The following is a 288,358-nucleotide window of genomic DNA, read 5'->3' on the forward strand; positions in this document are numbered from 1 at the left end:
CTCCTCATTATTCAAACACTTCTAAACTCCTCCTTGCGTGAATCTATTGCTCCAGAGGAATGGAAAAGGGCCCTTGTAGTGCCACTGTTAAAAAAACCTGGCGCAGACCCTAAGATGCTCGCCAACTTCAGACCTATCTCTCTGCTGCCCTTGTTTTCAAAAATCCTGGAAAGGCATGTTAACATCCACCTTACATCTCACGTGGAGACTTCAGGCTTTCTTCATCCGTCCCAATCGGGTTTCCGTCCTCATTTCTCCACTGAAACCACTCTTCTGGGGGACACCGAGAACTTACGCTCCCGCCTTGATCATGGAGAGACCATGGCGCTTATTCTTTTAGATCTAAGCGCTGCTTTCGACACAGTCTCTCGCTCCATCCTTTTGAAAGCCCTAAGATCGGCGGGAGTGTCAGGCTCCGCTCTTGCCTGGTTGGCCTCCTTCCTTAATCAACGCACTTTCCAGGTGGTTTCCTCCGGCTTCTCCTCCTCCGTTCGTTCATCTGCGTATGGTGTCCCGCAGGGGTCCTCACTGAGCCCTACGCTCTTTAATATCTACGTGAGACTCCTAGCTACCATCGTGGAAGACGCTGGTCTTTCCCTCTACTCATACGCCGATGACACTCAGATCCTTTTCTCCCTCTCCTCGGCTGCTGAAAATTCTCCATCCGCTCTCAAATCAGTCCTCAGCCGAGTAGCAGAGTGGATGCAGGTTAACCTTCTGAAACTAAACGGAGATAAGACGGAGGTGCTCATTCTGGGCAAGCAAAAGCATCTCTGGAGTTCTGCTCACTGGCCATCAGAAATGGGCCCTTATCCCAGTCTCCCAGGTTCGTTATCTTGGTGTTATCCTGGATGACTCACTTTCTATGCGACATCAAGTGGTCAAAGTGGCAGCCACCTGCTTTTCCATCCTAGGGTGGCTTCGCAAAATACTATGGATACTTCCACTCCCTACCAGACGCTCAGTGGTCCAGGCTTTAGTCACCTCTCGCCTGGACTACGGCAACGTGTTGTACCTGGGAATCACCCTAGAGCTTCAGAGGAAACTTCAGCTTGTTCAGAACTCTGCCGCCCGTCTCCTCTGCAAGGTCCCGTGGCGATCTTCCATTTCCCCTTTTCTGAAAGACCTCCACTGGCTCCGTATCGATAGCCACATTAAATTCAAGGCTCTCTGCCTTCTGTACAAAATCAAACATGGTTCGGCTCCTGGCTACCTGAGGGCCCTGGTTCAACAATACTCCCCCTCCCGTCCCCTCAGGTCATCTACTCTTGGCAATTTCCGGACCCCACGTTTTAAACTGACGAGAATGGGCGGACGCTCCTTCTCCGTTGTTGCGCCTAAGCTGTGGAGTTCTCTTCCGACTATGCTCAAACATGAACCATCTTTGTTAAAATTCCGCAAAGACCTCAAAACCTGGCTTTTCTCTCATTAACAACCCTACGTGTAATCATTACTCTATTGGCGCCGGGAGACCCCTTGTGGGTAGCTGAGCGCCTTATAAATCTAATTACAAATTACAAGCTATTTTTCTCAGATAAGCCTGATACTGACAAACCCTACGAGAAACAATTCCATCCGGCATCCACTTTCCTGCCTCCGGCATCTATGATGCCACCTGAAATCCCTGCATTCTAGAGACGTGTCATGCATGAGGTTAAGGAACTACAACATCAGTCCAAATTCGTTCCCTATAACCTGCCACTCGCAGAGAAACAGGCCATAAACAGCTTAAGTGAGAACAAAAACAGTCATAAAACCTGCTGACAAAGGCGGTGGCATAGTTGTCATGGACCTAGACAAGTACGATGGTAAAATCTTGAGTCAACTTAACAATACTGCACATTACCAGGCTCTGCCTTCAGACTCCCTCGCCGACATTCGAGATAAAATACTTACTGTCACCAACCAGGCTCTTCACTCTGTCATCATTTCCAAAAGAGAACATGCCTTCCTCAACAATCCTCACCCCAGAACACCAGTTATCTACGTAGTGCCCAAGATCCACAAAAACCCATCTGAACCACCCGGCCGTCCGATAGTTTTAGGATGTGGGTCCATCCTGGAACCACTCGGCAAGTACATGGACGCCATCCTCAAAGATTTTGTCCCACTTACCGACACTTTTGTTAGGGACAGTACTCATTTGATCAACATCACTGAGGATTTTCCTTTCAATAATGACACTGATTTAATGGCTGGTCTCGATATTGAATCGTTGTACAAGAACATTCTCCACACTGAGGGTCTTACTGTAATAAAACAACTATTGTATACTAGATACAAACCTGCCCGCATTCCCACAGAATTTGTAATGGACCTCCTTCAGATTGCTCTTACCAACAACTACTTTCTCTACAAGGACACTTTTTATCTTCAGATCAAGGGAGTCTCCATGGGCGCTTGTTTCACCCCAATTTTGTTGTCCTTTATGTCCACCACCTAGAGACTACACATATTCTGTCCACTCAAAACCCATTTCTGAGCAAGATCGCACTGTGGCGTCGTTACATTGACGATATTCTTCTCTGGCATGGCCCACAAGAAGATTTAGCCTTGTTTATCACCTGGCTTAACAACTACCAGCACCACCTTACCTTTACTTCTGATGTAAAAAACAATGATCTACCCTTTCTCGATCTCACACTCCACGCGGAGGATGGTACCACCCTCTACCACAAACCCACAGAGAGTAACACCTTGTTATTATACTCTAGCTCTCATCCTCGTGGGTTGCGGGATGGCTTATCCTATGGTCAGTTCCTCCGCATCAGGAGAAACTGTAAATGGCGAAAAAATTACTTCAGAGAGGCAGCCATCCTCTCAGAAAAATTGAATAACAGGGGTTACCCTAAATACCTGGACAGAGAGCTTTGAAAGGGGCATGGTATAGCCACAGGGAAATACTTTTGGCACCTTCCACCAAATGCACCAATTTTTATCCACCTACAGCCCCTCCAGCAACAGGGTTAGTAAGGTAATCAAAAAAACTGGACCTTGCTTCGGACTTTTGCACCTTTAAAAAAAAAACCTCTGTTCTCATATAAAAGAGGAAAAAATCTGACAAATTGGTCCATGCCATCACCTGGCCACAAAAGGAAAAGTGAAATCCTTCTGTGACATCCCTGTTTGGGCTCCCTCCCATCATACGCCATTACAAGTGCCAAACATGCAGCGTATGTGACCTTACCATCAATACCAATGTATTTGTCACCACCGATCACACTTACCAACTCAAACTATTTTCAACAAGTGTCGAACCACCAATGTCATTTACGCGATACGCTGCCCTTGCAATTTACTATACATTGACCAGACAACCCAGATGGTGACAACGCATCGCCCAGCATAAAAGCCGCATCAGATGTAATGTGAAGACAGCTACACTTATTGCACACTTCAAGGTAAACAACCACGTGGAAACAGACATGACAAGTGATTGACCGACCTGAATTACCCACTGGTGGCGGCAATTTACAACTCCTGTAAAACAAATGCAAATGTAGGTGGATCGCACGCTGCAATTCAGTGTCCAATGGATTGAACTCCTTGGATGAATGGAACACTGTTATCACGACATCTTAATCCTTGTTCACCAACACATACTGTAGTCTATATCACTGTTTTGAATCTGACCATCTATGCATGTGGACTAGGAGCTCCTTGTATGTTAATATATCATCCACCCAGAATATTCATCTACAGAAACATATGTATGTCTCCAGTTCTTTAAAATTGTCTTATGTATGAACCTTTATTGTATAATCTAAAAGTTATTGGATATATATCCTTATTTACATTATCTGCACTAATGTTCATCATGCATCTCTCGATAATGTTTCGTATCTACATGCATTAATGTGTTCTATTTATCTGTTTAAACTTGTGACTTTCCAATGTATATTCTGTATAAGGTTCTAAGGTTTTAAGTTTGTTAAATCATTGTCACTACAATTTCGGTATCTTTATCCTCAACCGCCATCTTGCTACTGGCGTCTTGCTCCTCCACGTCCCCCAGGGGCACTGACCCCTACCGCTTGGTCTGTACTAGTCCTCCCACACCATGTGATCGGCATGCCTCGCGCTATTGCATTTACACATATGCCATTGACCGGGCTTCAACAGACGCTTTATTCGTCTTGCCGGAATTTGCTTCCTGATCTAACCTGAATCCAGCACACTCATACGTGCTTCTCTACCCCCGCCCGCACCATCTCGTGGACAGCGGTGCCCTGCCCTCTCCGGATCCACTCCTTTCCAGGCAACCATTTACGATGCTGGCAAAGCTTGATTGAAGTTACACGCAAAAGGTACGGTTTTCTCCGGCCCCTCGGTGCCCCAGGTCGGCCGTAGACCTTTGCTGACTTCAGTTTTGTTTCCCTTCCCGCTACAGCCAGCTGATCCCTTCGAGCCAATATTGACTACTGCTTTCTTGCATCTGATCCAGGCTCCGCTTTCTTCTGAGCTACTCCCCAGGTATTTGCTAACTTTGGCCCCTGTCCTCCTTTCTTTGCCGCAATGTGGTCACAGGTATTCACTGAGCATATGCCTGTTTCTCTCCTCAGCCATTCCTCATTCCGGATTTCTTCACCAATAGTTTTGATTACTATTGCTTTGTGTGACCAGATAACCCCAAAACCTTTCTTGCCTTTTACACCAGTACCTGGGGCCTACTCATTTTTCTCACACTTTCCCTTCCTCTTCTCTTTACACAGCACTATCTCAATTTGTAACCATCGTCCTGATGATGACCTTGAATTGAACAGGTCGAAACGCCGTTGACAATGCAGCGCTTTTTTCCGGCTTTTACGGGGTCATTCAAAATTCATCTAAATCATAACACTGTATTTGTATTAACCTACCTTTGTACTATTCATCCCTGAAATAATAGTTTACTGTTTTTCGCCTTTCACGCAGTTTTTCTATCACTTGTGTCACTGCGCCGTTCACTTACACTAGCACGTTCAGTGCACACTTGGTTGTTATGGTTACTCCAATTCAATTGTATCGTAGTGCTGTTATAACTACCTACAAATAACAACCCTTCCAACCTATTCTTGGTCTCCCTCTCTTCTTCCCCTCCTCTAGTGATTTATACACTCATTCTAACGGTCTCAATTAATGATAACCGGTTGAGATATTGCTCTTTTTGTTATAAGATTGTTTGGAGCAAGATGCCTGCACCACCAAACTTTCTGGAGATGTATGAGAAGAAAGAAATAGTGGATCTCCTGGTACAGTCCTATATTTTCTAGCCACAGCCTTAGAAACAGCAGGCGAAGAGAGTTGTTTACGCAAAACCTGGAGGATAGGCTCCAATAAGACTTCATTAAAGGGTAACAGGAGCTCAACTGTAGAAGGCGGCGAATGAAAGACATCTGTTAGCAAATTTGGCTTATACTCCGCAGTAGCTAACTAAGTCCAAAAGCTCCGCAGCTTTTCTTATAACCATATGGTATGGAGCTACCTCTTGAGGAGAAGCCCTTGTTGAAGAGAGTTCCCACTCAGGGGAGGTGTCCAATCCACTTGCCTCCTGAATTCCCTCGAATTCATCTAGACTCTTCCAATTCACTCTCTTCTACTTACTGTCTGCGAAACTGCTCCTCTTCCAACCGCCTCTGTGCCACTCCCCTTGAACGAATCAGTGGAAGCGGTGTCGGTGGCGTCACACGTGGCACCGACTGCTCCGGAGCCGGCGTCGAAGGAGGTTCTGAAGGAGGCATGGGAACCGTACGAGGCTGAAAGAAAGGCCCACCAGACTGCGCCAGGGATTCCATCAACAGCATAGAGATCCTCGGAGCTGGAAACTGCTATGACGGTGCCATCGGCATGAAAGGCGTGAAGGGTGCCTGGGCATAGTGCTGGGGCACGACCTAGTTGAAAGCCAGCGGACCCACAGGACCATAAGATGCTCCGGATGGGAAAGCTGCCTTTGCAAACACACCGTACATTGCATTAAAAAATGCGATCGATCCGTACCTGGAGTCGGGAACTGTGGATTCGGATTTGGGCCAGTATCCAAACGGGAAGTTTCCGATGTCGGAATGATCGGATCCACTGCCGAATCCACCGGTTCATTTTCAGGCACAGGAGAAGGTGATGGATCATCCTGCACCGGCTTGGCTTTGGAAGCCGGTGAATCCCTTGGCGCCGGAGACTGCGCCGGAGCACCTTTAGGTGAAAAAGACATCTCTGTAGTCACACGAGGTGAAGGCGAGGGCGAAGGAGATACAAAGTCTTTCCGGCGATGTCGAGGAGCAGGCGAAGGAGACCTCGAAGCCTTACCCTTCGTAGAATGTCGCTGAGACCCAAGTCTTCTTTTTTTCTTATGTATGCAAAGTCGACGACTTCGCTTTTACGCCCTTTTCCTTCCTTCTTCGCCTTGGCAAGAAACAACTTGGCCTCCCGTTCTTTAAGCGCTTTCGGATTCATTTTCCTGCAACAAAAACAGTCCTCCACGTCGTGATCCGACGACAAACACCATAAGCAATCTTCATGGGGGTCAGTGATGGACATGTGACCCCCACTCTCCCTACAGGGCTTAAAGCCAGACTTCCTTGAAGACGACATCGCAACAGCAACAGTAAAAGTTGAAGGAACAACAAAGTAACTCAACAAAATATGGAGAGTCCTAGAAAACCATTACGCGTTGACGGCGTGGAAAAAAGGGAACTGATGTCATCACGCTGATGAGACTCTTATGGCTCTGGTGACGACCTACAGAGTAGCGAGCGGAGCAGACGTCCTCGTCGGCGTGGAGAGCTAAGAAAAAATTCCGCGGAATGCTGGCGAAGGGGGTATTCATAAGGTGAGGAGTCCACAGGCAGATGTATCCATCAGAAAAAACACACATGGTTACGCTACCGCTCTCATGTCAGGAATTACCACTGAAGCACATATCAGGGAATCCCCAATGCATCCCTATAAGAGCACAGCAGTGAGAAACCAAATTGGCTGTTTGTCACTACCAGGACATGCCACACAGTTAAGGAACATGTCCTACCTTTTACCAACAGCACACCCTGCCCATAGGGCTAGCTAGGGTGGACTGATATGTAGCAGAGGGGGAGTTGTAGATGTGGCAACCACTTTATATGCCATGTCACAGTGGCAGTAAACTGCACGCACAGGCCCTGCAGTGTCAGAGTCCTAAGACAGGTTTGAAAGGCTACTTAGGTGGGCAGCGCAAGCACCGCTGCAAGCCTACCAGTAGCATTTAATTTACTGGCCCAGGGTATATGGGATACATCTGTACAAGAGACTGACAGGTAAATTAAATGTGACAGATAGGCGACCACCAATCTTACCAAGTTTACAATAGCGAGCACATGCACTTTAGAACGGATCAGCAGTGATAAAGTGCCCAGAGTCATAAAATCACAAACGACAGGTCAGAAAAATACAAGAGGAAGGCAAAAAGTTCTTTGATGACCCTGCAAAAAGGGTCAAGTTCAACATCTACACTGCCAGTCACAGCTAAACTTCGCTGTACCAGGAGGAGTGGTGTTGCTCTCTCATGAGAGTTGTGGTGGTGTCTATAAAGGGTGCTGTCTCACTTCAAAGACTGCAGTGGTACTGAATGGATAATATGGATTCTTGCACCATAGACAGGATATTTGGCTCTGATGGTCATGTCTGTGTTAAATGGTGACAAAGTCTTACTCAGATGCACAGAATTGCCTTGCTTGCATTAGCAAGTGCAAATGTTAATATTCATTTTACAGAAACAAACTTTCTATTGTAGTGAAGGTTGGATTTTATTTAGTAATCAACATTACACAGAACACATTAACTCTGCAACAAAGCGCTCACACCTTCTCCAAAGCTAGTGCATCATGCTTTGGTGGTCTGTAGGCTCTTCCCCATCAGTAGGAACAGAGAGGCACATGTCCACTTGAAACAGGCAAGCAGACTAACAACCCTGTAGAAATCTTTGGATTTAGACATTTGGGGAATTTCTGTTCACCTTGGGCACAACAGGATCGCCAGTCTTCTACCACGGTCCCATTTCTAGCCCTCATATGCAGAATAAAATAAACACCATAGTCAACCACAAAGTGTGGCTGACTGAAGACGCATTTAAATAATTTCAGTCAAATTTAATACATCTCTTACACTTAGAACATGAGACGACTACCCTGAAACACTGCTGGAAGGCACTGGGATTAGGAGCATGGGGTGGGGAGGGGGTCAAAAAAACATGGAGCCATTCCCTTTAGTTCATGGTTGAATGTTCACGGTCATAACTTTGGCAGGTTTTATTGAGCTCCAGTGCTACAAATCTAGAGGAGAGTTCTCTTCTAGGAAAGGCCTTAAAAAGCCTGTCAAGTCACAGCAAAGCACCACACAGCCTAGTATTGCAGCAGAAAAACTTACATGTTTGACTACTGGCAGTGAAACAAACTGTACAGTTTGAAAACTCAAAATAGACAGAAAATGTGTCATGTTTTTTAACTACAGAAAATGTATATAGATGGGACATCATTACCATGAAGCATGGATTTTCGACAAATTATTGTACTAAAATAAATAATTTATTTTACAGGTTATATTAAAAAATAATACATAGAGGTTAATGTGTATTATGGCCTTGCAGTGCCAATCTGCCATTCTCATTCACACACAGCTAAGCCTTGTTAATCATCTCGAACCATTGAATGGCAATGTAGGCCCATGCACACTGTGTCCTGGTACTCCTCAAGAACATCACTTAAGCAACTTAGAAACAATAAGGTAGCACTTTCTTAATTTTAAATCTGCCTTACGAGCACGTGCCACTGGGCACTTTTGCCTCACAAGAGTCTTTGTATGTAACAAAATGAAAACCCTTTTTGTGACAGATAATGATCTTTTTTATGTTCCATGAGTTTTTGGAGGCTTACTGCTCTTCTACACAAGTATCTTCTGATTAATTCAGGAGTTCTGCAATGACATAGTTGAGAGTGGTTTTATTGAGTTCATCTACCTTGTGTTTTCAATCAGCCTGGCAGCAACATAAGGATATGTGATTTCTAAGTCATTAGGTTCGAAAATCAATTCCAGAATATCCTCATTCTTAAAAAAGTATACACATGGCATGAGGCGGAGTGCAAGGCACATTTGGTGAGGTACAGCTATCTGAGCTATGTGAACACACTCAACCCCCAGGGAAGTTTGACTTTTAAACGCTGAGTGTACAATAAAAAAAACAACAAGGGGTACTTATACTGCCATGATGCTCCATGGCTTGCCCTCGATTCAAAAATCAAGGTCCACAGGCAGCAGCGCCTCTTTCCCAGATCCACGGCAATGAGAGAAGTGCGCATCATGCACAGAACAATGGTCACCGACAAATGACAGGCCTTTCCACGGTATTATTTACTTTGCGTTTGTCATTCGAGTAAGTCATTCGAGATCCCATAGTAATAACATTAATTACACACCAGCCACCAATGCGAAGAGCTGGTCGAATAAACGTGCCGAACACATTTGCCCCTTGGTTTTTCCCCCACTAATTGATTTATCCAACTGCAGGCAGTGAAGCACTATCAGTTTTCGTTGAGGGGCCATGCATGCTATGCACTTGGCAAGGCTACATCGATCAGTGATGTGGGGGGGGACCTGGCTTGAAGAGTGTGAGTTTGAGAGGTACAGCGATCTCCCTTGATCCCAAACTCCCTGAACAACTTGACATATACTGGGAGTCAGGGGGACCCCAGTTCATGAGCAGAAATTAGTTTTATATTGTCAAAGTAAAAAACACTATAAGCCACCACTGAAAAACCAGCCCTGTTATCTGGTTTGTGAAAAATTAGACACTTTGGCCACAGTAGTTTTTTAGGGTTGGTATGTTTCATACCACTCTATGATCATTTAATCCTGTGAAGCGAGGAAAGACTGAATGTCCAAAAACTTCAACCCCATCACTCTTCCGATCTCTCATGCTACAAAAACAGACCAAGTCTGATGCACAGGTCGAGGGATAAGATTCAATCTGAACAAAACATCCTAACAAGGGCCAGTTAACATTGAAGAAACACTAGAACCTGGTCTTGAAAACATCCCTGTCCATGTTGTGACCAAGGAAAGAAGAGAAAACATTGAAAGCCAACAAAAACTCTAAGAAGGCAGGAGAGACATGCTTCACCTCGGCCAATAAAAGGTGATGCTCAGCTAAAATTAACACAAAAAGGGGTTCTTACGAACCATATGTAGGCCAGGTGTACTTCAAAGGGCAAACCTATTTGAGATGCTGTCAATTAAGCAGCATCCTGGGCTTGGGTGATGGGGACAAGCATCCAAATGCACAGTGGAAACGGGGTGTATTTCACATGCTCATCTTCATTTCTCTTTGCTACCTGCATTTCCATTTTTTTTAATTGCATCAATGATTAGACCAGTTTTAGTTGACAGAATATGTAAAAACCAGAAAAACAGTACACACTCTTTATGTAGGCAAACATTCGGACTGAGGATGGAGTTCTCATGTCCTCAACACTTGAGCCGTGATGATGGGGGTTGACCGTGTCTGGGGTGCTGTCAGGTTCTGCTGTTTTTAGAGTGGGGTGTCATTCTGTGCCACCGGCACCTGGTTCTGCAGGGCTTCCTGATGATCCGGTCTAGGGGCTGCTGGTGCATGCTCAGCCGCAGCGCCTTGGTTACCAGGCCCTTCTATATAAATAAGGAGGGAAAAAAACCGGTCAATAAAAAACTAAAAAACACACTCCATCCCCAAGCAGACACGATCTCAAACAAAACAATCCCCTGCTACTGTTTGCCCAACTCTTTGCAATGTACATATATACATTCATCTTGTGCTGCGATACTCCGGACACTGATTCATACTTTCTATATAAAAAGTAATGATCAGGGAGACTCCATATGTGCATCTGTCAGGAACTCTTCTAATAAATTACAGATAGGGAGGGAACTTTATGGAGCCAATGCCACTTGGTATGGCCTTTTTAAGGAGCTCTGCAGCCCACATGCGGAGGCCAACCGACATATGCTGCCACTGTAGCGAAGAGTATGTACACCCACACAGGGCCAAAGTAGCGAATGAGGCAGAATTTCCAGTTGGGAAAAATGACCCAGTTTATCCCTCAGTTCACCCACTTCCTATCCTAAATGATTAGTTTATGCTATGGATGACACTCTTCTGGTGAGTGTGGCTCTTACCCTTAGGAGATCCATGCGGTTCTTGTGGGTTGAATTTGAGCTCCCCGTGGGGTCCTGCAGGCTTGCCTTGCTCCTCTACAGCCTGTGACTTCCTCTGTTCCATCTGTAGGACAGCCTAAAAGGGACACCAAAAACAATGAACCTTGCTAAACAATGCTGGCATGAGATCAGTCTTCTATACTCAAAGGTTGATTTGGGTGATAGAGGCATGGGCATGGCTACACACTAACATGGCATCGTCTCTTAATTACAAAAACATCACTATATGTGCTAGACTCTGTAATGACCTTAAGGAAGTAGAGAAGGTATACGGTAGGCCAACTGAAGGAAAGGAAAATGCTACTTAACAGTATGCATCTGTTCTTGGTATGTAGACACTGAGCATAGATCGCCATCTGGTGTTGGGCCTGGATGTCTGCACTTGTTTTTGTCTTGGAAAAGTATTTGGAAGTCACGAGATAGGAGACTCCTCCTTTGGATCATAGTGCTCATGGGCATCGGCTCCATCCCCAGATTGTTTTTTCACCAGCAGGAAAATGATGGAGTTTTGTAAGAAACAGAAAAGATGCCCATGTATGCTGTATCTAAATAAGATAGCACTGGAACAGATAAGAGGTAGCCAGGGAGGCGGGTGGGCGTGTGTGGATCTGCAGCTCTACATGCCAAGAACAGATGCATACTGGTAAGTAGCATTTTCCGTTCGAGCCATATGAGCTGCAGATCACACACTGAGCATAGATTGTATAGCAGTATCCGTCCCTAGTGGCGACCACCAGTATCTGTTGCAGTAGTTTGAAATAGTGTTTTGAGTACAGCTTGACCCACACTAGCTTGTTGTTTTGTTCGCACATCTACACAATAGTGCTTTGTGAATGTGTGCGGTGTAGACCATGTAGCTGCTTTGCAGATGTCATCTAAGGGAATGTTCCCTAAAAATGCCATTGAAGCCCCTATCTTTCGGGTTTAGTGGGCTTTAGGAGGAACAGATAATGTACGTTTTGCTTTGTGATAGCAAATCTGTATGCATTTGACAATCCACCTTGCTATCCCAGATTTTGATATGGGGTTGCCTTTATTTGTTGGCGAGAAGGACACGAAAAGTTGTTTTGGTTTGCGAAAAGGTTTTGTCCTTTCAATGTAATAAAGCAATGCTCTTTTAACATCTAGAGTGTGAAGAGCTCTTTCTGCGACTGTTTATGGTTGCGAGAAGAATACTGGCAACTCTACAGACTGATTGAGGTACAAGGGAGAAATAACCTTAGGGAGGAATTTTGGATTGGTTCTGAGAACCCCTTTGTTATGATGGAGTTGTAAAAAAGGTTCTTGAATAGTTAGTGCCTGTAGCTCACTGACTCTTCTAAGGGAAGTAATAGCCACCAGGAAAGCAACTTTCCATGTTAGAAATTGTATCTCGCATTTGTGTAGAGGTTCAAAGGGAGGGCCCATTAGTCTTGTGAGAACGAAGTTTAAATTCCACACAGGTGAGGGTAGCACCCTGGGAGGAATTATTCTTTTGAGGCCTTCCATAAACGCTTTGATGGCAGGTACCCTGAAGAGCGACAAGTGTTGTCTATTTTGTAGGTAGGCTGCTATGGCAGCGAGATGTAACCTAATAGATGTGTACGCTAAGTTACACCTTTGGAGATGCAGTAGATAACCTGTGATGTGTTAAATAGACACATCTAAAGGATTGATGATGTTGTTGTGACAATATATCACAAATCGTTTCCACTTGGCTGCATAGCAGGCTCTAGTAGTGGGGCGTCTAGCTTCTCTGATAACATTCATAAAGTCGGAGGGAAGGTTTAGGTAGCCAAACTAAGACCTCAGGAGCCAGATCGCTAGGTTGAGTTGGGCTGGGTCCGGGTGTCTGATCTCTCCACGGTTCTGGGTTAAGAGGCGTGGGAGAGGTGTTGTTTTTGGTGCGGGACTACGCATAGTTCCAGTAATGTGGCGTACCACAGTTGTCTGGCCTATGTTGGAGCAACTAGGATGAGAGTCAATGAGTGTTGCTGTAGTTTGCGCACCACCAGTGGAATGAGTGGGAGAGGCGAAAAAAGCGTACGCAAATCTGCCTGACCAATTCATCCATACTGCATTGCCTTTGGACAATGGGTGTGGATATCTGGCGGTAAAGCTTGGGCATTTGGAGTTTGTGTGTGGCGAAGAGATCCATCTCTGGTTGGCCCCACATCTGGAAAAATGAATCTGTTGTGTTTGACGACTTAATAGATTGGCTATGTTGTTCTGGACTCACGGAACATGTTGGGCTAGAAGAAAAACGTTCTGAGGAATAGCCCATCTCCATATGCTTTGCGCCAGTTGAGAGAGCTGTAGGGAGTGTGTCCAGCCTTGTTTCTGTATGTAGTACATGGCTGTCATGTTGCCGGTGCGGACTAGGACTGCCTTGCCTGATATTTGTTTCTGGAATGCCTTTAGGGCTAGGAATATGGCTAGTAACTCCAGGTGATTGATGTGGAGTAACTTTTGTTGAGGTGTCCACCTGCCCTGCATGGTGTGATGTAATAGATGAGCTCCCCAGCCGGAGAGCGATGTGTCCGCTGTTAGCACAATCTGTGGAACGGGCTCGATGAATGGTCGCCCTTTGGAAAGGTTTTTGATGTTCCACCACTGCAGAGAGCGATGCGTGCGACCGTCCACCAACACCAGATCTGTCAGCTGACCTTGAGCCTTGTTCCACTGACGTCCCAAACATTCCTGCAGGGGACGCATCTGGAGTCTTGCATGAGGTACTATAAATATGCAAGAGGCCATCATCCCTATCAACTGCATGAACACTCGAGCTGTAAGAGTGTGTTGTGGCTGAAATTTTGTTATAAGGCTTTGTATGCTTGCTATGCTGGCTGGGCTGGGATATGCAAGTGCTTTTGAGGGGTTGATTATGGCACCGAGGTACTGTTGTATGTGGGACGGTTGTAGGTGAGACTTTGCATGATTTACTGTAAACCCTAAGTCGTGGAGTAGTTGGATTGTGGCGTGAGTGTGATGTACACACTGATTGTATGACTTGGCTTTTATGAGCCTGTCGTCCTAAGTATGGGAAGACGTGGATGTGCTGTCTTCTTAGGTGAGCCGCAACAACCGCCAGACACTTGGTGAATACTCTGGGTGCTGTGGTGACTCCGAATGGGAGTACCTTGAATTGGTAGTGCTGACCGTCCACTACAAACCTGAGATATTTCCTGTGAGAGGTGTGAATGGGAATATGAAAGTAGGCGTCCTTGAGATCTAGAGTGACAAGGAAATCGCCTCGTGAGAGAAGAGGAAGTACCTGTTGAAGCGTGACCATGTGAAAATGGTCTGATTGTATGAACAGGTTTAGGGGTCTGAGGTCTAAGATAGGTCTCAGAGAGCCGTCCTTTGGAATGAGGAAGTATAGGGAGTAAACGCCTGTGTTTTGTTGAAGCAGGGGGAATGGTTCTATTGCATGTTTTTGTAGGAGGGAGATTACCTCCTGTGTTAGCAGCGATAAATGTTCTGGTGACATTGGGTGCTATGTTGGGGGGGTAGAGGTGAGTTCTAGACAATATCCTGATTGAACAATTTGTCTCACCCACCTGTCTGTGGTGATGTTGTTCCAGACAGGTAGGAAATGTAGCAATCTTCCCCCCACTGAAGTGGAATGGTACGGGGGGAGCGGAGGGAAGTCATTGAGTAGGGGTGGAGGCAGAGAGAGTATTGTTGGTCTTGCCTCTACCTTTGTTATTATTTCCTCCGTAGCCACCTCTTTGATAACCTCTGGTGAATGTGGTCTGGGTGGGAGTCTTATAGGACGTGGAGGGGTTGCCAGAGGAGTAGCCTCTGGAGGTGCCCTTGAAAGAGGAGCGACAAAAGGAACGTCTGGGAGCTTGCGATTGCAAGGCTCCCATTTATTTAGCCGTGTTGGTGTCTCTTTTCATCTTTTCTAGAGATTAATCCACGGCAGGCCAAAATAGATGTTCTTGATCAAATGGCTGGTTAAGGACGGAAGTTTGTACTTCGGGTTTAATACCTGAAATGCGTAGCCATGCATGTCTACGCAGAAGGACACTTGTGTTGATGACTCGGGAGGCGGTGTCTGCCACATCTAGAGCGCAACGAATGGAGGTGTTTGTAGTGAGCTTACCCTCTTGTAGGAGGTCGTTGGCTTTGGTTTTGTATTTGTAAGGAAGGTGCTGCATTAGGGTCTCTAGCTGGTGGTAGTGTGCCCTATCGTATCTGGCTAACAAAGCTTGAGTGTTGGCAATGCGCCATATATTAGCTGCTTGTGACGCTGTGCGTTTACCAGAGGCGTCCAAGAGTTTTGACTCCTTGTCGGGAGGTGGAGTTAGCCCTCTTTCTGGCATTGGAGAACACTAAGGAATCCAACGGTATTTGGCCCTTAATGTATACGGGGTATGCTGGGGCAGATTTGTATTTTTTCTCTATCCTGGGGTTAATGATCCTAGCCCCAACAGGTTATTTGAACACCTCAGGTGCATGTTTCATTACCCCTTTTAACATAGGGAGAACGGAGGTGGACTTTTGGGAAGTATCAAAAGTCTCCATTAAGAAATCCTCTTCCACAGGGTCTGTATGTAAAGCAACCCTGTGGTATTGTGAAGCTCTGAACGAGCTGGGTGAAACCTATGGTATCAATCAATCAATCAATCATGGAACTTATATCGCGCACTACTCACCCGTAAGGGTCTCAAGGCGCTTGGGGAAGGGGGTCTGCTACTGCTCGAACAGCCAGGTCTTGAGCTGTTTCCTGAAGGCCAGGTGGTCCTGGGTCATCCGCAGGTGGACGGGTAGGGAGTTCCAAGTCTTAGCTGCCAGGTAGGAGAATGACCTTCCTCCAGCGGTGGCTCTCTGGATGCGAGGGACGACGGCGAGGGCGAGGTTAGCGGAACGTAGCCGGCGGGTGAGCGTGTAGAAGGTGAGGCGGCTGTTGAGGTACCCTGGGCCTAGGTCGTGGAGGGACTTGTGTGCGTGGGTGAGGAGTCTGAACGTGATCCTCTTGTTGACAGGGAGCCAGTGCAGGTCTCTCAGGTGGCACGAGATGTGGCTGCGTCGGGGGACGTCCAGGATGAGTCGGGCGGAGGCGTTCTGGATACGCTGAAGTCTTTTCTGAAGCTTGGCTGTAGTACCGGCGTAGAGGGTGTTTCCGTAGTCTAGTCGGCTGGTGACGAGAGCATGGGTGACCGTCTTCCTGGTCTAGGTCGGGATCCATCGGAAGATCTTTCAGAGCATGCGGAGGTTGTGGAAGCAAGCTGAGGAGACGGCGTTGACTTGTCTGGTCATCGATAGGGAGGAGTCCAATATGACGCCCAAGTTGCGTGCGTGGTCCGTCGGTTCAGGTGCGGTGCCTAGTGCCGGGGGCCACCAGGAGTCGTCCCATGCGGAGGGTGATGGTCCCAGGATGAGGACTTCTGTCTTGTCCGTGTTCAGTTTCAGGCGGCTGATGTTCATACATTCAGCGACGTCTGTCATCCCTTCGTGCAGGCTGGCTTTGGCGGTGTCGGGGTCTCTGGAGAGGGAGAGAATTAGCTGGGTGTCATCGGCGTAGGAAATGATGTTGAGGTTGTGTTGGCGTGCGATGGCAGCGAGGGGTTTCATGTAGATGTTGAAGAGAGTGGGGCTGAGCGACGATCCTTGCGGGACGCCGCAGATGACTTCGGTGGCCTCGGAACGGAGGGAGGCGTACTCTGTGTTCTGCCGGAGAGGTATGAGATGATCCATTCCAGAGCCTTCCCTTGGATGCCGGTGTCGTTGAGGCGTTGGACTAGTGTGCGGTGGCAGACAGTGTCAAATGCTGCGGAGAGGTCTAGGAGGATGAGTGCCGCTGTTTCGCCGTTGTCGAGCAGGGCTCGGATGTCGTCTGTGGCTGCGATGAGGGCGGTCTCTGTGCTGTGGTTGGCTCTGAATCCGGACTGTGCTGGGTCGAGGGATCCGTTCGTCTCGAGGAAGGCTGCCAGTTGCTTGTTGACGACCTTCTCGATGACTTTGGCGGGGAAAGGAAGGAGCGAGATGGGGCGGAAGTTCTTGAGGTCGGTCGGGTCCGCTGTTGGTTTCTTCAGCAGAGCGCTGAGTTCGGCGTGCTTCCAGCTCTCCGGGAAGGTTGCTGTGTTGAAGGAGGTGTTGATGATGTCTCGGAGGTGGGGTGCGATGGTAGAGGCTGCCTTGTTGAAGACATGATGGGGGCACGGGTCGGTCGGAGATCCGGAGTGGATGGTGTTCATCATGCGTGACGTGTCTTCGGGGGTCACCTCGGTCCATGTCTGGAGGGTGGCGGCGGGGTGCGAAGGTACGACCGATGGGTGCGGGGGTGAAATGTCGAAGCTGTTGTGGATGTTGGCGATCTTGCGGTGGAAGTACGAGGCGAGGGAGTCGCAGAGGTCCTGTGAGGGAGTGATGTCGTTGTTGCCGGTGCTGGGGTTGGAGAACTCCTTGACGATGTTGAAGAGCTCCTTGCTGTCATGGGCGTTCTTGTCCAGTCGTTCCCGCAGAGATTTCTTCTTGGTGGTGCGGATGAGCTGGTGATGTCTGCGAGTGGCGAGTTTGAGTGCTGTTCTGTTGTCGGTGGTCTTGTTGAGGAGCCAGGCCTTCTCGAGGGTGCGGCAGGCCTTCTTGGAGTCCTTAAGTTCGTCGGTGAACCAGGGGGCCTTCTTGCTTCTGGGCCTGGTGAGGGGGTATCCTCTGGAGGGGAAGGTCTAGAGGGGTAGATGTCGTCTTGTGGTACATTAGGGACATCTGGTGTATTGTAATCGTCCCAGGAGTCTGGGGTATAAGGCGGACTAGGATCCCCTAGTGGTTCATCATCTGCACCGCCCCCCGTGTCATCAGAGGTGTCATCATCGTCCACTGGCTGAGGAGATGGTGTAGTAGGGTGGTGTGGTGGGGGAGGTGGAGAAGGGAGTCTAAGAGGAGATGTTGCAATGTCTCTCTTTTTAGGTGGAGATGGAGCCGGTACAGCCGTGTCCATTGGTCTCTTCTTAGAACTCAGTCAGTTGACCTGTTTTTGGGTCTTTTAGAAGAGTTTTTTGGGTGGGATCTGGTTTAAAAAGCTCTTCTTGTGGAGGTTGGTGTTTTGGCACCGACTTTTTCGGTTTCAAGGGTGGATTTGTGCTCTTTTGGCTTTGAAGCGTGAGATTTTTTAGCCTCTGTAGGAGCCTGCGGAACAGGTTGTTTTTTTGGTTGCGATGGTTTTTTCGGCTCTTAAAGGTTGAGAATGTGAACTTTTCGGAAGGGTCATTTTAGTCGGTTCCGATGACTTTTTCGGAGTCAAGGGGTCGGTGCCTGTTGGTTTCGGTGCAGAGTGCGTCGATGTGGAGGCAGCGTCGGCACGGAGGTGGAGGAAGGTTTCTTTTTGGGTGCCGGGGTTTCGGTACCGATGCCAGGTTGACTTGATCCCGTGTGGCCTGAAGGCTTAGTTGTCGACTTCTTTGCCGGGCCCAAAGGTGAAGGTTTTACCGAAGCCTTTTTCGGTGGTGGGGGCAGGGGGTCGGGTTTGACGTCATTGCTTACGACCCGCTGCCCAAGAGTGATGTCTTCGATGTCAGAGTCATCGGCTTCAGGGCCGCGCCTGTTCTGCTACATCGACGCCCTCCTGGAAGATGTCGTCGGGAATGGATGTCGAAGAGCGAGCCATTGTTCTTCGAGCTAGACGATCCCAAATGGTTTTTTTGGAGCAGAAAGCGGCTTAAGCTGGACAGTCTCTGGCCTCGTGCTCCGGTGAAAGGCAGAGGTTACACACCTCATGAAGATCTGTGTGTGGGAATTTCAACCCACATTGAGGACACTTCTTAAAAGGAGTCCTTTCCATGAGCCAGATCTAATTGCCTAGGTAGGCCCGAAGGCCTTCGTCGACGACCGGAATCGCGGACTTCGAACTTGGCGATGCGTGACGACTACGGATCGCGATCGAAACAATACCGGAGAAAGGGTGAAGGATTGCGCGTCGAGAGTTGGATTGGTAACGACACCGAACTGGAGAGCGATAAACACATCCGAGCCCGATGGCGGAAAAAACAATCTGGGGATGGAGCCGATGCCCATGCGCACTATGATCCAAAGGAGGAGTCACCTATCTCGTGACTTCCAAAGACTTTTCCAAGACAAAAACAAGTGCAAATATCCAGGCCCAACACCAGATGGCAATCTATGCTCAGTGTGTGATCTGCAGCTCATATGCCTCAAACATAATTTATCTCCTGCTGCAAAGTGCAAGGGCTCTGCAGGTCAAAAACTGCTATTAAATATAGGGCAAGTTTAGTAGCTTCAAACAGAATGCCAGCGAGGGACTACAAAAACAACAGTTCTCACCTGATATCAAAAGATTTTCAGTTGTAAATAAGGATTAGTTACTTACCTGTAATCCTAGTTCTCATCCAGGGGTATACTCATCAAAGTCATAATCAATAAATAATCCCCGCCCATGTGCGGGATCCCGGAGCATATAGAAAATACATATATATATATATATATATATATATATATATATATATATATATATATATATATATATATATATACACATATGTGAAAACATATAAATGCAGCCTAATAATGTTCAAAACATGGCAATGCTGTAAATTACATTTTTGCATAGTAGTGCCCCCGTAACCCGTAAGGAAAAAAGGAAGCATCAGGCAAATTATAACACAGCACTGCTTTATTGCCATAAAGCAACATGTAATTGTAGGCATTCGCCAGTAGGCTGCAGCAGAGTATCAAGAAACCAAGAATACTGACACCCTGCCTTTAAGGCATTAGAGTAGGGGGACCGTGCCTTTAAGGCCTGCCTGTGACCCCCTGCTCCCATGATGCACTACAGGTGGCAGTTGGGCCAGTTCTTTTTGGCGGTGCCTCCGCAAGTGAGTAGATCTGCCTTCCATACATCACTTAAAGAGAAAACATTGCTCGTCCGGGGAGGTGGGTGGGTCGCTTATGACTTTGATGAGTATACCCCTGGATGAGAACTAGGATTACAGGTAAGTAACTAATCCTTCTCATCCAGGGGATACTCATCAATAGTCATAATCTATGAATAGAGTAGCAAGCCCATACCCAAAGTCTCGCGGACGAGCAAAAAACAGTTAAAAAACAAGCAAAACACATTTTGCATTACAGTTATGCAAACAGGTTCCTCAGAGAAGCCTGCCCCACCTGGGCGTCGGCCTGCGCGTCTGAATCTAGGCAGTAATGGCGCGTAAAAGTATGGACTGAGCACCATGTAGCCGCTTTACAGATCTCAGACATGGGAACGTTGCGAAGGAGTGCTACCGTAGAAGCCTTCCCTCGAGTAGAGTGTGCTCTAGGTTTACCCTGCAGAACTTTGTGGGATAGTTGGTAAGCCAAAGCTATACAAGAGACAATCCATCTTGAAATAGATGTCTTGGATGCAGCCAGCCCGGTATTCGTGGGCCCATAGTTCACAAAGAGCCTGTCTGACTTTCTAAGAGTAAGGGTCTTAGCCAGATAGAATTTCAAAACCCTCCGGAGGTCAAGAGAGTGTAGGGCTCTCTCCGGGGGAGTGGTCGGTTGAGGAAAGAAGGTGGGCAACGTGATCACCTGGTTAATGTGGAATTCCGAGACCACCTTGGGTAGGAAGCTCGGATGGGTACGGAGCACCACCCTATTAGCATGAAACACAGTGTAAGGTTCCTTGCAGCAGAGGGCCTGAATTTCACTAACCCTACGGGCCGAAGTGATGGCTACTAAGAAGGCAGCCTTCCAGGTCAGATGTTGCAAGGAGGCCTTATGAATCGGTTCAAAGGGGGCTCCCATCAGCTTAGAGAGAACGATGTTCAGTTCCCAGGAAGGGGAAGGAGACCTCACAGGTGGGTAAACTTTCTTAAGCCCTTCTAAGAAATCCTTTACCACTGGCATCTGAAAGAATGAGGTCTGGGTAGGAGACTTCCTATAGGCTGTAATAGCAGCTAAGTGTACTCTGATGGAAGAGTACTTTAACCCAGACTTTGCCAAGTACAGTAAGTAGGGGAGAATAACCTGTTCTTGACCCCGGATCGGATCAAGGGTGTTATCTCTACACCAGAAGCAGAATGTTTCCATTTAAAGCCATACGACTTCCTCGTGGAGGGCCTCTTTGCCTCCCGAAGAATGCTCATACAGTCCGGTGGAAGATCTAGATGTCCGTACTGGATGAATTCAGGAGCCATGCCGTCAAGCGCAGGGAGGTGAGATTGGGGTGGAACACTCTCCCCTTGTCCTTGGTCAGCAAGTTCGGCAGGCATGGCAACCTCCTCTGTGGTACCTCCGACAGCTGGAGTAGATCTGGGTACCACCACTGCCGGGGCCACTCCGGTGCTATTAGGATCATCCGAGTTCTGGCCCTGTAGAACTTCTGAATCACAGCCGGGATGAGAGGAAGAGGAGGAAAAGCGGAAAGCAATGTCCTCGACCAGCTGATCAAAAGCACGTTCCCCTGCGACCCCCGTTGAGGGAACCTGGAGGCGAAGACGGGGCATTTTTTGTTGTCCGCGTCTGCGAACAGATCGATGTCTGGTATGCCCCACAAGCGGAAGATGTCTTGAGCGACGTCTTCGTTGAGCACCCAGTCGTGCGCTTCGACGAAGTCTCTGCTGAGGCCGTCCGCCTGCACGTTCAGGGTCCCTGGCAGGTGAACAGCGACGATCGTCAGGTTTCTCGCCAGAAGCCATTTCCAGATTGACTGGGCCTCCAGAGACAGGACCCGTGATCTGGTCCCTCCTTGCTTGTTCAGATAGAACATAGTTGTGGTGTTGTCCGTCTGAACCTGAACATAGTCGGTCTGCAGGGATGGGTACAGGGACTTGAGAGCGAGATGGACTGCTCGTAGCTCCAAGAAGTTGATGTGATAGCTCTGTTCGGTAGCGGACCAGAGACCTTGTACTTGAAGCCGGCCCATATGAGCCCCCAGCCCTGCATGGAGGCGTCTGTGACCACTGTCTGTGTCGGAGGCGCCTGATGGAAAGGGACGCCGTGAAGCAGATGGGAGCGCTTCATCCACCACCGGATGGAATCTTTGGCGGCTTGATGAAGGGTAATGTGATCTTCCCAGCGGCCGGACCTCTGCGACCACTGATCCTCTAGGTCTTGTTGCAGAGGACGCATGTGCAGACGTGCGTTGGGCACGATGTAGATGCACGAGGCCATGGATCCCAGGAGAGATGACACTTGTCTGGCTGTGGGATATTCCGTGCTGAGAAGCGTGCGGCTTTTTTGCAGCATGGAGGATAACCTCTCCTCCGAAGGACACACGCTTGCGCTTGAGGAGTCTAGAGAGGCGCCCAGGTAGTGGATCCGCTGAGTTGGATTGAGGATCGACTTCCTGTAGTTGACCTGAAGGCCCAACGAGTGTAGAAGGTTTAGGCAGAACAAGAGATGACTCTTGAGTCGAGCCGGAGTGGAACTTTTTAAGAGCCAGTCGTCTAGATAGGGGTAGACGAATATCTTCCGTTTGCGGAGAAATGCAGCCACCACCGCCATGCACTTTGAGAACGTTCGTGGCGCGGACTTGAGGCCGAATGGCAGGACCTTGTATTGATAATGTTGGCGAAAGATGTGAAATCTGAGAAACTTCCGATGTTTCGCTGAGACAGGAATGTGGAAGTATGCATCCTGTAAGTCGATGGCACACATCCAGTCCCCTTGGTGTAGATGTGGGAAGATCTGGTGCAGTGCTAGCATCCTGAATTTTTCTCTTCTGAGAAATCTGTTGAGTAGGCGGAGATAGAGGATGGGTCTGTAGTCTCCGATCGCTCCTCTTTTCTGAACAAGAAAGTACCGGGAATACACTCCCTGATTTCTCTGCCTGTTTGGAACTTCCTCTATGGCGTTTTTGGAGAGGAGAGTGGCAACTTCGTCCTTTAAAAGCTTGTTTTGGCTGGGAGGGAGTGGCTGTTTCCGTGGGGGTACCTGCGGAGGGGGAGATTTGAACCTCAGCAAGTAGCCACGCTCTACAATACTCAGCACCTATCTGTCGTTTGTAATTGCATTCCACTCTGCCAGGTGAACGGTGATACTTCCTCCTACCGGAGTGGCGAACGAGCGCGGAGGAAGTAAGTTTTCACTGTTTGGGAGGTTGCTTGTTAGAGGACTGCTGCTGTTTAGCATTTCCTCTTCCTCTGCCCCGGCCCCTTTGCTGAAACTGGGACCTCTGTTGATTTTGAGAGGACCATTGGGGCGTTTGAACGCGCTGGTGAAAGGCACGTTTGTCGCCCTGGCGAAAGCGCTTGCGGAACTCTTTGCGCTTTTCCAGTCCCACAGCCTTTACGGTGTTCAATTCCGTTTTCATCTTGCTCATTTGGTCGTCCGCATGAGCTCCAAATAGCGATGATCCATTAAACGGCAGATTAAGAATTCTTTTCTGCGCATCTGGTTTGAGGCCCGTTAATCTGAGCCAGGCCGAACGGCGGGAGCAGATGCCATGGGAGTAGCCATGCGCGGCTAGGTCTGATGCATCCGCCGCTGCGCTTATTACTTGGTTGGCCACCAGTCCGCCTTCTTGGAGGATCTCCGTGAAGTCCTGCCTGTCCTCCCTAGGCAATTACTCCACGAATCTGGCCAGGGAATCCCATAGGGAGCGATCATACCTCCCCAGCAGGGCTGAAGCGCTAGCGACCTTCATGTGCGAGGCAGAGGTGTTGCACATTCTCCTGCCGTAGGAGTCCATCAGCTTGCTGTCCTTCTCAGGGGGGACAGAAGCAGATACTGAGGCTGAGTGAGACTTCATGGCCGCCGCCACCACGATCACCGAATCCGCTGGCGGGTCCGCCCTCAAGAATAAAGGGTCCTCAGTCGGAGCCTTGTACTTCTTTGCTATTCTCGAGGGAACAGAGCCCGCTGTAGCCGGTGTAAGGAACGTGGCCATCGCTGGTTCTAACAATCCTGGCACCAACGGGAGCAGAGGTCTGGGAGCTGACCGATGGTGTAAAGTGTCAAAGATCACAGAAGTGGGTGCCTGAGGGACGTGCAGTGCAATGTTCAACTTCTGCGCCCCTCTACCCAGGACGTCCGAGAAAGTTACAATGTCATCCACCGGGGACACTCGCGATGGAGGCGTGGATGAAAAAGTAGGAGAGTAGTCCCGGACTGAGGATCTTGTGGATGAGGTCCCAGTGGACGACCTGGTGCGTCGCCTCTTGTGGGAGCGTTCGCTATGGTGAGCCCTTGATCCTGATCTGCACTTGGACGGAGATCTTGGTCGTTTTGGCGCGGTGCGACGGTCCCTGGAACGAGAACGGCGTGGTGAAATTGGCCTTGGATCCCTCGGAGGCGATTTACTCCTGCGCGGTGGGGAATACGTGCGGGAGTAGTCCGATCCCGGACTCCGACATGCGCCAGCGCCCACATCTCGTAACCAGCGCGGTGACAGTCTGAACCGCTCTGGAGCCTCGGGTGATCCTTCCGGAGATATTTGCACGATGTGCAGTCCCGGAGATGATGACTGTTCTCCTGGGGACCTCTCCGCGGGCGCTCCAGTTTTCGCCCTCGACGTCGAATCCCTTGACGTCGACGACGTCTGCGTCACCATCGGCAAGTGTGAGGTATGCCGTTCTGGTCTCGACGGCGGTCTCGACGCCAATCGCGGAGACCTCAACGTCGATCTCCTCTTCTCTGGCACCTGACGTCGGCTAGATGACCTCGACCGTGTCTTCGACGTCGACTGGGCGACTTCGCCGTCGACCTCTCTCTGCCTTTTCGCCGGCATCCTCGACGTCGAACCTCTTGGACTCCTGGTCTTTTTGGACCCCGGGGAGCTGGTATGTCGCCGTTTCTGTACTTGCGTAGCTGAAGAAGGTGGTCTTGATGAGGAATGCTCGCCTTCACGACGGCTTCGTTCCTTCTCCAGTCTTGCATGCAGTTTAATGTGCTCTCTGTCCCTCAGAGTGCGCTTTGAGAACTTCTGGCAGTGGGGACACTGGTCAGGATCGTGTTTTGATGGTAAACACACAATACACACAGAGTGTGGATCCGCCAGTGCCATTTTATTGCCACAAGAAGGGCATTTCCTAAATAAAGGAGACATTCTGACTGGAAAAAATTGGAAAATTCACTGGAAACCAGCAGAATTAGCCCTTAAAAGCCAGAAAACGTCGAAAAAAGCTTGAAAAAGCTGTAATTCAAAATTTCAGTCAAAAAACTGAAGAGCTCAAGCTCCAGGATCTCACAGAAGGAGCCGGAAAAAAGAACTGGCCCAACTGCCACCTGTAGTGCATCATGGGAGCAGGGGGTCACAGGCAGGCCTTAAAGGCACGGTCCCCCTACTCTAATGCCTTAAAGGCAGGGTGTCAGTTTTCTTGGTTTCTTGATACTCTGCTGCAGCCTACTGGCGAATGCCTACAATTACATGTTGCTTTATGGCAATAAAGCAGTGCTGTGTTATAATTTGCCTGATGCTTCCTTTTTTCCTTACGGGTTACGGGGGCACTACTATGCAAAAATATGTAATTTACAGCATTGCCATGTTTTGAACATTATTAGGCTGCATTTATATGTTTTCACATATGTATATATATATATATATATATATATATGTATATATATGTATTTTCTATATGCTCCGGGATCCCGCACATGGGCGGGGATTATTTATTGATTATGACTATTGATGAGTATCCCCTGGATGAGAACCACACCTGATTTACTAAATTGTTTTGAGGCAGGAACCAGGGACCAAACTGCACGAACATGAAAAAATGCTTTGCCGATGCATTTCCACCAAAGATATAGCTTAGGTGTAGATCGCATTAAAATAAAGGCTCAGCCATTTAAAAGGAATTAGTGCTCCCAGTGGTGGGGGATTTCTGAACACAGAATTGCCTCAGGATTTTCCATGGACATACTAACAAGTGAACAGTCTGATGGGGCCACTCAGGCAGGTTTTCTGGCATGTAGCCCAATATAAGCATTATTTTTTAAAATTATTGTATTTGCTTTTCAATGTAATAGAACATATTAGTGCACACACAGCCATCCAATATTTGATGATTAGCATTGCTCGATTACAGTGTGGTTGCAGAACCTTACACTAAGGATGTAATCAACCGTGCATCCAAAGCATGCTAGTGGTAGATGTCAGTGCATCTCAAACATTAAAACTCAGACAATGAACATGAGGCATTTATCGAGTTGTTACTGGAGATGTTCTTTGCATTCAGGCTAGCTATGGACAGAATTGCAGTAGGCGGGGCGAGCAGATCGAATTGTGGCCTTCCTACTCGGTTACTCAATTCCCATCATGGCCTTCACACATCCTCGTTTTAAAGACTTTACATTGTTCAGTGGTCTGCTGCTCCAAAGGAAGAGGTTGAAATATCGGACCAGTCATCCGCCATTGTAGCCCAATAAAGTCTTAAGAGCATAGTGCTTAGTTTCTTTTAGTTCTAGATATTTATAATTCAAAATGTTGTTCCATTGGAAAGACAGTCAGACATTACAATGTTATATAGTCCACCACAAATCCGCCAATGTTCTAGTTCATTACAAAGTATCATTGGAAAAAGTGCGAACACTAACTCAGTCCACTGGATTTTGTCAAGTGGAAAGAGGAGATGTCATTATTTAGTAATTCAAGTCAAGTGTAAATTTGAGCATTAAATGATAAAAGTAATTTGTGTATTGAATTACTAAATACATTGCCTATTGCTTGCATTTACCATAAAACTATGTTGTGAACTAAACACTGTTTTTCCAATGATATTCCAACACCGGCAGATTAAAAAAATATATATTGCACTGCTTGCTTGAAGGAGATTATCCTTTTTACATAAATAAACATGAGATAATCAAAGACGCTCTTCACTGCTCCTATTATTGGAAGTCTATGACCTGGGATCAGATGAGGCATCTTGTGGTAGATGCAAAAACTCAGAGTGAAGCAAAGTGTTGCAGACGAGGGAAACATTCTCTACATAAACAGCGGTAGTATTAATTTCCAAGATTCAACCTTTGAAGGTTGGAAGCCATTACTCGGAGAACCTACATGCACACTTTTGTCACCACATTCACGACATAAGATAGACATCAGTACAAAAATGCTGATCTAGGACTGTAAATCTCAGGCAATGACAGCGCTCTTCTTTGAATCACAGAAGGAAGCATGCATCTTCGAGATCTTCCATTGTCACTCAGTCCCCAAACTGCACAGCTTCACACATCTGAGCCAGTATGGCATGTGGAAGGTGTCTACCAGAGTAGGTGCTTCAGGTCAAAGACCCTATAGTGTCATGGTGCACCCATAAACTTGGGAGCCATGAAACAGAATCCTGGCTATGCCTCTATCATTCCCGGAGATCGCTCTTCAGCTTTCAGGAGACTTTGAGTCTCCAATTGTTCCGATAAAGGCATATGACATTTTGAAAGATGGAAAAAGGGAACAAAGTAGAAAATCCTGTTAATATCTGGAGATCCAATTGAGAAGTGCCAATGGTGGTAAAAGGATACCTCTCCCTTATGCTGAGGATACATTTTCCAAGATGTTCATAAGAGCACACTTCATCCTTGATGGGAAGTCAGGATGGCTCTTTAGAGGTCTTGGTAGAGGATACAGAAGAGGAAGTAACAGGCTAAACCAAGTAGTGGAAATATTGATCCAAGCACCCATGCAGTTTGTCTTTTTTCTTCGATAAATGGGCTTCAAACGTTTTAAAATAAAACAAGGGTTGAAAGGGTCCTTGCTTCTACAATGTGCAAATAAAAACACAGTCTTGAATGTCAGACTTTTATAGGACACACTATGAAAAGGGAAGTCTATAAAATAGTAAACTCATCACTTATTTTGGAATCCTTTTGAAGGTATGTGGTGCAACACTACGCATAGTTGTGCATTTAGGGTGTTGCGTGGTTACATAGGGTCTGGGTACACACACTTCCATTTGACAGGCTCACGTTTAAAGTTGACAGCTTTTTAGACGATTACTTTTACCACACATTTGCTTGTGTGGCTTCATGAGATAAAGTTCTCCAAATGGTTTTGCACTTCTTCGTAGGCACACTATCAGGCCGTAGAACATTCTGTACAAGGACTTAGTACACTGAGCAAAATGTCGCTTGTTGAGGTCTGTTCAGCAACAGCCCTCAATGGATGGAATAAACACGGACAACAGGGCCAAGACTCAGGCATGGAATTAATGAGTCCGGTTTATTATATAAACCATGCCAGCCTTTGTTTAGGCAGAGAAGCATGTCGATGGATTGTCGAAGACCTGAATTGTAAGCCAGTTGAATTCCAACACCATGCTGAAGAGGATTGGGGCCTGTTCTACACTAAGGTTGGCTGCCAGATGACACACGCCAGCAGGTAAATTGGGTACCAATACCACTGAGGTATTCTGGCAGACCAGCACACCCTATGCTTTATAGGAAAGGCAGAGCTTGGTAGGCGTGTAATTATCTGTATGCATATAATTTAATGCAAAGGCATGATGGTTGAATTATTTATTCTGTTCACCATTCTTGTAATGCTGAGAAAATTGTTTTGCTTCATTTTATTAATCAGTGCAGTGCATGCATTTTACACAAGAGTACAATTGCCTCAATAAATGTTTGAAATGCCAATTTGCCTACTTTTTGTGTCTCCCTTTGGCATACCTCAGTTACTAACGAGAGGGTAGAATCCGTTTCTACAATTTCCTTGGGGGAATTAGGGGTGTCCTGTTCTGAGGTTGCAGACAACATGCAGTGCCTTGTTAGTTTAGGGGCCTAAATGGCGCACTGGGAGCTAGCCAGGAATTAAGTCAACATTCTGATGGTATGAGTGGACTCAGTCCCACATAATTTTGAAACTTATGTTGCCTAAACTCAGTCTTTCTGAGAAAGTAGGAACCACACAACAAGGAAGATCGGTGGTTTAACCCTTGGTGTTGTAGCAACCAGATCTTCATTACTATTATGCTGGTTCTTCTATACTCTGACAGATAGGGAAGAAAGTCTTCTGTAAAGAAATTTGGACATACAGGGCTCAGTATGTGGTCAACCCCATACAGCAAAGGGCTCGGCCATGAAGAACAAGTTACTTACCTTCGGTAACAATGTATCTGGTAGAGACATAGTCTAGCCGCAGATTCCTTAACTCAGAATATCCCCAGGCGTCAGACTGGTCCGGAAAATCTTGCACAGCAGCACCTCTGCACACCAGGGGGCGGCGCCGTACGGCTCCGCCCTGACGTCGTTCAAGGACATGATGTCAGCGGAGCCATATATGCTTCGCAGTGCTGACATCAGTTTGTCAGAAGACTTTTCCGCGTCAGGACGCGAAGCCACCACCAAAAACTGTGAAAATATGCGAACAGTGTGCAGAAAAAAGAAAAGAAAAAACAAGGTATGGTGAAAAAAACATCACCATAGAAAGACAGTGCCAGGAACCGTATATTGTAAAGGAGGGAAAAGAACAGAGCACCACTCTGGGGAGATCCCTACAATCGTTAAGCACAAAACCTCCCCCGGAGGCAAAAGATGCAGAGCATAGGCAGGATTGAACCCTTGGCCTGTGTGAGCCTGTGTCACCAGAGGCAAAAGACTCACCATTGAGTCATAGCTTCGTGGCAAACCATCACAGCATCCGGCAGAAAGGCTGCAACCACAATATAGGACAGTGAAGGACAACCAGTCCAGAACCCAGGAGCAAAGACAAAGTACCATAAAGCGTCACCCAAAAGGAGACGTCAGATCCGAAAAATGAACCTGCCGAATGCAGCATTGTCAGAGACTGCAACCGCTAGATTGCAGGGGAGGCAAGAGACCTCAAGCGGTTGAAGATAGAAGGGAAGAATTAGACTCACATCGAACAACCCAGGTTAGGGGTTGTAAATGACACATGAGCATACCGTCCTATCACAAGAATGGGCAGAGTAGAGCCCCGAAACAGAATGTAGCTTCGTGAGTCGGAGTGAAAAGACGTCACCCCGCAGAGGAATAAAGCCACCTAAAGTGAGGCGAAGGCAAGAAGCCCAACCTGAAAAGAGTGTCGCAGGACGGGGACGACGGGCGGGCGTTAAGGGATCTGTGGCAAGACTATGTCTCTACCAGATACATCGTTACCGAAGGTAAGTAACTTGTTCATCTGATAGAGACGTCTAGCCACAGATCCCTTAACTTAGAATAGATACCAAAGCCATACCCCTAGAGGAGGCGGGACTGCGACTGAACCCCACGAAGGTCCAGAGAGAACCCAGATGTCAATAACATGACCAAAAGAGTGTTGTAACCAAAGGCCGAAACACAGTGGGGACAGAAGTGACTGCGCAGCCAACCACCAGACCCTAAGCCCTGAAGAGAGCAGGGAATCAAGGGGAGGCGAGGGCACCACAGCCCATCCAGAACAACACGAAAACCCCCACATGTAGAGGGGATGAGAGAAGGAAAACACCTAGCCAAAATGCTTGTGCCTGATTGAAAAAATGCCGAACTTTGAAAGAAGACAAGATGCATGAAGGATCCACAGTATCCAAGGTGTCGACAAGAAGCCAGAGCTAGACCGAGCTAAATAACTTTAACAGTGTAAAACACTGTTAAACCTGCTCCCGTAAAGATAGGAAGGCAGCAGGATACTGACCGACGCCCAGCACTGCCGACATGGAAGAAAAAACACACCCAGCAAAGAAACTGGCGTGAAAAGATAGTTCAGCGCCTCGCAGGAAGTAGAACTGAACCTTATGGTGCGAAAGAACCGCATGATGCGGCAGTTGACAAGCCAACCCAAAGGACTGGTTAAGTGGTATGGTAAAGAGAACGCGTAGCACCCTCACATGTACCACAGAGGAAGAGTACTGCGGAGACCCTTGCCAGTCAGACATGTGAAGAGCATTGAAAGGATGCCCCTACACAGCCCGAAAGATGCTTATACGCGGCCAGGAGGAACACCAGGAAGCAAGACAGTAGGAACAGCTGAGATGCACCCAATAGCAAGAAGGCAACGGGCCGCACAAGCCATGAGGAAGAACATGGCGCAGAAACAGCCTCAAGAAGATGCTGAAACCCGGCCAAACCCTGGCACTAGGGTACGCTCAAAAGTACCCGCAGTTACACAGAAAGTGGAACTATGCCAGGCTACAAGCAACGTCAGCCGGCAGTCCGGAAGAGAGAGAACAGTCCCCTCGCAGGACATTTTAGAAGAAAAGACGAGCCTAACAAGGAAGTACTTAGGACCAGCTCACAGGTCCGAGACGCCAGGAAGAGCAGGGTTCAAGGTGAACCGTCTAGGAGTCCACCACATTTAAGAATGCTAGTGGAACGTAGAAATCTTTGCGCGAAAGCAGCGGGATGTGGAGAAAACTGTTGGGGAATAAGCCAAAGGCCATAACAACCTACAACAGAGAGGTCCACGGCAACTCCCTACTTGGGAGAACAACCCAGAAGGGGCTGGCACCAAAAGAGGGATCATAGGACAAAAGTAAGATGCCAGGATATGCGAGGTAGATACCACACAGCATAGACCTAGACCCAGAGTCCAAGCACTACAGAGAACAGAGCGATGTGACCCTGCGGGATGCAGTAAAAGGAGGTATATGAGCCCCAGAAGGATAGCCATAATGAAAACTCCACAGGATCGTACAAAGGCAAAGGCAGACACCTACCACTAGCCAACACCCCACATAGGGCAAGGGTCAACCCCTGGCAAGAAGGGGGGTCCTCTTGGCAAAACAGACAGTCAGAGGACTCGAAACAAAAACAACCCAGCCATACGGCTATACAGACAATACAGAGGCACCAACCTGCCTCTGATAAAAACTGGTCCGTAAAGGAAGACCGCAACAAATAAGAAAAGTCAAGCAGTCAGTGGCACGGCAAAATTACAGTAACCCTGACAGAAGCCTGGAGATCGCAGAGTCAGCGCGGGACACAAAAAGGTCTATTCCATTAAACGGCATGTCTTGGAGGCTCTTCCAAATATTATCAGGGAAGCGACTGTCACGCATCCAGGCATGCAAGAGCATGGACGGCCTACAGAGTCTGTGGTATCCAGGGAGGGGCGTACTGTAAAATGAGCCATTTCCTTGCCGTGAAGGACAAGACGGAGTAACTCAGGGCGCAATTCCTCCGGAAGGGAAGGGAGAAGGTTAGCCACGGAGTCTCAGATTGCTGAGGACACACATGCAAAAACACATGTAGTGTTTAAAGCCTGGATTGCCGCGATAGAAGAAGCAAAAAGCTGTCTTCCACATGCATCCAGCCACCTGGATTCCCGGGTGGGAGGAAAGAAGGGCAAAGCGGAGGAGTCTTGCAACCCGAAGGCCGCCTGAATTACCAGGCCCTGAGCGGTAGGGTGGCGGGACAGGTAAAGTGGATCCCCGGGGCAGGACGGTGCCTACCAGCAATAGCCCGATTAACTGGGGTTCTGGAAGAGGGCCGTGCCCACACGCCACGCAGAGCTTCTAATAAAGCACCCCCAAGGGGTAGCAAGGGCTCCACGGTAATGAGCTCGAGATGGAGCAGATCCATTAAGGGATCAGGGATGTGGGGCACCACAGGAGGCTGAAAGCAGAGGATAGCCGCTGCCCGGTTGATAGTCCGCGTATAGGCAGCCCCAAGCTCAGTAGTCACCCAAGGAGGGGGCAAGAGGCTGTCTGTAGGAGACGGTTGAAGGCTTATTCTCCCAGTTGCCATAAAGAGCGGGGCTGGGGAACGACCCGAAGGCCATACCACACCAGGGACCTGCACCAGTGGCCCCAGACCAGGGGAAGCAGCAGCAGCCTCCGAAAAGGCGGTAGCGGATACCGGAGTCGCCCGACCCTGCTGAGGGGACAGAAACGAGGAATCCGTAGGGTGGTCAACCACAGGCTTGGACGCCAGTGTCAAACGGATGGACACCGGCGACGAGGGGTGCGTCGACAGCGGCGTTGGAGGGCGCCGTGTTGGAGTCGAATGGACATAGACGGCCTCCACGATGAACATTACCTCGACGTCGGATGATGCGTCGCCCCAGATGTGGGATCAGGCTTAGAGCTTGGTGTGGTTTGGACGTTGAGCCCATCATTGGGTCCGACGTGGTGCTCGGCTCTGAGCCTGGCGTCGCTGACGTCGCTTCCGCCGTCCGCGCAGAAAGCTGCACAGTGCTATGCGTTGACTGGCGGTGTGAGCTTGGCGTCGATGCCGATACCGCCGTCCACACAGGAACCCGCCCAGGGCTATGCGCTGACTGACAGAGTGTGCTAGAGCGACCAGGACGGTCTGGGCCACGGCCCAACGTAGTCGCCTCGGCTCCGGAGTCGGTGCACACAACCCTGGTCGGGGAAGGATCCACTGACGAGGGCTCAGCCGGAGTACCCGCCGCCTCTGTGGGGCCCGAAGGCGCGCCAGGTAAATAGGGGGACTCAAAGTTGGCCTGAAGAGCCCGGGAGTAGGCCTCCATTTGGGCACGCGTTGCTCCGACTCCTGGAAAAGGAGGGTATGGAGGAGGTGACCTCCGAGCGCCCGTAGCTGACCCCTTTCGAGAGGAATGGGCACCAGCAGCATGCCTACGAGAAGTGGACCTCAGTGGACATTTGTTGCTCCGCTTACCTTTTTTTAGGGCACTGGTCGCGGGAGCGGCCTCTGGAACAAGCGCCCTCTGGAGATGGAGAGCGGCGGCGAGAAGAAGCTGGGCCGGGCAGCAGTGCTGCCAACAACCTCATACGACGTTCCCGTAGGGACTTCGACTTAATCTATTGACAGTTGCCGCATTGTATGGAATCGTGGTGCACACCAAGGTACCACATGCAAATAAGGTGCAGGTCAGTGCCCGACATCTGACGCGCACAGGCCTTACAGGTTTTGAACCCAGAGGGCATTGCACACTGTTCCGGTAGGACACCAACGGTGCCAAGAAGGCCCAAAACAAGGCCAGGAACTGCTGGTTTCCAAGAAGAAAACTGATGTCGGCGCGCCAGGGTGGGGCATATATGGCTCCGCTGACGTCACGTCCATGAATGGTGTCAGCGCGGAGCCTTACGGCGCCACCCCCCCAGACCCCCCCCCCCCCCCCCCCCCGGCCGCGCATAGGTGCTGCTGCGCAAGAGTTTCCGGTCCAGTCTGACACCTAGGGATATTCTAAGTTAAGGAATCTGCGGCTAGACGTCTCCATCAGATGGAATGTTCCAAGCTAAGCAAAAAAGGTGACTAGATGTAGATGAGGCCAAGTTAGGGAATAAAAGAAGAGGAATCTAGTTCTAAAAGAGAGGGAAATGCCTCGGTGGAGGCAACGGTTCGTGTCAACTACTGAATCAGGAATTCTGCATCCACCTTTTGTTGGACAATGGGTAACAAGATGGATCAATATCAATGGGTTAGTTAACATTCCCTGGCCAGTTGTTGCTACTGCAACATAGCAAGGAGAGACAATTTTGTAATTTGGACAAAAAGCTAAATTATGTAGTCATGAATAACGAAGTACCATAAAAGCATTACAAATATACTAAATAAATAAAGTTTACATATTAAATTTTACAATGATATGTCACTTCATTCAAATACTCAACAGTTTAAAAGCAAGTTAAATACAAATTTCTAAAAAGAAGAGCGCCCATTTCATTTACATTTCCTACCGTTTCCTTATTACAAGTACAGTTCTGATAAAATGTAATACTGCAGTGCAAATAGCTTCGGTGGCCAAGGAGCGTAAGAAATTAAAACCATCCTGGTGATTACAAGGGCGAATTTCTCTTAAGAGTGGTACGAGGAACCGTGACCTTGGCTCTGTATAAAGTGCACAGAAGAGAGTAAAGTGCAGCATGGTTTGACGTGATAAACTATCACAAGGGCATTGAATGAGGGTATTGCACCATCCAGCCTGTTTAGGAAAGGCCGCCAAAAAGTGCAATGTGCAAAGCTGAAACCTAGTCATTAAAAATCTATGCTGCATGTTCGTGCTGAAAGACAGATAAAATTGTTGTAAAAAGGGCCGATCTAATTGAGAGTGCAGTCCTGGTTGCCGCTGTCGGTTATCAAGCTCAACAAGACAAGCCTTTTTTATGGTCAATTTCAGGTTTGTGTCTATGCTGGCAGGATTGACATAATAATGCCCTAGGCCTAATTCATTTAATTTTCTTTTCACATAGCAAAGCCATGGAATGGCCTCAGCGTTATCCAGCATCATACAGTCCTTGATAATTTCCCTTGTGAGCAATAAGTCGTCTGACATCCAGACTTTGGCCCAGAGAATCAGTGGTGCAATTTTAATCCGATCTGTGATAGGATCTATCCCTACCTCAGAATGACAGAATGCTGTGGAGGTGCTTTTAGGGATCATCAGTAATCTTTTTTTAAATGTATTTTCTAATATTTGCAATTGAGAACTTTTATGATCTCACCATACTTCAGCCCCATAGGTAGCGATGGATAAACATTTTGATTAAATAGAGTGATCAATTCCGCTACTGGCTTGTGCCCTAACTTACATGCGAAGCGGAAAATGCCTTCAACTGCCCTATTGGTGTTCAGCACCCTAGATATAATAAGGGGGTCCCAGTTCAATTTATTGTTAATAACATTCCCCAGGTAGGTAAATTTCCTGGATCTAGTATGACTTGGGCCACAGACCATAATGTAAGATTTAGAGAAATTTACTTTTAGATCCAAAGCTAGCCTAAATCATTAAAAACATTCAGGGACTTCTGTAGGCTATTTGCAGTTAATGCCATTAAAGCCGTGTTAGCATATGACAACAGCGGTATCGGCTTTCCTCCAACTTTCGGAAAATCTAATTCCTGACCTATTAAGGCTGCTTCTAGGCTATTTGTGTACACAAGGAAGAGGAAGGGGGGCCAATATCCACCCCTGTTGAAGTCCCTTTGTTAAAACAATGGGTTCAGTCCTTTCTCCCCCCCGGGCCAAATCGTATGGTTACCGTGGTGGACGCGTGTAACCTGCGCAGGAGGGTGATGAGAGGTTCCTCGAAACCCATGTCTCCCATCATGGACCACAGTTTTCCCCTATTGACTGTATCGAAAGCACTGGACAAGTCCATGAAGGCAAGGTGGATTGACCCCTTCCTTGCCTTCATGTGCTTGCCCATGATCAAGGCCAAATTGAGGCACTGTATTTTGTTCCCCTGCCTCTTCTAAATCCATATTGTGTTTCGGATATTAGCCCAATAGAATCAGCCCAGGTCTCAAGTTGCACTAAAATGACCCTCCCCAACACCTTAACCGTAGCGGCAATTAGGGAAATAGGCCTATAACAGGCCGGATCTTCAGGTTTCTCTTTTTTTACACGGGTACCACAATGGCCTCATTTCAGGATGTTGGAATGGGACCGGTTAATGCTGCTCTAAAAACATTTGTCAGGAGGGGTGTCTAGAGTTGGATATTACTTTTAAATAAATCATGGGAGGCCCCTTTGTGGTGCCGGCCTTCTATTATTTAACCGTTCAGGCTCGGTACCAAATAGCACTAAACCCGGATTAAGGATTACCGGAAGTTCTAGAGAGGAGTTCAGAAAAAATTGCACTTCGCCGAGAAAATGGGTCAATGAAGGGCACAAAAAGAACTTATGTACAGCCTCCGCTGCGCTCTCACCACAGCGCGCACATTTGTCCCCTCTTCCCACCTTCCATTTTGCAAGCTTGGCTGGAGTGTAATAGAGATCGAAAACTGACATAAAGCACTGGCTCTTTAAACTCCCTGAAAACAGGATAGTGCTTGCCATTTCTAACGACTCCTGCAAATCTAGATTCTGAATCCCTATCTTTCTATGCCATTTAAGTTCCTGGATTTGGAGATCATCTTGCTGGCCGCGACTAGCTTCTTTGTATAGATGTGAGAGATTCGCCTTACAGCTTAACACCTTGAGTATCGGGACTCCCTCAAGTGAGCATGTACCCTCTATGATAGCTCTGTCTACATAGCTGCGCAGCTGTAGGTATTTGAAAAAATCCCCCCTTCCCAAATTAAATGTTTCACTCACAGAGGCATAAGGCATTAATTGGCCATGTTCACATATATCCCCCAAAGTCCTGATGCCGGCCAGCCGCCACTTTCGAGCGACGGAGTCCATAAGAACTGTGGATACAGTCCCGGGGAGCCCGATCGGTGTGTAACCATTTACTTTATTTATCCCGCACATCAAGCATATCTTTTTCCAAACAAAAAAGGCTGCAGCCAAAACTTTAAATCTAGTTTTTTTGTAATAGCTAGGTTCAATAACCCTAACTAATAAGTACCGTGCTTCCGTGCCCAGGACCATTTCGAAAATAGAAGGGGTTACAGCCGGATCCAGGACAGCCCTTTCACCATAAATCAAAATATTTTTGAGTATGGCTGTGATTCGTCTTTGTATTACCACAAAGTGGTTAAGTCCGGACTCACACTCCTTTTTTGAATGGAGATCCAGGATTCTTGCTCTATACCACATGGAAGTTGCTTTATACAAATTAAAGGGATATAGTAGAAAGCAATTTGGTGAGCAATTATGGGCACCGATAACTGAGTGGCTGTCTGGCAGTGAATAGAGGCAATATCTGTAATGCCATGAAATGATCTTCTTTGGTTTTGAGTTGTATGAATTGTGGCTCATATGTAATATGTATGTATTGCTGACACTGCTGAATAAAATTAAAATATAAATAAAAAAATTATAAAAAAATCAAAAAATCATGGAGTACCCCATCAGGTCCTGCAGCTTTAAGTTGTATACCTTTCATTAGGCCATCCTCAACCTCGCTGACTGATAGGGAAGTGCTCAAATGGAGTGCAGTAACTGGATTTAGTAAGACGTTTTGACTTGCTTCCTGGGTAGTGATACCCTTTGGGTTGAATAGTTTTGTGTAGTGCGATTCCCACACTTTCCCTTGGATTAGTGAGTCCATATCCCTAGTGTCATTTGAAAACAATGGGCGGTTTATTACCTCCCAAAAACTCCTAGTCTTTTACGGTGCTTGCTCTCTCTAAATCCGCCCAGGCCTGCTTTTGCAGTTCTTGCTTCCTCTGCGCAACTATGCTCTTGTAGGTCTGTCTTGCGAGCTTGATTAAGGTATTATCTCGAGGGCTTGTGTGTAATGCCTTTTTCAAATCCTTTTGGGCCCTTGTGCACTCGCTATTAAACAATTTGGTCACCCTGGTTTCCCTCATTATTATTGGGTTTGTCAAATTTCGGGACACATCCCTGCAAATTCCCTGGAATCCCTGTATGACCACTTCCGGGGTGGAGTCATGGTCTAGGCATTTCAAAATGGCACTTAGATTTACTTTGATAATACTCTTCTCAAATTGGAGGGGGGGTGTTTATCTTGTTCCATTTTGTTCCTACCCCTTGATTTGGGTTATACTGGAGGAGGCGACTATCCCCTTCCTCCTCCTGGGCAATTACGTGTAGGGAGGCAGTGAGGGGGTTATGATCGCTTGCATTGTTGGGCTCTACTTCAAAACTATCCTCCAGGGTGGCAGATTTTCTGGATATTAACATATAGTCAATAACACCTTCCCTTCCTCTGCCCATAAAGGTGGGGTATTGAATTGCCGTGTTACTGACCAAGGTGTCAACAAAAAGCAAGTCATTCACAATATCATTTAAAGCATCTCCCTGTGGCATGTTTATAAAATGTGTTAGTGGTTGACCCTCATTTTCCATTAACTCACACTCCATTTGAGCTATGCCGGCATAAGGAGCAATTAAAATCCCTTACCCAATAGATACACAAGGGTTGCCACTTTTCCGCGATCTTATCGATTTCCTCCTTTAGATTTACAATAATATCACATCTATTTGAATCAAAAACATTGTAATACCAATTAATTAAAAGTGTCTTGACCTGAAACAAGTTAAAAATCAAAATCAGTTGATACTAGAGTGAATTTGTAACAGGCTTTGCTTTGATGGCAGTTCGGGCTGGACTGTTCCCATGAGGCACAGGGTCAGACTGATTTACATATGGCCATGTCTGAACTGGGGTGGCAGAGTGGGCTAAAGAACGGTGATGGATTAAACCCAGATCAGTTGACTGGGGGCGAGTGCTTGCAATGTTCAACACTCCGTCCATCATTCCCTTTGGTTTTTGCTTTGTTCGGCATAAGTTGGCAGGGTATGCTCAGACGTGAGTCCCTTGCTCACTTTGCCACTGGATTGAAGAAGCCTGGCTGAAGACGGCTGAAATGCCAGAAACCGGTCCTAGGAAGCTTGTTTCCGGTCCAGGGAAGACATGGCTTGGCAGTTCGGGCTGGACTGTTCCCATGAGGCATATGGCCATGTCTGAACTGGGGTGGCAGAGTGGGCTAAAGAACGGTGATGGATTAAACCCAGTTCAGTTGACTGGGGGTGAGTGCTTGCAATGTTCAACACTCCGTCCATCATTTCCTTTGGTTTTTGCTTTGCTTTGATGGACCCATATTTAAGGGAGATCGATGTCTCCAGACCTCCTTTCGCTCTCCCTGCAGGTGAGGGAATTGCATGGACATTAAAGGAGCAATAACCATCTAGTTCAATGTTCTCCCTAGACCAGGTTTCCTGAGTACAGATGATATCAAAAGTATTTACATAATGTATCCACATTTCATCCTCTAATTTCGAGCGGATGCCTGCGATGTTCCAAGAGAGAATTCTAAAAGGATAGGTTTTGTTCTACCTTATACCTGGATTTTCCCTATGGCTAACAGTGGTGGAATTCAAGCCAGGCCCATGCGTTCCTAAATTATGTAGAATTGGAGGGCTAGTTGAAACATCCCCAAACTACAGATCCTTGTCGCTGATAAAAGTATCTAGTGGTTTGTGTATATGATGATCCAAGTGTTTAGCTCCCAGGCTGTTCCCTTCTATTCTACCCACTGGATGATTAATTTCCCGGGATAACCCTCCTGTCATTAACATCTTACTTGTGCTATATGGATCCGACGGTAGTCAATCAATTTCTGCTAAACCAGACTATGACTCAAAATGATTGGGAGGAAACCATGAGGGGGTGGGGAGGGGGGCATTTCTATTCAGAGGGCACTGACGAGACATGATACCCCCTTGGTGTGGAGGGTAAAAATAACCCAGAGGACGGGCTTGTATATGCTCTAAAGGGGAGTCTCTAAGAGGACATAGGGCAAAATCTACCCACCTCTAATTAAAATTCAGGACCACTCAATCACCTCCTTTTTCTTTTTGTGTTTTCCCCAACCAGCTTACCCTCCTTGCCATTATGATGTGCTTGCACCAGTTTACCCGGGGTTGTATTTTACTGGTGCACCAGTGGACAGATTTAGTAATGAGACTCTGGCAGCTTTCGTGGTGACCTGGTGGGACCCCTGTCAGGATCAACTTATAAGGGGTGCACTCAGGGGAAAGTTTAATCTGATATTTTCATCCTGCCTAGCTGGCTCAATGCCTATATGCAGCCTTTTCTTATTCTTTATGCTCCCTCTGCAATGTCTTTCAGAGCTCAGGGGGTTAGGTTCCCTTTGTTCATTGACGACCCTCCTCTCATGCCCTCTTGCCTGCGTTAGTGGCATTATTTCAGGATCCTTTTGATTTACCCTAACCCGGTGGGGATCTGATGTATAGGCCTCCACGCCACAAGACCCTCTAGTGATGACCTACCACTCTTAGGAACACCAAGGGAGACATTTTCACCCCTCTCTATTGGGCCTTATCCAGGGCACGTCTTTCATTAAAACCACTTTGCTTCTCCATGCTCCCTGATGTCAACAATAGCTGCCCGAGCTGCTCTTCTATACAGGCCAGCCGGGATAAAATGGGTTCCAGGGACTCTGTCACTATTTTACCAAATCGGGCCGACATCATGTCCATGTGAGACAAAGTCTTTGTCTTAGCAGGCCCTCCTCCCACTCGGGGTCTTCCCACAGTAGAAGGGGGTTTTGCTTTGTTCTCTTGATCCTTGGCAAGTGACCCAAAGTCCGTTGATCAGTCCCAGTTACAATTAGATCAATGTGCTCCTCTTTCCTCCTGCCACATTTTGGTACCCCTTGATTACATGTGTATCTATTCTACGACTGTTAGCCCACCACCCATGGGGTCCAGACTCAGGATAATGCGAGTGGGTGAAAGAGCAATTAAGAGTTCTTCCTGAGTAATGGGGGGGGTGTTACAGGTCTTGTTCAGTTTAGGTCCTCTGCAGTTATCGGAGGGACGGACTGTGCAGAGCGCGTGCTCATTGTTGGTAATGGTGGGCCTAACGAAAGCCTGCATTCGGCCAGTTCAATTTCTTTATTGAGAGCCCAAACTGCTTTTTGTAGGAAGCCGTCTAGTGTGGGTCTTTACGTTTAGGCATGGGTGTAGGTTTCTTTCACCGCATCTCAGGAAAAGTCTTAGGGTCTCAATATACACAAGACAGATTAAATGGGTGGAATGGTTATGTCCCTGCCCGTCCAGTCCCTTCTCCTTACTTTTGCTTTTGGCAAATGTCCCCAATCATGGATCCAAGAGAACTGGCCCAGCCCGGCCTCCACCGGACGCTGATGGGCGCAGACTGGCCCGCCCTTGGCCCCGGCGCGCGCATCCCGCAGTGCGGGAGGCCGGCAGGGCTCTAATCGCGCCTGTGGGAGCCAACGTCATGACAGGCGCCGTTGCGGGACTGCTGGGAGATCTAGTCTCCGCGGTGGCCGTTCCCCTCACGGCAGGAAGATTGTGTAGCTGGTGGCCGTTCCCCTCACGGCAGGTAAGTGGCGCAGCTGATGGCCATTCCCCTCATGGCAGTGAAGTGCGCGATTAAGTCATAAGGAATATGCTACTTACCAGTATGCATCTATTCTTGGCATGTAGAGCTGCAGAGTTGTACACTTTGCATAGATCGCCATCTGGTGTTGGTCCCGGATGTTTGCAGTTTGTTTTTGTTCTTTGGACAGTCTTTGGAAGTCACGAGTTCGGTGACTCCTCCTTCGGTCCGTACTGCGCATGGGCTTCGGCTCCATCCTCAGATTGTTTTTCGCCAGCAGGGAAATGATGGAGCGAAGTAATAACAGTGAGAAACCCATGTGTGTTGTATCTAAATAAGATAGACTGGAACGGATACAGGTAGCCGGGGAGGCGGGTGGGCGTGTACAACTCTGCAGCTCTACATGCCAAGAACAGATGCATACTGGTAAGTAGCATATTCCGTTCGAGGCATATGAGCTGCAGATTGTACACTTTGCATAGATTACATAGCAGTACCCAACCTTAGCGGCGACCACCGGTATCCGTTGCAGCGGTTTGAAATAGTGTCTTTAGTACAGCCTGGCCCACACTAGCTTGTTGCTTGGAGTGCACGTCTACACAGTAATGTTTTGTGAAGGTGTGCAGTGTTGACCAGGTGGCTGCTTTGCAGATGTCATCTAAGGGTATGTTCCCTAGAAAAGCCATAGAAGCCCCTAACTTTCCTGTAGAGTGGGCTCTAGGTGGAACAGAATGTTCTTTTCGCCTTTTGATAGCAAATGTGTATGCACTTTACAATCCACCTAGCTCTCCCTGATTTAGAGATGGGGTTGCCTTTATGCGGTGGAGAGAAGGAGATGAACAATTGTTTAGTCTTCCAGAAAGGTTGCGTTCTTTGTATGTAGTACAGTAAAGCCCTCTTAACATCAAGTGTATGTAGAGCCCTTTCCGCAACAGATTGAGGTTGCGAGAAAAAAACAGGTAATTCCACCGATTGATTGAGATGGAAGGGGGAAATGACCTTGGGCAGAAATTTTGGATTCGTACGAAGTATCACTTTGCTGTGATGTATTTGTAAGAAGGGTTCCTGTATAGTGAACGCTTGTATTTCACTAACCCTTCTAAGGGAAGTGCTAGCTACTAGAAAAGCTGTTTTCCAGGTGAGGAACTGTAGCTCACATTTATGCAGTGGTTCGAAGGGCGGACCCATTAGCCTTGTAAGAACTACGTTTAGATTCCATACAGGAGAAGGTGGTGCCCTTGGTGGAATTATGCGTTTAAGGCCTTCCATAAAGGCTTTAATAGCGGGCACCCTGAACAGTGATAAATGCTGTCTGTTTTGTAGGTAAGCAGCAATCGCTGCTAGGTGTAGGCGTATGGAAGAATATGCCAGGTTACACCTTTGAAGATGAAGTAGATAGCATATAATGTGTTGTATGGAAGCATCTAAAGGGTTGATTGTATTGTTACGGCAGTAAACAACAAATCTCTTCCACTTTGCGGCATAGCATGCTCGAGTGGTAGGACGTCTGGCTTCCCTGATAATGTTCATGCAATCAGGGGGAAGATTAAGGTATCCAAATTCTAAGATTTCAGGAGCCAGATCGCAAGGTTGAGCTGCGCTGGATCCGGGTGTCTGATTTCTCCATGGTTCTGAGTTAGGAGGCATGGGGACAGGTGCAGTTTTTGGTGTGGTACCACTGAGAGCTGCAGTAGTGTGGTGTACCACGGCTGCCTGGCCCATGTTGGGGCTACCAGAATGAGCGTGAGGGAGTGCTGTTGCAGTTTCCTGACCACCAATGGAATTAGTGGGAGAGGTGGAAAGGCGTATGCAAATCTGCCTGACCAGTTCATCCATATCGCATTGCCTTTGGACAATGGGTGTGGGTATCTGGCGGCGAAGCTTGGGCATTTTTTGTTTTCGTGGGTGGCGAAGAGGTCTATCTGAGGATGCCCCCACTTGTGGAAGAATGGGCGAAGGACTTGTGGATGCAGTTCCCATTCGTGTATTTGTTGCGTTTGTCTGCTGAGCAGATCTGCCATGGTGTTTTGTATGCCTGGGACGTGCTGTGCCAGGAGAAAGATGTTTTGTGGAATTGCCCATCTCCATATGCTCTGGGCTAAGCGGGAGAGCTGGGGAGAGTGTGTCCCCCCCTGTTTTTGAATATAATACATTGCAGTCATATTGTCTGTGCGAATGAGGACTGCTTTGGCTGAAATCTGTTTTTGAAAGGATTTTAGGGCTAGAAAGATCGCCAAGAGCTCCAGATGGTTGATGTGGAGCGATTTTTGTTGTGGCGTCCATAGACCTTGCATTGTGAGGTGTAGGAGGTGCGCTCCCCAGCCGGAGAGCGATGCGTCCGCTGTTAGAATCACCTGAGGAACCGGGTCCAGGAACGGCCGCCCTTTGGAAAGGTTTGTGGTGTTCCACCACTGCAGAGAGTGATGGGTGCGGCCGTCTACCAACACCAGATCCGTCAGCTGTCCCTGGGCCTGGTTCCACTGTCGTGCTAGGCACTCTTGGAGTGGACGCATGTGGAGTCTTGTATGGGGCACTATGAAAATGCAAGATGCCATCATCCCTATTCGCTTCATGAACACCCTCGCTGGGAGAGAGTGCTGAGCAATGAACGTTTGGCGCAAGGCTTGTATGCTTGCGATCCTGGCTGAGTTGGGATAGGCTATACCCTTGGAGGTGTCTATAGTGGCCCCGAGATATTGCTTTGTGTGAGATGGTACGAGGTGGGACTTTTGGTAGTTCACCGTGAAGCCTAGCTGGTGGAGCAGTTGGATGGTGCACACATTGGTGGTAGACGCGGCTTTTATGAGCCAGTCGTCTAAGTAAGGGAAGACGTGAATATGTTGACGTCTGAGGTGTGCTGCTACTACAGCTAGGCATTTGGTAAACACCCGTGGTGCGGTGGTGACCCCGAAGGGGAGAACCGTGAATTGGTAATGCTGACCGTCCACCACAAACCTGAGGTACTTCCTGTGAGAAGGGTGTATTGGAATATGAAAGTATGCGTCTTTCAGATCCAGGGTAGTGAGAAAGTCTCCCTGAGACTTGTTGTAGGGTGACCATGTGGAAATGGTCTGAATGTATGTATGCATTTAGAGGCCGGAGGTCCAAAATGGGCCGCAGGGTCCCGTCTTTTTTCGGTATTAGAAAATAGAGAGAGTAGACCCCTAAATTTTGCTGATTGACGGGGATCTGCTCTATAGCGTGTTTTTGGAGGAGGGAGATCACCTCCTGTTTGAGCAGTGTGGAATGTTCCTGTGACATTGGACGGTGCCTTGGTGGGATATTGGGTGGGGTAGATGTTCGCTCGAGACAGTACCCTGACCGAATATTTTGGGTCACCCATTTGTCCGATGTTATGGACTCCCAGGCGTGGATAAAGTGTTGCAGTCTGCCCCCGACCGGAGTGGGATGGTCTGGGGGGAGCGAGGGGAAGTCATTATGCGGGCGGTGTGGCAGAACGGGTGGTGTTGGTTTTGCCCCTGCCCTTATTGTTGTTGCCCCTGTATCCACCCCTTTGGTAGCCCTTTGAGAAGGTATTTTGAGGAGGGGACTTGTAGGAGGTAGAGGCGCTATCGGTGGAGTAGCCTCTGCCTGTGCTACGAAAGGACGAACGCCGAAAGGAGCGTTTGGGGGTCTGGGATTGCAATGCCCCCATAGACTTCGCTGTGTCCGTGTCCTTTTTCATTTTTTCTAATGCTTCGTCCACCTTTGGCCCAAAGAGGTGTTGTTGGTCAAAGGGGTGATTTAGTATGGATGCCTGGACTTCTGGCTTGAACCCTGAGATCCTGAGCCAGGCATGACGGCGAAGCAGGACACTAGTATTTATGGCTCTAGAAGCAGTGGCCGCTGCATCGAGGGCACATTTAATGGCGGTGTTAGTAATGAGCTTTCCCTCCTGTATTAGGTCATGAGCTTTACGTTTGTGTTTCTCCGGGAGGTGCTGCATAAGAGCCTCAAGCTCATCCTAGTGTGCTCTGTCATAACGCGCAAGCAGCGCTTGTGTATTCGCTTGTGATGTTTGCGGCTTGCGAGGCAGTGCGTTTACCAGACGCATCTAAGAGTTTTGATTCCTTATCTGGCGGTGGAGCCTCGCCTGAGGACTGGGAGTTAGACCGCTTTCTAGCTGTGGACACAACTAGGGAATCTAAAGGAGCAGGGCACTTAATGTATGTAGGGTCTGTGGGTGCTGCTTTGTACTTTTTTTCTATTCTGGGGTTTAAGATCCTGGCCCTGACAGGGTCTTTAAACACCTCTGCAGCATGTTTGGTAACACCCTTAAGCATGGGCAAGATGGCTATAGACTTATCCTGAATATCAAATGTATCCAGTAAGAAGTCGTCTTCCACTGGTTCGCTATGTAGTTCCACCCCATGATAGTGTGCTGCTCTCTGCACTAAGTGGTGAAACCCTAGTGAGTCCTCTGGGGGAGATGGCCTGGATGGGTAGAGGTCATCTTGAGGTACATCTGGTATGTCAGGGTTTTGGTAATCCTCCCATGGGTCTGGGGTCCCCGGTGGTGTGGGGTCCATTGGGGCGTCCGCTGGATCATAATCTGGATCCCCGTAATCCAGTTCTGGGGACGGGGTTGGGGAGTGATGAGGCAAGGGTGGCGGAGACCTGGGAGGGAGAGGAGGTGGAAGAGGTGGAGGAGTAGGAGGAGGAGGTGGAGGAGGTGGTGGGGAGGGCACTCTGAGAGGAGATGTGGCAGAGTCCTTCCGCTTGGGCGGTGGAGGAGGAGCTGGTGTGTCAAGACGTCTTTTCTTGACAGTCAAAGTCAATAGTCCAGTCTTTGGATCCTTTGACAAGGTTTTTTGAAAAGGATCAGGTGTAAAAAGGTCCGTTGGCGCCGAATCGTCCGCTGGCGCCGATGTTTTCGGAGCCGAGGATTTGGGTGGTTTCTCTGCGCCATGCTTTTTTGGAACCTCTGTTTTTTTCGGCGTCGAAGTAGGCTTCGACGCCGGAACGTCGGTGCCGAGGGATTTATGTTTGTGTTTCGTCGGCACCGAGAGTCCAGGCTTCGGCACCGGTGGCTTCGGAGTGGAGCTGGGCGTCACTTTCTTCGGTGCCGAACGGTGTTTATCGGCACCAGGAGTAGGCTGGCTCGAGCCCGAGCTGCCGTAAGACTTGTGAGGCTTCGACTAGGGGTGGGCGGAATTTGCGTAATCGCGTTACGCAAATCTCCGCGAAACGGTAAAAAATCTCCGCGAACACGCAGAAATTCCGCGAACACGCGGAATTGCTTGTTCGCGATACTTTTTTCCTGTTCGCGATCGCTGTTTGCGTGCTCGGGGTGAAATATCTCGCGAACACGCATATTGAGAACGCGAACAAGCAAAAAATAGCGCGAAGTCGCGGAACGCAGATTTTTGAGCAATTTCGCGTTCTCCGCGGAACGCGAAATTACCCAAATTCCGCAAATTCCGCGAACGGAACGGAATTTGCTGCCCAGGCCTAGCTTCGACACCGGGCCCGAAGGTGGGGTGATAGAAGCTGCGTGTTTGGTTTTCCCTAGGCCCGAAGGCGAAGGTGTAACCTGAGTCTCTTTGGATATGGGCGCGGGGGTGGGAGGGGGTAAGAGTACTCACGACCCTCTGCGCCGGTGTGATGTCCTCCAGGTCGGAGTCGTCGGCCTCAGAAGCGCTGACGATGTCTTGCTCCTGCTCGGTGTGTTGTTGCCCCGAAGCCCCGGTGTCGTCCCCGAAGATGTCGGGTGGAGCCGCGGTCGATGAGTGCGCCATGGTGCGTCGAGCTCTTCGATCCCGGATGGTCTTTTTTGATCGAAAAGACTTACAGGCGGGGCAGTCTCTGGCCTCGTGTTCTGGAGAGAGGCAAAGGTTACACACCTGATGGAGGTCGGTGTGGGGAAATTTAGACCCACATTTTGGGCACTTTTTGAACGAGTCCTTTCCATCGGCCGGGACCGGAGTCGAGGAGGGCCCGAAGGCCGGTGCCGATGTGTGGAATCGGGACAAGTGCCTCTACGAGAGATGAAGAAGATGAAGAAACTCGATGAACGAGGATTTTCCGTCGAGGCTGGAACCGTAAAAGTTCGAAGCCGGAGCACGAAGTATCACATCCGAGCCCGATGGCGGAAAAAAACAATCTGAGGATGGAGCCGAAGCCCATGCGCAGTACGGACCGAAGGAGGAGTCACCGAACTCGTGACTTCCAAAGACTGTCCAAAGAACAAAAACAAACTGCAAACATCCGGGCCCAACACCAGATGGCGATCTATGCAAAGTGTACAACTCTGCAGCTCATATGCCTCGAACATAGGTGTTCCTTTTGTGCCTGCAGCTGCTCGAATTCAATTCCTGGATAAGGAATTAAAAATCTGTGCAGCATCGTGGATTTGTTTCTTTCATTTAAAAAAAGTTTGAACTGCAGCATTTAAATTCTGCCTCAGTGCAGGCCTCTGGACAGCTGTCCAAAAGTCGGAGTGCCACGTCTAACGGGCCTCAGCAGCATGTCTTTAACTTTCCCAGCCTGCCTAAGGAAGAAAGTCTTCTGAAAAGAAATTTGGACATACGGGCTCAGTATGTGGTCAATCCCATACAGCAAAGGGCTCCGCCATTAAGGAAGGTTCCAAGCTAAGCAAAAAGGTGACTAGATGTAGATGAGGCCAAGTTAGGGAATAAAAGAGGAGGAATCTAGTTCTAAAAGAGGGAAATGCCTCAGTGGAGGCAACGGTTTGTGTTAACTACTGAATCAGGAATTATGCATCCACCTTTTGTTGGACAATGGGTAACTAGATGGATCAATATCAATGGGTTAGTTAACATTCACCTGCCGGTTGTTGGTACTGCAATATAGCAAGAAGAGCCAATTTTGTAATTTGGGCAAAAAGCTAAATTATGTTAAAAAAAAAAAAAAAAGGTCTGAAAAGAGGCTGTATGATTGCCTCAAAAACAATTTATTGTAATTATAACTGTGTGATCTTGCCTCTCCGTTTCTTTTCTAGGGGCAGCAGACAGTCATCAGCTAAGTAAGGTTATGTATTACATGCATCTCCTGTGGTCCAAGTGGTGTGAGAATGTATTGGTCGTCTTAGATTTTAGGAGGACAGGAGAAATTATGCATATGTAAAGCACACGGTCTGAAATATGTCCTGGCGCTAATGGAACCCTGGTAAGTACAGTCAAAAGAGCCTGGACAACATCACACTACTGCACACAGAGGTAAGGTCTTCAACGCTTTTCTAGAAGAAAGTAGGCCAGAGCAGAATCGCAAATGGATAGGCAAAGAAATCCAAAGCTTGGACTCAACCACAGAGAATGCTCAACAACCCAAGTCTGGGTTGTCCGTACTTACAGATGAACAGTAGATTGGCGACAGAAGACTAACTGGCACAAAGGAAGAACTTCTGTTGCAGATAAAGTGGACCAACATGTAAAGTTCTTTGAAGGAAATTCTTTGAGCGATGCAGCCAGTGTAAATTATTCAGAGCAGTTGAGGCAGAATACCTGCAAGGCTGCTCTTAACACACGCATGGCAGCAACATTCTGAATGTGCTGCAGGCGATATATCGGCACTGGAAAGGGAGCCTAAAACATGGATTTACAATAATCAAGTTGACTAAGAATTGCTGTCTGCTTCAATGGTTTAGCACAAGATAAACAGATGGGGCCCACCTGTGAGAGTAGGAAATTATTCAAAGCTAGGAAAGTCCACCAATCCCAGCTGCAGATAACTTGAAAATCAGCCTCTCTTGGGGCACTGTGTCAAAAGCAGCTGATAAGTCTAGCAGCAGCAAAGCAGAAGACCAGCTATGGTCTTCTAGCATTCACAAATCAAAGACAGACACAAGTGCCATCTCGATGCTGAAAGAAGGCCTCAAGCCAGATTGATTGGGATCCAGGCTCCTCCATAACGTTAATGAAACTTCTCCAGGATAGTTATGAGACTGGATGATAGTTATTCAGACAAGAGGGGTCTATTGTAGACTTTTTCTTAAAAAAAATAATAATAATAAAATGGAAGGAAGATCGAGAATAACCAATGCTTTCTTCTAAACCTTTGGAACGGAGGCTGTAAAAATGAATTTATTACAGACGTGTAGAAGGGTTTGTGCTAGAACAGAGGCCACCCATTTCCATTTACTCAGAGGAATGTGGTCTAGAGGAGAAATGTAAGTGATAAATGGAAGCAGCTCTCCCATGTCTTAGGAAGCTAACAAATCTAAGTTAAACACAGAAATGGCCTCTGGATCAGGAAATTTGTTCGCATTGTAATTAGCACTAGCAGAGGTCCTTTTTTTTGCCTTCGGGTCACACTTGGCTTCCCCACTGCATTCGAACCGGATACAAACCAGTTGGATCTTTCTGAGCGAGAAGTCACACCAATGTGCAGAAGGGTGGGATCAGAGTGCCCTTCTTGCTGACACAGTCTCATCTACGACCCGGTCAGTCGCAGATGAGACATACTTTTAAAAAGACTCAAAATCCGTGTTAATGTTGGAATTTAATACGAGGGGCCTAAATAATTTAAAGTATCTGCAAAGGTGCACACAGAAAATTCAGACTACTGAATTTACTAGAAGGAATCAGATGGTTGTCGAGTAAAGCAGGAGAAATGGTAAAACAGATTTACTGATTTAACCAAATCCCTGTTGTGATATGGCTGCATATTAATACATCCTGGGATGCAAAATATGGCACAACCAGAGAACTTTATAAGTAGCCCCCTTGACTAGCTGCAAACGATTTGGGTGGCTAAAGAATCAACACCATGGCAGACAAATTATTAGTATGCTGCACCTAAACATTGAAGTCCCCTACGACGATAAAAGCTCTGTGAGTAACAATTAGGGGAGTCAGAAAGCCTGCACAGAGATCACCTCTCTCTAAATGATAACGTGTCAGCCTGAAAGGACATCCAAAAGCCATGCAAACATATTTTACTAATTACTTAGTATGGGTGTTTATAGATGCATCTCCTACTAGATTCATGGGCATGATAGATAAAGGGGATCACTTGTTTGCATGTAGAGCTTAGTAAAGCAATTCAGTACCGCAAACTAGGCTTGAGGATAATTTTAGATTCAATGGTGGTGCCGATATTAGGTCATTTTGCCCATTGGGGCTATGTCCTACTCTTGAAAGGAGAAGTACCAAGACCTTCCCCAGCGAGCGCCTACCCTTTAGGCCAAAGAGGCCCTTATCGGACAAGTTACTACTTGTGTAATGATATATCTGTAAGAGACATTAGTTAGTGATAGATTCCTTACCTTAGAATATCCCCAGGCGTCAGTCTGGATCCGGAAAGTTTTGCTAGCAGTACCCCTGCGCGTCAGTAGGTGGCGTCCGGCGGCTCCGCGTCCGTCGCTAGCGTCGTAAGCGCCGAGATGACGTCAAGGAGACTACTTGGGTGCAACCCATGCGTGCGGACATCAGTTCTGTACACTACTTTCCGCGCCAGGAACGCAGAGCCATACAAGAAACTGACCGCTGGTGTCATGAAACTAGGGCCTGTAAGGGATGACCTTAACCCTAGAAATCAGTTCGCACAACGGGGAGGATGGGTGGGGCGGTAAGGAATCTATCACTAACTAATGTCTTACAGATATATCGTTACACAAGTAGTAACTTGTGCATCTGAAAGAGACACGTTAGTAATAGATTCCTTTCCTTAGAATAGATACCCCAGCAATACCAACTTCGGTGTTGGGTCTGTGAACAAGATTACACCAGGAAGTCATGGAGAACAGAACGGCCAAAGAAGCTGTCTCTCCGGACCGGACTGTCAAGGCAGTAATGCTTAGTAAATGTGTGCAGCGAGGCCCACGTAGCTGTCTAACAAATGTCCTGCAAGGGAATGCCGTGTCCCAAGGCAGTAGTGGCTGCTGTTGCCCTGGTCGAATGGGCACGCAGCCCCACAGGAGGCTACTTCTTAGCCAAGGAGTAACATGCTTTGATGCAAAGAACGACACGCCGTGAGATGGTCCATTTGTGCACAGCCTGACCTATTTTGGCGCCCACATAGCCAACAAAGAGCTGGTCATCCACTCGGAACTGCGGTGTATGCTTCAGATAGAATGCGAGCGCCCGTTTTGGGTCCAGAACGTGGAGCCTCTCCTCCTTCCTTTAAGGATGCGGAGGTGGAAAGAAGGTGGGCAAAGTGATGGTCTGCCCCATGTGGAAGGGTGTGACAACCTTTGGCAAGAAGGACAGGTCCTTAAAACCACCTTGTCTGGATGAACAGAAAGGAAAGGAGGTTTGGAAGAAAGAGCCTGGAGCTCACTCACTCTTCTGGCAGAGGTGATAGCTACCAGGAAAGCAGTCTTGAGAGTGAGAAGACGCAAAGGACAGGTGGGGCTCGAAGGGAGCGCACATCAGATATGTCAAGACAAGGTTTAAGTCCCACTGAGGCATTATGAACGGCACGGGAGGAAACGTGTGCATAATGCCTTTCAGGAAACGGTTAACAACCAGGGACTTAAAAATAGAAGGCTAATCTGGAAGCCGTAAAAAGGCGTAGATGGCCGAAAGATAACCTTTGATAGTGCCCAGAGCAAGCCCTCCCGGGCCAAAGAAAGAAGGAACAGTAGGACTTCGGAAAGAGGGGCAGAAAGGGGATCCACAGTCTTAGCTGTGCACCATGCCACAAACTTGTTCCACCAGCAGGAGTATACCGTTTTAGTGGAGGGACGCCTGGCTGCCAGAATGACATCACAGACTTCGGGAGGAAGATTGAAAGCTGTCAACTGTCGCCGCTCAATCTCCACGCATGGAGGTGGTGGTTGGACAGGTTCGGGTGGAGGACAGTCTCCTGCTGCTGCGACAGAAGATCCTCCCAAAGAGGCAGACGGATCGGGGGATCGATCGCCATGCTGAGTAGCTCAGGATACCAGTACCTTTGTGCCCAATCCGGAGCCACAAGGATGACTTTGGCCCGGTCGCACCGAATCTTCAGCACTCTGGGCAGAAGTGGTATAGGCGGAAAGGCATACAATAGACCGCAACTGCACTCGCGGCAAAAAGCGTCGCTGAGCGAGTGCCACCTTGGAAATTCCAACGCGCAGAACTGATGACATTGCGCATTCTCTTCGGTGGCGAATCGATCTAACCAAGGCTCTCCCCACTGCAGAAAGAGACTTTGCACTACGTCAGAGTTCAGACGCCATTCGTGATCCATCAAGCACCGGCGGCTGAGTTGACCCGCCCTGGCGTTCAGAGAACCACCACGGAAATGCCTTGATGTTCCAGCCATGTCCAGAGGCGCAGAGCCTCCTGACATAGGGTCCAGGACCCCACCCCGCCCTGTTTGTTGCAATACCACATGGCGGTGGTGTTGTCCGTGAACACCTGCACCACACTTCCCCGGACAGAGGGAAGGAATGCCTTCAGTGCAAGTCGGATCGCCCGAAGCTCCAAAAGGTTGATATGGAGCCGGGACTCCGCAGGAGACCAGCAGCCTCTGATCTCCGCCTCTCCCAAGTGGCCTCCCCATCCCAGAAGGGACGCATTCTTCACCACTGTGTGCTCCGGTTGGGGAAGGGAGAGGGATCTGCCATTGACCCAATCATGATTTGTGAGCCACCACTGCAATTGCCGTGCAGTGCCCGCCAAGGTCTGGACATGATCGGACAGGTTGCCCTGATGCTGCGCCCACTGGAACTTCAGGTCCCACTGCAGAGCCCGCATATGCCATCTGGCATGTGTCACAATGCAGGAGGTCATCAGGCCCAGAAGCCGGAGGTTATCCTGACTGAAACCCGGGACAGAGGCTGAAAGATCGGAATCATAGCCTGAATATTCCAGAATCGCTGTTTGGGAGGATAAACCCGAAACAGCGTCGAATCCAGAACCGCTCCAATGAAGGGGAGCTTCTGAGAGGGACTCAGGTGTGACTTCGGCACGTTGATGGAGAAACCCAGCAAATGCAGGAGGTCGGCCGTAGTCTGAAGGTGGTTGACGACTGCGCCCTCCTTCAACAACCAGTCGTCGAGGTAGGGGAAGACGGACACCCCCGACCTGCACAGATGAGCTACGACCACCGCCATCCCCTTCGTGAACACCCAGGGGGCGCTGGTAAGGCCGAAGGGGAGCACGGCAAACTGAAAATGCGCCTGGCCTACCGTGAACCGCAGGTAACGCCGGTGGGCCGGCAGGACGGGGATGTGAAAATATGCGTCTTGCAAGTCCAACGCTACCATCCAGTCTCCAGGGTCGAGCGCAGCCAAGACCAGAGCCAGTCAGCATTTTGAACTTCTCCTTCCGGAGGAAGCGGTTGACGTCCCGGAGGTCCAAGATGGGACGCAGACCCTCTTTGTCCTTCTTGGGAAACAGAAGGTAGTGGGAATAACAATCACTCCCTTCTTCTGGCTCAGGAACGCACTTAATGGACCCCTTGGCCAAGAGGGCCGCAACTTCCTGCTGGAGAGCCGCCAAGTGTTCCCCCGACATAGGGTGGTTCCGAGGTGGCATAGCTGGAGGGGTGGACTGAAAGGGAAGGGAGTAACCCTGGCGGATGATCTGCAACACCCACTTGTCCGATGTGATAGCATGCCAGTGGGGGAGGTGATGGCGAATACTGCCACCCACTGGCGTGGGGTGCGCCACAAAGGTCGGATTAGGAAGGTTTGGAGGTAGAAGCAGCGGGGGCGGAGGTAGACTGCCTCCCACGCTGATTCGCATAGCCGCCCCTGTGGAAGCCGCGTCCGCCGCCGCGCTGAGGCTGGTTCTGCACAGGCTTGCTGAAGGAACCTGCCTGGGCACCCCTGCCTTGGCCACGAAAGGAACAAAAACCAAGAGTTGTTGGGCTCTTTGTGGAAAGACCCAAGGACTTGGCCGTGGCCCGCGAGTCCTTAAAACGCTCCACTGCCTTATCGCCAAACAGGAGAGTGTGATCAAAGGGCATATCCATGAGCGAGCTCTGGACATCGGGCGAGAACCCAGTAGATCGCAACCAGGCGTGGCGACGCAGTGCCACAGTCCTAGAAATCACCCTGCCCAACGAGTCAGCGGTGTCCAAACCAAACGGCGAACTTAGCCGCATCCTTACACTCAGCAACCGCCTGGGAAAGCACAACATGGACCTTCTTAGGACACTGAGGTAACACCTGAGCAACCGTATCCCACACAGCGTGGGAATAGCGGCCCAATAAGCAGGCGGTGTTCACTGACCGCAGCCCCAAGCTGGCTGAAGAGAACAACCGCTTACCAAACTGTTCCAGCTTCTTAGAGTCCTTATCCGGCGGAGCCGTGTGAAAGGCACTCTGCGACGTCGAGGCCTGGATGACCAGACTCTCAGGCGTGGGATGAGTGGTCAGAAACGCTGTGTCACCAGGCGTCACAGCCCGGGACCCCTGTGGCCGGCCGCGACCAAGTGCCCAACAGGACGTCGGTGAGGGCGTTGTTGAAGGGAAGCAGTGGCTCTGAGAAGTAGACGCCGTCTAGAGCACCTCAGTGAGGAGATTAGTTTTGAGGGCCACCGTAGGAAGATCGAGGTTGAGGACCTCAGCAGCCCGACAGGGCACCATCGTGTAGGAAGCACCCTCCTCCAAGGTAGGCGGGGGAGAGGCAAACCTCTGGTCAGAAGAGACATCGAGGTCGCCGGCGTCCTCCAGATCGTCCACCCAGTCCTGCTCGTAGTCACACGGACGGGCAAGAGGGTCCTTGGACCCTTCCCAGTCATCCTCCCCCTCCGTTGCAGTAGGAACCGGCCGCAGCGGTAGAGCCGGAGCTGGGGAAGGGACATACGGCGTCAGAAACCTCGTGGCGCCGGATCCGCCGGCAGCGCCGACGGCCCAACAGGATCTGGACACAGGACCGCAGGGCCCAAAGGCTAGCTGGCGGGAGCCCGAGGCCTAAACAGGCGGTCCATGGTGGCAAGAAATTCTTGCACCTGTTCGGGAGTCGCCGACAGACCCGGGTAAGGCAGGTAGGCCGCGGGACTTCCAGGCTCCAAAGGAGCCGCAGGGGCAGAACCCCTGTCCCCCTCGTCCGCATCCGAGGACCGTTGGGGGGACGTCGGAGAGCGAACACGCCTCTTCGACTTTATGTCGTTGCTTACCAGAATCCAAGATCGAAGACTTGGAGCCAGAGGAGCGATGACTGCGGCCCCGGGAACGGTCTCTGGACCTGGAACAGCGCTGGGACGAGTGCCGGACCTCCAGTAGTTTCCGGCCCCGCTCCCTCAAGGCCTTCGGGCCATGGCCCGACAGTCCAGGCAGGACCTGGAGTCGTGGTCGGTCTCCAGGCAGTAGAGGCAAACATCGTGGGGGTCCGTCACCTACATATTGCGACGGCAGGCCCCAGAAGACTTAAATCCAGGCATCCCTACGTGCACCAGGAGAAAAAAGCAGGACAAAAGTCTCAAAAGAGTAGTCAAAAAGTGACTAAGGTACGTGCTGTATCCGGATCTGCGCTTGCTGGAGGGGAAAAAGAAAGAACTGACGTCAGCGTGCATGGGTGGCGCCTAAGTAGTCTCCGTGACGTCATCTCGGCGCATACGACGCCAGCGACGGACGCGGAGCCGCAAGACGCACTGACACACAGGGGTACTGCTAGCAAAGCTTTACGGATCCAGTCTGACGCCTGGGGATATTCTAAGGTAAGGAATCTATCACTAACGTGTCTCTTTCAGATAATTGGCTCCATTAATTTGGAGCCAAGTTAAGTAGCTGCCCCACAGCCAAGCCTCAATATCCAAAGCTACATGGAGATTCCTAGTTGGCACTGGTGGCACCTCCTTGATGCCAGGTATCCTAAAACGAGACCAATCCTGCCTGTTCAGCATGCAGGCTGCCACTGTAGCTAGGTGAGGGTGGGTTGGTAATCCTGCTTTCGATAACTACAGTACATATCAAATAATACCAGAACAGAGGTTTTTAGAGGGTCTACTTGCATACCAATTGTAGGAAGCTGGCTCCCTATACAGTGTACCAAAATGAGGTGCACTGTGCAGAGAGTCCAGGTATCCCTTATTAGTGTACAGGGGCTTGCTTTACCAATGCCAAGGTGCTCTATTTTCAGTAGTATTGTCGAGCAGCCTTAGACTTATCAGAGGGGAGCGTTAGGCATTTGTTGCACACAAAGAGTCTATTAATGAGACACACTCAATAAGGAAATCCAACACCAATTTAGAAAAATAACTTTTTATATCAATGTAAAGACCAAGATAAATGAGATCAGGTAAGTACTTTGAGTTATGGTTTTCCGAAACATAGAAACATCAGCTGTCAGATTTGAGGCATGAGCCTTGAACGTGGTAAGGTTATCATATGGGTGAAATATACACTGCATAGGGGTACTTGCAATCGTGTTACAGGGTTGTTCTTCTGAACATAAGGTGGGTCAAATCCCTTAGAACCACCAGCAGTTTGTTTACCTGCCCTCGTGTGTCCAGGTGCAGAGATGCTGGTCGCAAGGGTAGCCTTGAACGCTACAAGCTGAAGTCAATCGGAAAACCTGTAACATAAAAAGCCTGCAAGTAGGAACTGGGGGACTAGTCCGACAAACTAAAAGGGGAGCTCGGCTATTGAGGGTCTCTGGAGCACGGGTGCATAGACAGTAGACTCGGGATGTGAGGGATCGGATGCAGAGGTGTTTTGCCCGGCGGGTTGGTTGCATTAGAGGCTAATTTTTTTAGGTCGACCTGGAGATGGGGTCACTAACAGGACAGCTGGGCCCCTCTCTCTGCTGGCCACAGTGATCCTGATGTCCCACGTCAGAAGGTCTGTCTTGGCAGTGTTAGTGTCCAGGCTGGACACTGAACAATTCTTGGCTGCTCCAAGGGCTCTGGTACCCAGGATATTGGTGCAGGGCAACTCCTGACAGGTCCTGGAGTCTCCATACTTCTAGCTCAGAACCAGATCTGACCTCCTGGAGCATGAGGACCTCCTTCTAGGATGCTGCTCACTTGGAGGACCCAGGTGTCAGAAAATCGGGTTACCGGGTCGATAAGGTCAGCCTGCAGGCAAGTGTCTCCTTCACTTCAAGGGAGATGCTGGCTGGTTTGCGAACTGCTGGCAGCTCTCCGAGACAAGTCTATGCAACTGTCAAGACAGGAGCAGGTAGGCAGAGTTTGGCACCGAGGCCACAGCTAGTCTTTAGTTCTTGAGGTCTTCGGCTTCTTCTTTAGTCAGGCGAATCTGCTTTTCTGGTGTCAGGGGGCACCTGGATACTCAATTTTGCATTCAGGGGAGTATAGGTGTAGTAACCACGCTCACAGTGGTTTGTAGATAATAACTGTTTTTATTCATAAGTACATCTTCATAGCTGTACAGTGACCTCAGGCTTCTCCAACTGACTGTCTTTCCTAGAACTTCCCTGTGATGCCATTCTATTACATCACCAAGTTCTACAATGGAGGAAAGAGATTTCCACAGTAGGGTATTGGCCAGTGGGCTACTGACCCCTGGGGTCTCTACAACCCCTATATGATCACTTACGGTGGGGAGTAGGCATAACCCTGTCTCAGAGTTGCTAATTTCACCAAAACCAAGATGGCAGATTCCTTCTTTTTGTGCCTACTTCAGGTAGCCAACCTTAGGGGTGTGCCTAGCCTGACAGTGTAGCACTGCTACTGTATAGCTAATTTCACACCTGCTCTGATGCCAAATGGGCTTCAGGGCAGGGGGTGGCATCTCCCAGCGTTGGGGTAAGCCGGGGTTGCATATCAAGGGCAGCAGGGGCTTTGAAGCTCCTGGTCGTGATATGCTAAATCACTATGCCTGCTCTGGAGGAAGGTGTTAACACCTTCTCCAGTAGGATGGCTAATTTCTGGCCTCAGAGAACATGGGCTCTCACTTGCCGGGGGTCAGCCATTTGTCTGTAGTGGCAGGCTGAACAATACCAGCCGGCTAGCACACTGGTAGGTTTCAGGGGGCACCTCCAAGGTGCCCTCTGGGTGCAGGCAATAATAAATCCAGTACTGACAATAGTACAGATTTATTAAGGCAAGATGTTGGATACCAAACACCAGTATTTTCAGTGAATCCATCATTCAACTGGGCAACTTGTGTTCATCAGTGTCCAGTGCATGTCTTAAGATGGCTTCTTTCAGCACTTGCAATATCTAATAATAGAACTAGACATCATAGGGGCATATCGGATCATGCTGATAGGTCTTCACATATATATGATACATCCTGTCTTAGGACTCCAAGGCCTGCTGTAGGGGTGACTTACAAATGGTGCAGAGAAGTACGCCATATGGGCTGAAACCAGTCCTAGGATGCTTGTTTCCGGTCCAGGGAGGACATAGCTTGGCAGTTTGAGCTGGACTGTTCCCATGAGGCACAGGGTCAAGACCGATTTGCATATCACCAGGTCAAAACTGGGGAGGCATGGTGAGCAAAAAAATGATGGATTTAACCCAGATCTCTTGACTGGGGGTGAATATTTTGATTTGTCCTGCATTTCGTCCATCAACTGTGTGTCTTTTGTTTTCACACCCGATGTGCGCCGGGTATGCCCATACGTGGGTCCCGGGCTCACTGTGCCACTGGATTCAATCTATCCTGGCTGAGGAGGGGTGAAACCCCAAAACCGGTCTTAGGATGCTTGTTTCCGGTCCAGGAAGGACATGGCTTGACGATACAGGCTGGACTGTTCCCATGAGGCACAGGGTCAAGACTGATTTGCATATGGCCAGGTCTAAACTGGGGTGGCATGGCGAGCAAAAGAATGATGGATTTAACCCATATCTCTTGACTGGGTTGAAGGTTTTGATTTGATCTGCATTCTCTCCATCAACTGTCTCTCTTTTGTGCAATTCGGCATGGTACAGGGTGAGCAGGCCAGGTCATGTTTTCAGCATGGTTTGCACCATTTCAAGCATTCTGCAAAGACAGTCTGCATGTAATTTGTGTGTGGGTCCCTTAGGGTGGCATAAGACATGCTGTAGCCTTTAGGCACCCTGTGTAGTATCCATGCCCTAGTTACCAGGGGTACTTTTTACTAAGCACTTATAGGGGTGCTAAAGCCCTGGCCAATTGGGTTACAATTAGACCGTAACTTGTTTTAGGGGAAAGCGCACTGGCACGGAGGTCCGGTTAGCAGGCCTCAGTGCACTGTCCGAGTTGAAAATCAGCATCTAGTAGTCAAAAAGGGGGGGGGGGGAAGTGTGTGTGGGGGGGGATAACTGCAACAAAATTCCAGTTCCCTACATCAATGCAATAGTGGGCAAATCTTTCCCACTTCGCAGCATAGTAGGCCCTCATTGTGAGTAGCCTTACACAGGATAACCATACACTCCTCAGGGAGTTTCAAGAAAGCACATTTTAAGACATGTTCCGCATTGCTGAATTCAACTGCCTGAGGTCTGGATATATGAGAAAACCCCGATACTGGTCTAGAGATCTGGCCTCAGTTGAAGTTTTTTTGATGACGGCAAGACTAGCAGCAACAAGTACCAAGATTGCCTCGCACTTGACACTTGACTGAGGGTCATTGACACCTGCCTCATTTTCCTCCCAATAGATGTTATCATGGGAAGTGGAAGGAAGCATAAGCAAATTTCCCTGACCAGTTCATCCATAGTGTATTGCCCACAGGCTGTGGGTATCTAGAGGCGAAGGTTCTGCATTTTGCACGATGGCCAAGAGATCAATAATGGGAGTGCCCCTGTAGTAAAAGTACTTTGTGCAGCATTTGATTTCATCTCCCATCTGTGTACCTTTTGATACGCCCTGCTTAGCAGGAAGGAATGCGGTTCTGAATGGCCAGATCCCGATCTTCTGAACCAGAGCTGACAGTTGGGGTGATATAGTGCCCCAACTTTGGAATGTAGTACATCACTGTCATGTTGTCTGTCTTTATGAAGACTATCTGGCCACAAATGAGTCTGTAAAAGGTAATTTTGTGGGAACTCTGTTGTGGCATCTAGGTGCCCTGCATAGTCATAAAGTTGAGATGAGCTTCCCACACCAAGAGTAAAGGATCTTTGCTCTCAGTCAATCACAACGCTGCCTTACAGCAGCGTTGCGATTGGTCCCGTGGTTCCGCGCTCACAGAGGGACATGTTCTGCACCCAGGTTGTAATACAGCCTGGATGGAGAACATGCAAAGTGTGCATGACTGTTTGGCCGGGCCGAGACGGCCGGCCATTCATGAAAACTTGAGTGTGACCACTGTTCTGGTGACGGGCAGCCCCACCCCGAATCAGGTGAGACACAGATGAAAAATAAAATGATAACGTTAATTATTATCATTTTATTTTTTCTTTTGCCAACTGCTCACAGAGCAGTAAGGTGACGCTCCTCCGCCTTAGTGGAGAATCCGCCCCTGTGATGTACCAAAAGCAGATGTTCCCAGTGACCCTTTGCTGGCGACAAATGCCTTGCTAGACACTCCTGCAAGGATGCATGCACAGCCTTACACGCGGTACAAAGGCAATGCAGGAGACATCATCCTGAACAGTTTCATTACTTACCTTACGATTTACATCCGGTCTAAAAAAGATGAAGCAGCTTCCAAATTTCATCTACGTCTCTTGGTTGGAGTAGGCTTTCTCTGTGACAGCGTTTAGAACAAACCCTAGAAAAAATGCTGAATCTGCTGTGGCTGGAGGTGGGACTTTTTGGCACTGATGGGGAAACCCAACTGGTGTAACTAAGACACTGTCATCTGAGTGTATGCTAGGCATTGCTCCTTTGTCTACATAAGGAAAGATGTGAATTGCATTTCTGTACAGGTATTCAGCTACCACTAGAACTTTGAAATGGTAGTGCTGGCCACTCACCACAAAGGGTTGGTAGCGGTGATGCGTCAGATGTATGGAGATGTTTTAACTGTCATTGATATTGAGGGCTGTCATGTAGTCCCCCAGGTGGAGCAGCAGGATGGCCTCGTGCATGGTGGTCATTTGAAAGTGCTTCAACAGCATGTACCATGTCAGTGGCCTGATATCAAGGCTGGCAGGAGTGTGGGGTCCTTCTTAGGGATCAGGAAGTAAAGGGATTAGGCTCCTTGACCACGCTGGTGAGGAGGGCACAAGGTTGATGGCTCCTTTGTTGAGGAGTGCCTGTACTTCCTACTGTAGCTATTGCAGAAGTTCTCAACCGAGTAGGTGACAATGAAGTGGTATTGTTAGTCACGTGGTGTGAAACTCTAGGCAGTACTCTTGCTCGACCACCAAGAGCACCCACTTGTCGGAGTCTGTTCCTTCCTATTCTGGAAGAAAGAACCGCAACCTTTCCCTGGCAGGTGCTGCAAGATCAGGAGGGAAGAGAAGGGGTAGGAAGCATCAAGCGAGTCACTGCTTAGAGGACATATCAGTTGCCTTGGTATCTATCTACCCCTGCTGATGGACTTGGGTACTTTGGTCTCCTGAAAGGTCTACTGCTGGAGATACACCTACCTTTGGATGGGAGTGCAGACCAGGAGCTGATCCTTTCCACACTGCAGACCTACGTGTTGAGGTCTGTAGCACGCTTAAGGCATTTGTTGTCTGTGTCCTTTTTTAATCATTTCTAGCATTGGATGCAGGAGAGACTGCCCAGGAGGAAAAGCGCAGCTGTGTGCCAGTCGAAAAGAAAAATCAGAAGCAGCTGACTGTCATTGGGAGCGAAGCTGGAGCTGACCAATGTTTTGAGAGGTGCCCTGGTCTCCCAGAGTGGACCCTAGCAAGAAATCAAGCCTGAAAGCAAAATTGTGCCATTTGGCACTCCTGCGGTTTGGCACAGGACTAGTAATGTTGCTGCTATACAATTCTGTACCTGATGAGGAATCTGTCCTCGCCAAAGAAACACTGTTCTCGGTCCAGAGGCAGTAACTGTAGAAGACAAGCACTTGTTTTGTCCTGCCCCGTAGGCTGCATCTACCAAAGTTGAGGGCATGCCAAGCAGGCCTGTCATGCTGACCTTCACTGTGGTCCTCATCACTGGAGCAGACACTGAAGGCACAGGTACAACAAGCGCATCTGCCAGCGCTGCACAAGCCAGCTCTCTCTGAGAAGGTAAAACAGGGCTGAAACATGAAAGACTGAACGGTTCTCATGAGAGAATTATCTCTTAAGTGAACACTAACCTTTCTCAGCGTGAACTCTTGTGGAAAGACTGGTTTAAACTGATCTACAAGTTATACAATGCGGTGCTCACTAGTGAACTGCACCTGTGCCTAATCTATGCCTATGCTTTTGTATAAGTCAGTGCAGACATTAGGAGAACGTTTAGAGTGGGAGTGGGAGTGTAATGCTTCACTAGGAATCATAGACGTGATTGTAAACCTGAAGCAGACCTCCTATCGAACTGAATAGAATTTCGTTTTACTCGGGTATTGAACTACATTCTTTTTAGTAAGATAACGAATAGTTTCTTACCTGTCGGTGTAGTTTTGCAGCTTGAAGATCTTTCTGTATTCACTATGCTGTGCATTATTCCGCGGTCTGGTGGTTGGGTCCGGATTCGTAGTCTTTCTTTTGTCTTTTTTTTTTTTCGTAGTCCCAGTGGGCGTCGACGTCCCACCATTTGGTGCACTTCTCGTGACGTCGCCCTGCTTCCTGCGGAAGTCCCACCTCGGGGCGCCATCTTCGGATTCTTTTTTATTTATTTTTTTGAACCCCAGGCCATTTACAGTATTCCTTCTCAATTATATCCTTTCTCACATTTCTTTTCAAATCTTCTTTTGTTCTCCATTCTCTGTCTTTCCCCCCTCTTCTCCATTCTCATCTTTCTGGCGGAGGTGGGAGGGTTCGCTAGTGAATCCAGAAAGACCTACAAGCTGCAAAACTACACCGACAGGTGAGAAACTATTCGTTTTGCAGCGTGAATCTTTCTGGATTCACTATGCTGTGCATCGATTTTGTAGCGGTTTGTCACTTTTGTGGCGGCTAGGTGGAAGATGAGCGTTGGTCGTTGAATATATGTTGAAGCACCTTTTGTCCTACTTGTTCTTCCTTGTTCATTTGTATATCCACGCAGTAGTGCTTAGTGAACGTGTGCACTGAAGCCCATGTTGCCGCCAGGCATATGTCTTGAATGGGTGTGTTTGCCAGAAAAGCAATTGTTGCTCCTTTCTTCCTTGTGGAGTGGGCCCGTGCCCTTTCTGGTAGTTCTTGCCCTGCCTGTTTGTGGCAGAACTATCGTGAGTGCGATCCATCGCGCGATAGTGCCATTTGTTACTGGCCTACCCAGGAAGCTGGTTGCGAAGGACACAAAAAACTGCTTAGTTTTCCTGTGCTCCTTGGTTCTCTCAATGTAGTGCATCACCGCCCTTCTAGCGTCCAGAGTGTGCAGTGCCCTTTCTGCGCCTGTGGTAGGGTTCTGAAAGAAGCTTGGTATTTGTATTGTCTGGTTCATATGAAATGCCGACACCACCTTCGGCATGAAGTGTGGGTCCGTTCTCATTACGACTCAGTCCTTGTATATCTGGATGTAGGGCTTTTGCAGCGTTAGCGCTTGCAGCTCGCTTACTCTGCACAGCGAGGTTATTGCCACTAGAAAGGCTGTCTTCATTGTTAGCATTTGAAGGGAGGCCTTGTGAATGGGTTCAAAGGGCGGATTCATAAGTTCCGTTAGGACTAAGTTGAGGTTCCACGCCGGCGGCGCCATCCTTTTTGGTGGCGCTATCCTTTGTGCCCCCTCCAGGAGCCTCTTTACAACTCTTGCTCAAGACAGACTAACCTACTTACCTCCATGTTTTTATAATAGGTTTGTGTTTTAAAAAAAACATTTTGTTAGCTTTTAAAGTTGCCTTTGAGTGGGAGAGTTCATTTAAAATCAATCATGTAAATTCACTATTATTTAAGTGTCAGTAAATAGTAAATTACAGCCATAGATTTACATAACTGTGTTTTAGTAAAAAGCACACTTAATCTGCAATACAATCATATCACAACCACTAGGTGTGAGACAGAAAACTCTAGTGACCAGCGAGGCCTTCTGGTGTACCAGAAAAATGCCAATCGCAGGAGCCAGAAATTAATGTGACCCACAAGAGGCCTAAACGTACAAAAATATTTTCCTAACCTAAGATTGTGGGGACATAGGTGATCAAGAGTGCCAAACGGAGAATACTACAGTTTTATAAATATACTTAATCTAGGGTTTTGGTGGGTACTGGTCCTGAAGGTTGTGGGCAAGGATAAAGGGGGGGTGGGGGGTATGGAATTTCAATCAGCACATCAATCTCCCTCACCTGCTGGTATTCCTTCTTCTGGGCATCTAGCTCCAACTGACGCTGCTGTAACTGCTCATGGTCTTGTCGCAGCTGCTCTGCTTTCTGATTGATAGCTTTTTCCTGTGCATCAAGTTCTGACTCAAATCTGCGAAGCTCCTCTTCTGTGTAAATTGGTTGTTCCTCCACAGTCTGAAAGGATAAAATGTGGAACATTGATGCACCACAAAGAACGCTGCTCAGTACATACCAACTACAAGCACTTCCTTTCAATAATACTCCGTGCCGTACAATGCCCAGATAAGAGGTCACCTGGATGTTAGAGGTAACAGGAAAGAAGTGAGCTGTGAATGAAGATGCACAAGTGCAAGACTTATTGTGCGATTATAGCAGCACAAATAAGAGCAGAAGCCAGGTCAGTCTGTCCTTAGCCGTGTATAATATGAGGATGTGGAGTAAAACATGCTACATTATGTGGCTGGCATGTAGCGAGGAATACAGATTCAGGGACCTTAGAGCAGGCAATGATTTAATGGGTTTTCTGATAATTGCACATTTGTACCTTTTCCCTTCTAAGAGGAAATTCTAAGAGGAAATTTACAGTCACCTGGGCAAGAATGTGTGATATCCTGAAGCCAATGGATTCACAGCAAACCCATATTCCGTCCGGTCAACGGACATCACATTCTACAGTGTTTAGTCAGAGGCCACATCAGGATCTGCATTTCTCTATCCTGTCCTCTGAGGAACGTGCAAAGGTAGACCTCTTATTAAAGAAGTAGGGTTAGATTTCTGAGAAAAACAAGGTCTCTATCTTAGTACAGTTCTTTCCTCAGAGCAAAAGGGTCTGCTTCATTGTACTGAAAAATTATCATACCAACACTATGTTCTGCTATTATAGGAGCAAGGTGGCTGGTCCCTCTTCTAAGCTACTCTCAAAGCAGTTAAATCCTCCCTCTAGGCTCATCCTTCCATGAAGCAGTCAGCAAACATTTGAACTGTTTTATGCACACTGGACAGAGGTATGCTGTGTTATATGTGTGTTGCATCAAGGACTGCTTTGATATGGAGCCACGAGAGCTGCTTTCCAAAGCATTACCTTCCAGCCGTCAGCCTCATTAAAATCCTTTCTTTCTGTGGATTTCATGAATTCCTGCAGGGTCACCAGACGATCCTGATTTGTGTCCACCTGAAAGACAAAGTAAAAAAAAGGTTACTTTGTTTCAGAAAACAGTGGTATGTCCAGTCAAACACTGTCCAGATTACTTCACGGCAGAGTGATTTACCTAATTTGCAGAGACTTAAAATTAACCCTCTGGAGACTTTCAATCCCTGTTCTAATCAACATGCACAGAGGTCAGCCATATAACTACTGTGGGAACTCTACTGAATAAGAGACACTTATATCACCATTCAGCCACCATCTGCCCACCAATAAGGCAAGTAGTCCCCTTTGTAGCTGTGGCAGAAGCAGGCATCTTCTGTTTGACCTATACCTGAATTAACCCATGAACCCTGTGCCATGGTAGGCACCTACTATCAACCCTGTAGGCAGGGCAGGCGCTTTGATCAGATATGTGCATGAAAGAGGCACCTATTAGACATGCGAGAGAGTACTTGCTTACTGGTAGCCCAATGCAGAGGGTAGGTGCCTATCATTAAACTTGCAGCTAGGGCACGCACCAACTGTCAAGCCAGGTGTAGTCAGAAAGTGCATGCTGCTTTTGATAGTGACTGGGTAAGGACAGAATGCTGGTGGTGTCCTTTCCCAGGATTGCCCTTACATTCTTCATGACATGCTCCCGCATTCGCATTCTCTCCTCCTCCATTTCCATCATGTCGTCCTCTTCGTTCTTGGGGTCATAGACCTTTTCCAACTGCAGGAAGATGAATAAAAGGAATTTAGAAAATGTAGACAGAAGGCACGCGAGGTTCTGAGACACTCGGATGGAGCTTAAGTGAAACAAAGGAGAGGGTATAAAGACAAGTACAAAGAGCCCATTTTAAAACTGGTGAGCCAAGCAGAATATCACAAAGATATGAAGCAATTATATTTCTACATGCAGATGGCACGGGATGAAATATGAGCAAACCAGAAGTATTAACCCCTCATGCGAAACTGCAGTTACATTAAACATAATTTTATATCACCATTTTTCCAACCCAAGCCAGGCTTGAGGGTATAATTATATTGATCTCCAATATATAACAGAGATCTGGAATACGGAGCCCTGGCACAGACAACATTACGTAGAGAGTAGTAGTATTCAACTAAAGATAGACAATCTTGCAAGGTGTAAGGCAGCAGCATGCCTGTGCAAAGCAAAAGTTCTGTTAGAAGACCCAAGCATTGTGTATGGAGACACCCTTCAAAACATTAGCCTCACTCGGTTTTCACCTTGAGCAACAGTGTGTACAGAGCTTCATCTCATTCACCGGAGCGGAGTGAGCTGCTGCTACGTTATTAGTGACAGTGTTAGGGTAACCACCTGTAACAATGGCAGAGTTGGCTACTGATGCTCTGCTTGTCACTAAGTTGCAGCTCAATGGTGGCACGAGTAGCTTGATTTGTTACTAGGTCAGGATATACTCGACTGCGGCTGTATATTGAGTAAGTTTCCCAGTTTTCCGTTTTACTGATTTTTACAGATAAACACAGACAGAAAACAATGTGTTTCCTGTCTGTATTTATTTTTAAAAGCAGAAAAGTACCGAAAAATGTGCTTCTTGTGAAAGACTCTCCATGCTGTCCTTCATGAATTCAAGGCCAACAGCTGAGCAGATAGACATCTTGGAGAGTTAAAAAAAAAAATCACATTTCCTTAAATGGAGGCATACGTCAATAAATGTTTGTATGTAATGCTAATATTTACTTGAGAGTGTAGTGTTTTGTTATATTTGGCTGCTTAATTAGCTAAATTAAGGCATCAAAGTAGGAGTGCATGTTTTTCAGTTAAATAAATGCGGAAATATACGATTTTACTTCTTTATTTATTCTCAAAACACAAAATAAATATGGAAAAATACCAAATAGATGGCCACAAAATAAATATGGATAAAAACAGATGGAGATGTTTAAAAAAAACAACAAAAAACAAACAAACAAACGCCATAAAACCTGAAGCCCTAGTTATGAGGTAGTGGGCTGGTTCTGGTGTAGGGAGCAGGATGGATGCATTTTAGCTATATTTAACAAGGTAGGGTGGACTGGTACAGGAATGTGGCCTTGTGGTACCTTGTCAGTCTCCCACAGCAGGTCTTGTTGTAGCTATACCAGTCAGCATGGCAAGGTGGGGTGCTACAATATGGGCTAGTGCCAGTGCTTAATTTGTGCCGGTTCTTTCCGGTGCTTAGCACCGGCACTTAATTATCAGGGCCGGGTCTACAAGAAATGACTGCACGTAATTGCATTTCATAGTAATTGATGGCACGCACAATGTCAGTGCTGCTCTACCGTTACGTTAGTGCTGCTGTTACTGTTGCGTATGCGTATCATGTCATTGTGTTGTTGTTGATGTGACAACTGTCAGTCTGTCTGACTTACTGACCGTGACTCCGATCTTTCTGTTCTCTTTATTTCACGGATGGCATGGACCGACGTCTTGATCAGACTTGAAGTTCAATCTAAGATGCTTGCCGGGTGAGTGGGCGGGACACTGAGTTGCACTTGCGCAGGGCAGCCAGCCAGGGCTTGATTTTGATCTTCAGCGCGGGTTGGGGCTGTGCGCGGCAGCAGGCGTGGGCACTGGGCAGTCGTGCTCACATTTTTTCAAGTTGCGCGCTCGTGCATTCCCTGCATTGAGCCAGCCACGCCCGAGCGCATACCCGCAGGGCGTTTGCCGGACCTCACCACCACCTGCTCTGAGTGAGAGGCTCAGGCAAGCACGGCTGGACAACGTTGTTAAGGCGAGCGAGCCTTGAGGAGACTCCGGCCGAGTTCGGTCCGACATCCCGGTCCGACTAACCCAGTCACCAGTAGATTCACAGTCAGCACCAGGTGAGGAGCAGGGCCTGGTAGGCCTGATTATCAGTTAAATAAATAATTAAGCTGCGCGCAGCAGCCTAAGGCAGTGTGTGAGGCTGGGCCTGGGCAGGCACCACGGGCTGTGGCGGCCGGGCAGATATTAATCTCCAAGTTGTTGAACTACCAGTCATGTTACGTCACAGGAACACTTTGAAAAACACACAAACACACGGAAAGCGCATCTTCCAAAAAGTGCTTCGAAGTGCAAGGCAAATAAAATAAGCAAGGTGCGGTGACACTAAGTGTTTCTTCTTGGTGGTGTCGATGATGTCCCCTCTTGGCCTCTTTGCAGGGACGGACTGGCTTTTTCGGGGGGCTGTAATATTACTAAATCGGTGTTTGGACGTGACGTGATGGAACTTTGGGCATGTTATGATCTGAAGCTTCCGAAAGTGTTTTTCGAGTCATTCCTAATGGCTGACTGTGGTTATATAATTCTACAAGGACGTAGAGATTGCATTGCAGACTGGGCGCTTTCATTCTAGGAGGACACCCCCGAACTGCGATGCCCTGGCTATGTGGCTGACTGTACTACTGCAGTCTGTCTGTGCCCTGTACAAATAGAACTTCGCCTCCCACTTGTGATTTCATCTCCAGCAGGTCTGAGCAGGCCTCAACACTCCGTGTCCTCCTCCTACTCCCAAACCTTCCTGAATCCTCAGCCCTCAACCGCTCCTCAGACTTTTAAAAATGTTTATACACTGATGTGCAAAGGGTGTCTCACTTGCACAGTTTGCATGCAGACCAAGTTTTATGTTCTTTTAATAAAAAAAAAACCTAAGTGAGCAGCAAGCAGCCTAGCAAAGCCGAGCCGTAGGAGAAAGGATGCCGCCTGCCAGTGCCTACTGCAGCCTGGGGACGCATGCAGCTGAAAACGGCGGCCCTAAACTGAAATTCTTCCTGTGCATTTGAAAAGAGTGTGTCAGATCTGTTTCACATCACTGTCGGGCCTCCACAAGTTGGTCAGCCCTATATACTGCGGCGCTGTATGTATGTGGTAATCTCAGCAGGCTCTGCAGGAATTATTGGAAAGCAGGCTTTAGCAGCAAAGTAAAGTCTATGATCGACATGAATTGTAAGGGGAGAATGTCCACTTCTGGTCAGTGTAAAAGAAAAGTTCCACTATCAAAGAGAGAACCTAGCATATTTAAATTGGGTTTCAGCTGAAATGACACAGACGCCCCCAGGGCAGTATGAATGTCCACGGCCTGCCATCCCCTGCCTAGAAGACGGGAAGGGAAGACGCTGTCACACCTTTTGATGTGGGGGCCGAGCAGAAGGACCCACACCCTACTTAATCTGACACACAGCAGGGCTGTGAGAAACCGCAGTAAAAGACGCTATATAGAGCCCCCTGTGATAGGGAGTTACCCATTGGGACTTCAAGCCCTTCAACTCTATTGACCGGGATATACCTGTGGACAGATGGAGGGATGGGCGGCTGCCGTTTGGTGGGAGATCTATACCCAGGGTAAACATTCATTACGTTCCAGGAGGCACAGGATACATACGAAGGGGGCAGGCACAATTCCTACAATTTGCTAAATTGGACAATATGGTGAAGGAGCTCTGGAGTACATACCCAGCAGTCCCACCACCTTCACACACACACTTGGGGGATTAGTCTGATGGGGAGAAGGCAGACATCTAATTTCCCTCGTCTACAAGGCACTCTGTGAGGACCAAACAAATTGAGATCATAAGGTGAGAGCCGCATGGGAGACAGAATTAGGAGGGCCTCTGGAAGATGCAGATTGGAATCATGTATGTAATCTAGTAAAAAAGGTGTCTTTCAATAATCTGTTCAAACAAATCCATTTTAACTATTTACACGCACCGTACATACATGACACCTGCCAGGACCAATGGCACTGACTCGACTAAAGGGGCATGTTGTCCACGCTGCGGGGAGGACGGGCCACCTTCTTACATCTTGCTTGCCATTGTGTAGAGGTCTATAAAGGCTGGGAAATCAAATGGTGGTACTCTGTGTCTCTGAAATAGTGGGCATTGTTGTCCCTTTGACCCATAGTGCCTGTTCGGGGGAAATCAAGAGACCCAAGCGGCGCAAGACGTCATATAAACTCTTGTCTGTGTGATACAGAACTACATAGTGCCATGTTTTTTTGTTTTTTTTACTATTCTGAATGTCTAATAAATGCACACATAGCTCCAGGGGACTAAGTGGTAGTAACAAGCCCAATTGGTAATCCTCTTTTTTCAATTGTTTCTCTAACGGAATACTCTCTCTAATATACTATACTGAATAACCCCATACCCCTGCGGCCACTGGAAGTGACAGTGACTGACTCATTCAAGTGTATTGCATAATTTTATTCAGTTTATCTGTTTAGAGTGTTTTCACAACATTTTGGTTTATTGTGCCTCATAAGCTATGCAAAAGTTGTATCTTTGAACTTATAGACTCTGTTAAAAATGGCATACCCTACTCCAGTATTGTCCTTTCCCCAAATCAGCACATACAGCACTGAAATTGTCCCTTTTCAATGCATTAGTGATTTTAGCTAATTCATTCCACAACTGTGCTTTAAATGCACTTTTGTTTTAATCTTTTTCAAAATGTTCACCGGGCAGGGGATCCTCGAGTCAAAACCTTACTATCAGGAAGGCTCCCTTGCTGAAATTCAGATCAGGTATATATTACACCTGACTTTTAGCAATGCAAGTTGAAGATGTGGGTAGAGGCGAGCTAATATAGTAAGTGGGTGGAGCCTGTGGAGGAAGTGGGTGGAGCCAGAGCAAAGTGGGTGTGGCCTCCAACAAACATTTCAGCACCTGCACTTCATATTTTACAAATTAAGCACTGGCTAGTGCAGACCTACCAGTTACTACAGCAGGCTGGGTTTGTGAAACTGTGAATCAGTAGTACCATCAAGAATTAACTTCTGATGTCTTTAAATGCATCAAGTTTCTGTATTTCACAATATGACAAGAAGCATAAGTAGTATGCTGCTTTACAATATCTGGATTCCCAGGCAACTTGCACAACAATAGTAACAAAAAAAGTTTTAAATAGGAGTACAAAAAGGTCAGTGCAAAAGAAATAAAAGTTACTTCATTAAATTCAATAACCATACTATCACTGCTAATGTCCATGACCACAGCTCGTTAAAAAATATATATATCTCTTCTCCAAATATTTTAACAAATGTTTATCAAATGTCAAAACACGCTGTGCTTAAATAATTTCAACTAAATTAAGAAATGAAATACACGAGAGGACCGATGCAGCCTTCTGGAAGTATTCTTTAGAAAGGAAAATGCAGGAAAATAGGGTCAGACAGGTAACAGCTTCTTTAGAGAGGATTATTGACACAATCACTGAGGCAGCAGGCTGGCCGTATATCCCATAGTGCAGTACAGTTCATTTGAACAAAACACCAAGAGAAACGATCTCTAGCATGGTGTTCAACCCTACAATTCTGGTTTAACGGGAGGGGAGGAGAGGGAGGTGGAGGATGGTGTGTATGAAGTTACTCAAAAGACTCACTTGAGAATTACTATCACAAGTAACTTTTTGTTCTCCATCAAGGAACCATTACTGATATTTAAACGCAGAACATGATATTGATAGGAGGTGACTAAACTTACAAGCCAGAGAAGCCTGGTCCTATTGCGTGTCTAGTCAGGATCCGGACAACAGTGTAAATTGCAGTTCTAGGGGCATTCCTCATGACAAGTCACAGCATTAATTCTTGAGGCTATTGGCCTCTTCAGAAGGGGTGAGCTAGCCTGGAGCCACGTTATTCATAATATCCATATTATCATGACCTGCTTCAAATCTAAGCCAAATTGATAGTTTACAAAAAGCAGCCAGAATTTCCCAACATCTTTAATGTTGTTTAAAGAATCAGAGAGCCACTTTTTCAACAAATTTTGTTTTAGAAAATGGATTAAAAAACAACTGTTTGATTCATACGAATATAAAACAAGCATTGGCATAGCCAATAGGTCTCGCTTTTGGGACCTTATAAGTATTTAGGTATGCAGCACAATATCCTTAGTGCAACAACATAAACTGTTGCATGGCTAAACACTTATAAGGTCCCAAAAGCAAGACCTATTGGCTATGAAGTGGTAACAAAGAACAAATTGACTTTTTCACCTTACCTCCTTAGTGAAGAGCGCCTCAAGCTCCTGCTCATCCAGAACCCCATCCCCATTGGTATCTGTACAGGAAGAGATTCAGAGTCAGTAAATGAACATGAAAGGTGAACCAGACAAGGTGCATAGAGGGGTAGTGTGAAATAAGCCTTTGGGAAGCTTTGATTTAAGTATTAATTAATGAGATGAACCTACCAATTTCTGGCTCATTCACTTAAGAGTGTGGAAAACCAGAAACAAAAAGAGCAAAAATAAAAACAGGCATACATTCAAACATGGTATGAAATAAAAGCACTGCACACAAAAACCGCAGTTAATACAAACCACGAAGCAACTAGCAAGGTCAACATCAACCATTTTTGTTTTGCTCGCTGCTGGCTAGGTTTTAGGTTTCCTGTGCTTTTTGTGGTCAGTTAACTTATGTCCTAACAGGCTTATATGAGTATGCTTGTTATTATCTGCTTTTCTTGAGGCAACATATTTTTGGACTAACAACACAAATCCAACAAGGATTTTCAATGAACAAATTAATCAAGGGCAGTCATCAAATAGTCAATAAACAAATCAATATGTTACTTGCGTCTTAGAACGATATATTCTGTTGATTCAAAGAACATGTGAATCTCTGTGGCAGTGATCAAACAGTCTTCAAAGCATGTTCACCTCCTATGTTTATGCAATGCAGACATGCAGTTACCTCGAAGTTATCAGCAGACATCCAGTGGCCATCAGCAACTACATTGAGGCATCTATCTACATTTGTGAATGTACACTTCACGCAAAGGGCACTGCATATTCAGGTAATTTTCTTAGTGTTTCCAACTTATCGGGCTCAATTAACCTGGTCTAAATATAGAGCCTAAGTATCGTGGGAAAAGTGTACCTCTCCAGGGCTGTATCATCACAGCACCAGGCAAGAAGGAATATGCTACTTACCAGTATGCATCTGTTCTTGACATGTAGAGCTGCAGATCTATACACTGTGCATAGATCGCCATCTGGTGTTGGGCCCGGATGTTTGCAGTTTGTTTTTCTTCTTGGACAGTCTTTGGAAGTCACTAGTTTGGTGACTCCTCCTTCGGTCCGTACTGCGCATGGGCTTCGGCTCCATCCTCAGATTGTTTTTCGCCAGCAGGGAAAAGATGGAGCGTAGTGATAATAGTAAAGAAACCCATGTGTGTTGTATCTAAATAAGATAGACTGGAACGGATACAGGTAGCCGGGGAGGCGTGTATAGATCTGCAGCTCTACATGCCAAGAACAGATGCATACTGGTAAGTAGCATATTCCGTTCGAGGCATATGAGCTGCAGATTATACACTGTGCATAGATTATATAGCAGCACCCAACCCTAGCGGCGACCACCGGTATCCGTTGCAGTAGTTTGAAACAGCGTCTTTAGTACAGCCTGGCCCACACTAGCTTGTTGCTTGGTTTGCACATCTACACAGCAATGTTTTGTGAAGGTGTGCGGTGTTGACCATGTGGCTGCTTTGCAGATGTCATCTAAGGGTATGTTCCCTAGGAATGCCATAGAAGCCCCTATCTTTCTTGTAGAGTGGGCTTTGGGTGGAACAGAATGTTCTTTTTGCTTTGTGATAGCAAATTTGTATGCATTTTACAATCCACCTAGCTATCCCTGATTTTGAGATGGGGTTGCCTTTATGTGGTGGAGAGAACGAGACAAACAGCTGTTTAGTCTTTCTGAAAGATTGCGTTCTTTGTATATAGTAAAGTAAAGCCATTTTAACATCAAGTATATGTAGAGCCCTTTCTGCAACAGATTGAGGTTGCGAGAAAAAACCCGGTAATTCCACAGATTGATTGAGGTGGAAGGGGGTAATGACCTTGGGCAGAAATTTTGGATTTGTGCGAAGGATCACCTTATTGTGATGTATCTGTAGAAAAGGTTCTTGTGTAGTGAACGCTTGTACTTCACTAACCCTTCTAAGGGAAGTGATAGCTACGAGGAATGCTGTTTTCCAAGTAAGGAACTGTAGCTCACATTTATGCATTGGTTCGAAAGGCAGCCCGATCAGCCTTGTAAGAACTATATTTAGATTCCACACAGGTGAGGGTGGTGCTCTGGGTGGAATTACCCTTTTAAGGCCTTCCATGAAAGCTTTAATAGCAGGTACTCTGAAAAGTGATAAATGTTGTCTGTTTTGCAGGGAAGTGGCCATTGCTGCTAGGTGTAAACGGATGGATGTGTATGCCAGGTTACACCTCTGTAGATGGAGCAGGTAACATATGATGTGCTGTATGGATACATCTAAAGGGTTGATTGTATTGTTACGGCAGTAAATAAATCTTTTCCACTTTGCGGCATAGCATGCTCGAGTGGTAGGACGTCTGGCTTCCCTGATAATGTTCATGCAATCAGGGGGAAGGTTAAGGTATCCAAATTCTAAGATTTCAGGAGCCAGATCGCAAGGTTGAGCTGAGCTTGGTCTGGGTGCCTGATCTCTCCATGGTTCTGAGTTAGGAGGCTTGGAGGCAGGTGTAATTTTTGGTGTGGTACCACTGAGAGCTGTAGTAGTGTGGTGTACCACGGCTGCCTGGCCCATGTTGGAGCTACTAGAATGAGTGTGAGGGAGTGCTGTTGTAGCTTCCTTACCACTAATGGAATTAGCGGGAGAGGCGGAAAGGCGTATGCAAATTTGCCTGACCAGTTCATCATATCGCATTGCCTTTGGACAATGGGTGTGGGTATCTGGCGGCGAAGCTTGGGCATTTTTTGTTTTCGTGGGTGGCGAAGAGGTCTATCTGAGGATGCCCCCACTTGTGAAAGAATGGGTGAAGAACTTGTGGATGCAGTTCCCATTCGTGCATTTGCTGCGTTTGTCTGCTGAGCAGATCTGCCATGGTGTTTTGTATCCCTGGGACATGTGCCAGGAGAAAGACTTTTTGCGGGATTGCCCATTTCCATATGCTCTGTGCTAATCGAGAGAGCTGTGGAGAGTGTGTCCCCCCCTGTTTTTGAATGTAGTACATTGCAGTCATATTGTCTGTGCGAATGAGGACTGCTTTGGCTGAGATTTGTTTCTGAAATGATTTCAGGGCTAGAAAGATCGCCAATAACTCCAGATGGTTTATGTGGAGTAGCTTTTGTTGTGGCGTCCATAAACCTTGCACTGTGAGGTGCAATTGATGCGCTCCCCAGCCGGAGAGCGATGCGTCCGTTGTTAGAATTACCTGAGGAACCGGGTCCAGGAACGGTTGTCCTTTGGAAAGATTTGTGGTGTTCCACCACTGCAGAGAGCGATGGGTGCGACCGTCCACCAACACCAGATCCGTCAGTTGCCCCTGGGCCTGGTTCCACTGGCGTGCTAGGCACTCTTGGAGTGGACGCATGTGGAGTCTCGCATGAGGCACTATGAAAATGCAAGATGCCATCATCCCTATTAGCTTCATAAACACTCTTGCTGGGAGAGAGTGCGAGAGTGCTGAGGAATGAATCTTTGACGCAAGGCTTGTATGCTTGCGATTCTGGCTGGATTGGGATAGGCTATAGCTTTTGAGGTGTCTATAGTGGCACCGAGGTATTGCTTTGTGTGAGACGGTATCAGCTGGGACTTTTGGTGGTTCACCGTGAAACCTAGCTGGTGAAGTAATTGGATGGATGGTAGTGTTTGTATGTTGCACACATTGGTTGTAGGACGTGACTTATTAGCCAGTCGTCTAAGTAAGGGAAGACGTGAATGTGTTGTCTTCTGAGGTGTGCCGCCACTACTGCTAGGCATTTGGTGAACACTCTTGGTGCGGTTGTGACCCCGAAGGGAAGAACCTTGAACTGATAATGTTGGCCGTCCACTACAAATCTGAGGTACTTTCTGTGAGAAGGGTGTATTGGAATATGAAAGTATGCGCCTTTCAAATCCAGTGTGGTGAGAAGATCGTTCTGGCAGAGGAGTGGGAGAACTTGTTTGAGAGTTACCATGTGAAAATGGTCTGAGTGTATGTATGTATTTAGAGGCCGGAGGTCTAGAAAGGGTCGTAGAGTCTCGTCTCTTTTTGGTATCAGAAAGTACAGGGAGTAGACCCCTAAATTTTGTTGATTGACGGGGACCTGCTCTATAGCCTGTTTTTGCAGGAGGGATATTACCTCTCGTTTGAGCAATGTGGTATGTTCTTGTGACATTGTACGGTGCCTGGGTGGAATATTTGGGGGGGGGTGGATGTCAATTTGAGACAGTACCCTGACTGAATAATTTGTGTCACCCATTTGTCTGATGTTATGGTCTCCCAGATTTGACAGAAGTTTTGTAGTCTGCCCCCGACTAGAGTGGAATGGTCTGGGGGGGATCGGGGGAAAGTCATTGTGTGGGTGGTGTGGCAGAACGGGCGTTGCTGGTTTTGCCCCTGCCCTTATTATTGTTTCCTCTATATCCACCTCTTTGATAGCCCTTTGTGATGGTAGTCTGAGGAGGGGACTTGTAGGATGTGGAGGAGTTATCGGCAGAGTAGCCCCTGCCAGTGCCTCGAAAGGAGGATCGTCGAAAGGAACGCCTAGGAGTGTGGGACTGTAGTGCTCCCATAGACTTCGCTGTATCTGTGTCTGTTTTAATTTTTTCCAGGGCTTCGTCTACCTTTGGGCCAAATAAGTGTTGCTGGTCAAAAGGGTGGTTTAGTATGGATGCCTGTACCTCTGGTTTAAAACCTGAGATTCTGAGCCAGGCGTGACGGCGAAGCAGAACACTGGTGTTTATCACCCTGGAAGCTGTGTCTGCTGCGTCAAGGGCACATTTAATAGAGGTGTTGGTAATGGTCTTTCCCTCTTGTATTAGTTCAGGAGCCCTATTTTTATATTTTTCTGGGAGATGTTGTATGATAGTCTCCAGCTCATCATAGTGCGCTCTGTCGTACCTTGCCAACAGCGCTTGCGTGTTGGCTATACGCCACATATTGGCAGCTTGCGAGGCAGTGCGTTTGCCTGACGCGTCTAGGAGCTTGGACTCCTTATCGGGTGGTGGAGCTTCACCAGATGACTGAGAATTGGACCGCTTCCTAGCTGTGGATACCACTAATGAGTCTAAGGGTGCAGGTCTTTTAATATAGGCAGGATCTGTGGGGGCGGCCTTATATTTTTTCTCTATCCTGGGGTTTAAGACCCTGGCCCTGACTGGGTCTTTGAAAACCTGTGCCGCATGTTTGGTCACCCCTTTAAGCATGGGTAGTATGGCAGTAGATTTATCTGCGATGTCAAAGGTATCAAGTAGGAAGTCTTCCTCAACTGGATCAGTGTGTAACTCCACCCCATGATAACGTGCCGCCCGTTGTAACAAGTGGTGGAACCCCAAGGAGTCCTCTGGTGGGGATGGCCTGGATGGATAAAGATCATCCTGAGGCACATCTGGGACATCTGGATTATGATAATCCTCCCATGGGTCTGGTGTTCCCTTGGTCATCAGGGTCTGGAGACGGGGTTGGAGAGCGATGAGGCAAGGGTGGAGAAGGTGGAGGGGGCGGAGGTGGAGAAGGTGGAGGAGGTGTGGAAGGTACTCTGAAAGGGGATGTGGCAGAGTCCTTCCGTTTTGGCGGTGGAGGAGGAGCTGGTTAGTCCAAATGTCTTTTCTTTGAAGACAAAGTCAATTGTCCAGTCTTTGGATCCTTTGTTAAAGTCTTTTGTAGAGGATCTGGCGTGAATAGTTCCTCCGGCACTGATTGATCTGTTGGCGCCGATGTTTTCGGGGCCGACGACTTCTTTGGTTTATCTGGGCCATGCTTTTTCGGGACCTCCGCTTTTTTGTTTGGTGCCGAGGCGGGTTTCGGCACGGGAGTTTCGGCGCCAAGGGATTTTTTTTTGGTCGGCACCGAGAGGCCAGGTTTCGACACTGATGGCTTCGGAACGGGGCTTGGTGTGGTTTTCTTCGGTGCCGAAGGGTGTTTTTCGGCACCGCTAGTAGGCTGGCTCGAGCCCGAGCCGCTGGAAGACTTGTGATGCTTCTTCACCAGGCCCGAAGTTGGGGTGATGCAAGCTGTAGGTTTGGTTTTGCCTAGGCCCGAAGGCGAAGGTGTAACCGGAGAGTCTTTTTCGGTGTGGGCGCGGGAGTGGGAGGTGTAGAGTACTCACGACCCTCTGCGGCGGTGTGATCTCCTCCACGTCGGAGTCGTCGGCCTCGGAAGCGCTGACGAGGTAGTCTTCCTGTTCGGTGTGCTGCTGTCCCGAAGCTTCGATGTCTTCTCCGAAGATGTCGGGTGGAGCCGAGGTCGAGGAGTGCGCCATAGTGCGTCTAGCTCTTCGATCCCGAATGGTCTTTTTTGATCGAAAAGACTTGCAGGCGGGACAGTCTCGGGCCTCGTGTTCGGGAGAGAGGCAGAGGTTGCACACCTGATGTAAATCGGTGTGGGGAAATTTAGACCCACATTTTGGGCACTTCTTAAAGGGAGTCCTTTCCATCGGCCGAGACCGGAGTCGAGATAGGCCCGAAGGCCCCGCCGATGCCAGGAATCGAAGAAGTGCCGAAGAGAGAGATAAAGAAGATGATTTTGTTTGAAGAATCTCGATGGACGAGGATTTTTCGTCAAAGGTCGAACTGGAAAGGTTCGAAGCCGGAGCACGAAGTATTACATCCGAGCCCGATGGCGGAAAAAAAACAATCTGAGGATGGAGCCGAAGCCCATGCGCAGTACGGACCGAAGGAGGAGTCACCAAACTCGTGACTTCCAAAGACTGTCCAAGAAGAAAAACAAACTGCAAACATCCGGGCCCAACACCAGATGGCGATCTATGCACAGTGTATAATCTGCAGCTCATATGCCTCGAACTAACAGTTTTCCTGCACCAGGAAACTGAGTAAAGCACAGCCAACAACTACCCACATATGCCTTTCCCACCAATCTTGTATTTGTTATGCTACCAGAAACAGACAACAGCTGTGGTTATAGGTCTTCAGTTCCCAAGGTCAACAGAAGGACATTACCTTTGGCATTTCAATTTCACATGCTGTTGTCACAATGACATCATAGTGGTTTGTTAGGATTTAGTAATGTGCTGTTCCTATCTAGAGATTACAATACAAGCACCATGTTAACTACAACCCCTTCAAGCGCTTCTCCAGTTCATATTTTAGTACCACAGTTAGCAAACACTATATAGAATGGAGTCTCCGGTGGGGCTACAAGACATGCACTCCTGCGTTAGCTGGCACACATACAAAATTCTGTACTGTTTCCCACTCTTCTCCAAGGATTCAGGTCCTCTCTGCATCCAGATGAACTAATCCATTTTCATTGTCGCCTTAATGGTGTGTGGCCTTAACAGTGTGCAGGAAGCCTGCAGCATATGAAGTCTGCAGGGTCCAAGGCAGACACACTCAGATCACCACTCCAGCTTCTATCGACCAACATCTTCACAGTATCCCAGCTCATGGTGCCAGCACCCCTCAAGAAACAATCTTGGGTCACTGCTTACATCCCCAATCAATAGTTAAGGGTTGGAAACTAGGCCCAAACAATCCCCAAGCTGTGCCAGTAGGGTCTCATTGGGCCTAGAACCAACCTTCTATGCTCGTCTGGTGAGAATTTTAGAATTAAAGCAGAATATTGCAGGGTTTTGAGGGTTACTGTGGAGTACTTTCATTTTGCATCCATCATCTTGGGCATCTTGCCATTCACCCATCCTGAAGAGTTCTTGACTTGTTTTTTCAGTATTTGCTTTGCATGCCTGAAAGTAGGTGTGTTATGAGTAGTAAAGGTTTAAATGGCCAGTTTGGAGATTTGATTTTCTCCATCTTCTGTGCCTGGCATTTCAAGAGGCATATCACTTTCAAATACAACTTACTTTTGAAACGTTTAGCAACTCTGACTTGTGCTGAGTGATGGGCGACATCTGGGCATGGATGGCAGTAACATTCTTATCACTCAATGAAAGATTTGTAGAGTGGGACCAGTCATGAGGGAGTGTGAAGTCCAATAGATGGGATTAAGAGGTCAGAAATATATTACATGCATTTCTGTACCATGAGACAACATATTTGCTTGCCATGTGTAGGAATTGGCTGGGTGATCTGCCAAGATGCTCATATCACCAAGCTAGGTGCATTGCCTAGAGGCAGTAAGCACATGTTGAACCACATTCAATACTTCACTAGCTATTGCTGAAGCAGTTCTTCAATCACTTCCCACTGGTGAAGGCCAACGTGATTGAGGAAGGCTGAGGCATTGGTGTGGACCACTGTGAGACTGCCAGTATGAAAATCTTTTTACTACAACACACCGATTTTACTCTTTGTCCAGCAGGGGACCTATAACGTTTGCTGCATATCAGAGTGCTTCCTTCGTGCAACTACAATAACAGAGCCAAGTACCACATATGAACATTGAATCCTTTGGTGTACGGCTAAACGTCCTTTACATCCTGGTCCTCACAGATCCATCCCTGGACAGAGCCAGCTGTGGATTCCCTGCTGAAAGGCCACGTTGTGAGCACTTCCATCAGAGAGCAGAAATGTTATTCTTAGTCTACTAGCTGTACACCATAGAGTTGTGCTGATCTCAACAACAGCACTTCAACTGGCGTAGTTCCTCTCTAGGGAAAAACTAGACCACACATCTGGTGCAATCACAGGACCAAGCGTGGGGATCAGAGTGGTCAGATCCGAATGCCCTCACACACCATGCTTCATCATAGGGCGCTCCTCGTCAAGCCGGCGCTGCAATGCCAGACAGGTCTGGCGGCTCTTTATCAGAGATCTTTTGATCTGTAGATGCCGTTTGATAAGTGCATATAAGGGTTTGGTTTGTTTTAACAAATAAGGTGGGGACAGGAGTGAGAGTAAAATAGTCTAAGGAAACCAAGGAAGTATTCATTGGATAGTGGGCCCTTGACTCAATAAAAACAGCGGCACTATCGTCTGGTCACAATGTACCCTGATAGCCACGAATGTGAGGAATAAGGTGGGGATCGACATGTTTCATGCCTAGGTTGCCAGGAGGGTCAATAGGCATTTCATCAGGACCAAAATGAATGATTCCTACCCTATATAAGTTAGTAGGTCACCCTCGAAATTATGGGGGCCCACTAGAGCGTAAGATACTGCACCTGAATCGATGCAGTGGGGTAGATTCCACCCGATACTCTGGAGAGAATGAACCCTTAGGTAAGGCAGAGGTTCCCAGCATGGCTATGGGAAAAAGTGATATCTGCTGACATTCTCCCAGGACCTACGCTCCTCTGCCTGCCTTACTACAACAAAGCAGAATATAAATCCACTCAGCTAAAAGCAAATGGCACATCAAATATCACAATAGCTTTGTAAGAAGAAGCAATCTTAAGCATTCCTAGACTATATGTGCCACACACCCTTACTTGTAGTGGGGATCCGGTCTGCAGCAAGGCAGGCTATGAAACAGTGGTAGGATCATAATTCATACTGTTTGTCGTGGTCATTATGAACCTCTTTGCCTTTCTGGGGGAGTTTCATGGAAATAATGTCGAAGCCTCTGGCCTCCTGAAAAGAAAAATTGGTATTTTATCTACCAACTGCACCATGGGCAAGGAGAGTTTCAAGCTCAAAACAATCTATCTTGTCTCAAGACTGAATCCATAGTTAGGAGTCGATGTCAAAGATGCTTCAGCATTGAGGAGGCCGCAGCTTTTTGGGGTAGGGGATGGTGGGTTCCAGTATTGAAAGATTCTGTCAAAGCTTGTTGAAGCAGACAATGTAGGTATGCCTTCAAGCTAACAGTGTTGAACAGCTGTGGGCATTTTCTGGGCACCTTATGGAGGACATTATGACAAAATGGCCTATTCTGTAGTTGTTTGTAGGTCTACAACGGGCCCGCATACTGGCTCTGATGCAGTCCATCAACTTTGGAATCGGAAATTCATTAGGTTTGTGCAGGCTCTGCTTTCTAGAAATTAAAGGTGACCATGTTGTTGAAAAAGCCAGTATTTTACAACACTGACTGTAAAAGCTGGCTGGCAATCAGACCTGAGCCCATCGCGATCAAGTGAAAACCCAGCATTTTTCTCCCCTTTTCGAAAGTCTGATTAGAAGACCATTCTAGCCTGCCAGAGTATATTTTATCCAGTGGAGACAAGCTACAAACGGTGCAAGTGTACAGAGAGGCAGTGACTACAACATCCAGAAATCAAAAGGGCATTTAATTGATGGCACACCCTGAAAAAGCAAAACAAAAGCCTACATCTCCAAGTCAAGTGAATCATTACTCAAGACCTGACAAATTGTAACTAGTACAAAAGTCCAAAACCATCTAGTTGCAAAATCAAAAACCACACAGCGGAAGAGTTCTAGTGACTGATGAGGTGAGGTTCTGTGTTTGTTTCTGGCCTCACCACGCCACTGAAAGTATCCTGATTTACAAAGTTCAACAGTCACGACTGCCAAGTCACTGAAGCTATCTGGTGACTACCTAGAGTGGTTGCTCCAAGTGTCAGCCCTGGCCATATGCAGGCTCCCAACTTCACGAGTCATACTAACCTTCTGTGGGCAACACAGGAAAAAAGCTTGTGAAACAAAAATGGAATCATGTTGCAGAAAGTACTTCTTCACTATCATGGTATCCTCATGAAAGTTAGCCTGCACCGCAACTTAAATGTAGGATTAATCATCATTAGGAAACAGCCACACTTTGAGCTGCTTGTGGGGAATGAAGGTAACCATCGATGGACAGAAATGTTGTTGGAAGTGAATTCCAAAGGACGGCTGCTGTCACCACAAAGGCCCTTCTTCCTCTGCCAACTTTTGCAATAAAAAGCACAACCACCGATTCCAAAAAGAATCAAGGAATAAAGATGAAACACGTCTTACATGTTGAAACCAGAAACACTTCATCTAGACCATTTTATAACTTTTGTACAGTGAACAGGAATTTAAAATGGATTCCTTAATCACCATTAAGCTACTGTAGCGGCCTCAAACAGGAGAGACCGGGCCACTAGACATTTGGGTTATTACAACTAGGAAACCATGTCAGTGACCACTATAGAAATTCACAATCAAAAAGAAAATACAGATTTTTCCTGCCCTCTTCACCAGTGCTTAATTTGAGCTGGTGTATACCCATGCTGAACACAGACACGTGCCTAGCTCCAGATCCAGGTTGCAGCATACAACAGGTCCAGGTTGCGGCAAGTAACTTGGGTCACTGACACCATGTGCGCTTGGTGTCTTTTGACCAGAGAGTGACCCCATCCAATATCGTCAGTGGCACAGTCCATTAGCGTGAGCTTCGCGCACACCCAAAAAGGAGAGGCTACAGCAGCCTTCTGCTGCACTGATCAACATACACCTGACTCAGCCTCTTTCACTGGCTGAATGGAGCCAGACAGGTCATTTGAAGCAGGGAACACGCATCTTGGGCCTCAATCACAGTGCATTATATCACACAACTTCGACGGTCTGTGATCTTCAGTGAGGTGTCACTGCCTTGCAGCAGCAGGTGAAAACAACAGAAGGTGTTGCCCTGGCCCACTCCCAGCACTGCTTGGGCTGTACAGTCCACAGAAAGGTCTGAAGTGGCAGACTGGTTGTGGATCATTGTGGGTGGGGTTGCAAGGCTTCAGGTGATGTCAGGGAAATGCAATGAACCAGCTTACCACAGCAGCCATGCCATTTCTGAACAAGCCAGCTGGCCTCCTACCCAGTTGCCCAGCACTGGAAAATAAGATCCTATGGTCAGAAATAGTAGGATTTAAGAGCCAAGCAGTGGTGCAGTTTTTTTCCCCACATTGAGTAAGCAAGAATACAAATTACACATACACTATAGTAACTTAGGTGTTCTAGTCAATTAAGTTGGGCAGAGGTACGCACAATCACTTTAAGCCAACACAGAGTAAACAAACGTTGACCAAGAAAACAGCAGTGGAAAGCTTTCAGGTTTGCGCTGTGCTGTACACACATGGAGTAGGGATGGAGTGTTTTGGCATGGCTGAACATAGATTCTAAATAGGTTGGAAACAGTAATTCATTGGCAGAGTAAAAAGCAACAATCGTATGGCACTAGGAAGGGGAACACTGTATGCATCAAGCTGTGTAATAACACTAATACAGCACAGCAGTTATACAGTGCATATTAGAGATGGTGACAGACTGAATAAAGACGGGTGGTTTGCAGTACATTTTCTGAGCTCATAAAAGCATTGATAAAGCAAGTGCAGTAGACACAAAGCTCTGACAGAATTTATCTAAATGTATAATTTGCTAATTGATTTTAGTGGCAGATGATTCAACTTTCTAAAAACTAAAATGTAATGTAACAAGCACAATTTGCCACTCATTTAACCCTGTACCACTCATAGGTGGGGGTGATGTAAACATAGAAGGCAGTTGGCCCCGCGTCCTCCTAAGAAAGGGTTTGGCCCAGGCACCAGTATATGGTTAACATTAGCACTGTGCTTCACCCATTACTGAATTTTGAATCCCATCGGTGGAAGTAGATATTTTTCCTGAACAACTGTTCATTCATTTTAGAAGTTGTACGTCATGTGCAGATCATGTTATTACATTACTCTTTTGCACTTCGTATGTGGAGAAGATGAGACTGTGCACGTGCTGTTGACGTTGTCAAACATCAGGTGCCGGATGTTTTTAGCTTGCGGGTTTTCTTGTAATGTACTTGCAGGCAGTTTCGGTGCACCCAGAGGGTGCCTTGATAATTAGCCTCCCAATTATCGCCTCACCACAATGATTTATTGTTTGCCAACTATCTTCACTGTAATGTTCTCCTAAGTGGCTCGAAATATATGAAAGGCTCCTGATCGTAACCCTCACCCGAACAGTGCAGTTGGTCGCTGCTGTTCTCACTCGAGCTAAAGCAAATAAACTTTGCTTCCTGACTACTTACAATAGTGCTTGTCTGTGCTTTATTTAGAATGAGAAGTTTGCTTTGACACATCCTGTCGGGTACTCTCACCTCATTATACTAACGTGCTAACTAACTGTGCCCTGCTGCGATGGTGCTCATTGTAACTTCTGTCAAGCAATGCATGTGCTTGGGAGAAGGAAAACTCTTCAGTTAAATAGGGTTCTGGGAATGGAAACTGTAGTGATCTGCTTCTAATGTTGTGCATTTCCCTTGCCCTGGTTCTCTGCCTAGCTATGTGAGGTCACGTAGAATGTTGGGAATGTTGGGACTTGAAGGGTGGCAGATGATGATGATGATGATGATGGGCTGAGTAGCCAGGAGGCTGCTCCTGGTGGGGCTTACATAAAGACTTACAAAGGAACCTGTATGATACAACTAAGGAATAAACTACAACTTGAAGAGCATGTCTATGAGACTTCTTTTATTCCTACATTGGCGACGAGTTGGAGAAGAATTTACGCGTGAAAAGGAGAAGAATTTTGAAACTGCACCTAAAGGTACGAATTTTATTGAAGACATTGGTCCACAGGACAGCGGACTTACCAGCAGGCAGAACCGGGCAGCTCACGGGACACCGACGCTGTTTGTTCCCCTCGCCGCCACTCTCCATCGTTGGCCGCAGCAGGGGGGGGAACTACAGCTCCCGCCATCCTCTGCTTTGAACCGGACTTCCTGCCGGCCACCAGCGCGCTCGGAGGCGCTACTTAACCAGAGGCTCCCTCGGTGGAGCGGGGGGCTTCGCATTTGGTCCACAGGACAGCAGACTTACCAGCAGGCAGAACCGGGCAGCTCACGGGACACCGACGCTGTTTGTTCCCCTCGCCGCCACTCTCCATCGTTGGCCGCAGCAGGGGGGGAACTACAGCTCCCGCCATCCTCTGCTTTGAACCGGACTTCCTGCCGGCCACCAGCGCGCCCGGAGGCGCTACTTAACCAGAGGCTCCCTCGGTGGAGCGGGGGGCTTCGCATTTGGTCCACAGGACAGCGGACTTACCAGCAGGCAGAACCGGGCAGCTCACGGGACACCGACGCTGTTTGTTCCCCTCGCCGCCACTCTCCATCGTTGGCCGCAGCAGGTGGGAACTACAGCTCCCGCCATCCTCTGCTTTGAACCGGACTTCCTGCCGGCCACCAGCGCGCCCGGAGGCGCTACTTAACCAGAGGCTTCCTCTGCGTCGCGGGACTCGCGCGGGCGGCGCCGGGCTGAGCGCGGGCAGAGGGCGGGCCGTCTGTGGCCATCCGGGGCAGGAGGAGGCAGGGCAGGGCCACGTCTCTGTCATTTGATTCCTGGGGTCCGTGCGTCCCCTCCTCTACATCCGGTGTTACTCCTTTCTAAGGTACTGAGCCGTCTCTGTGGGGCCCTCTGTTACGCCTGTAGCGAAATTTGTCTGCACATCACCTAGTGCGATAGTGCTAGGGCCATAATGGGCAAAAGGAAAATGACGGATGCCAATGGCAGCTTGGCTAAAAGAAATAAGGCCAGAAAATCTAGCAAAAAACCCATTCCATCTACAACCTTACAACGCATCGAATCCCTAGTTGATGACTGTACTACGATTCTAGATCCTGATCTAACTATTACGCCTGTGTCCCCGTCGCTTTCAAGTAATTCTCGCCCAGGTCTTGTTACTATCCCTCAAATGTTTAGTAAAAAAACTGCCCCAATTCCATCAATGTCAACAGCCCAGGATAGCATGCAGAGCCACTCTGTTATTCCTGGTCCAACTATAGAAGTTTTAAGTTCTTGTGCCCCTGTAGATAACCTGGTACCTCTTGAACCTATCGTGATTGTTTGTAAAAATCGTTTTGAGGTATTATCTGACCTGGGTAATGACCCTGTAGAATGTTCGGTCACTACTTCTAGTTCACCTATACCTGTTGTTTTGGACCTTCCTGGCGACGGAGTTCTTGCTCTTGGACCATCTCCGCAAATGGATAGTCACCAGCGGGGGGTGGGGGCAGATACAGATCCAGCGCCAGGTCTAATTATGGAAACCATAAATGCATTGAAGCTTGAAATTAGTGATCTAAAAGCATTAGTTAAGGAATTATTATTCATAGCCAAAAGACCCTCCATGCAGCCTCCGCAATTACCAATTGTTCCAAACAGCACTGCCCATCATTCACACTTATCAATAACTCCTTTACTCACTAATACTGATTCTAGTGTATCCACACTTCCCCATCCGTCAGTGTCACCCTCAGAAGTTAGATCAAATTTTATACCACCGACTAGAACCGGGACCAACCCATCTACCCTTAATAAAAGAACGTACTCAATGTTGCAACATAATGTTACAACCAACCAGTCTAATCTTCCCTTAAAATCTACAGCTTCTGATTTGCTCTCCCAATCCTCTGTAGTGCAAAAACCTAGGGTCAATTTTCAGCCTATTGTCCACATGGTGGGAGTCCCCACGAGTGATAGGTATGAGAGCGAAGAATCCCTAAAGAATAAAGTTACTCATTGGATTCGCTATACCAGAGGCTGCCGATCTCTTATTAGAGATGATCTCTTAAGGGCTCGCAGATTAAGATTTAATAATTCTTCAACGGACACGATTGAGCTGACCTTAGCTAACCACGATCTAGCTGATGGCCTCATTGCACTGGAGTATAGATCTTCCTCCCCTGACTCGTCTTCCATTCAGTTTAGACATCCTCCTACACCGAGTCACGTCCCAGCGGGGTGGAGAGGTGGGCTGCCCTACCAAAGGCTTGAGGGCAAATCAATATTGGGACAAATTGATTGACTAACAACTGGGCCCTACACATCATCAATTTCCACTGAAGCAACACAAGCTGCTCCTACTTCCAACTGTAGACTGACCCCTGAATCATCGTCCCTTATCATATCTTATGGGGTTAGGGGGGACGGTGCACCATCACGGGTTGTCCCAATGTCGAACTCACCGGACCCTGTCACCCCCCCTTCCCCAGCACCAAGTATGACTCATAAAATTATCTCTTGGAACATTGCGGGTCTGAAAGCTAAACTTCCACTCCCAGATTGGAATAACTTTATTGCCACCTTTGACTTCTGTATATTCCAAGAGACCTGGAGCATCACACCTTTATTTAAATCTGGTTTTTCATGCTATTGCGTCCCTGCGGTCTCCACTGGTCGTGGACGTCCCTCGGGGGGCCTTATAATATGGATTAATGTTGCCCTCTCTTGCAGAGTTAGACATGTACGAAGTCCATCTCCGGACGTGCTGCACTTAACCTTGAGTGGGTTGAATGGGGGGCCCACTATCGAGCTTTTTAACATCTATATTAGGGGCACTCAAGGCGGATCCAAGTCCCCTATTGTTACCATCCTAGAAGAGGAACTTTCCTCTTGCCCCCCCGAATTCACTCACACTGGTTGCTGGAGACCTGAATTGTACCTTTGAACCTCTTGCCTCAGAAGATATCTTGGATGTTGCAGAGGAAGATACTAGGTGGGGTATACCTTCCCTCACTGTCCCCCCAGTAACGAGATGGTCACCAGTGATTATTCAACTGAATGCTCTGGTTATAGAATATGGGCTAAGAGCTGCTAATGGTCGACTCCCTTCCGACCTTCACGCAGCATCTACTTTTAATAGAATCTCCAGCCCATCACGAATAGATTATATTCTAATCGATCGAAGACTCTGGCACTATGCAGTGGATATGGTTATTGTCCCTACCATCGACAGTGACCACAATCCCCTGTGCCTGACTCTAAAGAGCTTATGGACCCCCCGATCAACCAACCTCCGACCATTGTCCGACACTGCTCACAAGGGATGTCATTCCATCTAATTGTAAAAGATATCTCAAATGGCCTAAAATTGTAGTAGACAAACAAAAATTGTCCGCTATAAAAGAAATACTGCTATTGAAAACTGCTGAACTTAGGCAAGCATGTGAAGACACTAATGTGAAATCAAGGGCTGTGTCCATCCACGCAGACACCATTGAGTTAATTGGGTCTTTTTTCATATCCCTCTCCTCTAACAACACCCACAAATACAAAACATCTGGTTCTTGGTTCAATTCTGAGTGCAGATCCAGCAGGAAAACGCTTGCAACCGCTATTAAATCTAAGGATTGCATTTTAATAAAAAATGCTAGGTCTGCCTATAGGAAGGCTGTAGCCAACGCAAAGTGTACATGGGAAGAATCTCATTGGCTGGCTTTAAAAAACGCTAGCCTGGCAAGGGACGGGACCACATTCTGGAATCTTTGTATATACTCCCAAAGTCCAGATCCTGATACGATTCCTAATCATATCACCAATCATGAATGGTTTACCCATTTTTCGAAACTTTATTCGGATGATAATATGCAATGTACCAGTGCTCTTCCTCCTATTATCCCCATAGACTTAACCCCGCCAAACAATGATTTCTTTAATGAAACAGAAGTTATGTCTGCCATTAATAGACTGGTCCCAGCCAAAGCTGCAGGCCCAGACGGCCTGCCTGGAGACTTGTTCCGCTCGGACCCTAAATCTTGGGCTGTGTATTTTACCATCCTACTTAACGCCTTCCTTAGGGGGCTACCCATCCCTGAGTCATGGAGGGGGGCGGAGGTTATACCAATATTTAAGAAGGGCTCCAGGGAGGACCCTGCTAACTACCGACCAATAAGCCTTATTGATGTTAGCCAGAAGGTGGTCGGCAGGGTTCTGCTGGAGCGAATTCTACTGTGGGTCACTGATAATGACATTCTATCACACTACCAAGCTGGGTTCAGGCCATTCACGAGCACGATCGACCAGGTCTTTAGGCTCTTACTGTTATATTGGAAAACTGTTCTGATTGGCAGGGGCAACCTCCATCTAGCCTTTATTGACTTGAAGTCGGCCTTCGACCTGGTCCCTCGTGACCGTCTATGGTCTGTCCTCCATGACTTGGGTCTTCCGCCTTATATCCTCGACCTCCTGGTACGTCTCCATGAGGGGAACTATGCCAGGGTGAGATGGGGTAGTCAGGTCCAAAGAACTGATAAGATCCCAGTCAGCAGAGGAGTCCGCCAGGGCTGTGTACTAGCGCCCACTCTTTTTTCCCTTTTTGTGAACTCTTTTATTCGCGGACGATACCCTGCTGATTTCTAAGACACCAGCAGGGTTACAGAAGCTTTTAGACAGATTTCATTTGTTTTGCTCAATGAGAGGTCTGGTCATTAATACATCAAAAACTAAGCTCCTCTCTTTTAAATCTCGCAAATCACCTAGTGTATCCATCATGTCTGATGGAGTTCCCCTAGAATATGTCAAATTATTTGATTATCTAGGTATCAGGATCTCCGACACCCTGAGTTGGAAGCCCCACATTCATAAAATGCTGCTTAATCATAAACGAGCCACGGGGGTAATTGCTAAAGAACATCGCTCCTCGAGGAGCAAGCCAATCACTCCCGCATTAATGATCTACCAGGCCAAAGCAGTAGGTTCGGCTATATATGGAGCCGAACTTTCGGGCTTCGAAAACTCAGAAGATCGTACTTTGTCCGAGAATAAATTTTTAAGAGAACTAGTTTCAATGCCAAGGGGCACTCCTTTGAAACCTTTATTTAGTGATCTGGGTAGGAGTTCGTTTAAAGACATTGTCAGGCTACGCCCTCTGCTATTTTGGGCTCGCCTATGGCGTACCCCGGAGCTAGCAAAATATACTGAGGGCTTGAGAGAAATTATGAATACAGCTGGCTCCCCAAAAATAAGCTGGCTTCGTAGTATTAAAAAATCTCTTATCCAGCTTGGCCTAAACGATCTCTGGGAGCACGGAGCCCCCGTGAGCAAGGTGGATCTCAAAAAAGCATACTGGGCCTGGATTGACATCCAAGATCTTGGTAGCTCAAGCTCTGGAAGATTAACCGAAGCTTTTTACATCTTCAAACAGACAGTTAACTTTGAGCCTTTCCTTGAGTTTATATTATAACCTAGGGATAGATCACTGTATTTTCAATTCAGACTCGAGATCCTCCCTACTCGTGAATTTACTAGTAAATGGAAGCCTCCCTGCCACTTGCCTGACATGTTCTGAAAAAGTAGAAAGTACTGCCCACATTATGTTTGAATGCCCAGCGTATAGAAATCCGAGAAAAAGATGGCTAGCCCCTGCCTGCCGTCTCCTGGGCATTTCGAACTATCGTGTCGCTTTACGTATTCTTCGCACTGACACAAGTTTGGTGCTAGTCTGTGCTGTGGCCAAATTTCTGGGCTGGTCCTGGATCATTAGAAGCAAACTCAATAGTTGCACTAGTTGATTGTCTTCTTCATATATGTCTTTTATAACTGTATTTTTAACTTATTTTAATCCTATTTTTAGCATGTCTCTTTTTAAATCAGCCATCAAGCTTTCATCATGATTTTCTGTAAAACTTGTTCCCTAATGAACTTCGACTTTTACTATGCTTTTTGTATATGCTTTTATGATAATTCTTATCGAAATAAAGCTTTTTGACTGACTGACTGATTATTTAAATTATCTGGCACCTGCCCCACCAGTGACCATAAGATCGGTCGCCCTGAAAACTAAAGGCGTCAGATTCATCTACCTTGTCAATTCCCAAGCTTGATAAGATGTAAAAAGCTGAGTGAAAAACTAAACAATTTGTAATGGTGCAGAGAAATGATGGCGCTCTCCCTGAAACTGGCTGAGAAGTCATGGTGCGACTTTTATACCTCGCAGATGGATGCCGCAGATGATTTTAAAGTGTAAACCCCAGTGTTTAGAGATGACTGTTGGCGCGTGCGCACTGCATCCTGAGGTGCACGTTATAATCTTAATTCAATTTGAGACCGTTTCACGAGTAATTGTACCAGTTTAAATAGAAACTTGAAGTAAGCTATGAATGATTTGCGAGGCAGCTGACAGTGAAAGAAATTGACATTGGCATAATTGGAGAGACAGCAACTTGAACAGAAGAGATGTGTAAACGGTGAACAGCGTGAAGTACTTTTCAAGCTACTCCTCTCAGCTGTTGACAACGTGATCAAGATAAAAAATATAGATTCAAACTACCACAAGTACCGAGTGCCTTTTCCTTTGCTTACTGCCACTTTTGATTGCTGCCTGCCTGATGAGGTTCCCAGTGTCTCTGTCTTGATCTGTTCTTCGCTGGAGCACCTCTCCTTCTGGTGACGTCGTGGAACCTTCGGGGGTACTGGTGGAGAGGCAGCACGTAGTGCGTCACACGCCTTCCAGTGCTTCTCTTGTTGCCTGGTTACCAGCGAGTGGCCGAAGAGGAACTTTCAGTACGTCTTCGCGCACTACGCAAAGCGGCCATATTTTGAAGTTTGAAGTTTGAAGTTTTTCACTCATTAGCGCCGGGTAAATAAAAGGAACTGTCAACGTTGGAGAGTCTAAGAGGAAAAAAAGCCTGCCTGTGCACACATCTGCTATCTTTGTGATCTACGGCCGTCCCTGTAAGTGAAAATGCGATGCATTCATGATTTTGTTGCCAAGGTATGCAGAAAATGAAATTACTTCATGAGAAAATGATTACACTTGATCGTCGGAGAAGCTGAGTTTTGCGCTCTGACCTACGATATAGTTTGCACATCGTCATTGAACTGGCATGTTGTTTATGGATGTTTCCTAGCAACCTTTTTTCTTCATCTACAACGTGAGACGTTTTGTGGCAAACAATGATAAAGCTATGACAACAGTGCCACCTGGTGGACTTCTCAAGTATTTATCTGTGGCTCATAATCTCTTTTGCAAACATGATATATGAAACTATAGCAATTAGGGTAACACAGAGAGTCTAGCGCCAGGGAAGCCTAGAATTTGAAACGTAATTGGAAAACTAACGTAATTGGAAAAATGGTAAAAGGAGTACACATATTCAAGAAAACTTGTCAAGCGTGCTCACTAGAGCAACACTTTGTATCTTGTTTAATTTAAATGTTGTAAAATGTGTTTCGGGATCTGATGCTAACTTAACATGTCCACAGTGATTGCAATGTATGGTCATTATTTTAATATGTGATGCGTGGTAGTTTAATTTACATTGTTTTTTTTTTTGAGGTAACTTATTTGTTAGGGAGGTGGATTTCCCTTTACATAGATTTTGTAGGTAACGGAGAATTATAGGGAGGAGGATTCCCCCTGTGCAGTAGGTGTAAGTGTGTATGCAGTAGAGGGGATGTAATATTCCCTGGTCCTGTTATTTGTATAGGGAGGAGGTTTTCCCCCTTTACATAGATTTTGTAGGTAAAGGAGAAGTATAGGGAGAAGGATTTCCCCTTTACATGGATTTCGAAAGTAACTGAAAAGTATAGCGAGGAGGATTCCCCCTATATGCAGTAGAGGGGATGTAATATTCCCTGGTCCTGTTATTTGTTTAGGGAGGTGGATTTCCCCTTTACATTGTGTTCCGAAGTGGTTGGGATGTTTAGGGAGGTGGATTCCCCCTTTACATTTTGTTCGGAAGTGGTAGGGATGTTTAGGGAGGTGGATTCCCCTTTTACATTGTGTTCGGAAGTGTTTGGGATGTTTAGGGAGGTGGATTCCCCCTTTACATTAATTGGTTGTAACTGGGATGTAAGTGGTATATTACTGTGCATGCAGTAGAAGGCATGAGATATTCCTTGTTATTTGATTATATTTATGTATTAATTTATATTTACAGTATATTTCTTGCTTTATTATGATTGTATTTACTGCATTACATTTTACAGTATTATTATTATTATTACGACAAAAGAAGAGTTTTTTCTCAATTCAGTACTGTTGTTATATGGTGTTTATTCTAAGATGTTTATCTTCTTTTCCTACGTTTATAGAATTGTATGCTATTTCATTTTGTTAATATTTAAAGGGGGGAGATATGTAGTGATCTGCTGCTAATGTTGTGCATTTCCCTTGCCCTGGTTCTCTGCCTAGCTATGTGATGTCACGTAGAATGTTGGGAATGTTGGGACTTGAAGGGTGGCAGATGATGATGATGGGCTGAGTAGCCAGGAGGCTGCTCCTGGTGGGGCTTACATAAAGACTTACAAAGGAACCTGTATGATACAACTAAGGAATAAACTACAACTTGAAGAGCATGTCTATGAGACTTCTTTTATTCCTACAGAAACATGGAGAAATCGTGGCTATCTCACAATTACAATCAGCTGGAAGTACAGCACTAACTCATGCAAAGTAAGAAAATATGAGAACTGAATCATTGAAACAATGTAGGGATGCAGTCGAACAGGGTATACTGGTGACATTTTGCAACTATGCATGTTTTTCATAAAAAGGAGTAGAGAATATGAGACAACCAATGATGAAAAAAAACTTGCTTTGTAAAAGAGAATATAGAAGTAAGAAAAGAACGCATCACCTTTAGGCAAGAACAGGCAGACCACGTGCCCTCTGCAGTCCATCTCCAGTATCAGATTTGGCTTTAAACAGGAGGGTGCAGGGGACAACAACAAGATCTACAGGCAGCCTGGTGACTACCTAGAGTGGTTTCTTCAAATGTCAGCCCTGGCCATATGCAGGCTTCCAACATCAGGAGTCATACTAACCTTCTATGTCTGTGCACTTCTCCAAGGCAGGCGAGGGGGTAGAAAATCTCATATTATTTACTTCCTACACATCTCTTTCTCCCTTATCTAACATTTAAAAAAGGAGAAAAAATATGCTACCTTGTTAGAAAGACGCTATAGCTGCCAATAGCTCTTTAGATTAACTGCATGGGTGATTAACCTGTTGCTCAAAGATCAGACTGCCCCGAACCCATCCAAAATAAGGATCTTTGAAATGGTGATTATGTTAGTAAAAAGGTTCCTGTAAACACCGTAGAGGCTAGACAGCAACACAAGTCCTATGTAGTTCATATATACGTAATACAAAGGGCACCTGACTTAATTAAAATAACAAGCTATGAAAATATCATGCAACCATATCGCCTGCAACGGTCATCACCAACTCTCTGTCCTCTTCAGGAGAATATGTTTTCAGTTAGCATCTCTAAATCTGGGGACTATAAAGAGAAGAATTTTTTGGGGAAAAATCTTACCATGCAGTTTGAAGAATGTTTTGGGGTTAAACTCGTTGGGGTCCAAACCGTCAGTGTCTTCCCAGACTTCTTTCAGTTGATCCCGGCTTCCCTGATAGAAGAAATACATCATCTCAATGCAGTCCAATACTGACCACAAACAGCCAGGCAAGAAGAAACAAGTGCTATCGTGAAACATGACGGTGGAGGAAAGACAAAGCAGGACTGCGAAAAGGGGCTCTAGATATAGAGATGCAAAACTTCAGTTTGAGGGATTTATTAATCCATTTCAAGGAAGGGCACAGCATGGTAAAAGTGAACCAAGTAGTAAACCTGACCCAATCAACGCAGCTGCGCTAAGAACTGTAAAGTCTCTTGAAGAACCAACTTTACTGCTTCTAATCATGGTTCAATCAAGGAGACTCCAAGAGGTTGCTCAAATAATAGACCAATAAAAGTAGGGTGGGCTATTTTAAAATGGCAGTATCTCTTCCAGGCTACCCCATAAAATAAGACAGACCAACTAATTCAAGGCAAGCTTGTAGAAGTAGGGCAAGACAGACAAAGCAAACACTGGCTATGGCAATAGGTTTTGCCTCTGCAAAATCTATTGATTTTGTTCATGTTTTCTCTACGTTACACAGCAGTGCTAGCTGCTATGCAGCATGTTTTAAAGTAAAAAAAAAAAAAAACACTATGACACTGTCAACTTTGTCTGGGCAAAAGCTTTTTTTTAAGGAAACTTTAAGCCATGATGTACAGCAGCCAGCGCAGTTGTGTAACAGGTTTTAAAAAAGTATTGTCAAAGCCAATAGATTTTGCATAGGCGAAACATATTGGCTTTGCCAATGCTTTTTGTGTTTAGGCACGGGGAGATTAAGTGATTTGCTTGTAGTCACAAAATGTTGAACTGAGGCAGGGACTATGAGAGTCTGTTGCGCCCTCTGGAGAGATGATGTGGCATAGGGGCCAGAGCTGCGACTAGGAGGCTGGTAAACGGGGTTTGTCCCAACAGTGCGTGATTCGGGGCAAATCAGGTAATCTCCCTGTGCCTAAAACAATTCATGTGTCCATGTGTAAAGTAACTGGTGCTCATAAAAAGAGCGCTTTAATATCTTATGGTGGTGTTAATGCTATATAGCGGTTATTAGCCGAAGAAGCCACGGACAGCTTGAAGGAATATTTTTTCTATTTCTCATGAAAGCCTAATTCATGAAGGACGCATATTGATTGATTGTTGCAAATATTATAAATTGATAACTTGGGATTCACCAGAACCGTGTACCTATACCCAATTTTTAACAGACCATTCCTGTGAACTAAAATAAAAATGAAAAGGTCTCCAATTGCCAAGTAGGACGAGGGCACCGTTGCGAGCTTTAAAAAAGACAGCCTTCGGCTTCGGATTCCTTTTAAGGAGACAAGTTACCGTATTTCCTCAACTAGGGATAAGAAACCAGAGTAAAGTTGCCAGCTCCAGATGTGCGGCTGCCTTATCAGAAGGCAAACGAAAGTGTATAAGTAAACAGGATGATTAGGATCAACTATATTTTTAACCATGAATGTTATAGTAATGTCGTGATAAAGATGGTATACATTTGGACAACATATCGAAACGCATCGACGCCTTTGATACGCAATTCGTGTAACGGGCTGGAATCATAGATATCCAACAAGTGTTTATGTATCTGGTTTCAGTCTTTATAACTGTTTCACACGAATGTGGTTTTTAAGACAAAGTGTACTGAATTTTCCTTCTCTCATTGTTTGTGTAATTGGAAGTTATAATCAATTTGCTAATTTATGTTAATGGTGTGATTCTATATTGCAAATGAAATGTTTTTCTTGTATTTTCTGTTGTCTTAAAAAAACTTTTAATGTGATTATATAGACCTCTTGTTTTTATAATACATATCTTTTTAATAAATAACCTTGAACATCATCTACTTTTGACGTATTTCTGATGTACTGTTTGGGCATTGAATATAGTCCCCTTGTGGGAGAGTGGTTGTGAGATTAGCGTATTGAGTGATTGAATACGAATGGTGTTAATATAAGTAGTGACCAAAGGAAGCTTTGCTCTTTACTTGTTAATTGTACCCTATTTCTTTGGTAATAAGGGGTTCCTCTCTTGAGTAAAAACGGGAAAAGAAAGGTGAGGGGATCTGTGTACAGCAACAGGAGTTCAGTGGGGGCAAGCAGCAGCGGGCGAGAGGTGGTGGTAGTGCAGGGGACGGGCACCAATGGGGGCAGGCACAGGGAGATTAAGTGATCTGCCTACAATTTGATGATGTTGAGTTTACTGCAACAAAATAAAATTACAAAAAAAAGTCTCTCGGCAGGCATGCTGGGGAGGAGAGCGACATACTGGGACGAGAGAGACGGCCTGAAAATGCACACATATGGAGTGCTCCTTCGTAAATAAAAAATCTTTTAAAACTGAGTAGCCAGTGGAAGGACACTGGCCCAGTAGCCACTGACCGGAAGCTGTATTTGGATCAAGCTCCACACCACAGCATTGACTACAAAGCAGAGCAGGAAGTGAACGCAGATGATATGCTGGCCAATCAGAAGCACGTAATTCAAAGTGACATTGGTTCAACGAATAGTAAATTCAGGTAAGTAAGGTGCGGATTCTAACGCTTTTAAGATTCCCCTCCCCCCAAACTCAAGGGACTTCAGAAGCACTTTGCAGGCAAAACCTAAAAATTGATATACAATCACTTTTCAAATTACCTGTATAAAGAACTACAGATAGTTGAAGAGAATATGTGGGTTAATTCAATTACTAAACAGCACCCCAAAGGTTTGGCCAGAAAACACAACCTCGATGGACACTTTAAACCAGTTCTGGGAGTGGCACCTATCCCACAGGATTTGCTGCCTGCCCGATTGGGGGACTAAGAAGGGACCTGCCCGATTGGGGGACAAAGAAGGGCCCTGCCCAAGTGTCATCGAAAATTGGCCTTTTTGAAGTTAATAAAGTACCTGGGTACAGCCCAGATAATCATCCTGCCAGAGGAACGGAAACACCTCCCCGCACCCAAGGACTGTGTCCTGCTTTGGGAGCAGTTTTCACACTTTATCAAGGGGACTATTCAGCTGCCAGGTAACAGCTGGCGATCATTCAAATGAGCTTCCAGAAGCGGTAGGCAGAGAAAAGCTATATTTCTTAAAGTACCATTAAATTGGGTTTAAAATATCTATTAAAAAGAGTCTGGGGGGGGGAGGAGCCTAGGGGGGGGGAGGAGCCTAGCGCGCAACCAAGATGGCCGCGTAGGTGCGAGGCTCCCGAGGACCTCCGCGACCTCCTGCATAAATCCTGACTATATCCTGTCCTTGACGAGGGGACTGTGTTCGTGAGACCGAGCTGAGGTGCCATCCGTTTTCCGTTTCCAAATCGGACCTCGGACACCGGCGGGAGCATCGATTGAGGTTTGCGGCCTTCTCCACGCCGGCCCCCCGGATTGGAGTTGTGGGGCGATCCGGGGACAAAGTGAACAACAGCGGCGGGCGAGGCTGGGCGATTCGCGTACCCCGCACTTTCACTTTCGCGCCCTCCTTGCTGCCAAGCGAGGTAGGGTCGCGAGGCGGCGTGCGGTGGTGTGACTTCATCGGGGTGCCCTGCCGGCCCGCCAGCTGTGATCTGCCCTTCGGAGCTGTGGTCGCCCTCCCCCGGAGCCCGTGAACCCGGTCTGTCAGCCCCTTTCAAGGAGATTGGCACGATTTGGGGACTGGAGCCATGTCCACCAAACAAGATGGCGACCGGGCAAAGGTGAAATCGACCCGCCGCGGCGCAGCCCCTCAGTCTAACAGCATGGACCGCTACACCCTCCAGAAGGGATCTCCAGAGGCGCCGCGTAGGTCCCCTGTTGGCCCGACTGATGCCCCTGCTTTGCCCGCGGATCTGACCCTCCGGGACGTCATGGGCGCCATCGCCGAGATGAAGGCCTCAGTGGACCAGCGCTTTGACACTCTGGCGCAAAAGATTGACTCGGTCCTCGTGGATGTGGGCCTGGTGAGGGCCGATCTGTCCAAGACGAATGACCGGGTCGACTCTTTGGCCCACACCACCTCGGGCCTCACAACGGACGTGGCGGCCCTCCAAAAGGAGGTGCGCCGACTGGGCCAGGCGAGCGCCCTGATGGATCGTCGACTGGAAGATTCCGAGGGTCGGGCCCGGAGGAACAATGTTCGCATTGTCGGGGTGCCGGAGGGACGTGAGGAGGAGGCGGCGGATCTGTTTGTGGAGGACCTGATCCTCACCCGTCTCCAGCCCCGGGGGCTGAGTAAACTCTTCGCAGTGGAACGTGCCCACAGGGTCCCCGGAGGGAGACCTAAGATCGGAGCCCCTCCGAGGCCTCTCATTGCCCGGATCTTCAACTTTCGGGACAGAGACGCTATCCTGCAGACTTCTAGGCAACAAGGACCGGTCAGACTCGACAATATGGATGTAAACTTCTATCCCGATTTTACTCCGGCGGTCCAGAAGCAGAGACTGAGTTTTCTCGGAGTCAAACGTCGCCTACGGGACCTGAACCTCAAGTATGCGATGCTTTTTCCAGCGAAGTTGAGGGTAGAGGTGGATGGCCGCACGCACTTTTTTGATCGTCCCGAGGCGGCCGGGGACTGGTTGGACACTTTGCCCGGGGATCGGGGCCGGGGGGGTGGAGGGGGCGCGGTTGGTGGGGAGGGCTTGCCGGATCAGGACTGAGGGACTAATAGTAGGCCTTGCTCTGGACAACATTATTGTCATCATTGACTGATTGTGTAAGTTCCCCTCCCGTGGAGGTCGTACGGGGTCTCTTGGGGGCTTTCCCTCCTCCTCTGGGGGACTAGTTAGTGTTTTCATCTATGGGGCGACAGGCACACTGCACTTTGGGGGGGCTGTTCGGGCTCATGCAGGGGTGCAGGGAGGGGGGAGTTCTGTTGGGACGGGTGGGTTGGGGTGGGGTGTTGTTCGTTTTTACCGCAAGGCAAACCCTTTACTGTATTGGTGTTTTTGATGTGCTCTCGGGGGGACGAGTGATGGCTTCTGTATGTGATGGGGGGTAGGGACTTGACTTTGTTGTCTTGGAACGTTAATGGACTGGGGGACAGGATTAAGCGAGGTGTGGTCCTGCAGTATCTGAAACGAATTTCGCCAGATGTGGTCTTTCTGCAGGAGACACACCTTATTGGTAATTCCTTCTTTGCCATGAATCGGCGTGGCTATCGTTTGGTGGCCCACTCGGGCTTCACGTCTGGCTCGCGGGGGGTGGGCATCATGGTTAAGAACTCGCTCCCGCTGGAAATAGATGAGGTGCGCCATGATGAGAGGGGACGCTACACTGCCTTGGTGGGGAGAATGGAGGGCAAAGTGGTTGTCTTTGTTTCAGTGTATGTCCCACCGGGGCTACAGTCTACCACTTTTGCGGACCTGGGGCGCCTCCTCCTTGACCTTCCGGGGGGGCTTCTGGTGGTTGGGGGGGGATTTCAATGCGGTGGTTTCTGGGACTATGGATCGTCACCCCCCTAGGGACCTCCCCCGGGCGCAGGCATGGCTGTCCGGCCTTTTAGATACATTAGGATTGGTGGACTGCTGGCGCTTAAAACATCCCACGCAGCTGCAATACACCTTCCATTCGGGTGCCCATGGTAGCCTCTCGCGGCTTGATCATATCCTTGTCCCTGCGGCCTATGCTGGGAGGGTGGGAGAGGTGCGCCATCTGGCGCGGGGTATTTCAGATCACTCCCCGCTCCTGTTGCACTTTGGTGTCCTCCCGAGGGGGGAGGGCAGGGTAGCTCCAATCAATGCCTGGTATCTGCGCGACCCCACTATTCGCGCTGACCTGATTAAATCCTTGCAGCGGTATTTCGAGGAGAATGTGGGGTCTGTCCCTTCGGCTATCTCCCTTTGGGAGGCCTTCAAGACAGTTATTAGGGGGGAGGCCCTCTCCTTCATATCCCATGCCCGGAGGCGCGAGCAGGAGGAGGTGACCCGAGTGGAGGCCGAAATTACTGAACTGGAGGGTGATTTGGGGAGTGGGGTGACGGATGCTGCATTGCATGTTTTACACCTTAAGCAAGCGGCCTATAGGGCCCTCGTAACGGAGGCAGCCAGGGGCCTCAGCAGAGAGCAACAGGGGCGACTGTATGATGTGGGTGATAAGGCTGGTAAATTGATTGCGTGGTTGGACAAAAAGGAGAGAGCGAGTCGTGTGGTTCCGCTGATTGAGAGGATGGATGGTGTACGTGTCACCGAGCCAGAAGACATTGTCTCTTGCTTCGCGGATTATTTCCGCGAGGTGTATTCCCCGGTCTCTCCCTGCTCGGAGGCGGATTCTCATGCCCTGCTTCGAGATATCGCGCTGCCCTCCCTTTCGGTGGAGGACAGGGAGTCGTTGGATGCTGCTCCTACCTCGGACGAAATTGCCCTCGCCATACGCTCGGTTGCATCTGGCAAGGCCATGGGCCCGAACGGCATCCCTATCGAGTTGTATAAGCTGCGACCGGACGTGCTGGCACCCCAGCTCCGCGCGATGTTCCTTGCGGCCCACTCGCGGGGCTCCCTCCCGCCGGACCAACGTCTGGCTACAATCGTGGTGATCCACAAGGAGGGGAAACCCCGAGACCGGGTTACCTCCTATCGGCCTATCTCGCTCTTGAATGCGGAGCCCAAAATCCTTGCCAGGGTGCTTGCCAACCGGCTGGTCGGCGTGGTGGGCGATTTGGTCCACCAAGACCAGTCTGGCTTTATCCCCCATTGCAACACGGCCCTCAATCTGCGGCGCTTGCACGGGGTGCTCGCGCGTGTTCCGTTTGTGCGGGAGCCGGCCATCTTGGCGTCCTTAGACGCCACCATGGCGTTTGACACGCTCGAATGGCCATACATTTGGGCGATGCTGGCGAAATTTGGATTTGGACCGGGATTCATCAGCTGGGTCAAATTGTTGTACTCGGGCCCGTTAGCGCAGGTGGTAGTGAATGGGCGAGTCTCGGCCCCGTTCGCGCTGGGACGGGGCACGCGACAGGGTTGCCCCTTGTCGCCGCTCCTGTTTGCATTGGCCTTGGAACCCCTGGCGGAGTGGCTGCGGTGGCACCCTTCCATCCGTGGTCTCCGTTGGACCCCTGAGTATGAGGACCGCGTGTCCCTCTACGCTGACGATATCCTTCTGTACCTAGCCTCCCCGCGCAAATCACTGATTGTCCTGGTTGATGTCCTGCGCTCCTTTGGCCGTAACTCAGGCCTTGTCATCAACTGGGCTAAATCATGTGTCTATGTGCTTTTTCCGGGGAGGCTCCCGTCCTCCCGCGGGGATGTCCGATCCAGATTGCCTCGCAGGGGTTTCGGTACCTTGGTGTCTATATCACGCTGGACCCGGCGGCCCGCTACGAGCGAAACTTGCTTCCCCCCCTCCAGCGCTTGAAGGAGGACGTCGCGCGCTGGCGGCACCTGCCGCTTTCGCCGCTCGGCCGGGCGGCATTGTTTAAGATGATGTCGTTGCCGCGCTTCCTGTACGCTCTCCAGAACACTATGGACCTAGTCCCGGCGCGCTACTTCCGTGAGGTGGAGAGTCTACAGCGCCGCCTGTTCTGGGACGGGAGGCCGCGTATAGCCCTGGCGAAGTTGACGCTCCCGTGGTATGACGGGGGGATTGCCCTCCCGGACATTAAGCGGTATTACTGGGCCTCCCAGCTAGCTGCAATTAATCACGGCCTCTATGGGCCCGCCTTGAACCCGGCATTTGAAATGGACAAGATGCTCCTGCCCGGTGGCGACTACAATCGAGCGCTCTACTCTGGCGCGCCGGATCCCCGCTTGACGGGGCCCACGCGTGTCATGGTGCGGGTGTGGCACGCGGCCAATGCAGCTATGGGGTGGAAGGACCGTTTGACCCGGGCGTCGCCGTTGTATGCGCCTCAGCGGTTGGGCTCCCTGTGGACCTCGAAGGGCTTCGAGAAGTGGGACACGATTGGCATCAGTAAAGTGGGGGACCTCTGGACGAGAGGGGGATTTAAAACATTCGAGACGTTGCAGACGGAGTTTCAGCTGCAGGGCAGTGAATACTTTCGGTACTTGCAGGTCCGTCATGCGCTGGGCTCCGTCTTCCCAGATGCCGCCTCCATCCCGGAGTCTTCCCCCCTGGAGGATAGAGTGCTGGATGGCCACGTCCCGGATAGCACGATCTCCCTCATTTACAAAAAATTGATTAATGACCGCTCGGGCCTGCTGACCGGCCTCCGTGAGGCTTGGGTTGCCGACGGGCTGGAGTTGGACGACGAAGACTGGATTTCCGCGGTGGCCTCTCCGAAGGAGGTGGCCATACCGGCTCGCCTTCGCTTCGTCCAGCTTAAGATACTCCACCGGGTTTACATGACGGGGCCAAGGCTTCTGCGTATGGGTTATGCTGAGGATGGGTTGTGTAAGCGTGGGTGTGGTGCTTTGGCGACTTTTTTGCATATTTTGTGGGAATGCCCGAAGGTGGAGCGATTCTGGCGTGGTGTGCATGAGGTCCTGCGTCTGGTTACACATGTCGCACTGTTGCCTGAAGCGAGGAGATGCTTGCTGAATGTGTGGGAGCCAACTGATTACTCGGTTCCACAGACGCGATGGGTGACTCTGGGATATATGATAGCTAAGCGTGACATCGCTCAACTGTGGGGATCCCAGCGGCCCCCGGCGGTGTCGGCCTGGAAAGAACATATGGATTGGTGCATGTTCCGAGAAAAGGTGGTGTATGTGGCGAGGGGCAAGCCTGGGGCGTGGGTGAAAATATGGGGCCCCTGGAACGCCTACCGCGGGGGTATTTGCGAGCCACCACTGCTGCCTGCTGCCTCACCGGCTCCGTCCCCCTAGTTGACCCCCTCCCCCAGCCCCGGGCACAGAGTTCCCCCAGTCCGGGACTTGTTTCCCTTCCCCCTCTTCAGATTCCTGTGGATGGTTGGGGTCCCTCATTCGAGGAGCACGTGTGATTACCTTCGATTGCGGGTTGCCTTGCGGGTGTGTTTTTCTATGTTGTTGCGTGTGTATAAAATGAAACCGTATTGTGGGCTTAGAGTCATGTGGCCCACGTCGTTGATGTCTCCTGATTTGCTTCTCTGTAACGCCAAGTGCCCTTTTGTAAGTTTGTCAGGTGCTCCTGTCACTCTAGCGGCCGGCCGGAAGGTTGTAGGCCCATACTTGTATATACTTGAGATTGCAATAAACGGTTTCAAACAAAAAAAAAAAAAAGAGTCTGAAGTATATTCATAGGTGTTTCCTAACCACAATTAGGGTCATTAAATAGAATGTAACAATGGATTTTAGTGCCTTCCTATGGAACAGCTAACCTTGTAACAGTGCAAAACAGCTTTTGGGGCTTTTTTCAGAGTAAGGACATATTACATTAAATTTCTATATGTACTTTTAAAGAACATGCACTTTTCTAAAGTCTTATGAAGCCTACATAGGGGTAACTTATTAATATATAAAAGGAAGATTTTGACCTGTCAAAAGAGTTAATTTTCACAGGTTGAAAATGCAGTTTAACTATATACTAGGATAGGGACGTAAAGTTAAGTTTAACATGCAAAAAGGGGTATAACCAATTTCGACTTTTTTAGGGGCTCAAGTACATGCCCTTGGGCCTGTTTAGCAAAGTCCCAGTGCACAGACATACAAACAGCAGCATCAATCCACAAAAAACAGGGTGATCATGCAAACATAGGGATTTTCCTACATGGCCTCCATGTGAAAGGTGAGGAGCTACTCGGACATTCCGATTGCTCTCTCTGCACTGGCATGGTTAGCGTACGTCTGTGTTCCACTGTAAAGTCCATACCCTGTAGAGAGATGGCCTCAGGGGTGAGGAATTTGCATCTCCCGACGCCTGAAACATCTAGATTTCTCACAAGGGCTAGAAGTTTTAACGTCTATTTTGTCCCAAGGACAAGTAGACAAAGACTTGCTGTAATCCGATAACGCAGCTCTTCAACCCTGTTGGTCAAAGCCAGTCAATAAGTCTAAATTAAGTACATGCCACTATGTGCTGAAATGTAGTGGCCTGTGATTGCACTGTGGCATGCAGTACAGTCAAGACTGGCTTTGGATGAGAGGGGGGCTTGTCTCACCACACTGGTACACCTTTCCTTTCAATCAGTGCCTCCTGGTCCGGGATGGGCTTTGAGCAGTTTATTGGCAGTGAAAGGGTCAGTGCAAAAGTTGGGGTCTGCGCTTTCATTTGCCTGGAGCATAAGACCAACATGTTGGAGTGGAGCTCTTAGTTGCAGCTCCATGTGGTACACCCACAACCTTGCCAGGTAGGAATATGCTACTTACCAGTATGCATCTGTTCTTGGCATGTAGAGCTGCAGAGCCACACACTTAGGATGGTAGATCGCCATCTGGTGTTGGGCTTGGATGCTTGCAGGTTGTTGTTGTTGTCTTCGGAAGAAATCTTTGGTCCCGAGATAGGTGACTCCTCCCTTGGACTACAGTGCGCATGGGCATCCACTCCATCCTCAGATTGTTTTTCGCCATGATGGGAAATGGAGTTTGCAAAAAGAGAGAGATGTCCATGTGTAATGTCCAAGTATGTGTTGTTTTCTCTGTTTATCTTTCACTTTACTTATTGTACTGTACTGTAACCCAATGATCTGGAATGTTGATGGTTGCTTAGGAATGACATGTTATGACATTCTTGCTGGAGCTGTTGGCAGAGGCAGTCCTGTCTCTGCTGTCCATGTAGCTATTAAACCTACAACTTATTCTACTCCTGTCTGGTTCCTTACTACAAAATTATGGCGACGATTTAGCTACATGGAAGAACCCACGCAGCCACCTCGACTTCCTTCAAGAATGAGATCCTTCAATCAAATCCTTTTTACATGTTGATGAAGATCTCCTGTTGTCTACTACTTGAGGAAGGTATTTGGTTTGCGCAGCGCTATTGTCAATTGACTTTGTTCTTTTTAAAAAAAAAAAAAGAAGAGAAACATTCTCCAGTTCAACCTGCTATTTAAGCGCTCATTCAGTGTGACATCGAGTAACTTTTGATTCGTTACGCAGTATGCATACGCTTTTTGCAGCTAATGGGATTTTTATGGAAGAGGCTGTTTTCAAGACTGCAGCTAATTGCGCTTTTCTGTAATCCTTAAATACATTTTCGCTCATTATTTAAGCTGCAACTGACTGTTTATTTTTAAACTGGCAGCGCGCTCACCGACTATCTCGTGCAGCTCTATCTCTCATGTCCGCGCTCTCCCTCCTCTCAGAAGCGTTGACGCGTGACGAAGATCATTGTTCTACAAGCCTTCATTTCCGCGTTGCATTCCTCATCAGCGGCATGTGACGTCGCAACGTACAAGCGTCTGTCTTCATTGGCTTTCTGGGGAACCATAGCAACGCGTGTCGGTGACACGCACACCTTTAAATACTTATCGAAATAATATTGCGTGTCTCGCAATCTCGGTGACACGCACACCAACTTATCAGAGTTTATTGTTCTTGTTTAAAAAAAGACTTTTCTCGATCTTGGTGACTCGCGTTCATCTTGACTACGGTGATACGCACATCATAAGTTTTCAGCACTCTATCTGTCTATCGGTGAAATTCACACAGTGTAAGGAAAGTGAGAGAGTTTCTTAGTGAAAGTTTTTTTTTTTTAATTTTGCGAAATAACAGATGGTATTGTATTTATACTGTTTCACCTAAAAAAAACAAAAACATTTTTTTACTTCTTTCTGGAAAACGTATTAATTCAACTGTATTTATTATTCATTGTTCCAGTTTTGGTATTGGAACTTCATCATTGCGCTCTTAAGCTTTCCAACCTTAACAGAATTGTGCACTATGCAATCCGTAAATCCGCCACCTTCATTTCTGGAATCACCAGGTGACCCTCCAGTTAGATGGGAAATATGGTATGATGCATTCCAAACATATTTAGGAGCTATAGGTGCATTACGTTTCAGTGCTGAGAGGAGAAAATGTCTGCTTTTACATTCATTAGGATTTGAAGGGAGATCCATTCACAAGCACCTACCACCTCTATCACAAGAAGAACTTCACGGAATTGACGAATACCAAGAGACTATCATTAAATTAAAAACTAGGTTCGATAAGCAGCCAAGTCTCATGGTCTTGAGACACAAGTTCTTTAAAAGAAAACAATCGGAAGGAGAGGACGTTGATGCTTACATTTCTGTTTTACGCAGGTTGGCAGCTGAATGCAAATTTGAAAACTTTACAGATCAACTGATCAGAGATCAGTTTGTGTGTCAGTGTAAGAACAAAAATATTCGCCAAAAATTGCTAACACTAGGTGATCCGTCACTTGATGAAATTATAAAAATTGCAAAAAGTATTGAGATTTCCATGGTATCTCTTAAAGAACTCGGTGACAAGCCTCAAGATGCAATTCATGTGGTGGCCACTAATGGTAACACCAAACAGCGTAGCAAGTCTTCACAACCAAGTCATCAAACAACTAGTTCCAACTCAGATAGTAATAAAACAAGTAAATATGTTCCCAAAAATACATGTATTAGATGTGGTAATCCTCCACATGCCAAAGGTTCACGTTGTCCGGCTAACAATATTATTTGCAATTACTGCAAAAAGATGGGTCATTTTGCAAAGGTTTGTTTAAAAAAAAAGTATGTCAGCAAACCAGCCGTTTGTTGTGTGGAATCGGAAGGGGAATCAGATCTAGAAGTAGTGTCTGTCATAACATATGAAGATCAATCAGAGTTTGTCACGTGTAATCTCCCTTCTAAGGCTGTAACTGGAGATCCCTCCTCATGTATTGATCCAATTGTTGATATTAGGATTGGGAACCATACGGTTAAACTGTTAGTTGATTCTGGAGCAAAGATCACTATGATCACGCAAAATTTGTTTGAAGAAACTTGGAATGGTTGTCAACCCTTGCTTCTTCCTGATCGCTCTCCGGTATCATATGAGGGGCACAGAATAGATCTTTTGGGTTATTTTAAAATGAGTTAGAATTCAAAGGAAGAAAGATTGAAGGAAAAATCTATGAAGCAGTAAAAGGACTTAATATTTAGGTTGGTTTCATCAAGGCCTATTTGGGATGATACTCAGGCCTGGCCAGAAAGAACAAGTATTAGTGGCAGATTGCGAAGACATTGGTTTACAATGGAAAGGAAAATATCCTGAAGTGTTCAGCAACAAGTTAGGAAAAATCAAAGGGTTCCGTCATAAAATAATTGTTAAAGAGGGTGCCCTCCCTATCAAACAAACTCAGAGGAGTTTCTTTCAGTGTGAGGGAAGATTTAGAAAAAGAGTTGAAAGAGCTGTGTAGCAAAGGGATTATTGAACCCACAAACTCTTCTTTGTGGCTTTCTCCATTGGTCGTGGCAAGAAAAAGGGGAGGGGATCTTCGCGTTTGTGTGGATTTGAGGTCCCTAAATAAGGAGATTTGGGTTGATTCCCATCCGCTACCAAAAATTAGTGACTTGTTTTCCGCCACAAAAGGAGCGTGCTACTTCTCTAAATTAGATCTAGTGAGTGCGTACCATCAGGTAGAACTTGAGGATGAGTCACGACATCTTACTGCATTCGTATCACCTCTGGGAACTTTTCGCTATTGTCGCATGCCTTTCGGACTTGCGTCTGCGGCGGCTGTTTTCCAGAGGATAATGAATAGCATATTGAAGGGTGTCGATGGTGTACTTGTATTCCAAGATGATGTGCTCATTTTTGAAAAAGATATTACCTCCCATGACATGGCTCTAGAAAAAGTCTTGACCATTTTCAAGAAACGTGGTGTAGTCTTGAAAGAAGGAAAATGTAAGTTTTTGTGTACTAAAGTAGAGTATTTGGGACATGTAATTTCCAGAGAAGGGGTAAGTCCACGTCCAGGTCTAATTCAAGCTATAGCAGATTCGCCAGACCCGATAAAGGGGGAGTAAAATCTCTGTTGGGGTTATGTGAATATTATTCTCAGTTTATTCCCAATTTTGCCACAGTTGTCCGTCCCATCAGCAATCTACTTAAAAAGGGAGTAAAATTTGATTGGTGTCAAGATTGTGTTGTTGCCATTAAAACAGTGAAGTCTGCGTTATCTGACGGACCTATACTCAAACCGTTTGACCCGAGTTTGCCTTGCTGTGTGACTGTCGACGCAAGTCAGGTAGGGATTGGTGCTACCTTGACACAGATTGACAACAACAGTGAGAACACTGGGTGTTTTGCGTCAAGGGTATTGAGGACTCCCGAACTACAGTATTCCGTCATTGAAAGGGAATTACTGGCATGTACGCGGGCTATCGAGAAGTTTAGACCCTATATTTGGGGTAAACGGTTTAAATTGTTAACAGACCATAAGCCTTTAGTAAACATTCTGGGAGGTAGTGTGAGTAAGTGTTGTTCACCAAGGATCATGCGTATGGTTACCAAACTATTACAATACCAATTCTCAGTCCAGCATATTGCTGGAGGAAAGAATGGGAGAGCAGATTTTTTATCACGTTTCCCTGTTAAGTCAGATGGAATTGATGATGTTAATCTTGAAGAATTTTCAAGTGATTGCTTAGTGGCAGTCCTTGACATTCCCGTTTTAAGTTTGGGCTCTGAGCATGATTGGAAACAAGCCCTGGAGTCTGACAGTGTGTTGTCTGAAGTAGCTCGTTTTGTCAAAAGTGGGTGGCCAAGGGAAAAAGCACTCTCTGTTCCCTTGCAACCTTTTTGGAAAGTTGAAGATGAATTTTCCATTGAAGATGGACTACTCCTTAGGGGGGATACATTTGTTCCACCTGCTTTATTTCGTAAAACTATTGTTGAGAGAGCTCATGAGGGTCATTTGGGTGCCATGCCCACTAAACGTCGTATCAGGGATATTTACTGGTGGCCAGGGATGGATACTGAGATTGATTCTATGGTAGCTGGCTGTTGCGTTTGTGGAGCTTCTGATAAAAGTTTGAAAGTGTCTGTTCCACCTCTGATGCCAATTGAATGTCCTAAAAGTCCATAGTCAAAACTCGGGATTGATGTGATGGGTCCATATGAGGTTCTTCCAGGTGGGGCTCGTTTTATTCTAGTTTTAATGGACTATACATCAAAGTGGCCAGAAATTAAGTTGGTGAGAGAGGCCAATACACAGGCCCTTATAGATTTTCTTAACAGTGTGTGGTTGAGAGAGGGGTTTCCAGAAACCTTAATTTTCGGATAATGGCAAACAGTTTGTGAGTGCAGAGTTTGAATCATTCCTGATAGATTCTGGTGTTAAACACAATAAAAGTTCGCTCTATCACCCGCAAAGTAATGGTTTGGTCGAGAGGATGAATAGGGTGGTGGGTGAGTGTGTTACGTGGGCAAGAGCTGGTGGTCATGATGTTGGTAAAGCACTTAATGCCATGATATAGTTTTATAGAACTACGCCACATTCAATAACAAAGGTTTCACCGTTTGAATTACTGAGAGGGCGTAAACCAAACACTAGTTTCAGACCAGCTTGGATGAGCAGATGGGTGAGATCGGAGTCTGATGTTACACACTTGATATCCCTTGTTAGTGGAAATGTGTCTGAATCACAATACAAACAAAAAATGTGGTTTGATGCTCGTAAAGGTGTTAAAATGACGCAACTAGAAGTAGGTGACACTGTCAAGATTAAAAGTGGTGTACACTCTAAAGGTCACAGCAAATTTAGTTCTCCTGTTAAAGTCATCAAACTTTTGGGAAATGCTGTTATGGTTGATGGAGGGCATTGGTGGAATCTCAACAGAAAAGTCAAAGTTCGTGATTGTACCACTGTCTCTCTTTCAACAAGGAGTTCTTCTCCTAGTGTTAAACATCTTGCATCAAGAAAAAGTTCTAGAAAAATTGTTAAACCTGCCAGGTACAGGTCATAGAATGGTTGTTCTATTTAATATCATGTTTATTTTCGTTTTTATTGTTCTTTATTTTTTTTTGTTTTATAAGAAAAGAAGATGTGTTGTATTCTCTGTTTATCTTTCACTTTACTTATTGTACTGTACTGTAACCCAATGATCTGGAATGTTGATGGTTGCTTAGGAATGACATGTTATGACATTCTTGCTGGAGCTGTTGGCAGAGGCAGTCCTGTCTCTGCTTGCTGGAGCTGTTGGCAGAGGCAGTCCTGTCTCTGCTGTCCATGTAGCTATTAAACCTACAACTTATTCTACTCCTGTCTGGTTCCTTACTACAGTAAGATTATGTTGGAACAGATACAGGTCCCGGGGAGGTAGGTGGGCGTGTGTGGCTCTGCAGCTCTACATGCCAAGAACAGATGCATACTGCTGAGTAGCATATTCTGTTCGAGGCATATGAGCTGCAGATCACACACTTAGGATAGACTATATAGCAGTGTCTCCCCTAGCGGTGGTCACCTGTATCAGTTGCAGCAGTTTGGAATAAAGTTTTAAGGACAGCCTGACCTACAGAAGCTTGTTGTTTTGCTTGCACGTCAACACAGTAATGTTTAGTGAAGGTGTGTGTTGTAGACCATGTGGCTGCCCTACAAATATCTTCTAAGGGAATGTTTCCTAAGTATGCCATGGAAGCCCCTATTTTGCGTGTGGAATGCGCTCTAGGGGGAACTGTTAATGTGCGTTTAGCTTTGTGGTAGCATATTTGGATACATTTAACTATCCAACTGGCTATCCCGGATTTGGAAATGGGGTTGCCTTTATGTGGTGGAGAGAAAGCAACAAACAATGGTTTGGTTTTGCAGAATGATTTGGTTCTGTCAATGTAGTAAAGTAGGGCTCTATTAACGTCTAAGGTATGAAGAGCTCTTTCTGCGGATTTGGGAAAAATACTGGTAGCTCTACCGATTGGTTAAGATGGAACGGAGATATGACTTTTGGCAGGAATTTCGGATTTGTTCTAAGAACCACTTTGTTGCGGTGTAATTGTAGGAATGGTTCTTATATGGTTAAAGCCTGGATCTCACTTACCCGTCTAAGGGATGTGATAGCAATAAGGAAAGCCACTTTCCATGTGTGGAACTGTAGTTCGCATTTATGCAGAGGTTCAAATGGGGGTCCCATGAGCCTTGTAAGAACAAGGTTTAGATTCCACACTGGAGAGGGTGGTAATCTGGGAGGAATAATCCTCTTAGGGCCTTCCATGAAGGCTTTGATCGCAGGTACTCTAAAGAGTGACAAGTGTTGTCGATTTTGCAAGTAGGCTGCTAATGCTGCTAGGTGGAGACATATGGATGAGTACGCTAAATTACATCTTTGCAAGTGTAGTAAGTAGCAAATGATGTTCTGTATGGATGCATCCAGTGGGCATATATCATTGTTAGTGCAGTAAATGGCAAATCTTTTCCACTTTGCAGCGTAGCAGGCTCTAGTGGTAGGTCGTCTGGCCTCTTTTACAATATTCATGCAGTCTGGTGGTAGGTTGAGGTAACCAAACTCTAGGACTTCAGGAGCCAGATCGCTAGATTCAGTTGACCTGGATCTGGGTGTCTTATTTCTCCATGGTTCTGGGTTAGTAAGGACAGGGAGAGATGCAGTTTTTGGTGTGGAACTAGAGAGAGTTCCAGCAGTGTTGTGAACCAGGGCTGGCGTGCCCATGTGGGGGCTACTAGGATCAGTTTGAGAGTCTGTTGCCTGAGTTTGCGTACCACAAATGGAATGAGTGGGAGAGGCGGAAAAGCGTACGCAAATCTGTCTGACCAGTTCATCCATATCGCATTGCCCTTTGACTGTGGGTGGGGAAACCTGGCGGCGAAGGTTGGGCATTTTGCGTTTGTGTGTGGCGAACAGATCTATGTCTGGTTGGCCCCATATTTGGAAAACGGGGAGTAGGACTTGTGGATGTAATTCCCATTCGTGGATGTAATTCTGTTGAGTCTGTCGACTTAACAGGTCGGCAATCTGATTGTGAACCCCTAGAAGGTGTTCTGCAAGCAGGTATATGTTCTGGGGAATGGCCCATCTCCAAATGTTCTGTGCTAGCCCGTCGACGCGGGCTGCTGGGCCTATCCACGCCGTGAGGCCTACGGCTCATGGAAAGGACACCATTTAAAAAATGCCCCCGGTGTGGAGCAAAATTTCCGCACAGTGACCATCAGAAAGTCTGCAACCTGTGCCTATCACCGGAACACAACGAAGCCAGCTGTCCAGCCTGCGCAGCATTTCGATCCAAAAAGACCATTCGGGATCGAAGAGCTCGATGCCATATCATGGCACACAGATCAGCCCTGGAACCAGTAAACATCTTCGATGAGGGTCCCGATGTCCCGGAAGAGGATTCCGAGGAACTTCAAATCATCTCAGAAGCAGACGACTCAGACGACCCCATTACTCCGGGGCAACGCGTGAGTACCACTGCCCCTGCCCCAACCCCTCCAAAACCAAAGGCATTGGTCAAGACTTCGCCAGCTGGTCTCAGTCGAGACCGAAAACATACTTCAGAAGCCCCGCCTCCGGGCTCGGCTCCGAAGAAACATAAGCCTTCCGGTGGCTCGGGCCCGATTAAGACGCATGTCATTGTACCCCCGGCACCGAAGACAAAAGACCTCTCGGCACCGAAATCGGATTAGACACCTTCAGCACCAAAAACATCGAAGCCCATAGATTAAACGGCACCGAAAGTTCCCGAGCCGAAAGACTAAACTTCGGCACTGAAACCTTCATCGGCACCGAAACCACCGGCTAAGGACTATAATACATCTCCTAAAGCCAAAGACTCCACCGATCAACCAAAACCTCGATCGGAACCGAAAAAAATCAGCGCCAAAATCTGTTCCTGAAGAACAAGAACTTTTCCATCCAGATCCAACACAAAAAAAGGATCTATATAGAATACAAAGACTGGACATGTCACTGCAGTGCCATGTAAGAAATGGAAACTGGACACAACACCTGCCCCAGTTCCTATAAAAAAGAAGGACTCGGCAACATCACCTATTCCTCCTTCCTCTCCCATACGACCGTCTACCCCCACCCCCTCTGCCTACACCACCCTTACCTCTAACATCTCCATCACATACACCACCTCCACAGGATGATGATGATGACCTAGGGGGAGGGGGTGATCCTTATAATTCTAATGATCCGTTCACGGATCCAGATACCGCACCATTGGATGATTGGGCATACCCTCTACCAGATATACCTGACCCTACACCATATCCCTCCAAACCATCACCTCCAGATGACCACCTGGGGTTTGGACAACTAGTAAACAGAGCAGCACTTTACCATGGCGTCACCATGCACTCTGATGCACCAGAGGAAGACTTCCTCTTAGACACTTTTGAACAGTCTCAGATGTCGGTACAAATTTTAACTATGCTTAAAGGGGTGATAAAACACGCCACAGAAGTATTTAAAGACCCCGTCCGTGCCAGGGTGCTTAACCCAAGAATTGAGAAAAAAATATAGACTTGCCCCAGAAGATACTTGTTACATCAAAGGACAGCTCCCTCTGGATTCTTTGGTCGTTTCCAACGCAAGGAAACGCGCCAACTCCCAAACCACGGGATATACACCAACCCCAGACAAAGAATCCAAACTATTGGAAGCCTCGGGCAAACGAGTAGCAGCACAAGCTGCTAATCATTGACGTATTGCCAACACCCAAGCCCTATTAGCACGCTACGATAGGGCTCACTACGATCAGTTGGAGAATCTGCTACAACACCTGCCAGACCAATACAAGACCCAGGCAAATTACCTTATACAAGAGGGAAAACTTATCTCAAATGCGTCAATTAAATGCGCACTTGATGCCGCAGACACCGCCTCTCGAGCACTAAACACAAGTGTACTCCTTAGACGCCATGCCTGGCTACGCATTTCAGGCTTTAAGCCAGAAGTACAAAGTACCATACTTAGCCAACCTTTTAATCAAGAACAACTGTTTGGGCCAGCAGTTGACACTGCACTTGAAAAAATGAAAAAAGACACCGAGACTGCTAAGTCCATGGGAGCATTGCAGTCTCCACAACCACGCGGCTCTTTCGACGCTCCTTCAAGAATATGGGAACAGACACCTCCTCTACGTTCAAAACCTCTACACAAACATCCCCCAGTAGAGGATATTTTAGACGAGGATATAGAGGAAACAACAACAAGGGACGAGGTCGAGGCAATACCAACACTCGTACCTCCCCCGCCACAAAACAGTGACTTTCCTCCACTCCCCCCAGACCATTCCACTCCAGTCGGGGGAAGACTCAAACATTTCCTATCTGTCTGGAACTCCATCACAACAGACAAGTGGGTAAGACAAATTATCCAGTATGGTTACTGCCTGGAACTCACCACTACCCCTCCACACATACCACCCAAGCAGCGTTCCATGTCACCGGACCATCTTACGCTCCTCAAACAAGAGGTTCGCTCATTGCTTCAAAAACACGCAATAGAGCCAGATCCCTTACAACATCGGGGTACAGGGGTATACTCACTAGACTTCTTAATCCCCAAAAAGGACGAGACTCCAAGACCAATACTCAACCTCAGACTCCTAAATCTGTACATAAACTCAGATCATTTCCATATGACCACTCTTCAACAAGTGCTCCCACTACTACAACAAGGCGATTTCCTTGCCACACTAGATCTCAAGGACGCTTATTTCCACATTCCCATACATCCTGCTCACAGGAAGTACCTAAGGTTTGTGGTTGACGGGCAACACTATCAGTTTACAGTCCTTCCATTCGGGGTAACAACTGCGCCCAGAGTATTCACCAAATGTCTAGCAGTTTTAGGTAGCGTTTAGTAACGGGTTAACCTTTATCCAAGTACCACCAATTTTAGTAGATTAAGAAACGGAGAACCAAGTACATAAAACACTTGCCCAGGATCACACAATGAGGTTAACTGAAAGTGAGCCAAGGTTGAAGGTTCAGTGCACTCGTTTGGCCAGTTATATTTGAGCCACATTTCATCAAGAGCTAGGTGAATAGTTTGCTGGTACTAGGCAACATCTGAAATGGTTACCTAAAATGTACTGGCATGGATGACTAGTTAGAGGAGCTAATATGAGTAGACCGTGCATGTGTGTATATGCAATGTATACAAATAGGCACCTTAACAATTGACACTGGAAAGCGAAAATGTTCAGGCCCTAGGATAAACTGGTCTAAAGAAATCCTCCTCCTGTTTGGGATGGATAGATTGATGGGGCTTCCCGCTCCTAGACTTCAATAAGATGTATTGTTTTCAGGGTCCAAATCTTTGCAGAGGCCCATGAGTCTGTCCTTTGTGTTATATTTTTTTCTCTTCCTGGAGCCTCGGATTCTCTACAACAGGCCCACCTTGCAATTGGTTTGAAGGTTGCATCAAAGCACCTTGCTGATACTTTTACCACTAGGCAGTCAGGAAGACAGTTTTTTTTCTGCTGTAAAGAAATCGCATGCAGAGCAAGTGAATACATGGAGAAGGTACCGCTGGAAGGTACTAAAGCCAGGAACAGATAACAGTGCAAACTTCTCAGGAGAGACAGCAAAACAATGTGAAAGTGTACTGATGTATGTTCTTTACGGCAGAAATCACAAAGGTACCCACTGTAGAAACTCTCCTTCTTAAGACAGTAACCATCTCAAGCCACCTCTAAAACCCGTACCTCGGTTTCTGCTAAACTACTGTGAAATTTTAGGAACCATTTATGTGAAGAATCATTTATTAAAATGTGTGGATGCATGCTAGTGTTTACAAACAATATTCATTATGGAAAATCAGAGTAACCAGTTTCAACAAGATTATGCTTGTATTAAGCTTGTGGTTTCAGTGACAAGCTCTCCAGGCGAAACAGCAGCACAGTTCCACACCTGTCTTTGCCAGGTGGTGGACTGGGTGTCCGCTAACTGTTTGAAGCTGAATGCTAGTAAGACTGAAGTCTTACTTTTCGGCAACCATACCAACTTCTGGGCCCCCACTCTCTTGTGGGGAGAGTGTTCTGGTCAGTACGACCAGACTTTGGTACACTTTTGTGGTGCGGCTTAAGGAAGAAACTTACTTGTTGTCATTTAGAAAGGCATTAAAAACGTGGCTTTTTAATCTTTGAGGCTGTCTCTACTGGTCTTATCGGTTTTGTGCTGAGCTAGCGCCTTGATACCTTTCGGTGAATGTTTTTGTGCTCTATAAGTCTCCTTTTTATTTCAATAGGTCTGACATTGGTGGTCAGCATTTTGGATTTGTCAATGCGGGTCATTTTTTGACATGGTTTATGTAAAACGAATAGTTTCTTACCTGTCGGTGTAGTTTTGCAGCTTGAAGATCTTTCTGGATTCACTATGCTGTGCATTATTCCGCGATCTTGTGGTTGGGTCCGGATTCGTAGTCTTTTTTTTTTTGTCGTTGCCTAGGTGGGCGTCGACGTCCCACCATTTGGTGTACCTCTCGTGACGTCAGCGCGTTTCCTGCGGAAGTCCCACCTTGGGTGCGCCATCTTCGGGTTCTTTTTTCCCTTGTTTTGTTCTTTTGTCTTCTCTTTTTTTTTTTTTTTTTTTAACCCCAGGCGGTTTTAGTCTTGTTTATTCTCCAAGTCTCTTTTCAGTATTGTATTCTTCTCAACCTCACTTGTTATTCCACCTTACTCTCCTGCCTCATCTTTCTGGCGGAGGTGGGTGGGTCCGCTAGTGAATCCAGAAAGATCTTCAAGCTGCAAAACTACACCGACAGGTAAGAAACTATTCGTTTTGCAGCGTGAATCTTTCTGGATTCACTATGCTGTGCATAGACTTTGTAGCGGTTTGCTATTTTTGTGGCGGCTGGGTGGAAGATGAGCGTTGGTCGTTGAATATATGTTGGAGCACCTTCTGTCCTACTTGTGCTTCCTTGTTCATCTGTATGTCCACGCAGTAGTGCTTAGTGAACGTGTGTACTGAAGCCCAGGTTGCCGCCAGGCATATGTCCTGAATGGGCGTGTTTGCCAGAAAGGCAATTGTTGCCCCCTTCTTCCTTGTGGAGTGTGCCTGTGCCCCCTCCGATAGTTCTTGTCCGGCCTGCCTGTGGCAGAATTGTATTGTTAGCGCGATCCATCGTGCGATGGTGCCCTTGGTCACTGGTCTACCCAGGAAACTGGTAGCGAATGATCCGAAAAACTGTTTTGTTTTGCTATGTTCCTTTGTTCTCTCTATGTAGTGCATCACCGCCCTTCTGGCGTCAAGAGTGTGAAGTGCCCTCTCTGCGCCCTTTGTCGGGTTTTGGAAGAAACTTGGTATTTGAATGGTCTGGTTGATATGGAAAGCGGACACCACCTTTGGCATTAAGTGTGGGTCCGTCCTCATGACGACTCTGTCCTTGTGGATCTGTATGTAGGGCTCCTGTAGTGTTAACGCCTGCAGTTCGCTTACCCTGCGTAGCGATGTTATTGCTACCAGGAAGGCTGTTTTCATGCTCAGCATTTGTAGTGAGGCTTTGTGTATGGGCTCAAAGGGCGCCTTCATGAGTTCAGTCAGGACTAAATTGAGGTTGCATGCCGGCGGCGGCATTCTTTTAGGTGGTGCTAATCTTTTAGCTCCCTCGAGGAATCTCTTTACTACTCGAGAGGTAAAGAAACTTCCTCCCGTCTCCCCTCGTGTGTACGCTACAATCGCCGCTAGGTGGACTCTTAGTGACGACGAGCATAGATTAGATTTTAGTAGGTGTGTGAGGTATCTAAGCACCGTTGATACCTTGGTCATTTTGTTTTGCAGTTTATTTCTGGTGCACCAAATAGTAAACCTTTTCCATTTATCCCCATAGCATTTCCGTGTCGTTGGCCTCCTAGCCTCACGCAACACTCGCATAGTGCTTCGAGGTAGCTTAAGGTGTGCGAACTCTAGGTCCTCAGGAGGCAAGCCGCTAGACTGAGGCTCTCTGGCTCTGGGTGTAGAACCTCTCCGTTCTGCATGGAGAGTAAGTCTTTGATTTTTTTTAATTTGTGTGGGGGGCCCTCTGCCATCTCCACTATCTGAGAGTACCACGTTTGTCTTGCCCACTGTGGTGCTATTAGGATCAGCGTCATGTTGCTTGTCCTGCATTTGTTGAGTACCCTGTGCATCAGTGGTATTGGTGGAAAAGCGTAGGCAAATGTTTTGACCAGCTTATCCATAGGGTATTCCCCTGGGATTGTTTTTCTGGTTGTCTGGATGCGAAGTTTTGGCATTTTGCATTCTGGCGTGTTGCAAATAGGTCTATTGTAGGTTTCCCCCACCTTCTGAATAGTTTTTGCGTTTCCCATCCATTGAGCTCCCACTCGTGGGATGCCGAAGTCTGCCTGCTGAGCCAGTCCGCTTCCACATTGTCCTTCCCTGGACGGTGTATGGCCAGCAGGTCTATTTTCAGTGGGATTGCCCATCTCCTGAGCCATTTTGGATAGGGGGAACGATTGCGTTCCTCCCTGCTTGTTGATGTAGAACATCGTTGTAGTATTGTCTGTTTGCATCAACACTCTTTGGTTGTACAGCTGCCTCTGGAAAGCCTTCAGGGCTAGCAGTACGTCTTCAATTCCAGGTAGTTGATGTGTTTTACCGCATCCGTTGGAGTCCACAGACCTCTCACTCTGAGCTTGTTCATGTGTGCACCCCATCCCCTCTGGGATGCGTCTGTGGTGATGGTCACAGTTGGGTTTGGAGGTGTCAAGGGTTTCCCTGTTGTCATGTTTTCCCTGTTCCAGCCTGTTATCTCTTCCTGCACTGCGTGCGTTACAACCACTAGATCCTCCCAACTTCCGTTTGCTTGTGACCATTGTTGTTGCAGCCATTCTTGGAATGGTCTCATGTGTAGGCGTACATTGGGGACTAGGTGTATGCATGACGCCATCATCCCCATGATCTTGCTCGCCGTTCTCACTGTCAGAGCTCGCCCCTTCTGGTAGAGACGTGTCTCCTTCAGCAGGGCTTCTGTTCTCCTGTTGCTGGGCATGACTGTGTTGTTTATGGTGTTGATCTGTGCCCCCAGGAAGATCCTCAACTGTTCTGGTTCCATTGATGATTTCCCCCAGTGAATCGAGAACCCTAGACTTGTTAGTGTATTTGTCACTATTTCTGCGTGTTCCTCGCACTTGTCGCGAGTACTTGCTTTGATTAGCCAGTCGTCCAGGTAAGGGTATACATGGATCCCTTCCCTCTGTAGGTATGCTGCTACCGCTGCCAGGCATTTTGTGAACACCCTTGGCGCGGACTTGAGGCCGAATGCCAGGGTTGTGAATTGGTAGTGATCCTCGTTGATGAACCTTACCAGGTTCTTGTGTCGACCGTTCATCGGGATGTGCAGGTAGGCATCTTTGAGATCCACCGTGGACATGAAGTCTCCTCCTCGTAACTGGGGCAGCACTTCTTGCAGCGATGTCATTTTGAATCTTTATGAATCTGTTTAGGAACCGTAGATCCAGGATGGGTCTTAGTGTTTCGTCCACCTTTGGGACCAGGAAGTAGTTTGAGTACACTCCCTTGTTCCTTTCTCTGTATGGCACCGGTTCTATGGCCTTCTTTTGGAGCAATTGCAGGAGTCTCCTTTTTGAGTTGAGCAAGCTCCTGCCCGGAGCGTTGCCTTCTTTTTGGTTTCTTGTCTGGAGGTCTTTTCTCTAGCTCTATACAGTACCCGTACTGTATGACGTTCAGAATCCATTTGTCTGATGTTATTTTTTGCCATTGTTGAAGGTAAAGTTTTAGTCTTCCGCCTACTGGTGTTGCATGCTCGTAGGCGTTTGGTTTGTGAACCCCCCTTACTGTGTTCACTATGCGCTTCACTCCCTGGGGTATCCTGAGGGTGAGCCTCTTCTTTCGATGGAAGTCACTTTGATGAGGGTTGGTCTCCCCCTCTTCTTCTCTGTCTACGTCCGTTTCCCCTCCCGCGAAAGGACTGGCCCCGAGGTTGGTACTGCCAGTTCTGCTTCTGCTGGCCCTGCTGGCTGTGACCTTCACCCTGCTGTCCTTGCTGGAAAGTCTGGTGTGACGTTCCCGGCTGGTTTCTTCCCCTTCCGAAGGGTCTCCGAGCTGTGGTGCCTCTTCGCATCCCTCTGAATTGCAGGGCCCCCATGGACCTAGCCGTTTCATTTTCCTTCTTCAGCTGGGAGAGTTTTAGTTCCACCGGAGCACCGAACAGCGTCTCACCGTTGAATGGTGTGTTCAATATGTTGTTCTGGACCTCCTGTTTGAAGCCAGAAATTCGGAGCCAGGCTTGCCTCCTCTCCGTGATACCAATAGCCATCAGCCTGCTAGATGTCGCTGCCCCGTCCAATGCTGTCTTAATGCATGCGTTAGCAATGCTTTTGCCTTCCTCGACCAGATGGGAAGCTCTCTGTCTGTACTGCTCTGGGAGATGCTTAATTAGGTCTCCCATCTCGTCCCAGTGTTGGTGCTGGTGCCTGTTCAGAAGGGCATTGGAGTTGGCCATGCGCCAGTGCATGGCCGCATTTCTCTCCACCTTCCTCCCGGTGAGGTCCATTCTTCTGCTCTCCTTGTCGGGAGGCGGCCCTGAGGTAGCCGGCACATTTGCCCTCTTCCTGGCCGTGGAAGCAATGATGGAGTCAGCTGTGACTGATCCCTTGATATATGGAGGATCCTGTGAAGAGTGCTTGTACTTTTTTTCTGTTCTTGGAGTGATGGATCTGCAAGTTCCGGGCTCCTTGAATGCCTCCTTCCCTTGGTTCATCACGCTTTGGAGCATGGGGAGGAACTGGCTCCTAGTCTGGATGGGGAGCAATGTTTCCACTAGAAAGTCTGCTTTCTGCTTCTCCTCGTCCAATTTCACCCCAAAGGCCGCTGCTGCGCTCCTGACGACCATGTTGTATGCTCCAATGTCGTCTGGCGGCGAAGGCCTCGAAGGATATATGTCTCCACGGGCTCTTCGGGACTTTCGGCGGCGAGGTCTTGCCATTCCATCTCCTGAGTCGTCGACGGCGCCGAGCCGTAGATCGACTGCTGCTCGTCTTCTTCTCCCTCATAGTAGGCTTCCTCCTCCTCCTCTTCAGGATCTCTCGACAGATCTTCGGTGTCGAAGTCCTCCTGTTCCTCGACCTCGGTCGGCAGCCTTACTGGGATCTTGTACTGTCTCATTTTTTCGTCGAACTCCTTCTTCCTCAGAAGGATACTCTCCATCTCCGCCTCAAACCTTCTCTTTTTCTTCTCCATTTTGGAGGCGGGATTGGCGTCGAGCGCTGGTCTCTTCGACGGAGCTTGCGTCAACGCAGCCTTTTCCTTCGTCGTTGGGTGGCTCACCTCGAGGCCCTGCTTCGACGAACCCTGCTTTTCGGCGGGCTTCGGCACCTGGGAGTCCTTCTCGAAGGATCTGCCGGGCCTTTTGTCCTTGGATCCACTTGCGGTCGTCGAAATTTTTGCCGCCGGTGTTCCTTCCGAGGACTTTGACTCTGTTTTTCGAGAGTCACTCTCAGATTTTCGGGGCTTTCGTACTCGAAGAGTCTCCTACCCTTTCAGGCGTTTTCTTATCGGTCTCTGCGACCGTGAAGACGTCGGGTCCTTCGGCGATGTTGTCCTCATCGTCGGTGGAGAGGCCCAGCTCGTACAGCGACGGGGCCTTACCCTTGCCTTCCATGTTGAAGTTGGCTCTTCTCTGCCTTTCCCTCACTCGGATCGTCTTCGGCGTGAAGACGGCGCAGGCGTTGCAATCCTTGCTCACGTGGTCGATCGGCAGGCAAAGGTTGCAGACTGGATGCTGATCCTTCTGCGCGTATTTGTGGTGGCAGTTACGGCAGAATTTGAATGGTGTCTTGTCCATTGCGCTCAGAGTCTCTGAGTGCACATTTTCCAATGGGCGTCGAAGTTTTCGTGGAACTCCACCTTCTTCGTCGTCCCAGGTGTATTTCCTTCTTCTCTGTAGTCTTGTATACTTTCTCCTTCGATGAAACTCGCGTATTTATCTTTTCCTTCGTTCAAACTCTGGAGCTTCTCGATGACGATCCAGACCCAACGGCGGAAAAAAGAATCTGAAGATGGCGCACCCAAGGTGGGACTTCCGCAGGAAGCACGCCGACGTCACGAGAGGTACACCAAATGGTAGGATGTCGACGCCCACCTGGGCTACGACAAAAAAATAAAATAAAGAAGAAGAAGAAGAAAGACTACGAATCCGGACCCAATCACAAGATCGCGGAATAATGCACAGCATAGTGAATCCAGAAAGATTCACGCTGCAAAACTTTATTGTTGCTGGAGCTGCTGGGTCCTAACCATTACAACAACTTTTGGAAAAATAGTTTTTGGTCTCAAAGCACACATTGCCACAGTATTTCCTAGCACTTAACAAAACTACATGTTCCGATACGCTGCTTGTAAAAGTGCAGAATGCGGACACTCACGGTGAAGCCAGTCAAAAGATAGAATTTTCATTAAAAACAAAAGGTCTTGCTTAACACCAGACCTAATTAGGAGCCCAATTATTAAAGAAAAAATCACGAAAGTTCACCCATGGTATATTTTCTTGCATTGATGCACATTAATGGTTTTCATGTATTTACATGAAGGCCAGGAAATCTTACTCCTAGAAAGAATTTGTGAACTGCATTTCAGCCCTGCCAAATATGATTGCATAGTTTTGCTAATGTGAAAATCTGTTGAGCATTTAAGAGTTTCGTTGTCCTCTAACCACATTTTTTCCAGCCCAGGAAGAAATTTTCCTTCTGCAATTGTTAGTAGTACATTTCTAACCTTTGTCAGTGCCTGAAAAGATTAGAGAAGAGCTGGTGAAAACCACTTAAAAGTGCAAGTTAGGTTTGCACAGACTCTAAAAGGCATTCCAACTTTGGAAACATTGCTTACCATTACCTTTAGCCCCAGTATGTAGATCTGCAAAAAGGTGACAAAATAAGGAAATTGCTAGTATTCAAACCCTTATATAGTATGAACCCTGGTATAATCAGAGAGACTATCATCAGAGCTCATATAAAATGAGATTGCTGCTATTATTTGTCACTGCACTACATGGCACCAAAGGGCCAAGTGGATTTTGTTGCAGGGCAAGTAGATTTATTAAGCTACTTGTCTCATGGACAAGTAGATATTTTAATAAATTCCACACCCCTGTGGATTACCTCAACAGTTTCGAGTTTTCCCCTCTCTCCTGCATGAGCCATCTGAGAGGCCTGTGGTCAGTTTGAACCCAGAAGTGGATCCCAAACAGGGGTCTCAGCTTCTGCAGTGATCAGACCTCAGAAAAGGGTTCCCTTTCTATAGCATTTCAACACTGCTCTCTACATAGTAGTAACCTGATGAAAGGCAACTGCTTGATCTGGAGCCTCGATTTAGTTGTGATAACAATGCCCCAATTCCAAGTTCTTAAGCATCTGTTTGGACCAAAAACTTCTAGCTAAAATCAGGTGCCTTGTTTACAGGTTCTGTGCAGAGCGCATTTATCAGGGTGGCAAAGGCCTTCCGACACTCCTCAGTCCATATGACCTTCTTGGAAGTCAGCTCATTCAGGGGAGCTACAATAGTGCCATACCCTTAGACAAATCTTTGGTAATAACCTGTAAGCTCTGGTCAGAGTCTGGGTTTTGAGAGGTTTCCAAGTAGGGACAGTCTGGATCTTCGGCTGGAGAGGCTGCGTACATCCCCTGGCAATTACGTGTCCCATGTACACTACAGACTTTTCTGTCATTTCAGTGCATGATCAGCTCTTTGCTGGCCTCCAAGTTCTTGTTATCCCTTTCCATGTACTCAGCAATGCTGGAACGCAGGCCCAGCAGATAGTCAACAATGACCCGTTTAGGTTCCTTGACAGGTTCCTACCACTCTTCTTGGATAAGACTTAAGGAACCTCCGACAGGGTGCCCATACAAAAGCTTGAAGGAGTTGAAGCACACTCACCTTCTGTGGTACCTTCCATAATCATACCTTTTAGAGTCCTGTTGAATCTTTCCACAAGCTCATTGGTTTGTGGGTGTTAAGGGGTAATGAACGTGCAAGTCGTCCAACACTAATGCCACATAGCTTTAAAGTGTGTAGACATGAAGTTTGTCCCCCTATCTGTGATTACTTCTTTGGGGCCCTTACTCTGATAAAGACATCACGCATTGCCCTGGCCGGCACAGGCACAGTTACAATCATTGTTATGGCTTCAGGGTATCTAGTGGTATGATTCAGCATCACCATAATAAACCTGTTCCCTGAAGCGGTTTAAGGGACTCTGGCCAGACAATATCAATCCCCATTTCTCTCAAAAGGTGCCCCAAAACAGGTAGTGGGAACAGGAGAGACTTAGGTTGTCACTGGCTTGACAGGTGGGGTAGGAGCAACTGAACTGCTTCACCTTTTAAGACACCGGGGGCCAGCAAAAGTGGCTGATCAATCCGTACAAGATTTTATTCTACCCAAAATGCCCTGACAAGAAAATATTATAGGCTTAGTTCAAGAGGAATGGCCTGTACTACTGGGGAGTAACCATTAGCCTGGTTGGTCCAGGTGTAATTCCTTAGCCTCACTAAACACGCTCTTCCCAGTAGATCATGTGGGTGTCACTGGTATCCACCATCTCCTAGGCTTCAACCTGGTTCCGAAGGCCTTCAAGGGCTTGGCCCTCCTTCTGCCTTTGGCAGAATTCATCTGTGGAGGATCCACACGCCCCATTCAACTCAGATCTGACAGATAGGCTCCTCTTCCCCATTAGTCTCCAGATCTTTTACCTGAAGATCAGATTCCTTTTGAGCCGTGGGAAGTTTAGAGGCAAGTTTCGCACACCTCTTGCCCATCCTCTTGGCTGTGGGAACCTGTAGAGGGAATTCCTCCAGATTCCTGGCTCCCTGAAGCCCAGACCAGGCCCAAACTTCCTTGATTGGCTGTCTGGGCCCTTGTAGCCACACACACCCACCCACTCAAGGAGACCCAACATTTCAGTGAGATTCCTCACTTCCACTATTGCCCAAGCTGAGGTTTTTAAGTAGATTTCCAACATACAGTTCACTGGAATGGATAGCTACCATCTCAGGGCCAGTAACCCCTCTCCACTCAAAGGTGACCATTGCTAGAAGATGAGATTTTACTTCATTGCTAGCGTTGACTAATCTATGGTGAGCGTTTGGGATAATCTGTTCTGGGGAAACCAGACTGTCTACCATTGTGATCATGTTTGCTCCTGTATCCCTCCAAGTCTCTACCCTGGTCACATTGATTGGCCATTGGCTGGGTTTTACCTTGCTAGGAGGGAAGGTGGCCATGGCTTCAACATCCACCCCCACCCCACAGAGACTAAGGGGACTTCAGCCCGACGCCTAGTTTTCCCCAGGCAAACTTCCACCCCAATACCTACATTTGTAATCCCTTGGGACTACACTCCTTTGGCTTAGGGAAGTAGCTACAATAAAAATACAATAAACAGAAGTATGGATTTGGTTGCGCACATAACAGCAGCATGTGAACAAACTGAAAATTCACTTCTTATCAAATGTTTTACCCTCACATCGAAAGGCTCTATTTTGAAGTCTGAGGGGTTATGAACGTCGCTTATTGGAAAAAGAATATTTATGCTACCAATACATGCATCTAAAGTTAGTCACTGGAAGTCTGATACAGTAAGTTGCATTGATTATTTGAAAAAATACAAGTCATAGAATTGTCAACAGTAACATAAATGTAAAAAGACAGCACTAACTTTAGTCATGAAGCCATTTTGATAGCCAAAAGGGTTAGTGAGAGGCTATTCATCAAGGGAGGGAGTTGTTGTTGGAAAACCAGTTGCAAATAATGTGGTTGGCATCCTGGTACCTATTCAATAATTAACATTTTACTTCTGCAGTGCAAAACGCAAAGACTGCAGCAATTTCAAAGGGGGGGGGGGGGCGGAGAAAATGTATGCAAATCTGCATTTACACAAGACAACCTTAGACAATGTTCTTAAAGGAATTCAGACCGAAATCTACACAAATTGTGACGCAACAAGCACCATGTGTAAACTCATTTGCATATCTGCTCTAAAAGACAATTGAGTAAGACACCAGTAGCAGTTAACATACATAACTGATAAATAAAGACAGAATTACACCATGCAGAGAGAATTAACATATCACAGAAAGTGAGGGCAGACTCAGCAGACACAAAAATAAAGAAAAGACTCTACATGACAACCATGAGGATAGTTACAATGATACACCAACGTGATGGTTATAAAAATGTACATGAAGATCTAGAAAAACATCAATGACAATGGAGCATATAACAGCCTTTCATGAAGACTAGATCAGAGTAAGGCAAGCCAGAAACAGACACTGAGTAGAAGGTGTGCAATATTCGAATATAACTAACAAGAAAGACGTAGGGCACAGCACAGAAAATTAAGAGCTGAAACAGGGAATACAGGACTCATAAAGGCTGAGGAGGGTGTGTGAGTACAATGGAATGCCATTAGGAGTACTTACTGGCACATTGACCTTGGGATGCTCTTGATGCTTCTTCTTGAGCTCCTCAAAGTGTGCCTCTTCCTGACGGCGCTTCTCCTCATCAAGCGACTTAAGGTATTCCCTACGCTCGTGCTCTTTCATCATTTCATACCGCTTGAACTCCTCATGTCGGGCTGCATCATAATTCTCCAGGTCCTTAGTGGCCTGAAAAGAAAAAGCAAGTTAATCTTTAATGTGGATTAAAGATAGATAGATACAGCTTATTCCAATGAAGAAAAACTCACTTTAATCAGACGACCAGACATCTGACTAAAGGTCAACTGGGCACCTCAAGTCTACAAAAGCTTTTCAAAAGCAATGGGTAGTAGACATCGCTCTACTAGACTGCATCTGTCCTCTATTACAGTCACTGTATGAAGAGCAACCAATTTCCCACTCCAATTTCCCGACCAACTTCAGTAAACAGAGGGGCATTTTGCTGCTGCTTTACAAGTTTGTTGAATAGATGTTGCCAAGAAAAGCAGTTTCTAGAGTTTATGATGCCCATGAAACGCACCCTGTGATAATGGCTCAACTGGAAGCCCTGTAGCACTGTCTGTGTTGGAAGAAGCACAAGAGCCATATTTTATGATGCAGTACGCAAGCGCTCCTTTACATTAAGTGTTTGTAATCCCCTTTCTGCAGAGGGTTTAGGGCTGTGAAGGAAAGTAGCGAAGTCTACAGTTTGATTTAAATTAAGCAAATGAGATTAAGAAAATGAAACTGATGAATCTCTCTGAACTAACTTGGGAGAAGCGCCAACACCACCATAGCCTTACTTTCCGGCATGCTATAGTTTCAGTGTCCATCTGTAATTAACTATCAGGTTTTATTTTCCAATTTTGTAATATCTCAGTTTATGAACTATTTTTCATTGTAATCTTCACTGCTCTATATTTCGCCTCAATACTAGTGTAACATGTAAAGTAAACTATTGACATTTGGGGCAGCACATCTGTAGAAAAAAGGTTAAATTTTTTTTTTAATTGTAAATGTTTAAAAAAAACACACCAGATATAGATACCCCTAGGTACAAACTGTGCAAGTTTGTAAAGACAATCATATATTGTGACCCAGTGAAAATGGTTGGCAGGTTAGGCTCACTCTATGCAGGTTATGCCAATTTAAACAGTGACCTTTAAAGTAGGTGCTTAGGCGATCGTTAAAGAACTAGGAGTTAATTCAAATGGAGGTTGCATCGGCTTCCAAATGAGAGGTATGGCTCAGCATGGTATGTGAGGCTTGCATGGCTGGAACCCGCAAGAAACAAAGGGACGTATTCAAGCAGAATGAAGTCCATGGGGCTGAAATCCCATTTGTGAGATGTTTAGCTCTACCTATGACAAGATTCCTTCACCAATTCAAGAAAGAAACCTGCAGTAATCAGGCATATTCTGAGTGAGAAGTAGGTACAGGCTCAGGCAGTTGTCCAAGGCACTGAAGTATGAAGTAGAAGTGGCTTCTGGTCCATGTGAGGCACCACCCTGCCCAAAGTGAGAAGGTCTGCAGTCACTGAAGGAGGTAGCAAACAGCGAGGGTGGACACAAGGCAGAAGCGCAGAGGAGACCCCCAACTGAATTTAGCTGCAAAGGGAATGAGAACAGGAAAAACAAGCATTGGCATGGCCAATAGGTCTCGCCTTTGGGACCTTATAAGTGTTTAGCCATGCAACAGTTGCATAACTAAATACTTATAAGGTCCCAAAAGCGAGACCTATTGGCTATGCAAAGCGGCCGCGAAAGTGAAAGTAATCGCGGTAAAACGCAGCGCGCGCCCGCGCACATGCACTGTAGCTCTAGGCTGGCCTGGTAGCACTTTTTGGAGCCCTCTCAATAAGTCTCGCCAGACCAGCGCATGCGCTGGGTCAGGCGAGACCTAAAAAAGGGCAGTGTGTGACAGTGGCTGTCTTTTTAGGACTTGGGTACTATAAGAAATTGGACACCTCACAGAATGATTACAACCCTTGTGAGAGCGAACACTCAAAGTCACTAAATTAACCTGATCTTACCCTCCTGGTAGCTATGGCACAGAGCAGACAGGCTTAACTTAGGGCAGGGGTCTTCAAACTGTGGGGCGCGACCCCCAGGGGGGCCGTGGAGTGATGCAAAGGGGGTCGCGCCTTCCCAGTCACACTTCTGCACAGGCCCAAGGGCTTCAGCCCCCCCCCCCCGCCCCTCCGTCTTCCCCCGTCCTGTGTCTCAGTCCGGGCTGCTGCAGTGAAACTCGAGCTGCTGGGGGCTCAGCTGGGCAGTGTCTGGAGTCTTATCTCCAGCACTCCCTTGTTTTTCACAGGTCTTTAAAGACCATTTGCATTTTTACATGCCTTTGCAAACTGGTTACAGAGGCTTAGGTTTTATCCCTGGTTCCAGTACCCCCTGGGTCCCCACTCAGCCTATTCCTTACATTTGTATTTTACATTTACTGCTGTAGTGTGAGAATGCATTTCATGGAAAGGAATATAAAGTAGGTTTGCCAAAAGAAAAATGCCTGTTGTGTTTTGTTTAAAGAGCCTGCAAAGATCTCCTCTTGGCACTAAATAGACTTAGAAATAAAAAAGTATATGCATTCGTTATATGACTTTTCTGTCTTTGTTCTCTTTAATTATCAGTCATGGATCATTGAGGCAGCCCTAGAACACAATTAAAAGTGCTTTCTATTTATATTTGCTGTTCGAAGTATGCACAGATAAGTACTGAAAATACAGCTTTAGGTGACTGCTTTTTTTTGTACCGACTGGGCCATCAAAAAAATCTGCTGGCAACCCTAACCATAGGGCTGAAAGTTTGTTGCAGAATCAGCACATTATTTATTTCCTTCAGCCTCGATCCCCGATTAATGCTGCAATAGTTTAACTTAGATCTTAAACTCTACGCCGCCGTCAATAACATGCTGAGTTACTTCAAGTGTCTGGGAACGCACCCTGCATTCAGACAACTCACTCATGATTCTCGCCTTTCACTTTCACGCTCACCCTGCATACACAGCGATCACAGTGCACTCACACTGATCACCATACACTCGCACCATTCACCCGCTCACCTTGCACTCACAGTGATCACTCTGCACTTACAATGCACTTGTGCTGCTCACCCTATACCTCACCCTGCAGTCACATGAGTACACTACTCATCCTGCACTCGTGACACTTCACTCACCTGTCCCCCTCACTACTCAATATGCAACTCACTCAAACAAGCCCATCAGTAATCATACATTTGTTCATCCCATTCTAAACTTGCATCCGCACCCAAATTCATACGCCACCTCACTCACCCTGCAGTCACTCCTCTTTCCCTACTCTCACACTGTTGCATCGCTCACCGTGCACTCACATGGGCACTCTTGTCACCCACACAGTGCAGAGGGTTAATGTGCCTGCTTCAAAGAATATGTACCATGCAGATCACAGAAATGAGTGCGAGTAAACTATGAGTAGTGCTATAAAAAATTAAATGTTTGTCAGAAAGGTGCTATAGAGAGATGTGGTGCATTGTTGGTGAGTGGCAGTGAAGGAATTCATGGAGAAGGAGGAAACAAGGGTGGGGCATCAAAAAAGACTGTTGCACCGTGTGCGACCAGTGTTAGGACCAGCCCTGACTGGGAGTGTTAGCCCCCCCCACTGAAGTTCTAGTCTAGTGGCGCCCCTGAAAAAGTTACCAAAAGATGTCCTGGGGCTAATAACCATCTACTGCCTGAAGGCAAATGAGAAACACACAGAAGGAGAACCAGCCAAATGGGGTACCCTACAGAGCATAGAGAAAGGTTTTATATCTTCCTAAAGGATAATAGATTCTTGGTGGAGCGAAGCAAAGGAGGGTCACGTTCCATAACTGCGCGGCATGCATCAAAACAGCGAGACCGACAACTCATGCCTTCTTGAATTAGGGAACAATAAGCAGAGTGGCACATGCCGAGAGGAGCATACGGGTCTGACCCATATGCTTGGTGACGAGAGATGAGAGGATGAGAGAGGACAGCAAGGGAGTGAGAAAATTTGATTGAAGAGGTCAGGGATGAGGATAAATGTGAATTGCAGAAGAGAAGTGTGGACACGTAAGAAGTGAGTGTGATCCAAAGATGAGGGCTTCTGTTAGAACAAAGGGGAGATGTGAAAGAGGAATGGGGGGGACTGGACATGTGTAAGATACAAATAGACAAAAATTTGAATGGAGAGACGAGGTGAATGAGAAGTGCTGAGGGGCACAGGAGGTGACAGGGCCAGAGAGGCCATGAGAGACTGTTAGAGATGAGGGCAGTGAAAAGACAGAATGGCAAGAGGTGATTAAAGGTGAAGTGAGAGGTTGAATGGGGAGAATTCAGAAGTTGTAAAAAGGGGTGAAAGAAAATGGCCTGAAAGTGAGAGAGGGATCCGGGGTTAGGTTAGGAGAGAGGGATGGAAGGAAGGGGGTGAGAGGAAAGCTGCATGGGTAAACTATTTAACTCTGTTTAACTCTGCACAAAACCGCCAGGGTTCTAAGGGACCCCTGCTTCTCCCGGTCAGGGCCAGGTGAGCTTCTAATGTGGCAGCACGTATTGCTGCAGAATGGGAGGCCCTTCACAAAGGTTGACTTGAAATCTTTCTGGTGATAATTGCTGTATTCTGGCTATAAATGGGTACTGATTGGGTGAAATCTTTCCTCGGTGTTACTGTGTGTAAAAAATGTCAAAATAATGAAGCAATGCTATCCCAAAATACGCGGCATCACATAACCTCATTTACATTTTCATCCCACACAATTTAGTCAACAGGTTTAGAAATTTTTGTCAGGAGGGGGTCCTGACGCCTCAAAATGTTGACGGGGTGTCTCGGCATCCAAAAGTTTGAAGACCTCTGACTTAGGGCAATGTGTAAAGTATTTATGCAGTATCAAAAAGCAAAAAAATAAAAAACTTACGAAATTAATTTTGAAAGTTTTAAATAGAATCTGCGCCCCCCAAAAAAGCACAAAACACCATTGATAGTCAATGGTCGTAGTAGTCCATTATTTAGGTGTAATTTGAGGCTGGCCGCGATGGAAAGCTGGTTGGACACACCAGCCATGTTCGCTGTGATCAAACATTTTACCTCCTTACTTATGGCCAGATTTAGATAATGGATTGTGGCCCGCCTCTCAGCCAAGAGGACGAAGTAAACTACTCTGTCCCGATGACTGACAAACTACCTGCCAAATTTATAAACGATTGCCTGGCAGGTCATCATTTATAAAGGCATTGGCAAGATCCGCAGTCACGGCACTGCCTATCAATGCATTTCACTCTTTGCCACAGGGCTGCATCAGGAAGATGCAACCCTGTAGTAAATACTATAATTTTTTTCTTTCCAAAAAGGAAATCCAAAAACAGTATTTTCTTTTTGAAAAGAAAAAATGTTATGCTCCCTTCTCCATGGGAGTCTTCACCCATGAAGGGGGAGCATTATAATGATTTTACTGCAACTTACCGGGCGATAAGAAACAGTAAAAGAATTACATGTCCGCCCACCCAAATTGGCCATGTAACCATTTCTCAGATAGCCCTCACTCCCCAGAGCTGTCGGAAAAGTTTAGTCATGGCGGAGACAGAGTAGTCTCCACCATGGCCAAACTGAAGGTCTGCACGCATTTAAATCGGGAGGGCGGAACTTCATATTGGTGTTATATATACACTCGGTCGCCTTTGCGATTGAGTACACATACCACCAATATAAAACTTGTGTCCTTTGTCTTTACAGTACCAATCTATCACAGGAGTATACCACTACATTTCCCAGGATCTCCGAGGAGAGGCAAACAGAAGGGTCTAGTCCAGGTCCAGTTGCCACTGATGTGGGTACTTCCTGGAAGACCCGAGTTGCTTGTCGTTTCCCTGTAGCCACACCAGAGGTCAGTCAAATAAAACTTGGAGTTAAATGCTTTATCCGGGTTACAAGTGGGAGCAGGCTCCAACCTTCGGGGCTCCTCTCAGGTCACAGACACCAGCTCCAGATAATTTTTGATTGTCCACAGCTCCAATAAGTATTCTGAAGTAGGTGCCTGGTAATGCCATTTATGCTTGGCATGAGCTAGATGGGTGGGGTGACTACTGGGACCCTAACCAATTGGGTAAAAAGTTCCCCTTGCCAACCCTGATTTTACAGTAGTTCCTGCATGCCTTACTACAAACACACCCAAAATGCAATGCGCAAGGGCATTTTTAAGATGGCTACAGTCTCCAGCCACTTGGGGTATGAAAGTTGGAGGTGGGTCTGGACTGTGCTACGGTAATCCTGGTGTACTCCCACATCTAACCTCAAAATCCAGTTTTAGGCAGGCACTCTACCCACAAACTCAGAGACAAAAGCAGGGTCCTTCAGCAACAGAACACAGGATACACAAGAACTGTCTTGTCATCCTGTTCTCTCCATATCAACTGTGCCCCAAGTGTTGTGTCATCCCAATAGACCTGTCAAGCATGATTTGACACTGTAGTGTCAGAACGTATGCTCACGACCCCCACCCCCACCCTGCATATTCTGTAAAGTTCAGAGAAGTCATCTCTGCCCAATCAGGTTAGGCAATTTGCTCCTGGGAGGCATTTCACATCTTTTTCACACCTATTCAAAGCTGGGGGATGTTGGAGAGCCAATGCAAGTTAGCCTTGAGGAATCTGAGGTACATAAAGGTCACTTTATTAAAAGCTACTTTTCCTTAATATTCATTAAAAATCAGACTTCACATTTGAATTGGATTTCTAGTAATTATTAAAAATATTTGTTTATTTTTCTAGCTAGTCCTATTTCCAAGATACAGTATTAGTTTTTTTAATCTGCACTCTGGTTTTCTACATAGGACAGCTAGGCATGCCATAGTGAAAATAGCATACAGCACCTCGTCAAAACAGGGATATGGTGATATTAATTTTCAAGATGTCCCACTTTTAAATACCATGCACCCTACCTTGTGAGCTACACTCTTACATCGGGGGGAATTATTAATATTTAAAAGGGAGGTTTTCTACTGAAGGTTCAGGCTCCAGGTTTAAAATTGCAGTTGTCAGGCTACAATGCAGTGGATAACACAATAAGTGCTGCAGTCAACTAGTAGCATTTAACCCTGGATCGTGTCAACCGTATACCGTGGCTAAATTAGGTTAAGCACATTTGAAATAAACTAGGGCACCCAAACCTATATGGATTTCCCGGATAAAATAAAAATAAAAGATTTGGCCTGGGTAAAAACACATTTTTTTAGCCTAATGACGGCTGAGAGAGAGGTGACTGAGTTAATGAAATCCTCAGTAACAGCTTATTGTTTGTTAAAAACCTCCCCTTAGATTGAACCTTACTTGAGAATTGTCACAAAGCCCTTCCATCGCCTGCTTTTAACTAGGTTTCGTTTTAATTTAATCCACCTTTTCTTAGGTAATCAGCAAGGCTGGAGTAGGGTGTGCGATTTAGGTCCCTGCACTTGTGACAACTTTTCTAAACAAGACACTATGGACTTTATAATGGTTCTGTGAGCATTACAATGCTATTCGTGGGAGGTTTTTAATTCCTATTTTAAGGGAAAAGGCTTTATACAGGTAAAACCCACCTTACTCTAGCTTCAGTTGCTGAATGATCCATGGGAGATTTTCAATATTGCAAATTTTTTAGTCGCAGCTGTTAGAATTAGGAAAAAACTGCATCAAAAGATAAATATATAAAGAGGATCAATTGTGCCTACATGATTGTTTTTATGCTGGCGTTTTTAATCCTGATTTGTTTTTATTTGGAGTGATTTATTGCTATATATGTATTAATGGCAGCCAAGGCTTTTAGGTGATTTAATGAATTCTAGCTTTGTAAAATAGCTTTTTTGTTTTTTATAACCCGTTCGCTGAGTGCGTCGGCCAACGGCCGTCGCGAGCACTACCTCCGTAGTGCTGCGCACATCCGTTAGCTGACGCGGCCCCGCCCGCGCACGGAAACGCCCGCATCGTGGCGGATTTTACGCCGCGGTTAAAGGGTTAAGTTGCATATATTTATTAACGATTTGTATTTTAGATGTTTTTACTGTGTAGTGTATTTTAATTGTACTGTACTTTTATGTTTTTTATTAACCAAATAAAGTGGTTTGACTGACTGACAAATACCATGCACTCTACCTTGCGAGCTACACTCTTACGTCGGGTGACTTATTAATATTCAAAAGGGAGGTTTTCTCCAGAAGGTTCAGGCTCCAGGTTTAAAATTACAGTTGTCAGCCTACAATGGTAAACCTGAAGCCATGTTTACACTGCCACTGCAGTGGATAGCACAATAAGTGCTACAGTCAACTAGTAGCATTTAACTTCTGGGCCCTGGGTACACCTTGTACCATATACTAGGAACGTATAGGGAAGTTAAATATACAAATTGGGAATAAGCCAATTTGACCATGTTTAAAGGTGTGAGTTGGACAGGCACTTTACTATAGGTTAGATGGGGTACAGTGCACAGGGTTATAAAGCAAGCAAAAAGCAGAGTACAGCAAAAAGGCAAAGAATCTGGAGTGACCACGCACAAAAGGCAGACTTCCTATAACTACATATAACTTTAGCTGTCTGCTAGCCAGACCCATCGTTTCAAAATAGGAAAAGTTTTGGGTCAGCCCTTGCTCATGACTAGATGGCTTTGTGGTGTATATCAGCAGTCTCCTCCTAATTCAATGGCTTTCCTCCTTTTCTTGCATTTGTGCCTGCCAATAAACATTTTCATCTTATTGTTCCGATTAATTCACTTGTATCCTTCCAATGCTGCAACTTGTATTTAAGGAACTTTATTTCCTTTCCTTTAAGCCCTCTATGGAAGTACATATATTTTTCTGCTCAACACCCCAAACCCTGCCCCGCCCCCACTCATGCTGCTTCTCCTTTCACATTCCCCACGCTCTCTCTGTTTTGTGAAGTTATAGCGATTAAAAAGGCAACTTTCCAAGACAAATATTGTAGTTGGCAAGAATGTAGTGGTTCAAATGGAGGTCCCATAAGTCTTGTTAGTACAATGTTTAAATTCCATGCCGGTGCAGGTGGAAGCTTAGGGGGGGGGGGGGGGGGGAATGATTCTTTTAAGTCCTTCCATTAAGGCTTTATTAACAGGAATTCTGATGGGGGCATGGGGGTGACCAATCTGCACATCTACTACCTGGCAACACGGCTCATTGTGATTCGCAGGCGGCTGGTCCGACCCGGCGTACCGAGTGGAACGCCGAGGAATGGAGTTTCCACGGCTCCAGGCCTACCTGTATAGAAGTCCAGTGCCGCAGGATCTTCCCCCAGTTACCCGGGCGGTGTTTGTGGCCTGACGAGCCGCACTGCGACATGTAGGTGGAATCGGAGACTGACCAGGCAGACGCCCCTGTGGAGTGGGACATGGCTGGCGGAGGTCTCCTCTTTACAGGACTTCCGCAGGTGGGATCTCATAGGGATTTAGCTCCTGGGGTACGTTTGGGTGGGGGACCACATCAGATCATTCGCAGACCTGCAGCACCGAAATTCCCTCCACTCCTCCCAATTCTATAAGTACTTACAACTTCGGCATGCCCTCCGGGTCCATATCCCCTCCCCCACATCCCTTCCCGAATTCAGTCCACTGGAGGCTCAAGTGATGATGGGGAACTTGGGTAGAGGGGGGGTGTCGCAGATTTACCGCTCTCTTGTAAACAATGGCCCTGCGACCCTAGACCGTCTTCGCGCTCGCTGGGAGGGGTGGCTGGGTCCCCTGGACGAGGGGACTGGAGAGATGCCCTTATGGCCCCCAAGCTGCTGACGACCTCCTCCAAGCTGCGGCTTGTCCAGCTTTTCTACCTGCATGCGGCGTACCTTACTCCAGCGCGTTTGTTTAGAGCTCGCTTGCGGCCCTCCCCATCCTGTACGCACTGCCAACAGGCCCTGGCTGCTTTCTATCACATGGTATGGCAATGCCCTGCCCTCACGCCCTTTTGGACAGGGGTGGAGCTTGAGCTTGCGCGGGCCCTTGGGTGGGAGATTCCCCATGTCCCGCTGTGCTTGATCCTGGGGGTGTTGGACGGCTTGGACGGCTCCCGGGCTGATAAGCGGTTTTTGGGAATGGCAGTGGCAAAACGTGACATTGCAGCACTTCGGAGTTCGGAGGTGGAGAAGGGGGGTGGACTGGTGTGGTACGCAAGAGGAGTCCCTTTTTGAGGCTAGAGGTTGCCCCGAACTCTTCAGCAAGGTCTGGGGCAAATGGTTTCAATTAGTGCGGTCATGAGATCGCCGTGGCTAGTGTCTGTGAATGTAGATAAGCTGGTGGTCTCTATGCCACAGGACTTTTATGGAACTCTGTCATTCTTAAGATCTGCATTGTACGTGTCTTTCGTGTCTGCAATGTTGTTAATTAATTTATTGCTGTTCTCAAACACAATAAACTTGATTATCAAAAAAAATAACAGGAATACTAAACAAAGACAATTGTCTATTTTGCAAGTAAGCTGCAATGGCAGCCTACTGCACACGTATTGAAGTGTAAGCTAAACCTGTGTTTTACAAGTGCAACAAATAAGAAAGAATTGTTTGCACTTGTGAATTTAGAGGGTTGACTTCTTTCTGTTGGCAATAGAAAACAAACAGTTTCCATTTGGCAGCATAACACTGTATTTTAGTAGGTCTTTCCATGCATTCATGTGGTAAGTTTAAATACCCATATTCTAAGACTTCAGGAGACGCATCGCTAGGTTCATTTCCTTGGGATGTCTTAATGTGCACTGGTTCTGTGTGAGAAGGTCTGGGTTGAGGGGAAGCTTCTCGTGTGGATCTAGGGAGAGCTCTAGTAGAGTTGTGAACCATGATTGTCAAGCCTATGATGGAGCTACTATTATTAACGTGAGGGATGTTGGTCTGAACTTCCTGACCACTAATGGAAATAGTGGGAAAGGTGGAAAAACGTGGGCAAATATCCGTGACCAATTCATCCATTTAACATTGCCCTTGGATATGGTGTATGGGTACCTGGATGCAAAGTTTGGGCATTTTGCATTTTCTGTGGTTGCAAAGAGAGTTATTTGTGGAAATCCCCACTTTTGAAAGTATGGTAGGACTCCTCCTTTGTGGAGTTCCCATTCGTGGACTTGTTGCTGCATCCTGCTGAGAAAGTCTGCAACTTGATTGCTTGCCCCTGGTACATGTTTTGCCAGGAGCTGAAAGTTGTGATGGAGTGCAAATCTCTATTTTGTTTGGGCTACGCCTGATAATTGGAGAGAGTGATCCTCCAGTCCCAGTTTTTGTAGACAATACATAGTTGCCATATTATCCGTTTGGATTAGGACAACTTTGTGTTGTAGGTGAGGTAGGAACGCTTTCAATACTAGGTGACCAGCTTGAAGTTCTAGGTAATTGATATGGAGATCCCTGGGTTTGGAGCCCCACAGTCTATGAATTGTAATGTTTTGGGGATGAGCTCCCCGGCCTGTGAGGGAAGCATCGAGTGTGAGAATTAATTGGGGGAACTGGGTCTTGAAATGGTCGCCCTTTTGAAACGTTCTGTGGATTCCACCATTGCAGAGAGTGATGTGTGCGGCTGTCTACCAACACTAGATCTTGTAGTTGACCATGTGACTGTGTCCAATGACGTGAGAGACTGAAGTCTCATGTGTAACCTAGCATGTGGGACTATTGAGATGCAAGATGCCATCAAGCCCAAAATTCACATAAGTGTTTTGACAGAGATGTGATTCCCAATCCGCAAATTTTGGATTAGTGTTACAATGTTTTGTATCCTGTCTGCATCTGGGTATGCTATCTCTAAATGAGCGTCGAGCATGGCTCCTACATATGGTTGCATTGTAGCTGGCTGCGACTTCTGTAGGTTGATGGTAAACCCTACTTGGGACAGTAGGGTTAGTGGAACTGGGTTATGCTATTTGCAAAGGTTAAGACTGTGTGCTTTTATCAGCCAGTCGTCCAAATAAGAAAATACGTGGATATTTTGTCTGCATAGATGTGCTGTCACTACTGCTAGACATTCCTGGAAGACAAACCAGAGGTATTTTCGATGTGCGGAATAGATAGGTTATATGGAAGTAGGCATCCTTTACCTCTAAGGCAGGCATGAAGTTGCCCTTTTGTAACAGCGGTATCACTACTTGAAGAGTGACCATGTGGAAGTGTTATGAAAAGATAGAACGAGTGGCCTGAGGTCCAGAATAGATCGGAGCGTCCCATCTTTTTGGGGGATATGGAAGTATATTGAATATACATTCCCCAGTTACCGGATATTGATTTTGGACTGGTTCCCTTCCTCTTTTGAGCAAAAGGGCTGTTATTTCCTATTTAAGGAGAGCCTGGTGTTCTATTGATAGTTTGTGTGGTGGAATATTTGGTGGGCGAGATGTAATGAGCGCCAAACAGTAATCATGTTGGATAATGTCCAACATCCATTAGTCTGTTGTGATTGATTTCCAGGACAAAAAATTCATAAGACGACCCCAGACAGGTGTTAAATGGTCAGGCATAATGGTGGGGAAGTCATGTCTTGGCATTTGTATTGGGGCTACGGGTATTATTTCAGCTGCACCTTCCTTTGAAATGATTTCCTCTGTATGCGCCATTATAAAAAAGGTTTTGCAGTGGAGGATTTTACTAGGATTGTTATAGGATGACCCTGTGTTTTCTGTGGAGGCATATCTATCAACCCTGTTTGAAATTGGGCCTATAAAAGGAGCCACGCTTATTACTAGTTTGTAGAGCCTCCATTGATTTTGCGATCTCAGGATTTTTCGGCATTTTTATAAGGGCTCTGTCCCCCTGAGGCCCGAAAAGGTGTTCCTTGACAAATGGGAAATTAAGGATTGCCTGCTGTACCTCAGGCTTGAAGCCAGAGACATGTATAGAGCCAAGCATGCCTGCATAAGTGCAGGGTGGTGTTTATGCCTCTAGATACAGGGTCTGCGGAATCTAGTGCACATTTTATTGAGTTATTCGCAATTAGCTTCCCCTCTTTACAATTTCCTGCCCCCTTTTCTTGTATTCCTCTGGGAAATGTTGGAGGAGCAACTCCATTTTATCCCAGTGAGCTCTATCATAGCGAGCTAATAGAGGTTGGCAATACGCCAATGATTTGCAGATTGTGCTGCTAGGTTTTTCCCAGAGGCATCAACCAGATTGTACTCCTTTTCTGGGCGAGGTGCATCCCCAATTGTTTGGGCGTTTGCTCCCCTTTAGTGCATTAGACACTACTAGGAAATCAGGGGTTAATTGACCCTTAATGTATATGGGATCAGAGGGTGCAGTCTTATATTGGTTTGTCAATGCGTGGTGTTATTATTCTGGCTTTGACAGGATCTTTAAAAATATCCTCTGCATGACGTAGCATTCCCTTATGGGGTGGTAAATATCGTGTCCCTCTTTAAGAATTAAGAGTGCGTTTCAAAAAAGAAATCATCCTCGACTGGATCCTTATGTAAAGTAACTTGATGAAAAGCTGCCGTCTTGGCTATTAGATTTTGATAAGCAGAGGCATCAGGTGGTGATGGGCATGTAGGATATAGGTCGGGATCTGTATCTCCCTTGAGGTTCTATGTCATATGCATCCCAAGCATTCCCAGGATGTGTGCCCTGTGGAATGTGATCATCCTCATCTATAATTGGCGAGTGAATTGGCATGTTAACTGCCTCCGATTCTTGAGGTGAATCAAATGGTGAAGTGGAGGCTGGGGGTGGTGTTGGTGAGTTTGGCGAGGTAGGCATGGGAATGTGTACAGGGCTAGTGGCAACATCCTTATTCTTCTTGAGAGGATGTATAGTAATGTCTAGAGCCTTTTGAAAAGTTGGTCTCTTGGAGGATTGAGGCTTTGCAGCTGAAGAACTATCTTAATTGTTCCAGGCTGTATTTGCAAGGTTTTTTGCTTTGGATCGTGCAGTTCCTGCATAACCCTGAGGTTCGGTTGGAGTTTTTGGTCTGAAGGTGAAAAACATTTTGGAGCGAAGAGTGTTTCAGTGTACTCTGTTCCGAAGTACCGTGGCTTTTGTCTTTCAGAGCCGAGAAGGATGTTTGATGAGTTATGGACTTAGACTTCGAAGAGGTGGAGGCCCCTGCTGCAGGCTTTAGGTTCCGAGCCGGAGGTCGGGGCTTCTGAGGCTGTATGTCGGTGCGCACCATGGCTTTTTTGCAGTGGTGGACCGTAAGCAGGTTTTTCGGACTGAGCTGACTTTTTGGCCTTTGGATTGGGGGGTACTACCGGTCCGATGCTTCTGTGCCGACTGGAAGGTAGAAAGAGTTCTGTTCCATGTCTGAACCAGAATCATATATGGATAATGATTCCTCCTGAGCTGCTGATGCCTCTTGTCAACTGAAGAGGTCCGGTGAGTCGTCTGCTTGTCTGTGCTGCATTTCCTGGCGCATCGATCCCCAAGAGTCTTCCTGGATCGAAATGATTTGCAGGCCTCACACATTTCCTCACGATGATCGGGTGAGCGGCATTACAATGAAATGCTGGTCGGCGTGGGGATATTTGTAGTGGCTATCCAGACAGAAACGGAACAGAGTGCGTTCTGTTAGCAGCTCATTTTCTGATAAGCCTGTCGAAGTGAAAGAGGCACAGCCGGCCCTGGTCAGTAGGCCAAGAAAAGGTAATTCACTCGGACGCAAGGGTAGCTACGTGAAGGAAACAGTACAGTTGGGTGAAGAATTTATAAGTGAATTGAAGGGAGCCCAAAAGTGTCAAACCCAAGTGTAAGACATTACATCCGAACCTCATCAGGGTTAAACAACAATCTGACAATGGAGTCGATGCTCATGCACAGTATCACCAAAAGGAGGAGTCAGACAACCTTGTGACTCAAAGAAACTTCTTTGAAGAAAAACAACTTGTAATCATCCGAGCTCAACACTAGATGGCAGACTTATGCACAGCATGTGTATCTACAGCACACGTGCCTCGAACATATACATACACACATGTATATATAAAGACACACGCCACACACACACACACCACACACACACACACACACACACACACACCCCACACACACACACACACACACTCTCTCTCTCTCTCTGAAAGGGGAGCAATGGGGAGGGGACAGGAGGAAGCAAACAGCATTCAAGTCTCAGCTCTGGCATGCAATTCTATCGGCATAGAAGTGGCCAACTCACATCCATCCCTCAAGTCCGACACCACTCATATGGCAATAATTTCTGCACTTTGATGAGGACCTTATTCTCCAACGGTCTACGGGTGTGGGAAGATGTAGGGCCCGATTCACAGAACAAACTTGAGACAAAGTCCTAAACTTACTACCATTTTCGTATTCACAGAATGCACTTACTCATTTTGGTATTCACAGAAGACACTTACTCACTTCGGTATTCACAGAAGTTAGGAGTCCTAACTTTAGGACTCCTAAATGCCTTCTGTGAATACCGAAAGTCTCAAAATTATGATTTTTCTCAGTTTAGGAGTCCTAAAGTTAGTTACTACCACTAAACTGAGAAAAATCCTAATTTTAAGGCTTTCGGTATTCACAGAAGGCATTTAGGAGTCCTAAAGTTAGGAGTCCTAACTTTACTACTACTAAATGGAGAAAAATCCTTATTTTAAGACTTTCGGTATTCACAGAAGGCATTTAGGAGTCCTAAAGTTAGGACTCCTAACTTCTGTGAATACCGAAATGAGTAAGTGCCTTCTGTGAATACCAAACTGAGTAAGTGCCTTCTGTGAATACCAAAATGGTAGTAAGTTTAGGATTTTGTCTTAAGTTAGTTCTGTGAATCGGGCCCGTAGACTTTTAGAAGGCCTTAGGAACAGCCTTTAGTTGGTCCTCAGTCTGGTTTGGCTGCTGTTCATCAGCTTCTTAGTTGTCTGGGCAGGCGAATCTTCCTCTATATCCACGTTTATTTCTTTGGAACCAAAGGCCCGATCTTGTGATACCCAGCTCCAAAAGCCAACTGTCACTGGAAACTGGACCAAACACAATTACATAAAGCTTCATGCATTTTTCTGTATGGGTTTACAAAATCTTCGATTGGAACAGAACACCAGCCTTGGACCGGCAGGTGGCGTGATCTCACTGGAGGCAATTTATTCAAGAAGCATACTTTCTATCGTCGACTGATCATTTGGTGGCTTTCTTTTGGAATTAAGTTGTCATTCCATACAACTTGGGAACCAAATAAAACAAGCATTGGCGTAGTCAATAGGTCTCGCTTTTGGGACCTTAGAAGTATTTAGTTATGCAGCACAATATCCTTGGTGCAACAAGATCAACTGTTGCATGCCTAAACACTTATAAGGTCCCAAAAGCGAGACCTATTGCCTAGGCCAATGCTTGTTGCTTAAGTTGCTCGAACGCAGCTGGAATCCGCGTAGACGTGCCTGAACTGCAAAGTCTGCCTTTGCAGCCTCCCTGTCCCTGGAAGAAACCAGACAATACGACCAAAAGAGCAGTTCCTGTGGTCTTCTCTGTGGAGTATTAGAAAACTCCTTTACCTATAAGCCTGCTAGGGTAAGGCACTGAACTGACTAGCCTCACTGGGGACATAAGGGGGAGATGCCCATCCTGCAGTTAGAGGGCAGGAACTGTTGTCTGGTGGCACGCTTTCACTCTTGATGCCTGGCCTAAGCTGGTGCTTGGCTGATGTTGCCAACCAACATTGTGCGGGAGGCAGACATCTTACAGCATAAAGAGAATTGTATTTATCCATCGACTTTCATTGGAGTAAGGGATATTTAGGGAGAGAGAAATGTCAAAACAAGGTTAAAAATAATACATAGATATGGGCGCAAGAAATCTCTAGCCTTAATCATTCGGGATGGCATGAATAGCTGTCACAGCATGCAGTGAGATGGAGGAGAAAAAGGATTGGATTTTCAGCATTTTCGGAAAGTGATATGATGGCAAAACCTATGTTAACAAGCGTTGGCCGCGATTGCGATTTCGCGAGACGCGCAATGTGGAGGGGGAGGGGCGAGTAAGACAGAGGCAGAGCGAGGCGCGCACGCGGGAGAGTGAGAGGAAAGCCATATGGCGCCTCTGCTCGTAAGCGCGCGCCCGCGCAAATGCACGCAAGATGTAGGCCAGCCATGGCAACTTTTTTTGAAGCCCTCACTAAAAGTCTTGCCAGACCAGCGCATGCGCTGGGTCAGGTGAGACCTAAAAACGCTAGGACAGAGGTGAAAAAAGTTTAAGGACCACCGTGCAAACATTAGGTTTAAACATGAATTATCTAAACCCTCGGTGTCGCCCTTTTATAGCTTTTTATACACAGACGTTTCCCCACTGTACTTGTCGATGAACTTGTCAAGATGAGAGCGGTCTCTTCTTTTCCTCTTCAGAGCAGGGACGATTTATTGGTCTTTTTTCTTCAAACATTTTTTTGATTCCAAGGGGAACTTAGTTTTCTCCTGCCGCTCCGACAATCATTCAGCGCAATCATTAATGCACTTTGTATTTTTCTGTAGTTTCCACAGGGAAGCACGAAGGCACCTTTTGATACCTTTTCTAAGGAGGCTTGGCCTCCCCTGCTGTAGACCAGCCCTCCTCCATTTAAAATCTATGTGCTCTCTCGAAGTTATCATGACCCTCTGCACTTTTTTTAAAGCAGCACTAAGGGCAAGACATACTATGCTGGGCTAGTTGGACAGAGTTGCTATGAATAGGGTGTTTTTTCTTATAGACTAGGCAAAGATACTGCTGATCAATGGGGGATATTGGGTTAGCATGGCGGACACTATTCTGAGGTTTTTGTCCTCTTCTATCTCCCCTTTACATGCTTGAAATACAGGTCCTGCCAACAATATTATGCCGCACATTGAAACCTGACTTCATTTGTATCTCCTTGCTCATCCAAAGTATGGATATCTGGCACACATCTCTAGGTGTTCTTAAACTTTGTAATTTTTACACACTCATTTTTAACTGGTTTTTACTGTAAAATTATTTCAATTTCTTGAGTGCTTATAGCCATGTGTAATAATTTTCTATGTACTTTTTTGGTCTATCGTTTTTAGATCGAATAAAGTTATATTGAATTGAGAGCCTAAATGCATCAATGACGCAAAAGGCACTTTCATTTATAAGCCAGACCTATTGATATTTCCAGTGCTTGTTTTAAAAACTGAATAACAATTTTTACAAGCTACATCTTGCTTCATATACAAGCCAGTTGAAATTCAATCTTAGTTTACAATTTTATATTATACCTGAAATGTAAATAAATGATGTACTGATAAAAATGTCTCGCACAGATGGGCGTGAGTCGCACTTGTCTGTGCAGGCTGAGCTGTATTTACTCACCACTGTTTTTTGCATAGGTACTAAAATGTTCTAAATAAAATGTGGTATTGTCACATTTCACTTCAAATGCATCCTAAAGTTTATACTTCCCCGAACTTTCATTTAGAAACGGCTGACTAAAGATGTAAAGTGCTATATAATTAATTGTTATTAAACTAGTAGTGTTAGGTGGCGCTGGCAGGCACAATGCAACTTTCAGCACTGCAATCAGAGGGAAACTCTTTGACAGTAACATCATCTCAAGTCTGAGGTGTTTTTTAGTAAAATGATGCATTGTCTCTGCAGAGTGCATGGCAGATCTGCTGAGTCCTGCTCGGTGCACTGTCATCTCGCTGGTCTAGGACAATGGAGTGGGCTGAGATGACAGGCACAATATTCATTTCTGGGAACTTTTGATTCCATGTCACTGTGATATTTATTGGTGACTAACTTGGCAAAAGGTGACTAACTTGACAACAGGTTAAATCTGGGCCAAGGCGATATTACCTAGTGCCAGGTGGCACAATGTATATTATGTGATTACTATTCTAATGTGTTATGAGAATACAATGGCTATTTTTGATATAACCTTGTGTGGAGTTGCTTTTGTGGTGTGCCTGGTATGCTGTTGCTGTGTGTGTGCGCAAACGCTTTACACATTGCCTCCGGGATAAGCCTGACTGCTCGTGCCAAGCTACCAAGGGTGTGAGCAGGGGTTATCTTTGGTGTGTAACTCCCTTGCCCTGACTAGAGTGGTGGCCTCTGCCTTTCTAACACTTAGCATAATGCAATGATAGTCACTCACTCATCTAGCCATCATCTAAAAGAATGTATTCCATAGTGCATATTATTATGTAATCGAAGGCAAAGCAACACAAATACTGGGGGCCTTATTTATGAAAACAGTTACATCGCTGCGTGAAACCAGTGAGGCAACAGTTTTCACTGTGCCCTCCTTGCGACACCATGGATGCGCTGTATTTACTGTACGATGCTCCATGTCACAAGGAAGTGTTCCTGACGTATCTGTAGACGCAAAAGTGACGCATTGCCTGAGTTGTGTCACAAACATGATGCAGCTCCAGCAATGCATAGGGTAGTCCTATTCCCATTGCACTGCGTCGCCCTTATCCCTGCCATGAGGTAGGTATAACATTTTGATGCAGTGGAGCCCTAGAAGTGTCGCAGTGAAATCTCATAGATTTCCCTGCGATTCTTCTAGGACCTATTTTTTAGCTTGAACGCCCACCAGGCATACATTATACCTGATGCAGGTATAATGTGGCGCAGGGCTTTACAAGGTGACGCACCTGCCTATATGCGTCACCTTATAAATATGGCACAACATATGGCGCAACGTGGAGCATCCTTTATAGCACTGCTGCATTATGAAAAGTGACGCAACTGTGGCAGAAAAGTGGTGCAAGGCCTCCACAAATAAGGCCCTGAGGGCCAGATGTATCAAGCGTTTTTCCCGGTTGCGAACGGAAACAAGCCTTTTGGGATGCATCATCCCAAAAGGCATTCGCAAATTAGGGACTCGCAATTTTTGCGAGTACCTATTTTGCGAATGCATTTTAGGAATCGCAATTTGCGATTCCTTAAATGCAATTTTGGAAGCACCCAAAATTTGCAATCTGGCCTTAAAGAATCGCAATTTCCTAGAAAAATGCAATTTTTTGCATTTTCCTAAGTGTCTTGTTGTGCACATACATGCACACATGCGTATTTCAGGGGTGCAACAGGGTGTCCTTTTGGCACCCTTGCACTCTTGAAATTGCATGCGCAATTTGCGAGTACCTATTGGGTACTCACAAATTGCGCATGCAATTCCAATTCATTACCATGGGCTTCTTGGCCCATAGAAATTAATGGGAAGCCATTCCTTATTTGTGACTCACAATTTGCGAGTCGCAATTAAGGAATGCGTAGGAATCGCAATTTTAATTGCAAAACCTACATACATTGCATTTTGCGAGTCCTTAATAGCGAATCGGTATAATTCGCTATTAAAGACTCGCAAAATACAATGTTGATACATCTGCCCCTGAATTCCTAATACAAGCATCAAAATGGAACAATAGACATTGATGCCTATAGGGTATTTGCAAAAAACAATCAAATCCCTTTATTTTGTAGTGTGGCATAGTGCACCATCATTCTTGGATTGCAGATAGTAATACAACTGCAATAGTGAAGTATTCTGGGATTTGAAACTGACCCAAATCGATTTTAGCAAAGTTTATAATACCACAAATAATTTTCAGAAACAAATGGTCTAAATTCAACGGCTTCATGTAAATAAAGTTTTTCTTTAATAGATAGAACAAAGGTTAATTTGCATTAAAAATATTTTTAACATTAGGTTATGCAGCTTTTCCTTTGATGTGTCTGTGCTTTCTGCTGCTAGCATGTATTTCTAGTGAGCAAAGTGTGTTTAAGACTGCAGTACCGCCTCCTGTCTACAGGGGCAGAGCTGAGCAGAACTTTAAACACACTTTATGAAACACAGGTCCCCACGAGGCAATTTTTTTTAAAGTTGTAGAAATTGACACAGATCTTCCTGAAGTCATTTTTTATCATTTAGAAGACATTGCCTTGTGGGGACTTGGGTTCAGGTCCCCACAGTGCAATCAAGTCCCCACAAGGACAGACAGACAGACACACTCTTTCTTTGGAATAAAGGGATTCAAGAAAGAATTGCACAGAACGTAAATTGTCACATATATTCGCATTTTCGCACATAAAGCATCAGGGAGAGTGTTATGCATATGTATAACAAGACACTCAATAAAATATATCGGGGAGAGCCAAGGAAAACAACAACGTAACTTATAATACACTTTATCTAGTAATGTTTTACATCATTAAGAACATGTAAGCATTTGAAATCACCATTAGAACAAAAGAGTCCTACCTTAATGGAAGAGATTGCGAAGTACCGCCTGGCCAACTGCTGCATCCTGTGCGGACTCCAGGCAGTAGTGGTGCGTCAAGGTATTAGTGGTCTTCCAGGTTGCAGCACAACATATTTTTCCAGAGTCACTCCCGCGAAGAGGGCAGATTATGTGGCAACTGCTCTGGTGGAACGAGCCTTCGCTGTCCTTTCCAAAGGTTTGTTAGCTTTGACATGACAGATCTGTAATGCAGCCGATATCCATCTTGCAATAGTGGCTTTTGTTAATGCAGCTCTTTCTCTGCCTTGGCCATAAGCAACTAATAATTGATGTAGCGTTTGCTCTGCAGGTGTTGATGGTTGCGGAAAAAAGGACTGAAGTATAACCAGCTCATTGAGGTAGAAATGTGATGGCACTTTAGGAACATATGTAGGATTAGTCCTTAGAATTACAGCGTCTTCGTTAAATATTAACAAGCATTGGCATAGCCAATAGGTCTCGCCTTTGGGGCCTATAAGTGATAACCAGAGCTATTGGCTTTGCCAATATCTTTAAGCTATAGTGTAGAGCAGGGTGGCTGCTGTGTAGCATGTTGAAAAGTTTCCCCCCCCCAAAAGACTATCACGTTCACATCATATGAAAACCGAGGCAAAGTCTTCCGTCGCAAAAATATGCAAACATAAAATTCAATATCTGGGAAAATCTGTATGCTATTCAATATTTTTTTTAATGAACCGATCTATTTAAGAGTACCAGTTCTAGAATGGGTACCTAGTGGGCTTTAGTGGGCTTTAGCGGTTTCATATATCCTGTTTGATTCACAACTGGCATTTCCTTACATGTATCCCCTTCACAAACTTTATTTCTGCCTATTTATGTGTTCCTAATTTAACGGGTGTGAATCTGAAGAATTCGGTATGCGAAGAGGTGTAACTGTTTCCTTTCCTGGCAAAGTAAGTCTTTGTTATCTGTGAGAAAGTGCCCTCTTTCTTGCATAGTATGCCCCCACTTTTTGATGAAGTTCTTTGACTGAGTGTGCCCTCCTGATAATCAGGTACCCAGGGCCTATGTTCCTTCCCTAAAACTGCATTGAAGCCTAAACTCAATTAGCATCTCTGGCCACACGTCAGTCCCTGGTAAATGGTACCACAGGTACCCAGGGCACTGTGACCAGAAAAGGCCTCTAAGGGCTGCAGCACTTATTGTGCCACCCTTAGAGGTCCTGTACCCAGAGACAGATAGACACAGACAGACAGACACAGACAGACAGACAGACAGAGACACACACACACAGCCTTTGCAGGCTGCGTGTCTTGGTGCAGAACAAAGTGAAGAGTCGACATGGCACACAACCCTGTGTGCCATGCCCACAAACCACAGCCCTGGCATACATCAGTCACCCCTCTAGCTGGGTGCCCTATGCCAGTGGTGAGGGTACAGGTGCATGAGCCCTGTACCCCTACAGTGCCCAAGTCCATTCCTGGGCACTGCAAGTGCAGTGCTGCCATTAAGAGTATATGGAGAATTTGTCATCACGAACTCCACAACACCATAATGGCTACACTGACGACTGGGAAGTTTGGTATCAATCTTCTCAGCACATTAAACCCACACTGATGCCAGTGTGGGATTTAATGTAAAATGCACAACAGAGGGCATCTTAGAGATGCCCCCTGAAACTCGTCCAACTTCTAGTGACCTGACTGAGTGGCTGCTTAGGGTGCCACCAACTAACATGTTTCCAGACTCCTGGGTCGAGAGCCTGCCGCTCTCGGGGGCCTGAAACAAAGCACATCCTGGGACAAGGTGCCAAGCCTACTTCCCCAGGATGGGCAGGGTTCACGAAGGGGAAGCTTCAAAGACATGCAGTCTTTGTGAGCCTCCCCAGACCATTTACAGCTTTCAGTAAATGGTCCCCACTGGCTCTACCCCCCACTTTGGGCAGGAGAACCGGCGGGAAAAACAAGTGAGGGAAAGAGGTGTGCCCGCCTCTGCCAACTCTACCCCTTAGATGGGGGAGGAGAGGTGAAGCACAACTCTGGGTCCCCGCCATCTTGTGAATGGGGGGACCTAGCCAACCAGGGACAGGCTCCTACCCCCCTCCTACTGGAGGGGGGCACATGATAGGGGATGTACCCACCCCAGGGAAGGGACCCATTGGTCCCTGCCCTTTACCTACCTGTAACGCCCCTAAATCTCGTATTTAGGGAGCACCCTGAACCTTGCTTCCGCAGATCCAGCCTGACAACAATAAGAAAAGAAGAAGGACCGAACAGCCATGCAGCCAGCTTCTCCCGTGTACACCGGATTTGTTCGAACTGCAGCTTCTGGCTCCGGCCAGATACCACGAATCCAGCCCACTCTGCATCCGCCGAACCCGGCCCGAGTGGAAAAACAACTAAGTGTGGAGTTATGAAATCTAAAGATATTCTTTAAAATTCCTGCGAATAACCAAAACGTATTTACTTACCTGTTTCCAGGAAATGTCCCAGTGCTGAATCTAGGTATCCAGCACGGAGTTAGAAAAGTAACTTACCTGCAATTTACTGAAAAAGCCTATTCATTCCAATGTACTGTATTTGCCAAGTGTTGCAACCTACTGCATTCCCCGTAAATCAAACAAAGTACAATTTCCATTGCATTGTCAAACTGTTCTACAATCAGTAACTTATTCCTGTAAAGTATTTTATGCTTACATGTGCCAGGCTTGCTTTGTCTAAAAATAAAACAGTATATTTTTTTATACAAAACAATTGGCCTAGAATTAAGTTCTTGAGTGTGTGAATTCATTTGCTGACTGAGTGTGTACATCAAATGCTTAACATTGTCCTCTGACACTGCCTTACTGCTCGACCACTACCACAAATAGAGAGTAAGATTCTATCCAATTTTAATCTCTGCCTACCTCTGGGGTCATCGGGACTCTATACACACTATACCTCATTTTGGTGTAGTATATATAGAGCCAGTTTCCTACATTATCCATAAATGTTCGGATTATCTGTGCTCGTCTGCCATGCTCAGCTACGGGCAATAAGTGAGACTGGGGCACCCAGTTACCAGCAGCGGCTTTTATTGGGGGTTGAAAGACCTACAAAGTTTATTTGAGTCGCGTGCTAAGGATTGAAGTCATTTACTTTTTTCAGTGGTTTCCAAATACAAAGGCATTTTGGAGGCTGCCTACGAATTTAGAGTGAGGTGTTGCCTGAGCAAATAATTTAGCAGATGAGCAGGTTAAGGCAAAGGGGAAGACGAGAACAGTCAAACGTAACGGCTTGTGAATTTATCTAATAGGGGCGCATAAATTGTTATCATTCAAAAATTTAAGGTTTCTAATTTACAAGGTACGATTGTAAAAAAAAAAAAGAGTGCGGAGTGAAAGTTCTCTTCTGAGCTAGGCTGGTGCGCTTAGAAATGTCTTGTGAGACCTGTAAAACCGACGTGAGCTGCGGCCTCAAGATGGTTTAATATTGAACTAGTGTCCTGTTAGAATCGCGTGGAGACATTTGTGAAAATGTTGATCTTCGTTCAAGAGGAATGCCTTGAAATATTGCTCACCTTCGCATTAGCATCTTGAGGCCGCAGCTCACGTCGGTTTTACAGGTCTCACAAGACCTTTCTAAGCGCACCAGCCTAGCTCAGAAGAAAACTTTCTCGGTGTCTGCCGAATTCAGCAAAGTAAATCGGAAGGGAACAATATCGAAGCAATGTAATTTAATTTTAAAAACGTAGGTGCGTTTGTATAAGGGAAACACACACTCCACTAAAGCATCAATTTGACAACTCTACAAAGGGAATCGAAAGTGTAAACTATTGGATCCAATTACTGAGGCCTTTATGAAAGCACGGTGGGTTGCATGTAACCTGACCCACCAGGAATGCAGCTGCCACCCTGCACGCCTCTGCTCGCTCCAGACAGCAAAATGCTGTGGGAGTGAACACTTGAAGAAGAGGTGGGACATGCACCCGCCTTTGGCCATCTGTGTGCTTTCATTATTGAAGACACACACAAAAGGCCAATTGAATTTGTGGGAGGAGTGAGACCCACACAGAGAAGTTTTGAGCGATCACAATAAGCCTCCCATAGAGCAGGGCATGTGCGCTGCGCTAGGCTCGACCTAAAAAGGGCTTCCTAATGGTGAATGCTTGGATCTCGCTTACCATTCTGGCTGAGGTGAGTGCCAGCAGAAGAGCGACTTTCCATGTTAGGAATTTCAATTCTGCTGGGATAGGACCGGCATCTGGCGTTGATGTCTGTGGCAAACCAGGCCAGCACTGGCTTTCCCCATAGTGCTAATACTCCGTCCAGCTGGAATTGGTTGAGTTCCCATTCAAGGCAATTGTCTGTAGCTCTGCTGAGAGCATCTGCTAGCGTGTTTAGCCCTGGAACATGCTCGGCCCCGAAAGAAATCCCATGCTCCTTTGCCCAGCTCCACAGGTCTTACACTGTGAGAGATTTGGTTCCTCCCCATTTGTTTATATAGAACATACTGGTCGTATTATCCGTATGGACCAGTACGGAGGCGCCTGCTACTCTCGGTAGAAAAGCCCGTAAAGAGAGGAATATAGCCTTCAACTCCAGACGGGTGATAGGAATTTGTTTTTGAGAATTGGACCATTTGCCTTGAATTTGAAGGTCCTGCAAGTGACCTCCCTAGCTTTCCATACACGCATCAGTTGTCAGGAAGTAGTCTGGTATGTTTTGCAGAAAAGGGAGTCCTTTTGAAAGGTTTGGGGTGTGGTACCACCATTGCATTGCCGCTATTATGGCCGGGGTAACCCGAATGATGTCAAAGGATCCTGACGTTTGAAGCCATTGCTTTCGCAGTTCATCTTGGAGGTCTCAACCGAAGTCTGGTCGAGGGCACTAGGTCCATCGCGGATGAGCACATTCCCAGGAGCGATTTGCATTTCCTTACTGCAACTGACTTTTTTTAATTGCCACAGCCAAATGGCGTTCTCACGACAAGAATGCTTTGCATTGGACAGCGTCCATTCTGGCTCCCAGAAATGGTGTTAATTGATTGGATATAAAAGGAAGACTTTGCAATGTTCACTGTCAACCCCAGCTTGCTGAACAGTTAAAGACAAGTGTTTGTGGTTTTGGTTGCTTGCTTTGCTGTTGGTGCTTTCAGCAGATAGTCGTCAAAGTCGAGGAATACTTGGTGACCCTGGGAACGTAGCATTGCGACAACCGGCTCAAGGCACTCTGTAAATATTCTGGGTGCTGATTTGAGGCCAAAGGGGAGAACCTTGAATAGGTAGTGGGTACCAGCTACTGTGAACATGAGAAATTTTCGATGCTTCCAATGGATAGTGATGTGGAAGTATGCGTCTACTTATTTAACTTTCTCAGATTCAATATTGGTCTCCATTCCCGGACTTCTCAGTAATAAAAAAAAAAACAGAAATAGAAACTAACACCTTTGGAAAGTTGGAACTTCCTCAATCGCTCTTTTTGAGAGCATGATTTTTGCCTCTTTGTGCAATAAGTTAAGACGAGGGGACGGGGCACCCCTGGTTGTAGTTGGAGGTCTCTCTACGAACTCCAGAGTATGACCGAAGGGAATCAGATCCAGTACCCATCAGTCTATTATCTTCTCCCAATGCTGGAAGAAGGAGTAGTTTCTTTTCTGTAACTCCAGTTCTGTAGTAGGGGAATCTCTGTTACAGTCATAATCTAGTGAATAGTCCCGCCCATGCGCGTGGACCCCGGAGCAATAAAAAATAATCTCTAAAGGTGACAAATCATGCAGACCTGCATACACTTTTAAGAGAGAATTTAATTTAAAGACAGATAATGCAGCCTATACCCACAGGCTACACTGTCCAGAACTTCAACTAGAATTCCACCAACATCCACAAACAGCACTGCCTGTCCAGCTTTTCTCCACATAGGACAAAACCCTGCCTCTACCAGCAAAAGCCTCTGGAATGATAGAGAGGAAGGAGTGGACAGACAAGCCCCATAGGCTGCCATTATGTGGCTTAGAACAGGATACTGTGCCTTTAAGAAAACTTTCCAGATTTCCAGAACTTCCCCCAGTATCCCAGAATGCCCAGCAGGTCCCTTTTACTTTCAGTTCTTTTTGAAGGCGTAGCACGCCAGACCTGTAGCATTCTTCATATGAATAATTATCTCTCCACCGGGGAGGAGGGCGGGCGCTTAGGACTATAACAGAGATACCCCTACTACAGAACTGGAGTTACAGAAAAGAAACTACTCCTTCTGTAGTAGGGGATCTCTGTGTATAGTCATAATCTAGTGAATAGAATGGCAAGCCCATCCCCACACAACAACAGCGGTGGAGAACAAACAAGACAAAACCACTACTGTGCGAACAAATTTCGCAGCGAAGCCTGCCCAACCTGAGCATCTGCCCTGGCATCCGAGTCCAGACAGTAATGCGCAGCAAAGGTATGGACCGACTTCCAAGTGGCCGCCTTGCAGATTTCCGCAATAGGAACATTACACAGCAAAGCCGTCGTGGCAGCTTTGCCCCTGGTGGAATGAGCCTTAGGTTTACCCCCTAAGGTCATATTAGCCTTTTGATAACACAATTGTATGCAGGACACAATCCACCGAGAAATGGACTGCTTAGAGGTCGCAAGACCAGTCCTGACTGATCCATAATTAACAAACAATTGGTCAGACCTACGAATATCCTTGGTCTTATCCAGATAAAATTTCCACAGCCTCCGAACATCCAGGGAATGGAGAGACCTTTCCGCTGGCGAAGAGGGATTCTGAAAGAACGTAGGTAAAGTTATGGTCTGGTTGACATGAAAATCAGAGAACCTTAGGAAGAAATTTAGGGTGAGTACGCATCACAACCTTAGCAGCATGAAATACAGTATAAGGTTCTTGACAACATAATGCCTGAAGTTCACTCACCCTGCGGGCCGATGTAATGGCCACTAGGAACGCCGCCTTCCAGGATAGGTGCTGCAATGAAGCCTTGTGAATGGGTTCAAAAGGCTCCTTCATCAGTCTGGACAGCACCACATTCAAGTCCCAGGAAGGCGAGGGAAGTCTGACGGGAGGAAACACTTTCTTCAAGCCTTCCAAAAAATCCTTGACCACAGGGATCTGAAAGAAGGAAGTCTGTGAAGGGCATTTCCTGTAAGCAGTCAAAGCAGCCAGATGAACCTTAATGGAATGGAAATTAAGGCCAGACTGCGCCAGATGTAACAGGTACGGAAGGATGACATCTTCCTTACATGTCGTCGGATCAAAGTTCTTGGACTTACACCAGATACAGAACCTCTTCCACTTGTAGGCATAGGATGTCCTAGTGGAAGGTCGTTTAGACTCCTTCAGTATGTCCATACAATCGTCTGGTAGATTCAGATGGCCATATTGCACTATTTCAGGAGCCATGCCGCCAAACTCAAAGACGAGAGGTTGGGGTGCACCATCCGCCCCCCGAACTTCGTGAGAAGGTCCGGCCTGCACGGCAACCGCATGTGAGGAAGGAGAGACCGGTGAAGTAGGTCCGTGAACCACCACTGCCTGGGCCATTCCGGGGCGATCAGGATCATCCGCGCCCTGGACTGGGACAGCTTGATGAGCACTGCCGGAATCAGGGGAATGGGTGGAAAAGCGTACAGAAAGCTGTTCGACCAATCGATCCATAACGCATTCCCCAGCGTCCCCCGCTGGTAGTACCTGGATGCGAAGTCTCGACATTTGCTGTTTTCGGCGGTGGCGAACAGATCTACGTCTGGAGTCCCCCACCTTGCGAAGACTTCTCCTAGTACTTCGTCGTTTATGACCCATTCGTGGTTTTCCTGAATCAGCCTGCTCAAGGCGTCCGCCTGAGCATTCTGCACCCCTGGCAGATGCGTGGCCGTAATCGTCAGTCCTCGGGCCAGAAGCCAGTGCCAGATCGCCTGCGCCTCCTGCGACAGAGTGCGCGACCTCGACCCCCCCTGCTTGTTGAGGTAATACATCGTGGTTGTATTGTCCGTCTGTATCAGCAGCGAGTTGGTCTGGAAGGACGGAAGGAAGGCCTTCAGTGCCAGGAAGACAGATCGGAGTTCCAGGAAATTGATGTGGTAAGTCGATTCCAAAGGAGACCACTTTCCTTGAATCTGCAAGTCCCCGGAATGCGCTCCCCAGCCCAGGAGAGACGCATCCGTCACGACACTCGTCGTGGGAATGTCCTTGTGGAAGGAACCCCCTTGAGGAGGTTTTCCGCCGAACACCACCACTTCAGAGACTGAAGAGCATGTAGAGACAGTCGTATCTTGTCGTCCCAAGAGCCTGTCCTCTGATCCCACTGATCCTCCAAGCACTCCTGCAGTGGTCTCATGTGTAGCCGTGCGTGAGGAAGATACAGGAGGCCATCGATCCCAGTAGAGAAGACACCTTCCTCACTGTCGTTGATGGAGCAGTCCTGAGGTCCTGAGCCTTCCGAAGGAGTGATAACCGTCTCTCCTCCGAAGGAGACACGCTTGCTGACCGCGTATCGATGGAGGCTCCCAGGTACTGTATGCACTGGACCGGAGTCGGGACCGATTTGGACATGTTGACGTGTAACCCCAGCTTGTGCAAGAGAGCGCACGTCCACCGGAAGTGATCTTGCGCTTCCGAGTAGGATGATGCCTTGATCAGCCAATCGTCCAGATACGGGTAGACAAACACCTTGTTCCTTCGAAGATGTGCCGCCACCACCGCCATGCACTTCGAGAAGGTCCTGGGCGCAGACTTTAGCCCGAATGGCAGTACTGTGTATTGATAGTGATTGGCGCCGACTTGGAATCGCAGGAACTTCCTGTGCTTCCGTGCTATGGGCACATGGAAGTACGCATCCTGTAGATCTATGGCACAGAGCCAGTCTCCCCGTTGCAGCTGAGGGTAAATCTGATGCAACGATAGCATGCGAAACTTCTCTCTGCGAATCCATTTGTTTGCCTGTCGCAAATCCAGAATGGGCCTGAACTCGTTCTTGTCCTTCTTGCGAACGAGGAAGAACCGAGAGTACAGACCTCTTCCCCTTTGAGACAGAGGTACCTCTTCTACCGCCTTTTTTCTCAACAAGATGTCTGCCTCCGCCTGGAGCTCTCTCAGCTGGAACTGAGAGCTGACCGGCGGAATCGCTGGAGGCGGGCTGATAAACCGAAGACTGTATCCATTGCAAACAATATTCAGCACCCACTTGTCCTGAGTAATTTTTCTCCACTCTGCCGGAAAAAGTTGAATGCTTCCCCCCAATGGAGTGGGTAACGGTTGAGGGGGAAGTAGCCGCTCAGGGCCGAGACCCGGCCGGGCCCTTGGTAGTGGTAGCCGCCTGCTGGCCTCCTCTACCCCTCTGGCGTTTCTGGAAGGGCTTCCGGAACTGCTGCTGTTGGTGCTGCTGCTGTCCCGAACCCTGCCCACGCCCTCTGCCCGTAGACCCGAACCGCCTCTGGAACGGGCGCTTCTTCTTCTCGGCCTTCTCCAACCCGACGGCCGTCAGGGTTTCCGCCTCCGCCTTCATGCGGGCCATCTCATCATCCGCATGTTTTCCAAACAGGGTTTCCCCCGAGAAGGGCAGGTTGGCCACTCTGTGCTGTGCCTCTGGTTTGAGGGACGTCAGGCGCAGCCACGAATGCCGCCTCTGGTGGACGCCATGACAGTAGGCGTGGGCGGCCAACAAGGAGACATCTGCCGCCGCGCCGATCACCTGATTCGAAACCAGCATGCCCCCACGCACTGTTTCCAAGAAGTCCTCTTTCCTGTCCCGGGGCAGCAGGTCCGCATTCTGCTGCAGGGACTCCCACAGGGCCCGGTCGTAACGCCCCAACAAAGCCCCTGCACTCGCCGCCTTCATGGTGGTGGCGGCGGTCCCACACACCTTCCTGCCCGCAGAATCCAGCCAGCGGCTTTCTTTGTCAGGCGGGACCGTCGATGAAGGAGCGGTCGCATGTTGTTTCCTCGCCGCCGTCACGATGACCGAATCCGGCTTCGGGTCCACCCTCAAAAAGGTAGGGTCCGACTCCGGGGCCCTATACTTTTTCATGAGCCTGGAGGGGGCGGCTTTCGTCACCGCGGGAGTGAGGAACAGCTCCAACGCGGGCTCCACCAGTCCTGGTACAAGAGGCAGTAGAGGGCGAGACAGATGTTTCTTATGAAGTGTCTCGAATATCACGGACGTCGTGGGTGTTGGAACCGTCACCGTGATACCCAACTTTGCTGCCCCTCTCAACAGCACCTCTTGGAAAGAGACCAAATCGTTCACCGGAGACACCCTAGTCCCCGGCGAGTCCGACAGCGTCGGGGAAAAATCTCTGGTCGAGGACCGCGTGTGCGACCTGGACCTGTGCCTCCTACGGCGTCGTCCTGAGTCCGACGATGACCGTCCATGGCTCCGTGATCTTCTCCTCCTGAGAGAGCGGGAGCGCGACCTCTTCGGCTTCGGTCTGCCCGCTGGTCTAGCCGGTCCCGGCGACCGCGGACGTCGTGGCTTCGGAGTCCCCTGCGGCGGAGTCGGGTACCTCGGAAGGGACACCAACCGCGGAGGAACCGCCGGCGGCCCCAACGGAGTGCGTGGTAACGACCGAGGTGGGGGCGGCGGAGGCAGTGGTGCTGGCTGCGGAGGCGTTGGTGGCGGTGGAGGTGGTGTTGGCGGTGGTGGAGGAGGAGGAGGCGGTGGCGTAGGCATCCGAGGAGGCGTATACACCACAGAGTACACCGATCCCGATGACTCTCTCTTCCTCGACGTCGATCTTCGCCTCGACGTCGATCTGCGCCTCGACGGCGATCTTCTTGACGTCGATCGTCTCGACGTTGAACCTCTCTTAGACGGCGACGTCGACCGTCTCCTCTTCACCGACGGCGATCTCCCCTCGACGGCGAGCGCCGACGCCGGGTCCGATCTCGACGCCGACTGCTGGACGGCGACGTCGACGGCGTCGTCGCAGAAGATGCCGATGTAGTCGACGGCGGCCTGTTCAGGTCCCTCGACGTCGACGCCGCTTCTCCCCAGAGCCCTGGGGAGACGGCGAACAGATGGTAGTCATCCCCCTCGACGCCGCCGTCGACGCCCTCGACGGGGAGTGGGGACGCTTACTGGTCTTCCTGCCCCTGGGGAGCCCCCCCAGAGGCCTCAGTATGGGCCAAATCAGCCCCTCCAGACCCACCTGGTGCCTTCAGCCTTCTCTCCACCAGGACTTGAAGCCGGATCTTCATTCTGTCCCTCAGGGTCCTGGCTGAGAACGAGTGGCAGATTTCACAGTCTTCAGGCACGTGGGACTGGGGAAGGCAACCTATACACACCTCGTGTGGATCTGTTTTAGCCTTTTTTCTACCACACTCCGGGCACTTGTCGAACAAGCCAGGCATGTTGACAGTACCAGCCACTAAGCACTTGAAAAAGTGACAAAAAAATTGACAAAAACTACAATAAACCCTTGAAAAGGGGAGAGCTCAATGCTCCAGGGTCCTGCTAGCAGGAGCCGGAAAAAAGAACTGAAAGTAAAAGGGACCTGCTGGGCATTCTGGGATACTGGGGAAAGTTCTGGAAATCTGGAAAGTTTTCTTAAAGGCACAGTATCCTGTTCTAAGCCACATAATGGCAGCCTATGGAGCTTGTCTGTCCACTCCTTCCTCTCCATCATTCCAGAGGCTTTTGCTGGTAGAGGCAGGGTATTGTCCTATGTGGAGAAAAGCTGGACAGGCAGTGCTGTTTGTGGATGTTGGTGGAATTCTAGTTGAAGTTCTGGACAGTGTAGCCTGTGGGTATAGGCTGCATTATCTGTCTTTAAATTAAATTCTCTCTTAAAGGTGTATGCAGGTCTGCATGATTTGTCACCTTTAGAGATTATTTTTTATTGCTCCGGGGTCCACGCACATGGGCGGGACTATTCACTAGATTATGACTATACACAGAGATCCCCTACTACAGAAACTGGAGATCTTTGCACCCACTGGAGGGGAACTGAAGGGGAAGCTGGTACCCTGCTCAAATCATGGTTTTCTCACGTTGACCCTGCCTTGGGTCGGTGCTCTCTTTCGGCCCCCTTCACGAGAGAAACCAGCCGTAGACGATTGATGGTAGGAGGCAGGTTGATAGGGTTGGTATTGTGCACTCTGGTAATTACCTCTGTAGGTGGCGAGACTTTATCCTTTTGCTCCTCTGAAAGGCGTTTTTCTCTATTGGAGAGCCTAAAGATTTTGCCGGATCAGTCTTGATGAATAATAGCACCTCATTGATATGCTTACTAAACAAAGCGTCCCCATCAAACCCCATATCCAGGACCTTAGTCTGGATCTCTGGTCTAAAAGTGGTGGCTTTCAATTATCCTTGGTACCTTCCAGACTCCTTTGCTTGCCAGTTGGCGAAACACCGTGTTGGCTAGGTCCATAGCGCAGTCGATGGTCTCAGGGGCTGCCAGCTCTCCCTTCAAGAGGATTTTTCTAGTTTCCCGCTTCCTGTCTTAAGGGATGAGGTCTAGCAAGGAGGCCATGTCCAACTACATCTGTCGATCATAACGGCCGATGATAGCCAAAGCTTTGGCCGCTTTGATGGTAGTTGCAGCCATGGTGGAGAAACGCTTCCCCATAATTTCTAGCCTAAACCCTTCCTAATCCAGGGGGGTGGATCAGGGTGGCCTTGTTCTTTGATCTCCTTTGTGCCGCCTGAGAACAACAGAACTCGGCCTGGGGTGGCCCGTTGGGCAGAAGGTGAAACCTCTGGGGCTCTGTACTTTTTGTCTATGCGAGATCGCACTGGCGGGATCGTGGCCAGAGTTTATTATTTTCACTCCCTCTTGCCAAATGTAGTCAATGATTGGGATTGTCTGAATGAATTTTCTAGCCTCCTCCTTAAAAATCATACAGACAGCAGTCTGTATGTTTTACAGCCATGGAGAGACGGAACCTATTGGAAGCCCTCTCCATTAAGTTGTGGAAACCCCCTATGTCTTCTGGAGGTGAATCCACAGGATGGTGTGACGGAGGAGAGGGTGTGGGGATAATGCAATTTTCCCAAGGATCTGCAGGTGTAGGGTCTGGAATCTCACCCTCTTCTCTCTCCTCATCCAAGGAGGAAGGATTGTCCGGATCGGGCTTCTGTATAGTAGGGCGCAGTACTGTTGGTGTCACTGGCAAAACTGGTGTTTCAAGGGGACTGCGGTTGCACTGGTGGTGGCTCTTTAATATTTTGTGATGGAAACCTTGTTTATAGTCCGCCAGCAGAGCCTGAAGGACCTGAATCAAAGATAGTGGAAGATGTGCCATCTCTCTAGGGCGAGATTTGGGAGATTAGCCATAATGTTGGTAATGACGTGGTGGGGCCAAATATGGTTTATAGTATTGCTGCTAGTCGTCATAATCCTCATCCTCTTCCTTGCACTTTACATGTACCTCGGATGGACTATGCACAACTCCGTATAATCCTCATCATAATCATACTCTTCATCCGACTCCTCTAAGTCGGAAAGGTGCGAAGGAGGCAAAGGGGAGATCTTGCTGAATGTAGACATCTTCGGATGAAAAAGTCTTTGACACCTTTATCATCATTGATAGTATCATGGCCACCGAAGATGGGATGCCAGTCGTCGACTGTGCTGTTGCAGCCATCGTTGCAGTCGACGGGGTCGTCGTTAGTGGTGTCATCGTCAGCGGTTTCGGCGTCGACGGCAGAAGGGATGTCGACGGTATGGTTGTCGACAATGCCTTCATCAACTTCGACAACGGATTCTTCGTCAACGGCACAGACGTCGATGGGGTGGACGTAGACAATGATGGCATCAATGAGGTTCTCGTCAACAGTATGGGCCCGGGGATGGAAGCGGTCGTCAGAGCAGACGATGTCACTGCGTTACTTGTTGCTGTCGACGGCAATCTAGGGATTGTCGTCGTCGACTATGATTTTCCAGCTCTGAGCTTCCCAGGATCTATGATGATTGGAGGAGACTGAAGATGAAGGCTCTGAGGGGACTTTAGGATGTTTCTCCTTTTGCTTTTGCTTTTGCTCTGTGGGAAGGGTTTGCGGTGTTTCCTGCCCTCTCTAGAGTCTTCTTCCCGAGATCTGGCTATCTTCTTGGGCCTGGATGCTCCTTCACTATCCTCTTCAGATGATTTTTGGTGCTTAGTTTGAGTTTGAGTTTTAGAAGAGAAAGTGTGACAGGTTTTGTACTGCCTTACCACATGGGCTGGGTGGAGGCACTAAATGCAGTCCTTGTTAGGATCAACATGGGCCCTCTTCTTGCCACAAGTCTTGCAGGCACGGAAGAGGCCTTTTTTATCAGACATAAAGAAGAAATATTCCAGAACTTTGTAGAAGAAAAACTGAGTATAACTCATGGAGACTCCCTTCACACACAACGTGCGGTGAAAATCTGAGGGAAACTGACCCTTCTGGGAAGGTTCTAGAGGGTGCTAGCAGTTGTATACAACATTTAGTCCTTTTTTAAAAAGGACATAAATTGACTATATAAAACATGGCTCAGGACCATTATAGCCTATGACAGAATTTAAATACTGCTTGATTAGGTTACTGTGGGACTCCCATCTCGACGAAGGAGAAGGATTCAGGCATGTGGATCTATGAAAGATACCGATACAAACCTAGCATAGCAAAATGAAACCTGGTACCTTTAACTTGCTACAGGAGTGTAAACATTTGAGAAGTAAAACATGCGACTCCATTGCTGCTGCAGAGATAGCCTTACATACATCAAGGGCTTCAATGCTCCGATCTCACTTACCGCCTGAATAAGGAGTTCCAGGTCTCTTGCCTCAAACGTGTGTTGGTTGTGAGGGTCTAAGTGCTCAAACTGCTTCAGCAAACCCAAGTGGTCAATTTGCACATCTAAAGAAAGAACCAGTAGGGGTGTGTTACAAATGCCTTACATCTCCACTCATTCACTAATCTGGAGAGAGACGAACAATACATGTACCAGGCATCAACACAAGCCTCTGTAAACTAGTGCTACAGCACATGTAGTACACGCTTAACAGTTAGCAAGAACACAGATATTCTGATTGAATGGCTGCTACAGACAACATTACAGAGAGCTCACAACATTAATCTACAATCGCCACAGCAATGACAGAAAACGATAGCCCATTAGAATATTTCAGTGACAGTGCTGCCTGTCTGAACGCTCATACAGCACGCAGTATAGTTGTCCAAAGACTAACAAATGTTAAAGCACACATTAATAAACCTGTAACAGTGAATATTGTCATACACTATTAGATGAAAGTCTTAAAGCTTACAATGATGTGGCATTCTGCAATGGTGGTGTTTTCTGGTTTGCCCATGTGTTTTTTCTCAAGGAAACTTGACAACCTTGAGTCTACTGATGAGCTCCATCTTTTCTTTTCCGCCTGTCATTGGAAGAGCGCTCTGATATCTTGGGGGAAGACTGGCGTGGGATGGTGTAGTATAGGATCACTCAAAATGCATTTATTTTAGGAGTGATGTTAGCTAGGGCTACCTAAGCCCTTGGCTTTGCTGTAACGGGTGGTAATAGCAACAAGTTGAGACAAGAGGGTTCCAAATAGTCCATTAGAAATGTCTTTCCAAAAGAGTCCCATTCCATCTATACTCAATTAAAGCAACCCCAACAGTCCCCTTGAATTCTTATTGCAGAAGCCTTCTGTACCCTCATTACAAAATTGTCTGCTATTATTCAAAGTAGCGGTTTGCCTGTACTAAATGCAGCATAAAGGCTATGGATAAAATGCACTCGTTACAGCACACAAGGATTATAGTCTGCCTGTCCTCACTAAAGAACCATCATATAATAAACCTACTTCACAGCATACGGCTATTGTCCATCTTTCTTAATAATAGATGTCACATAGTTCACCTGCACTCTTTACGCCAATAGTCTCAGCCCATACCAACCTGCTTGTCCCCTCTTAATTGCACAGTACCTGATATGCTCATGCTTTTATTAAAACACATGGTATGTGCTCCTCTACCAGAGGCTAAAGGGCTCTCACTTTCATCTCCGTTGTTGTCCATTTTAGCTTTGATTAGCATGCGCAGCCGTGACACCTCCTGCCGCTTCAGCTCATCCAAGCGTGTGCGCACATGATGGCTGACGAAGTCCAGCTCTTTGCTCAGCTTCCCATTCTATAGTAAATGGACAAAAAAAAACAAGAGTCTGACTTTGGATTTCTGAGAATAGTGACCACATCATTTTTTGGTGCAACGTTCTTCATATGCTTGACAAATGCCGCACAAGTGAATGACTACCAGATGCCATGTGTTCATGGCTCAGTCTCTGCCTATGGGCAGATGCCATAGACCACATATGCCCTTCCCAATACAGCCATCATCCATGCATGTCTCGCCAACCTACTGCAAAAAACGAGTTGCTGCTCCTCCCATCCCTCCACAGTGCCCAGCCATTTTTATCACACCAAGTTCTCAGTGTCTACACCTTACCACTTTGCCCCAGCTCACTTGCAGCACCAGTCGCAGCACTATTGCAATTTGGCAGTTTCCAATGGGTTGCTTTACCACACAACCTCCCTGCACCAGATTGCTCCTCTGAAACACCCACACTTGCACCTAGAGCTGCATTGCACCCACCCCTGGATACTCTTCAGACCTCAGACCAGCAACTGCACCCCATCTCCCTAGGACCAGAAGGCCTCCCACCTCTCACAGCCCCTGGCCAACAACCCTAACCTACCCCTTCTCCCTCACAGTCCCTGCCCTACAACTTCCCCACACTTAGCAACTTAACATCCTGTTCCTAAACTACTGCACTCCTTCCGCAATCCCCATGCTCTTCTGCTGTCACGCAAGAGAAAGTCTCTAGGCATCAGTATGAGACAGTGCTTAAGCCACATCTTCATCTGCACCATCCTGAAGCAGAAAACATGGAACAGTCTCCAGCAGCAATGGGGACCGGATCACTCACTGGAAGTGGAAAGTCAATCTCTGCTCTAGAAATACCACCAGACAAGCCCCAAGAAATGGGGGGAATGTTTTCATACAAGCCTTAATAAAAGGAGAAATTCTCACCTTAATATCTTCTGCATTAGCAGACTGAAGCTTCTCTCGGAAATGCCCATCTGTCTCTAAAACATCGATCACTTCTCGCAGGTAGCGGTCATAGTATAGACCAGTGTCCTGAGAAGGAAAAATGCCGACAATTACTCTGTAGACGTTTCAAACAAAAAAAACTGTAAGCATTGCCTGTTAAACTATACGGAGTAGCTGTAACACTACCAGACACACACCCCAACAACAGCCCCATTATCAGAGGAAGAGTAAGAAATACTTTGGATTAACTCCAGGATGTAGCCTGCTCTTTCTAACCCGAAAGGGTAAGAATTCTACAGTTCCCATAGAGAGCCAGCATAGACTAAATAGCAAAAGTAAAACAGTTAAAGGACTGTGTATGGAGTACACACTCCCCTCAAACAAAAATGTTTTTGTAAGGCACTGCCCTTAATTTCTTAGCCAGACATCTATTTTTATCTTCCCAGATTCTGGGGTTTACATCACATCAAATCAATGGTTCGGCATTGCTATTTCTTGTGAATGCTTCCAGTATACGGTTAGATCACTGGTTATCATCCATATCAAAAGAGCTGTGAGCAATCGCGTCCATTTTTCCAAAATTCCCCAACCACCTACCCAAACCGGAAAGCAATGCCTGTACATCCCCTACACTGGAGCTGAGAACTGCCTTGAGAAAACATTCTCAATACGATCTATGAGCAATGTCTAGAAATATCTCCCATGGAACCGGTGCGCTCTATCCCAAGATAACTCGACACAGACATTGAGAACACTGTTGTCAAAGTAACCTCTTTTAAGTAGTAGTTTGCACTGCCCATACACATCCCCTCCGGGATCTTGTGAAGATAGACAGGGTTTACCAAGGCCAAGTGTCACTCTCACTGTCTAGGCGGACCAGATGTCCTCCACAGTTATGTGCAAGTGTCTATCTCGACTTCACTTCCAGGGGCCTAGAGGACTGTTTGTGTACATCTCCCCATAGTAAGAAGGGAACAGTCATTTGAAATGAAGCCTGGTAGGATTGCAGCTTAGATGAGTATACACACCCACACTAACAAAATGGGTCAGTCAAAAAGGAAATGTGTTCGAAGAGCACTACTTAAACTCAGTGTTTCACCCCCCCGCCCCCTCAGACATAGCATACGCTTAAAACACTACTCACAAGACAACATGAGACTCTTTGCCAAAATCCCACCATCCTCATGAGAAAAACTTACTGGCGCCTCTGGTGGGGGTTCCTCATCCTTCTTCTGTGATCGTTCGATGGGCACAGCTACAGTGAGAGTAAGGCAGGCAGCCAAGAGGATAAACGAGAGCTTCATCTTCGGAAGTTGATCTGCAAAAGTGAGAAGAATTGATGTGAAGCGATATGGACTACGGCAAGCTGTTCAAGACCCCGATATATATACCTGCCCTCATGCAGGTTATTTATAAAGGCATAACCAATGGATAAAAAGTACCAACAGTACTGACTGAATTCTAAGCATACTCTAAACGTCACGGCTAACATACCTCAGTTTCCAATGTATGTGCCAACATAACGGCATGGACCTCACAGAAATTATTGGGGAAACCACTCAAGACTCAATTCTCGGGAGGATGATAATATTCTAAGTGGTAATGGCGCTTCTCTTGTAGCGGTCAAAGTTTTTTCAAAATTCTATTTATGTTTGAATGGTGCTTAGGGAAGGGGTAATCATCCACCACCCCACTATATATATCCACAAGGGATCTTTTTCTCAATACTGCTATGCCCTAGCACACAAACATGCACAAAATCCTAATACACATCTTCAATAGTACATCAATTTTTCACAAAACACAGTATCAGTGGATGTTGTTCTTCTATTGTTCATTCCAGTAGTTCCCGCCAACATGTTTCGTCGCTCTGGGTATAACATACATAAATAATAACTAGGTGTGGAGTCCACTTAACCCCAGTATCAAAGTAATGTAGATATACATAACTAATTATAGTGAGGCAAATTCTCACAATTGGAATTGCGGTATTTATAAACCTACTCAGTGTACGTCATGCTGGTTAATCTGATCATGTGCATCATGTTACATCACACCCAATACAAAATCCCCTATGATCAAAAAGTCGATAAAACCAGTGAATCCAATTAGTAGGGTGTGCTCCGAAGTGCTGGGAAATTATTATTAGCGGGCCCTCTGCCTTCACATACCTATATCTCTGCACTTTGCTACGAATAGTTCTGCAAGTCAAAATGATAAACACATTGAAAACACTGAACATTTGCATAAATAAAATCCTCTTGATAACTATTACAGGAAGGCAAACACATACCTTCCTTTCTGTTCAAGTAATCCTGCCTGAATCTGGTCAGGATGCAAGGTATGCAATAGAAGATTATCCTTTCTAGTATGCGTATTAATTAATTTACATCTGCAATTAGAAATGGCAACCATTAGGAGTTTTGTTATGATAAACTCATGCACACCCTATCTTAGTCTTTGAAAGAGCCTTATAACAGTCCAATAAATAATCAATATACTAAGACCACGTGGGGATGAGTTACTCATCACATATTATCGGACATATGGTAGTGGAGAACCTAAATTAGCTAAATCACAAAGGGATATATATAATGTGCTGTTATTTGCACCTTAAGGTCCCTATCTATTATCAAGTGCCAAAACCCTACAATGCTAAAGGATAAGTAAGTAAATACTGCTTACCTGACATACACGAAGCTTTAGTGTCATGTCAGGATATTAAATAGTCGTCATGCGCTGTGTATAGCAGCGTGTAAACAAGGCTGTAAAACAAGAAACCAAATAAACGATCAACTCCTACGCGAGTCGAGGTATGTATCCACAAGCTCTAATGACTATCAAGCAGACTCATTCGTACCTGCGTTACGCCCTGTATGGACCTAGTCTCTCCACATTCAAATCCGGTCGTATATTGAAACGACCGGAGGTATAGGATGTTTTTTAAATTACGACCGACGTAATCATACGTCACCACGTCCTTTCAATAAAGATAGAAGATGGTACTAACTATCGTCCACATGCGCTAAACAACACTTCCATGTAGTCGCCATGTTGGGTGTGTGTTGATCCATAAGTCCTAATATCGACATATTAAACATCACAACCTCATTGGTTTGGTACGGCATATCGAATTGTGATTATGCCACATCTCAAGCGCATGAATATAAAATACGAATTCGCTCAGTTTCCTCAATCTATAATGAGACCCATAGATTCTAAATTAATTTCAGAAGTCAGAACACATCTTCAAAGCAAGCATATATTAACCGATCTCTAATATGTGAGATCTGATATAGAAACAGTATTCCTAGCGGTGTTCAAAGTTAAGTCAAAAGCGGGGGAGCGGGAGGGGGAAGGAAACAGGAGAGAGAGAGATTTTGATTCCTGCCATGAATGGTGCTGGAAATTGTATAGCACCGATTATACACAATGTTGATGAGTACTATTTTTGTATTAGGATGTGATGTCACCGAGCAACCACAAATCTGGCAATTTTCAGTCTGACCCTACATATGCAGTCTCCAATCAGTGTTCCATATATTAGCAAGTATAACAAAGATGTCCCCATCACAGAGTATACAGAGACATATATAAATGATATCAATAATCAGACTCATTGTATTGATACATTACAATATATAGCATGCAGCAAATGCTGGTTTATCTTCATTGCGTAAATAGTAACGGTATTTCACCACTCACATAACGAAATTCACTTGGGACCATGAGATCATTTTGTGTATCCTACAGGTTATCTACTTAATTACAATCCTTAGTCTTGGTCACTTGAATACCTAACACTTATAATTCTTAGGTTCATACAATAGAAGCAATGTATCATTATCCAAGGAAATAATGTAGCTTATGGTCAACGTTAAGACCCCCTTCCACTGTTTGAAGTTTCATGATCCAGAGTGCCTCCCTGCGTCTGAGACGTAATTCCAGATTACCTCCTCTGGGATCAGTATGCATCTTCTCAATACCACAGTAAGATAGGGTCTTGTGTGGGCCTTGTGATGTACATTCATTGATGTGTGTAGCAGTGGCATATCTAACATCATGATATCTAATAGCCCTCAGATGTTCATTAATTCTCTCTTTTAGGGGTCTGATCGTGCTGCCAATATACAACTGGCTGCATTTGCATTTCAGCATGTACACAACAAATTTACTATTGCAGTTAATCGTTTGTCTGATTTCAAATTGTCTCCCCTGATTATTTGCAAAATGTTTGGTGTTGTCCATAGCTAATGGACATATTTTACAATTGCCACATTTGTTGAAACCGATGCATCTTTGTGATAGCCAGTCCGGATTAGATTTTTGATTCGGATAACTGGGGCTAAGAATAGATCTAATATTTTTGCCTCGTCTATATGTGACAAGGGGGCAATTGGAGATGAATTTATTTAAAGATTTATTTGACAAAAGCACCTCCCAATGTTTCTTCATACTCTTTAAGGCCCATGTCATTTCATTGTAATTCGTTATCAACCTCACTTTGGAGGCATTTGTCTTTTTAGGTTTTCTATCTCTGAGCGTATCTGCTCGGTTAATTTGGGTCACCCGTTTTTCTGCTGTTGTAATTGTTCGTGCATCATAGCCCCTATTTCTAAATCTGTTTCATCCCATTCTGACATGTCACAAAATCGCTGTCATTGCTGCAGTTTCTTCTAGCTCTTACAAGTTCTCCATATGGTATTGCCTCTAACTGATGTCTCGGATGTGCACTTTTAGCTTGTAATACTGCATTTCATGCAGTGGGCTTGCGATACAGCCTACTTTGTATCCGATTGTTCTCAATAAAAAGTGCAACATCTAAGAATTCAATTTGTGTATGGCTGAGATTGTAGGTGAAGTGTATCCCTGTATCATTAGTATTTAAAAATTCACAAAATAACAATAGATTATCCATGGAGCCTGCCCAAATCATGATGCAATCGTCAATATATCTGCCCCAATAGATAATTGACTCGCTCCATTCAATTCCTTTAGGGCCCCAGATCCACTCCTCCTCGAACCAACCCATGAAAAGGTTGGCATACGAAGGAGAGAACACCCTGTATTTGTTTGTACCACTGTTTTTCAAAAAGAAAGACATTATGTTTCAGGATTATCTCAATCATAGATATTTTAACATCTCTACGTGTTCCCATTGATTAGCTGGTCTCCTATTGAGAAATCTCCGTGCTGCTTGTATTCCCAGGTCAGTTCTGATGTTAGTATATAGACCAGTCACATATAATGTTGCCAGTATCATCCCATCTTCCCAATTCACATCTGCCAAAATACTGAGCATATGTTTAGTATCTCTAATGTAAGAAGGTACATTTTTTGGTCTCGTCTGACTCAGTGCATGCGCTGGTCTGGCGAGACTTTTTGTGAGGGCTCAAAAAAGTGCTACCAGGGCCAGCCTAGAGCTACAGTGCATGTGCTCGGGCTTGCGCTTACGAGCAGAGGCGCCATATGGCTTTCCTCCTCATGCTCATTAAGCGCATCGCTCATCGCGCTTGATCGCGATCACTTTCACGGCCGTTCATTAGGGGCTTTGGCAAAGGCGGCGCGTGTTTATTTTGGCATTGCACTTTCACTTTACAATAGCTGCCGCCCCACCCCGCGAGTGCTGTGTGAGGCGGCAGCTATTGTAAGTGAAAGCGCGATGCAAATCTTTACAAGCGGCTGCCTTTGCATAATGACAACAGCTTGTTAATGCGTGCATCTAGTCTTGCAAATGTACGCCTTGTTGTGAGCCATTGACATCGCTTTATTCCCATAAATACCAACACCTAAAAATGAGCGCTGGCTGTAAAATGTTCCCGGTCAGAGCAGCACCGTGAGGGTCCGAGCTGCGTTATTCCAGTAAGGCGTGTCGTCACAACACTACGTCCTGTGTCATTTCTATCCTTGTGTTGTCAGCAGCAAAGAGTTGTGGACACCAACTCTTCACGCTCCCTCTCGGAGCTTAGTGAGCTTGTTCTGCAAGTTTCAAGTGCAACTCTCTGTGGTTGTGTTTAGTTAGAATCCACGAACAGCATGTTAAGAACTGTGAGCCCTGTCTTTTTGATTTAAAAGAACTGCATTACAAACAGAATGTTACACAATTTGTTTATCTTTCCCAGTGGTATCGGGCTGCATGCTTAGAGGCACACCAGCCTTTAAGGGTTTATATATTATTGATAACACATTGCTTTAGGATTTCTGTGCCCTTTACCTAGCGAGGCGAGATTTTTCCAGGTCAGGTAAGAAATACATCGATAAAACACAAACTTTCTATTCAATTATATCCTACAATGAATCTCTGGTTTCTTTTTCCACTTTTTGGGGATTTACATTTCATAAACTTAGTAGAAGTCTTGGCACACCTAGCTAGAGGATGGATTTTCACGATAAAGACCTCGGGTTCGATCCCGCAGTGCTCTATACCTTTTGACATGTATGATTTTGTCCTTTTCAGTACTGGTTATTTTGACCATTTATTAGCTAGGATGCACTGGTTATTTTTCCACAAGTATTTAGGCTCTTTTGTTGTGTTTAGCAATAAATCCTTCTATTTTGTAGAAAGCAAATAGGAAGTGAGAATCGGTGGAGCGGAATAATCAAACCGGTTCGGGCTTTCCATGTAACTCTGGCACAGCGATTATGTTCTGGTGGAACTAATTAAGAACAATCATGATCAAAGGGTATATAAAGGGAGACCGGCAATGTGCAGCGTTACTATTTCACATTAACAGACATTGCTGCCAATTTATGAACAGGAGGTTAAGATAGCAGACTGGCACTTTTGTTTGGTTTTATTAACACCGTAGCACACTTTAGCCGAGGATGTTTTCTCGTTTGCTTTTGTTTTCTCGTTTCTTGTTTGTTTTAGTTTCTCATAACCAGCCTTACACATATTACAGAGGGACAACGTACTGTTTCTCTTTTAATAGACATAACGTACACTAGCTACTCAGGTGAGCATATTTGTAGTATTTTGGCGAGGTTATGCTATTTACCGATCTTGCTCCCCAAAAGATATCTGCCTCAAGTCCATATGACCCCAGTCCATATCTAATGCGCCTTCTCAGTGTAGCCCCTTTGTGCATGTCTAAGGGCGCAGCATAGTATTGCCTTTTCAGCTCCAGTCCTGAGGTGTAACATGACGTGCACATGTAGAAGCTGCTTTCACCAGCTTTCCTGAGCCGGCTTCCTCGCATGTCGTTGCTTCTTTAGAATTACGCCGCATTCTTAGGCACTGGGACACACATGCTTTAACCTACAAACAATCCGCTCCTTGGTTCCCTGTGCACATTAGAGGTAAACACCCCTTGACATGATTTTGTGCACAACTATACATTTTGATGTGTCTTTCACTACAGAACACTGGTGCACAAAAGGACCAATCCAAGTGTATAACATCTCAGGCAATGGCTTAAACTCCATTTGCACAAGTGCAGGACGTCTGCACATTCGCTTGTGGGCAGTGCACTGAGGTGTGCAGTTGTTTAGTTTTAAAGGCACAATGCAGCTGCTTTCTCTGAGGGAGGAAGATGTTGATTTCTTGGCTGTACGCGACTAACCTGCGCACATCCTGAATAAGGGCCTTTGTGTAGTACGTGATAATGTTGGGAACAGTACTTTAGGAGACTGTCCGATTCACATCTTATATATGTTATATCGTTTACTGTGAAACGTACTGACTGATGTGCGGTTTTATGTTTTTAGTCCATGAAGAAAGAGGTGTGTGTGGTCTGTGTGTGTCCCTGTTCTACCCTTCTCAAAACGTCCCTGCCCCTTAGGGAACACTTCAGTAGTGCGGTATATAGACAGAAATTGGCCTTTGGTCTGTTAGGAGACTGTCTTTTTCTACCAAATCTATGGAAAACATCAGACGCTTGTAGGCTCCAATGTAGACGGAGCCGGGTAAGCTAATTTTAAATCAGAAGCCTCTTTCTGGTGCAACAGGAATGCGATGCCTGCACTGACCAGCCAGTGAACTCCATGCTGGACCCACCATCACACTGACCAGGGACAGAGAAACGTGCTGGTCAGTGTACCTACTGGCGCATGTACAGACTCTTGCGTGCACTACCTACGAGATCAGGTGCAAAAAAGAACCTGTCGCAGACTCTACTTTCCTATTTAGATGCCTGCGACTTTACAGCTCGAAAGGAGGCAAACACAAATGCAGATAACTGCAGGGCTGTTTAGAATTTACCAATGACAGAATTGTGTTCCTGCGCTAGTATGAATAGAAAGGCACTCGCATTCTAGACCATGTCTCTGTATTGATTAAAAATCAATTGAGAGCTCGCTTTCTCTGGGGAGAGGTAAAGTAAACAAGCATTGGCATAGCCAATAGGTCTCGCCTTTGGGACCTTATAAGTACTTAGTTATGCAGCACAATATCCTTACTGCAACAACATTAACTGTTGCATGACTAAATACTTATAAGTTCCCACAGGCGAGACCTATTGGCTATGCCAATGCTTGTTTACTATGGGCTGAAGAAATGTATCCACGTACTGGGAAAGTTTCTCTGTTGGTGCCCCCAATACTAGAGATGATTGATTGACCTGGTGGGAATGTTTGCCTTTTGTACACTTTGGGCAATGTGTAAATACAGGGATATCTGGGTGTGTCCACTTTTAGGTAGAAGAATTCATCTTGATCAATCAGGCCCTTATTCAGCCATTCCCTCAAATGTGTATTGATCAGCTGCGTGAGGTATTGGATAGGGTTATCTCTCAGTTTCTCATAGTATGTTCGATCTTCTAGTTGTGAAAGGATCTCTTTTTATTGTTGTCAGAGGTGTTCATAATCACAATATTGCCACTTTTATCTGCTTCCTTTATGGTGATGTCCTGTAATTGAGTCAGTTCTACAAGTGCCTTACGTTCATTAGTAGTAAGGTTATCTTTCATCCTATGTTTATGTCTCTTATTGCTGTTAAGAATCTTATACATGTCACCCACCACTAATTTATGGAAAACATCAATATTATTACCACTGGGTAGTGTGGGGGTCCATCTGGATTTGTTTTTTAGTCCACTACTAATATTCAGATATGTCTCTATGTCGTGATCAAATAACAGATCTTCTATGGACATGTGATCACGGTCATCATCTGTGATGGACAATAATATTTCAGCATCTCTATCCTGTATGCTTATTGATTCAGGGAGCAGATCATGGAGATAGATTTTAGTTGCTTTATTAGATTTAGGAGTATGTTCAAAAAACTTTTTCAATTTAAGATTCCTGGTGAATTTAAACAAATCCACAATCAGATTACAGACATCACCTTGATCTTTAGGGCAGAAGAGCATTCCTTTCTCCAAAACATTAACTATATCATTAGTTATTATTTTGTCACTGAGATTGATCATTTCTATCCCTTTATTTTGGGCCTGGTCTAGTTCCGTTTGTCCCACGATCTCAATCTCATGCCTCTCTCGTCTCCCTCTGGCCACTCAAGACTCGTTGGCATTATTCCATATGATCAGCAGACTCTCAGAGGATACTCAATTAGATGCTAAACCTGAATGGCACGCATGTACAGGCTTTGCTTATGAGAGCCGATCTACATTTGAGTAGGGCCTACAACATAGTGACATTTCCATGTTAACAGGGGTCCTGTGACTGCCACCGGAATCACTGCCACCCCAGTTTTGATCGAGAGGGCTAGTTGGAAACTGTGGAACCATAAGGCACTTTTTTAGGTTCAGCCAAGGCAGCGCGCATGTGCTGTCTATCGACATGCTGCATCTACTTTGTGGGCTTGAACCACACCCATCACTTTAATTTGTTTCTTGGTCGGCCTTTCAAAATTCCTTTTGTTTCTTTGGTAAATACTTACATTTATCCTGCCTTTTGCCTGTTCTGTTCCCGTCCTGGAGACTGACCTAGGTATGTGGATCAGTTCACTTCTGGCCATTTAGAGTTTCAAAGCACCTTTTTCTTTTGCCGCACCTCTCGTGATGCTTCCTTTCTCCTCCCACCCAGCAGTTCTCGGGTCTTGATGCCCTGCTCCAGACCCCTCCCCTCCCCTCCCCTCCGGCGATGCTGGTTTTGCATTTATGTCGGAAAGGGAGCTCACGAACAGGCATGGGGCAAGAATTGGTTCAAATTCTGCCCCTCCTCTCAGAGGTTAGTGCCAATAGTTTGCGTCAGCTTGCTGTAATGTTTTTATTTCAGACCTGCTTACACGCTCCACATTTTCACAACATTTGAATACCCAGTGTTCAGAATACCGAGCTGTAAGCAGGGCAAAGTTGCGTCTATGCGCTCTTCAAAGCCATTTGATTGAAAGGAATAAGCACAATATCTTTAAAAAAAAAAAAAGTCTGAAAAAGCATACCATGCACTAGCTTTCCAATAGAAAACAAACTTATTATCCACGACAGCCTGCTCTAACATTATCTCACAAACTTCAGAGGGCGCCTCGAGCTGGCCGAGAGAGCAGCAAGTGCGCTTGGCAAGGTAGCAATTCTGCACTTTTCAAAGTTATTTCTTTATTTCCTTGTTTCGAAGGAGCAGGTGGTGGGATTCCGGAGGCCTGGAGAGTGTGATCAGTTCATGCCGATAGTCTTGGTTTTTTCTTTTATGAGGACTCCCAGGCAGACATGAAGATTGCAGGTTAGACATAATAGTCTAATCGTACTTCCGTTATGCGTTATTTGCACCCAGTAAAACTAAGAACCTTTTAAAGCGGAGACTTTATGTGGCTGCCAGCAGTCCAATGTGCCCTTCTGACCAGAGATTAAAGGGGCTGTAAAATGCAGACATTCCTTAGCCCTCTGCTTCACAGGAGACTCTACGTGCTCTATTGTGCCAATTACCAACTCCAGGAGAGATGTGGGGTTGTTATGCGCAACAGTCCTTCTTAATTAAAGGTCATATAGCTTCTCTAATACTGTTACTTGTACGCTATTAGAGGGGGATTGTGAAACTAATGGCGTGGGTAAAAAGATCTCTCTTGACTGGTCGCAATCTGATGAGCTCATCACGAAGATTGAACAGGTGGTACGCTCGTTACTACTTCCTCTGGCTGAGAGGGTCAAAGTGATCAATACAAAAGTCGAGTCCCTAGAGCAGACGATGCTTGATAATTTCTGCTCCTTAAAAAATGTTATCAAACTCGTAACAAGTGAGAGAGTTAATTCTAATTTTACCAAAATCCCTGTGGCTGTACCTACAATAAATACCACAGTTACCCCTGTTGTTGGCCCTGTGATCACCCCTAGAGATAGGTCAGGGACTGACCCACCTATTGCTTTGGATAACACTAACCATATTTTGCCACGTATAAGCTCCATCAAAAGTAATACCGGGGGCAATGACATTGAAGAAAAGAACTCCAATGGGATAAACAGGGGCCCGAAGGCAGGACCCAGCAGTATTGTTCGTACAGATCCTGCGAAACCTGTAAACGTTCACCTTCATCTTCCCCCAGCCTCTCTTCCTTATGTAGCAGTATTAACTGGAGTTCCAGAATTAAAGGATGGCAAGTCTGAATCCTACCCAGAACTTAAAAACAAAGTGACCTTCTGGCTAAATAAAAATAGACCTATGCACTCTGGACTGGATGGGAAGATCCTATTTGCCAGAAGGGTTGACTGGGTTGGAACAAGGCCTAAAGATGTGGAGGGAGACGTCATTGTTGTAAATTTCCAAGATAGACGTATAGTGCGTCTTATCTGTGACGATATCTTATCAGGGGGACAGTTGGGGATAGGGGTGCGCGATCTTGGATATTTCTATAATGTACCCTCCTACAGCGCTGAAAGTTTTTTCCATCATTGGGGAGTGCCTAGAGCGCTCCCAGAGCCCATTATTCCCCATTCTGATCATTACAATCCTAATTTTAATCGTAATTTGGGTTATTTTGATTGACCAGAATATCATCCCCAAAGGGAAGCTACGGTAGTGAGTGCTGACACTTTGAATAATAGGGTTGAAGCTGAATTCCCTTTTTCCGGGATATCAAATCTTCCTAGTCACTCCCCTTTGCAAACTCATTTAGGGCATTCAAACCATCATGACAGTAGCCCTAATAATATCTGTCAGTCTAATTTGTCGGGAATAGGGTTGGGCTCAATGATCTCGTGGAATGTTGCTGGCCTAAAGTCAAAAATGGATTCCCCGGAGTGGGTCCAATTTATGGGTAATTTTGATGTTTGCCTCCTTCAGGAGACTTGGTCCTGCGAGCCGCAGTTTCTTCAAGGTTTTCTGAATTTCCACGTTCCTGCATCTAAGGGACCCAAAGGGCGTCCGATGGGTGGGTTAACAATATGGGCTCGCCAAGAATTATTCTTGGCGGTCAATGAAATCAACACAGGCTCCCCTGACATTCAATTGGTCAGACTATCCGCGGGCCCATTGGGTGACGTGGACATCTATAATTTGTACCTGAGGGGGACTAATGGGATGAGGTCCAGGACTCTGGTTGCACTGGATTCCCTTATCGCACAGCACTCAAGTGTGAGGGGAGTGCTTGCTGCAGGGGATCTGAATGTAACTTTCGAACCGCTTTTAAGTTCAGATTCCTGCTGGGGACTTGACCCTGAAGAAGATCAATTATGGGGTATCCCCGGCCTTGATATGGACCCAATAAAACGTTGGTCCGAGGCAGCAGTGCAGGTCAATACCCTCTGTTATGAAAGAGGCTTGAGGGCTTTGAATGGAAGAACCCCTGGGGATAAGGAAGGGGCCTACACCTTTGACAATGGCCGATATAGGAGTAGAATCGATTACGCACTCTGCAGCATGAGGTTATGGCAATCTGTAAAAGACATGGTTGTAGTTCCCAGACCAGAAAGCGACCATAACCCTTTATGTGTAACGCATCGCTGGTGGAAAAGTAGCAATGCAGAACCAGCAGTGGCGTCATCTACCCCACCTGAGGTATTTCCCTCTAACGACATGCGTAGGCTTAAGTGGAGTGTGGTTAGGTCTAACGAAAAGGCAATTGATAGCATTAATATATTGCTGTCCGAAGCTGTTGTGGAGCTTGAAAGTTGCAGGCTCTCCGACCAAGGTGTTATGGCAGCCACTGGCCACCACGAAACTTTCTTCGAGGAACTACGCCAGTTTTTTCTTAAACCAACTAGGAGAGGTAGTCGACCACCCTCTAAACGCTTACGGTGGTATGACGCGGATTGCAAAAGTGCCAGAACTAATCTAATCACAGCCCTCTCCAGTGGCAGTATTGGTCACGTGAGGGAAGCTCGCCAATTATATAAGAAATGCATAGCTTTGGCCAAAAAGAATTGGGACGAGCAATATTGGATAGACTTGAAAGATGCTAGTGATGCCAGTGACTCACGATTATTTTGGATCATCATCAAGTGGGGCAGGGGAGGGTCGCCAGATAGACCAACAAATCATGTCTCACAAGATGACTGGGTAAATTATTTTAGGTCGCAATATGCATGTGACCCCCAGACAAACCCCACAGGGGAAATATCCCTTGTTTTCTTCTCTAGTGGCCCTTTTTGCATTAAAGACACCCTAATGGCTCTGGGATCTGTAGCAGCTGGGCGAGCTCCAGGTCCTGATGGGATTCCATCTGATCTTTTCCTTGGTAACAAAAAACCCTGGAGCGAATACATTACCCTTTTGGCAAATGCAATTGCTGTTGGTGCTCCAGTTCCTAAATCCTGGGGGGGGGGGGGGCTGTTATAATTCCCGTGTTTAAAAAGGGTGACAGAACCCTCCCTGGGAATTATAGACCAATCAGTTTAATTGACACAATTCAGAAGGTCATTGGGAGGATGTTATTGAACCAGGTGTTAGCGTGGGCGGACGATAATATGATTCTCTCCCACCTTCAAGCTGGTTTTCGTAAGTCAACCAGCACACTGGATCAGGTCTTTAGATTTGTGCAACTCCACTGGAAAGTGGTTACTCTGGGGAAAGGTAGTCTCTACGTAGCATTTGTGGATCTGCGAGCTGCCTTTGACCTTGTCCCTCGTCATCAGCTATGGGCTGTGCTCAATAAATTAGGACTCCCGGTAGAAATCTTGACAATGATAAGGAGGCTCCATGAGTCTAATTTTGCTAGGATCCAGTGGGGAGGAGCAGGTGAAGTCACTCCAGAGTTTCCGGTCGAGCGGGGTGTGAGGCAAGGCTGCACCATGGCTCCAACCCTTTTCTCCTTGTATATTCATCGGATTGCCCAAGCTATGCTCAACGCCACTATTGATGCCCCAAAACTTGCTGGAGTTACTACTCCGATATTAATGTTTGCGGATGATACGTTAATCGTATCAAAAACTCCAAATGGCTTGCAGAGAGCATTAAAAGTCTTTGAGGAATTTTGTCTTGGCCATGGTTTGGAGGTAAACGTGGCCAAGACTAAACTCATGGCCTTCAATCCGCATCCAAATCGTAGAGTGAGTACGTTTTTCCTGGATGGGCAACAAATAGAAATGGTCTCCAACTTTGTTTACTTGGGTATACACATAACTAGTACCAGCAAGTGGGATAAGCACATTGAGGTCGCTGCCCTGAAGCTTAGACAAATCTCAGGAACCCTGATAAGAGAACACAAAAAGTCTTTTACCAAGCCCGTTAAACCTGTACTCCAAGTTTACGAGGCAAAGGCCCTGGGTTCAGCTTTGTACGGGGCAGAATTATGGGGGTTTAGTCGGTTGGTTCCCCTAACAACAGCAGAAAATTCTTTTCTCCGTAGTATAACAAGCCTCCCGCAGAGTTCACCTATGGTCCCTGTAAGGTATGAGCTTGGCAGGAATGCCGTTGCAGACATCGCCAGATTACGCCCAATTTTATACTGGCGAAGGCTATGGACTACTCCCGAGCTCTCCTTGTGCGCCAAAGGGATTATTGATGTCAAAGAACTAGATGTCTTTCATAAAATTGAATGGCTGAGGCAGCTCCGCCAGACCTTAACAGTCATGGGCATGGCGGGGCTATGGAGTGACCCTACAACTGCGCAGTTTCCCCCAAAGAAAGTTATGAAAGCTATTTACTGGGAGCGGGTTAACCACCAGGTGTGGAGTTGTGTAAATCCTAATGGGATGGCTGGTCGTTATCTGGAGGCGAAGTTTATACCCGCCTTTGAACCCTACTGGGACCTGATCACAAAGCCTAGAGACAGGAAGCTGTATTTTCAGCTGCGAGCAGGTTCTCTTCCAATTAAGTCTCTTACAGGCAGATGGTCTAGTGCAAATGAAGAGATCTGTCCAGCTTGTGGGGTGCATGTAGAATCTATCGCCCATCTACTGTTCGTCTGTCCAGCATTTGCTGTTCCTAGGCGAGTGTGGTTGTCACCATTGTGTAGGAACCTGGGTACCACGAGCAGTGCCATTGCTTTAAGAATTCTATGCACTAGCACTTCTCCAACCATTTCTATCCCATAAGCAAAATTTCTGGGATGGGCATGGAATCTAAGGGCGAAAGCCTCTAGCAAACCACAGATAATTCCTCCTCACGCAACCCACATCGCTGTTGCCTAGTGTGAAACTCTGTAAACCGTTTTACAATGCTGTAGTCGATGGGGGTTTATTAATTATATATTGTTAAATTTGGTGTTAGTTCGATTAGTTTAATGCTTTTTTAGAATCAATTTTTTAACTTATTTATTGATGAACTTAACAATTTTAATGTGTTTTTATATGTAATGTTTTGACTTATGTTTGTGTCTTTTATGATTTTGTTAAATCGAATAAAGACTAATGGTATGGTATCGCTTCTCTAATCTCAAGGAAAAGAGAACCCTAGCAGTTTAATAAGAAGAAGCCAACAGTCCAATCTCTATTATCAGTACACAGCCACACATTAAATTGCTTTTTTGTGACCTAGTTAGCCTCTTATTGTATTCTTTTAAAGCGAATGAAAACTGAACATCCCATTTTAGCATTGTAAAGTTTTTGCTACAGCACTCTAGAGCTTGGACGAGTGATAGTGCACTTTAAAATAAAGGGTAATAACAAGACTAGAACTTGTTCCAGCTTGGATTGGCTCGCTCAGTAATCAAACACTCTTCCATGCCACACCCCTTTCCAATTACATTTTGCTTCAGCCTGGGAGCCATGTGCTCGCGTCATTTGTTTAAATACAACAGAAAACTTCACACTGCAGAACTGCACTGTTCAAGCTGCCAGCTGCTTGTCGCACTCCTAAGCAGGGCCACTGGAATTATGCGATTGCGGGGCCGCTGTGATTTTTGCATAATTACAGGGGGGGGGGGTGCGCTTGATCTGCGAGCTCCTCTGTGAGGGGGCCTCAGGCGGAGACGGCGGCTCCCTACACATGGACGGAGGCATCAAAATAACACTTCTTTCATCGCAGCGCTCATGGAAAACTAATAGGGCTAACTCCGAAACTGTCGGAGATGTTTTTCGGAAGTAACGTACATGGTGTGCTGAGAGGAACAGTCAGGCCTGGAGGAACACTTGCAGCCGTGGCTCTAAATTAGCAGGTGTACCCGACCTCCGCACACGACTGCGTCCTGTTGAGTCCCCGGCTTTTCTCTGACGAAAATAGGCGTGTTATCTGTTGACATCGGTGGCCCCCGGCATCACCACTTACTGGATTGATACCATTATAGGCGTGTTATCTGTTGACATCGGTGGCCCCCGGCATCACCACTTACTGGATTGATACCATTTGAAAATACGGAAGCAACGGTAATTTAAAAGCGGATAAGTGCTGCAGCATTTAATGCAATGGTCCTTCGCAGGAAAGTGTGTTGTGCTGTATTGACTGCGACGAGATTCTGCATTCAACAATATGTTTGGTCTTCAAAGATTGAATTGACATATTCCAGCCCTCTGCTCTCTTTAATACGATATACTGGCCCCTTCTCCAAAAACGGACTCTAGTTAGTCTGGGGTTGTGTGAGGAGAAATTCTTAATCCTCAATGTGGATAGCCCCGTGCGAAGTGAGAGAGCGCCAGCAATTAATTCATGAGTGACCACAACAGCTACCATATTGCTTGAAGCGTCATAACTTGACTGAAGGATGACCTGGACACTTAACTAAATACAGTCTTATCCTCATACAGTGCATTTATAGCAACTGGGATTTGTGTGGCGCCCTTGTTGTTGAGAGGAATATTCTGCACTCCTATCATCTTCTACCAAACATTTTACTCCTGGTCTTCAGTAGCTAAATACCTAAAGAAATTGGCTTACTGACACACCCCAAACTTCCTCATACCGATATTAAATGGTCTGAGTGGAGCACTGCATAAGAGAGGAAGAAACAACTGTCAAGTTTCACTTCCATTATCGACAGAAAATCTCAGTCATCTTCAACAGAGCATTTGAGGGGACAATACCAAAGTTGATAGGCACCTTGCCTTGTATACTTGTGGAGGAAGGTTAATACAAGTACAAACAAACTTCACTACTTAATCGAGTCAGCTAAGACTTTACCTCATAGACCCTGTTGCTGTTCTGTACTTCTACATTGACACAGCACAACACCCTCAGAATAAAAGTAGTTGAATGACTACTGTCAAGCACGGAAGTAAAAGCTCTAAGCAACCCCCGTTTGTGGACGTACTCAAACAGCCGAGCAATAGGTCTATGAAAAGCGCTGTGTCTCCGACAGAAGGCTCACCTCAGATCAACTCAACGTCCACATAAGCAAAAACTATGGATCGAATATTGCAAGAGATTTCTGCTGTCAGCCGGAGGTTGGAAGGGTTAGACATAAACATATCCTCCTTAGCGACAGAAACTAAATCAATTCAAAGAGACATTGTGGGATTCCATACAAAAACAGATGAGCTTGATCATAGATTGACTGCTGTGGAAGAAAGCCTACAACCAATGCACAGCAGAGGCCAAGAACTACTATTTCTCCGTAGTAAATTGATCGAATTGGAAGATCGCAGCAGAAGAGATAATGTTAGTATTTTTGGGTTTCGGGAAAAAAAGAAAAAGAAAATCGAAGGACCAAATGCCAGAGCATTTTTCGAAACATCCTTCCGAACTTAGTTGGCTTCAATTTTGATCCTCCACTTTAAGTACAGCGTGCACACTGCATAGGCCCACTGCGCAAAGAATCTTCAATGCATCCACGGCCACTCATAGCCTGATTTTTAAGGCATGAACAGACAAGGCAACTACTAACATCAGCGAGATCCCATGGTCTGTTCACATATGATGGTCACGAAGTCCACGTGGCAGCTGACTACTCCACAGAAACTAATGATTGCCGCAAGGTATTTCTTTCAACGAGACCACACTTGCGATAAATGGACATCAAGTATGGTCTCTTCAAACCTGCCCGCTTTTGCATTACCAAAGATGGTATTTCCAAGGATTTTTATAACCCTGAGGATCTACATCTCGTCATAGACCGTTTGAAGCCACAGGATATGGACACGCAGCACTCTACTTCTGAACCAACACAACCTACCCCTATCATACAGGCGCCAGGAAACACACGACGGAACAATAGTAACTCACGACATCGCAGCAGAGATCGAGCGGTCTGCTCGAATTCATGAAGACAAGGCTGCAGCTCTTCATACTGTGTCTACCTTTACTCAGGAGCAACATAGAGACAAATCTCGCTCCCCTATAAAATCTGCCTCGGACGGAGAATGAGACTGAGTTTTAGTCTTGATTATAGTCATAGTCATGATTATAATATATATAATACCTTCTAGACCTGTAGTAGGTTTTTTATGAGCTCAAGACACCGAGAAGAACGAAAATGCTCAGCCATCGGACAGCTGAGTATTACTCATACTGATTAGTTCTCATTATTGTATTCATTTTGATTATTTCCTGTGTTTTAACAGCTATATATGATATAGATGTTGAAAAAGGCATCCTGTGCCCTGGGAACCCCCCAACTTTTTGCTGACTGATGCTGGTGGTAACTGACTCTGGGCTCTGCCTAACCAGGCCCAGGGCCAGTGCTAAGCTGAAAGAGACACATTAGAATACACTTAAAACACCTACATACACTAGGGTACACAATGGTATGGCGGGGTACCCCTGTGATTGGCATGACCTACCCTATTAAGCCCCTAGCATATAATAGTGCAGGGGATTGAAACTTCCTAGAAGTCCCTAGAACCCTGGGGCATGGCAGTTTGGAGGCCAGCAGCTCTTTTTGCACTTGCGTGTGTGCACTGCTGAAGCTGGAGGTCAGTTTAAAAGCAGCACTGGGTGCCAGGACTGCTTTTAAAAAGTAAATTGTACCCAAACTCGACTTTGGTGTTTGGGGCACTTAAAAATGGATAACCTTGGGAGAGTCAGCTACGATTACACCCGCAGACTGCCCAGATTCTTACGTCTATTCTCACGCTACCTCTGTATGTTGTGATTTTCTTGAAAGTTTCAATAAATACATTTAAACATAAAAATGGATAACCTACAATGTTTTGGCATATTAGGGACCCCACTGTCTCCCCTAGGTATCCCAGGGGTGGGGGGTCCGAAATTTATAAGGTACACCCTTATAAAATGAGTTTTTATATGCCTGAGTATAGTGAAATTTCACATTTCACTCCCCACATTGTGGTAAAGTGCTGCTCAAATTCGACTTTGATGCTAGGGGCACTGTGGAGGGATAATCTGCAATATTTTCTACAGATTCAAAACCCTATAGTCTCCCATAGTTGCACATGGGGTGGGGTTCCTGTAGATATAAGGCAAGTAATTATAAAATAGGTTTCTGTAAGTCCTGGTGATGGAAAAATGGCCCAAGTCATTTTTCCCATAGCAAATCCCGTTACATAGGAATAACATGGTAGGAAGTTATTGATTAATAACTCTTGATAAGAGAGGGATAGAAATGCCATTCAAAGACTTCCCAGAATGGTATTAATAAATCCAACAATATCGTGTACATACAAGAAGTTAAGACTCTTGTTTCTAAGTCCGAATTCAGCCTTCCAGTGGTCTGCCCTGATTGGTCAGAGTTTAGTGGACGAGCCAGGCTGCCTTGGAGAGGTGATTAAGAGCCCCTGGGGTTAACCAGCTCTGCTGGCAGGGCAGTGTGCTGTTCCGTAGGAATGCCAGGTCAGGGGGTAGGAGTCGTAAACTATGCTCTTCAAAGGGGAGAGCAGAGACCATTGTCATTACAGCTCTGAACTTCCCACCTTAGGCAGATGGTAGTATTAAGGAAGGTATGAGCAGATGCAGGGGGGAGAATCTAAGTAAATTAGCCATCCTAGGGGTGTGTTTAGACAGCTCTTAACTCCTTACTGGAAAATCAGCCATTATGGATTTGGAAGATTTGAGGGACAAAATAATGCCACACTCTACAGGATGTGGTCATAACTTTGAGGAGTTACCCATCTCCCATTGGTCAGAAGTGACCGCCTGCATGACCCAGAGAACTTGGAATAAATTTCTAACAGGGGCAGAGCCCTTCAGATCTGCTGCTTGAAACTTACGGAAGCAAGAAGTGCCCTGCTGAGAAGTTTTGCTGTGCAAAGATTTCTAAGGCCTGACCTCTGAAAACTGCACCATCTGAAACTACAGCTCTGTGGATTATTTTGCTGGAAAAGAACTAAAGAGTGGACTCCCTGAAAGCTACAGGTTAAAAGAGCTCAACTGGAACATCACCAACTAAATCTACACCTTAGAGAACCATCAGTGGATTTGTAAGGGTTTTGTAACAGTGGATTGTGGGAACTGCCGTCCACTTTCAAGGACCATCTTGGAGCTTCCAGACCCTTGGAGTAAGTTTGAGACACTTTGGGACCACTTGAGGAACTTCAGGAAGAAGTTCAAGAACTTTGGAGCAACTTTGAAAAAAGCTCCATAGAGGGACTGACTCAACCTGGTCAGGCAGGCCGCCTGCCTTCAACCGCGAGTCGGACAAGCCATCCAGGTTCGTCCCACTAAAAGCTCCATGGGTCCAACTTCAAGAGTTTGACCGGGACTAGAAGAAAACTGAAGCCGGCGAACCCTCACTGGAACCGGCTACATGAGGAGCAGAGAGACCCAGAAAGAAAAAGCTCTAGAAAAGTTTCTATGTCCGCTCGTAGTCAAGGTGACTGGGAGCAACCGCGAGAGCCAAGCCACCTGCCTTCCATCGCTTGTCGGCCTGGATTCCTGGGTTGTCCCGCTGAAGCAATCTTGAAATATTTTCTATGTCCGCTACAGGGAAGTTGACCAGGACTCGTCACAAGTCAATCCGGCGAACCCTCACAGGAAATTCATATCTCCGTTCCCTTCACTGGATTTTTGTCGTTTTGGCGTCATTTTAAAGATAAAAATATTTCCTATTTTTATAAATTGGTGTTGGATTTTTATTATGCGTTTTGTCTTAATTATTTACTGAAATGGTGTTTTTAAATGCTTTACACACCGGTCTTTGAAGTTAAGCCTGTCTGCTCGCAGTCACGTTACCAAGGGTTGAGCACAGGAATAATTTTCTAAGACCTATGCTGAGTCCTACCAGGTGTTAGTGGCCTTATTGCCGGTGGCAGACCTATATTTGCCCCTACCAATAACCCACTTTCCAACAATAGGTATCTTTCATACTAATGAAATTCAAGGTTTTTACTGTTACAGATTTATATGAAATGATTAATATTATTGCTGATAGTATAAACCCTGATGATTTTGATTGTATGTATTATATACAAATATGCAATCTCTTCAATTCATAGGCAGAATAATATGGCACAAAGTTACGTTGCAATGTTCCCTTACTGTCAACATCTTACACATTTTGATTTATACTGTGCAATTGTCCTTTTGTTTTGTTCTGTATTTATTAATCATTACCCCGTTGTCTTGGTGGGGCCCCTTCTCATGGCGGCGCTCCAACGCGCTCAGACCCGCGGTTAAAAGTTCAGGTTCTTTCATCCCCTCCCTCACCCCCCCTTCCCTTATTAAATCATATCACATTTACTGATCTGTAGTATGATTTTAGCTCCACACATTAGTTCGCTCTCTCTCCAGTTATCTTGCTGGATTATCATGCTCATGTTGCGGCCCAGGGTTTCCCTCCCATTATCCTTTCCTCCTCTCTCTTCCTTCTCGGCTAGTTCCTACAGTACCAACCAAATCATACGAACCCCATTTAGCATATTTAGGCACATTTTGATATACTTATAATCACCCATTACTGACGTTCCCCTCTGTTTTCCCATCATGGTCTCCACTCACGCTCTTCGTGTCATTACGTGGACCGTTCATGGATTAACACATTACATCAAAAGGAAAAAAATACTCGTATTTACAATCTAAACAGGTTGATATAGCATTCCTTCAATAAACCCATCTAAATGCTACTGAATTTGACAAACTGCGTAGGGAATGGGTGGGAAAGGTGATTCTTAGCAGTGTGTAGGGGTGAGATGCCTCAGACGAGAGACCTCCTCGCAAATGCGGAGTGGCAATTCTTATTCGTAAATCTCGACCAGTGACAGTGTTAAAAACTTGGGACAGATCAACATGGACGTTACGTCTTTACCATGTTACGAATTGGCTCAGTCTATGCTTCGACCGGAGCAAAAAAAAAAAATCATTCTTTCTTCAGTTAAATCGCCTTTTAACTGAAATAGGTGCTTCACAATTTTTTATTGGCAGAGACTGGAAATTGGTAAAAGACCCTGTTCTAGACAAAACCGGTCCAAAAGATAGGTGCAATGCCCCGGGAGAAGATGCCTTTCCTGCGGAATTTTACCGATGGGCGGGCTCGGAGATGGTGGACTCCCTTGATGCTGCATTTCAAGAAGCAGAGCATAAGACCTCTCTGGGTCCCTTATCTAATAAAGCTGTAATTGCTGTCCTACCCAAACCTGGGAAAGACCCCATTTTCTGTGGCAGTTACTGCCCCATAAGATTATTAAAATGTGATATTAAAATATTAACTAGTGTCTTAGCTTCCCGTTTGCGCAAAGTTTTACCTTCCTTGATCCATCACTCACAAGAGGGATTTGTCCCAGGTCACTCCGCTAGGAACCCCCTCCGCACTCTGGCACATACATTATGGTTTCCCAAACACCTCCAAACTGACGCATTAGCCCTTTTACTTGATGCGGAGAAAGCTTTTGACCGCATTGAATGGGAATACCTTTTTAAAGTATTAGAGAAGTTTGGATTGAGTGACCAGTTTATCACCAAAATACGTCTGCTATACAATAACCCTACTGCACAGATAAATTGTGGGGGTTGTGTGTCAGACTCATTCCCGATTCGTAGAGGGACTCGTCAGTGGTGTCCCCTCTCTCCACTCCTATTTCTTTTAGCAACGGAGCCTCTAACAGCCACAATACGTCAATATTACGGGTATATGCCTCCCCTTCAGGAGAATCTAAACTTTATACGCATATGACATTCTACCTACACTCACGGACTTACCCCATTCTCTACCATCTATACTTCAAATTATAGATTAATTCACCTTCTTTACAGGTTATAAAATTATTGGGACAAAAATGATGCTTTACCCATTTCAGATGGGACCACAAAAGTGGCCATACATGGTTTTCCCTTTCATTGGCAGTCCTCACGTCTTAAATATTAGGTATACTGGTGTATAAAGGATTAGAGGGGATGATTGTCGACAACTTAAACCCCCTAATTACTCAGACGCAACGTGATTTTGAAAAATGGAAGGCACTTGGGCTCTCACTGTGGGGTAGAGTACAAGCCATTAAAATGGTCACTTTCCCATGTTTCTTATACGTTTTAGGTATGCTCCTCCTTCAGATTTCTTTGACCACTCTGCGCTCAATAGATTCCAAGATAAAATTATTTGTACGGAATGCAGCTAGACCTCATCTAGCAGCATCGAAACTGAAGGCCCATCGCTCTTGTGGAGGCATGAGTCTTCCCTCAATAGAGCATTATGCCCTCACACTACAATTATTCCAATTGGCTTACATGATATCAAAAACCCATGATGTGCCTCAATGGGTACTCATAGAAAGACACCTTTTATCAACTGAAACAGACTTTTCTCCTTTATATGGTACAGGGATTAGTCATGAGGACCCTACCAACCCGATTTTATCAGCTACGCGCAGATCCTGGCAACGAGCACATCGATTGTTGGGCTCAAATCCTCGAATCCATGAAAATGCCCCTTTATGGGATAACACGAATATATGTATCAACAGACAAACAATATCCTGGCCCCTATGTAAAGTAGCAGGCATTCACACCCTAAACCAGATTCTTCATAATGGTGATCTCAAGTCATTTTCACAATTGCAAGAGGATTTTAACCTACTTGCCCAACAATTCGCAAAATACTCACAACTTCGACAATGCTTAAGGAAGGGATTAGGGCCACAACCTTGGACGTTAGACTTCCCCAGTTGTACCATATCTACATACCTGGGGAAAACAAAGGGGTCATATCCAGTTCATATGAGGTACTCACATCCCATATCTTTTCCAACCTCTACTGCAAGATTTGCATACCAAATGGCAATCCCGATTATCAGTCTCATATGTACCACAATACCTTTACGCCTCCCACTTACTTCTATCACCATTCTCCAACACGATACACGTCAATCACAAACGCTCTCAAAACCTCAAAACCGACTCTTACACACAGATTTAGCCACGGCCAAAACATGTATACTACTGCAATTGAAATGACAGAATCCACCGTCACAGGAAGCATGGCTAGTAGCCATGATTCATACAGCTTCTTATGAACGAGTCATATATAATCTTCATGATCAGATTGATTGGTTTCCTCAGGTATAGTCACCATTCATAGCCTTAGAAAACCATAATCAAATTCTTACAGTGAATAACCCCAATTAATTAGTGATAGTATACATCAATCGATGCTCTCTCATTCAATTAATATAATGGTAACTACCCCTTGTTTTATAACTTATCCGGTATACCTGCACTTCCATAGGCTTACCTATATCTTTACTTTCAATTTCACCTTTTCTTACACATGGTCATGTTAGTAATGTCCTATATCATCTATTTTGTATTCCTTATATACACTATTATTTTTGTCTACAGGTTCATACCTAGAGGTCTCCTTCTTCCCTACTATATCTTTCCGAGGGTTATCCTCCCTCCCCCTCATTTAAATGTCTCCTCACGCCTTCCCCTCCTTCCCCTGGTTCCGCAACACTATAACAACTGAGCTATAACAACAGATATAATACCTCGTTCTATTCTGTACTTTACATAACATTCTAGCAATATTTCTTCAAAGAGGGACTTACCATATCTTTCTATGAGTTATAACCATCCCTCTCTCTCCCTTCAGATAACTATATATATCGTAGAACGGTAAGTATTCATACAGAACCTCAAGCTATTATAGCAGATTTATAAGCAGTATTAAAATATACACAGTTATCAATTCATTGTTTAATATTGCTACGCATAGGTTACCTTAAGCTCTTATATTTTCACTTTGCTCTTACATTTGAATAACAATGGTCTTTTTGTATTTCAATGTTTTAATACGGTTTGTTAGTAAGATCTTTTCATTAGATAGAGATCTTTTCAGAAGCTACTGCTCTGAATTGCTTATACTTCAGACAAACTGTATATGATAATCACTATTGTAGCTACTAATTTTCTTGGGTTTTCTTGCTCTTCCCCATCCCCCTGTCCCTGCCCCCCTTTCCTTCCTTTCGTCCCTTCTTATATGGGCTCGGTAACTATATCTATTTACATATTTATCCATTTATATATTCTATTCAAGTCTTAAGAGATTTTAAGTCATATTTGCTTATTGGTAACTTATTTAATTTAAAATGAGACTGATGCTTTATGATGAAATTCTATGGAAAATGTTTATAAAGAAATACAACAAAAAAAAAAAAAAACCTTTTTCCAAAGGCTGACTGGTGACCTTTCTGGGCTTATTACTATATTTCGCTGTTAAACTGGTTCTAATGAGGTGCAATCAATGCCCAGATTGTGTTAAGTTTAAAAAATGAAAAATGTAATAATGATGAAGTAATACCATCACAAAATGTGCTGCATTATGGCACATATTTTGCCTTTCCTTGCTTCATAATTTGCTCAACCCTACCGCCTAATTTGGCTGTCCCCTCCCACAAATTTCCAGTGGCCATGCTTAGAAGTAATATTGTGCAATACACCCAGGGAGAGGCTGGCTTTTACGTACAGTAATGTGTTGGGAGACTCGTGATGGTGAAATGGCTAAAGTGAGCTGGGTGTTTGCCGTGTCACGGGCTAATTTCACCGGGCATGTATACCCAATAGTAAACTCATTTGCAAGCTTTTTATAGCGCCCGCGCCAGGTCATTTTTTGGAGGATGTGAGAAATGGCAGAAAATCCTCTGAATTCTTTTCCATGGGTCATTAGTCCTACAGTGGAAGGGAAGGTGCTTGAAAATGAAAAGTCTGTGCGACATGTTCTGCAGTTTTCGTAGTTTCATCACCATACCCGGAAAGTAAAAACACCACCCCGTATTTGGTATGCGACAAACTCCGTTTCTGATCTGAAAAGCAATCATCTACACATTTATGTTATGCTATTAAAAGCAAAATTGTTTTCATTTAAATATATCTTGCCATCATCATATCACTTACTTTGGAATGCAATTACGTCATCAAGACTGCAAACACTTCTTTGCAATCACTTAGCAACATCTACCAGAGTGAACATTTCACAACATGGGCGCATGATCCTTTTTAAATAAAGAGGATTCTAGTTTCACAGAGAACTTTACATCAGGATATTAGACAGGCCAGTGGGTCAAAGAGAGTGTCTCAAGCACATGCTACATATCATATTACGCTTTATGCCGCCCTAAAACCGCATTAAAGCGCTGAAGGAGAACAAAACATATGGAAAGAATGAACAAGGAGGTAGATTAAAGGAGGAAGCAACAGCGAGCAGTTAGAATATTGTGGTCGTAATATCGACTTGCAACAATGCGATATCCAAAATACAGACTGTCACTATATTGTCACTGTGTAGATGTGGTGTTGGGACTAGTAAATCTATACATACTTTGGGGACATTGTGGTAATAGATATTTTGGATGCAATATTGTTGCAGGTCGGTATTTTTCGTGTTTGTTTTGTCACATGCCACCGAAACACCATGTGAACTCAACATTAAGGACTAGTGCGCTTGGGGTAATCAGCGTTGGGCCGCTAAATTGGAATAAAAGCAAGAAATGAGCAGGCAAGCGAAAGAGGAACTACAAGAAAGAATGAAGTTTGGAATAAAATGTCGAATCAAGTATCCAGTTTGGCTGACTGATGCCGCTAACACTTGATCACCTCTTAAACTCCATCAGGAACGGATGCCTTGGCCATCCAGCATGGTATACTGTGAACTGGGGGAGGCTCAAAAAGCTTGAAAAAAAACCAAGCACGTGTGTTGCAGGAGTTCTGATGCAAATTCCTATACATTTCTTACACAAGCTCTATAAAAACATAGAAAGTTGCCTTAAAAGTTCCCTGATATACATTTGATAAAAACTGCAGAGACAAGGTGTGCAACGTAATTAATCAAGTATTCTCAATTGCAAATGAATTGTCCAGTTATTATTGCACCAAATCCAATGTAACACACTCATTGGAGCTATACAAATAAACGTTTATTTCAAAATATCGCGGATATTAAGCAGCTTCTCAATACCTTGCCTAAGTTTACTATCCTCCTATCTAAACATGAATTAGAAATAAACAAACAGTTGATGGCATAGAAAGCCTCATGTGTGATCAAGCTGGTGAGAGCCTGAAATCATAATGCAAAGATCCTCCTCTGGATATTTGTCCCTTGAACCATCTGAAAGAGGTCACCGACGGCCCTAGAACGCCTTGTTCAACCTTTCCATACCATTGGAATTAGGTGATTACGTGCCTCTTGTGCATTTTTTCGTCAACCCCGAGGTTTCCATTGCCACATAATTCTAGTAGGCCTATGTAAACAAATAAAGGTCATGCTGGCCTACAGCCAGAACACGGCTCGAAGAGAAAAGGGCTTAGGAAATTGATCCATATGTGCAGTGGATTGGGAGACAATAAGCAGGCTTCGAGAGATCACAATATGCCACATAACTTAACAACCACAGCCAGATCTTCCTTACTAAAAGAAAGGGAAGTGTGCGGATTTACAAACATGCAATGCCCTTGTCACTATCAAACACAATAGCATATGCATCCATACCTCTGCACACACTTGAGCAGCCTTAGAAGAAGTCTGCATGATGAATAGTTGTTCCTTTATTAGTTGCCTCTGTGGTCCACTGTTTTCTTTGCAGGGAGAGCTCGAGATAGCGTGGCCATTTTTCCTCCTTTGGACCTATTTTGGGTTCGGCGGCACTCTAGTCGACCATGGAATTCAATGACCACTCCTCTTAAGAGTAGGCCTGCGATGTGGAGTGAACAGCAAGCCAATCCGCCGCCACAGCCAAACATGCTGCCCACTGCAATACAGGCACATGGCGTGTCTATTCATCAGCAGAGTTATACAATACTAAACCTCAAGGTAGCTGCATTAATATGCTTGTGGTGATCAATTGCTCAGCCACTTTTATTTTGGGAGGGCATGGGTGCTGCTGTACACTGAGCTTTGCGCAAAGAAGTGATCTTCTCAGATTGAGTTGTTCCTCATCACTGCCCTTTGGTGATGGATTGGCGTTACTGCAGTGCTGGATCCACTATGTCCATCATCCTGGGACCATGGAGCTGCTCTGACACGCCGGCTTTCTTTTGCTGGAAAGGCAACTCTCTTGATGCCCTGCTTAGGCGCGGAAGGTCCAAATGTCTTTGATCATCAACCAGAGCCATCAGAAGCGGATATAGAAGAACTCAATGAGTACGAGTTGTGTATTTTGAGGCTTGACAAACATTATCTCCCAAAAGTAAGTACTATCCTAGAACGTTACCATTTTGCAAGACGACACCAGAGTGAGGGAGAGACAATTGAGAATTATGTTACTGACCGGCACAGGCTGCCGTCATCTTGTAAGTTTGGTGGCATGGTTGATGAGCGTATCCGCGATCAGTTCATAGTTGGCTACATCATTGAAAAGATACGTGATGAATTATGGTTAAAAGATGACCCAACTTTAGACGAGGTATTAGTCATTGCAAAAAGAGTGGAACATTTCATGGAATGTGTTGGGGTCATTAAGAAAGCAAATAAGAAAGATGTGAATATGCATGTTATCAAGGAAATTAGTAAATATGTGGTAAGGAGGAGGATAGCACTAGAGGCAATTTGTGTTAAAAGATGCTTCAGATGTGATCAAGTTGGACATTTAGCTAATGACAGAAGGTGTCCAGCCCTGAAAGCGGTCTGCACAAAGTGTAGGAAGAAAGGACACTTTGCTGTTGAGTGCAAAGCTAAGATCGCAAAACCTAAAGTGAAAGAAGTGTGTGTGTGGAGGTTGATTATGTGCGAGAAGAAGCAAATATAGACTCTGTGTGAAGGCAAATAGTGTTACAGGTTCATGGGGTAAGATTAGTGAAAAGATCACCCGTGGATACCATTAGTCTACATGGGAAGTGTTTGTTGTGTGCACTTAGTGATAAGACAAAGCGAACTTAACCAATAGAAGTTAGGAAGTTACCAGAGGGACCCTGGTGTGAGATAGGTCCTAGGATGTCCAGGGCTATTTATGGTGAAGGTTTGTTATTGTTGTGAATGACATGTTCTCCAGGTGGCTAGACATTTGTATTTCTAATTTCATTGAGAGCAAAGATGTTATCAAATTATTGGATGTTCTTTTTGGTCGTGAAGGGTTCCCATGCACCATTCTCGCTGACAACAAGGTGCAATTAGTCCCTTAAGAAATGACAAAATTTCTGACAGATAGGTCAATTTAACACAAGAGGTGCTCACTGTACCATCGAGAGACAAATGGAATGGTGGAAAGACTGCACATAGTCCTGAAAGAAACTATTGCTTTAGCCATATCTAATTCCCTTAACTGGAAAGAAGAGATATTTAAGCAGATTGAAATGTATAGGTTCACCCCTCGTTGCACCACAGGGAAAACGCAGTTTTAGCTTTTTAGAGGTAGGTTTCCAAACACATTTGTGGAACCTCCCTGGGTCAATAAATTTGAATGTGAAATTTGCAAAAAGTGTATGATTATCTTTAGGCTGTCTGGTTTTAACCTATAATAACATAAAACCCCACGGAAAGGGAAATAGCCCGCACCAGTGTAAACATATAAACACTGAAAAAACACCTGCACAACCACAAAATAAATGCCATTCAAAGAAAGGAAAAGAAGAGTGAAAGAGACATGTTTTTTCTTCCTGAAGGGGCCAATACAATACAACTTTGTTATACAATCTAGCAGCATGAAATAGTGGGCTAACATTATTCTGCTTGAGTTTTGTTGTTTAGGGATGTCACTAAAATATTGTTTCTTCTTCCTTTTGCTTATTTCGGTTTTGTGGTCTTTGGTCTAATGATGCCAGCTTGAGAAGCATGTTTTAGGTCTCGTTCAATTATTTTATAAGCTGTAGAGAATCTGAACATATCAAAATCATATTTGATCTTTTGGCTGATTTTGAGTCTTTCACGGACAGGTAAAATGGCTGGTTTTATAAGACTCTTTCCCAATATGTGGCATCACATTTACCCACAGAAAATGGGTAAAATCCCTTGATACATCAGCCCCCAGTTTCTTGTGAGTCAGTATTGATAGTAGGTGAATTGCCAACACCCCAGGCTTTAAACATTCAATGCAAGGTTTAGTGACAAGTATATGTGAAAGGCGTGCTATCACCAAGCATATGGGATAGTGGCAAAAACATGACACCAGACTTTTGGAAAACATGGAACGCAGGGTCACTTGGAATGCTGCTGATATAAGGTTCTCTCTGTCAGGAATCAACACTCAGCAAAAGGATTCCCAAATTGTATCGTTTGTTGGTCTGCACAGGACAAATACATAAATCTTGTTCGCATTCCCAAAAATATTAGCACATGTGTTTAACCTGCATATTTGCTTTATTTTATTTGGTGCCCTGTTTATTTGGCATTCTTGGTTTTCTTCTTGCCCTTTAATGCGCTTTGACTGTGTTGCTAAATTGCGCTTTGGGGTGCATGCATCATTCCTTTACAATGGCATTGCTCCTCCGTGAGGTCTTGTTGTTGCTGTTCACGCTCTAGCTAAACGTGCAACTGAACACTTCCCAAAGGTTGCTAGGTAACCAGCCATCCGGCAGTAAACACGTGTCTTTACACACGCTGGGTCACACGTTCGACAACGCCCTATGTCGGCTATAAATAGCCACAAGACAAACATTCCTTGCTTGACTTCGTTTTCCCTGCAGAGGAGGACCGGATCGTGCCGTCACTTAGCAACAAGGCTTCAGGACTTCAACAGACGGCTCCAACGAGGGACAAGGAACGTTAAGGAAGCCAAGTCCTGTGAATGCTTATGGCATTCTTCTACTTAAGAGACATTCTTGTATTTATTTTGAAAGACTCTCGTTTATCCAGACATTCTTGTATTTGATTTGAGAGCCTCTCGTTAAATCAGACATTCTTGAATTTATGTAGCAAGACTCTCGTTGCACATTTGTCTTGTTTTAGCGCTTCACGTTACAAGTGATTATTTAGTATATTTCTGTTACCTGAAGATCGACGTCTTGTTAATCTTCAGATTCCTGTCTTGGTCACTTGTGAATGCGGCCTACTTTTAAAGTGCATATTCTTACTGGGTGCATACTGTGAATGTTTTAATAATCATTTGGGTAAACATTGTAAACAAATCGTGCTGAATTAAGCAGAAGTACTACAGAACTCTACTATGGACATCTGTGTTTTTAATACTGTATTACAAGAAGTCATTATAGGAAACCCAGAATAGATGCCACACAGGTAGCACTAAGGTGAGATATATTAATACATACATTTTTTTTTCAGTAGAAACCTCAGAAGCAAAACAAGCAGACTATTTACATGTCACATTGGTTTGTATTTTGACTCTCCTTGTTTATACAAAGGTGCTGATTTATGTTAAACTTTATTGGGACAAGAGACTCCAGAATACATAACACCACGCACGTGTGACTCTCGTGCCTTAAACAGGTGACTAAACATTTTTAGCACACTATACTAGTCAGATTTAATCACAGGTACAATTGGGTTTAAATTAATGATTTGTCCTTTATTGTAGAAAAGACAGAAGTAGACAACTCTATTTAAGAACCCGGCTGGTCCAGGTAGCAGAGTTGCAGTGTCTCTTCTTTTTTCTGTGTTTGTTTCTCTTCCCAAACCCCTTCCCTTTCGGATATTTGCCAGAACCACTGTTACTAATCAGTGAGGGGGAATAGTCTGGACGGGCTGGGGCATAGTCATCGCCCCTGTCGACTGCCTGGATTTCAGGTGAGTGGTTAGACCATTCTAACACTCTCCTAGATCAACAAAGACTGAAGTGATATTGTTTGTATTTGCAGTGATTCAGCTACATATATAAAAAAAAAGCTGTGTGATGACCTGACAAAAAAATCGATACCCGAGATGAAGTGCTTCCCTTTAAGAGATCCTTGCCACTTGTTAGATGGTATGCTGAAAGCATTTTTACAATCTTCAGAGTTAATGAAGAAGTCTATTCACTTTTTAGTCCATTCTGGTGCACTGTTTTGCTATGCGCGGGAACTAGTACGCAAATATTTTTCATTTTGTGCAGCATCAAAGAAGGAGTCATCCCAACTTTGTCACTTAGCTGATGGTCCTCAGTCCATGGGGTGTGAATACTATATTATCCATGTGGCAACCGTTTACAGACTTTTTGCTGAGTGACAGGAAATGTGAGGATCTTTGGTCTCATATTGATAGTGATGTGAAAAAAAAGTACACTGTATTGCATTCTTAGATTTTTACAGGAAAACATAACTGCTGTAGTGTTCAAAATGAAAGAAACTAGAGTCTGAAAACACCCTCGTCTGCCAAGTGCACAGCATAATTGGTGTATATGTAAAACATCTTGAGAATAGGCTTGACGACACTTAGTGACTTTGAAACTGCAACATGTTCCATGTTAGAGTGCTGCCACTTGATAAGCAAAGCAATGTTGAAGAGCAATTCAGGAACTTTTATTTTACAATGTATGAGAAATGGCTTGCAATGATGCACAGAAATGTCCCTTCACCAACAATGGCATTTGAAGTCAATGAAACCTCACTGTGGTACTCTTAAAAGTTCTAGATCCCTTCCATAAAGGGGAATTTACTCTGTAGTTTCAAATGTGCAGCTTCATTTTTGACCGCTTCAATAACTGAGGGCATAAGCGCCCAGTTCAACGCAAATGTTGCAGAACCTGCACAGAGAATCGCAATCTTCAAGTGCACCAGTATTGGCATGGAAAGCTAGGTCAGTGGCCAGAGATAGCACATTGTGTACTGTCCGTTTTGGGGTTGCCCGTCTCAAGAGGCAATGTTGAGAGGGCCTTGTCACAGAAAAAGCTTTACATGGGAAGGAAAGAGCGACCAAAGATTCACTAAAGAAGTAGAGTATGGTGTACTGCATAGAGTTTGATTTGCAAAAATGTATTTGGATCTCATATACACTGTACGTACACTGTCTATATACCATGTACAATCAGTGCAGAAAGCAAGCGATAATCAAAGCAAAACTTTCCATAAACACCGGAAAAACACTGTTTCTGTTTTTAATGGCGTGAAAATGTGTATTGAAATCACTTGAAAACACTGAAAATCCCCCACCAGAATTTACCAAAAATAGAAACTGAAAACAGGAAAGCCTAATCATCTTCGTACTTATTCTGTATAAATGTATTGTTTTGTTTTCTGTTGATAATCAGAGGAGGGAGGTGTGTGGTATTCCTTCTGGGCATGCTGCACTGGTTGTCACAGCAGTGTCCTGACATTGCACAGCTGTGGGTGTCACTATGATGTCATTTACTGTGGTTTCCATGGGGATGGAATGTGACTCCTTTGAAGATATGGCAGTTGGAAGATTACCTGCTGATGGATGGCTGGGATCCTGGACTCCTCTCCGGCTTCTTTGTGCTGCTTTCTTGTTGTGAGGCAGGAGGTACTTGCATTGTCACAAGTTTGCGGTCTGGTGGCTTGGAGCGCTCTCTCTACCACAGCTGCCAGTAAGCCAAATTGTTGTGATAAGCCTTACTAATCAGACATGAAATCAATGGAGGCTCTGTGGACACGGTCTTCCCTGGTACTCACGCCTCCAGTTAAGGCCCGGTTCTAGCGGGTGGGCCAGGCCCCACCAAAACATGAGCCTGGCCCACCCAAATATGAAACTTGGCCCTTGCAGTGACGTCAGGAAGGCCAACAGAAACTGGGCACTGCAATTTAAAACATTCCTCTTAACGATATTTTTCTTCTTTTTCTAGGAGTGGCATCATTGGGCCTGGGCTCTTTCTCACAGGCATCCCCAATTACGCATCTCCCTTTAGAAAGGTGGGCTGTGTCCCTGCCCACTGGTGCAGTTACAATAAGGGCATGGCGAAGGGGACAAATCCTTTCTTTGGCACCAGGTTTGCGTACCGTCCTGCTGCATGGATATTTCCTTCTTTTCAGCGCTGGAGAAAAGGAGTTTATGCGAATTCACCTTTCCTGACCCCTTCAGCTGCTTATCAGATTGGGCTGTGACACAGAGTTCGAACGGAGCAGGTAAGAGAATGTGTGGCTATTGTTCCGTTTTGCAAGACCTGTTGTGGTCAACAAAACCACTTCTTTTCTGCCCGCTATTTACCATTGGCTGCCTCCTCCATCACTCATCTTTGCTGCATCCTAAGTCACTCTCTCAGCCGATACCTCCCTTCCAGTCAAGGCTAAGGAGCACCGGCCCACCACGGTCTCCTTGCGCTTAATTTATCTGTTTAGCAAACTTTTTTTTTTTTTTTTTTTTTTTAAAAAAGGTTCTTGATGCCCATAGTTGCTACTGCCCTCCCATCACCCCCCCACCCCAGACACAAACAGAAACAAAAATAACAATACTAGTGCTTTTTGTGTGTGATCCATTTAGGAGCGCAAATTGAAATTTTGTGAATCACGGTTATGAATTTGCATTGTGTGTTATTCTGTTTGCTCCAGAGTGTTGTTTTGGGGCATAAAGGGCTTTATGGCTGCAGAGGCTGCTTAGACCAACAAACTCGGTTAATCTCGTTGAAAGATAACTGTGTACATCTGTTTGTAAAACAATCATCGTGGTGCCACAAAAGATAAAATCATATTACAGAGTGATTTCAAACTACTTTCTTTTCCTTCAATGTAAACACACAATGTTCTCCACTGTACTTGGCGGCCACTTATTTTTAGCCAGATGGGATGTGCACAGTTTGCAGCAGGTACGGCATTCTCTCAGGCCTTCCGTGCGAGTTAATAGTAAATGTGACTTTGGGGGGGGGGGGGCGTGGCTTGGAGCCCGAGCCGGATGGACGAGCCAGAGTGAAGCGTTCAGACCGGAGGACTCGGCGTCTTATAGCGGAGTACGGGTCTCCCGAAGGCGTGCTCAGGTCTGTGAAGCCTTAGAGCATACTTGGAGGCCCTCAGTCATCCCATATGGCAACCACATTGTTTATTTCATCGTGGTGAGTTTTTTCGCGGCCGCGTTTAACGCGGCCGCCATTTTGAATTTATCGCGCGAACGCGCGTTTTTGCCTAATGATGCTGCAACAATTTTGCAACTTTGCCCTTTTTTTTGTGGTGCCACCTTTTCCTCTGCAGCCTTGCCAGAGCTTCATTTTAATGCCTTTTTAGGTAATTTTTACTGCTTTACTGCAGTTTCAGGAGTTGTCTCTGGAAAGGACCCATATCTAAGCCTCTCCACAGCAACTTGCGCAGCGGCCATTTTGTGCTCATTTGTTTTCCTCGTGGCGTTCCTTTGGACTGTGATGTTCCCTCCTTTAAGACTGCCTTATTTCTTTTTTTACTTTCACAATATCCTGCATTGAGGAACGAATTTTCTGCAATTTTATCATTTTATGCTGCATTTCATCAATTGTTCCCTGCTTACATTGCAAATATATTTGCAGCATCATCATTTTTGATTTACAGTGTCTTATGACTCTCATTCTGTTCATGCTAACGCTTTGAAGTGGCATGACGCCTGAATGACAACTGTTTCTTCACTTACGCACAAGAGTTTTTCCATTTAATCCTGACAGTGTTTACATTGATTAAGGTATTTTCTTTAACTATACCTTCCTATTGGGGAGCGGTCTTTCTTTCAACACATTTAACCCCTACTGCTTTCGCTCTGGCTCGAAGTTTGCTAATTGTGATTTATGGGCAGAGTAAAACCAACACGCACCTCAGCGTCAAAACCTAAGAACATTTTTGTTAAAAACTCTAAGATTTTTTCTAAATTCTCCAGACTTGAAGATTCTTTGGCATCACCCTCTAAGAATTCAACAATGGAACCCTCTCCTGCAGCTTTGAGGAAATCCAATACTAGACGTCTCAAAAAGGACCCCCTGTCAGCACCAAAATCCCCATTGCCAGTGTCAATGTAATTATTATTGGAGGAAATTAGGGCTCTTAGACCTTTCATGGAAGAGACTAACACTAAATTGCAAGTCTTGACGGATAATTGGTCTCAACTTGAAACAAGGGTCTCGTCAGTTGAACAGAATGTTTCCTCTTTAACCGAGTCTTGTGCCAGTGTCTCTCACCTTCATTCTCAAATCTCCACGCTTCTGAAACAGGTTGAGGATTTAGAAAACCACAACAGTCGCAACAATTTACGTATTTATGGCCAACATGTTTCTGCCGCGTCGGCCCAAGTGGGTCCAAGGCATTCATCAAGACCTAAGTATAAACAAGGGGGCTCCGTTCTTACCAACTGGTGGCAAGACAATACCACTGTGCGGGTGTGGCGAAGGCCACGCTCCACTTCCTAAATGGCTTCCAAACGTCAAGCCCTAATCGCAAAAACTACTTGCCCCATGGGGGAGGGGAAACTCCTGTTAGTTTGTCTCAGGGAAGTATCCCTCGTGCATCCTAGGTTGCTGCTCCCGGTCCTCCCAAATGTAGGAAGTGCATCCCTGTCGTCAGGTGTATGCCCGCCCTCTATCAAACGAAGGTTTTAGAGGGCGAGGACTGGCCGATGATGAAGCATGACACCAGGTGGTGTGTGAGACCAGTCCGTCACTTTTTGTGAGATGCCCTCACTCATAATGTTTTTGTAACTGTATTAGGGTCATCTTCACTAAGAGCAGCTTTCTGTGGTAAACATTCAGCAGATGGTGCCACCGGAGATCCAAATATTCAAGCAGGTGGTATACAACAAGTTAAAAAATGCGACCAACTTTGTGCCTAAAACACCATTCAATATTACAACCGATGAGCACACAGCCTTGAAGGCTTTAAAATACTCTCCCGAAATCACAATAAAATGTGATAAAGGTGGAGGGATAGCTATAGTAGATACTTCAACCTACATAGCTAAAATAGAGGAAATGTTAAGTGACGAAAGATTCTACATGAAAATAATGAGGAACTCGACAGTTAAGACCAAAAATAAAATACAAAAACTAACTAGCACGGTTTTAAGAGATGGACATATCTGTGACAAAGAGTTCGCATATATGAATACTCAAAAGCCAAGCCAAGAGAGCTGGTATGGCATACCTAAAATCCACAAGGATTAAAAGAATCCCCCATATAGACCTATCATTACGACTATAGGATCTGTAACGGAACCAATCTCCTAATATTTGGATGCTATTTTGCGTCCATACATCCAGGATACTCCAGCATATGTACAGGACACCCGACATTATCAACCTACTGGAAGGAACATCTTTTAATCCAGATAGACAATGGTTGGCAACCCTGGATATAGGATGTCTGGTCAGTAATATACCCAGTGAAGGATCAATCCTAGCAGTAAAATGGTTCATACAAACTATGAATATTGATTGTAACTTAACCTTTATCACCGATTGTCTTACCATCGTCCTTGAGGAAAATATATTAGAGTTTCAAGGCGACCTATATAAACAAGTAAGAGGAGTAAGTATGGGCGCATCCTGGGCCCCTACAATAGCGAATATTTACATGACCCATTTTGAGCAACAATTCATCTTTAACAAAACTGCACCATTCTTCGAATCAACTTTGCATTGGTCGCGGTTTATAGATGACATTGTTTTCATATGGGATGACAATGAAGATGTCCTAGGGGAGTTTCTTTTGTGGCTTAATCTTTGCGACCCCAACATGAAATTTACTTCTAATTTCAGTAATACAAGATTTAATTCTTAGACATCTTAATCAAACATGACTGTGGACAGCTTGTAGTCAATTTATATACAAAACCTACAGCACGAAATACCTTAATTCATTACAAAAGCTTTCACCCTACATCCCAAAAGAACAGTATACCTTTTGGACAGATTTTGCACCTTAGGCGCAATTGTACCAAAATTGAAGACTACGATCTGAGAGCCATTGACATGAAAGAAACATTTCTGACCAGGGGTTACCCACAGACTCATACGAGAGTCTTATAAGCGAGCACGATTTTATGACAGGCAACATCTCCTACAAAGCGACAATGAAAAGCAAAACTCTGAATTAGTCTTTTTGACCCAGCATTCCATGCTGAATGAAAAGATCTGTCAGATCATATGCTCCAATTGGCATTTGCTCAACACCAACAAATCACATTCAGATAAAATCCAGAAACCTCTCTTCGCCCATCGAAAAAACAGAAATCTGGAAGATTTAATGGTCAGATCACGCATGCCCATGAAAAAAGAGCCAGTACAGAGAAGTATTGAGGACCTTTTACCGGTTCAAGGCAATTTTAAATGCGGGAGTTGTAAAGTGTGCCCCCTCGCCATGGAAACAGACAAGCTATTTTTCAATGGCAAAACAGTCATATCTTCTGGAATGACTAACTGCAAAAACAACAAGCATTTGCAATGCAATAGGCCTCCACCACATCCCCAAAACAGTAAAGTAACCTTGGCCATGCAGATCCCCAGGTGTCCCGCAAGTGGTGTGCGGAGCTAAAAATAATTTTTTTAAAGCAGGCATCTCGGAACGGTGGTGGGGGCCGGCAAACACGGCACAGGAAGACGCAATATAAATGAAACAACAGCGTCAGTGGTGTGTGTGTGTGTACTTGCGCACTGAAAATAAAAACAAGCATTGGCCAGAATTGGGATAGCAGCAGCGATGGCATCGGAGCAGGCCCAGCACCCGGCCTCCACCACATCCCCAAAACAGTAAAGTAACCTCGGCTATGCAGATCCCCAGGTGTCCCGCAAGTGGTGTGCGGAGCTAAAAATAATTTTTTTAAAGCAGGTATCTCGGAACGGTGGTGGGGGCGGGCAAACACGGCACAGGAAGACGTAATATAAATGAAACAACAGCGTCAGTGGTGTGTGTGTGTACTTGCGCACTGAAAATAAAAAAACAATCATTGGCCACGCGGGCGAAATTGAGGCAGACGCGGCCGCGATTCACAAAAGCTTTGAAATAACAAAAGCATTAACATACACAAGCTTTGGCAACACGGCCGGGAAAGTGAAAGTGATCGCGATTACGATCGCGTGCTACGGAGGAAAGACACATGGCGCTGCGCGCGTGCATGTTCACGTGCACTGCAGCTTTAGGCCACGGCAGCACTTTGAAAAGCCTGTATACAAAATGTCCCGGCCAGATCAGCGCAAGCGCTGGATCAGGTCGAGACCTAAAAACATAGGTTATCTGTTGATTTAGCCTTGTAATCAAGGGTATGTGGGCGAAAGTTCACGGGCTCTCAATGTTAGATTAACGGAACACAGATCAGCAATTCGAATTAATAAAAACTACGTGTCCCCCCCCCCCCCCCCCCCCATGGTACTGCATTTTATAGAAAACAATCATACCCCTGACGACATTCGTTGGTTCATTGTAGAAAAAAATTCTAAATCAAGCAAGGACAATGTTCTGAATCCATTAGAAAGAAACGGGACGTTTTCTGGATTTTCTTATCAGACACGTTTAACAATGGGCTACTTAGATATGCCATGGGAACAGGCAATTCTATAGCTTTTGTTTGTTTATGCGAGCATGTATCCGCGAGCAGAAGTGTCCTTACGCCCACCGCGCATTATGGGAATCATGATAGATTTATTTTTCATCATTATATTGCCACTATTTACACACTTGTGGCAATGTTGCTAACATTCATACGTTTGTTGTACATTCAGATTATAAATCTAAATTCAACATTTTGTGCTTAATGTTTAGACTTTTTGTAATGTAATCGGGATCGATACATTACCATTGTCTTTAACTCACATATATAACTTCAGTATATTGTAAAGATTCAGTTTAGTCTGTTTTTTCACTGCATTATTGTTTTTAATCAGCACTACCTCCACGGTACCATTTTTCCGTCATATATACATGTATTGGAATTCCTTATTGCGTAATCCCAAATAAAGATGGCATTGCTCGTCCTGTCTTGTAAGCATGTTCCTTTATTCTCAGTACCCTGTGCTTTTAAGTTAGATAATATATCGTGCAAATTTCACATGAAAATGCATATGTAGTCTTTCCTTTAAAACCAGTGTCACAAACCGCGCTTAGAGTCCTTCATTCATTTTTTAATTTCTGATCTAGGCGTAATATTGTGCTACTCTCTATCAAGATGGCAACGCCTGTCTGCACATGCAGTCCTCTCTCTATTTTTAATACATGACGCCTGTAGTATGTTATCTATTCCAGCACTCTCAAAATCACGTACCTCCTAATGTCCGCCTATACATGCAGTAGGCTCTATATCTTTTTTTTGTACATTTTGAGACTACAGGGAGTATGAAGGTGGCTTAGTCCCTATTTAGTTGTAAACAAAAGTATATCCCAACCAATAATGGCGATATACATCTACGGATGTAGTCCGTTTTCTTCCCCATTGACGTAGGAAGTCCGCTTTCTATTACCCATCGTCAATTATGGCGAAACAAGCGCCAAATCGCGGACGGTACAAATAGATCCACTAGTAAGAGATACTTTGAGCGAGCGGGTGCCAAATTACAGACGATCTTGCCGTCATCTGCAGGTAAGCGGGAAACTCATACAGGGCTATCAGGGTTATTTTAAACCTTAACCTTGGATACAGTCACTATATTTAACAAACTTCATGTTATATTTATAGCATGGAAGCCCTTAGGACTTAAGGCTGCTATACTTTTGGGTGGCCACAGTTTCAATATGGAATGGAGTCCCATTTAAAGATAAAAAGTAAGTACCACAGCGATTCTTCTTCTACTAAATGATAAAAAGTATTCATTAGAAAATTACGGTTAATTATACTAGGTTTCAATCCTCTTTCCTTCAGATTTAACCTCCTTTGTTGAAAGAATGTATATGATGTAAGAGCCCTTGTGGACCTTTAAAAGTAAACACTTCGCCCTGCTTTATTAAACTAGCTATCGCATGCTACATAGCATTATGTTCACTTATGTTATGTCCACATTATGATTCCTTTGATAGATCCATCTAGTTTTGGGGCGATCACACAGCATCCTATTAAGAATTACTTCAGTTCCTCTGCTCACCCAGCATTTGCACCAATTACGGTCCATACTATTCACCCCAAGGACCCAGCGTGTCAGTATTAACAATAGCGTGCGACGTTTACACAGTAAGTTTTGTTGGCCACATTATCACTCCGCATATGCACATGCCATATTAAAAGGATTCCATTTTTGTTTTAGACTTTCTACCTTCACAAGGAGCATTTGTTGCACTTCTCTGAAACAACTATTGCAGTATCGTAGCTTGTCCATGGTAACACATTACTATGATTTTTTGAAGTAAGTAAATCTTTTGACTACGTCGCTCTAAAAAGCGTTCAATCCTAGGAGCATTCTGTGTTGAGATATAGATAACTCACCAGATAGACATTTATTCTATTATTCTTCTATTTGCTATCCTGGTGAGAACCATTGATTAATTTAAAATTAAGTTGGTTTATTTATTTCACCACCTATTCTTACATCAAGCTACAAATGAGGTTCAGATCTTGCCTTCAATAGTGCACTCTAAATACGAAAATGGCCATTATAGGATTACCAATACTAGAGTCCTTCAGGGGCAATAAAAACGACAACATTTACATTACACATTTTTAATTTGGGCCCTATATCCTTCATTTACTAAATAATTATTTTACTTTGCTTAAATCTGATTCTACTGTGTTAAGGATCTCACTAAATTAATAAAATCTATTCCTTCTCTTCTGTTTCTATTCTGCTATTTTCATTCTCTCTTCACGGTATGGGCGGAGTCGCCATGAAATATTAGCAAAATTGTTTAGAAAAGTGAATAAAGAATGTTTCAACAATGTATTAAACCATATATCAATTTTATTGTAGAATGTATATACATACATGTATTGGAACTTCCATTGTGATGCCCATATGTCGATTGTCCGTCCCTGAAATTATCTTTTGCATGGAATTTTATAAAATGATGAGGTAATTCTAATATTCTAGGTTTATGTTTGTGTAAAGTTGTACATAAAACTTGTATCTTTAATAGATAGGTGTAACCATAATATAATTGTTCTGTGCCCTATACAGTTTTTTTTCGCTATAGACGGTTTCCTGACGAAGGCAGAAGTGTCAAAACGCGCGTAGTTGTCATCTACCACTAGCCTTCATCAAACCTGTCAAGTTTTTAAGAAAGACACAAGTATTAACTGTATTATTTTGATTGATTTTCTCTTCCTTTCATGTACATATTATATGTGTTTATTTACTCATTTTGTACATATTTATATACTTGATCAAGACTAAAAAATACAACAAAAAGAATAAATAAAATATTTTCATAATAAGAAATAAGATAACGTCTCAGTCGGTTGTTAATAGTGGCACATCTAGTGGTTATACCGGTTTTCATGTTGCCTAGAATGTTTTAACCCTAGATTTAATTGAAAGCTTGCTACCGTTTCTTTAACTAATGACATGTGATTCCTACACCAGTAATACTGTTTAGCTTACATGACATCCCCTATAGGTTGATTTGCATACTTGTATGATTCATTGTCTCTGCATAATGTGTGCGTGATGTAAAGTACTGTGACACCCTACACTATGAGTAACGCTATACAACAAATGAAATGCATATGAGAGAGGGCCTACTGAGAGATGATGGGCACTGTTAGAGGGTGGCAATGAGGGAATCGCAGGAGGAGGTGGTCATGGGGGGGAAGGGGGAGTGGCTTTGGAGCGACGAGGGTCACTGGTGGAGGGTGAGGTATCCAAGGAGGAGGTCATGCGGTGGGGGGCTATGGAAAGATGAGGGGCACTGGTAGGGCGTGGCAGTGAGAACATCAGAGGAGGAGGTCATGAGGGAGAGGGTCTATAGAGAGATGAGGGGCACTGGTGGAGGGTGGTAATGAGGGAATGCAAGTAGGAGGCCATGGGGCGGTGGGGGGGAAGCTACGAAGAAATAAGGGACACTGATTGTAAGGGAGTCTGGGGAGGAGGTCGTGAGGGATTTGTGTAGAGAAGTAAGTGTTGGACAAATTGCAACAAATAAATAGCCAGCCTTTCTAGTACAAAGATGTCAAGGCTTTCTTGTGGTAATAGGGACTTCCTTAATCTTGAACTATTATAATATGCTTGGCATTCAAGTACTTGTGTTGAAGTCTGGCCTGCTGGAATTCGAGGGTTTGCAGTTAGGTGCAGACATTGCTCTTACTTTGAAATAACTCCCCACATGCTCTGTATACACAAAGAAGCAATGCGTTGTATTATGGTGACTGTTTGCAAGTAAATATGATGTAATCTAGAGCTTGTAGGCTACCTCCAGAAGCTATAAGCTGGTCCCGCAATGGCCCACCCGAATGTATCCTTGGCCCACCCAAATAAAAATTACTGGAGCCGGGCCTGCTCCAGTTACTAGGAAACGGGCTCGGCTCACGCAGTGCACTGCAAGGCCAAATTGCTGTTATGTTGACTTGCCCATCCTTGTCGCCAATGGAGTGGTGCAACACGAGGCGAAACAGCAATCAATAACTTGCCAACTAGAACGTGCTTTGGAGAAAAAAAATAATAATCACAAAGAGTTTGTGCACTACCTCGCTCTGCACTTTAACAATCCCCTGACGCCACCCCTGTTGTCAGGATGCATGCGTTCAGATATTTTATCACCACATTACACAGTACAGTTAGGAGGGCAGTTTACAAAAGAAATTGTTTCATACCAAACCAGGGGTGTGGAATTTAATAAAATATCTACTTGTCCATGGGGCAGGTTGCCTCATATCTACTTGTCCTGTAACAAAATCCAGTGACAAATTACGGCAGCAATCTCATTATAAAAGAGTTCTGAAATAGCCTCTCTGATTATGACAAGCCTCGTACCATAGTAGGGCTTGGATACTAGCAATTCCCTTATGTTGCCATGTTTCTGCAGGTCTACATACTGGGGCTGAAGATAGTGGTAAGCAATAGTTCCAGGGTTGGAAGGCCCTTTTGAGTCTGTGCAAACCTACTAACTCACATGTCATGTTTTAAGGGTTTTCACCAACTCTTCTCTAATCTTTTCCCATAATGAGAAAGGTTGGAAATGTACTCCCGACAGTGGCAGAGGTAAAACTTCTCCAGGGTTAGGAAAAAAGTGGTTGGAGGAAAAGTGAACTTGGAAACATTCAGATTTTCACATGGGCAAATCTACACAAGCACATTTGCTCATGGTAAAATGCAGTTCACAAATATTTTCTAGGAGTACTTTTTCTTGGCCTACTTCTGTGAATTCACGGAAACCGTATTTATGCACTGAATGCAAGGATATATACCATGAATGCACTTTTGAGACTCTTTAATAATTGGGCCTCTAATTAGGCCAGGCCTTAACAATGACCTTTTGTGTTTATTAAAATGTGGTCTCTCTCTCTCTCTATAAGGTGGCTTCACTGTGAGTGACAGTCTTCTGCTACTTCACATGGAGCATTGGCACACAAAGTAGTTTTGTTTAGTGCCCGGAACTGCTGTGGCAATGTGTACTTTGAGACCAAATTTTTTTTGCTTTTGCCAAGGTTTGTTAAAATGGTGAGGGCTCAGCAGCTCCCACACCGATAAGGTTTTACAAAAACCATGCCTATAGAAGTCACGCACTGACAAAACCAAAAGACTGACCTCCAATTTCAGACCTACTGGCTTTGCCAATGCTTGTTTATTTTTGTTTTCCATAAGTGTATTTAAACTGGTTACACTTATCTTCCATTATGAATATTTTTGGGAAATACTAGCATACATCAACAGGTTACTAAATGATGCGGCAAAGATATGGTACCTAAAATCTTACAGTAGTTTATCGAAATGTTTTTTTCCTACTTGCATTTTTTGTGTGAACATTTTATTTTGAAAGCAAAGAATCATCACTTGTGCTGTCAAGCTTCTGAAAATATTTGCATATAATCAGAGAGCATTCTGGGAGCATTATACATAGCCTCATATTACTAAACTTTGAAAAAGTGTGTTCAATTTTGTACTGGAACCACTGTCAGTAGTGCAGTCCGAGCTTACAACACTTACTTGGAGCGCTCACCCTAATAAAGACATTGAATGAATGAATCATAAATGCAAGTTTGAACAGCATTAACACATGGACACAATACCTAAACTGTAGACAATGCCCTTCCCTGATCTAAATTGTGGTACTGCAAACTGGCAGCCAAAGGGTTAGGCCTACTTGTCCCAAGGACAAAATATCCATTACAACTTGTAGCCCTTTTGACCATTGATCGTGGGTGAGGCCAATCCAAGGCGTCTAGCAATGCAGGGAGGTGAGCCGCGCTACCCCTAGGAATTCTGCGACTTCAAGTGCTGTGCTCCCTCCACCTAAACGTTTCCCCACCCTACCTGTGTTGAGTGCAACGCCTCCAGACTTGCTAGCAGATACAAGGACCCATGAGCAGTGGCCTGTGAGGCTACAACTTGGCAGCAGAGGTTGTGCTCATGATCACTCCCAGGAACCCATAGCATGGAGGGGAGGGGGGGGGGGGGGGGGGGGAGTGCCCTGAAAGGACTACTTACCCTACTGGGAGTCTGATGTTTGTGCAGACTTTACCCATGGGCCGCTCTGACCAGACCCTATCAGATTGCTGTGCTGCAGCGCCTGTGACACGGTGGACACTGGGGCTTGCATATCCTTAGTGTATGACGGACACGCCCTGGTTTTGGGACGGAGACACCAAGGGTCAAGACCCAAAAAAACCCCATTTGATTAGTTGTGAGGTCAGCGCGCCCACGGAAATCCGTGATGGTCCCGTAGGACAAATTGGACTCTATCCTTCTGGCTATTAGGTCATCAAGGGAAGCCCTAGAACACAAAATAGAGACGGTGCTGGTGATCTCTGACTCCTGAGGGCTGACCACACTTAATTGTGGGAAATCGCATTGCAGCACTGAACTTACCCTTCAGGAGAGAAGCCCCACAACGGAGGACTTGAAAACCTGTATGGATGAGGTGGAGGACCAGGTTTGTGTTCTTGAGGCCAGAGTGGAGGACTTGAAGGGCCGGGCATACAGGTACAATATTCGGGTGGTGGGCATGCCCGAGAAGTGAGAAGTAACGGACATGGTGACTTTTCTTGAGGCATGGTTACAGGAGAAGGTGGCATCGGAGGGCTTGTTCCCCCGACTTTGCATTGGAAAGCCCCTTATGGTGCGGGCCTACCCACCGCCCCCTGGGAGTGCACCCAGACTGATTGTGGCACACCTTCTACATTTTAGGGAGAGAGATCACATCCTTAAACGTGCCAGGGACCTGGGGGAGTTATTGATTGACAACAATAGCGTAATGCCTTTCTCAGATTTTACACTGGCTGTTCAGAAGCAGAGGGCCTAGTTTTTGGAAGCCAAATGAAAGCCCAGAGACCTTGACATCAAATTTGCCATGCTGTACCCCGCATGTTATCCCTGCCCATGGTACAAAATTCTTTGCAGCACCCAGCGAGGTGTAGCTTGACTTGAGCCCAAAGGCTTGGGGACTAAACAGACGGTCTTGAAATCAGCCCCTAAACAGACCGGGATGGAGTAGGGCACCAATGTCAGACCAACCACAGAGGGACCGCTGTGGAGGCAGCGGCTAAACTCATGACCTCCAGCCCTGAATGGTGCCTGCTCTAGGATGAGAATGTGTCCAGTGGTCCTGACATGGGATCAGAATCTGACTCTACACTGCATACCGACCAGAGTTGGGACCCACTTGTGGTCTCCCCGCAAGCAGCTGAAGTAATCCACTGACACTTTGACCATCTGGAGCCATCCAGATATTGGATGCACAAACTGCCCCCTTTTAGCTCAAGCCTAGGCAACCCATGCACTGCTCTGCAAGGCATGCTGTATTAGAGTATGGACTTGAAGCCCCATCCATCCTCTGCCCATATTTTTCATTAGCTTGTGTCATTGTCCTTCGTAAATGCTGGCTTCTGATTAACAGGCTTGTTAGTTCCTGCTTAGTACCACCTTGTCTTCATTTGTAACCTCCCATGATGACTGGTCCTTTTACTTCTGTTGTTACACAGTATGTTTATTTTAGTCTGTAAGCACCATTTCCTATAATGAGTTTCTGGTACTGCAGGCACAAAGTGCTTTCCTGCAACATTCAGCGTGTCATGCGTGCTTTCACTTTCAAAACAGCCTGGGACAATCGTGTCCGCTTCTTTGCAATTAGATAGGTCTTGCATTTACAAGGGTTTGAGCTTTTGGCATTATAAATTACAATAGCTTAAACTCTTGCAAATGAAAGACCTATTGCATTGCAAATATTTGTTTTGCAAAAGCATCCCGTACGGTGCTATAAGGTTGGCCTCATCTAAAGAAAGGTGCGCGGCAGCTATTAAAGTGAAACCGCTGTGTGGAGCACTTTTACAACAAAAAGCATTGGTTTGTCAACTTGACAAACACATGCTTTTTTTTTTTTTTTTAAAGCGCTTATACAGCGCTTAAACTTTAATGGCAGCCGCACCCTTTTCTTTAGATGCGGCTCATCTAAAGAAGGGGGTGTGGTCGACGTAAATTAGCGGCATAGGACACTTTTCCAAAAACTGCATTTGCAATTCAATAGGTCTCGCATTTGCAAGAGTTTAAGCTATTGGCATTGTTGTTTACAATGCCAATAGCTGAAACTCTCGTAAATGCGAGACCTATTGCATTGTAAATGCTGGTATTTCTTTCCTTCCTTATGTGCTAGAAAAGTAACGCCGCCAGGAGTTTCTCCCCTACAGAGAGATGGTCCTTCTCTTTCTGTCCATGGTCGAGGGCTGGGTTGGCCTGTCAGGGCTCTCTTCCCTTCTGTGGGGACTGTGTCTCATTTCCACCACCCCTCAGGAAGAACTGTGGGTGTTATTGGGGTTCTACGGTTGGCTGCTCCTACTTCTCTTCCGCCCCTACAGCGAGAAGGCTGTGTATGGGTTTGTGGCGTTGCTAATGAGATGACACACGGGCATACAAACGTATCTCCTGGAATGTCCGTGGCCTGAATAGCAAGGCCAAGATTTATAAGGTATTGGCGTATTTGAAGCGGAGGGGGAAATCCATCTATCGCTACTGCAGAAAATTCACTTGAATGCAAAGGGTGGGGGGGGGGGGGGGTTGAGGGGGGGCTGCCCACAGCCAGAGATCGTGGGGGCAAAGAGTGTACACCAAATGCTCTGCTTTTGCCAGGGGAACTTTGATAGGGATGAAACCTGGTGTCCCCCTTCAACTTAATAGAAGTATGATAGATACAAAGGGGCGCGGTTCTCTCTTAGCGGGGCAGTTAGATGGTCAGGGTATCACCTTTGTAAATGTTTATGCTCCTAATGCTGACCAAGCTATGTTTTTTGACAAGCTGTCCCGGGTACTAGACTCTTTTTTGTCACAGGCGCCCTTATTGTTGGTGATTTTAACTGTGTGGCCATACTAATTTAGATCGCCGTCACCCCTGATCCGAGACTCCCCTACTGTCCGCTTGGCCCAGAAATTCACCACTTGGCAAGGTTACTGGTTTTGGTGGATGTTTGTCTTCATCGTCACCAACAGGACCGGGATTACTCCTTCCACTCGGTAACACAAGCATTACACGTACGCATGGACACCTTTTTATGCTCACCTGCCATTCTTGGGCCCATAACAGCCATTGAATACTTATGACAGAACCATCTGCAACCACAACCCTATGCTGTTGATGATAAAATGAGGTGGGATGCGCACCTGCATTCCCAGTTGGCACCTGAAGGCAGCAAACCTGTAGAACCCCACGTTCCGCAAGACAGTTAAGGAGGGCATCCAGCACTATTTGTATGAGAATGGTGGCTCTGCTTCCAGTAAGCTTGTGGAATTGGAAGCCTTCAAGGTTGTAAACCAAGGGTAATATCTGTCGGAATCTGTGGGTGCGAGAGAGACCCTACTGAGGGACATTGTCGTTCATGAACAGACCCTTAGGGATCTGGAGAACCTGCAACAGGAGTGGCTGAACCTACAGCAAGAGATACTTGAAGCAAAGGAATAGCCATGGCTAAAATGGTAGACTTGCTGCACCTTTTGTGGTTCTCCGCTGGAGATTCAATGAGCTACATTTTGGGAGATAGACTTCATACTTATTGAGGTCATATGAAATAAGGGATGGCGGCGGGTGGCTCTAACCAAACTAAAGCGTGTAACCAAATATGGTGGGGGGGGGGGGGGGGGAGGGGAATGAATGCCCCCCGATTTCTACACTTACTATCTGGAAGCGCTATGGTTCGACACCCCAGAATACAACACTCACAGATCTCCAACTTTAGGAAGCCAACCAAAAACAGGAATCTATTAATAAAAAATAAATAAACATCTTGGATCCAGGGGTTGAGTTCTCCCAAATCTACAGATCAGTAGCACATTGTGCAGTGGATGCCCCATCTCAGCGCTTGGCACACTGGGTAGTCAACACTTTGTTGCCTTTGAAATTTTTCGTTGAATATTTGGAAAGGATTTTTTGATGAATGTCTGCGAAGCTGTACTGTGAATTTTGCCTCATGGCATCAGCCTTGATGTTTTGGTCCTGTTTGAGCAAGAACTCAAAGGCTTTCAATAAAGGTGTAAAAGGCCAAGGGTTCTTTAGGGAGAAGACACCATCCAGCTGCCTGCCAACAGTGAGTCATTAACTAACGAAGCACACCGACTCCCTCATGACAATACCCACAAACCAATTTTCCCCAAACTTGATCAAATGCCCACTTCAAAAATTGCTTTATCTTAGAACAATTGGTCAATATTCATTTGCAAGTGATGTTAAAGTTGCATGCAATACGATCAAAGCAAATGACTTTCCACAAGTGTAAAAATTCAAAACTGAGTCTGTGCAAAGCAGAACTTAAACTAATATCAGTAAAACAAACATTTACAGTTTATAGGCTGCAGAAACTCGGGTACATGGGAGGAACCTCTTCTGCCTCAGGACAAGCAACTACCAAAACAAAGTGTTTGAGCTCACTACTGGAAGCCGTGTCATACTTACGTTCTGAAAATGTGTAACTAGCTGGCAATTAAAGCACTTCCTGAAGTCAACTGCCTTCAGCAAGTTTTTCATCCCTCTGCACATCAAATAGAGGAAGAGAAAATACCTACATGCGATCACTCTTCTAGAGTTAAAGAAGAATACTGAGAGACTAACAGCAAGACCTAGGTAGGGCAGGACTTTCCCAGCCACTTTTTTAGTTATGAAAGGGTGGGATCTACAGATAAATTTGGTTCTTCTGGAGCTGTGTTTGCTTTTTATTCTTGGTGCTGCTCTGCGTCCCCCGAGACAGGGGTCGCAAGGAGAATCCCAGGGGGTCGGAAAAATGCAAGCCAGGAGTTGCAACTGCAATCCCTGGTGACCCCTAGTTCATGTCCATGCTATTGGTCATGCCTTGAAAAATTATAAAAATGCTACCAGACCTGCAGGTCTAATTACTTGCATAATCTACTTGGCCAAACTGAAATGCGCTGAACCCATTCACAAGTCTCAAATTATGTGATCCTAAGCAAATATTTTATTTCATCTAGTCGCCTTTTTTTCTCATCTTCACATGAGAGAGCACCTTCAAATATATGAGTTCAGTATGTCTGCTGTATGAAAAACTGGTTTGATTTAAAAAACTAAACTTTTGCTCCATGTATAATAAGAATCTATACATACATATGGTATATGTGACCCTTGAATAGCATCTTGATTCACTAAAAGAATTGCCATCAGTGTGGCGGCAAGAATGTTTCTCAGTTCTGGTTTAAAAACTCTCACTTCTAACAAATATGTTACTATAGCTTGATGTAGTAATGCATTGTCATTTACAAACAGCTCATTTCCATTGAAAATCGCCACAAACTTTCCCAATGACATGCAGTTTACTGATAAAACTATGCAGTGTACAAACAATAATATGTAGAAATCAAATTTAATCATATTTATAATTTGCACATAACCAGTGAACTGTTCGGATTTGTTTTGATCCTAATAAAATCTCGGATTCTTTCACACTTCAGAATTACAAAAAAGTGTTTTCCTTACAGCTGACAGGGATGTGGAATTCCTATAGCCCGATGCCCGGGACATATTGTTTGGGGTCAAGGGCAACAAGTTTTAATGTCTATTTTGTCCTTGGGACAAGTAGGCCCAACCCCCTATAGCACAAACCCTTTAGCTGCCAGTTTACAATACCACATTATGGATCAAGGAAGGGTATTGTCTACAGTTCAGGTAATATGCGTGTCCATATGTTAACACTGTTGAAACTTTATTATTAGGGTGAGCACTAAAAGTCAATGTTGTCAGCTCTGCCTGCACTACTGACGGTAGTTCCAGTATAAACATGTACACACCTTTTCAACGTTTAGTAATATGAGGCTATGTATAATGCTCCCAGAATGCTCTCTGATAATATGCAAATATTTGCAGAAGCTTGAAAGGAACAGTGATGATTCTTTGCTTTCAAAATAAAATGTTCACAAAAAATGCATGTAGATAAAAATATTTTGCTAAACTACTGTAGGATTTTAGGTACCATATCTTTGCAGCATCATTTAGTAACATGTTGATGTGTGCTTGTATTTCCCATTAATATTCATAATGGAAAATCAGTGTAACCAGTTAAAATACGGTTATGGAAAACAAAAATGAACAAGCACTGGCAAAGCCAGTAGGTCTGAAATTGGAGGCCAGTCTTTTGGTTTTGTCAATGCGCGACTTGTTTAGCCATGGTTTTTTTAAAACCAGATCTGTGTGGGAGCTGCAGGGCCCTCGCCATTCTAACAAGCATTAGCAAAAGCAAAAAACTGTTTTTGGTCTCAAAAAGTACACATTGCCACAGCAGTTCCAGGCACTGAACAAAACTACTTTGTGTGCCAATATGCTATTTGTAATAGAGCAGAATACTGTCACTCACAGTGAAGCCAGCTGATAGACCGAGAGAAGGAAAGAGAGAGAGAGAGAGAGAGAGAGAGAGAGAGAGAGAGAGAGAGATACATAATTTTACTAAACACAAAAGGTCATGATTAACCCCAGGCCTTATTAAAGAAAGTCTCAAAAGTGCATCCATGGTATATATCCATACGTTACGTGCATATATACAGTCTCCGTGAATTCACAAGAATTTACAGAAGTAGGCCAAGAAATAGTACTCCTAGAAAATATTTGTGAACTGCATTTTAGCATGAGCAAATGTGCTTGTGTAGATTTGCTCATGTGAAAATCTGAATGTTTCAAGTTCACTTTTCCTCCAACCACTTTTTTCCCAACCCTGAAGAAGTTTTACATCTGCCACTGCCAGGAGTAAATTTCAAACCTTTTTCAGTATGGGAAAAGATTAGAAAAGAGTTGGTGAAAACCCTTAAAACATGCAAGTTAGTAGGTTTGCACAGACTCAAAAGGGCATTCCAACCCTTGCATTATTGCTTACCACTACCTTCAGCCCCAGTATGTAGACCTGTAGAAACGTAGCAACATAAGGGAATTGCTAGTATTCAAACCCTACTATGGTACAAGCCCTTGCATAATTATAGAAGCTTTATCAGAACTCTTGCTTAATGAGATAGCTGCCGTAATTTGTCGCCACATTACATGGCACAAAAGGGACAAGTGGATTTTGTTACAGGACAAGTAGATTTATGAAGCAACCTGCCCCATTGACAAGTAGATATTTTATTAAATACCACACCCCTTCGCTGATATATTTTGAAATATCTGTACAATTCATTTACAAGTTATTAAAATGTGTGTAGGAAAGAAAAAAAAAACACTCCCTGTACAGCTCACTTTACAAAATCCTGTAACACTGCAGTTAAGAGAAAGAAAAGAAAACTCCAATCTCCAAGATAAAATAAGCAGCACTTTGTAAGAAGATATAAACCGACGTTTGACCTCTGTCGTTCAATGCACAGCAAATTTGACAAGATAAATAAGATTTAAAGCATCTTTATTGATCATTCACTTTTGAATAATAAGAACATCTGTTCTCTGCCCGTTTGAGTTCTCTCACCAAAACTACCAATAGGTCCTAAAAATAGCTTGCCCTGATAAAATCTGATTCGCCGTAGAGAGTAGATTTTTCGAGGCCTGGTTTTTGTGACTCTTTTTAAGATTACCATGCAGTGATTCTGAGAAGATCTCTGGCTGTTGTTGGCACTATACTAAACCAGTGTCCTTAATGTATTTTCCCTTCCCCCATTATTCCCCCAGGTACATAACTGATGTATTTTCATGAAATACCTTTGCTGGAACAGGTGGACAATTGAGACTGTCAGCTAATTTGTTTTGGGGACATTTACCAGACGACCATAGTCTTACGAATAACTAGACTGAAGTAACTCTACCCTCCCCCCCCACCCCAACCACCCACGGGTACCACCACCTTTGTTTATTGGTGTTTCAGACAGTTATGACCCACCCAGGCAGGAAATCTTGTTGAGCAGGTGCAAAGTTGCTACACATCAAGTAAGTGGCATAGTGCTTCACCTGTTAGGAGTTGTGTAAAAAAAAAAAGGGGGGGGGGGGGGGTCCTGTCACATGCTTGTCCAACTTAACACAGGGGTGAAAACGTCAGGTATTGTTATTTGATAAAACTTCGGGCAATAGGAACCTGGCACACCGTGTTATTGGTGGGGGTTCAAGCTATAATGAAAAAATGCTAAGCGTGGCTGTAGCATGCCCCTACTCTAATTCACGATGTTCCATGGAAAATAAAGAAAATGAAAGAACTAACCATGACTCAAAAAAAATAAACAAGTCAACTTATTTATCAATTGTGTGTTGCACCAGCCAATCAGTGCTGGACACCCTGAAAGCAAAGGCCAAGTCCCAGAAAAACAGATAGGGAATAATTACGGCAGGCAATGTGGACTGATCACTAGCCCCTCATTACAGTCACTGAGGAGGTACAGACTTAATGCATATTATTCCTGCAAGTAAATATAGGTTTACAGTGCATATTTTCATATATAGATCACAAACCGGGAACTCACCAATTAGAACAAAATATGTTTCTAAATCCGTTTTGCAGAGGCCCCTTGACGTTGAGCTCTATAAAAAAAATTATCGAGTTATTATCCCAAATGGAACTTTGAAAGGAAGTTATTTTACCTATTGAAAGATACATGCATATTTCCATGTATTGAGAAGCTGACTGTATGTACGAGTCAAAATGGCGTTTTAAAACTAGCTGAGGCACTTATGAGGCGCATTAAAAAACGGCAGTAAATATTTTACCGTGAACGGTATAATGCTTGGATGCATACGGTCTGAGATGGGATTCAATTGCAGCATTACGTACGTTTCCCACACTCCCTTTAGTAATGCGTATCACTGTCATACTTTACCTTTCGGGAAAGCAGGTTTGACAATACATGAGCCTTGCTTATGTTCAGCCAAGAAACAATTTTAAAGACCCAATCATTGGGCTCTTATCATAAATTACTGGAATGGTCTAAGCCTTTATATCCTGGTAACTATGCTTAGGGAGATGGAGTTACTTTTTTTTGGCCAGTATCATACGCTACAGTAATACCAGTCTGATGCACTAATTTGCTCAAAGTATGCTGGACTACAAGCTTGGGAAGAATTACTATTGCAGTCAAAGCTCTCCTCGAAACAATTCTTTTTGAGAGCTCCAAGACAGAGACACCCATGCCTGTTGAGGGGTGGTAGTACAGAATGCCATGCACTAATGGCCTACAGAAATAAAATAAACTTGGGAAACAAATAAGGGCATTTTTTCACTCACTGTGCCATTACAGATGGGGCCAACTGCATTTCATGCAATTCAGTCTTAGTAAAGTTATTTTCCTAAAATACCTGTCAGGTATGCCCAGAAGAGTGGCCCATGCTCACTATACCATAGTGCTGAACCTGTACCTCAATTATTGATTTAAAGATTTGTATAGCGCGAACATGACCCTAGTGGGTATCGGAGCGCTTTACATAAGGGTTGCGGAAGACATAGGTAGATAGTTGCGGGAGAAAAGTAAGGCAGTATACATCAGGAAGAAAAATGACAATTTGGTGGGCGACATTGGGCCGTAACAGAGGCCAGGTAGTAGCTAAATCAGCTAAACAGGATAGGCGACAAATAAAGAAAAGCTTTATGATCAGTGCAGTGTTCATCAGTAGTGCTGTTGAAGGCTACTGTTGAGGGACTCAGTCTTGTTTCCACAGGTAGGGAGTTCCAGATTCTCGGGGCAATGCCAGAGAATTTACGCTTGTATGTTTTCAGTTTTTTTTAATTTCTTCGGTTTCAGGAGCAGTGTGCTGGTGCTCCTTGATGGCTGGGAGCCACCCGAAAGTTCTAGCTTATTTGTCAGGTAGAGAGGGATATTGAAGTGTAGTGCTCTATGTGTCATACAAGCAATTTTTAACTGGATCCTTGCCTCAAATGGAAGACAATTGAGGGATTTCAGGTCCGGCGAGATGTGGTTGGATTTCTTGGAACCAGTGACAAGTCTAGTGGCAGCATTCAGGGATGCTCTGAGGAGGGCTAAACTGAGTTTTGGAAGTCCGCAAAGAATAGCACTGCCGTATTCAAGTCTTGAGATGACTAGTGCTTGCACCGCCGATTTGAAGACATCTTGTGGATGGTAGGGTTTTAGTTTTCTGCGAATGCTTAGTTGGAAGTTTGCACCTTTGGTAGATGCTCGGATATGGTCTTGCATGTTTAGGTTCTTATCTAGCACAACTCCCAGTGATTTCGTGGAGTCAATGATGTGTGGTGTGCAGTAGAGAGCAGTGAGGTTTCTTAGATATTTCACCACAGTGGGGGTTCGCTTAGTAGGTGAGATGAGGAGAAATTCTGTTTTAGTTTGAGATGATTGGAGATTAGCCAATTTAAGGTTTTGAATAGGGTACCGTTGAGTGACTTGATATCTTCGGGAGCAGATATTTTCATGTACATTTGGGTGTCATCCGCATACATGTGATATTAGATGTTGGAAGCATTGAGGATTACAGTCAGAGGTTCAATGAAAAGGTTGACGAGCGCGGGGGAGAGTGAGGACCCTTGGGTGACACCCAGCGTGCAGGGACTGGAGTTGGATAGATTTTGATTGGATTTGACTCTTTGCGTTTTTTTGTTTAGAAAAGAGGCAAACCATTTTAGGACAGTGCCTGAGAGCTCCATCCTGCATCCAAGAGGTTAAGTAGGTTGTCATGTTTGACCGTGTCAAATCCAGAGGAGAGATCGAGTAGTACGAGTAGGCAAGCTTCATTCTGGTCCAGCAGAGTGAGAGCATCATCTACAATATGAGAGATTGCCGTTTCAGTGCTGTGGCCAGAGCGGAAGCCTGATTGGAATTGGTCGAGAAATTGGAATTGCTCGATGTGTTTGCACAGTTGCTCATGGACACATTTCTCGAGCAGTTTTACCAGGGTAGGATGTTTGTGATTGGTCGATAGTTATTCAGGTCTTCAGGGTCCGCCGTGGGTTCTTTGAGACTAGGGGGAACTAGGCCTGCCTTCAGGCAGTCCGATATCGCACCTTGAAGAAGAGAAGCGTTGATGATCTTGGACCAGATCGGGACTAGTGATCCTATCATTTCTTTAAAGCAGTTGGGGGGAGGGGGTCATTGAAGTGATTTGAAGGTTTTAGGGACGAGAGTGTGGTGAGGATGTCAGTGTCGTTGAGGGGTGTGAATCGACTCCAAGAGGCATTGTTTTTGGGGGAGAGACAGGGTGGCGTAAGAAGAGGCGAGGGTATGGAGGAGTCAGGAGAGGGTGAGAATTCGATTAGAGCAGACTTAAGGTCAGATTTTATCTTACTCGCCTTTTCACGGAAGAAGTCAGCAACGGCATTGCAGTTTGGCAGAGGGCAGGAGATGGGTGGGGATTGGCCCGATGTTTTATTGGATTGTACTTTGATCAACTCAAATAGCCTTTTCAGGCAATTTTTGGCTTTGTCAAGTTGGTATTTGAAGAAGGTTGCTTTCGTCGTTCTGATGAGTTTGTTGTAACTACTCCTTTTTAGTCTTAGAGTTTTTAGTAGACCAGTGATGGAATGGATCTCCAAGCGCGTTCTGCTAGTCTCAGGCTGCGTCTGTCAGTATTTAGGTTGTCACTGAACCAAGGTTTGGAGTCTTTGATGGGTTTTTTTTTAGTTGAAGGGGAGCAGCTGCATTCAGGGCAGAAAGTATGGCGTTGTTATAGTGCTCAGTGAAGTAGTGAACGTCGGCCATGTTTGCAAGCGGCAGTAGGAAGATATTGCAGTGAAAAATTAGCTAATTTACGTTTGTATTATGGAGCACTCTTTTCCACCGTTTTAGTGGTTGTGTTCTTTTGGAGTTCCAGATTTCAAGAATTCGGAAGGTGATATAGTGATGGTACGACCAGTCACAGGGGAGAATAGATTCGAGCCGGATGGAGGTGGGATTGGAGATGATTAGATCTAGGGTTGAGCCTAAGTTGTGTGTAGAAGAATTGGTTCATGGAGAGGTCAGTTAGGAAGTTTTTAAGAGTATTAACCACATGATCATGCGGGTCATTCCAATGGAGATTGAAGTCATCAAGGAAGATCTAGGAAGAGTAGCGGCCAAGATTGGAGAAGATGATTTCCATAGTTTGTTCAATTAGAGGGAGGTTGTCTCCTGGAGGGTGGTAGAAGATGAGCAGGATGCATAAGGGTCTTTGCTTACTATTGATGTCTATGGATAAATATTCGCAGGAGGCGAGATTAGTTGAGGGGGACTGTCTTGCTATGCCCCAAAAAGGCTAAAACGTATCAGGGGTTAGATTTGTTCTCAGAAAGGTGGGACAGTCCAAGCTGGACATTGGAGAGCAGCAAAGTCTGATTTGCAAAATAATGGTCTTTGTCTGTAAAGTCATAATGAGCAACAACAAAAAACAATGAACTGGGAAGCAGCATAGAATATTACTAGTTAGCTGATTAACTGAAGTATTAAATCTGTCTCTTCAGTTTTTTTTTTTATAATTTGAAGCAGCAGGGTCAGGAAAACGTTGCAAATGGAACCGACTAAACGTTCATTTAGCACAATAGCAATTACCATGAACGAAATGATAATTTAAACTACTGGGTAAAATAGTTGTCATGACTCACGTTAGAGAACAACTAAGGTGTATATACAAATGGTATAGAGGGATAGATCATATTTACTTTCTGCACAAGCGTTTATTAATTACCTTGGCAAAAAATCAATTTCTTCTGGCAAGATTAGATGATTATAATACAGGCACAAGTATCTATTGGTGAACATCCAAACACATAGTGTACCACAGTACAGTCAATACATCGAATACAAAACAATTTATATTTACAATACAGCACATATATACAAACTTATATACAAAGTAATTCAGTCAAAAATCCTTTCCCTATTGACTTATTCCATCAACCATGTGTGCACTTAACATTGCGTAGTGCTACAGCAGGGGGTAGTCCTATAAGCAATACACAGATATAGTCTTTCATCTAATTTTGTAAAGCCAATACAATTTATGTATTTATTCCACAATACAGTGGACTCCTCCTTTGTCAAGGTGTCGACGCGTTCGCGTTTCAGCCTCCACTTCCTTTATGGCTTCCTCAGGACAGGGATATAATCTACAAAAATAATAACGCTAAAGTAAACTTTAAAAACCTATATAGTACTTTTTATCTATTTGCGCTGTGTTCTATCCCTTATTTGCCCAGACAGTGCTGTTAGAAGAGGAGAATCCGCGAAGATGCGTGAACATGACCTCCAAGCCATTTGTAAAAACGTAAATGAAAAATAAAAACAACAAAACCTAAATCATACAGGGTAGTAGATGGAGAATCCTACTTGTATCCTTAATTGGTGTCAAAAAAGACGAGTGCTCAAAACGCGCACTTGTAAATGAAGGAAAACATGCACTCTTAAATGAAGAAACATGCAGAACATGGTTCCAGACGCCACAGAACCCAACCAATCGATGTGGAAAGCACGCCGGGTCCTGTAGCCCTTATGTCCACCACCACCGAGTATAGTGAAAGACATCACCGTGGAGACCCAAAATAAACGAGTCCAGGCCCGTGTGAGGGCGAAAATACCTGTGGGTTCTAATGGGGCAACCTGGTCTCGTAAATTGCAAGGTCAGCTTTTACTCCGGTCCCACTCGTCAGTTAGGGGCTCCTACATACGGGAGGAAACAACTATGAAATATCCCCTGTGTATCAGACAGGACACTATGTCATGGCTACTAAAGTTGGGCACCAAACCTCGGCACTTGTGTCTTCTCAGGGATTCTGGGTCTCTTCGATTCCTTCCAGCAATTTTCAATAGCTAGAACCAACAAGCAAAAACAAACCACCTGTCATAAAAATGTCCGGGTAGTCTATGAATCTACAAATTCTGCTACGTCTCTCAAACTAGGGGGCACTAACAATCAAAACTTACGTATGTTAACAGTCCTTTTCACCGACACTGTGCTCCTTTGACGTCCGTCATCTCCACGAGCTGGCGTTACTGAATCCTGACGGACCGTCATTAAATACGTAAACACGTGATTACGTGGGACGTCACTAGTTGACCAAACACAAATGAGGGACTAATTTTCAAGTAACCGTACAACTCAAATCCTTATTAAACAGGAAAAACGAAACCCTGTCTATGTCCATTCTTGCCGTAGCACAGTGGCCCTACTCTATCCACTAACAAATGAGGGCGTCAATTCCAACTCTACAAAATCGGAACCATGAACAATGAAACATAATCATATAAAACCAAATAATATAAATAAATGGCAACACATCCGAACCTATTCTCAACTCCTCCACATACGTCTAGAGCTATGACCCTGGGTGTAATGATCACAAACCTGTGTGAATGGTGAATTCTTCTCGACACAGTAGCCTCCTTAATAAAAAATTATATGAGGGGGCTAAAGCTATATTCTTAAAATACTTGACATGTCTCATCAACCAATGGGACCGTGGACCCACTTAGGGTCGTGACAAAGCCCAACATAATTCTCTTAGCAATCAATAGAGGTTAAATCATGACAGATCATACACTTCAACGATTCAACCTAGATTCCTCCAACAATCGGAAGGATAGAATGGAAAGGGGGGGGTCTGCAATTCAATCAGGGAGGATCCAGCATTATGCATCCCGAGTGTCTTCCTTTCCACAACACTATATGATCAAAAATGGGCTTACATTCTAAAAATAGACAACTTAAAATCCTCATCCTGTTTAAGTAAAATGTCTGCTTCTCATAGCATGGAAGAGAAGTTCAAGGTCAACATATTGTTCTGAATGTTATGATCAAGTTTCATGGTGTATAGGACCCTCACGATATTTAAATCAGAGCCCATATTTCATCTCTTTCATTCAAACCCTCCGTTGCTGTATGGTATCTTTCGATGAGTCGTGCTTCTATGCGGTTAAGCCTCATCTCCAACTCACCCTTATAACTAGCTTTCACTACAGCCAGGATTGTCCACTCTAAGTCGTTCTCAGTGTGGCCACACTCTGTGAAGTGTTGTACAAGGGGAGCTCCTTGGATTTTGCATTTAATGCGGGATTTATGCTGTATGATCCGCATCTTCGCCTTTTGTGTTGTTTGCCCTATGTACATCTTCCTACAAGGGCAGATCACAGCATACACCACATTTTTGGTGTTACAGTTAGAAAATGATTGCATCACGTGCATCTTGTTCTTTATCATCAGGCGAAGATGCGGATCATACAGCATAATCCCGCATTAAATGCAAAATCCAAGGAGCTCCCCTTGTACAACACTTCACAGAGTGTGGCCACACTGAGAACGACTTAGAGTGGACAATCCTGGCTGTAGTGAAAGCTAGTAATAAGGGTGAGTTGGAGATGAGGCTTAACCGCATAGAAGCACGACTCATCGAAAGATACCATACAGCAACGGAGGGTTTGAATGAAAGAGATGAAATATGGGCTCTGATTTAAATATCGTGAGGGTCCGATACACCATGAAACTTGATCATAACATTCAGAACAATATGTTGACCTTGAACTTCTCTTCCATGCTATGAGAAGCAGACATTTTACTTAAACAGGATGAGGATTTTAAGTTGTCTATTTTTAGAATGTAAGCCCATTTTTGATCATATAGTGTTGTGGAAAGGAAGACACTCGGGATGCATAATGCTGGATCCTCCCTGATTGAATTGCAGACCCCCCCCCTTTCCATTCTATCCTTCCGATTGTTGGAGGAATCTAGGTTGAATCGTTGAAGTGTATGATCTGTCATGATTTAACCTCTATTGATTGCTAAGAGAATTATGTTGGGCTTTGTCACGACCCTAAGTGGGTCCACGGTCCCATTAGTTGATGAGACATGTCAAGTATTTTAAGAATATAGCTTTAGCCCCCTCATATAATTTTTTATTAAGGAGGCTACTGTGTCGAGAAGGATTCACCATTCACACAGGTTTGTGATCATTACACCCAGGGTCATAGCTCTAGACGTATGTGGAGGAGTTGAGAATAGGTTCGGATGTGTTGCCATTTATTTATATTATTTGGTTTTATATGATTATGTTTCATTGTTCATGGTTCCGATTTTGTAGAGTTGGAATTGACGCCCTCATTTGTTAGTGGATAGAGTAGGGCCACTGTGCTACGGCAAGAATGGACATAGACAGGGTTTCGTTTTTCCTGTTTAATAAGGATTTGAGTTGTACGGTTACTTGAAAATTAGTCCCTCATTTGTGTTTGGTCAACTAGTGACGTCCCACGTAATCACGTGTTTACGTATTTAATGACGGTCCGTCAGGATTCAGTAACGCCAGCTCGTGGAGATGACGGACGTCAAAGGAGCACAGTGTCGGTGAAAAGGACTGTTAACATACGTAAGTTTTGATTGTTAGTGCCCCCTAGTTTGAGAGACGTAGCAGAATTTGTAGATTCATAGACTACCCGGACATTTTTATGACCGGTGGTTTGTTTTTGCTTGTTGGTTCTAGCTATTGAAAATTGCTGGAAGGAATCTAAGAGACCCAGAATCCCTGAGAAGACACAAGTGCCGAGGTTTGGTGCCCAACTTTAGTAGCCATGACATAGTGTCCTGTCTGATACACAGGGGATATTTCATAGTTGTTTCCTCCCGTATGTAGGAGCCCCTAACTGACGAGTGGGACCGGAGTAAAAGCTGACCTTGCAATTTACGAGACCAGGTTGCCCCATTAGAACCCACAGGTATTTTCGCCCTCACACGGGCCTGGACTCGTTTATTTTGGGTCTCCACGGTGATGTCTTTCACTATACTCGGTGGTGGTGGACATAAGGGGTACAGGACCCGGCGTGCTTTCCACATCGATTGGTTGGGTTCTGTGGCGTCTGGAACCATGTTCTGCATGTTTCTTCATTTAAGAGTGCATGTTTTCCTTCATTTACAAGTGCGCGTTTTGAGCACTCGTCTTTTTTGACACCAATTAAGGATACAAGTAGGATTCTCCATCTACTACCCTGTATGATTTAGGTTTTGTTGTTTTTATTTTTCATTTACGTTTTTACAAATGGCTTGGAGGTCATGTTCACGCATCTTCGCGGATTCTCCTCTTCTAACAGCACTGTCTGGGCAAATAAGGGATAGAACACAGCGCAAATAGATAAAAAGTACTATATAGGTTTTTAAAGTTTACTTTAGCGTTATTATTTTTGTAGATTATATCCCTGTCCTGAGGAAGCCATAAAGGAAGTGGAGGCTGAAACGCGAACGCGTCGACACCTTGACAAAGGAGGAGTCCACTGTATTGTGGAATAAATACATAAATTGTATTGGCTTTACAAAATTAGATGAAAGACTATATCTGTGTATTGCTTATAGGACTACCCCCTGCTGTAGCACTACGCAATGTTAAGTGCACACATGGTTGATGGAATAAGTCAATAGGGAAAGGATTTTTGACTGAATTACTTTGTATATAAGTTTGTATATATGTGCTGTATTGTAAATATAAATTGTTTTGTATTCGATGTATTGACTGTACTGTGGTACACTATGTGTTTGGATGTTCACCAATAGATACTTGTGCCTGTATTATAATCATCTAATCTTGCCAGAAGAAATTGATTTTTTGCCAAGGTAATTAATAAACGCTTGTGCAGAAAGTAAATATGATCTATCCCTCTATACCATGTGTATATACACCTTAGATGTTCCCTTGCCCAGGTATAGGAGGGTCATTTGGGCAAACCCCTAATTATTTTGATTGTAGTCACGTTAGAGAACAAAGCATTTAAGTACCTTAGCAAATGAAAAGACTCTGATTAACAAAAGGTGATGGGGAAACCTCGGTTTCCAACGTCTTTCTATAGGTAACGGACTAAAATCCGACAATTTCCGCTTTAGCCCGTCTGCCCTGTACCACCAAAGCGTATCCGTGGCAGCCGAGCCACGACTCACACATGTTGATTACGAAAACCAGCAGTACCGCCCTTAGTGGGCATGGAGGCCCGGCTTAGGCATTGTACAAAAGCAGAAGAGAAGCATCTTAGGCGGAAGCCATGCCGAGTCCTATACGGAAAGAGTCACTGTGTGGCAACGGTAGCGTGGCGGGGTCAATCTGGAATCACTATGCTTGAAACAGAGGAAAAGAGTGGGCAACGGGTGGTGCTGGTCAGGTTGCTCGCGACGGCGAATGGCTCAACACAACCTGCATTGAGAACATCAAGTCTGAACCCCCTTGGGAAGGACTACTTACCAGCACCGAAATCGTTCAGACGGATCCTTCTGACAGCCTTCAACCCGGCCTCCGGCTCAGTGAGACTGACAGTCACCCAGCAAATTGAATCATCATCAGTGTTCCCGTGCCGACGTCATGGCAGCCCGCCTATCGACTGGAGGCGGGACGTGCAGAAGCTACTGCTGCCGGTGACACGCCCACCCTCTGGAACTGCCGAAGCCAATCAACAGTTTCACACCCAATCCTAAACCGGCGTCAGCCAATGAATAACTGACAAGTTCTCAAACAGCCAATCATGTGACGCGATTTCCCTTAAATCACGGTCCTTGATATGTTTCCATCACAGATAGGCATTGTTTCTACGTCCTTGATTGGTTGTTAGCAGTTGGCTGCTACAACTTCTTACTCTGCTTGCCAGACGTAAATATGGGACGAATACATTTATTTATCCAGTTTTATTTAGTGCCGACATTACCCAAAGATGTTACAGTGCTTTACAAATGATCTAATGCAAAAACAACAGTTGATGGACAGAATGCAGAACAATGTCATACATTCACCCCAGTACAGAGATCTGGGCCTAAATCTATCGTTTCATCGTTTCTTTGCTCACCATGCCATTCCAGTTTGAACCCAGCCATATGCAAATCAGTCTTGACCCTGTGCCTCATGGGAACAGTCCAGCCCGAACTGCCAAGCCAGGTCCTCCCTGGACTGGAAACAAGCATCCTAGTACCGGTTTCGGGGTTTCAGCCCTCTTCAGCCAGGGTAGCTTGATTCCAGTGGCATGGAGAGCATGGGACTCACGTCTGAGCATACCCGTCCCACTCGGGGTGACAAATGCAAAACAAGCATTTACAATGCAATGGTCCCGGCATTGTTAAAGTTAGAGCTATTGGCATTGCTCATGACATTATTTTTGTTTATGTTTTTGTTTTTAAAACATTCAAAGAAACGGCATTGTTATTTACAATGTCAATAGCTTAATCACTCTCAAATGCGAGACCTATTGCATTTGCACCCACACACACAGCCACCCACACACACACAGAGCCACCCACACACACAGAGCCACTCACATAGAGCAACCCACACATAAATAGAGCCACCCACAGAGCCACCTACACACACACACACGCAGTAGCCCACTGACCTATTTACATTATGTGCACTTTGTGATCTGCATGGCAAATCTACTCAAGTGGCAGCAAAATCAGCTTGAGCAGCAGCGCCCCCTGAAGTGGCGCGAGCAGGATGATGTGTCGATTTCAGCCTGTTTGCAGAACTCTACGGAATCTCAGAGTTTTCATGTAACTGCCCAAAATTTTGCAAAGTGAAACTCCATGAGTACCGGACACTTCCCCACCCTACTAAAAAGAATACTTCATTTACAATGATTTTAATGAGATTTCTTGAAGAATACCTGACTTTCACCGTTATGGGAGATTCAAAAGATTGAGAGGTTTGCATCATGCCTGACCAGCTAAAAGTTGTACTTTTTAGGAGTTAGTACTGCATGCGTTTGCTTCATTAGTCATTTACAGATGGGCTAGATGGCATTGAAATTCAAGAATAAATTATGTCAGAAGTTTCTGTTTTGCATTTATTTTCCAAAGATGCTTCATTTTTTGCAATTTATTAGGCCTCACTCCCTCCTCAACCACTACATTTCTGACGGTCCCCCGACATGAAACCATTTAGTTGGAGAGGGGGCTTGGAAGAAGAAAGTTTGAAGACCTCTGCGTTAAAATGACTTGAACCCAGAGCTGTGGGCAGAAATGAACCACCTGCGCTTTAGGCAATAACTGAATGCTGAACTGTTCGCCACACTTTCAACTAAGGACCCATAACTTACCGGGCTTTGAAAGTAAAATATTGGGTCTGGACGATCACCTCACATAAGGTTGGCTTCTTATAACCCGCGGCTTCAGGTTGCCCATAAACTCCATTGATGAATTAAGCAACAATTAGATGGACAGCAAGATAAATTATGTTGGCCAAAATCACACAGTGTGGTCAACTGTAGGAGCCACGATACACAATCGATAACCTGATTTCACAGCCAGCAACATTGCCACTGGATCTAAGAGTTATGTGAGAATTTTCTGCACCTGAGAAAAAAAAGTGAATATTGCCATTTCACGCCCAGTCGCCGCTCTGGACAGGGGGCAGTAATCGCAGCTCCAGTGATGCCAAGCTTGTGGCACTATAAGGCTTATATAACCATCGGCCATGACACCCACGTCCCACCCACACTCACTGTGCTTTACACCCCCTTCGCCATGACCAGAATCCACACCTACCTTCTCAGAGTCGCACTGTGCAGGGAAAGATTCGGAGAAGAAGCGGCCTTTGCACACCCTGGGTGATGACCCGGATGTCTGATGCCTCTGAAAGGCTCCCTAGACATTGTGTTAGGGAGCGAAAGGGTATCTAGTTGTCACTGGTGTGCGCCTGTCCCGCAGTGGGTAACCCCTAACCAACATGGAGTGGCATGCTTGTCACTGCACATGTCCAGTACGATGCTGTGCCTCTCTTTAGTCAACCGTCTGTGGATTCCTGGCATTACCCTTTCCTTGAAATTCACAACAAGGGCTGAAAACTAAACTGAATGGGTGGTGCATGCAGGGGCTGGTGGACCATATCTATTTTATTACCCCCCCCCCTAATAAATGATTAAAAAAAACACTGCTGTAGTCCAGCGCTAAGAGCTTTTTTTCCCAAGCTACAGCGTCCCCTAGCCAGACCACCCCTTCAACCATCACCTGCGCCTCATCAGGGGTCGTAAGGCGCTATATTAATATAAATAGGTGATCTAGGCACATAAACGGCCATGCACTGTTTTCTATTGCAGCATATGCACAGACCTTCACACCCCCGATGAGGCCTTGAAGCACTCGAATCTCCATCTGGACTCGAAAGTGCCCTGACCGTCCATGCAGGAGCAAAGGCTGCCCTCGTCGCTGCTCTCCATCACCCACTACCCCGGCCACCCAGGCTCTGCAAAGAAACGGGATCAGGCGGCGGAGCGCTGACTTCCGCAGACAGCAGGCGGCGCTTGGTATGCCTGGCACGCCCGGCCAGGCTGGCATCCTTCCCCCGTGTCTCCATCAGCGCCCGCGAGCCGCTATAATTAAGATTTGTCAACACCGAGCGAAGGAGAACATGCAGCCAGCTAATTAAGTATCGCTTTAATACTCTTAATACTTAAAATCAGGCCGCTAACGAGTCGAGCCAAGTCATAAAACATTTTAGTGCGCTGAAAAAGACGCGGCGCCGAGAGGGAGCGTCGCAGTTCAGGGCTCGGGCCTCGCGGGCCCATCCGTGGCTCAACCTGAAAAAGATACGCCCGTGAACCATGTGAAATGCAAGCAGGAACAACATTGTTACCTTAACGCTTTTACTCACTATTCAGAGATCAGTGAGTACGCCGAGCCAGGAAACGCCGGACTTGAAACGCCGATCCAGGAAACGCCGAGCCTTGCAGCAAGGAAGAGGCGACCCCACGTCCCGCTCCGTTCCGACCGCGCAAAAAATGGCCGAACCTTCCCATGTTAAAAAAAAAAAAACAAACACGCCCACCACATGTAAAAAGGGGCGGAAAAGGGGCGGGCTCTAAAAAAAGAGAAAGACGCGAAAAAACACGCCCCCGAATCAGAAAAAGACGGGGCTTGTTTAGAGAGACAAAGCTCTTCTCCAATGGCTGACCAACATTTAAGAGGCCAGCCAATGGAGAAGAGAGGAGAAGATGTGCGGGTTCAAGCGCAGCCTTCGTAGCCGAGACCTAAATAACAGTTGATGGACAGAATGCAGAACAATGTCATACATTCACCCCAGTACAGAGATCTGGGCCAAATGATCTAAGTCATATAAATTATACTACACAATGGTGTTGGGTAATTTACTATATTTATTTATTTATTTTATTTAATGCAATTTTATATAGCGTAGACTTTACCCAAAGGTGTCCGAGCGCTTCACAATAGAACCTAAAGCTTCAGCAAAACGATTCAAGCATACCACATTGAATATTTCCCTGATTCCCTTTTTGTTGATCAATTCTACAATGGTCGTTATGGGAGGCTCAAAAACTATTTTATTTTTTTCACTCACAACATCCCCTCCTGGTCCACCAGCTTATATAATTCCCTTAACGTCACCTCCTCCTCCTCTATCCCTCATGGGAAACAGCAAAAACGTTCCCCCTCTGCGTGTTTTAACGGCTCCCTCACTATCTCACCCTATAACAACGGTACTGTCATGATCCAAGTCAAAGACACCTGTCTCTCTCTCTTTGACCACCTCTTCCCTTCCCTACTCCCCTCTCCTGCGACCGGGTTCTCCCTTGACTCTTCATCTAGCTCCACCCATTACTCCCTATCACCTACCCTGCCCCCCTACACTCCAATAGGTTGCACCCTCAGAAGGCACATGTCGACCCTCATCCCCCCTCCCCTGTGCCCTCCTCTCCCATTCTTCCCCCCTCACAGTGTGCCCCCCCCTTCATCACTTCAGCCTTACCTCTAGCTAATACGCTCCTCGTCCAATCTGCACCGTCCCGGTACTCCAATCTTATCTCCTCCCCCTATCCCTATCTGCCACCCCCCTATTTAGTCCACCTCTCCTCCAACCTTCTCCCCTAGTTAACTTTCCTTACGTTCCCCCTATTCCCTCCTCGTCTCCTCTTTTCTACCCCCTCCCCTCGCTATGTACCCCGATTTCTTCACAAACCCATTGCATCTCTCTTCTTCCCCCCACTCCTCCAGTAATGCTGTGCTACCCCCTTCCCCCCCTTGGTAACCCTTTCCCTCCCTCGGGCCTAGCAGAACCACTTTCTCTCTTCAACTTCCCTATCTCCCAACCCCCCTCACTCTGCGAGGTGCCCGTTCCCTCACATCCACCTCACCTAGCTGATAGGACCTCTCTCTCTTCCTCCCTTTGGCTCCACACATTCCCCCCTCTCTTTCCGCCCCACCGCCTCTCTCCTCACCTATCTCCCCCTAATTTTGTCCTTAATTCCTTTCCTTCTTGCAACGTCAACAAAGACACCTCTCCTTTCAGCTCTGATGCACCAACGCCCGCTCTCAACCACCACCTTTCCCCACCTCTGAATCCTGTACCCCAACTCCCCTCCCGTACCCCCACCTCTCCCTGCCTTCCACCACCAATTGCACCCCCTCCTGTTTCCATCGAGCCACCCAACATGCCGTGCTCTACCCTACTCTCTCTGGAAAATAAGCTAGGTTCTCTCATCACCTCCATCTCCCAACTTGAAGCTACCATTTCAATTTTAAGCTCCAAGATTTCCACCTTTCCATACACTTCAATTCCTTTGGAAAACACTCACCTTTCCACGAGATGCACCTCGCCCCCACACCCCAAAATAGCCAATCATAACCTGTCGTCAGCAAACATCGCGAACTCACACAAGTCCTCGAACGCCACCCTTCTTCCAATTTCCTCTCCAAGTAACCCTACTATCTACACTATTCTGACCATTTCCTCTATCATAACCACTCTTCCACCTAAACCCTCCCGAGCACCCTCGTATAAGTACAATATCCCTATGACCCCTCATAGCCCAAGTGCCCCTGTCACCAAAACAGTCTCGACAGAGCTGCGCTGTCTGCTCCACAACTGCAGATCTGCAATAAAACACAAACTTGAAATCTCCAATCCCATCATCCTTCACAATATTGACATGCTCTTCCTCACAGAGACCTGGTTCAATGATACCTCTCACTCTATGTTTGATCTCCTATTACCCATAGGCTATTCTATATTTAGAAATGACAGAATAGACAAAGTTGGGGGAGGTGTTGCAGTCATCTTTAGAAACTCCCTTCAATTTAAGCCTTTCCCTAATAGCTCCTTCCGCACTTTTGAATGTCTATCTCTTGAGCTTCAATTGCACCACCGCTCACCCCTCAGATTCCATGACATTTACCGCCCGCCTGGTAGCGGCCCTTCATTTATGGAGGAACTCACTGACTTAATCAGCGACCAATACTGGCAAAGTGACAATCAGATCTTCGTGGGTGACTTCAATCTCCACTGGGGCACGCTTCAAGACTCTTCTGCGAATATGCTGGCCACCTTCCTCTCTGCAAACGATCTTATACAACACTGCACAGAAACAACACACTCTAAGGGCTCAATCCTGGACCTTGTTATTTCTAAAGCAGGCATGCTTACTATCGCTATCCCTATTCATGTAGACTGGTCTGACCACCTCCTCATCCCATTCTCTCTTCGCCTATTACACTCTATAGCTCTCGGACAACCTAAGAGGGCTACTTCCTGGTTCCGTGACACTAAAAATATTGACCTCGGTACCCTCTGTGATTCAGCTTTGCTATCACTTCCAAGGCTAGATCCGAACCTGGATGTTAACGAACTCACCTCCCAATGCCTCACAGTCCTTGCAGTCAAAATCAATAACGTCGCTCCTCTTCAAAGCAAAAAGAAAAGACCAGCACCTTGGTTCAACAAATCCCTTTATGAAGAAAGGAAGTACCTAAGAATCCTGGAGAAACAATGGAGACAAGCGCCCTGCACCGATAATTTGGCCACGCTTTGTTCAGCAAGATCCAAGTACCACAAGCACATCTTCCTTGGATAAGCATCGCACTTCAGAACCCTCCTCGACTCAGCCAAAATTAGACCCAAAAAACTATTCGATCTCATCAAGAATCCAAACTGCTCTCCCCCAACCTCCAAGTTGGAGGATTCTACAAAGAAAGCAGCGGAATTCGCTATATTCTTTGACGAAAAAGTGAAATCACTTGTGGATCAGGCCATTCATCCTACCCCTCCAGAGGAGCGCAAATCCTTAGCCATTTGGCAGAACTTTGACCCCATCTCTGAAGATGCCCTCCTCAAATGCATCCTCGAAACAAAGCCCTCCAACCATTCTCTTGACCCCATCCCTAGTGCCATTGCCATCGACTTTTATACCTATTCTCTTTCCTATTGGACCACTCTGGTTAACCTCTCCCTCTGTCAAGGTTCCCTTCCTGTTTCCTTCAAATCTGCTTAAAAAACCCACTGCTGATGCGAACGACCTCAACAACTTCCGCCCCATCGCTAACCTACCTTTTCTTGCGAAAATCACAGAAAGATGTGTAGCGAAACAACTCTCCCGTCATATCAAGGACAATGATCTTCTGCACAATTTCCAGTCTGGCTTCATTCAAAACTGCAGCACTGAAACAGCCCTGCTGCAAGTGATTGATGACGCGCTGCGGATACTCAATTTGGGGGAGTCTTGTCTTCTAATTCTCCTTGACCTTTCTGCAGCCTTTGACACTGTCAATCACAACACTCTCCTTAACACTCTTCAACAGAGAATGGGCATTGAGGGCACTGTGCTTAAATGGTTTGCTGCCTTCCTCTCTGATAGATCCCAAATGATCAAAATAGCAAACAGTCTTTCATCTCCTTTGGCGGTAGGTCAAGGTGTTCCTCAAGGCTCTATACTTGCACCCACTCTGTTCAACCTCTATTTGGAACCATTGGGTAATCTCCTAAGTAAATCCGGGATCCTCTATCATCCCTATGCGGACGACACTCAAATCTACCTCAAGGTGGCCTCCACTTACGATCTCTCCATCCTAAACTCTACTCTCGACTCCATTCAAAACTGGATGTTAACTCATCAACTGATTCTGAATCCCTCCAAAACTGAATTCCTCCTCCTCTCCTCCTCACTTTCTGCTCCTCCGGTTCAATCATGGATGGATCAGATGAATCTACTTAACAATAAACCCATCGTTGTCGACAGCGCAAAATCCCTTAGTGTCATTCTCGACAAAAAACTCAATCTACTCTCCCACATCAATTCAATTGCAAAGAGTGCTCGATACCAACTGCGCCTTCTTTGGGGGATTCGTCGCTTTTTCCCGGAGCAAATCCTTAAAACCCTGGTCCAATCGCTGGTTCTCTCTAGATTGGACTACTGCAATTCTCCTCTTACTGGCCTCCCCAAATCCCACCTGTCCCCCCTTAAATCTGTTCTCCATTCAGCAGCTCGTTTCATATATGGGGCCAAAAGAAGCGACCACATCACACCCATTTTATCCACACTTCGTTGGCTTCCCATCAAGGCAAGATCTATCTACAAGACTACCTGTATCACCCACAAAGCCTTGCATTCCTCCTCTCCTCGCTACCTGGCAAATAAACTGAAACTCTCTGGAGGCTCTAGACCATCAAGTAATGCGGAAAATTTATTGCTTGAACCTCCCACTCTCAAAAAGGAAAGATCGATGTCCCAATCCTTTTCAGGCCACGTAGTGAGAATCTGGAACTCACTTCCGCCTCAGCTCCGAACCACCACCTCCTCCCGGTCCTTCAAAAGTGACCTCAAAGTTCTCCTCCTTCAAAGACACTTCCAAATCTAATTCAAGCCCTCTCTAGTCCCTGAAGGAAGTTCTTCCACTATAGGAAAGTCTGTACTCCATGCCTATAGAAGTGCCTTCCCAGTGTGTTCTTGTGTTTTGAGTGTCTGCCATTTATTGCAGTTTTATACCTCTACTTGTATCTTGTACGCTTATGTAACTTGAACACATGTCACTTTTTCCTCTTGCAGCGTATCGTTTGCTACCTCTTCTTGTATTCCGTTTGCTTTTGATACATGCGCAATTGTCACTTTTGCCTCATGTAATGGAACGTTTGCTTTTGTAACATGCTCACTTGTAATTTTCTCCTCATGTAACGCTACTGTTCCTATTGTGAAGCGCTCTGATACCTTCGGGTAAAGTCCGCGCTATATAAAAACGCATAAAATAAAAAAATAAAAAAACAGGACCGTTACATGAGGAAGTTTACATACTTACACGTTACAAATACAAACGAGATAGATGAAAAAGTAAAATAGAACAATAGATGCAGTCACAAAAATCAAAACACAATAGGATTCGGATTGTACAGGCATAGATTACATATTTGCAACATTGTAAGAAATTTCTTGAGGGGCATGAAAAGGGATGCATTAATCCTGGAAGTGTCTTTGGACAAGAAGACATTTGAGGTCAGCTTTGAAAGTACGGGTAGAGTTGGTGGTACGGAGTGGTGGAGGAACCGAGTTCCAGATTCTGAGTGCATTGCCTGTAATTGTTCCATACTAGGTGAAGGTCTAGAGCCTCCAGAGATTTTAAGTTTATTTGCCAGGTATCGTGGGGAGGAAGTGTGCAGGGCTTTGTGGGTGATACAGGCAAGTTTGTAGATTGATTTTGCTTCAATGGGAAGCCATCAAAGAGAAAAAAGTATAGGTGTGATGTGGTGACTTCCTTTGGCCTCAATGACAAAATGAGCTGCTGAATTGAGTATGGATTTGAGAGGGGAAAGGTGAGATTTGGGGAGGCCAGCAAGCAGAGAATTGCAATTGTCCAATCTAGAGAGAACCAGAGACTGGAGCAAGGTTTTTAGGTCTTGCTCTGGAGGAAACGTCGAATCCCCCAGAGAAGGCGCAGTTGGTAACGTGCATTCTTTGCAATGGAATTGATGTGTGAGTATAGATTGAGCTTTTTGTCAAGAATGACACCAAGGGATTTAGCGCTGTCGACAACGATAGGTTTATTGTTCAAGTAAGTTCAGGTTATTCATCCAAGTTTGAACAGGAGGAGGGGAGAGTGAGGTAGAGAGGAGGAGGAATTCCGTTTTGGAAGGATTCACAATGAGTTGATGAGTTAACATCCAGTTTTGAATAGGGTTGAGAGTAGAGTTGAGGATTGAGATGTCGTGTGAGGGAGACACCTTAAGGTAGATTTGGGTGTCATCAACATAGAGGTGATAAAGTATCCCAGATTTCCTTAAGAGATTACCCAATGGTTCCAAGTAAAGATTGAAAAGAGTGGGTGCGAGTACAGATCCCAGAGGGACGCCTTGACCTACCGCCATTGAAGATGAAAGGCTGTTCGTAATTTTAATCACTTGAGATCAGTCCGAGAGGAATGAAGCAAGCAATTCGAGCACTGTGCCTTCCAAGCCCATTCTTTGTTTTAAAGTGTTTAGGAGAGTTTTATGATTAACAGTGTCAAAGGCTGCAGAAAGGTCAAGAAGAATCAGAAGACAAGACTCTCCCGAGTCCAGTACACGCAGGGCATCGTCGATCACTTGCAGTAGGGCTGTTTCAGTGCTGCAGTCTTACATGAAACCAGATTGGTATTCGTCGAGAAGGTTGTTTTCCTTAATATGTAGGGAAAGTTGTTTCGCTACTCATCTTTCTGTGATTTTCGCAAGAAAAGGGAGGTTGTTGATGGGCCAAAGTTGTTGAGGTTGTTCCCATCAGCTTAGGTTTTTTTTTTAGAAGTGGGGTAACCTGTCCTGTTTTAAAGGCAACAGGAAGGGAGCCTTGGCTGAGGAAGAGGTTAATCAGACTGGTCCAATAGGAAAGAGTATGGGTGTAGAAGTCAATGGCGATATCACTCCGGATGGGGTCGAAAGAATGATTAGAGGGTTTCGTTTCAAGAATGCATTTGAGGAAGGCATCTTCAGAGATGACATCAAAGTGCTGCCAAGTGACTAAGGATTTACGCTCCTCTAGGGGGGTAAGATGAATGACCTGATCCACAAGTGATTTCACTTTTTCATCAAAGAATAAAGCGAAGTCTGCTGCTTTCTTTGGAGGATCGTCAGGATTGAAGGTTGAGGGAGAGACTTTTGAATTTTTTATGAGGTCAAATAATTTTTTGGGTCTACTTTTGGCTGAGTCGAGGAGGTTTCTGAAGTGTGACGTTTTTTTCTGGAAGATGTGTTTGTGGTATTTTGATCTTGCTGAGTGCAGAGTAGAGAGATTAGTGGTGGATGGTGATTGTCTCCATTGTTTCAACAGGAGTCTCAGGTTCTTCCTTTCTGCATAAAGAGATTTATTGAACCATGGAGCAGAAGGAATAGGCCTTTTCTTTTTGCTTTGAAGTGGAGCAACATTATCAATTTCGACTGCAAGGCTGGAGAGGCATTGGGAGGTAAGAACATTGACATCCAAATTAGGGTCTAATGTTGGAAGTGATTTGGGAGCTAGTAGCAGTTCCGTAGTAGGGCAGAGGGAAGTATATACTGCTCTCGGGAAAGACGGGATTGTAGGAAAAACGTGTGACAATTGAAGTTGCGCGTCACATTGTCTGGGTTCGGAATCAGTGACATCGTCGTGTGTTACTATTAGATATATTTCTGGTATAAAAGGAGTGCGTATGATAGCGAAGATTATCTGTGAAACTCTGGTCTTAAGTCCCAGGGATCCGTAAGGTTCACCGTTAAAGCTTATCGCCGGAGAAGTAATAGGTACTTTCTGAGCTTGTTTGAGGAACTGGGCAGAGGTAAGCTGCTTGGTTAACGTGTGTTATAATTCTGTAGTGGGACAGATTGTTCGCTGTTCTCGGGAAGCAGGATTCTGTGTGTATGTACTATATTTTCTTGTATGAATGTGCGTGAATGCTTATACATTTAATTGATTGTAAGACTCTTTGGATAAGTCCTAGAGGAAGCAGTTAATGAATGCATGTTAGAAGGGCAGAGTAGAGGGATGTGCTACTGTGTCAACGGGATTCTTGTGAAATAGATTTTCTTTACTATTCTATGGTTAGCAAAGCAGACAATGGAGATGATGTTTATATGTTGTAACTAATAGATTTTGTAGAAATTTGACACGAAGTCTACTGAAGAGTTTTGTAAAGGAGGGGTAGACGAGTGACAGGAGACAGGAGACAGAAGCGACTGCAGCGACTGCTGACGTCAAACAGACCGCACTCTGATTGGATATTGGATCAGAATAGTGTTCGCGCTGGGATTGGTGCGTTGGTGTGAGCCGCGCAAGGATTGGAAGAGTTATTCTAGTGACGTAGGCGCTCCAGGATTGGTGCGTTAGTGTGAGTCGCGCTGTTATTGGTTGAAAAATCGTGTTGTGCATTTGTAATACGGAAGGGATTAGAAAGTTTTGGTAAACGTTAAAATGTATTACCAAGAAGAGAAAAAGAAAAAAACATTGTTCGGAAAAATCAAAAAGTGGTTCGACAAGGATAAAGATGTTAAAACAAGAGAGGGTGAATTGTTACCTCCAGCGAAAACACCTGCATCCTTCATGGCTGCGAGATATGGGTATCATACCTGTATATGGTTAGAGAATTGGGTTAGGTATACCAAGGAAGATGGTGTTCTAGCATTTCCAGAACATGGTTCATTTAATCTGGCCGTGTTGAGAAATTTACGGGAAAAGATGTTATGTCTTGACCCAAGACCAAGGCCGACACAGTTTGAGGCTTTAGTGGAATGGGAAGAGGAAGTGCATGAGCGAGAAAAGCAGAGGTCTGGAGGACACTATAGGTACATGTTTGGGAGGAAACATGATCGTGAAACTCATCATGATCGAATGAAGAGATGGCGAGATGCTAGTATGTCAGAGGGATTATATCCTATGAAAACAGTTGAAGGGGGAGCAAAAAGGGTTCCTGAGGCAGAAGTGAGAAGATATGGAGTTAATGAGTATGAGGATGAGGTCTTGAATGACATGATTTACAAGAGACCACCTCCATATAGACCAGAACCAGACGAGAGTACACCAGTTGTTTCTCCGATAAGAGATACAGTGCGTATCATTGAGACAGAAAATGTGACACCTGAGTTAAGAAGTGGTAATCCTTTCAGAGAGAGAGAGAATCGATGTGGTGACGAGAATACAAGAGAATTAGCCAGGACTACAACAGAGCTGACTGAAAAGATTAGAGAGCTAACAAAGAATCTGGAAGCTGTTACGGTACCTGTAACCATAGGTCCGGTTATGCCTGTGTTTGATAAACAGAGGACAGGTGAAAATGGTTTGGTGATTCCATATGTTGGGAATAAGATAACAAGTTTTACTGGTCCCTCAGGAGATTCAGAAAGAAGGACAGAAAGTAGTGATCTGAGACAGTCCAGACATGACACATGTAGTGAAGGATTAGAGGTACAGTCTAATTCAAGACTGGATGCTAGTGAAGCTAGTTGTTCAGGGATGCCGATTTTAGAACCGCAGAAGAAAGTGGTTCCAGTGAGAAAGACTACTGAAATTACAGCTGAAGATTTGAATGATTGGATGAAAGTTCTTCAAAAGAGGGATAAAGATTCACAAGCAATTGATGTGGCTAGGTTACGTGTAGAACTAGAAGAGCTTGTTGCAGGGACAGTTCCTACAGAAATTCTAAAAAATCATCATGAAGGTGAGCTGTTGTTTATGTGTAAAAATATCACCTGGAGAGCGAGAAATACACATGACAGGTTAAGAGCAGTAGCGAATGAACGGGGAGTTGATATCGATAAGGTGAAAGCTTTGCAGAAGTCTTACAGGATGGATTTCACAGACAAAGACATTGAAAATCTGAATGGTGCTGGTAGAACAGGACAGATTAAAGAAATGGTCGCATTATTGCGAAGATGGGGTGATGTAGAGAAGTGGAAGGATAGGTGGTACAAGAAAAGAGAAGAATCAGGAGATAGAACTTATTCAGCATTTCCTGTGAGAGAAAAGGAGAAACCAGTGGATACTTATCCTATGAGAGAAATACCTGGAGGAGGATATGTACATGTTCCATGGACCAGACAGGATATTTTATCATTTACGAATGATTTCCCTCGATTGAGAGAAAAGCCCGTCGAGTGGTATAGGCAGGTAGACAGGTTTGTGAAATTGTCAAAAGTGCTGTGGATTGACCTGAATAGTCTGTTTGATATAATTGTTCCAGCAGACTTGTGGACTGAGTGTAAAATAGTTGTGAGTTGGCCTACTGAGGAATATCCAAGAGATCAGAGAACAGGAGCACCAGATCCAGAGGTAATGAGAAAGTATGAACAGGTGATGGTATACCTGAAGAGTAAGGTACCTCCAAAAGAAACAGACTGGGTTAAAATAGATCGAACACAACAGGAAGCAAAAGAATCAGTTCATGCTTTTTACGAGAGGCTGATACTGGCTTTTAAACAATTCAGTGGAGATGAACACCTGGGTGACAAAGATTTGAGTCATTTTGTATATAGATTTGTATATGGCCTGAGACCTGAGATTAGTGAGAGAATTCGTGAACACACAGTGGACTGGCAGAGTAAGAAAATAGATGAGATTTTGAGACATGCAAAATACTTCAGTGATGAAATTGAAGCAAAACAGAGAAAGCTGAAAGAGAAAGCAATGTGGGCACAAGTGAAAGTTGCGGAAAGACAAGAAGCACAGTTGGTGGAACAGGCGAATAATGCAGGAAATAATGCAGGGAATAGACCTAGGTATGCAGGGAAAGGAAAGGGGAATCTTGAGGAAGCCAAAAAGAAGTTCCCATGTCACAACTGTGGCCAACTGGGACATTGGAGATCTGAGTGTACCAATCCACCATTAGTGAATAATGAAGGAAAACCCTTAAATCAACAGGTGCAGAACGAGGGAAATAATCAACAGCAGCAACAACAGAAAGTTGTGAGACAGCAGAGTCAAGAGCCAAAACCGCCCTTGCCGCAGAATAGAGGGTCACAAAAGTACAATCAGGATTTAGGATTCTACAATGATGAGCAGGTAAACAAACCAAGGCGTTCTAACCAGGTACAACAGTACTTGTTAAAGAATGAAGGGAGTGAGTCTGAAGGTGATTATTGACGGTGCCGAAGAGAGGAGGAAGAGTGCATACTTGGTGCAACTCTAGAAATAGACCAGGCAGGACCATTTGTAGATGGGAAAATAAATGAAGAAAGTGTTACTTTTTTAGTAGACACAGGTGCAACGAGATCAACTGTCAGGTCAACAGATATCAGAAATCTTCCTCTCTCGGATGAAGCAATCCAAGTAGTTGGTGTAGCCAATACACAAATCAGGACACGTCTTACTGAACCAGTAAGAGTACAAATAGGGAAATTTTCAGACATGCACAGATTTATCGTCTGTGACACTAGTCCAGTGAACCTGTTAGGTAGGGATTTGTTCTGTAAAATGAATTGTACAATTTTCTGTACACCGGATGGAATAGCTTTTGAAACACCAGATGAGGATGTTTTGTACCGAATGACTCTAGGAAATAGAGAGAGTGAAATGGTTGGTGCATTTGCTGTGTTTAATACGGAGGATTTGCCTCAAGAGCTGAGAGACACAGTGAAAAGAACAGTTTGGGATTTTACTGGAGAGGATGTGGGATTGATGAATAATGTAGATCCTGTGAAAATTTCAGTGAAAGAGGGAATTACTTATCCTAACATTCCTCAGTATAAAATGACACCAGAAATAATTGAAGGAATAACTCCTATAATTGAGAAAATGATTCAGCAGGGAGTTCTGAGAGAACTACTAAGTAGCCCGTGTAACTCACCGATAATGGGGCTAAAGAAGCCTAATGGGAAGTTCAGGATTGTACAAGATTTGAGAAAAGTTAACCAAATTGTGGTGGCATGTTGTCCTATTGTGCCAAATCCGTAAGTGATTTTGTATCAGATTCCACATGATGCTGAGTGGTACACAGTGATTGATTTGTGTCATGCTTTCTTTTCAATTCCATTGCATCATGACAGCCAGCCGATTTTTGCATTTAGGTTTGGCCAGCGTATTTTAGCATGGTGTCGTATCCCACAGGGGTATACAGAGAGTCCTTCGATATTCAATCAGTTATTGAAAAAATCATTGGAGAGCTTGATTATGCCTGAAAACTCGGTACTAGTGCAGTATATTGATGACCTGCTTGTGGCATCAAAGACACGTGAAGCTTGTGAAGTAGATACCATAGCTTTACTGAATCATCTGGCAGATGGAGGGTTAAAGGTATCTCCAGCCAAATTGCAATTTTGCAAGAAAGAGGTGCATTATCTTGGACACAATATTGAAAAAGGTCTGAGAAAGGTGACTGATGACAGGATCAAAATCATCAGGGGAATGAAGGCCCCAAAGACCCAGAGGGAAGTGAGAATGTTCCTGGGTATGGTGGGTTATTGTCGTCAGTGGACAATTAATTTTTCTCTGATAGCAAAGCCACTGATTAAGCTGACAAAAAGTGAGATGACAGACCCATTGGAACTAGATGGAGAACAAATGGCAGCATTTGAGGAACTGAAAAGCAGAATGTGTGAAGCCCCTGCTTTGGGTATGCCATACTATGAAAAGGAGTTTGAGTTGTACTGCAGTGAGAGGAATGGATGTGCACTTTCAGTGTTAATTCAGAAGCATGGACAGCTGAGAATGCCTATTGCGTACTTCTCATCGACACTTGACCCTGTAGCTGTGGGTTTACCAGGTTGTTTGAAATCTGTGGCTGCAACATGCAGAAGCCTGGAACAGAGTGAGGGAATCATAATGGGATATCCTGTAAGGGTATTCGTACCTCATAATGTGGCAATTCTTTTGACAAGAAGCAGAACCCAGTACATGTCACATAGTCGGCTGACTAAATATGAGAAAGTCATTCTGGGAGCATCAAATGTGACTCTTGAAAGATGTGTGAATGTGAATCCAGCGACATTGTTGCCGGATGTTGAAAATGTGGGTGTGAAGACAGAAGATGATCACAATTGTTTGGATGTGCTTGATTACTGTACAAAACCGAGACCAGACATAAGGGATCTTCCCTTGCATGAGAGTGATCATGTGTTGTTTGTGGATGGATCATGCCTGAGGAATGATGAGGGTGTGTTATGTGCAGCATATGCAGTATGCAAGGTTTCAGAGGTTATGGAAGCATCACCATTGAAAGGAGTGAAATCTGCACAAGTTGCGGAATTAGTTGCATTGACAAAAGCTTGTGAAATTGGGAAAGATTTGAGAACGACTGTGATGACTGATAGTCAGTATGGATTTGGAGTTGTGCATGATTTTGGCCAGCTTTGGCTACAAAGAGGTTTCTTGACGTCGAGTGGGACTCCAATAAAGAATGCTGAAGTGATTGGAAAATTACTTGAGGCGATACAGTTGCCTAAAGAGTTAGCAGTTGTGAAATGTGCTGCTCATGGACAAGGAGATGATTTTGTGACAGTTGGCAATAGATACGCAAATGACATTGCTCAATATTGCGCTAAAAACAACCAGTCAATTAATCGGGAACGAGAAAGTGAAATGTTTTTTGGTTCCGTGATGTTTACTAATGTCCTAGAGACGTGCGATGAAGTGAAACAGTTGCAGGATGAGGCAGGAAAAGAAGAAAAGAAAGACTGGATCAAGGCAGGTTGTGCCCCAAGAGAAACAGACCACGTTTGGGTCTATAGAGATGGCAGACCAGTAATGCCGAACTCCATACTGTCGACAATGGCAAGGATGTATCATGGACAGGGACATTTGGGAAGGGATGCGATGATCAGGTCCTTTAAGCAAACCTGGTACAATGCAAAGTTCAGGACAATTGCAGAGAGCATCTGTCAAAGATGTTTGATTTGCCAGCAATTTAACACTGGGAAAAAGACAGTGGTGAGTCTAGGAACAATAGGCAGAGAAGGAGGTCCTTTTACAAGAATGCAGATTGATTTCATTGAAATGCCCCAAGAGAACAGACTGAGATATGTTCTAGTGGTAGTCTGCTTGTTTTCAAGATGGGTGGAGGCCTATCCGACTAGGAGAAATGATGGAATAACAGTGGCAAAGTTACTGTTGAGAGAGTTGATTCCTAGGTACGGGTTTCCAGTAACGATTGAGTCTGATAGAGGTGGACACTTCTATAATGAACTCATGAGTTTGATTTGTGAAGCATTGAGCATACAGCAGAAGCTACATTGTGCATACAGACCAGAGGCTTCTGGTGTGGTTGAGCAGATAAACGGCACAATCAAGAACAGGATTGGTAAGATGTGTTTAGCCACTGGTATGAAATGGCCCGATGTCTTGCCTCTAGTGCTAATGACTATTAGATCTACTCCAGATAGAACTACTGGTTTAAGTCCACATGAAATCATAATGGGACGTGCAATGCGACATGCATATGTACCTGCAAATAAGTTGATGACAATAACTGATGACATGATTTTGGATTACTGTAAAGGCCTGGCTGACGCAGTTCATTCTGTGTTTCACCAGGTTGGAGAAGAAGCTACCACACTTGAGAAGAAGCAAGCTCATGATCTGAGTCCAGGGGACTGGGTGAGGATTAAAGTGCACAGAAGAAGAAATTGCTTGGTTCCAAGGTGGGGAAGGCCGAGACAAGTTATTCTGACTACGACAACTGCAGTAAAGTGTGCTGGTGTGAAAAACTGGGTGCATGCGAGTCATACTCTGAGAGTTCCAAACCCAAAAGACGGAACTGGTAAAGAGTATTTTGAAGAGTCAGATTCCAGTGATGATGAAGAAACAGAACCAGTAAAAGAGTCAGAGAAGACTTCAAGAGAACCGTTGAAGGTCTTGGGAAAAAGATCAGATTCTGCAAAAGAGCCTGAAGTTCCGAAAAGCAGTGAAGAAAAAAGAAGAGAAAAGAGCAATTCCACAGAGACTCCTGAATCAGAAGAGGAGATTGAAGAACCACTTGAGATTACACCTGAAGAAGCAGGGTCAGAAGAAGATAGAGAGGGACAGATTGCGGAAGACCCCCGAGGAGGTGTAGGGAACATTCCTGATAAGCTAGGTAAAGGGACAAGTAGACAGCAAGAAGATTGCGTGTCGGAGACCCGAGGAGGGAAAGAGTTAGGGAAGTCTCAAACAGTGGTGAAAAAGACTGTGGAGCGAAAGAAAGCTGCTGAAGAACAAGAGGCATTTGAAACAGAATCGGATGAAAGTGAGAATGAGAAATCGGAGGGTCGAGTTCTAAGAAAGAGAACTTGGATTGGAGAGAGAAATAATATAGAAACAAGACCGAAAAAGGTTGTAAGAGGAGATCTCTGGCCTAACAACAGAATAAAGAGGCTGAGATATAGACTGATACGAGCGAGTACCTCGAAAGCTGAACAAGTGAATGAAGTATTGAGTCAGAATCCAGTAAAAGGTGAAAAGAGAAAAGAGTCAAAAGAACAAGAACCAGAGGGGATCAAGAGAATCAGAAAACCTAACCAGAAGTACAGGTCGCCGGAATGGACGTACGTGGCACTGTCTGAAGGTGAAGAGGCAGAAAGTCAAGGAAATCCAGAGGAGACCGTACGAGAAGTGGTTGAAGAAGATACAGGTGAAATCCTGAAAGTAATCTTGACTGACATTGATGAAAAGTCGGATACTGAGGATATTGTTGAAGATCTAATACAATTTGATGTCGAAGAAGTTGGAGTGAAGAATGATGAGTATCCAAACTGAGTGAACAGAAGAAATCACTTGGAGAAAGTGAAAAGAAGAAAGACTGAAAATTAGTTGTTTGAAGTAACTTAGAGTTCTAGAAACTCAAGTAGTGGAGTAGTAGAGGCTAAGTCAAAAGACACGGTCAAAGTAGTAAAATGGCAAACATAGAGAATAACCAAAGTAGATGTGCCTTCTTGAAAAGATGGTGTAAAATGTGCTGCTGCTGTACTGGATTATTAATGCTATTATGGGGTGTTTTAGCTTTATTAGTTACCTTTAGGGTTACATTAGACACTTTAGGAATACACACTGAGAATGTGACTTTTGCAGAGAAAAGTTCACAAAAAGTAGTTCCGACTAGAATTAGTAACACTTACGTACATAAAGATAGGTCAATTAATGATTTTTCTAGTAATGTTTTTTTAAAGCTGTTATACGAATATGTGAAGACAATGTAAGTTAGGGATTGCTACGTTTGTATGCAATTACCTGCATCCGTTTCAGAGGGTGTTACTTATCACCATTTACCAGCTACGTATGGAATTTCTTGTAGTGTGTTAAGTAGTGTTTTTTATTTGTTAGGGAAAATAGATTATGAGATGTCTAACAGAGATAACATTTTTGGGCAATTGCCAATGAACAAAGAGCTGAATCCAGCTAAAGAAGCTAACATTTTTGGTGAAATTTTTATTGAGAAAGAAGAATTAACATTAGATTACATTTTTAAGAACAATTTAACTTGCAGGCTGAAAGAAGAGGAGAAAGCTTTCCTAAATATGGTGGAGGAAAGGAGATTGAGCATGCATGAGAAAGCAGGGAAATATAAAGTGAGTGAGACAATTTGGGACATTGAGATGGGAAAAGAATTGAGAAATGGGGCTAGTCCAACTTTAGCTCTAGATGCACCACAGAAGGGTAAACTGTGCATTACAAGAAGGAAATCCCAATATGATACATATTTTGTTGGGACTAGTGAATGTCATGATACATACTTCATTGCAACAGGATGGGGTTTCAAGGGGGGAGAAGATACAATTTTTCCAGGAGTATATTATGTTTGTGGGAACAAGGCTTATTACAGGTTGCCTGACCATTGGTATGGCACGTGTTATGTGGGCCTGGTCTTTCCAAAGATCTTTCATATAGATAGAATAGAAGATGTAGAACATATTAATTTACTAACGCGTTTTAAGAGAGAAACTTGGTCTGAAATTGTAGGTGATATTTTTGGAGCTTTAATTCCAGCAGTAGGGATTTCTTTAAATGCTCATGGGATTCGGAAACTGTCAACAGTGGTGGATCGCTTATCGACAAATACCGCTGGAGGGTTTCTTTTGGTGAATACGGAATTGATTGCCGTACGTGCCATGTCAATGCAAAATCGACTTGCCCTTGATATTCTATTAGCCAAGGAGGGTGGAGTTTGTGGAATGCTGAAAGTTCAACATTGTTGCACTTACATTCCTGACGAAAGCAAAGACCTGAAGGTCTATATTAAAAATATTACTGATTTGCATGAAGAATTAGTACCACTTGAAGCTGAGAGTATTTGGACTAAATTAGCTAATAAGGTGATAGCTGTTAAGAGTTTTATTGCAAAAATAGGTAGTACTATTATAGGTAAAATATTGTTTCCTTTGACCTGTATAATTGTTGCTTTATTGATACTAAGATTGGTGTGTTTGTGTTGTAAAAACAGGGGAGGGAAAAAGAAATTAATCAAGAGAAATAATGAAAAGAGAAATAAAAGGTTGAAGAGAGAACCACAAGAAATAGAATTAGAAGAATTGAGGGAGAGTGTTTACTTGGAGACAAAGAGGGATGATGAAAGGGTGTCTGGTGTGTAGTGTTGTGTAAGGAGAAAAAGACATTTCCAATTTCTCCTAAAATGGGACTCAAATTTCACTCATTTTTTTTTTGGGGTTGTTTATTTGGTGATAAAATCACCAAAGGGGGGATTGCTGGAGCAGAGTTTTCTGTTGAAAATCTCTTGGGTTTTTTAAGCTCTGGTTTGTCTATTTGTCATAATTAAAAATATTAATTATTAATTACTAATTATTTGTTTTGTGTAAATGTTTAAACTTATCAACACGTACTAATGAGAAGAAAAACGACACGTGGGAATGCTTTTGTTTGCTTATTGATAATGTGCATGTTTATTAAATAAACGTTGCTGTGTGCTGTTTATTTTAAAGCACAAAACGCTTTTGTATTAATGCTTTTCTGTGTTGCAAAGGCTAGATAATTACATACACATAAGGGTATTAGTGGGGTTAACACTGTTTAATCACTATGCTGTGGTAACGTTGTTTTTGTCTCTTTTAATTAAGATGGTACGTCTTGGCCTAATATAAGATGGCTGCCGTTTGCAGCCTGGGCTCGAGTAAAATTTGTGATGAGAAGGCCTTGCTGAACATGGTCGAGAGTCATCTGACCACAGTCTTCGCCTGGTTAAAGTTTTCCGTGAGGACAGCAGCAGTTCTGGGCTAGTCTCCAGATGCATCCGAATAGCCTTGGAGGACAAAGGAGCCATAATGAATGAACTCTGAGCTCATCATGTTAGTTCCGAGGAAATGTGGATGTCGAAAGATACTTTTTAATTTTTGGTTCCTGTTCTGTCTTTTTATTTTTGTGATTTCTCTGAGCGGAGATTTTCCAAATGTAGCGATGCTACATCCTTTCCTGCTCGCTCTGCTCAGCGGTTCAGCGGACGTTTAGAACACTTTATGTTGCTTTCTTTTGTTCAAAATACTATAAATATTGTTAGCTTAGGGAGGGTCTTTGCCACTTTGCCACTTCGCCACTTCGCCACTTCTTCCCAAATCTGCGTTGGTGAGGATCGATGCTGTGAGGACGGCGACTCGGGAGACTTCTACTGAGAGACCTGTCCTGACCCATTCTGACATTTAGCTAGAATAGGTAATTATGAGAATGATGATTTACTCTGATTGATTTACTTTGACTAATTTTAGATAAAGTACCATAATTTTAATTACAGTGTCGGTGGTTATTTCTTGTCAATTATTGAGTACTCTATTTTGATTATTGTTGTATAGATTGTTTAGATCATGACTCAGGACAGTTACAATAACTAGGTCCTATCGACCTCAGTGTAGATGCAGGGTGTTTAGGAGTTTTCTTCCACAGGTTCAGTGATGGTAGGGTATTTGAGCGTATGTTAGTGAAATGGGCCCAAGTGTATGATGAGTGTATGTGCGTGTAACTGTGAAATTACTCTATCCGTGGAAGTAGGGAGATTTTGTACACCCCAATCTGCACCAATAGCATGGCAAAATCGCAAAGAATGTCAAGGTCAATATTTTTGGTATTACGGAACCAGGTAGTAGTCCCTTTAGGTTGGCCAAGAGTTACAGAGTGAGAAAGGTGAAGACAGAAGGGGATGAGGAAGTGGTCGGACCAGTCTACTGGAATAGGGACAGCAATAGTTAGCATATCTGCTTTGGATATAACAAGGTCAAGAATTGATCCCTTCAAGTGTGTTGGTTCCGTGCAGTGTTGGATGAGATCTTTAGCTGAGAGAAAAGTGGCAAGCCTATTGGCAGCTGAGTCTTCCGAGGAGCCCCAGTAGAGATTAAAGTCTTCCAGAAAAATCTGTCTGTCACTTTGCGCATATTGGTCGCTAGCGAAGTCGGTGAGTTCCTCCAAGAAAGAGGAGCAGTCACCGGGCGGGTGATAAATGGCATGAAATCTGAACGGGGAGCAATGTTGCCCTTGAAGTTCCAAAGAAAGGTATTCAAATGTATGGAAGGAGCTTTTGGGAAAAACCTTGAATTGTAGGGAGTTTCTGAAGATGATTGTAATACCTACCCCCACCTTATCTGTTCTATCGTTTCTAAAGATGGAGTAATCAGTGGGCAGTAGAATATCAAAGATAGAATGAGACATGTCGTTAAACCAGGTGTCAGTGAGGAAAAAGTGTCAAGATTGTGAAGAGTGATGGTGTTAGAAATTTCGAGCTTGTGTTTAACTGCAGATCTGCAGTTGTGTAGCAAGAAGCACAACTCAGACAGGACTGTTTTGGTGAAGGGAGCGATTGGGCTTATAGGGGTGATAGGGATAATGTTCCTGTATGAGGGTGCCAGGATAGAATAAGGCTGATGTTTAGTTCTGGCAGAGAAGATGGTCGGGATAATGTACAGAGTAGATGAAGTTGGAGAGGAGAGGGGATGGGGGATGGTGTTAGAAGTCTTGTAACTAGCCAATAAATTTGCGATGTCTGCAGATGACAGATTATGTGTGGCTTTTTTGGGGCGCTGGAGCAAGGTATTCCTCGGGAGTTTGGGGAAGTGGGTGTTTTCCAGGGGAAAAAGGTTGTTGGAAAAGGTGGAAATTTTAGTACTAAGTAGTGAGATGGAAATATATACAAAGATCATTAAAGTAGAAGTTACAGCAGTCACAAATATTGAGTTACAAGGTCTGAGGTCTCACCTTTTCGATCAAATTGCTTTCCAATGTTGTTTTGACAATGGCCTGCAGCAATGACAAAAAGCCCCCAAAAAACTGAAAAAGAGTGAGATGATGAACGCGTCAGTGCCATGTGTACACATCATGACACTAGGTTGGCCAAGAAGGATGATATATGTGCACTGTTGCGTGCCGCGTCTGCATCAAGGCCTGGTTACATATTCCACGCTGCACCGATTCATGCAGCTAGTAATGCCAACTCTCCACCTGCGTATTTTACGAGCATTAGGTCACGCCCCAGGCCCGTTTATTTTATAACTGGTCCATACGTCACAGACGTGCCCATCAGGACCCAACAGGAAGGGCTGACTTACAACACGCCACTCATGGGGGTAGCATAGTGGACTCAACCCACCAACGTAAACATAATATTCCTCCTTTACCAAAAAAACCAAGCTACAGAAAGGGAGAAAAAGAAGAAAAGAAAATAGAGAGAGAGAGAAACAAATGTTCATGCAAACGAGAGAAACAAATACCAAGATCATGGATTCAACGCAATAGAAAATCCTTTAAGCGAAATTATCTTGCCGGTTGGGGTTGAAGATGGTATCTTTCAGTCTTGGCGGCTGGCATCTCCTCTCCTCTCATTTGGCACAGCAGGCGGTGATGAGGTGCTAAGATGAGATGACCCAGATAAGCACAGTTCCGGGAGATAACGTCTCCCAGCTTTAGAGAGCACGGGCACCGACCCTGGTGACTCGAGTGGGGCAGGATAACTAACCGGCAACAGCTCTTTCTCAGTTGGCACTTCCACTTCCACTTCAAACGAGGCATCCGGATCCGTCATGGATCTGTTCACAGGAGCTTGATACCCCTTGAAAAATGAGATATTCCTCGTGATGGTCTCTCCAGCTCATCGTGCAGTGATCATGGTTCCCTTCACTGTTTGCACTTTCCATGGATCAAGCTCAAAATGTAGCATGAACTTTCCCCGGAAATGTCTATTCCTTTCCATCACCAGGTCACCCACTTTGATGGAACTCTATTTGGCTCTGCGAGTTCGGGACATCTGTTCATTCCTTATACGGCGCTTCTGTAACTTGTCTGTGACCTGTTCTTGCCTTGCCGACGGACTTTCCATGTGAGGAATTACATCACAGACTGTGCAATTTATGCATAGAGAACTTGGACTGACATGAGTTGAAGAGTGAGGAATCAAATGATACTCCGTCAGAAAAGCATAGAGGGTGCAGTCAATGTTCTGTCAATTGGCCGAAGCGATTCTAAACAACTTATTTAGAGTGCGCATGAATCTGCTTCTCCATTCACTTGCGGCCAACGGGTGTAACCTTCCTGTGGCGGACCCCCCTGTATTGCATATTTTCAGGGAACTCTTGGCTCAAGAACGGAGGGCCATTGTCAGTGCGCAGTTCCTTGAGTAATCCACGGGTGACCATAATCTTTTCCAGACAAGGTATGGCCTGACTGGCGGTGGTGGATTCCATAACTTCAACCTCAGGATATTTTGAAAAGTCACCAATGACCACTAGCATGTGTCGGCCATCCAGGAGACTACCAAAATCTGCACTGGCCCTCTGCCAGGGGAATGGCTGGATGGTTTCAGTGATGATGGGTGCTGGTGAATCCGTGGGACCGGCAGCTTGGCATAGGGAGCCCTGGCGAACAGTCTGCTCTACTAGGGTATCCAGATTGAGAAACCAAACCTTTCACCTCAGTCGGGACTTCGTCTTGAAGACCCCTTAATGGGCCAGAACGGGTGAGATCAACCACTCGCTGTTGTAAAGTCCCAGGAACCACTAGATGTGACCCTCTCATGAGACAGCCTTCAGGGGACCCCACAAATTCCATGTGAACATTGTGTAGGGAGGCTAACGTCAGCCTCACGTTATCCGTATGATATGTAGTTTTATCAAACAAGGTGCACCATCTTCCGGACCTCACAGCAGAGATTTCCAGTTGGATGCACTCATCGGTGGCAGTGACTTCGATGATCTCCTCAAGGGAGATAGGGAGTGGTCGGGAACATTCAACAATGAAGCAAATGTATTCCTCCACCTCCTCCGCGTCAAGCTCTTTGCTTTCTGTGGCAGGACAGGCATATCTGGACAAGTAGTACACAGGCTTCTGAGTCCCCGGACGAAAAACGACTGTAAAATGATATTCCTGCAATTGAAATACATTTTTCGATTCGGGGCGGGGGCTTGGATGATGACCCCATGAACAACAGGATGAAGGGTTTGTGGTCAGTGTGGACAACAAAAGGTTGGCCGTAGCGATATAGATGAAAATGATGACATCCCCAATGTACGGCAAGGGCTTCTTTTTCAATGTGGGAATAACGCTGCTCCGTCTCAGTCAGCGCTCGGCTGGCATATTCCAGTGGACCCCGTTTCCCATTACTCTGCTTTTCAGACAACATCGTTCCGAGGCCAGTGGGGCTGGCATCAACTGTCAATTTGGATTCATTGGCAGGATCAAAGTAGACTAAGGTTGTGTCGGCCAATAGTGCCAGCTTCATGGCCTGGAAAGCCTTCTCCTGATCAGGCCCCCAGTTCCAGATGGTGTTGGTTTTGATTAGCTCTCTCAGCAGGGCGGTAAGGTCAGTGAGATTATGAATGAACCAGCCAAAATATGTGACCATACCAAGGAAGCTTCTCACTCCAATCACAGTGGTGGGTGCTGGACTAGCCTGGATGTCCTGAACTTTGATGGGATCAGGTGACACCCAATCTGGGGAAAAACAATATCTAAAAACGCAAGCATCTTCTAGATAAAAGCACACTTTTCTCTATAAAGCGTTAATACATTTTTTCTGAGGCATTGAACATTGACCCTCAAGCGATTACAATTTTCCTCCAGCATAGGGGCATGTACTCAAATGTTGTCACTGACATTAAGGACTCCCTCTAAGCTGGCAAGTACTCCTGATGGTGTCCTGAAAAACCTCAGCAGTGCTAGAAATTTCAAAGCTAAGGTGCTTATATCTCCTCAGGCCCATATGGGTGGATAAAGTGGTTATTGTCTGGATTTAGGGTCTAACAGCAGTTGGTGATCACCTGCTTGTAAGTCCATTTTCGAGAACCATTTTGAGCCACTCACTTCTGACATGATATCATCCACAGTGGGTGTCAGATGCTACTCCTGTTTGATAGCCAGATTAGGTAGGCGCATGTCCACGCATATTCGAACCTCTCTGGGTTGCTTAGGTAGTCAGGGATCGGGCCATCAACTTTCTCGATGATATTCGCCTGTTCCAGTTTGATTAGTTCCTCTTTCACTTTTGGCCTTATGTGAAACGCCACATGTCGATGCTTCAGAGCTACTGGTTGGATCGAGTCATCGATAGGCAGGCATATCAAGTGGTGTTTTAGGCGTCCTATGCCCTCAAACAGCGATGCAAACTGGGCGCTCTGCTGTTCGGCAGGCTGTCAGATACATTTTCTCACTCTGACATTTGACCTTTGTCTTTGAACACACAGCAACTGTGACAAGATAAGAACACAATTTAAAGGCCTGTTTACAGAAAGTGAGCACTTATCGAAGAATACAAGGAGCAATAGCGAACAGGCTATGGCTATGCACCTCGAGAGGGACACAGACATGCTGGAGACTCTAAAACAAATAAAGCCAGCACACTGAATGTTAGAAAATGTGAGTTACAATCCACAAGCCAATAGTAAGCAATGGGTGGAATGCATTCACATGGAAGCTTTCAGAAGGACCACCAGAAGTTATTTCGCAACCAGACAGGGCTTCGACCTAAAAAAGCAGTCCAAGGAAGTTGAGGTAGAGAGGTAAGCTTCAAAGCACCAACCAACCAGTGTGGAAACTTAGACAAGTAGGTGTAGAATAATTAAATAAACTGTCTTTCAGAAAAAGAACGTCTTTCAGTTCAGATTTAAAGATAGTCTGCAAGGTAGTGGGGCATTGGTTTGGAGGTAAGGAGTTTCAGACTCTGGTTGCACTTCCTGAAAAGGATTAAGCTATAAATCGTTCCATTTTAGGTTTCACCCATGCAGCGCATATGCTGTCTCTGTAAAACATGTTTATATACAATGGGCTTACAGCCGCCCATATTTTTCCATTTGTTAGCTTCAGGGTTGCCCTCATTTCCTTTGTTCCCATTTGTCACGGAATGCAGGCGTCATGTCTTCTTCTTGTATTTGGCCCTCTGCTGCAGCACGGACTGTGTTCAAGCACTCCATATGAGTGCTTCTGTTTTCAGTACATCTCCCATATCCCCACCCATGTAGCTTTTATTTCATCCCACCCGCCCCCTTCAATGTTGCTTTTTATGCCTCCGACGCCCCACACTGCACTCTACAGTACTGCACTTTACCCTACCCCACTGCACTCTACGCCAGTGTGCTCCACACCACTGCACTGCACTCTGCTCTGCACCACTCTACTCTACACCACTCTGCTCTTCTCTGCACAAATCTACTGTATGCCACTGCACTTTGCACCACTCCACTCAGCACCACTCTACAGCATTGCACTTTATGCCACTCTGCTCTATTCTGCACCACTCTACTCTATGCCACGGCACTCTATGCCACTCTACTTTACTCTGCACCACTCTGCGCCACTGCACTTTACACCACTGCACTCTATTCTGCAGCATCCATCTCTACGCCACTGCACTTTATGCCACTGCACTCTATGCCAGACTCTCTACTCTACGCTACTCCACTCTCCTCTATGCCACTCCACACCACTTGACGTCACTCCATGCCACTCTAGTCTGCGCCACACAACTCCACTCCACACAATGTCACTCTACTCTACTCTACACTACTCTACTCTATGCTACTCTACTCAGTGCCACTCCAAGCCATCTATTGCACTCTAATCCATGCCACTCCACACTACACTGCTCCATGCCATTCCACTCTACGCCACTCTAGTCTATACCACTCCATTCCACGCCAGTCAACTCTGTTCAACTGTACTCTGTCAATCTACTCTACGCTACTGCACTTTACACCACTCTACTCTACAGCACTTTATTCTACTCCAGTCCCGTCCACTCATTTGTATGTCACTACACTGTACTCTTAGCCACTCCACTCTACGCCACTTCCCTCCACTGTACGCCACCCTATGCAACTCCACGCTACACCACTCTACTCTACGCCACTCCAAGCCACTCTATGCCCCTCCACTCTACACCACTCTACTCTACCCCACTCCAAGACAATCTACTCCACTCTACACCACTCCTCTATATGCCACTCTACGCCATGCCACTCCACTCTACTCTACTCCACTCCATGCTGCTGCTTACAACATGACTAAAAGACATTAGCAAAGTCAATAGCTTTTGCATGAGCAAAACCTATTAGCTTTGCCACTGATTGTTAAATATTGTAGGTTCTAGCAGCAGAGCCTCAGCATTCCATAAGATAACTTTAGCTTATCAGCCTGGTAACATGGTGAATGTGTGAAGGGCCCAGTAACTGATAGATGCCGTTTTGTATATTGTAATTGTATTTATCTAGCACTTACTACCCCTGACATGGCATCAAAGTGCTTTCTGGCAAGTAGCATGCTACTACGGAACCCCAATTGGGTTAGTGGTGGATTAGTATAGGGAAATATGAGCTAATTTGAGTGGTGGACATGTGTGCCTGTTAGTTGGATTGTATAGGATAATGGAGGGATAGAAGAGGGAAGAGTCTAGAGTGTTTAATTTGGGAGTTCATATAGTAAGATGAGGTTTGTGATGAGTAAAAGGAGAGATGGAGGAGGGCAGAGTCTCTAGAAAGGGATTAGGAATATTATAGTAGTAAAATTATGTTTGGGATAAGTGTCAAAGGAGGGATACATGAGGGAAGAATTTAGAAAGGGTTGTTTGGGAGATCAATTTAGTAAAATGAGGTTTGGCGTGAGACAAGGAGGGATAGAGGCGGGAAGAGTCTAGAAAGGGTTATTTTGGAGGTCGTAGTTGTAGAATGTAGTGTTGAATGAGTCAGAGAGTGGAGGTAGAAGATATATTGAGAGAAGTATAGGGTGAAAACATGGAGTAGAGCATTGAAGAGAGACAACGTGTTTTTGTTCTTCTACCGTAGGAGTAAAGTAAAGAAATATATAGATACATAACTACATAGAAAGGGTATACATGTTTAAGGAAGATAAATATATTGAGATTTAAAGTTGTATTTTATAAATTCAGCAGAACAGCAGCGGCTATTTAACATAGTTGCCAGATTATTTACATGAATTATTACATGTTGAAATAACAATACATTCAAGCCCAACAACATGTATTGTACCACATGAATTACCATTTCTAGAGGATATTTTACACTTGACAGAGTTATACTGTAATGCAAATATATAGATCTGTTTGGCAAAACAGATTTGTTCAACATATGCACAGAGTAGTGACACCCAGATTCAACTCAGGATTCAAGCGGTGTCCAGGCTTCACCATCAAGATGTATCAACCCATCGATAAATGGTGCTAAGTAAGTGGACTCTTCACCCCTTCGTCTGGTTCCTTTGACTCAGAGCTGCCATGCTCTCCTCCCATCCCTTGAAACCAAGGCAAGCACTAAAAGCGCCACCCGGCATCTAAGAATGAGTGGGAATCCTTTGCTTTACAACTAATCCCGACAAGACAGCATTGGGCCTAGTAGTAGTTTGGTCCTACCGAGATTATTGCAATGCCATCATTGCAGGTGTCCCAGGTAAACTACTGAGCAACCTCTACGTACTCCCCACTGCGCGAAAGGATGCAGTTCAAAATACTCTGCATTGTTCTCAAAGCTCTAGGCTACCGCAGTTCTTGTGATCTAGGTAAGATTTTATTACATGACAGCCAATCATGTGTAAGTTTGGCCTTCCATGAGCTGCTCGGTGTTCCCTGGAGAAGTACATAGGGTTCAGCAAGAGGTTGCTATACATAAAAGGCTGGACCCTCAGGAATGTCCACCACCAAAGACTTGAAAAAGACTTTCTGTGAGTCCAGGAGAGGCTGAAACTATCTCTCCCCACATTAGAATTTTAAGTCCTCAACATAGAGAAAGAGTTATCCAGAGTTTTCACCAATTCTGCTTATCATTATTCTGTGCCAACCTGCATATAAAAGGTTCCTCAATGGCAGTAAAGCATCTACCGTGCTACATTAAAAATCCTACAAAAAACAAATGATACTTAACATCATTCTGTTTTTGACCGCAATCTCACATTCTTTAAAACTGCTGCCTACCCTAAACTCAACCAGTTGACCAGTTGCCCAGCATTCAACATGGTTTGAATGACTTCAAAGATGTGTGAAAACATCAGCAGTGGCAGCTAAAGGCATGGCAATTTTTTCCTCACCAGGGGACAGATATGTGAACTATACACAATAAAGTGCTGGCCCTTCGACCCATGGCCTTTCCTCTTTGCCTTTCTTTGCAACAGTTGGTATCTTTCTACAAATGTGAGCACCTTTGAGGGAAATCTCTCCTCACATCATGAGGAGGCTTTTGTGGCAAGAGTGGCCCACACCCTGACTTGGGCTGCATCGAGCAAAAGGAGATGAAAACACGTTAATCATGGCATCAAGGATATTTACCCACCAACACTGAATCCATCAATATTAAATAAACAATCAAGGACTAAAAACGTAGAAAAATCATGATTTTGTTGCAAGCCTAAACATATTTTGTACACTTACCTTGATGAAAGAAAGAACAGCCTGCCAATGAAAGAAGGCTTTCTGTACCAAAGCCTTAAAACCTAATGTTCGACTATAGCACAGTGTTCCGATGATTATCTTGCTTTGTAAACATACAGTGAGATCACTGATAACTATCTAAAGGATTATTCACAAAGTGTGAATCAGAAGGTACAAAAATTTAATTGGCCGAGCTGTGTTCCGTGTCTTGCTTTGATATATATATATATATATATATATATATATATATATATATATATACATATATATATATATATATATATATATATATATATATTACCTACTGGCGGTCGCCAATAGGTAGTTATAGTTAGGACCACGTTTCCATAGGAAATCCGCAACATTCTATTTTGAATAACTTTGGCGCCGGTTGACGAATCCTCGCAAATTTTTCAAAATAGGTGGGGCGCTACGCTCCGCTCCTACCCTGAAAGTCTCGGGGGGATTCGTCAAGCGGGGGCTGAGATAAAAGGGGGGTCCCAAAACGCGTTTTTCCCATGCATTTTTCCATAGGACCTTTAAACACAGCTACAGCCCGAACGGCTGAACAGAATTACTTGAAATTTGGCAGAGAGGTAGTCCTCAGGTCAAGGAAGTGCCTTTTGTAGGTTTGGTGTAAATCTGTTCAGTAGATTCTGAGAAAATAGCCTTTAAATCAATATATATATCTGAGCCAGCGTACGGTGCGCTTACGGTGCGCTTACCGTACGCGTACGGTGGCGTGCGCGAGCGCGATTCTGATTGGCCCTTAGATCTTAGTAAACATTCGAATCGGTCGAAACCAGGAAGCGGCGGCAGCCATTTTCTCTCTCGCACTCTGACAGGGGGTTGAAAAACCAAGTGCAAAAACATGTAAAGGGGCTGTTTACACAGCTCCCAAGCACCTACCCATGTTGAGGGAGTCCCCAACGATCCCCCAAGTGAAAAAAGGCAATTTAAATTTTTTCGAAAATTTCGCCGATTACGCTTACCGTACGGGTACGGTTAGAAATAATAAAAAAAAAAAAAGATCCACATTCTCCCCACCCCGTGTGCAAAAGGTGCCCGAAGGGCACCTTTTGTGCATGGCTTAATATAGCTAAACAAAACATATCTTTTACCTGTCACAACGATGCTCATCATATGTCCTCCATGTGCGCACGGTGCGCGAAGCGCATCGTGCGTTCATGGCCCATCTAGCGTAACGTGGGCACGCGGTGCGCGCACGGAACGAACTGCGTTAAGTGGGCGCGCACGCCACAAATGGCGTAAAGTAACTTAGCATTTAAAAAAACGTACAAATTCACTGAAAAAACCATAGGTTTCACACACGTTATAGTTAGGAATTAGCATTTAAAAAACCTTGCAAATTCACTGAAAAACCATAGGTTTCACACATGTTATAGTTAGCTGGACATTTTACTGATAAAAAACCAATGAAATTCCCCCGTTATAGTTACTGTAGGCAACTATAACTCACGCGACCGTAATCCTCTGCTGATGACATATGTGTCTTTATGAAAAAAAAATATTTGTAATATATGTATAGCTAAAATTTAATGGAAGAAGACATGGGCAAATAAGTGTCTAAATACAGTATTAGCATCAGCAGAGGATTACGGTCGCGTGAGTTATAGTTGCCTACAGTAACTATAACGGGGGAATTTCATTGGTTTTTTATCAGTAAAATGTCCAGCTAACTATAACATGTGTGAAACCTATGGTTTTTTCAGTAAATATATATATATATATATATATATATATATATATATATATATATATATTAGCCCAAAGGAGGTTACACCGCACTCCCAGAGGTGTACTTCAAGAAAGCTTGCCAATGCCTGGTACTCAACTAAAGGCACGGCAGATTTCAAGCAGGCAATCAAGCACCACCTGAGGAAGACGGCAAGTTGAAACGCGTAGTGGTGATAAAAGAAGGACTGCTCTTCAAAAAAACTAATTGAAACAATAAAGCTTTCTTGAAGTACACCTCTGGGAGTGCGGTGTAACCTCCTTTGGGCTATTATAAGTTTTTTGAGGTGTGTGGTCTGACCCCAAAACACCGCACCAGCAGCTGAGCGGGCCTCCTGTGGACCACATTTGCTTTTGGATTTTGATCGTAAAGGTGGCGGCGCCCGGTGTTACTGGATATTTACGGAGCAAACGGGGATATACTAATCTCCCGCGGAATGCACTCAGCTTTCAAAGACGGCGAAAATAATAAGACTTTGAAACCCGCCATGCGTGCCTCCAAAGCTAGGACTGCCTCATCCATTTTCATAAGGCGAGGAAGCGTCCTACATGTATTCTCACACCGATGCGGCCTGAGTTAAGTAAGTGGAGGACAGGCGCAGAGCTGTACAAGAATATAATTTTTACAAACAAATGCCGAAATTATTAAAGAGTTTACATATGGGTCATGCACTTAGCAAAAAATGAACTTATTCAAAGACTAATTCCCATTATGTTTTAATCTGGAAACTACATATCCCACAATGACTGGTACTCAACTAAAGGCACGGCAGATTTCCAGCAGGCAATCAAGCACCAGACGACAAGTTGAAACGCGTAGTGGTGATAAAAGAAGGACTGCTCTTGATAAACTAATTGAAACAATAAAGCTTTCTTGAAGTACACCTCTGGGAGTGCGGTGTAACCTCCTTTGGGCTATTATACGTTTTTGGGGTGTGTGATCTGACCCCAAAACACCGCACCAGCAGCTGAGCGCGCCTCCTGTGGACCACATTTGCTTTTGGATATATATATATATATATATATATATATATATATATATATATATATATCCCAGAGCAGGTTGGCTTTTGCCGAGCCTCTTGTACGGCGGGCACACGGCAGGGGTAGCCACCCCCAAATACGCCAAATAATCCACTGCGTCTTACTTTCCAAATAACAGGACGAAAGAAAGCACTGGAGCCGCGGCCACAAATCAAAGTGTGTTTATTTAAACACTAGGTCCGACGCGTTTCGGAGTTTACTTGCACTCCTTTATCACGGGCAACAGACTGTGTTTGTTTCACATAGTTAAAGTGCCAGTGCCGGTCACGTGCTATGAACATGGTGAAAATACTATCCCTCGTATTTTACACCTATTATTTTACATTTAGATGACTTAACATGCATTGGACTGATTATAATAAACCATACTGTGTGGAAAAAGAAACATAATCATTGGCAATGCGCTGCAAATTTCTACCAAAATGTAATGCTTCCTATTGAGTTTTTGAACAAATCGAGCTTTATAAACTCGCAAGTGCATACATCACAATACATGAGTGAAATGCCTTTATCATGCTGGCTCAAAATTAACAACCTCGCTTGAACGTCATGCCCCAGTGGGCTAATCAACAGTCAACAAGGTTCATGCAAAACCCAGTCTGACCTGTGTTCGTAAAAATGTACTTTGGTGTTACGGGTAAAACACTCCCCCTCTTAGAACCATAACATACAAACATCAACATTGCTAAAGATACAGCCCCAGTGGGCATTAGTCAATCATCCGGAAAATTCCTAGACAAGTTAGACTTTGTATGACATAGTAAAGGCTCAATATCACAATCGCAAAAGTAAATAGAAATGGCCAAAGTTAAACCCTTGTCGGTAAGCAATTTTCTTCAACACGCTCAAAAAGAATATGTTATATAATCTTCCACGTAATTTGTCCCAGTTCCGTTAAGTCACCTGTAAAAAAATTGGATAAAAGACAAAATGTCATAGCAATCTAAAGTGCACTAACCAAATAAAATACAATTAACACAAAAAGTTAAAAACACTCAGGAGAACTTTGCCGAAATATGCTGTTGATGACTTCACAAGTGTACTGACAGCTCCTCATCAAGATTAAGGCCAGTAGGGGCCATGGTATTGTATTTGATAATAGTCTTTGATTCCAATCTTCTAAGTTCTCTTGTCCTGTTACCACCCCTACACCTAAGAGGGATGTCATCAAGAACAACGAACTTGAGAAGATTTGGATTCTGGCCGTGAAACTCATTGAAGTGTCGTGCAATCGGATAGGTTTTATCATTCTTGGTGATTGCTCTGCGGTGTTACAGTATTCTAATCTTGCACTTGTGAATGGTGCTTCCTACATAAAATTTATTGCAGGGGCATCTAAGTGCGTATACTGCGTATTCAGTATTACAACTCACATGTTTTTGTATGACAAATGGTGCCTGATCGTTTGAAAGCCTAACAGATTTACAATTGTTGCTGAATTTGCAGGCTTTACAATTATTGCACACAAAAAATCCCTTTATGTCACTCTTTTTCTTGTTAAGCAGCATGCTTTTACATAATATGTCACCTAATGATCTGGGTTTTCTAAAAGTAAGTGATGGATATTCTCCCACGTACTCTTTTAAATCATCATCGTTTCTTAGTACTTCCCAGAATTTTTTGAGACTTTTTCTGACTTCCCAGGCTTGATTATTGAAGGTGGTAATGTACCTTAGACGTTCCTTCGTGTCCTTCTTAGCACTCTTATCGACTGGACATAACAACTCCTGTCGGTTTAACATCTCAACTTTTTCTGAAGCCTCTTTAACTAAAGTTTTATAATATCCTCTAGCTAGAAATCTCTCAGTCATAACATTTTTCTCAATGAGATATTGTTCATCATCGCTGCAATTTCTGCGTGCTCTTAATAATTCTCCGAAGGGAATGCTGCGAATGAGATTTTTTGTATGACAGCTGTTGGCATGTAGTAAACTGTTTCCGGAAGTTGCCTTCCTGAACAGTTTAGTACTCAATCTGTTATCATTGATTGACAATTGTAGATCAAGGAATTCAAGATTGGTGGCATTAATATTGCAAGTAAATTGTAAGTTGAGATCATTCTGATTTAGGCCATCAACAAACTCTTTAGCCAAGTTTTCTGTACCACTCCATATACAGAAAATATCGTCAATGTATCTTAGCCAAAGGACGACGTGGTCTTTAAATAGTCGGATGTTGTTGACTACCTGCTCCTCCCACCAGCCGAGGTATAATCCTGCAAAGCTGGGGGCGAAGCAGGTTCCCATCGCCGTTCCTTGTATTTGTTTAAACATCTGATTGTCAAAGATGAAAAAATTCTTGCTCAGACATAATTGAATCATGTCTAGTAGCATCTTAGTATGGAAAAGGAATGACAGTGATCTGTGTTTTAGAAAAGATCTACATGCTTGTATCCCAAGTTCTTGTGGAATGCAGGTGTAAAGACTACTCACATCCATACTCATAAGTAAATAATTGGCATCCCAATCAACATTGTTAATGAGTCTTAAAAAATCACCCGTGTCCTTCACATATGATGGTAGTGATTGGACTAACGGTTGCAAAAAATGATCTACATATTTAGAAACATTTTCCAGGAGACTGTCACATGATGACACTATTGGCCTCCCTGGTGGCTGCGTGGCATTTTTGTGAATTTTAGGGAGGAGATAAAGTACCGGAATCTTCGGATTCTTACAGTGTAGGAATTTAAATTCATCATCACTGATCAGACCACTCTCTCTCCACAATGTTAATTTGTTGGCCACTTCGCTGACTGCTTTGTCATACTCTGTTTTATTGGAGATACTGTATCTAGCTGTATCAGATAATTGTAGTCTGCCTTCCTCAAGGTACATTTTGCGTGGCCAAATCACCACATTCCCCCCTTTATCGGATTTCTTAATGACAATGTCAGTGTTGGCTTCGAGCTCACTTATGGCCTGTATTTGTTTTCTAGTTAAATTGGGCCTTCCGGTAGATTTGCATTTGGCTAACTTTTTCAGTTCATTAATCATACCTTTTTCGAAACAAAATATTGCTTCATTCGTAATTTGTGGTAGGAAAACGGATTTAGATCTGAAATTAGTGTGACCTCCCATTTCAGATTAATCTCAGTGTTAGCTAAATTGACAAGGGGATCTTCCGAAAAACCTGCCACTTTTGCTAACTCATGGACTGTCTGTAAAACCTCTATATCATTAATGATAAGGTTAGAAGGTGCGATGGATGTTGTCACTGGTTTTGTACTCTTTTTCACAGCAAACCATTTTTTGAGTTACAACTTTCTGACAAAGAAAAAAAGATTAATACGAGCTTCCGTGTAGTCAAAGGAAGACGTAGGACAGAATGATAACCCCAAAGATAAAACATCCAATTGATCTTGAGTCAATGTAAAATCAGAAAGATTTACCACTGTCTTATTGTTCATTATTTTTTGGCAAATCGGCCCCTTGTTCGAGTTCCCACCGGGCTGTCTGTTAGATTTGTTGACTTTGGTCTGTTTCCTCCTCTGCCGCCTCTCCCACGATTTCCTCTTGGGCTTTCGCTGTGTGCCTGTACATTTACTCTTTCTTTGGCCATCAGCGTGTACTCCTTTAAAAAACGTGCTTTTACTGAATTTGGGTCTTGTGGTGCAGCGGTTTTGCATGAACCTTGTTGACTGTTGATTTAGCCCACTGGGGCATGACGTTCAAGCAAGGTTGTTAATTTTGAGCCAGCATGATAAAGGCATTTCACTCATGTATTGTGATGTATGCACTTGCGAGTTTATAAAGCTCGATTTGTTCAAAAACTCAATAGGAAGCATTACATTTTGGTAGAAATTTGCAGCGCATTGCCAATGATTATGTTTCTTTTTCCACACAGTATGGTTTATTATAATCAGTCCAATGCATGTTAAGTCATCTAAATGTAAAATAATAGGTGTAAAATACGAGGGATAGCATTTTCACCATGTTCATAGCACGTGACCGGCACTGGCACTTTAACTATGTGAAACAAACACAGTCTGTTGCCCGTGATAAAGGAGTGCAAGTAAACTCTGAAACGCGTCGGACCTAGTGTTTAAATAAACACCCTTTGATTTGTGGCCGCGGCTCCAGTGGTTTCTTTCGTCCTGGTATTTGGAAAGTAAGACGCAGTGGATTATTTGGCATATATATATATATACATATATATATATATATATATATATATATATATATATTCCACAACTCCGTTTTTTTCAAAATCCTTCTCCTCAGGGACAAACGGAAGCGAACCACCAAGTAAGTGCTCACATTTTTAGTTTATTGCTGCCACCATGACCGCTATGACGCGTTTCGGCCTGCCTCGGCCTTGATCACAGATATATATATATTCCAAAGAGTGACTTTCCCTTTGCGGTCACAGATCGAGGCGCACACTGGCGAAGTAAGTCATTTAAATTGTATTTGCCACACGCATTCTTTCTCGGACAGACGCGTTTCGGCTGCACGCCTTTCTCTATGTCCTTTGTTTTTAGTCAACAGCGCCATTTTTAAAGTTAAAATAACAATCAACAAAAAAAGAGAGGACATGCAATTCATCATAGTCATACAAATAGAAATAGAAGATGGTAAACAATACTGTGGTCTGCGTCGAACTTGACAGCCATTACGGAAGGTTAAAATTAATTCATTCTCCTTCCATTATCCCATTGTCACATAATACTGTTATTCAAATTTCATTTCCAAGTACAGTGGCTACAGTCAATTAAATACTTTTCATATTAGTACAATAGATATTGTGATAAGGCCCTGAATAGGCTTTTGGCAGAGTTATTATGCTTTCAACATTTGGTATATTTATTGTTTATACCTTCACCCCCTCAATATTACTCAGTAAGTATTACGCCCTGGATGGGCAATCACTACTAATGAGATCGGGTCTTCACTCTTGGGAATTGTACTATCATCTGGTTGGCTTTCTCTCCTATCTATGTTGCCTACCATTTAATCTTCTACTGATTTTATGGGCGAAAGAAACCACCCCAGCAGACTGGAATTCTATTGTCTAAGGGATGCTGCTTTTCCCAACTGAACCTCTTAATGTTGTTTCTGAATTTTCCTAATCCAAATAAACCCAGAGCTCCTCCTCATTATTTAGGCCTTGTGGGGCCTTGGTCTGCAGCTCAAAAATGTAGCGCGATTCTAGCTTCCTTAGCTTCCTAATTCTGTCTCCTCCTCTCTCACTTTTTGTGACCTGGTCCAGACAGAAAGACTTAAGCAGGTGTGCATTTGAGTGATGTTTGTCGGAATTACAATTCTTAAGTTTTCCGCTTCGTTTTCCTTCCTCGAATACTAAACTCTTTAGTCTTCTGGCTATTTCTACAAGCTTTACAGCTCATACAAGGATAAAATCCTATTATTAGATCTTTCTTTTTGGGTCCCTTCATGAAGTGGCTCCCCACTAATTGGTCTTTAAGTGCCGGGCCGCTTCTGTATGTGATCAGGGGACTAGATGGAATTATGGGTCCAATTATGTTGTCAGCTTTTAAAACCTTCCAATTCTAAAAATCTGGAAAACCTCAGTGGAGCCAGTAGTGTACTCTGTAATCATTCTGACCATCCCTTCGGATTCTGGAGTGCAACCTTGTGACTTTACAGTTTCTAGCAAAAGATCTTTCCTTGCTACATTTTTTATTTTCATTTTTGCACTCACCAGAGTCTCCTTTCTGTACCCTCGATTTTCAAACCTGTATAATACATTATTACTTTCTTTTTGAAAATCCTGGTCTAGTGAGCAGTTACATCTCAGCCTCACTAGTTCTCCATAGGGAACACCATTTATAACGCTCTTTGGATGAAAACTATTTGCGTGTAAAGTGCTGTTCCCAGCTGTGGGTTTTCTAAAGAGAGTTGTTTCAATCTTGTTTTCTTTAATATATACCATTAAATCTAAATATGGTACATTGGTGTTGCTCAATTCTATTGATCCTCTCCATATGACGAAGAGGTCGTCAAAATAACGGGACCATAGAACTATTTTTTCAAGCCATATCTCATTATCTCCTGCCCAGGGCACGTGCTTCTCCCACCAGCCTACGAACAAGTTCGCATAACTGGGGGCGAAGCGCGTGCCCATCGCAGTACCCTGCTGTTGGTGAAACAATTCTCCGCCGAATAGAAAGATGTTATTCTGGAGACAGTATGTTATTAATTCCATCAGCACTGCATTATGTTCGTAATGCTTTAAATTTTACTTTTTTAAGAAGATATTATCTACTGGCGGTCGCCAGTAGATAGTTATAGTTAGGACCATGTTTCCATAGGAAATCCGCAACATTCTATTTGAAATAACTTTGGCGCCGGTCGACGAATCCTCGCGAAATTTTCAAAAACTAATGGGGCGCTACGCTCCGCTCCTATCCTGAAAGTCTCGGGGGGATTCGTCAAGCGGGGGCTGAGAAAAAAGGGGGGCCCCAAAACGCGTTTTCCCCATGCATTTTTCTATAGGACCTTTAGACACAGCTACAGCCCGAACGGCTGAACAGAATTACTTGAAATTTGGCAGAGAGGTAGCCATAAGGTCAAGGAAGTGCCTTTTGTAGGTCTGGTGTAAATCTGTTCAGTAGGTCCTGAGAAAATAGCATTTAAATTAATATATATATCTGTAAGCGCGCTCCGTGTGCTTACCGTAAGCTTACCGTACGCGTACGGTGACGTGCGCAAGCTCAATTCTGATTGGTGGTTACATGACTGTAAACATTCGAATCGGTCGAAATCAGGAAGTGTCGGCCGCCATTTTCTGTCTCTCGCACTGAGAAACAAAGGTGGAGAACGTGAAACGGGGGCAACGAAGAGAGTTGCAGACCCCCTAGTGTTTGTCAGGGGGTCCAAGAAGGACCCAAAAGTCAGAAAAATACGCGCACGGCAAAAAAAATAAAAAATAAAAAATAAAGAAGTAACAATCAAATTTATTAAATAAATTAAAGGACCCACAAGGGAGAAAAAAACAAATGTTACTGCGTAAAAAAAGGCGAGTCGCGCACAACATGGACTGTGCAACATGGGCGCTCGGTGCGCGAAGCGCACCGAGCGCCCACAGCGCGCACACGGTGCGCGAAGCGCACTGTGCGCGCAGGGTGTGCGCATAGTGAAAAACCAGAAAAAAATAAAAATAAATACATAACTTAGCATTTAAAAAAACGTACAAATTCACTGAAAAAACCATAGGTTTCACACACGTTATAGTTAGGAATTATCATTTAGAAAACCTTGCAAATTCACTTAAAAAACCATAGGTTTCACACATGTTATAGTTAGCTGTACATTTCACTCGTAAAAAAACAATGAAATTCCACGTTATAGTTAGATCAGGTAACTATAACTTGCGCGACCGCAATCCACAATGTGTAATTTCAGATGTCATCATTGATGTCATGAGTGATGTCACTGACCATGTCATGAGTGATGTACTATGTGACGTCATCAGCAGTTTATTGTGGGCGCGCAAGTTATAGTTACCTGATCTAACTATAACGTGGAATTTCATTGTTTTTTTACGAGTGAAATGTACAGCTAACTATAACATGTGTGAAACCTATGGTTTTTTAAGTGAATTTGCAAGGTTTTCTAAATGATAATTCCTAACTATAACGTGTGTGAAACCTATGGTTTTTTCAGTGAATATATATATATATATATATATATATATATATATATATATATTGACTGGTCAGTGAACAAGGGTGCTGCGCACTCGAAACGCGTTTGACGGATGGCTGACTGAGGAATAAAAGCATTTTTCAACCGCACACGGCTTCGTTTTTCTTCCGTATACAGGGGAGAAAATTTCTTCATTTGACAGAGACCGGCTTCCGTGCGGTCCTTTGCAACGAAGCAACTCTAGCTCAGGTGGAGGCACTTCATAAACGGAAGACTCTAAGGCATATATATATATATATATAAATATATATATATATATATAGCTAGCCTTGGCTTCAATGGGAAGCCAGTGAAATGTTACCAGAATCAATGAAATATGGTAATTGCTTTAAGCTCTAAAGACAGATTGTGCTGTTGAATGTAGGATTGCTTTAAGTGGTGTGAGATAAATCTTTAGATGCCCAGTCAGAAGAGAATTACAGTAGTTGATTCTAGATAGTACCAGTTATGTTATATTAGAGTTCATTTATAGAGCGCCTATCACCGGAAGGTCTCTAAGCGCTGCAACATAAAACAGAGGTCCAGTATCCCCACACGTAACTATCCATGACCTGCATCAGAGTGGGCTTAACTAAACACCTCTGTAAACAGAAGGGTTTTAAGTCTCCTCCTAAATGGTAGTAGCCTGCTTTCCTTGCGCAAACCGTCAGGCAGTTTATTCCAAATCTGGGGAGCAGTGACAGAGAATGCCCGGCCTCCTAGGGTCTTCTTTTAAAGCATGGGCAGGTTAACAAACAAGAATCTGATGACCGAAGGGTGCGACCGGAAACATAGGGTCTGAGGCGACCTTTGATGTATTTGGGTGCCTCTCCAAACTGGGACTTGTGAGCAATGCACAGCCCCTTGAATTTAACCCTTTGCTTGATGGGAAGCCAGTGGAGCTGCTGCAGCAGGGGGGCAGCATGGGCTCTTCTTGGCAACGTAAAAATCAGCCTTGCCGCATCGTTCATGACCACTTATAGCTCCCCGAGAAGTATATCGGGAATCCCAATGTAGACTGCATTGCCATAATCTAAGCGTGACAAGATTAGTGCCATCACGACAGTCTGCATAGTGGAGAAAAACAACAAGATCACCAATTTCCGGAGTTGCCGCATCAGGCCAATACAACTACCTTCGACAGCAGATACCTGTTTTTTTAGGGTTAGTCCAGTGCCCAGCTTTATGCCTAGGCTCTTTGCTGCTGGCACCAGGATTGGAGTGGCGCCTAGCTCGTGAGGCCAATAAAGACTGGACCAGGGTGAAACCCCTGTGGTCACAGCAAGTACTTCTGTTTTGTTTGGATTTACATTTAGGGAGTTAGAGGTCATCCAGTTCATGGTGAACCGGAGGATATTCTGGATGTTACCCTGAGCGGCGGGAACGTTGTCAATACGCACAATTAACTGGGTGTCGTCGGCGTAATTAAACACCTGACAGTTTGTTTTAGCTAGTGCGTCTATCAAAGGCTGCAGGTAGATATTAAAAAGTAAAAAAGACAGCTCAGAGCCCTGAGGGACCCCCCATTGTAGGCTGCCCTGCCTAGATATACAATCTCCCACTTGGACTCTCTGGGACCGATCCTCCAGGAAGGAGGTAATCCATTGGAGAACCATCCCAGAGACTCTCAGCCGCCGGACACGGGCTAACAACTGTACGTGGTTCACCGTGTCGAATGCGGCTGAGAGGTCCAAGAGGATTAAGGCTGTGGGGGTCTTCTTGTCAGCTGCAAGCCGCAGGTCATCCAGCACTGAGAGCATCACCAACTCAGTGCTGTTGTCCGCCCTGAAGCCGGCTTGCCTAGTGTGTAATAACTGGTGTTGTTCTACAAAGGCCGAAAGTTCTCGAAGAACATGTTGTTCAAGAACTTTAGCCAGGAAGGGGAGTCTAGAAATAGGTCTTAAGTTTTTAAGGATCTTGTTGTCCGTCCCTGCCTTCTTCAGTAACGGGATCACCAAGGCTTCCTTAAACTTATGTGGTACTCTTCCTGTTGCCAAAGATAGATTTAGTAGAGACAACACTTCAGCCTCAATCACTGGGATGATGGTTTTGAACACCTTCGGCGGGCAAGGGTCCTCAGGTGACCCTGACTTTACTTTAGACATAAAGTGAGCTAAGTCATGTTGCTCGAGTGAAGGGAACACCGAGAGAGCAGTATCCTGAAAGGCACGTGAGTCTTCCACTACCAGAGAGCAGGGGGTGAGACATGTGTTGCCTATATTGGTTATAATGTCTTCAACCTTGGTTAAAAAGAAATTCGGCATCTTATCGCACTCAGCCTGACTGGTGACTATCTTTGGCTCTTTCAGACGACTCAGTTCCTCGAGTACCTTAAATGTCTCTTTCTGGGTATCTGTCGCTACGCTGATTCTGGCTTCATAATAGGTAGACTTAATTTTAATAATTGAGGCCTTATACAGGGCCAGTTTTTCTTTATACACGTCCTTCAACTCGAACATTTCCGCCAGAGTCACTCACACTGACGGAGAACTTGTTTTTCCCCTCTCAGTTCTTGTGTGTACCATGGGGCTCCCTTCGTGCTGTTCAGTATTCTTACCCTATGGGTGGGGGCAATCTCGTCAAAGACTGACCTCAGCTGAACTAGCAATTCCTCATACTTCAAATCCGGATCCCCAGACTGGGACCCAGGGCATATTGTCTGATTTAACATCTCCCTCAACTTGGCGTCTTCAATCTTACGCCAGTTCCGTTCCACCCTCCATCCTGCCAATACGTGTTTGGAGGGCTGTCTATAGGGAGTATAAGACTGATCTAAGAATTATCAGACCAACTACGTGGCCTACATGGTCTGTAATCAGTATGTAGGATAGCTGATGACGTGGTACAATTTGGTGCAACCCCAGCATAGTCATGACTTCATCAAACCTGTTTGCCGTACAATCTCTTGGTATCCACCCCAATGATAATTAAAATCCCCAAGAACCAAGCATCTGTTGATATCTAGAGCGCAGATCACTCATAACTTCATAAAACAGACCATTAAAAAGTGGAGTTAGCTGGGGGGTGAGGGGGGCGGCGGTATACCACTACCACTATCAGACACGAGGATGTAAGTCCCAGCTTTATCCCCAGAACCTCAGCGCCGTCCAGGCTCTCCTCCAATATTTTCTCAGCAGCAAATATCCTGCGTGTGAGAATGGCAACTCCACCTCCCCTTTTATTTCCCTGCCGATTACAGGTCAAGGCACTGAACTCAGGAGGAAGAGAGGCCACTATATCAGGCCCTGAAGTATCCTCTAGCCATGTCTCTGATAGAGCGAGGAAGTCAAACTCCCCCTCCTGAAGTAGCGTACATACTTCTAGACTATGCTTAGTGAGGGACCGGGTGTTAAGCAGAGCAATCTTTAGGCTAGAGGATTTCTTTGAGCCTGTGCCTTTAGGCATCGGAGTTGGCACACAGGTCAATGGAGGATTCCTACTACCTGCTAGCAGGTTTTCTAACCAAAGCTGCTCCGCAACAGAGTCCGGGAGGGGCGGCATGTGGGATGCATACTTAATCATGCTAAATTCTTCCTTTTTCCAATTTTGGGCCAGGGGTCCTGGCCTCTGGCCACGGTCGGACGCAGACAGGCTTGCCTTAGGCGCGCCTTTGGCACGCCCGCTGCGCGCGTCTGTTGCAGCATTGATTTTAAAGGCGTTACAGTGCAGGGAGCTGAAACGCTAACCTGCCTAAAGTGGAAGTGAGTCACACGCTTTCTCCACACAAACAGCACCAGCTGCGGTGGAACAGAAAGCGACTCAGAAGTGCAAAATGCGTCGAGAATCAGGTAATTATTTACAAAACAAAATACAATTTAATTCAGTTATTCAAAGTGGTTTAAAACAGCAAACAATTGCAGCTAAAATCTATAACAACTGTGAAAATACCAGCATCTAATACCAGTGATTGGACCAGAGCTTTGAGATCCTGTTATGGAAAAAAGTATCAAATTTCCTTGAGAAATCAGTTTTGAAAACACGCATTTGTGGCTACCGTGTTGACTTGGGATTGTAAATTGAGTCTTTGGTCTCAGATGAACATACGAGATCTGGCACTATTGACAATAGTATTTTTACTGTTAAGGATGTTGAATGAGTCTACTAAGGATTGTACTGGTAATGGGGATTTTGATGAGGAAATTAGGAGAAATTCATTTTTGGATCGGCTCAGTTTTAAATGATGGGAAGTCATTCAATCATACATTTTGTTTAGAGTGTTGGCAAGGTGTGAGTTGTAATTTGGAGAGAAGATCTTTAAGTAAAGTTGAGTAAAGGATCCCAAGCATTTAAGTAAGACTCAAAGAAGTTCAATGTAAAGCTTAAATAAGGTCAGGGCTAGGATAGAACCCAGTGAGCTAAGGCTACCACTTTTAAGACATATGCATACATTTTTTGCATCTGCAGCCTACCCATGAGGTATGATTCAAAGCATTTGAGGATCACATCATCAATACCAATATGTTTTTTGAGCGTATCAAGATGCATTCAGTGATTTACTATATCGAAGGCAGCGGATAGGTCAAGGACAATCTGCAGGCAGGAGTCGCCTGAATCTAAAATATATCATAGACCACCTGGAGTAGTGGTGTTTCAGTGTTGCAGCTTTGATTAAAACTCGATTGGTATTCATCTAGGAAGTTGTTGTTTGGATATGTTGGGTAAGTTTGCTCAATACAAATCTTTTTTGGGGGGAGGAAGAGTAGGTATATATATATATATATATATATACATATATATATATATAAAGTTCGCGAAGATTTGTCAATCGACGCCAAAGATATTGAAAAAACAAAAACGCTTTTCCTATGGAAACTAGGTCCTAACTATAACTACTTACTGGCGAACGCCAGTAGCATCTTTTGGCGTGTTTCCCCTGAGTTTTTTGCTTTCTGACCTGCCGGTTCTGACTCTGTTTGTGCAGGCTTAGTGTTTCTGCGCACTTTTCTCACTGCTAATCAGTGGTAAAGTGCAAGTGCTCCTGTGGTAAAATGTGTTATGGATTGGAGTTTCCATGATTGGCCTGTTTGATTTATGTGTCAGTCCCTAGTAAAGTGCACTGCGTGTGCCAGGGCCTGTGAACCAAATGCCGTTGGTGGGCTGCAGAACAGGATTGTGCCACTCACACAAACGGCCCATAAAAGGTAACTGCCATGTCGACTTGGCCAGTACACACACTTGCCAGTCCCTAATCTTCCTTTTCTTACATGTCAGCCACCCCTAAGGTAGGTCCAAAGTACCCCTGTGGGCCGGGTGCAGTGAATGTGAAAGGTAGGAGATGCCCTGGTGTGTGTAGCATATCCTGATTGTGAACTACAGCCAATTTCGTTTTTCGCTATTGCAAGGCTACCTCTTCCCCATAGCACAGAATGGCGAGTTTGTTTATAACATCTTATAAACATAACTGGCCCGGGGAATTAGGTAGGTAAATAAAGTTTAGTATGCCTGAACTCAGAATCTAAAGATGCATCTTTTAGTGAAGGTGATGTTTACATTCTGTGTTTGAAAATAACACTTTTAGAAAGTAGGTATTTTCTTGCTCCGTCATCCCGTGTGCCTCTGCTGGAATGTGGATTGCCTGTCTGGGTTTTGGATGACAGAAGGCTGGGGAGTAGGAGTGGCTCCAGATAGTCTAGGTGGGTCAGGAAAGGGCTGAATAGACCTGGGCTGCAATTGGGGAAGGGGGAGGAGATTTCATTGCACCTCAAAGAGCCTGGCCTGCCTCTGATCATGCCGTCTCCACCTCCTGCCAGGCAGTCACACCAGAGAAGGCAGAACTGGTTCTGGCTGGGTAAGAGATCAAAGGATTTTGGAATATAAATTTTGGGGCCCGACCCCTGACTTTGTGAACTCTTTTGGATCAAGAAGACTGCCAAGAAGAAGAGCTGGAGAAGCTGTGAAAAGGGACTACCACTTGGCTGTGTGCTTTGCTGTGTTGGCCTGCAGTGGCTGCTTCTGTCTTGGGCAGTGAAAGGACTGGACTGAACTTACTTAAACCTACTTTTGTGAGTTTCTCCAAGGGCTGGAGGTAGAGCTTGCCCCCTGTTCAAGAAGTCTCAGGAACAGCAAAGACTTCAAGCTTTTCTGCCCTCTACACTGGCGACTGTGTGTTTTGTGCTGCAACAGAGGAAAAAGCAACCTGACACCGTCTACGATGCCACTGCTGACTCCATGTCCTGAAGGCACTGCAGAGGGCACCGCCGCAACGCGACCTTTGTCTCACCGATGACGGATGCTGACACCGCCACTGAGCCGCTGCTCACACCGCGACCTGGGGTCACCGCACTCCGCACCACCTCACTTCACGACAACGCCTTCGTACCCCTGACGACGCCACTCCACGCCGAAATTTACACTGCTGCTTGCACCGTGGTTCGAGGGCACCGCTTGTAAAGTTACACGACGCACCACCCTCATCCCGCACCGCAGCCTTGGCCTACCGACGCCGGCACCATCTACTCCAGTTCGTCAGCCGACGACAGCTCTTCAGCCACGATGACGCTGCTTGCACCGCGACCTGCCAGCACTGCGACAAGCAACGCCTTCACCTCGCACCGTGACCCTGGTCTCACCGACGACGCCATCTCTTGCCGCCACCGAGCCGCTGCTTGCACCGCAACCTGAGTGCACCGCATGCCACACCGCTGCACTTTGCACCCGCAGCACCCGACACCTGCCAACGCCAGCGCTCTTGACTTCAACAGAGGGGAGTTCGACCTGCAACGCGTGTTACTTCAAGGGCCCCGGCGACTCCTGCACCGACCTCCGGAACTGACGCCACAGACGCCGTGCTTTCGGAAGCTCAACGAGAGGTCGCCGGCGCCCTGCATTTCTAAAAGGTACTGTTTGCGGGTCTTCCCGACACCGTAGCTGGCCTGCGACGCTGCGGTCAGCCAGAACTGTTTGGATTTGTTTGCTCACAAAGCCATGATAGCCCCGGACGGAGCTATCAACATCAAGGAACTATTTTTCAAGCATATTTTGATAATTGAAGATTTTTAAGTACTGTATTGTGGATCTTTATCGTTTTTGGTCTTGTCTTAAATATATACAAATATTGGATATTATTCTAAACTGGTGTGGTGTCCTTTTGTAGTGCTTACACTGTATTAGTGTTGGTTATCTGCAAATGCTTTACACAGTTCCTTTAAGATAAGCCTGACTGCTCGTGCCGAGCTACCAATGGGGTGAGCAGGGGTTATTTTTGGAGTGTAACTCCCTTATCCTGACTAGAGTGGTGGTTTCTGTCCGACTTTGGCGGTCGCCAGTAGATAGTTAAAGTTGGAACCTAGTTTCCATAGGAAAAGCATTTTTTTATGTGCTTATAACTTTGGCGTCGTTTGACGAATCTTTACGAAATTTTCCCAAAAGTCCCTCTTTTTAGATCAGCTCCTATCTTGAAAGTTTGGGGGTGATTCGTCAAGGGGGGGCTGAGGAAAAAAGGGGGTCCCAAAACGTGTTTTCTCCATGCAATTTCCATAGGAAACTTTAGACAAGACTACAGGTCAAACTGCTGAACGGAATTATGCCAAATTTGGCAGGGAGAAAGGTCTTGGTCCAGAAAGCACACTTTTGTTGAAATGGTGTAAATCCGTTTAGTAGTTTTTGAGATATTAAAGGAAAAATATATATATATCTGGGCAGAGCCTAACTCCCTAGCACGAGCTTGCCTCTGATTGGCTGCTAACACTTCATACCAGGAAGTGTTAGCAGCCATCTTGTGCCTCGCATCGAGTGAAAATAAAACAAAGGTCCCAGGGGAAATTTAATACACCGGATCTCTGTCTGTGCGAGATATCCCTTTCACCCTCCCTCTCCCCACATCACCAGCTCCCAGCTATGCCTTTAGAAGCCAGTCCGTCGGCTCGGAGCTCTCTACCTCTGCGAGACAGTACGCTGCTGCGTCGGCTCGCATCTCTCTACCTCTGCGAGCCAGTACGCTGCTGTGCCTTTGCAAGTGGACGGCCCGTAGCTCTCCCTCTGCGAGTCGAGCCCAGGGGTTGCAGCTCTCCCTCTGGGAGCCTGGGTGCGAACTGTTGAAACTAGGAACTCTTGGCAGCCATTTGTGATTCAGTCCACATCAGCTCGCATCTCTCCGTCTAAAAGACATTGAGTCCGTAGTTCTACCTCTGCGAGGCAACTCTGAAAACATACAGGAGCTCTGTCTGTGCGAGATATCCCTTTCACCCTCCCTCTCCCCACATCACCAGCTCCCAGCTATGCCTTTAGAAGCCAGTCCGTCGGCTCATAGCTCTCTACCTCTGCGAGCCAGTACGCTGCTGCGTCGGCTCGCATCTCTCTACCTCTGCGAGCCAGTACGCTGCTGTGCCTTTGCAAATGGATGGCCCATAGCTCTCCCTCTGCGAGTCGAGCCCAGGGGCTGCAGCTCTCCCTCTGCGAGCCTGGGTGCGAACTGTTGAAACTAGGAACTGTTGGCAGCCATTTGTGATTCAGTCCACATCAGCTCGCATCTCTCCGTCTAAAAGACATTGAGTCCGTAGTTCTACCTCTGCGAGGCAACTCTGAAAACATACAGGAGCTCTGTCTGTGCGAGATACCCCTTTCACACTCCCTGTCCCCACATCACCAGCTAGCAGCTATGCCTTTAGAAGCTAGTCCGTCGGCTCGCAGCTCTGCGTCTTCGAGCCCATTAGCTCGGAGATGTGTGTCTGCTAGCAGCCCCATCAGCCCGTTGCTCCCTGTTTGCGAGTTAGACCACAGCTCTCTGAAGCTCTGAAGCATAGCCCCTAACAACCTTCTCGGGCCCGCAACTCTCCCTCTGTGAACCACTGGTCGGCTTGCAGCTCTTCTTGTGCGAGTTCTCGGGCCCGCAGTTGTATCTCTGAACCCAAGACTGGAAATATACCGCAGCACTCTCTCTGCGAGATACCCCCTTCACGCTCCCTCTCCCCACATCACTGTCCCGCAGCTATCCCTTTGCAAGCCACTGGCCAGCACCTTTCCCTATACCAGTCGGCCTGCAACTGTTCCTCTGCGAGCCGGCCCGCAGCTATCCCTTTGCAAGCCGACGGCCCACACCTTTCCCTATTCCAGTTGGCCCGCAGCTGTTCCTCTGCGAGACGGCCCGCAGCTCTCCCTCTGCAAGCTGATGGGCCGCAGCTCTACCTCTACGAGCCAGCCAGTCGGCTTGCAGCTCTTCCTCTACGAGCCAGCCAGCCGGCTCGCAAGTCTCTGTCTGCGAACCACCGGTGGGCTCTCAGCTCTTCGTCTGCGACCCAGCCCATTAGCTCGTAGCTGTGTGTCTGCAAGCAGACCCGTCGGCCCGTTGCTCTCCCTCTGGGAGTCAGACCACAGCTCTCTGAAGCATAGCCCCCAACAACTTTCTCGGGCCCGCAACTCTACCTCTGCGAGGCAGCCCATTAGCTCGTAGCTGTGTGTCTGCTAGCAAGTCCGTCGGCACGTTGCTCTCCCTGTGCGAGTCAGACCACAGCTCTCTGAAGCATAGCCCCCAACAACTTTCTCACACATAAGCCCCCAAAAGAAAGGGAATAGACAACACCCATACACATCCACTCCCTTTCCACACACAAAAAGAGGTACAAAAGAGAACACACCATAACAACACCCATAGTCAACGCGTGACAAAGACCCATGCCGTAAGAGAAGCAGGAAAGGTAGGAGAAAAACACAATAAAATGCTCAGCAGAAACGGAAAAGCTGAAGGTGAAGCGACATTCATCTACCAAGCACACAAAAATGGTAGATGTGAGTGACTCAAAAACATAGTCAACTCTAACCAACGCCCACAAGGGAAACAGACCTAAGTCCACCCACAACCACAAAAAATAGTGGTAGGCCAGAGAGGCTCCAAAACATACACACCCCTAACAGTGAGAGGTAAACACACTCCCACAACAACCACGAGGGTTCAATTATGAAACATTGCACACAAATGTAACACACCAATGTCACTCACAACCATGAAAATAGTGGTAGGCTAGAGAGGCTCAGAACCTAAGAGCCAACTCATACACACACCCCCAACAGAGAGATGCACACACTCTCAGAACAACAACAGGGGATGACCACGAGGGACTTGATGTGTAAAAGTGAACTCGACAACACAAACTCAGGTGGTAACGAAGAGTGACCTAACACCAGGGATCGACCCAAACACACCACCCACAGGGTGACGTACCCACGACACCCACACAGATCTTAACCTGAAATAAAGTCATCTAAAGATACTACTTGGAGTGGACCTACTTTTGATTTCAACACTCTCCCTCTGTGAGCTAGTACGCTGCTATGCCTTTGCGAGCCGTCTCGCAGCTCTCCCTCTGCGAGCTGAGCCCACGGGCCGCAGCTCTCCCTCTGTGAGCCTGCCCGACGGCCCGCAGGTCTTTCTCTGCTAGACAAGGCCAAACTGCTGAACGGAATTACGCCAAATTTGGCAGGGAGAAAGGTCTTGGTCCAGAAATCACACTTTTGTTTAAATGGGGTAAGTCCGTTCAGTAGTTTTAGACAAATATCAAAATTTACAGATATCGATATTTGAGAATTCTGCCATCTGATTGGCTGAGGCGTTACGAGCACAAGCGTGTGGCTCATTGGCTGCGAACTGTTGAAACTAGGAAGTGTTGGCAGTCATTTTGTGACTGAGTTGAAGGCATATGGCGGAAAAAAAGAGAATAATTGTATAAGAGGGTATAAGAGGAACATTGTGGTCTTAGTTTAAGCAGTCTGTATGGTGCAGAGGCCGGGAGTTTGAATGCTGCGTAGGCCATGGAAATTACATCAGCAGAACAACGGTGCGCGGTGTTGCGGCAAGGTTGCGTAGGCTCTGGAAATCCCGTCAGCAAAACAATGCGCCGTATTGTGGCTAGCAGTGTGTAGGGTGCACACACAGGTAGTGTGAATGTGTGGTATTGCGGCATGTTCAGTAGGCTGTGTAAATCATATCGGGAAAATAACAATGTGCCATATTGCAGCTTTCTTTTAATATAATGTGCAGTAATGTTTACTTATAATGCGGTGTTCATTTTTATCACGGACAGTGTCACTTTCTTAGAAGAAATTTAATATTATGTGGGAGGGCGTGTTCTGTTCCTGTGCCCGGAACAAAAGTAACGTTTAATTGGCTGAGGTGTTCCAACAACGAGCTCAATGTTCATTAGCTGCGAACCATTGAAAGTAGAAGTGTTGCCAGCCATTTCCTCCCCGTCCGCTGAGTAGCAGGGACATCTGATTAGCTGATGTGTTCCAAGCAGGACCTTCCCAAGCTTAATGTTCATTGGCTGCGAGCCATTGAAAGTAGAAGTGTTGCCAGCCATTTCCTCCCCGTCCGCGGAGTAGCAGGGACATCTGATTGGCTGACGTGTTCCAAGCCGGACCTTCCCAAGCTTAATGTTCATTGGCTGTAAACCATTGAAAGTAGAAGTGTTGGCAGCGATTCCCTCCCCCTCTGCAGAACACCATGGACATTTTATTGACTACAGTGTTTCGAGTACAGGTTTGTTCATTATTGGCTGGTAACGGTTCACTGTAGTGAACCATTTTGTGACGCACTTCAATGGAGTACGGGAAAACAAAGTAGTAGCGGGGAGGATAGGAACACTATTAACTCGATATATTTTAAGAGCCATTTATATAATTGGCGTGGGGTGTACAAATCACGGCGGCAAAATAACAGAGTGTGTTCAGGTCTTCTTTTTATTGAGTTTGCAGGAGGGGTACTTCCCAGGAGCACTATTTACTTATAATGTGGTGTTTACTTTTCTGACGGGGAGCTGTGGTTGCGCAGCAAAAATTTCAGTCTAGGTTTGAAACAGTTTTTATTAAGCAATTACAAATATAATTTCTTCGGAAACTGAAGCTGTATATATCAAAAGGGTGACAAATAAAAACGCAATTCATAAAATATCCCTTAAGCGTGGCCACACCCTCCCTTTTTGTTCTGCTATAGTTTGTAAAAGTGTTGCCCCATATTCTTGATAATATGAGAGGGCATGAGTTACTTTTAGATAAAGTAGAAAAGAAGTGCTACAAGAAACACTCCCGCACTACATCATCTCAGGTCAGAAAAACAATAAAAAGTAAAAACAGTTAAACACAAATGACTTTATATTACATACAAATGTACGCTTTATCATTTTTAAAAATGTCTATTCTGTAGAATTCTGGAACGTTCTGTCGTAGTGCTTAGAGGTCGCTCACTGCTTCGCTAACAAATCACGTACTCCTTTAAGAACATATAGGATAGTAGTATAATAATATACACTACTGGTCTTATATATTCTATAGGGAGAAGGTGAATAGGAACCGCAACAGAGAAAAATAGAAATATAGAAATACCCCAAAAAATTGTAGGGTTTATCAAATATTTTCACTACGAAAGTATGCAAACTAACTTTTTTTAAACTGTAATTTTGAAAAATATTCTCACTGTGAAAATATCTGATCAAGTAAGTTATAAAGGTTAGTAAGCTGTATTTCAGATGGGTTACTCCTGGCGGCGATAAATCTCCACTTCCTGTTGTGTGGAAATATGACCCTTTATTACAATATACAGAGTGTCACTAATGTCACACAAAAAGGAAAAGGAGCATAAACTCATGAATACAAAAAAAACCCAATAACGAAATACTTTTCAGCGATGAATATGATCAGCGCTTCTTTTCTCTGGGACTTCGAAATCTTTCATCTTCGCCTCAACAGGTCATAAACTCCTCTGAGATCACAATGACTGTTAATATTATAATATACATATTCACAGTATATGATCCCAAGGGGGAAACAGAGTTTGAACCAGAAGGTGCTGACGTTACAAAATAAATCTTTAGTCTTCGCGCCGACGGGTCATAAACTCCTCTGAGATCATAATGTGTGGTTATTATTATATACATACTCACACTATAGGATCCCAAGGGGGTAACAGACTAAGACCAAGAGGCTGCTAACTTTACATATAAATCTTTAGTCTTCGCGTTGACGGGTCATAAACTCCTTTGAGATCATAATGACAGTGAATGTTATAATATACATATTCACAGTATATGATCCCAAGGGAGAAACAAAGGAAGAAACAGAAGCTGCTGACGTTACATATAAATCTTTAGTCTTCGCGCCGAAGGGTCACCAACACCTCTGACGTCAAGTTTAGTGTCAATATTATAATATACAAAGTCACACTATATGAGCTCAAAGGAGCTAGAAAAGGAACAATGTTTGCTGTATTCTGTTATTGAAAAAAAGCTGCTGACGTTACATATAAATGGCAAAAACAATCAATAACACTATTTTCTAAATACAAGTGTTTAAATATTCACAAATAGCAACGTATTATAAATATCTACTATGCCATAATCAATCAACTTACAACTCTGGATTATATTTTGTGGCTGCAAAAGAAGAATCCAACTCTAGAAAAGAGCACCTGCATCACTGAATGGACACGCGTAAATAACTCACAAAAACTAAACTAATCAATCAACGGGTGTGGTTTATATACTTTTTGGTTATTGAGTAGTAGTTGGAAGGAAGATGCGGCTCCGCCCATTTAGATGTCACGTTTTACAGTTGACACGTGCTCATGTTTTAACTGTTTAACTTGTGCACGTGTTGAGAAAAGTTACAAAATGTGAAGCGGTAAAGGTTTCGATTTCGATCCTAACACGTATAAGGTCCTTAATATGTACATACGTTGGAGAGTTTAAAAACTGATACCCGGCAAACCATGTCATTTCCATTCTCATGACTAAATACATCTATTAATTGCTGTAATTCTAAATAGAAGACATAAAAAAAAATATGTTTCAAAATAGAAGAAAAAAAACTTGCTAATATTTCTCATCGCTATGGTTTTAAATTAAAAAAATGCGAGCATTTGTAAAGCGTACAACTACCCCTGGAAAGGTGTGCCGGCACTCGGGGGTGTCAGAAAGATTAAGCAAGGTGTTGCCCACAGTGACATAGTGGTGGGCTAACGTGCCGTAGGAGCTGGGAATCAAACTGTTAACATTGTTGTTCGAAGTCAGGTATCATAGCTGCTGCGTCACACTTTTTCCACACTTATATGTTAATTACTGCTAATTACGTTTCAAACATTGTTCAATTATAACTTATAACAGACTACTGTAACAGTTAGTTTTTCACCACAAAAAGTATGCACGTCTTTTTAAAATTTACTTAAAAACAATAGAGGTTTCAGGGACATTGTAGTTAAAAATTAGCATTTATAAAACCTTTGAAATTCACTGAAAAAAACATAGGTTTTACAGACTTTATAGTTAGAAATTAGCATTTAAAAAACCTTTGAAATTCACTGAAAAAAACATAGGTTTCAGGGGCGTTATAGTTAGCTGGACATTTCACACGTACAAAACCATAGAAATTCCACTGTTATAGTTAGTTCAGCTAACTATAATTCGCGCCCCTGCAATGCACTGCTCATGACATCACATATTACATCATTCATGGCATAGTCAGTGATATCACTGATGACATCTCAAATTACATCACTGATGTCATCAGTGATGTCACTGACTGTGACATGAACGATGTAATATGTGACATCATGAGCAGTGCATTGCGGGGGCGCGAGTTATAGTTAGCTGAACTAACTATAACGGTGGAATGTCTATGGTTGTGTACGTGTGAAATGTCCAGCTAACTAATTAACGGTAATTAATGACTGTCCAATCGATTTTAGTTTGCACTCAAGTAATTCTGTAAATTCTTTTAAATTCATGCCTGAGCTATCAAATCTTATGCCCGAAGGAGGGGACTACTAGCAGTTTTGCCCAGTTCAAAAAGCTGTTTGGGCCATTTCTTGGCAGAGTCGATATGAGATCTGAATTGAGTCACTTTTGCAACAAAAATGTTCCTTTTTTATAGTACTCAGAGCTCTTCTTTCCCCGTACAGAGTCTTTTTAAACCATGGAGCCCAATGCTTAGTGCTTTTCTTTTTTGCTATGGGGTGAAGAGAACTCCTCAAGCATATCCAAGAGACAGTCAAATTATAGGACATCAATTGATTGATATCTGTGTTGAGTCTCATGAGTGGTAGTAAATTCTGTGCAGTGATGCTAAACAAATTGAGGTCCATTTTCTTGGTGTCACAAAACCAAGTCATTTACTTTTCCTGTTGGCCAGTGTCACAGAATGAGCTAAGAGCAGAGAGATAGTTTTACATGTAGTTCCAGAGTCAAGCATTGAAAAGAGGAAAAAAAGCAATTGGGTATCTCTCAGCATTGTAAGAAGTCATACCTTCTCCTAGTTCGACCTTCATGACAACATATAATAATGGAGTAGTTTGGAGGGAGCAGAAGATCCAGTTTGCTGTGCAACGTATTATTAAAACAGGTCTCTGTAAGCAGTAGTAGATCAAGATTGTAGGGTGAAGTAGCATCCACAATTTCCTGCTTGTGCCTCACTGCAGATCTATAGTTATGGAGCATGCAGTATAGACCCGAAGTGATTGTTCTGGTGTAAGGAATGTAAAATGGTTTGGTTAGAATAGAGAAATTGTTCTGGTTGGCCAGTGTCTTTGTTGAGTGGGTCTGACTGTTGGTTCAAATTGATGGAATAGTCAGTATTCTTATTTTTTTATTGGGATTAACTAGATGAGTGGGAGTTGTAGAGGCTGAGGTTATAGGGGGTAGACTTCACAGCTTGCAAGTATGTAGTAAGTCTTCAGCCACGCAATACGCTAGACGTTGGCGGCCATGTGTAATATAATGACAAAGATGGTGACCATTGACTCCATTTTGAATACATGGTTCCATTTTTGTGTTCTCACGCAGTTACAGGGTGGGCAGGGGATGTTTTTGCTCTTCATCTGTTTTTGCTCTTCACTGAGTAAGCTGGAACATATCGTGTGGGATGCGCACTTGGTACAATTCACAAGGCTCAGATTGTTTTTGCCAGAGAAATGTGCGTAATGTACAGCCTTGCCTCAGAGCAAACAAGGAGGCCTGGCCAGCTCCTGTGAGTGACCTCAATGCAGACCGGTAAGGCCAGCCTTGTTTTCACAACAAAAGGAAGGGGAAAGAGTTTTCTAGAAATCTCTTCCTCGGTTGAATAAAGGTATTAAAGATGGGTAATCTTGGCTCTCAGGCTGGAGAACGCCCATGGAGCAGATGTGTTGCAACTGGAACCTTTTTGTGATCCTGATCGAGACTTCTGCCTGACTGTGAGGGCTCCCAGTCGTGCTAGCCCGAACGTTGAAAGACAATCTATCAGTGATGTATCTGTATTACTTACTCAGTGTGTATATTCTATAAGTTTTCTTGCTTTGTGTACATATTTCATAGGTTTTTCTGATTGTTATATATGTTCTCTATTTGACTTCTTTCATCTGACAACTTGGAAAGTGCATCAATAAGTATCATTTGTCTACTTTAAAAAAAAAGTGCTTTATTCATTAATACATGTGTTTCAATTTGAAAGCACCTTGATAAGTTTATTTACCTCATTTTGGGAAAGTGTTGAATTACTTTTTCAATTGCATGCTAGTGTTTCAAGTCTGAAGCAATACACTTTTGGCGTCACAAACAGTTTACAAAATTAAAGGG

General features: G+C 45.3%; 1 protein-coding gene and 1 long non-coding RNA gene across 8 annotated transcripts; one reads left to right on the forward strand and one right to left on the reverse strand.

Moving 5' to 3' along the window:
* Window positions 1-7,735: 7,735 nt before the first annotated feature.
* On the reverse strand, window positions 7,736-230,267 carry NUCB1 (nucleobindin 1). Of its 7 annotated transcripts, XM_085616300.1 has the most exons (17): window positions 230,108-230,245; window positions 220,428-220,485; window positions 168,781-168,860; window positions 168,389-168,487; window positions 168,267-168,296; window positions 167,295-167,413; window positions 166,075-166,182; window positions 165,042-165,174; window positions 163,796-163,899; window positions 127,974-128,159; window positions 95,729-95,819; window positions 72,917-72,975; window positions 66,546-66,638; window positions 65,861-65,950; window positions 64,783-64,953; window positions 11,155-11,269; window positions 7,736-10,647 (listed from the first exon to the last, which is right to left on the reverse strand). In XM_085616300.1, exons 6-17 carry the CDS (start codon window positions 167,397-167,399, stop codon window positions 10,532-10,534), a joined length of 1,371 nt encoding a protein of 456 aa, XP_085472426.1. In that variant the 5' UTR covers window positions 167,400-167,413; window positions 168,267-168,296; window positions 168,389-168,487; window positions 168,781-168,860; window positions 220,428-220,485; window positions 230,108-230,245; the 3' UTR covers window positions 7,736-10,531. The 7 variants fall into 7 exon arrangements, with proteins under 7 accessions (XP_085472426.1, XP_085472428.1, XP_085472427.1 ...); XM_085616302.1 differs by lacking the exon at window positions 168,781-168,860; XM_085616301.1 differs by lacking the exon at window positions 168,267-168,296.
* Window positions 206,890-208,681, forward strand: LOC146809448 (uncharacterized). The gene is made up of 3 exons (XR_014965549.1): window positions 206,890-207,010; window positions 207,107-207,192; window positions 207,669-208,681. It is a non-coding gene; the product is annotated as an uncharacterized LOC146809448 (long non-coding RNA).
* Window positions 230,268-288,358: the final 58,091 nt, after the last annotated feature.

Source organism: Triturus cristatus, chromosome 7 (genome assembly GCF_964204655.1).
Source record: "Triturus cristatus chromosome 7, aTriCri1.1, whole genome shotgun sequence".
Taxonomy (NCBI): Eukaryota; Metazoa; Chordata; class Amphibia; order Caudata; family Salamandridae; genus Triturus; species Triturus cristatus.

Coding starts and splice junctions, on each gene's coding strand:
- NUCB1 (XM_085616297.1), bottom strand. Junction 163,900..165,041: donor GGACAACAACGGAGATGAAA/GTGAGAGCCCTT, acceptor TTCTTTCTTTAG/ATGTGCAAATTGACCACTTG. Junction 11,270..64,782: donor AGAAGAAGGAATACCAGCAG/GTGAGGGAGATT, acceptor TGTCCCTTTTAG/GCTGTCCTACAGATGGAACA.